Source organism: Acomys russatus, chromosome 12, assembly GCF_903995435.1.
Source record: "Acomys russatus chromosome 12, mAcoRus1.1, whole genome shotgun sequence".
NCBI classification, from domain to species: Eukaryota; Metazoa; Chordata; class Mammalia; order Rodentia; family Muridae; genus Acomys; species Acomys russatus.
This window is the reverse complement of record NC_067148.1, coordinates 18602890-18891247: the sequence shown is the minus strand read 5'-3', so window position 1 is coordinate 18891247 and position 288358 is coordinate 18602890. Positions and strand designations below refer to the sequence as shown.

Below are 288358 nucleotides of genomic sequence, written 5' to 3'. Positions count from 1 at the left end.
GCCCTCTGGATGAGTTAGCAACTGGGCAAGTTTAGAGAGGCTTCCCCAGAGCCTCCAATCAGAAATGCATTCCACACTCCCCTGTGTCCTCCCCACATTGCTGTTCTATCCCCCAACCACCCCAAGTCCTATTCCCACTTTACCATGCTGATAAATCGCTCTTCATCATAAAGATATTATTATACATTTTAGCTTGTCCAGCCTCTAGTGGGTTCAACTCCCAGTGACTTCAGTAATGGCCTTAGTTACTGAACCAAATTGACTAAATACCTATCTTGTCTGCCTGGAGAACATTGATGAATCAAACATGTTCTGTATGTTTTTCAAGGCTGATGTACAGGGTACAGAAAATAGAAGGAGATGACAAAACAGAATCCTTTGTGGTGTTGGTTGTAATATTATCCCAGTGTTGGATATATTTCCTCACACATGGATTTCTCAAACTTCAGAACTCTTCAAAGCAAAGCATGGCTTTATATATTGTGGGGAGCCAGACTGACTTTGTCAGAGGCCCTGACGAGAAGACAAAGGGAACTTTGGTTCTGTATCATCATCCAGGAGTGAACTTGGCAAGACCCACCTATGGCTGGAGCAGGTCCTTCTAAGAAGAGGCAAGGTTGTGGCTTTGGGGGACACTATGATCATCAGTCCTTAGGCATCTGTGTCTGAGGTGTCCTGTGTTCTTTTTGCCAAGATTATCTGATGTAGCACTTGCTGGCCTTGGGCACTTCACATTTGCAAATAGTCTATATGATGCTGTGCTTCTTTACAAACAAAAACAAAACCCTTGCATGGCATAAATCATCAGCTTTTGCAAGACTTCCTGGTCCCGGCTATTGTTTTTGTCTTCTTTACTTTTCAACTTCTGTATTTCTCATCTCTAGGGTCCCACTGAACACATCACAGTTAAAGACCCTTATTCCTACTGGTTTGGAACAAAATATCATTTGATGAAGAGAACTACCCTCAATATAGATAGCCCCAGGACTGCCTCATGAATTATGGGTAGCCTTGGGAGAGCAAGAAGAGCTAAAGACTAGGGGGTGGGATGGTTACTGAGTGGATAAATGCTTGCCCTGATGTATGAGGACCTGAGTTTGGAACCACAGAAGCTCGGCCACAGTTGCAGCCCCCTGTAGTCTCAGCACCTAGGAAGCAGAAATAGGGGATTCCTTCGGCAATCTGACTGCTTAGACTGTGCAAAACCGCTGCTGTCTGTGTGAGACCATACCTCAATAAATAAAAACAGAGAAGAATTGGTGAAGAAAGATTTTATCAACATGTGGTCTTCATTTACACATGCACGCACACACACACACACACACACACACACACACACACACACACACACACACACACAAATAAGAACCCAGCAAAAATGACTCCATTTTTACTTAGAAACAATGTATTAGAATGAAGAAAAATGGGGCCTGTTAACCAAGTCTCTGTTTTTTTTCCCTATTTTTAAATTTTGTTTTATTTTATTACACATGCATAAGACAAACTACATATAGCAGGGAGAACCATGTGACAATCATGAGTCCTATAAATGTGCTATTTGTGTTTGTCAAACCTGAAGTAAACATCTTTCCTGTCTTGTTGGGTCTAAATTTCTGAATAAAATTCAATATCTATCCCACCTCATCTCTATTAACTCCTTTATTCTTGATCTAAAAATATCTTATCCCCCAACTAATTAAACGTGATTGTAGAACTAAACTATCTGTTCTTCAACACCCCCCAGAGACTTGAGAAGGAATAAAACTTAAATTCCTGAGTGAACCAGCAGTGGAGGTTAGCAGCTTCCAAAATGAACAAAATGACTGAGACAGTTTACTGTCTGAACAGTCACCCAACTCTCTCTAAACACTGGAGCCTCATCTTCGGCTTTCTGGCCCAATGTCTCTGCCAGACTTATTCACAAGACAGGAACTATTGAGGACTTGCTTACCCTGTCTTGGCAGAGTTTGGCCGTCAACTCTGCCTGCATCTAAGCTGCCCATTTTTAGGCAGAATTCTGTTTGTGGCAGGAACAAAGACATTTTGCCCAGTGGCTGGTTTGCCACATTTGAAGGCATCTCCATAAGGAGGTTCTTTGATGTTCATCATCTTCTTTGAGATCAGGGTGTTGTCGGGAGTTAACTTGTCTTGTTTTCAAAGAAACTTTAGGATAACAAAAACATCTTTAAATGTCATACTCTGTGTGTCTCTGAAGCTTTAGAAGACCTTATTTAACTATTTTACCTCAAATATCTATAGAGTCCTATCTATCTGTTAGACTTAGGATAGATATTCTTGTGCTAGAATCTGACAGGTATTTGACATGCCCATGTTTTGTATCAATAAACTAAATTCTATACCAGTGACTTAAACATAACCTTCATTCTGAATAACAATTAAGGCCTTAGTTAAGGAGTATGTTCAATCATTTGCTTTTGTTCTATCCTCCCTCAATATTTCTATATCTCCCTTTCTTTCTTTTCAGCTCCTATCTCCTTACCTATGGATGAAAGATAAAGGAAAAGAGAGACGTCCCTGAGTTCTGCCTAGTTTTTTCTATGTACGAGACCAATAATAACTTATAACCAACTCTCGATGAAAATAAGCATTTGTAGACCAAGAGAGCAAACAAAAACCTGCTCGACCCCCCTTAGAAGGAAGGTTTCTTCAGGCTGAATTGGGGCAAATGATACCTTAGGCCACAAGTCAAAGGGATGCTAACTGTGGGGATCAGCCTGCTGATGGCACTTAAGATCAGCCAACAATGGGAAAACAGGAAGGACCAGAGGAAAATAAAAAGTTGACAAGTGATAAGTAGTATACATCTTCTTGTTCAGTACTAGGAGACAACTGAGTTTTGAATATCCAGGACTGGCCCAAAATATATTAAATATGCTGGCAGACAGTAACTACCTGGAAGATATCTGCCATGGTCCTCTGCTGACTTGATGATCTTTTACTAGTAAATCTGTTTCTAAATGCTTTGTCTTAGAGAACAGTAACTATTAAATCATCATTTTGCAGAAGTTTTCTATTGCTTTTCCTCTGGCATTTTCATCTTCTATGTGGGTTAAATATGAGAAATTATTTTTCTCTTTGTTCATACTTTCATATTTTCTTTAGATGTCTTTAACGTGTTCAAAAGTAAAAAAGATTTTTTAATTCCTTAATATTTATCTCAAAATATTTTTAAAAGTTAAATCTCAGTTCTTTTTCGGTTTAGTCTCTGGTTAGCTTGACTATTTAATTTAAAAAACTGTTAGTACTTTCAGAATTTTATACAATGTATTTTTATCACATTCACTTTTTCCTTCCCCACTATTTTCCAGATCAATATCCCCTTCCTTATCCATGCAAGTGTGTGTGTGTGTGTGTGTGTGTGTGTGTGTGTGTGTGTTGCTCATAGAACTGAATTTGTGCATCTTGCATGTATAGCCTTCCCCTGGAACTGTCATCTTACCAAGGCTAGACTCTTTTTTTTTTTTTTTTTTTTTTTTTTTTTGGTTTTTCAAGGCAGGGTTTCTCTGTGTAGCCTTGACTGTTCTGGACTCACTTTGTAGACCAGGCTGGCCTCGAACTCACAGTGATCCACCTGCCTCTGTCTCCAGGTGCTGGGATTAAAAGCATGTGCCACCACACCTAGCCAAGGCTAAACTCCTAAAGTAAACTGACTCCCCTTCTCCCAGCAACATCAAAGCTAGAAGCTCCTAGGCTAGGGGGTGGGACCTTCCACCTTCTTGTTGAGAATTGTCTCACTTGTGGATGGTGTCACAACTGCTGCCAGTTCATATATGCACTGTTCCCTTGCACTCATCCACCACCTACTGCTCTTACACTCTTCCCGTCCCTTCTGGAGTAATCCTTGAGGCTTGGAAGAAGGGAAGATGATACAGATGTCCCATTTAGGAACATGCACCCCACAGTCTCTTATCATTAGCTTTCCACAGCATTAGTAGTGCAGCTTTTTAGTTACATATTACATTCCATGTTTTGATTGATTGAGGTTTTAATACTTGCATCTAACGTGTTTTTACTTAATCCAACCCCATGGGTGTGCACGTGTCTGTGTGTCTCTCTCTCTCTCTCTCTCTCTCTCTCTCTCTCTCTCTCTCTCTCTGCCACTGAATTCACTTAGTTCTGTCTATATGCTTAGGTATGTAAGAACAGTTACTGAAGCATGGATGGGTGGCCTCAGGGAAAATCCCTGCAGAACAATTATGCTCCCTCCCCTAGTCGCCATTCATTGGTAGCAACTACTCTGCTAGAGGTGGACTTTCCTAACCACCCCCATCCATACTGAAATTTTGCTTGCCTTCTTCAGGTCATGTGCATGCATTCACAGCTATTATGAATGTATATGAACAACTGCCCTGTAGCCTCATGAAAACATTGTTTTCACTATAGTCAATCACTGCCCCCAGCTTTTACAGTCTTTCCACTTCCTCATCACAGATGACCCCCAAGCCATGGGAGGAAGGTACATGGCATAGATGTCCCAATTGAGTCTGGGAAATCTGAAAGCATCTATTCTCTCTATGATGACCAATTACATGCCTCTGTGTTAATTACTGTATTCTGCAAATAAAAACTTTTCTGATGATGATTGAGAAATGCACTTACTAATAAGTACGGAAATGTCTTTAGGAGACATTTTAATACTATGTCCATTAGCAGAATAACAGTAGTATGTTCTCCCCTAGGACTAATGACTTGTCTAGCCATAGGGTCTTAGTCTCATTAAAGCTGCAAGACATTAATTCTGTCATGTTGAGCAGGCTTTAAAGCAGATAAAACATGGTTGGTCACACCCGTAACATTCATTCCATTATCGCACCGGGAGGCATTTCTTTCCAGACCAGTCATTATTATAACTCACAGTATTCACAGGTGGATAAGACTGATAATTACTTTTCTCCTCTGGTAAGCATTCTTAGCATTTCCAGAACTATAAAAGCAAGCCAATGGGGCTAACGCATCCACCTCAGAAGCAAGTTGCTTGCTCCACAGTTTATGACTGAAGTATGAGATGTCTTATGCATTAGGGCCTTGCCATAAGTTCTGGAGAGCAGGCTTAAACAAGAACAAATGGTAATAACCTGTAATGTTTGAAGACACCACCAATCAACAACCTGAAAGAAGTAACCGATTCCTGGCTCTGGGATGCTTATTTGATATCCTATGGTGTCTAAGAGAAATATAACAATTTTTTTTTTCGAATGAAAGAAAGAAATGTCTATATCCTTGCATATTGGACAATGTGCTTCTCATGGTTAAATCACTAAAATAAGGCTAGAGGAACAGATCAGAAAGTAAGGGCACTTGCTGAGCAAGCCTGACAACCTGTGCAAAATTCACATGAAGAGAGCCAACCCCAGAAAAAAAATTGGTCTCTAGACTCCATGCATGTAGTATGGCTGGTGCATACCTAAGAGCACACATATGCACAGCTACATAAATGAATAAATAAAATAAGCAAAATTTTAGAGACAAAATCAAACTCCTTAAAACAGATGCATACATTACCTACAAACTTTGTTCTAGAAACGATTAAAGTTAAAGTACAAGAAATTGTTCAATTGTTTTTTAGCTTCCAGCACAGTAAGCACAAAGAGCAATGCCAGTGTTTCTCATTTATTTGTAAATGACACATCCCTTTACCAAGTTCTAGGAACTTCCAGCATCATAAACTTTACTCGTTGGTTTAACAAACATTTGAAATGGTCTTTCTGGGTATGAGAACATCTTAAGCGTGAAGTGGAAGTTTCTGGTTTCTTTGAAGACTCGGTTGTGTCACATGGTGTTTTGCTGAAAGCAGTCTTATGAGAAGTTATGTCATGGTTTTTTGGACGATGTCTTGTGAGAGGATGTGATGTTTTGCTGGGAGTAGACACGTGAGAGAGCGCGTGGTGAAGGAAGGAGTATGAAAAGAGCTACGGACAGTGGGACGAGGCTTTTGGCATTTCTACACTTTTAGCAACACTTCACTGGACTCTGCTTCACAGAGAGAAACATTGCAGAGAACTTCTCATGGCACTCCGGATGACTCTGGGCATTTCCGTGGGCTCATGCTGATTTGGCAGAGCCTTGTGTTTTCTGCTGGATCATGCCACCTCTGCGGATTCATGTGCTGTTTGGTGTTGGCTAATGGACTGGACTGCTGGTGTCCTGACAACGCAGAGTGCAAGGGCCCAAGGAACCACATCTAACCAGGTCCACAACCCTTCTTTCCCATTAACAATCTTTCTCTCCTTCCTCTGATTGGTGTGTTAGAAGTGAGGCTGAAGTGTTTTGAGAACCCTAAATAAAGTAGGTTTTTAAAAATCTAAGCCTGCACAAGGATCACGATTCACAAATACAGAGAAAAAAACAAGCAAAAATCAGAACACTTATTTTCTTGAACTGATAAGCTACTAAATATTGAATCAAACCCAAAACACTAGCCCTCCCCCCTCTGATGGAAAGGCGTTGGAGATGAAGGGCTGAGTGTTAAGTACCACATACCAGCTTGGTTGATGCCAGGGCTGACCTTAACCCAGCAGTGTTAGTGTTATACTGAAAAGGGTTTCTGGCTTTTAGCAAAATGTGTGAAAGACTCTGATTGAGATGGGTTAAAATAAAATATTTATTCCAGAACAGAAATATGATATAAGGCCCAAGTGACCTAGTAAAACAACAACAAAGCTCAAACAAAAAGTAATTTTATGTGTTTACTTTTCATCCTTTGGATGCTATCCTTATATTATTTTTATATGAAGTGTCCTTTAAGCATTAAAGTTCATTCTTTTTATAATAAAAAATTAAATTCATGTTTTACTTTAATGTACCAAAATATTATTATTTAATATGTATGCATGAAAGCCATATTTTAAATTATATGTATTATGTATTTTCCTGCTAAGTACTGAAATTCAGTAAGATTTTATTAATAAATTCATCTCAGGTCTCAGTGGCCACATTTCATATGTTTTATAATCATGCATGTTTGTCAGTATAGAAGTGAATACATAACTATGGTTTGAAGAAAAAATAATAATTTATAATCTTTCCACATCATTAGTAGATGGTATATAAGTTTTGATCCCTTTGAAGTTTCATTTTGTGGTGATATTCTTAACAAAAACAGGTAAATGCAGGAGAAGTGAGGGTGAGGCAGCACATTGCAGCTGTAGTTCTCAATACACAAGGACATGGCTAGTTTTCAGAATTAGTGGTTTTTTTTCCCTACAGACTTACCTACTTAGAGACTACACCAGTGACTTATATTAAAACCTATATGCTTGAGAACATTAAAACTAGTAGAAAACCAAAGGGCTGGAGAGGTGGCTCAGAGGTTAAGAACACTGTCAGCTCTTCTAGAGGTCACAAGTTCAAGTCCCAGCAACCACATGGTGGCTCACAACCATCTATAATGTGATCTGATGCCCTCCTCTGGCAGGTAGATGTACATGCAGGCAGAGCACTGTATGCATAATAATAAATAAATCTTTTTTTTTTTAACTAGTAGAAAATCAACAGAATATATTTGTTGAATTGATTTACCTACATTTTTCCTTAATGATTTCTCAATCAGGAAGGCCAAATGCATTTTGTGGGTGTGTGGCATATCACTGCCTTGGGTCTGTGCAGAGCAGGGAAGAACTGGCTGCCCTGTGCTCTTCCATCACGTTCACTTACTATTTTTCTACAATGTTGAGACATCAAATCAATCCAGTATATTGAAACTTATAAGGCACTGATATGCATTGAACGTCCAAAGAGCAATGGTGCACAAACAGTGGTCCCGTACCTAAGCCTTCAGCATCTCCAGAAAGCTTTCCTGCAATACACCTTTGGGTACCACTCTGAACCTTCTGACCCATGAACTCAGAGGACAGTAGTCTGAGTGAACATCCCCCTCCAGTGCACGCATGTTTGATAGGCAGTGCGGCAGAGGCCAGGGTTACTACTTTGTTTCCTAGCTTATATTTGAAAACAGCAATTGTTCGTTTGGGTTGTCCTCCTGCAGGTAGCAATGCTCCTTCCATTGGACCTCTCAATTAGCCCAAGTTTTGTTGGCTTTCAGGAATCCCTGCTGTGTTTCTTTCTCATTCTGAGACTCTCAGAAGGCCTGGCATCCCTATTTTGGTGGTAAGTGGTCTCAAAATTTAAGGTGAAGTTTATTAAGCAAACAGCCCCTCATGGATGAGAAGAATAAATGTATTAATTGCAACCCCTGGTAAATATTCCCTTGGCATAGGTCATGAAAATTGAAGAAAACATGCATAGAAAAAAAACACCCATTCTGCTTAACTTCATCAGAGGTAAGATTTCTCACAAAGGCTTAAATACTAGCGCCGTAAAGAATGCAGAAAAGTAACCTTTCTAATTAACTTGACTTACATATGAGGTGCCAAGAGATAGGCAGAGTTTCTTTCCCATTGCACTGACCTCCTCTTTGCACAAAACAACAGTTTTATATAAAATACATTTATCTGAAACACATGAAAAAAGTGAAACTTGTGTCTATTATTCTTAGAAGTAGTTACAGAGGAGCCTGGCGGAGCAGAAAAATATATTAAGTTGAATTTCCATGAGCTTCATGTGCTTTTATGCAAGGCTGCAAAAAAGCCCAAGAGATGCTAAAATACAGGCATAGGGAAGCTAAAGGATTGTTCCCTTAAATTATGTATTTGCCCAGAGTTTCTAAGGCTAAAGTTTAATTAATACTTTGCACACAGTAAAATTTAAACAAATGTAATTTCAAAGGGCTCGAGCAACTCAATGGCTCTGTTCTTAGTGTGAAAATCATTTGAAAATGGTGCCCTAGCCAGACTTAAGTGGAACCTACACCAACAACTGAGGACATGACCGGAGACAGAATGTGCTCCAGCACACAAGCCACACAGATGACACGGGCCACTCTACATGCCTGCTGATCGTGTCCTGCATGTTATGGACTTTTCTAGTGACTGCAACTGAAGCCTGACAAGAAGCAGGAATGGAGAAAAGGTTTCTTTTGTTCAAGGAACAGTCAGTTCATTGTGGCGAGGTGGCAGGGACCTGAGGCAGCCTAGTCACATCACATTCACAGGCAGGAAGAAGGGAAGGGAGCAATGACTACTCACACTCAGCTAGCTCTCTCCTTTTCGTGCAGTCAAGGATGCAGCATAGGGAATGCCCAACAGTGGCATCTGTATCCTGTAGAGCTGACAATCAACATTAACTCTCACAGCTTCTTTTTTCCACAGCAGTGTGGCCATATGGACCACCATCATCTGTGCAGCTTTCACTAGGCACAATGCCTGCTTTCCTTTGATGCTGACCACACACCTTCAAGGAATTTTGCAGACCTTGACTGTTTCTGAGTGTCAAGCAATCATCTGTTCCATACCCAGTTGGTCAGTTTCTCAAATCCAGACAACTTGTCATCCTTAGGGACGGGGTTGCCCATACTTTCGTGGAAAAGGCTCAATTATTTAAACCATTTGTCCTATTCAAGAAGGTGCCCTGGCCCTTCATGCAGTGTCACAGAAGTGAGTGTTACACAGGGAAAAATCAATGTTATATAACTAATGTCACCTATAGGACAACAGGCAGATTTGATCAAAATCCCACAAAAAACAGACTGCAGAATCTCTGCCGTTTTGTTTGGAGAACTGGGGGTGCAAAGACTGTCCATTTGATGACAGTTGTTCCACTGGCACTGAAAGAAGATGGTGTGTTTTTTGTAAAACACATCCTCTTCTACAATGAAAGTTGTCATCAGCTATGAAGTTACGGAAGCCCTTGGAGCCACTGTGTGTATACGTCTGTGTGTGTGTGTGTGTCTCTGTTTATGCCTTTGTTTCTTACTGCATGGGGGTAGGTCTAGATGTGTGTGTCTGTGCACGCAGAAGTGTCTCTTTGTGTGCAGGTGTGTCTTTGTTGGGGGGGAAGAGGTTGTCTCTGTTGATGGGTGTGTGTGTGTGTGAGAGAGAGAGGGGGGAAGGAGGGAGAGAGAGAGAGAGAGAGAGAGAGAGAGAGAGAGAGAGAGAGAGATTGTCTCTGTTGATGGGGAGGTGTCTGTGTGTGTGTGAGGGTATCTATGTGACTTCTATACGGAAGCACATTTCAGAATCTGAACTAGTTTTCTTGGGGAAGTCTTTGCACCTACATTTTCTTGGGCTCTTGCGTTTTCAGATTTTCTTCTGTTTCCACTTGTCTCTTCATTGCCTCAGATCCCTGTGTTGTCACAAAGCTACCAAGGGAACAGCATTGCTGCTATGTTAGCCACAGACTCTGTCTTTACCATCTTCACAACTTCCTGCTTTCTGTCTATTGCAGTTAACCTGTTCCTTCCCAGCTCAAGCTCAGTGCAGTTACTCTCCATTAGTGCAGACACCGATGAGCCTAATACCTGCTCAAAGTGAGCTGCTAGTGTCCATTCAATTCAAAATAACCTCTGTCTACCACATATGCCCTGTTTCTATAAACAGTGGGAATGTCTGGTTTGCTCTTGATAGACATCCTCCTATGAAAAACTCTCTCCAATTTCTTTCTTTTTGTTTCTGATTTTTGGTGTAAGCATATGCTGGACTATCCATGTGTCACCTGTCAGTTTAACAAGCAAAATAATTTACAACACAATTAGCATTATTTAAAATTGACTATTTTTAATCTCAATCCATTAAAATAAAATACAAGACTCTTTATTTGTATTCTCTAATAACTTGAAGAGTTTGGTAAAAAATAATAATAATAATAATAATAATAAACCATATGCCATAGATAGTCCTCCAAATAACAGTATTTTGCAAGACAGTATTAAATCTCAAGACTTCTAGGTGTAGAGATACTTTTTCATAGAGAAAACATAAGTTTATTAATTGTTATTTGTATGCCTTTGTGGTCCTTCTCCATACAAAACAAAACAACAACAACAAAAAAAAAAAAGACAAACTATTCCCACAGAAGGTGGAATACTGTTCTTTTTCCCAGGTCTAAAATGCCTGCTGGGGTGGGAACCTGAACCTTACCAATGCAGACATGCTCAATCCAACATGCTGGTTTTTCTCTAGTCAAGTGAGCCCGGGATTTGCTGATCACATCTGGTCTCTGCCAGCTGTTGGCAGTGCCTGAGTGAAAGATGTTTTATACCTATCTGTTTCTTCTTTCTATCTGCTACATGTTATTTGTAACTTTATTTTTGCTTTCCATATTACTAATAAGCTTTTTTTTGGGGGGGGGGGAATCTAAATCACAGCCATTATAGAACATTCTCCAGGCTGTACAGAATGTGGCCATTGTTGACTTAACCTGTTATTAGCTGCCATTACCCAAAAGGGAACAGTGTCTGAGTAGGCTCACTAGCCTTGTGACATGGTGAAGGGAGGGGCTAATGAGTTTGTCCCTATCGCCGGGTATGTACATAGGTGGTTAGCAGCTGCTAGGGCAGGGAGAAACATTTTTTCAGTGGTACTGCCATTGTAAATTGATCATGCTCTTGTCAGTAATTCCAATTAAACTCACTGATCACCAAGATAGACTTGAGTAGAACTGTGTCTGTTGCAAGTGTTGCCCTATCTGAAATGAGAAGACATTTGCCCATGACTCCTTAGAAGTTGCCACAGTACACAAAAACATCAGAATTTAAATTTAATTTAAATCTGCTTTGTTTTTATTGCGGTTTGACTGTGAAGTATACCCCAAAATTTCCTGTGTTTGAACACATGGTCCTCAGCTAATATGCTGTTGGGAAGGTTGTGGAACCACTGAAGGAAGCTGGCAATTGAGAGTAAACCTTGGGGTTTTATAGGCCTACCCAACTCCTGTTTGCTCTCACTTGTCCCAAGAAAATTTTACCAAGGAAGGGATTGACTATAAACCAGTGAACTTTAGAAGCTTAAACCTGCCGCAAAGCTCTTCACCGGAAACAATAGTCTACACTCCTGGGTCATTAGCACAATTGCCAAAGCACAGGTTTTTTTTTTAATCTAACACCATGCCAATGGTCTCACACTGATATTTCCATCCATTCCAAACTAATAGGTTTCCATTTTTATCCAACACAAAGTTCCCTCTTGAAAAACAGATCCTACTCCACTGGAGCCTAAATCACTAAGCCTGTAAATGCCCATCTGTCTCCCCTGTCTGTTATGCTGCAGAAGCAACAATCCATTCTAATGCAAAACCAGCTTTATTAATAGGCTGTCTTCTGACATTTCAAAGATTATCCATTGACATAATTCACTGAATTTATATATTAAGGATGTATTGTTTTGTTAGCTAGGAATTTTAGTTGTTTAGTCTTATGCCAGAGGAACCCTCAGCTGACATGGAAAACTAATGACTCAGGCTATGTTAATCTTATAATACCCAATGATTTGAGGATGCTGAAAGCATTCAAAACATCACTCTCAGAACTTTATACATATTAATTCGCCTAATCCTCTCAACTGACCTATGGGATTAGTACTGTCATTATCCCATTGTGCCTAGGGATACAGGAGAACTGCTCAGCTGCACTGGGAACAGAGCCCATGCTGCCAGGCACCACAGACAGCCATGATTCCAGAAGGCTATGCTAATTCTTACATAGAACATTAATCTATTTTTCTGGAACCATCCACTGCAAAGAATATGAATAATGCCAAATGCAAGTATTCTATGTGGGTTCACAATGTCCTTATGTAGTCTCACAGAGAAGGCATCTCTCAGATTTCCCTACTTCTTCCCACTGTTGCTCTGCATCTTTTTAATATTCAGGTTGACTTGTTTTCCATGCTGCCTCTGAAGTTCATTTTGACCATTTCCATTCCTTGTTGGAAGGGTCCACATGACGTCTAGTTGGCTTTCTTTGTAAGGCACTAAGAACTGTATCTCTACTATGTAGGCTAATTTCCTGGGGCAGTGGTACAGTACTTTAGTAAAAAGGTCATGGGCATGTTGTACATTACAAATCTTACTGTCCTACTCAGAGACAAGGTCAAGAGTACACACCCATACAGGTCTATGCTCGCACTGTGTCGAGTTTGAGTGCATAGACAGCTGAGGTTATAAGGTAAAACTTCGTATTCAGTCGTGTACACAAATCCTGGGTTTCATACCATGCTGACCTAAAACTAGTCAATGAAGAAAGTAAATGTCAAATTTCGACTGAGGTCACATTTATCAACATTTCCAGCTGAAATGCAATTTACAAACATTGGATCTAAGAATGTGGTAATCAAATTAGATGAGCTGCAAAGAGAGTTTGGCTGGCGGAGTGATTTTTAGAACCAGTGCCCTATCCCATGTCTGGTATTTCCCCCTGACTATACATTATAGGAAATGGCTTTGGTGAGCCTGAGTTGGAATAGAACAAAACTAAAGGTGATAGGGATATATACAAAGTCTTTGCAAACGAAATAATGGAGAACATGGCCCACAGTTTGAAGGCTGAACATCCAAACATCACAGAATGAGCTTTGGAGAGAGCCTCATGGTAAATGATGGAACTAAATCCAGAAGGACCTATCACACCTTGACTTCAAAAGCAAGGAAGTGACTGAGGCCCCACAATCCCTTTTAAGGACAACCTCCAGTGATCTAAGGAGTCAAGTACTCACCATTGCACTGAAGACAGGGCTGTACCACATGAGCTATAATCAACATCCTAAGCACGCCAGTGTGTGTGTGTGTGTGTGTGTGTGTGTGTGTGAGAGAGAGAGAGAGAGAGAGAGAGAGAGAGAGAGAGAGAGAGAGAGAGAGTTAGCCACTTTGAAAGAAAATATTGAGAGCCATTTTGTTCTCTGTAAAGTCGGTCTATATTTCACAGTCCCACTTTGAACTAGCCGCTCTTGGTGCACATGGCATCATTTAAAATCGGAAGTCTGGTGACCAGAGACTGTGTATCTAGGATTTCATCCTGGAAAGATTAGCTCATTCCCAATCTCTATAATGGGAAGATGGCGCATGAAGACGTAAATTGGATATCTATCTACATAGCAACTTACATACTGGCTCAGTTATTACCTTTTCTGATTAATTTCCCACTGCCTTCATAGAAATTACCCATTGATATGGTCAGAGCAGAGAGGCAGACAAGTGCATGTGTGTTTGCATTTGAACTTGACCTTCTGGCATCCCATTTGAAGTTTCCGTGTGATACAAATGTTCACATTTTGAAGTTTATAAATGCTATTGATATAGTACTTATTTTTTAAGTGACTCCTAGATGAATAGAAGAAAGAGCTGTAAAGGATCTATTTTTGGGCTCAGACTAACTGGCTGCGTTCTGTTGACCTTGAAGTTCATGTGTTACACATGAGCCTCTTTCAGATCCAGCTATTGGTACAAAACAATGGCACACCAAGGGGATGAAGAGACAATAACATCAACTTGGCATTAAAAACAGCAGAAGACAGAATGCGTCTGTGGATGGCATAGGAGCTGAAAGTGAAGCACACTTTATTAAATGGCACACTGATTGAATGGAGGGGTATAGTCCTATTAGCTCTTTCACAACTATGCTACTTTCTAATTATGATGGGGTTTTTAGAGAGTTCATAGAATATATAGTCAAAATGAGCAGAATATTCTTGAACTTCTGAACTTAACTAGGAGCACCAAGTGCTCCCTGATTTTGTTGACATAACATGTGCTATCACCATATCTAGCAGAACAGATACCATAGACATAAGACAAACTTACGTGGTAATTTTTATAACACTGAGAACTACTATTTAAAACATCAAAATCTACATATAACTTATTATGAGTCAAACACACACTTCTTCCTAAATTCAGAGTCATCATAGATTTTCAAAACCGGAAGTAATCTATGAGAGTCTGTCAACCAACTCAAAAGTAGAAGGTGAACTTAAAGTATAAATTCCAAGATGAAAATGCTTAGCATGCCTGTTGAAATCAACCATATTCATTATATGCAAACTTTAATTCTTTTTTTTTCTCATATCATCAAGTTCAATCCTTTGTTTTTACTGGGAACACGGACATTTGAGTGCACTTGCTCAAACAAGGACAACATTTATCCATATTTTGAGACTAGAGTGTGACTTTTAAACTTTTTTGTTGTCTGACTTAAAGGCTTACTTTCTCTTCAAGTAAACTATATTTTTATTTAATAAAGGTACAAATTTTATTAAACATTTATTCTATAATGCATACTGTGCCATTTTAAGCGCCTAGGAAAAATTATTTTTCATTATTAAAAATTTTCATTTCTCCTATGATTTCTAAGAGTTACCAACAAGTTTTTAAAACAGATATCATTGGGGAAATTTTAGAAAATACAAAAGAAAAGGAAATGTGTGAAGGCAAACAGCCCAGTTCACTTCACTTTTTAAAAAATACTTTGTGCAAAATGGCTATGGAAATAGAAGTGAATCAGCTGTGAGCTCAGGCCTGCAGATGCCCATGTTAGAACCCACAGGCTTAGGAACATTCAGACCTTGGCATGACTCTATCAGGGGCTTGGTGGGACCCAGGCTACCAGCAGTTCCCTTGCCACCCAGATACACTGTGCTAAGTTTAATAACTTGTGTTCGAAATAGTCGGTAAAATTTTCCTCTGCTCAGTTTCCCGATGTCAATCACCACAGAGCCGAGTAAGAGAGCTAAAGTCCTTACAATAAGAGATAGTCTTTCTCCACCTTAATGACAGTTTTGGAGATGTCTTGCTTTTCTCTGTGTCTCTGAACACACTGCCTCCTGTCACTAAGAAGCCACTGTAATCTTCTATGTAAAATCTCTCATGTGGGCGATGTTGTCTAGTTATGGCTTTGGAAAAATTGGCCAGCTTTTGATATGCTACAACATTGGCCGTGATTCCCCTAAGAGTGATGGCTGAGTTCGAGTCTGTCTAAAGACTAATAAATTGCTCTGCCAGATTTATCCCTAACATTACCAAAAAAACTTGCAAGAAATTGAAAAGAAAAACTTAATACCGAATTTAAAATTTTAATGTAAGTGTCAAGCTTTTAGAAAGATCAAGGCATTTGTAGTGGATGTTTCACTTCATTTCCTGCTTTGCAAAAACACTTGATATCAAGAATAGGGAAATTTGTCTTGGACTCTGTATTAGTTTCCTTCCTCATTGTCAGGTCTAAGCACCTAACAAGCAAGACTTAAGGATGGAAGAACATATTTTGGCTCTGTTTGAGGGTACAGTCCACCATGATCGAGAAGTGGTGCAGGAATGTGAGGCAGCTGAGCACATTGCATCCCCTCTCAGAAGTAGAGACACACAACTGCCGGTGCTTAGTTGCCATCATCCATTTATTTTTCTTATTTAGTCTGGTACCCTAGTCCATGGGATGTGCACCCACCCTGCATTCAGGGCGAGTCATCTCTCTTCAGTTAAACCTTTCTGGAGATTTAAACCTCACGCAGTTACACTTGAGTTGACAGGAAAGACTAACCATTGCCGTATTTCTTTCTCATTATTTTCTTTCAAAATCTGAGAAATAGTAGAACTCCTTTTCTTATGTTAAAAGAACACTCCAAATATTTGTATTTAACCTGTGTCCTCACAGCATTGTAAACAGCGTTTAAGTCCCAGCATTCCCACAATTGGGCTCTCCCCTCTTTCTATAGGTAAACATAACATGGGAAGTTCCTAGCTCACAACCTCCTTAAAAGGACTTAGTGACAACACAAACTGTATCCTACAGCATTCTATAGTGTGCACACCCATATACTGTTACTGTTTAACACAGTGTACATGATGCCATCCCAAAAAATAAGCTATAAGCTATATGTTTCATAAACTATTTTTAGATGAAGACTGAAATACACTAATATGTTCTTTTTTAAACTTTTCTGGAAATACCTAAGTAAACAAAGAAAAGACATTTTATATTTTAAAAATATGTAGTAAATATCACCCACAAAACAATTCAAAAACAGTACACTTGATGGCTAAGCATGTAGTCGCTCCAACATGGCGTGCGATAGTATCAGCCTGCTATTGGCAAAATCCTGCCCTATATCTTAATGACACAGACACTATTATTGAACATAAAATGTTATCTAATGTTTACATCTCTTTGTTCTGACATAAATCAGCTGGTAAACTCATAATGGAAATAATTATGTTTTCTTTCCAAACAATTGCAAAGTTTGATGCCACTGACCCACAGCACAGGAGTCATCAGTAACAGCAGCCTGGGTTGCACTTCCTTCCACTGAAGGACTGGGGGATTGAGCCTCTGTTTCTTCAAACTTCAATCTCAAAACCCCTCTTAGTGCCAAAGATTTCATTTCTAAATTAAAGATGTCATTCAAAAGAAGACATTACATCCAGCTTAGTAATTCTCAGTATAGAGTAAATGTAGGGCTTTGTTAGGCTATGTGTGTTTTCTCTTCAATTAGGAGTGAGCAAAAGGTTTGTGTTTTTGAGTACTTAAGCAACTTGCTTGGAATGAGACTCGGTTGGCACCCAGAAATATTCTGAACTTAGTTTTTCTAACATGTCACAAAGACACAGAATAGTTTGTAAATGACTATGTAGGATGCAGACCAGGTGTACTTACCTGTGTCAGTAGGATTATGACCATGGATAGACAGCTGGCCATAGCAGCTTTTCCTGCTAAAATTCAAATGCATTTGCTTCCTTTTATCGTCAATTTTAATATTAAATGTATTTATGGATACTTAAATGCAGTATGAAATTGATTTATATGCCTATTATAAATACCTGTGTCTGAATACTTATGACTAGGAAAAAACAAAGGCATTTCCTGCCTTGTTCTATCCAAGGACACAGGTTATCACTAAACATTGCCCTCTCAATTTAGTTGATGTATATCTAGTTAGTATAACATGTTTTATAGGTAAATAATTATAATATGAACTATATCATGTATATATCATAAATTATACTATATATTGTTATATTGCATATGCATATAATGTATTACATGTATTACAAAGTATACACATTATGTAATATATGATTACATTATATATAACTGAATTGAATAAAATTAAATTTGTATAAAGAGTAAGATGTATAATTGTATTATTCAATATGGAGATGCTTGATAAACAATCACACATCTTGTGTTTGTGTTGAGAACCTTTAGTGTCTATGCTTGTAGCAATTGGAAATTATGACACTCACTGAACTCACACTGCTGTAAATTACCTCCAGAATTTTCCCTGCTCAAATAAAACTGTCCCCCTGGCCAAGACCCAAGAATATACACCTTTTTCTTTCCAGCTGTAGCATTCATTAGAATTTGAGTATCTCTTTTTGGATTGTCTTTTATTTTATCACGAAAGACAAATACTATCAATTTGGTGTCTCACCTTCAGTTTTTTATCAGTGTTGTGATATAATAATTTTCTTAGTTCAAGTACCCCTGGTTTTATTATGAGGATACTATCATAACTGATGTAAATGGTTATTTATGGTATTTCTTTGAGCATTTCTCTTTTCTTGTCTCTGTTTCTAAACTCTATTCAGTTTCTGATAAATTGGATCTTTGAATTGGGTCTTTATTGTTAGACTAGCTCTCTTTCGGGTATATAATTGGTAAATATTTTTGTCCATTCCGTAGGCTGTCTAATTGCTAGCAAGATGCTGTCCTTTGCTGTGACAATGGTTTCTTCTGCTATACAGAAGTTTTTATCCTTATAAAACTATTGGGATCATGTTCAGAAACCCCTTAGTTGAGCTGTGACTTTAGTCCTGGGTTATCCCATCACTATCTCCTTGAATAGCCTCCCTAACTCTGTAACTTTCTTTATCTAGTACAATTTTTGCTCTGACAGCATAATGGCATTCAGCCTTTTATGTGGCATAATTGTGAAACGACCAAGTTTAGTAGCAACCTCTGTAAGGGTTGAAGAATGCTGCATGTGGAAGTATGTAATTCTTGTGTCGAGTGTTTTAGACAGCCAGCTACCTAAGAGTTCATGATGGGGCATGTAATTACAGGATCCATTATTTCATTTGTGATAAATATAAGACAGACGAAGAATTAGAGTGTTTGGAGCCTTAAATATTCCCCTCAAATGCTCAAGGAACCACCCACAGACTTTGAGCCTTTATATTTCTCTATTTACAAGAACAGCTTTGACAAATCTACTTCTAACTCTAATATTTGTGATTATTTGGTTAAATTTTATCTTAAGGATTTTTTAGTTCTAATTAGGAAACCGCTCATTCCCTCATCCCAATATAATATCAATATAATCATTAGCCCATATGATATGTTGACCTGGTCCTGCAGACTCATCAAGATGAGAGAAGAAAAATGTGTGCATTGCAGAACGCATTCATCATTAGTCCTAATTAGCAGTCTTTTAAATGGCATGCCTGAATAAATAACAAAGTTGGTGCCAAGGAACATGGGTACCCACTCCTTCCCCAGTTGTCGATGTTAGGCTTAGCTCCACTGCTGCCTGATATTCCGAAGGCTTCCTTTACATAACTTGCAACTAATTAGCAATTATCAAAAGACAAATAAACTGTAGTTCAATTTTAGAAAACCAAATAACCTGATCTCCCAAATTTCCTAGTCCATGTTAAATCTTGATTTGTTTAATTAATTTTTTAGAAAAAAGATCCTTCTAAAATGTTTCTCAGTCTTCCACCCTCACTTAGTCATGGAAGTATCACTGATGGGCTAATATTACGAGGGGAGAAATGTTCTCCTAAATTCCCGCACTGTGGCTAAATCACTCCTCCCGGAAGCGTGTTTATCAGCTCTGTGGGGCCGTGATGTGGTTTCTTACGATTGCGACTTGGCATTTTCATTTTGTGGGGGCATGTTGACTCAAGGAGATTACGCAGAGTGACACCACTCCCACCTCACACTGGTACAGAAATCACGTTAATGATGACATTTACACACCTCAGATGCTTGGAACTCGGTACTGAAGACAGCTTCACAAGTCATCCCTTCCAATGACACTTTACCCAAGTGTATATTGAGCTTTTTGATTATTTGTGCAAGTCAATGTGTATCTCTACATCTTCAACCCTTCTTTCGAGGTCCTTGATGGCTGCCTTTGTTGTTATTGTTTTCCAAAATGCATTATTGGTGCTCCCATTATATGTTATTGATCCAACATCATGGAAACCTCAAGAGGAAAAATTTGTTTACAAATTCAGTCAAGTTCACCACCTGCCTGTCATCCCAGGGCTTCTCTGTCCTGCTGTAAACTCTTTCTTTTGGTGCATAAATTCAATGTATTGTACATTATCCCAATTGGATATTAATCACGATCTTTCCATTCTCACCCAATATCATCGTTATCCACTAGAAAAAGGCCAGTCGAAATAGTTTGGTTTGCTTGTTCTAGTAACACAGCAAGCATCCATAAACACACCAAAAAAAAAAAAAAGACAATCATCATGCTTTGTGGTCTTCTGCCTTACCTTGACCCTACTTACTCCCATCCCAGCTAAGTGTACTAAATGCTGTACGATGCCTTTGCTGTCTTCTTCCCTCCGTCTCTTCCTCTGTAATCCATTCTTTTTCCCTCCCTCCCTTCATTCCCTCCCTCTCTCCCCTCCCTTCCCTTTCCCCTTTTTCCACCTCCCTGAGATATAGCTTTCTGTATATAGAGTTTCCCACAGTCTGCATGCAACAGCTAGCTTTGCTTTGCTTTCTCGCAGCTTGATTGACAGAGTGTAAAGGTCACGTGATCCGTCTGCTTAAAGTACACTAGTACGACAGTGTGAACTGAATTCAAATAGTGTGTATCATAGCTGAAATTCGTTCTAGAGTATTTATTTCTCCCAAATAACTGTCTACCCTTTAGCTGTCATCTCTTGTTTTCTCTCACGCCTTCTCCTCCTACTCCTTTCACCTCAGCAAAGCATTAATTTACTTTTTAATCACTAAATGTCTCTCTTGGATATTTCATATAAATAGGAACATGTATTATATATTCATTGTATCCCATAATATACATTTAGTATAAGTGGTTGATTGATGGCATGACATTATTCCATTTTTTTATCCAGAGACCAGCTCCAGCCATAAGGACTGGGAAAGGGTATTAGCATAAAGTGAAGACAGTGACCGCCTTGAAATTTCAAGCAGTGGCGCCCAATGGCTCTTTATTTATACAATTGCAATCCTGCTAGCCTGAGCAGTGACATCAGCGGTTATTTTATTTGAAGAAATCATAACATCAGGACTACATAAGCCTCCCTCAGTATAAAAATCCCTCAGTAGTAGTTTCTCTTCCTCCTTCCCCCTCCCACTGGGTCAATCACCCCCAGCCATATTTTGCACTACAAGGCACAATTTCAGCAAGCCAAAAATAAATGTCTAGGAAGACAGGTCCTGTAGACATGAGCACATGCCCGGCTGGCAGCCAATGCAGTTACACGGTTATGCAAGGTGAACGATGGGTTAACCATTTGTGGGTATAAGTCCATTCATCAAATAGAATCCTTCTGTCACAGTACTTTTTAATTTGTAGACAGAGACGCGCCTGTTGTGCCCAACAACCTTTCCTGATATGCACCTATCAATTTCTGATACCATCTTTCTAAGAACCATTTTTTAACTCTCTATCAATCAGGCACAGCTTCCCCATTTTTATTTTTTAACTTTTTTATCATAATTTATACACATCATATCCCACTTATAATCCCCTGGATCTTATCTTCCTGTTACCACTTTCCCTCCCTTTTTTGCCCTATTCCCATCCCCTAGACCTCTGACAGGCAGGGTCCTCCTCCCCCACCTTCTGACCGTGTCCTATAGGTCACATCTGGATGGTCTGCATCCTCTTCTTCTGTGTTCCCACAGGGCCTCTCCATCAAGGGGCAGTGATCAAATCTCAGGCACCAGAGTTCCTGTCAAAGGCAGTCTATCCCTTCCACCCTCCCCTTTTCCATGTGTAAAACAAGCTGTTCATTAGCTACATCTGAACATGGGGTCTAGGTGCTCTGCTTGCAATTTCCTTGGTTGTTGCGTCAGTTTGTTCAGTCTTCTCCCCTGCCCCCCTCCCAACCCCAGGTCCAGATCTGCCAGCCTTGATAGTCTGTCTCTTCATGGTACTCACAACGCTTAACCAAGACTCTGTCTTTCCGTCTCAGTATCTGTCCTGATCCCCTGCTGAGTGGAGTCTCTCAGATGACATCTATGTTGGGCTAATATAATATCCACTTATTTTATATATTTTATTAATTTATTCATATTACATCTCAATTGTTATCTCAGATCTAGCCAATGGGCAGGACATTCTCCACAGTGGAGTGGAGAGTGGGGACTGACTTTCACATGAACTCTGATGCCCCTATTTGGCCACATCCCCTGGATGGAGAGGCCTGGGGCACTCAGAGGAAGGATAGCAGGCTACCAAGAAGAGACTTGAAACCCTATGAGCATATACAGGGGGAGGAGGTCCCCCTCAGTCACAGTCATAGGGAAGGGAAGTAAGGGGAAAATGGGAGGGAGGGAGGAATGGGAGGATACAAGGGATGGGAGAACAATTGAGCTTCCCCATCTAAAGTTTCTGTTGATCAGCTTCCTCAGAACACTTACATAAGCAGGGCCCATTGCTCTCCACAGGCTTACTCAGTGTGACTGCAACTGTTTCTTTAGGGACATGATTACATGTCCCACGATACCCAGGATTAATGGTCACGTTTGGAGGATCAATACACACAGAGAGAGGAGGCTTTTAGCCCTTGAAAGTGTATTGAGAATCAGCCCCCGGGCGTGGAGATTGCATGACCCCGGCCTTGCCCATGACTGACAAAGTGAAACTATCATGCTGAGAGGATGAACAGCACAGCAAGAGCAAGGAGAGCTTGTAGCACACACAATCTAGGCAGTAGGCATAGAGGCCACCAAAATTCACCACAGGTCCTTACCAAGTAGGAAGGGGTCTCCAAGGGCCTTGCAACAATACTGTCGCATCAGTGAAGCATTCATATGCTATTCCCTGTAGATGCTACATGGCCACCGCCACATTTTGAGATGGAATAAAATATTCCACTATATGGTTTTTTCGTACATAATTTATCCATCCATTACTTGATGGGTTTTGGCTGTTCTAAGCAACAGAACTATGAATTTTTGTGGGGAAAAAAAAGTTTGTGTGTTTCTCTTTTATCTATTTCCAGTAGCAGAAGTGTTGGATGCTAGGTTAGCTCTCAGGCTAGAGTGTAAGAGTCTGTACGGCTATTTTCAAAAGCAACTGTACCACTCTCTACACCCACCGGAAGTACAACATGGACTAGATCTAAAGCCTGAGTGATGTCATGGCAGGCTTTTGGGGTTTGTTGTTACTGTTATTGACTTGATTGTTTCAGACAAGGTCTTGTGTAGCCAAGCTCGCCTGGTCCTCCTAACTCCCTAACTAACCGAGGTGACCTTAACATCCTGACTCTCGGCCTCTGTGGCCCAAGTGCTAAGATTACAGGCTCTTGCCCCCATATCCAGTGCATTATGGTTTTGATTTTCAGTTGCTCAATGAATAATAATGTTGTTCTTAGCCTTTGCTTGCTAGCAGCATTCCTTTGTTTAAGGTACTAATAATATCTAAATCTTCTCTTGCCAGAATCAGTGGCCATCCTTCGGTCTGAGCTTATGAGATGCCCACCTAGAAGTGGAACGGTCTGTCTTAAGAGCCTTTGTGCTCTGAACTCTTGGTGTCCTTAGCAGATGTCCTTCTGGGTGCTCCTTCTGCTTCGTTGTCCATTTATACTCAGCCTCTCTGTTGACTCTGATTTCTACTGACATTTAGAACTTAGTTCTTAGAAGTCCCTGTGAAATGTCATCCATGGAAGATGCTAGCCATCCAAGTGCACTGAAGTACAGTCTCTGTACGGATTCTGAAAGCTACGTACCATTTCAGTACATTGTGTTTATTATATTTGCTTCTAACTTACTATAACCCATTTATGCTCATACCTAGCCTCTCTAGATGATAGCATAGTCCATCCATGTGTTTAATTTTAAGAATGTTTTTGACTTCTCATTCCTAGCAGGCAATCAATTATCAACTATTGAATGTGCACCTTCCCAAAACACTTAAGCCAACTCATTGTTCTCTCTGTGTGTATCTCTATCTCTCTCTATCTCTCATTCTCTGTGTCTCTCTGTGTGTCTCTCTGCTCTCTCTCTCTCTCTCTCTCTCTCTCTCTCTCTCTCTCTCTCTCTCTCCCCCCTAGTCAAAACAATTGCTTCTTTTTTTCTCCCTATTCTACCAAAGCACAATGTTAGTCATCTTCCACATTTATACTTTCTTTGCCCAAACCCACAAAATTCATTTTTCAGTGATAGGAAAAAGGTAAACTTCTAAAAATGACTCAAATCAATTTCTTGTCCATATTATTCAGTGAATTTGAAAGCAACCAAGAAAATGGTCACAAGTTTTTGTAGGAATCACTTCTGGTGTAACATTATTAAACATTCTTATAGCAACAGCATGTGGTGTGTTTCTTGGTTCTCAGGTCTTCCTGGACCAGTTTATAGCATTTACTCTCTGCATCTTGGGTACTTGAGCTACCTTGCTGGTTCTCTTAGGAGTCCAGATACAATCTTCAGAAATCTCCTCTCCCACCCTGCTTTATGGTACGTCCTCTTCCTACATCTAGTGGTTTCCTTTCTCTGAAAAACCCCAAATAATAATACAATAGCACGAAAGAGAAAAGAAATGTATTGGTATTTTTTATTTTATACACGTGTGTGTGTGTGTGTGTGTGTGTGTGTACAGGTGCTGATGTGTGAGTGTATATGCATGCATGCATGTAGAGGACAGAGGACAATCTCTAGTGTTGTCTTCAAGAATGCTGTCCACCTCATTTGAGATATGGTCTCTCGTTAGCTTACAGCTCATCAATTAGGCTAGACTGAGTCCAAGGGATTGTCCTGTTTCTACTGCCTCATTGCTGGGAGCTTAGGTTCACAATACCATAACTGGCATTTTAATGTTGGTTCTGAGGATCCGAGTCAGGTCCTGATGCCTGTGAGCAAACATTTAACAGTGAAGCTATCTCTCCAGATGCAGTATTTTATCTCAATAAAATAAGGCTTTTAATTAAATATGGTATTTAGCCCAACTGACCCACTAGAGAACTAAAGGCTGGAAAGAAACTGAAGTAAACAAATGGGTAGATTATTATAGCTGAAGATCCTCAATTAACAGGTCTGCACTCATATTCAAGGAAGCCTCTAAGGAGCTCACAGCATTCTGCCCTGTGTTCTTTTCTTTTAGCAGTTTGTTATGCACTGAGAAATAAATGACACAGTGATCAAAAGAGTGAGTAATGCTTGCAATAATGACAATTCATTAGGTAACAGGTTAAATATCCAGAATGTTCTCAACAGGGAGGAAGTTGGCATACATCATTTGAAACTGAGCAGGACCCTGTATAAGATCACTTATATCAGTTGTCACTTTGAATTATATTAATACAGACAATAAAAGGAGATGGCTCTGGGGCTGGAGAGATGGCTCAGAGGTTAAGAGCACTGGCTGCTCTTCCAGAGGTCCTGAGTTCAATTCCCAGCAACCACATGGTAGTGGCTCACAACCATCTATAATGAGATCTGGTGCCCTCTTCTGTTGTGCAAGCATATATACAGGCAGAACACTGTATACATAATAAAAAAAAACAATCAATCTTTTAGAGAGAGAGACAGAGAGAGAGAGAGAGAGAGAGAGAGAGAGACAGAGAGAGAGAGAGAGAGAGAGATGGCTCTGTGGACAAAGCACTTGCTACACCATTAGAGGACTTGGTTTTGAATCCCCAACACCTGTGTTAAACCGAGGCATAGAACTGTACACCTATAACCCAAGCAGGGGGATGACAATTGGGTTGCTGTGGCTTGCTACTCAGGCAGTCCTAGCCAAACCTGTGAGCTCCAGATTTAATAAAATTTCCTCTCTAGAAAAGCTAAGGTAAAAGGCATGGAAGGATGGCTCAGTGGTTAAGCGCATGTTGTGCTCTTGCAGAGGACCTAGGTTTGGTCCCCAGCATCTACAGCTGCTACATGAACACATATATATGAAAATAAAATGTTTTTAGGTGAAAAGAATTGAAGAAGATGCCCAATGTTGATTTTTGGCCTTCACACACACACACACACACACACACACACACACACACACACACACACGAAAAAAATACAATAAAATAAAAGAGGCACATTATCTGTCTTTCTCATGATACACAGCTAGAAGCTCCAAGTCACGATGAGGTATGGTACAGCTGACACCTGCTAGAAGCAGATTCCTGGATTCTGCCATTCTTTATCAGCTCTATTTCAGGATTGGATGAGGTGTCCTGGCATCTGCCTGGGACACCCTCTCTAAGTAGCATGAATGCACTACCCATCTCACAGGATCAATACAGAGATTAACAGTCCACCATATAAAAGCATGTGGCCTCTCCAGAGTACTCGAGCATTCTCTACAGTCACTTCAATGGTTATCTTGACTGACACTTTTATAAAGTTCCCTATCTAGAGAAAACTCCCCACTAACTTTCCCTTCCTGCCTGTCACTCTTGCAGCCTTCCTAAGCAAGTCTTTTCTTCCTTCCGGTGTATATTAATTTGGGTCTACTCTGAATACAATAGTCACGTGGAGACTTTTTAAAAATAATGTCTTCAGGCTGGAGAGATGACTCAGTGGTTAAGAGCACTGGCTGTTCTTCCAAAGGACCCGGGTTCAATTCCCAGCACCCACATGGCAGCTCACAACTGTCCGTAACTCCAAGATCTGAGACCCTCACACAGACATACATGCAGGCAAAACACCAATGCATATACAATAAAAATAAATAATTTTTAAAATTTTTTGAAAATAAAATAATGTCTTCAAGCACTGTATCTACCTGCTAGGGGATGATCAGCCTTCTTCTAAGTGACTGTAGAACAACTGAAGTGTCCTGAGGAGTGGAGGGAATGTCCAGCCTTGCCTGCACTAGAACAGAGCTCCAGAGACATATATGAGTAGAAGGGTGACCATATGTCCCCTATAGGAGGACATCATCAGCTGAGGAAACTTGAGGCCCCAGTTTTTCTCATCATCTCTGGCCCTTGGGATTTCGTACCTGTCCCCACATAGTTTAAAAATGCTCTTCACACTATGAGTCATTATCTCATGCCATGTCAGCGCCAACGTCTCACAGAGTGCTTTCTCAAGACTCACTGTGCATGTGACTCCCCTGGGGATTTATTAAAGAGAGATTCCACTTCAGTATACGGGGGTGGAGTCTGAGAATCTATATGTTTAACAAGCTCTTGGGTGACTCATTGAAGGCTACCACCAAAACTCTAAATATTAGTAAATGTTAATGTTAATAAAAAATAGTCAAGAATTAAAAATTCTACCTTGGAAATAATGCAAAATAAATTCCATCGAGATAATACGAGGAGATAGAGGTTTGGCTCAAATGTGTAAGAATGGTGAAGAAATTTGAAAATGATAGAAATTTTCACACTATGAAGCACTACCTGAGAAATATCTCTAAGGGCTTTTCCTCAATAGAATATATCGGCGTAGCAATTGATTCCAATTCTGCAGCTGTGAAAACACCTCTTCATGCTCCAATAATTCCCAAGTCTCCCATTATGCATATTTATTAGGTGACAGTTCTCAGTGACAATGATGGAAAATAAAAAGCTTCTGGGGGGAACAGGCATCCAGGTGTCTGGTTTTGGCGCATTTGGTGTCAGTTACTGGAGAGTGTTTATTATTTTGCAGACAGCAGATAGCTGTGAGTTCTAACTCAGTATCTTACTTTAAGGGGCGAGAAGAAAAGAAATGATTCCAAAAAGACAGCAGCAAGCACTTGAGTAATCTATTACTTAACTGTTAATATATTATTAATATATGTTCTCAATTTAAAATACTTTATGAAATGTAGAGACATATCATGCAAATGAGAAGCAATTTTAGCAGAGAAGTGTTCTGCCTCATCAAAACTAATTGTTATTTGCATGTTTATTAGTAAGATGAGCTCAAACCCAGACAACAATGGAAGGAAAACATGTATTCTATGCTCACAAAGTATTTTAAGAATTACTGACATTCCCACACTTTTACAATGATTAACAAAAATTGCATGCTTTGAAATATTAGTTTTTCAAAGAGTATATATATATGCGTGTGTGTGTGTGTGTGTGTGTGTGTGTGTGTGTGTATATATACTGTTTTAAATAAATAATAAATTATAATAATGAAAGTAAGTTACAGGTAAGATTTGGAAAGATCAAACCATCAAACAGTGCCCTTAGTAAGCATTGTACCTCTACCACTAAACTACCTCTCAACCCTAATAGGATAAGTTATAAATTAGTCATAACAAATTAAAAATCAGAAATTTTATGCTTAAAGCATTTTTTAAAAATAAGATTACGTAGTTTCAATTATACTATGCCTCCTAAGATATGCCAAATCCTACTGAGTCATTTCATTTTAAAATTAAGGGCTGTGGGGGTGGCTCAGTGGATCAGAGCATTTGGTACTTATCCTCAGCACCTGTGTACCATGTGAGTGTCCACATGACTGTAACCCCAGTGTGGGGCAGAGGAGAAACAGGAGGACTCTGAGTCTTGGTGGCTACCAGTCTAGCTCAACTTCAGTGAGAGACCTGGTCTAAAAGGAATAAGGAGAGAGTTGTAGAGCAGGACACTCATGTCTCCCTCTAGTCTCTGTATGTACTTGCAGGGATGCATGCACACACACACACACACATGCACAAACCTGTATTCTCAACTGCATTTCTAATGCTGGCAGTCCTGTGGACTAAGCTGGTAAGCTGCAAAATCCTACGTTAACACTCTCCAGATAGTGTCAAATTTTTAATTGAATTATAGAACACACAGTTGCTGTTGAGTTGATTGTTGTGAAGAAAGAAGTATCCACACACTTGATGTTGCAGTCGTCTGTGACTGAAAACCAATCAAGAGAAAACACTCCAGGAAATACAAGTGTAGGGCATTTTTAATTATCCACTTGGTATTTGTAGACCTGAATTTAAACTGACACCCATCAGTCTAGCAATGACTATCTCCATGCAGTTGCCAGGCAAAAGAGAGAGAAATTGATTAAGAATAATACATGGCCAGTGGACAGTGTGAATTGAGCAAAGCATTCTAAACTGTGTGAGCTAGGCTGTTTTCTGTGTTCTTCAGGACAAAGAGTTCAGAAAGCTTATCCATTAAGGAAAATATAAGGATCAGTGTGACAGCTAAGCTTGTTTCGTTCATTGATCTGTCATCATGGCTGGGTCAAGGTAATCAAACATTTGGTCCACATAATTCTGGACGTGTTCTCTGAAACTGTTTGTGGATGATATTTACATTTAAAATTTTAGCTCTCCATAATGTGGGTGAACCTTAATTAACTACAGACCTGAATGGAGCTAGTGAGACCTCCTCAAATGAGAGAAATTCTGTTTTAGGAACCTGCTATTTGAGTCCACACATCAGCTCTTTCCTGATTGTATAGTAGACAGCATTTGGCTTCACAGAAGATGGTCGTTGGGGAGAACTTCAGGTTTTCCCTGGCTATGGTTAGCTGCTCCCCCGCTACAGTCTAGATTCACCAACCAAGACTTCATGACCATGTGATCCAATCCCTGTCTCTGTTTCTATCTCTCTGTGTGTTTCGGTCTCTCTGTCTCTGCCTCTCTGTTTGTCTCTGTCTCTGTCTCTGTCTGTCTCTCTCTCTCTCTCTCTCTCTCTCTCTCTCTCTCCCTCTCCTTTACTTCTATTTGCTCTTATAGTCTAAATATGAAATATTCCCTCCCACACAGGCTCATGTGTTGAATGTTGGTCTCCAGCTAGTGGCCCTAGGAGACAGTGGAAACTTTTGGAGATACAGTATTGGTAGAAGGGACAGACAGGTCATTGGCCCATGCCATTAAAGGACCTGTTGCCTCTTTCTGCATTTCTCTCGGTTGTCTGATTCTCTGAGATGAGTGCCTTTACTCTTCCACACCCCTGCTGCCTTGTTCTGCCTTTCCACACCATCGCCCGAAGCAATGGGGCAAGTTCCACAGGAATGGCAACCACCAGCCCAAAATGGACTCCTTCCTTTTCAATAATGCCTCTTGGATATTTGGCACAACACCAGAAGCTTTGCTTGCATAATTAGATGGGTGAAATTGGTACTTGCATGGATTCGAAGTACAGACAAAGTAGATAAGAATGTTACTTTCTGAAACAAGTGAATTAATTATCAACTAACTACAAAATGCTTTATAATTTTCAGAATATGCTATGTTATCAAAGGCCAGACTCCTTCAACTCCCTTTAGATTTGTTTAATCTTCCAAGGTACTCAGGGAATGAGGTATTGAGACGTACCCGCTGTTCGCTGTTAGTAGAAAGTACTGGAAGACGTCAGTGTTATCTTGAAAACTGTCATTACATTCGTGTTTAATCACATTTGGAAAAATTAGAAATTAATTTTGAAAGCTAATCCACATCAGGTGGCTCACTGAGCTAGATAGATCTTGACATTATCCCTTCAAGATTCCTCCTTCCCACGTGTACGTTTTACTTTAAGCTATGCAAATGTGTGCTGTAGCTGATGCTGAGAACTTGTTGATTCCCAGCCACAGCCTAAGCATATCACATAGTGGTACTTTTATTTTTATGAAACAAATACATGTGCATGCAAGCTGTGAGTGTGAGTGAGCGTGTGCTCCAAAGGGACGTGCATTTTAGGCAACAAGCCATGACCTACTTTGTGGAACATAATGCTTCAGTTTGGGGTTTATGAAGGCACAGATTTCAAAAATCAAGTGATGGAGAGCTGTTTCCACCAGTGCACAAAAACACCATCATCCCTCACCCAAATGAAGTAAAGGAGACACCAAGGAGACTGTGAAGATTCCGTTATCAAAAATGTCCAGGCCCAGGGCTAAGGAGATGTCCCAGTAGTTAAGAGCATGTGCTGCTTTTGTAGAGGACCCAAGCTCAGTTCCCAGATCCTACACTGGGGGACACCTGCTACCTGTTACTCTAGTTCTGGGAAATCTGAAACCCTATTTCGAACTCTGTTCACCTACATCCATATGCACAAGCACGCACATGGAGTTGGGAGGAAGGAAAAGGATTTTGGTCAGAGAATATAAACCCATATGTTGAAGTTTGTCAGTAGCTCAACTCTGGTCCCGTGAATCTGCAGACGCAGTAACATTACAGTGAACTAATTACATACACAAGTGAAATGAGATTTCAATAATGTCCTACAAGCCATATGAATTTCACTTGGCTGGTTTGATATATTACCATAACTTTGAAAAAATATTACTACAGCAGGGTGAACTGTATAAGGGACCTCTATGATATGCCTTACAGCCTCATTTTAATTTACAGTTAGATCAAAATGAAGAAGTTAAAATGAATAGCAAAGATTGATTTTTTCACTCTGTATGTATGTGTGCACATCTCTGTGCAGGTGCACATGCCTATGAGTGTAGAAATCATATGTCAAACCAAGTGCTTTTATCAATCTCCACCTGATTTTTAAAGACAGGGTCTCTCACTGAACCTGGAGTTCGCTGACTTAACTAAACTGGCTGGCTAGAGAGTTTCCAAGAATAGATGCTTGGAAGCTGCATGCAAGACCTCATGCTTGCCCACTGTACTATCTAAGCCACCTTTCCAGCCATTCAGGTCACTCCTGAATTTAGTATTTTACTAGACAGGAAGTCATATCTCATTTGGTCCTAAATTGTCCAATTTGTACTTTTTGGCCTTCCTATCTTGTATCTACTTTTATTGATTTGTTTTGTTGTTGAGTGTTTTAGTTAGGGTTTCTATTGCTATGAAGAGACACCATTGACCATGGTAATTCTTATAAAGGAAACCATTCCACGGAGGCTGGCTTACAATTTCAGAGGTTTAGTCCATTATCATCATGGTGGGAAGCATGGCGGCATGCAGGCAGATGTGATGCTTTAGAAAGACCTGAGAGCTCTCCTGCTAGGTCTACAGACAGCAGGAAGAGAGAGAGAGAGAGAGAGAGAAACTGGGCCTCTGAAACCTTAAAGTGGCACTTTTTGAAGCCCATTGACACACTTCTTCCAACAAGGCCACACCTCTATGTGGGTCTTCCTTCCCTGGGAGGCTTTTGGCCGTCAACCCACAAGAGCAACAGGAGCTTGGAAGGTCTTGAGCATAAAAGAATAGCCTCTAGGAACCATTTCAGTGAGATAGTTCAACTTTATTTGGGGTGAACAAAGTCTCTGTAGTCCTTGGGGACTAAGGGAGGGCTCCCAGCTTAGGTGTACATAATTGGTTATGATTGGATAGTCCAATGATGCTTTGCATCTGGCAGCACGCTCCTATCATATGAATGGGAACACAATACCTAAGTATCCTATAGGCACGGGGAGGGGAGAGCTAGCAGGGAGCTGTGCCAAAGGCCGTATAGCAGATGTGGTTGCACCTTTGCCTAAAGACACTCTCCAGATGAGGTCAGGCAGAGAGTAAGGGGCCCAGCTATGGACGAGGGAATCCTCCAGATAGCTCAGAATGGCTATCCAGGCTGGGAGGACAGCGACTTCAAACATCAGGGTCCTCCAACACACCTACCCCAACATTGCCACGTCTCCTAATCTGTATTAAGTAGTGCCACTCCCTAACGGCAAAACATTCAAATATATGAGACAATGGGGACTATTCCTATACAAACCGCCACACTGGGTTTTGAAAGGTTTTTCAGACATGCTTGGTCTATACGGTTATTCTCAGCCCCTGACATTCTTTCCTCGAGCTAGTGCGAGAGTTTTTGAGCTTGTTGTTCTTTTGCTTTTGTTTTTGCTCTGAAGAGATGCTGTAATTCATGACCAACATTTTGTCAGGGCCTTATTTTATGGATTGCACTTCCACTATTACCTCTAAGAAACTGTTGCTTAACTCAAGGTCACAGAGACTTTTATCCACATGAATAGAAGAAAGGCAATACTTAGACTCTACTAGTGGGGAGATACATTTTATAACCTCTTAGGAAACAGTTCAAAGTCTCTTTTAAAAAAGGATATTTCTGCGATGTGGCTCATTCCTCCCACCCTCAGACCTTTGTTTAAAAGAAAGTAAAACATTAGGCTATATAAAGTTGTACATATAGATGATTATTACAGCTTCAATTTTTAAAAGTCAAGAGAATAAACCAAGTTTCCAGTAATAGATGAATGGGTCACAAACCATGGTCTATCTTGTATTAGTCAGGGCTCTCCAGAGGAGCAGAAATCCATTATCAAACCTTGTCGGCCCCACCCATCTAGCCATCCAGCCTCACAAGCTGACATGACACACCAATTACAGTCCGAGTCCGGATTGATGGGAGGGGTTGTCCTTTCCTGCTAGTCTTGTGTAATGAGAGGGATGTGTAATCAGAAAGCAGTTCAGCTCATCTTTACCACTTGCATTTGCGATACCTCAGGCAAATGAAGAAGAATGATAACAATAAAAACAATACCTGGCTTTTATGAAAATGTTTTCCAGGCTCCACAACAAACATATTACATAAGTTCTTTCTCCATTCACCATGTTAGAATAAAGGCTTCCTTCTTTTATATATATATATATATGAAGGCTTAGAGGGTCTAAGGAACAAGCCTGTGATTACACAGCTCATAGGTCACATGTGGGATTCTATCTGAGCGTGTTATAGGTACTAGAATTCTGGGTTATGAGCTCAATAGTCTTATCAATGAGAAGCTACCTATTGAAGGGTCATAAAAGTAACTGGGGTCAAGAGAAGCCAAAGTGGAGTCAGCCTAACCCAGAAGCAAATTATTTTATGGCTTTTCAGCAAGGCAAGATGTTAATTTTGAGGTCACGTAAAATCAGATCCCAATGCAGAGTGACGTAATCCTGACAACTTTTGCCTCCCAGGGAAGGTACAAATGGTTGGATGTACATGAACTCTGATCTCACCATTTCAAAGCCTGCCCTTACTGAGCCAGAAACCTCCCCTCTCTGTTTGAATTCTGTTGTCCATGTTTGATCATTCTAGACTGTAAATCAAGTTCTTAAAAACAAGAAAAGATTCGCTGTGTGGTAGAGGTAGAAATGGTCCTCCCATTTGGTCTGGATCTGCATCCTTCCACCTCCCAGGGCACACAGTCAGTGATGTACTTCCTCTAACTAGACCCCCAACCCAACAGTTTCTGCAACTTCTCAGTGATCCATTAAATTATGAACCCACTAGTGGATTGATACGTCAATGAGATGAAAGGGCACATGATTCAGTTGTTTGCCTAAGGTCCCTCAGCTGGCCACCAAGCCTTTAGAGCATGGCCCTAGGACATTTTAGATCAAACCATAGCAGCTGCATCCTCCATTTGTTTCTCTCCTGGTCTCTGGGCCGGAGTGACTGTTGTCCTTCCCATCTCATCTCAGCTCCCTTATTTCTACCTATGTGGTCCCTTCTCCATCTTTCCATCTTTGAGAAGAGAACACAGCTTGAGTGTTACCTTCTGACATTGAAACGACATGTGGAGTTACCATCTGGAGAAAAAAAACAAATGCTACCCCCATAAAAGACATGTCTACTTCCTAATCCAAAGAATCCGTGAATACCACCTGACATGGTGGCTTAACTAAGGTCTCAGTGACTGTGAAGAGACACCATGACCATGGCAGCTCTTATAAAGGAAAACATTTCATTGGGACTGGCTTACAGTTAGAGATTTAGTCCATTATCGCCATGGTGGGAAGCATGGTGGTATGCAGGCAGGCATGACGCTGGAGAGGAAAGTGAATGCCACATAGGCCTACCTTGAACATATGAGATCTCAAATCCCACCCCACAGTGATACACTTCTTCCAACAAGACCCTTCGTCAACAAGGCCATACCTCCTGATAGTGCTACTCCTTTCTGATAGTGTCATTTGCTTAGCCACTGGATGGCTAAGCATTCAGACACATGAATCTATGGAGAGCACTCTTATTCAAACCGCCACACATGGCCAACGATGCAGCATGCAATAACGCACCTGAGGAGAGGGGTTTACCTTGGAATATCCTGGATCTCAGATCTAGTGAGATCTCTGCTGCAAAGCACCAGGGATAGAGAGATTCCACAGACACATAAGCCCTTGTAGAGAAGGAGATAAGTTAGAGAGAAGCATCCACAAGACAGGAGTCCCTGCAGCCACCAGAGCTAGAAAAGGCAAGAGACAGAATCTCACCTTGGGCCTTTGGGAGCATGCACTCCCACACACACACACTCATGACCAGACAACTTCATTTCATCAGGACAAAAACCATTCCACACCTTGAACTTCCAGAACTATGAGATGCCGAATATGTAATGAACCACACAGCAACAATATAATTCAAAATATACCAACTGATAAAAATGTGCTTAGGACTTGGAAAAACTATCTCAATAGGCCTAGCAGATGCAAGCTTCTCCCTGCCATGAACTAAACATGGGTCTTTCTTCCTGAGGTTGTCATAAAGATCAGCAAGAGGAAAAAAACCTGGAAAGCCCCAATCAGTGGACTCATAATAAACAACGGCTTCTGCATGCATCCTGTTTGCTAAGCTGTGATACACAGACTCTGCAGCCTCACACGCTTCTGACGCTCAAAGGCAAGTAAGAATCAAGGAAAACTTGCAAGAAACAACCATACAAAAAGAAAGTGTTAGACTTCATAGTAGAGAAAAAAAAAGGAGGCTGAGCAAGCCATGAGGAACAAGCCAGTAAACCACACTTCTCCATGGCCTCTGCACAGGCTCTAGGTTCCTGCTCTGCTTTAGTTCCTACCCCAACCTCCTTTGGTGACGAGCTGTGCCATGGAAGCAGAAGCAAAGTAAACCTTTTCCTCCCTAACTTGCTTTTGGTCATGGTGTCTTGTCACAGCAATAGACAGAAATTGGTACCATGATACCAGGGTCTTGCTGAGACAGGCCTAATCGTGTTGTTTGAGGAAGGATTGTGAAAGGACTTTGGGCTGGAAAAGCCATTGAGTGTACAGACTTTGGTGAGTTCTGTGGGAGCTTGAAAGATAAGAACATTGACAGCAATGCAGCTGATGGAGGGCTGGCTTGTGACATTCCGTAGGAAAATTCAAGACCCACTTATAATAAAAAGCCGTTGCTTGGTTATTTTTGGTGATGGTCATCAGGGCTGAAGAACTGGCTATGGCTAACAAGCTACCAGAATCACTAAAGTGAAACCTTTGCTTTGCTTGGAATAACTAGCACTGATCAGCTGGGACTGGGAAATTAGCAGTGATTAAGAAGAGAGTGGCATTGCGGAGGTTAAAGCTTCTGGGAAGTGTTTCCCCAAGGTCAACACACAGAAGGGTGTGTTTGAGAGGTAGCTGGGATTTTATTTGTGCTGACAGCGTGGAAGATGGTCATTTGTATGAGTCACCCAGATGGTACTCGTTTTGAAGACCTGAAAGGGTACTGGAGAGGAGCTGAAGCTAGGCTCTGTGAGAGGCTAGGAGAGACCATTGGTAAAGCTGCTGTTTCATTAGCAGTTGCAGGCCCGGGATTAACGAGTCATTCAGAAAGGTTGAAGCCAGGCACTGTGATGGGAATATACCAAGGAGAGGCTATCGGAAAAAGTGCAGCTTAGTTGCAACAGAACACCACAGCATTTCAGAGATACCAGTACCATGAGACAACTGCCAAGAACAGCAGCCGCCATTGAGTGGAGCTGGCCTGAGACTAAGAGACTATATGTGTGTGCTGCAGAGGGTGGACCCTCCAGAAGGGACTCCAGCACTTTGGAGGAGGCCAGAAGATTGTGAGTGAATCCAAGACATTTAACACCAAGTTCTTCACACTGTTGGAGTTTTGCTTTGCTTTGTTCAGATTGTGACTGTGCCCTGTTTCATCCAACTTGGAATTTTTAAAAATGTTTCACTTATTATGATTTTTTTACAGACACCCTCAGTTGAGAAACACTGAACTTTTCAAGAGATTTTGGGGTTTTACAGAAACTGAAGTTTAAATTGTTTGAATTTGTAAAGACTGTGGGACGTGTTAAATTTGTAAAATGCTTCATGTTGTGATGATGCTGTGTGATCTTGAGGATGACAAAAAAGGGAAGGTTGTTTCTTAATAAGTGACACATAGGTGTGTCAAGTTGACAAAGGGTAAGCTGTGCTGGCTGGTTTTTATGTCAACTTGACACAGGCCGGAGGCATCTGGAAAAAAGTGACCTCAGTTGAGAAACTTCTTCCATGAGATCTGCTGTAGACAATCCTGTAGGGTACTTTTTCACTTAATGTCTATGTGAGAGGGCCCAGCCATTGTGGGTGATGCCGTGCCTGGGTTTCTGATCCTGGGTTCTTTAAGAATGTAGGTTATATGAAGAGACAGTGTGAGCCTGGCACCGAAGGAGTCCAGGAAAAAGTGACAGATCTCCTGGAACTGGAGTTAAGGATAGTTATGAAATACCATGTGGGTGCTGGGAACCAAAGTTGAGTCTTGTGTAAAAGCAACAAGTGTTTTAACCACCGAAGGTTCTTTCCAGCACCCTATATTATATTTGAAAAGGGAGGGGTGGTTGCTGTTCCTCATCAGAACAAGGAAACTCCCACTCCCTTTTCAAAAATAATATAGGGTGCTGGGAAGAACTTTCAAATGTGCAAACTAGCGACTGGGAAAAATGTCCTCATTTCTACCACAGACAGAATTCTGCCTTAAAAAGGGCAAGCTTGGAAGCAGGCAGAGTCAATGGCCAAACTCTGCCAAAACAGGTTAAGCAAGTCCTCAATAGTTCCTGCCTCACAAATATGTCTGTCAGATATACTGGGCCAGAAGGCTAAAGAAGATGCTCCAACCTTATAAAGAATTTTGGGAGACTCCTCAGGTAGCAAACTGTCTCTGTCATCATCTCATCTGGGAAGCTGCTAACCTACACGCTTCATATACTCAGGTAATTAATTTTATTCCTTCTCAAGTCTCTGATGGGGTTGAAAACAAGATAGTTTAGTTTTACAATTAAGCTTAGTTGTTTAGGGGTTAAGTTGTTTTTAGGTCTAGATAGATGTTTTAAGTTGATAATGACAAAATATGATAGATATTAATTTACATTCAGAATTTTAGACACACCAAGATAGGAAAGATGTTTTCTTCAAGACTGCCAAATACTAATAGCCAAAACACTATGAATGTAGCATGCGTACTTCCTGGTTGTGTCATGGTTCTTCTTGCTATGGGTAGTTTATTGTATATGTGTGTATTAACATAAATGTATATGTAAAAAATAAAAAATTTTTAATAATAAATAATAAATAAAACACTTGAAAAAAGAATAGGGAGGGGTTGTAAAGGATGAACGGGGAAAGGAAGGGAGAGAGGAAGAAAAGAAGGAGAGATATGAAGGAAGGGAGGGAAGGAAGGAAAAGATTTCTGCTTTCTGAAACAGGTTTGTAACTCCCAAGTGCTAGGGAGTCTAAAAGATAGCTCTTCACATGAATTGTATTAACTTGCTCTCTCCCCCTTTTCTATTGTCCTGCATCCTAGGGATTAGGACTGAACGGACAAACATGGCTGTAGGCCTGTCCACTCCTTGCAGCCAGCACTGAGATCAAACAGCACAGCCATAGCATCTCCAGACGGGCTTCTCAGCCACTTCTGTGGTGGCTTCGTTATCTGTCCTGGTCAGCATTTCTGTTTCGTTTTGTGTTTTATCTCTAATCCCATCTCTACACTCATTCTCTGTTTTCTGATTGTTACAATTCCAACTTCAAAGGCCGTGTTCTATAGTTTCTTCCTGGTTTGGCCCTGTGTTTAGTAATTGGGCTTCTCTGGGACCTAGACCCTAGGGTGGATGGAATTCTAGAAATGACTCAGCTGGACTCTCGGCTGCTGTCTATTCCATCAGTACTGAAATAACCCTGAATTAGCTTGTTTTGTTGGATTGGCAGTCTTTCCAAACTATTTTACTGAGTCTTGAGTTACTATTAGGGCTCTTAGAAATAATCAAGAATTTGATAGAATAAGAGAAGATTTCTCCTCTTTTCCCCCTTTTCTCCCTTTTATTGAGAAGAGATTATTTTCTCATACAATGTATCCTGCTTGTAGTTCCCCCTTCCTCTATTCCTCCCACTTTTCCCATCTTCCCTCCCCCTCTAGATTCCCTTTCTGCCTCTCATTACAAAAGAACAGGCGGGGGCTGGAGAGATGGCTCAGTAGTTAAGAGGACTGACTGTTCTTCCAGGGGTCCTGAGTTCAATTCCCAACAACCACATGGTGGCTCACAACCATCTATAATGTGATTTGATGCCCTCTTCTGGCCTGCAGGGGTATAAACAGGCAGAACACTGTATACATAGTAAATAAAAAAATCTTTTAAAAAAGAAAAGAAAAGAACAGACTTCTAAGAGATAACAACCAAACATGGCAAAATAAAATGTAATTAGGTTTTAAAACCCCGTCATATTGAAGTTGGAAATGGCAACCCAACAGAAGGAGAAGAGTCCCCAGATCAGGCACAAGAATCAGAGACCAACTTGTTCTCACACTCAGGAGCCATCATAGCTCTGCCAATAAACCTTTGGGTTTCTATCCCAAATTCCTACAGGCTTTTGACCTTTGAGAATGTTGAGGTATGTAAATTTGAAAATCACACCTTTAATAGCCTCATAATTTTATGCCTAGGATGATAACAAAAGCTGATGAAGGTGATGGGTGGATAAGATTCTACAGATTCAGAATTGGGGAGTATAGATACAATTTTGGTAAGGTTATTAGAAAATAAAAATTGGCCAGGCGCTGGTGGCACACACCTTTAATCCCAGCACTCAGGAGACAGAGACAGGCAGATCACTGTGAGTTCGAGGCCCACCTGGTCTACAAAGTGAGTATAGGACAGCCAAGGCTACACAGAGAAATCCTGTCTCAAAAAAATAAAAATAAAAATAAAATAAAATAAATACATAAAATTTGTTAGGACAAGATCCCTTGTCTGAGGAATTAATTTTCTGATGATTAAAGAAAACATGCAAGCAAATTATACTATCATAATAGACAATTTTTACCTTTGAATGAGAATTAAGTCTTACAGGAAATAACATTTTTAAACATCTCTCTTATCTAATGCCTTTAGACTCAATGACACAAGCTTTCCCTTGGAAGCTATATTTGGCATCTAATATATTTCAGTTCCTTGGAATGCACTATTAAATTAAAAGTCATGTCATCTTGCAGTTGGCCTAGGTCTTTGTGACATGAAAATATGGACATGGAAATATCATCATCTTATTATTTGGGCTTCAAAATGTTAGAAGCCTATTTAAAAATCTTGTACTATTTTGAGTTTCCGTGAAATGGTATAACACAAACAAAGCTAAACTTTGTGTTCAAGGCAGAGATCAATAGCAGTGAAATAAGAAAATATGATTTGTCATTCTGGAGGCAATCCAGTCACATCCTGTTTCTGAAAAGGGAAACAAAAAAAAAATGTTTTTCAGGAGATAAATATTTCTCTGCTGGACCCACCATGGCAAAACTGATGGCATCCTTTACATAATTGCTATGACTTAATTGAAAATCAGCATTTAATTATTTGGGGCCTCTCTTTCATCATTAGTTGCCAGAGTCTATTCTTGTAGACTATTATACCCAAGGCACTTCTGCAAATAAAATGTAATCCTCTCACGAGGCAGCATTATCCTGTTTTCTTTGGCATGTCTACCAAGAATTTAAAAGAGGCTTCAGAGCTTTGTCTTCTGTTCATCTCCACACTACCCTACAACATAGACTGGTCACTTCTATCCCTGCTGTTACTCCTAACACTGGTGTTTCTGTTACATTTCTACTTTCACTTCTGTTGTAGGTGCTGACCAGACTTGTGGGCAGTCCGTTCAGCACCATCAGCATGCCTCTTATTCAGTGAAGCATTTTATACAGACGTATGTGCGTATGCACACAGGTATTTCTCTGTTGACATAGTAGATGGGCATAAAAAATAATACACATCAATTATTACATCTTGGGGACCAGTCTCATGGATAAAATGAGCATTTAAATTTGTCTTTGTAAGATATATGCTACCGTGTGTGTGTGTGCGCGCCATATATCCCCCAAACAGACCCTGTGAAGGTCAAGGTCCTCAGCTTCTCTTCCATGATTCCATGATGAAAATAAATGCCCAATGCTGACACTATTTCTCAGAGTCTTCATAATTCTCACTTGACAGCCTTCACCTTTTTAAGAGGTTCAAAGCAATAAGTGAGCGCTGACACCAAAGATGGTTCTTAGCCTCTGCAGCCAGCCATACCACACCAATAGCTCCAGAACTATGTAAGAAGTGACAATGAGTTTAGTACAAAAGAAGGTCTGAAATAATGTCCAGGTAAAATTACAGGGTTTTTTTTTTTTTTTTTACAGTCAAGGCTAAAAATCAAAAGCCTACCTAGAAATAAACTACTCATTTCATATCTTTAAATAATTGTCCCTTGATGTAGTGACTGTTTCTAGGCCTGTAGAGACATCCTGAGGGACAGCATCAGGGATTTTTTTTAAAAACATATTATTTCAATTGTGCAGCAATAGGGATAGGCTTAGATAGAAGAAAAAAGAAAAAAATCCCATCAGTTCTTCTCATTGGAGATTCTGGGATCTTGTCTCTCTTTGAATGAACTTGAAGGCAAGATGTGAGGCAAGAAAATCACCCCACATGTCCTCTTCAGGTCAGAAAAATTAGAAAACTGTGAGTAATTGCGAGGGAGGTAGAGTGGAGGACATATGGTTCCCAGCTTCCTGTCTCTGCATTTATTCCCTGCATTTCACTCCAGCAGCTGTTGCCAGCTGCCTGAAACTGTCAACTAACTGAAGGCTAATGACTCCCTCACTTGGGATCTCAGCCTGCACCTCAGAAGCTAGGAGCCTGATCAGTGTGATGATTTTAGTGTCATAAAACATAAGTAATGGAAAAGGAATTCAAACCAAACTTTCTTATTATTAGTTACAAAACTATATTATATTGGATTTCCAATAGGATAAATGGATCCTTAGTGATAGACAGCAAACTAATGTATAGGTCTTTCACATATTCCTCAAGGAGCAAGGTCACTGGGAAAGGTGAGAGGAAGTCAGAAAACTATTCAGTGAACTTCATGACAAACAGATTCCTCAGACTACATCAAGGCAGAAACAGAGGACAGAGTAGCATGCTTTTCTACTTTTCATTGCCAGGTGAGCGCATGACAGGAATTGGAAGACCCTGATCAAAAGCTCTCTGCACCATACAAGTGAGGCGTAGCCTGCCCTGTGGCTGATCTCCTGTCTCCATCTCAAACTTGCTGTACTGTAGGCTGGGGAAAGTCTCGTGTAAATGCAAAAGAAGTTCTACGGGGAGGAACTAGACAAGAATAGTGATGGCCAAAGAGGAAAAGCTGGTCTTGTCATCCACACCAGAGCACGCTTCCAAGGTCCAGAGCCATAAAGGATAGGGATAATGGTAAATAATACTTGATGGTCTTTATTATTAAAACTGGAACAAGTGTTGTCATTATTCAACTCATCCAAGTCCTAGGACAGGAAGATGTCAGAGAACTTCAGGTTCCTCTAAGAACAAGCAGCCTACAGAGATGACAAGGAAATAATGAAATGCCTCATGTTTTGCATTTGTTTATACCTTTTCAAGTTTTGCTTGAACTTGAAAACTTCGCTAGTTTTCCATCAACAGATGAGAAGATTATGAAAATTTGATACCTATGTAAAATGGAATACAATTCAGCTCTAAAGAAAAATGAAATGAAACTTTTGTAGAAAAGAGACTTGTAATGTTTAAGTGGAATAATACAAAACTGCATGCTCTCCCTCATATGTGGATTCTACCCTATATGTAAATTATATATATATATATATTTATATCATATAAATGTAAACAAATGTAATAAAACTTGAGTAAATTGGTTGCCAGGTAAAGGTTAAATAGATGAATAAAATGCAATTCTGGCTAAGAACTTAATGTAGGGAGAGTGGAGAGGATTAATGATTCTTTTTATCATATATTTTAATGCATTGAGCCTGAGGAAATAAAGAGGTAATGGGGTAGAGATGAACTCTAACAAAATAGAAAACTACACTGCAGACCTGGACAACAAGATTAATTCTAGATGTCTGTGCTATTGTAGCAGTGGGATTCAAAAAACACTGACAGTTTTGTCTAAGGTAGTTCAACTGAATACATAGAGATAATGAACCTAGAGGGTCAAGGTACTTCACATTGCAGCTGGGTCCTGCTAGGATGCTCAGCCTCCATAGGCTGTGCTTCTGAAATGAGTAACTGTAATGCTTGTAGTGGGACTACAGAGCACACTATGGTTATGACCTTTGGGCAAGCCTCTACAATATTTGTCTTATAGGGTTGAGGAAATGCTGTATATCTAAAAGGAATTTTCAACACAGGAAGTCTCTCTTCCTAAATAGGCAATCTTATCAAAGGATCTGGCTTAGTAAGAAGGGAGAGAGAGCATCTAATTAATGGGGGTAGACATTGCTGGATGGAAGGACCCTGGAAGACACCACACAAGTTCTGAAAGCAAGGCAGGTTTATGGGACGTCTGCGCCTTAGGAGACTTGATTTTCCCCCAGCAACCATAGGGAGGAAGCCGAGGCAGCATGCTTCTGTCCAAACAGAAAGTCCAGAGAAGCTGCTAAGTATCCAAATATCCAACCCCCCTTTCCTTCTTCTCTAATATTCATTACTTTAAAAGAGACCATCATCCACTCTGCCAGCCAACATTTCATTAGGTACAAAAGCTGCACTTTCAAATAACTAATTTCAGCCCTACATTATCTGCAGACTTGCAGAGAGTTGCTGAGCTTCACTTAGTCGTTGCTAGCCAGCCATGGAGGGATGCTCCCGCTTTTGCTCTGGTGTAAGAGCAGAGAATAATAAAATTTGCAATTAAGAGGTTAACTGCTATTTTGTTACCTGTTGTTGTTGTTTTGTTTTGGTTTTTTGTTTTTTAACATCTCCCTGAGTTGTTATTCTTCTCTGTCTGGCTGCCTACTAATTAGGAGATGACCTTTGGTTCAACTTAAGTTGTTTCTGTATAAAAAGTGGAGAAAACACAGGGATAAAGCTCTAATTAAATGGTTCTACATTCTAATATCTGTGATTTTTCTCTAAGGTGCAGTATATATCACAGTCTCTCTAATATCTGTTGGCTATTTATAGCTGTTTTTAAAAAGGTAAAATTGACCAATGGCCTTATTTAGTATTTTTGTAAAGCAGCCACGGATCCAACATAGGTAATTCCAAACAAAAATAAAAATAGGATCTTTGCTTAGAAGAAAGGTTTAGGGAAGACAAAATGGTTCAGTGGCTATAGGTGATTATCACCAAGCATAGTGACCTAAGTTCAGTCCTTAGCTCCCACATGCTGGAAGGAGAAAGCCAACGCCGTGAAAGTTGTCCTCTGACCTACATGGACCTCACACACACACACACACACACACACACACACACACACACACATGCCCTCACGCACACAACACACACAGAGACAGAGAAAGAGACAGAGATACATACAGAATGTATGTATAAATAAACAAGTGTAGTTTAGTTTACTTTTTCTTTAAAGGACTTGGTTGGTTGATTGGTTGTTTCTGTGGACAAGAATAGTGAAGGACTATAGTAGTTGTGAACAATCCTTCTGGTTCACAACATTGTCACTTACCCATTTAACCTCTAACCTGTAGGCCAATGCCAGTCTCCACACATCCATTTCAGAGCATATCACAAAGGCAGTGAGCACTGCAATCAACAATCACCACTGAACACTTCCAAGCACAGCAGTCAGAGTGAGTGTGCTAAATAGACTTACGTCAAGTTGACACAAGCTAGAGTTGTCTGACGGAAGGAAACTCAACTGAGAAAATGCCTCCATGAGATCCGGCTGTAATATATATTCTTTTTTTTTTATTAATTAAACATTTTTTATTTTTTACATATACATTTATATTATCACATGTATATACAATAAATTACCTATAGCAAGAAGAACCATGACACAATCAAGAATTATATAGATGTTACGTTCTTAGTGTTTTTGGCTATTTGTATTTGACAGACTTGAAGAAAACATCTTTCCTATCTTGGTGTGTCTAAAATTCTGAATGTAAATCAATCTCCATCACATCTTGTCATTATCAACTTAAAACATCTATCTAGACCTAAAAACATCTTAACCCCTAAACAAATAAGCTTCATTGTAAAACAAAACTACCTGCTCTTCAACTCCATCAGAGACTTGAGAAGGAATAAACTTGATTACCTGAGTATGTCGGGAGTGCAGGTTAGTAGTTTCCCAAATGAGAAAATGGCAGAGATAGTTTTTTACCAAAATTCTCTATTATGTTGAAGCATCTTCTTCAGCCTTCTGGTCCAATTTTTATGGCAGACATATTTGTGAGGCAGGAACTATTGAGGACTTGCTTACCCTGTCTTGGCAGAGTTTGGTCGTTGACTCTGCCTGCATCCAATCTTGCCCTTTTTAGGCAGAATTCTGTCTGTGGTAGAAATGAGAACATTTTGCTCAGTGGCTTGTTTGCCACATTTGAAGCCATCTCCACAAGAAGGCTCTTTGATGTTCATCATCCTCTTTGAGGTAGGCTGGGTGTTGCCAGGAGTTAGCCTGTCTCATTGCTGATGAATCTTTAAAATAATAAAAACATTTTTAAATGTCATATTCTGCATGTCTCTGGGGTTTATGAAACCTTATCTAACTATCCTACCTTATCTTTCTATAGAATTATGGGGTGTATTATTAATTAGTAATCCATTGCGGGAGGATACAGCCCATTGTTGGTGGTGCCATTCCTAGGCTGGTAGCCCTGGGTTCCACAAGAAAGCACGCTGAAGCCAGAATTCAGGGAGGCAGAGACAGGTAGATCTCTGTGAGTTCTAAACCAGTCTGGTGTACAAAGTGAGTCCAAGACAGCCAAGGCTACACAGAGAAACTCTGTCTTGAAAACCAAAAAAAAAAAAAAAAAAAAAAAAAAAAAGAACAAAGGTGGGAAAGAAGGACGGGAGAGAGGGAGGGAGGGAGGGAAGAAGGAAGGAAGGAAGGAAGGAAGGAAAGAAGGAAGGAAAGAAGGAAGGAAGGAAGGAAGGAAAGAGGCTTAAGCAAGCCATGAGGAGCAAGTCAGTAAGCACCAACCTTTAATGGCATCTGCATCAGCTCTTGCTTCCAGGTTCCTGCCCTGTTGGAGTTCCTGTCCTGACTTCCTTTGAGAGTGAAAAATGATAAGGAAGTATAACTGCCATAACTTGATTTTTGTTCATGTTATTCATCAGAGTAATAGAAACCCTAACACGAAGACAGTGAGTTTATGTGTATTGGCTCAAATATTGATTTTTAAAATGATTTCCCCTACCTGATTTATATCTATCTAGTCATGAGATGGAAGAGTGAGGTATGGATGAATGTAAAAGGGAGTTTACGTCCTGTTGGGTATCTGTCATTTGTTTCCATATTGTGGGAGTTTGGAGGGGTTGTTTTTGTTTTTGTCTTTTGTCTTCTCTTCTCTTCTCTTCTCTCTCTATCTATCTCTATCTTTCTCCCTCTCTCTTTGTCATTCCCTTTATCATGATAGGAAAGAGGGGTAGCGGCCTCTCCCAGAGAGTGCATTCTGTGACTAAAACAATCTCAATTCATTTTCACTAACACAAAGACAAAAGATCTAGTACTCAAGTAGGTGAGATGATTCAGTGGGTAAAGACACTTGCATTTAACCCTGAAACCTCATGATGTGGGACCCATGTCATGAAACAAGAAAACTGACTCCCACATGCTGTCCTCTGACCTCCCTACCCTTATCATCACACTCACATGCATGCGCATACACACACACACACACACACACACACACACACACACACACACACGTGCATGTACAGAGAGAGAGAAGTAATTAATTGATTACAAAGATCTGCCGCCCTAATTTAGTTGCCACTTTAAGTCCTTGCTGCCTATTTCAGCTGAAATGCTCAAGCTTCCAATTCATGGCTTGCAGCCAATAAAGCTTTTTCATCTGTGATTCTATCTCTTCGGCTACAAGCTTCATCAGGCATCAACAGAACCATATGTTTCTTCAAGGCCATCAGCTAGTTCTGACAAACAGGAATCCAGAGCGTATTACAAACTATTATTGTTGTGTACCTTGTACAAAATTGTATTTGATTAGCTTTTAAAGGCAGGCTTTGAGTGGTGCCACTTACTTCTTAGTAAGATAAAGTTTATCCTGTATTTATCTAAATCTCCTGCTCTTACCAGAAACACCCCTTTGTGCAAGTACATATACACGTGAGGTTTTCTTTCCAGAGTTCAGGGAAGCAGGATTCTATCTGCACTGGTATTTGAATGCCAGATGTTTCCCACCAGCTCCTGTGTCTGAGCATTTGTTTCTGCAGAAAGTGACACTGTTCTGGAAGGGCGTGGAAGAGTGAGGACTGAAGGCATGGCACCCTGTAGGGGGCAGGGAGCGGTCGCTGGGGCAGACATCAAATACGCAGCAAGCTCTGTGACGTGTCCACAAGTAAACCACACTGGAAAGTTCCATTGTTTTGGGCCACGCCAATCAAAAAAAAAAAAGGATCACTCACCATCAAACATTCTAGCAAAATAAATCTCTTCCTCTCTAAGTTGCTTGGACTAGGTGTTGTTGTCAAACCCAGCATGTGATTATACTGTCAACCTCAGCCAGTTTGTCTCCAAAGGACTGTGCAGACCATGATGGTCAGTCTTGCCTTCACTGAACTTAAATGCTCTGAGGATGGAGTTGTTGCATATTCGAGTGAAATGATTAAAACTTTGCTTCTGAGAGGAGGCAAGAAGGGTAAAAATCCTGGTACAAAGCCAGCAGCTGCCTGAGCCTTTGCCTGAGGTCAGTCAAAGACTGAACCATTTTGTAAGTACAAACCTTGTTAAAAAAAAAAAAAGAAACCCAAGCTGGGTGGTGGTGGCACACGCCTTTAATCGCAGCACTTGGGAGGCAGAGGCAGGTGGATCTCTGTGAGTTCGAGGCTATCTTGGTGTACAGAGTGAGTTCCAGGACAGTCAGAGCTGTCTCCAAAAACCAAAAAGATGAAGAAGAAGAAGAAGAAGAAGAAGAAGAAGAAGAAGAAGAAGAAGAGGAGGAAGAGGAGGAGAAAAGAAAGAAAAGAAACCCCAAATGCACAATCAAGTTGCAACAGGTTGTTCCATGAGTATCGTGGAAAGCCAGTTCAGTGAGAGACTTAAAAGTAAATGTTTAAGCCAGGTATGATGGGGTACACCTTTAATTCTAGCACTCGGGAGGCAGAGGCAAGCGGATCGCTATGAGTTCGAGGCCAGCCTGGTCTACAAAGTGAGTCCAGGACAGCCAAGGATAGCAAAGAAACCCTGTCTCAAACAAACAAACAAAACAAAACAAAAACAAAACAAAACTTGTTTAACCCTTCAAGGGAAGAACAACTTTAAAGGTGAGCATTCTCAAGCAGGTGGCAGCAGAACTTGATAGGTTAGCCTATGAAGCATGAACAATTACCACACAGAGTGCTAAGAGAAAACTGAATGGTACTTTTTATATATAACTAATCTCATCTATTGTACATCTCTTAGACCTAGGGGAGGGGAATAGGGTGAAAGCGGGAGGGAGGGAGGAAAAGGGATGATACAAGTGATGGGATAACAATTGAGATGTAATCTGAATAAGTTAATTAAAATTTAAAAAAAGAAAAACATGACAATAATAAAAAATAAAAGGAAACATGGCATTTTTGTTTCTTTGTTGAATGATTTTACATCATCTTGACACAAGCTAGAGCCATCTGAGAAGAGGAAACCTCAATTGAGAGTATGCCTCCATCACATTGTCCAGTAGGAAAGCCTGGGTTGAATTTTCTTGATTGATTATTGATGGGGGAGAACCCAACCCATTGTGAGCATGAGTGGTGCCACCCCTGGACCGGTGGTCCTGGGTGCTATAAGAAATCAGGCTAAGACTTTGGAAAGCTATCTGGCGCTATCTCAGGAAACTGGGAATAGGGCTTCCTCAAGACCCAGCTATTTCACTCCTTGGAATATACCCAGAAAATGCTCCACCACACAACAAGGACATATGCTCAACCATGTTCATAGCACCTTTATTCATAATAGCCAGAACATGGAAACAGCCTAAATGTCCCTCACTAGAAGAGTGGATAAAGAAACTGTGGTACATTTACACTATGGAATACTACTCAGCTATTAAAAACTAGGAATTCCTGAAATTTGTGGACAAATGGATTGAACTAGAAATGATCATAATGAGTGAGCTAACCCAGAAGCAGAGAGACTCAAATAGTATATACTCACTTATATCTGGACACTAGGCCAAGGGGTATGTCTCATGAAAGTCTTCACTTACCAGGAACATGGGATAGTGGTGAGGACACCCCAAGGTGGGAGAAATATAGGAGATAGGGAAATAAATGGATCCAGAGGGTCCTAGAAACCTACAAGAAGAACACTATGATGGGCAGATCTGGGCCCAGGGGTTCTGCTCGATCTATGGCACCAACCAAGGACAATACATGCAGTCATCATCAAACCCCTACCCAGATCTAGCCAAGGGACAGAATATTCTCCACAGTTAAGTGGAGACTGGGGACTGACTTTCACACAAACTCTGGTGCCCCTTATTTGGCCACGTCCTCTTGATGGGGAGGCCTGATGGCACTCAGAGGAAGGATAGCAGACTACCAAGAAGAAACTTGATGCCCTAGCATCATATTCAAGGGGAGGAGGTCCCCCTCAGTCATAGGGAAGGGGAATGGGGTGAAAGTGGGAGGGAGGGAGAAATGGGAGGATGCACGGGATGGGATAGCAATTGAAATGTAATATGAATGACTTTATTTTACAATAAAAAAATTTAAAGAAAGAAATCAGGCTAAGAAAGCCATGTGGAGCCAGCCAGTAAGCAGCTCTGTTCAGTGCCTGCTTCTACATCAGTTCCTGCCTTAAATTCCAGTCCCGGCACCCTTGGACTATAAACAGTAAGATCGTATAAACCTGTTCCTCCCCGAGCTGCTATTGCATGTGAGAACTGACTACATAAACAGTGGCCATGTTTCTTCAAGTCTTTCTGAAATCCTCTGTCTTCACATCTCCCTGGTGGTCACACACTGAAAATGGGAAAGAAAACTCGCCCTATGGAAGATGCTAAAAGATTAAATAGTCATGCAGGATGGAGCTCTCAGCACCATGTCTGTCATGAGTGCTGCCATTCTCCCGCCATGATAATAATGGACTACTCTAAAACTGAAAGCAAGCCCCAATTAAGTGCTTTCTTTTATAGGAGTTGCTGAGGTCACAGTGACCATGACCAGCCACAACAATACAACTGTGACCAAGACAGTTTATATGTGTGTACACATGGGACCACACTTATTTGTGTATTCATCTGAAGGCCAGGGATATTAGGTACGCATACACACACACACACACACACACACACACACACACACACACACACACCATTTTCTACCATAGTTTTAGCACAAGACCTCTTATTTAACCTGGATCCCACCAATTCACTTAGACTGGCTGGCCAGTGCACTCCGGAGATCCCCGTCTCTGGCCACCCTGCACTGGATTACAGCTGTGCACCATGCCCTTTCACATCAGCACTGGGCAACCACACTCAGGTCTTAATGCTTGCGCAACAAACACCGTATGTACCCTCTGAGCCACTGTCCCAGCCTCATTGTCTTATGAACTCTAAACCAGAAAGGACCATTCCATCATGCTTAGACAGACCCTCAGTTTGTCAGGATGTGTGTGTGTGTGTGTGTGTTTTATCACTGAAATCTCATCAAAAGTGAATCCATCATCTACAGAATACCCACTTCCTGTCTAGTGATGCTGACGAGGGACAGAATAAATGACTTGTAGGATTTAAAAAGTGATAGAAACAATAGATGATGTTAAAGGTGGGTTGTATTTGCTGCTAGACTGCTTTCCTACATTTAGTGTGTGTGTATCTTTTTGTGTATGTATTTGTGTGTATTGTCTGTGTGTTTGTTTGTACAGCATGTATGTTTGTGTATGTATGTGTATATATGCATGTGTGTGTGTTTATGCGGGGGGAGAGACATTGACACGTTGTGGATGTGTAGGTCATAGGAAAACTAGCAAGAGTCAGTTTTGTTTTTGTCTTTGTTTCATTTAATTGAACTCAGGTCCTCTGGCTTATCAGCAAGTGACTTTGCCTATAGAGCTGTTTCCCTGTCCCAGCAGAGAGAAGTTTATTGTAAATCCTTCCCTGAGAGCAGAAGGTTGGTCGCAGGAAGAAGAAAAACGAGCCCAGGAAGAACTGAATAGGAAGAGTCATGGGAGTTGGAGAGAGACCTAAACAGTCTAGACATTAGACAGCTTTGTGTCCCACACGTTCCCTTAGAACAGCCATGGTCTGGCCATTGCCGAATCATGGTTCAAGACTGATTTATTTCAGGGTAGCTTGAAGCCCACTTCTAAGATTCCGTAACAGTGCCCTTACTTGAACTCATTAAAGATTCTTTGAGTTCTTACTATATTTGATATTCATGAGTTTTATTGATGTCTCAAAATCAGAAAAGGTAATTTTCAACTTCCGTGTAAACTTTCAAAAATCTATAATGGTAGGGGAATGGAAAAACACTTTTAATATAAAACTCAAATAGAATTTAGAACAAAATGTCTCAAGTCTATTTTAGAGGTGACTAAAACCTGTGTCCACCTACATTCATCAAATTTGGACCCTGTGTACATTTTTTAGCTCATAGCAATTTGGAGAGATATTGTAAAAAGTAACTGAGACACTGAATTATGAAGTCATTAGTGCAATGAGCCCCTGTATAATAACAGAACAATCTATTGTTATCAATCACAAAACTTTAGCTGAGTTTTATGTATGAGTGAAAAACTTTAAAAGATGAGCCCTGCCTGGCCCCATGTGGCTCAGCTGGCAGAGCAAGCCCAAAATGACTCCCAGTACTACACAGGCCAGGGTTGGGCATAGCACTCCTGAATTGACCCTAGACATCCAGAGGCCCTGGGTACCACTAAAATGAGCAAGTAATGGTGGAGAGATGGAAGGAAAAAGAAGCATATGGATGTGAGCACAATGAAGAGATGCAGAATGAGAGACTCAAGGGTAGTGAGGAACAGCCTGATGTGAGTAGCCAGTGTTGCCACCTAATGTCATGTCTGGGTCCATGGCTCTGCAGTAGTGAGGGTCTGACACCACTAAAGGCCAGGTGGACATCCCTGGTCTGAGCTGCTACCTGTGTCCATGTTGATGTCTTTGGGCTGTGCAGAGCTGGCCCCACATTTTGCCTGTGCATTGAGGGAGAGCTGGCCCTAAAAGCATGAGAGCAGGAGAGCTGGCCCTACCCCCTTTCATAGTTGCAGTACTTGGGAGAATGGGTCCCACACCTCACCCAGGAAGTACAGTAGATTGGGCCCTGGTTGCAGGAGGAGGGAGGGAGTGGGCCAGCCCTGAAGGTATGAGCTTGGGAGAGTTGGCTCTGCCTCTAATCTGCCCTGTGGTGGCCTGGGCCCTACCCCTTGCCACCTGCAGCCAATAAGGAGACAACCCCTGCACCTAGCCTTGGCAGCCACAGCACAGTACAGCTGGCTGTGGCTGGGGTGCTGGGGAAGGGGAGGGAGGATACCAGGTGAGTTAACTCTAAAGGCATGAGTGCAGCCAAGCCCCTTGTTGGGTGAGCTAGCAAGGCAGTGCTGGACAGCTGGCCCTGGTGGTGTGGGTGCAGAAGAGCTGGCTGACTGACCAGCTTAGCTACCACCCAGGCCTAGATCCAGGCCTTTAAGTTGGTCCACCCCAGTATCTGCCCCATTGATGAACTGCTGGAGAGAACAAAGGTGCCAGTCATACAGACCCAAAGATGCAGGATCTCCCTAACACAGGGCAACAACAGGATCTCTGAGAGGAGCCCCAGAGGGGATCCAGCATCAATAGTGTAACAGAAGCCAGAGGCCTGGAAGCAGACCAGTGACTCACTACAATGAACATTTGCAAAAAAGTATGGGCAAAAGGGACACTGTCACACACTCCAGCTTCCACAATGAGATTTTCTTTTTTGTAAGGGGGTGGGGTGGGATGTAAGGACAGAGTGTGGGTACAGGTGTAAGGACAGGGCGATGAGTGGGACTGGAGTGTGTGCTGTGAAATTCACAAAGAAGCAATACAAAAAAATTTTTTTTAACTTTAAAAAACCATTTGCAAGTTTAAGGCAGAATTCTGTCCATGGTTGAAACGAGGACGTTTCGCCCAGTGGCTGGTTTGCCACCTTTGAAGCCATCTCTATGAGGAGGTTCACCGATGCTCATCATCATCTTTGAGGTAGGCTGGGTGTTGCCAGGAGTTAACCTGTCTTGTTGTCAAAGAATCATTAAAACAATATAAACATCTTTAAATGCCATATTCTGTAGGACTCTGAGGGTTTTGAAGACCTTATCTAACTATTTTACCTTATCTGTCTATAGAATCATACCTGTTACATGTAGGATGTATATTCTTGTAATATAAATAGACTAGTAATTGAAATGACCACGATTTGATCAATTAGCAATTAACTTGTCTAACTTATCCTAAACAGCCTGCAGTAGCATTTTCAAAGTATTGGAGGTAAACCTTGTATTCTACTTGAGTTATATGGGTACAATACCTCATGTTAGAGTAGAAATATATATAATGTGTGTGAAAAATAATCTTAAACTTTGAATTTCAAACCAATGTATTGAAATTAAACTTATTTTGCATCAATATATAAATTTCTATACCAATGAATTAAAAATAACCTTGTGAGCACAGTTAAGGCCTTAAGTTGAGGAGTTGACTCAACAATCCACTTTTTGTCATATCTTCCCTATACACCTCCACAGGCCGAGTCAATGGCCAAACTCTGCCAAGACAGGGTAAGCAAGTCCTCAACAGTTCCTGCCTCACAAATATGTCTGTCAGATATACTGGGCCAGAAGGCTAAAGAAGATGCTCCAGCATTTTAGAGAACTACGGGTGACTATTCAGGCAGCAAACTGTCTCTGTCATTTTTATTTTTTATTTTTTCATTAAATTTGGAAGCTGCTAACATGCACTTCCTGTTTACTCAGGTATTTAATTTTACTCCTTCTCAAGTCTCTGATGGGGTTGAACACCAAATAGTTGAGTTTCACAATTAACAACTAGTTAAGCCTAGTTGTTTAGGGGTTAAGGTGTTTTTTAGGGCTAGATAGATGTTTAAAGTTGATAGAGATGAGATATGATAGAGACTGATTTACATTCAGAATTTTAGACTCACCAAGATAGGAAAATGTTTTCTTCAATGTTGCCAAATACAAACAGCCAAAACACTATGAATGCGACATGAATGTAACTCCTGAATGTTCTGTGTTTCTTCTTGCTATATGTAGTTTATTTTATATAGGTGTAATAATATAATGTATATGTGAAAAAAACATTTTACAGAAGCAAGCTACAAAGTCATGAGTGTGTACATATGCATATAAGTGTGACATATACATGTGTGCATTTATGAATGGGAGCACATATGTGCACATTTTTAGAGGCTGGAAATAGATATAAGGTATCTTCATCTATCATTCTCCATACGTATTCTTATAATTGTGGTTGTTAATGTTGTTATTATTAGACAGGCTCTCTCATCGAACATGGAGCTAATCAATTCACTAGACTAGATAGTCGATGAGATTCAGGGATCAGCCTATCTCTGCCCCCATACCCCCAGCACTGAGATTACACACACATGGCTATGTACAGATTTTATATGGGTCTAAGGGGCCTGAACACAGATATCATGGTTGTGTGGCAGGTACTTTACACACAACATTGTTTTTTAAATAGATTGTTTGTCCAGGTGGACTAACAGATATTCCTCTGTTAGACATCACTTCCAGTTAGGAAATGGACAATTATTGAATTGACACCTGTCCGGGGTGGTATTACAGATGTGTCTTTGTCTCATATGGTCCTGATAGATTCCCCTCAAGTATTATTTATGATGCTTGGGGTGAGGTAAGTCAGGGAGAGTGCATTAATGACACGTGTGAAAAGGGGGGGGGGGAGAAAGCTCAAGGATGTCCTTATTTTGAAGCTGGGATCAAACATACCCAACAATTTAGGCCTCTAAATGAAATGGACATGTAAAATCTATTTATCAATGCATGTACTCAATACAGCTGTTTGAAATCTGTCACGTGGTCAAGTCACACATGTGCCCATGTCCTATCGATCTCTAACAAAATCTTCAAATTTCATATTTCCTTCTAATCCCTGCATCTAGAATTTCCATCTGGCTAGTGTTTGGTATCATCCTTATTCAAAAGAGAACCATGTCCTCTGCCTCTCTACATTTTTCTTTCTCGTTATCTCTCTTTCTTTTCCTCCCTTCCTCCTTCACGTCTTCCTTCCTTATTTTTCTCTGTATCCAGATTTTGCTGTCTGAAGTTTTTATCCACAATTAACTAAAATCTGAAAAATATAAAACGGAAAATTACAGAACTATTTTGACTCCAGTTTATTGTTATGATCATTCAATTTTATTGTTATTTATTGGTAAGTTTAAATTAAACTATAGCATAGATATGTCTGTGTAGGGAAATAATCATAATATATAAGGGGTCCAATCTGTTCATTCAACAAGTAATAGGGGATTATATAATATCTTGTTTTAAACTTACATGCCTATGATAAAGTTTAATATGCCTTTTATAGAGATTAATAACTGTAAAGAACAATAAACCAATTTTAACAATATCTTTTAATAAATGTCATATAAACATGACCTTTCAAATATTCTTGTTCTGTTATTTCCTATTTTTAAGATTTATTTCTTTTATTTAAAATGCATGACCTTTTTAACTGCATATATGTCTGGGTAACACATGCATGCAGTGCACAGCAGGGACCACAAGACAGAATCCCTAGAACTGGAGTTCCAGATGCTCACAAGGTATCATGTGGGCACTGGGAACTGAACCTGTGCCCTTGAAACAGTGCAAGTGCTCTTAACTTGCTGATCCAGTTACATCCTCCTGTTCTTTCCATTGGGAACAAGCAAAAGAAACGTATTCTAAGTACTACCATTTTGTTTCCAGTCTCCATTTAATCAGGGGGAGAAACTAAGTTCAAGGTCCCAGACTCTAGGGGACCTGAGAATTTACCAATAGCTGAACAGCTTCTCTTGTAAGGAAACAGTTGTCTGAGTTCAGCCATCTCAGGGACAACTTGAAAGGAGACAGTTGTCTGAGTCCAGACACCTCAAGGACAACTTCTCCATCTTGCTGGCTGGGTCAAATAAGTTCATGTTCCCTGGCCCAGGGACCTCCTCCTATCCTGATTGATGGAAACTCCCTTGTTCAATCCCTTATGTCAAAATATGATATGCTACAGCTCACCCCGCTCCCCCTCACTTTATGGCTTCATCCTTTAAATAAGCTGTACAACGTCCCTTCAGGGTCACATTTCTGCTCCTGAGTCTGTTCTGTAGCCCTGAACAATCAGTAGCAGTTTAATTACAGTTAAGTTTTTGTCAACTGCATTGACCTGGTGTTTGAGTTGTGTTGGATTTAAGCAGACCCCACAACACTTTCTTGTCATAACATTAGATAGTACAATGCTTGTATGAAAAACTGAGGCTATCGACACAGCCATTGAGTGTTGTTAGCCTGCCCTATAAGAGTTACTTGGATCCAAGCATTGAAATGGTCACTCTTATAAGAAAAATGGTTACTAAAAGATAAATATGAAGATATCTTATACAGAGCAGAGATGCTAAGCAATGACATGATTTGTATCCAGGCAAGTATAGAGAGGGACAGCAAATAGTGTATCATGCTTCCCAGAACAGTGGGGAATTTAAATTTATGGTCTAAAAGAAAATAACAAAATGTCAAAATGATGCTGTACCTGTGGAATTTTCTAGTTAACAGGTCCATAACACAGTTGGCCACAGTGGATAAAGTGCGAAACCACAGAAAACAAAGCCACAGAGAGAGAAGAAAGCTACTGTGGACTTCTCAGTCAGATGACTCTGTAGAGCCTTCTGCACTGTAGTTGTATTTTTGTTGAAAAAAAATTCCCATATTCTCCACTCAAGGTCTTGGAGGACTTATCTGATAGGCTTGACTAAATGAAGGACACAGGAGGACCCGTATCTACAGTCACATTCTCTCCCGTGGAGTTGCTGTTAAAAATATGCAGTGTGAATATTGCCCAATGGCCTAACCAAAGTAACTGATGATTCTAAGATAATTCTTTTCAGTGTTTCCTGCAGGAAAAACATCTCTGGTGGGGGCGACAAGCTGGCTATTTATCCTATCAAGATATTTAAGAAGTTGAATGAATTAACATTTGAAACACATTCTCCCTCTCGGCAACAACTTTAATAAACACTGTTTTAATGAGTACACAATTTAGTTAACCTTTTATTGCAAAGATCTCCTGGACTCAATTTTTTTTAACTAAAAGTATGTTATTTTATTTTATTTATTTATTTATTTGTCTTAGATTCAAGGACAAGAGACAAAAGAAAGGGAGACTTGGGCAAAAAAAAAAAAAAAAAAAGAAAGAAAGAAAACTTTATTGATTTTCCTGCTGTGCACCTGAGGCCACTAGCTCAGCACCGGGCAGTCTCTTTGCTGACAAAGATAGCCCTTGATCCTAGCTTTCTGGTTGACCCACTTCCATCTGCAACTGATTTTTAATTGGATGGAATTTTGTTGTTGTTTTTATAAGAACTAACAGAATCAGAATGCTCTGTACACAGAGTCTTGTTGGAAGCAATGGCGTGCACCACCTTCAGGGCTGTGCATTTAAATGAACTCTTTCCTCCATTCCTCCTTCCAATTTACACTTTTAGACTTACCATTTTGTGGTTTGTGGGGAAGTGAGTACTCATGCCACAGTGCATGTGTAAGTCCGGTTCTTTCCTTCTACCTTGTGGACCCCAGAGCTCGAACTCAGGCCACCAGGCTTGGCTGCAAGTGCCACCTGCTGAGCCACCTCACTGCTGGCGCTCCTCTCTCCCCCTGCCTGTGGCGGCCCACTAAGTCCTAAATTCTGGGTGCATCTCCTAATTTTACCATTTGCTTCATTGCAACTCATTATATCAGCTTATAGCTCACAGAAGCCTTCAGGCATTTCAGACCTAGGGTTCGGAAATTAAAGCTGACGTTGTCTGTCACCTAGAAACTGAAAATCCAGTGTCTTAAGATGGGCCAGTCAGCAGAAGTCTGTGCTGCTTACGAAGTGGCAGGGCATCCACAAGGGACTGAGATGCAAACACTCACTATCTCCCACCCAATGTGACCAATCAGAAAAATCATTTGTCCTCTCACAGTCACAGACTGGAAGGGATTAAAATGAAGATATCGGACATGTTCCTGCCACCACCACCCTCTCTGGGGACAGAGGTTCTTGCTTAAAGGAAACAGGAGGATCAGAAATTAGCATTTCCTTTTGACGGAATTACTGCTCAGATGATTTAGTTTTAAATTTACTTTTATGTGCACTGAAATGTAAGCCGGTTCCACAAGTGAGGATAAAACCATAAGTAAGATTTTTAAAAATTATCTGGGCAATGTAAAAGATAAAGATCACCATCCAAACCACAGGGCTTTAAAACAAAAACAAATGTTGAAGGGAGACCGGGTCCTAGCACTGAGAGTGGGAAGTGGACACGGGATCCCACCCACAACCAAGAAGTTTTCAGCAATTGATAACATGCTGGCAGAGGGAAAATCCATTTTCTGCAGTGGCAGCTCCCTGAGGGTATCTGTGTTACAGCTCTGAGGGAAAAGGCTGCCCCAAAAGAAATGTTACATCTCTGAGGGGGAAAGTTTTCACAGGGCAAGTGCTGCAGTTCTGACAGGTAAGGTATCCTGGAGGTTGAGAGCCAGGGAATACCATTAGGTCACACTACACAACAAAACTCACACAGGAGAGTTATTGGGAGGGAAAACAAAAACAAAAGCAAAACACCCAGGTTTGATGTTGGCTAGCACACCCTCAGTTAACATACGCTGATGAACTCTGAATGATTTAGAATCTTGTGTGTGTTTTGAAGACTGGACTGTACCTCGGGACATAGCTCCGTTAGTAGACTGTTCTGCTTTGTGAAGCCCTGCCTTCATCCCATCTCTGCATAAAGAAGCTGTGGTGCCACAAACTGTGTGTCCTCCATACTGGGGAGACAGAGGCAAGAAGATCAGAAGTCCAAGGTCATCCTCAGCTACAGAGGGAGTTCAAGGTCAACCCAAGCTGGAGACAATGTCTCAAGAAATCAGAACAAGCAAGCAAAAGACCTGAACTACTAAGTAGAATGTAAGGGAGAGAGGGAGGGAGGGAGGGAGGAGAGAGAGAGAGAGAGAGAGAGAGAGAGAGAGAGAGAGAGAGAGAGAGAAGAAAGGAAGAAAAGAAAGAAGGAAGGAAGGAAAGAAAGAAAAGGAAAAGAAAGGAAAGGAAAGAAAAGAAAAGAAAAGAAAAGAAAAGAAAAGAAAAGAAAGGAAAAGGAAAGGAAAGGAAAGAAAATTGCGGCATTCTTTTCCTAGTTGGTGGGGACGGCGGAGATCTTTAGCATCTACGTGTTTATAGCGCCATCTGGAGGTTCAGCGAGAATATTTTTAGTAGCAAAAATCAGAAATGAGTGAATGAAAACTGACTCCCAACCTTTGCACCTCAGGCCTTTCTTGGGCTCGTGCCCACCCCACGCTCCCTCACCCCCCTCACCCCCCTCACGCCCTCCCTCATCCCAAGACAGTTCCCAAATAAAGGCCTCACTGATGCCAAGAGCCCAGAACTGCACATTTCCACTTCAAAAGCAGGTTCGAACTTGAACCAAGGACAGTGAACAAGACCCATTGTGTAACTTTTTTTTTTTTTTTTTTTTTAGCAAAAATCAAGGTGCGATTTTCATTGTTATCTTGTCAGAGAGAAAAGAATTTCACGGAGTTTGCTCCCCATGGAGGGCTCAGGAGCAACCTTCGCATGTGGCTGTTGATCAGGGCTGCTAACATTCTACAACCCCCTTTTCAGGAAGAGGATAGTTATGAAAAGCCAATACTTCTCAGATTTTAATATGTGTGCCAGAACTAAAATGCTTATTAAAATTTATGTGCTGACTCAGTTGTTCCAGGGTCAAATAAGAGTCAGCAGTTTTGAATAGTTTCCAGTTGCTTCTGACCCGAGGGAAGCTTGAACCAAAGTTTTAGTACTTTAAGCCATAATACGTGGATGTGGACTGGAAGGCTTCACCCTGAATCATCCTGTTTGAAATAGAATCAAATCAACTACTGCTATAACAGTAAAGAATGGGATGCTCATCCAGGTCCCTGACCTACAGGAAAGAGGCTTCAAGGATAACTAAAGCATTATTCTCAGTTTTTGAAAAAAGACAATTTCCGCTGGGCATGGTGGTATCTCATGCCTTTACCCCCAACACTTGGGAGGCAGACACAGGAAGGTCACTCACTGTGAGTCCAGGACAGCCAATGCTACACAGAGAAACCCTGTCTCGAAGAAGAAAACAAAAGAAGTTTCCGTGCAGTTGTAATGCTTCGTTGTAAATGGACACAGGGACACAGTTCACAATTCTGCGCATGTGATGGTGGTTTCGTTTTTTGAATGCTCTTAAGAGTCATGAGTCCCTTCTCATGAAATATACTGTTCTTTCAATGACTCTGAATGTGTTTCTGGTGGGTTTTTAATGGGCCTCTTTGCTCAGTTTCAATACTTGGGTGCCTTCTGGAAACGTGCCCATTTTATTTAAGCCATCTGTAATTAGCATACGTTGGCTTATACTTTACCTAAGTCACACATCACGTAAGGAATGTGTTACTAGGTGACTTCATTGTGTGGGCAAGTGTCACAACCCAAGTCTACATTAGTACAATCAGTGATGGCCACACCTGGGCTATACGTTTACTTGCAATTTATCCAGATTTGCTTTGCCAGGTTGTCCCTACGACATTTGTTCTGGCAGATAATTTTTTTCCACTATTAACCTATGTAGAGTTCGCCAAATTCCTCATCTGCTTTTCATCAGGGGTCGCAGATGGACCACCGGCTTTCACAAATCATAACGAATACCATTCTTCACTTGTGTGAATACCCAGAGCCAGTAATGCATTCGGCACTGTGATGATGCCCAGCATTTTCTTTTGGCCTCGGAGCTCATTTCCAGAAGCAATATGGTGTTCGTGTTCATTAGCAGCCAGACGGCACAGTTTTCTCTGATATTCCAAGGAGGGGCAAAATGGAGGAAAACATTAGAAACTGGTCCTTACCATCATGTGCTAGTGTAAAATGTTATGGAATTTGGTAGTATATTATATCTAGTTAGAATATTGTCCCCCAACCCCACCCCATTATGTGGTAACTCCGATTAAACTCCTTTAATATATCTACATATTTTAGGAAGCTTCTACAGTAGTAAGTTTCTACCCTCTCCTCCCATCCCCCACTGTATTTAACCCTCCTGTTCTATAGGAATTTTTGGTGTGGGGAAAAAAGAGTGGTAGGATGATTTTTAAAAACTGCTTGGCACCGGGCGTGGTGGCGCACACCTTTAATCCCAGCACTCAGGAAGGCAGAGGCAGACGGATCGATGTGAGTTGGAGGCCAGCCTGGTCTACAAAGCGAGTCCAGGACAGCCAAGGCTACACAGAGAAACCCTGTGTCATAAAAACAAAACTGGTTGGCTTCAGTGAAGCGTAGTTTTCTGGACACAGCAGAGCTGATGAACACATGAACTCACGGAGACTGTGACAGCATTTCCAAACCCTGGCCACAAGCTCAAGCAGGACAAAAATCCCAGAATGGGGGTCCGCGGGGGGCGGGGGGTGGAGCCCTGCAGTTCTGTGTCTACTGAAGAAGCTATTGGCCATTGATAGTGGCTATAGAGAGAAAGTCAGCTCTCCACTATGGAGTGACACTCAGCAAACTAACCACAGCCCTGGGCCTGCGTCACGCTTAGAAGTAGTCAGCCAACACAAATTAGACTCCATGGTGCGGGTTTTTTACTTTTTTAGTTAGTCAGTGTGTTTGTTTGTTTTAAGGGGGGGGGGATGAAGTTGGGTAGAGAGAGAGTGGAGAAGGGTCTGGGAGGAGTTGAAGGAGGAGAATGATAGTGACCAGATTGCATTGCATGAAATTGTCAAACAAGTTAAAAAAAAAAAAAAAAAAAAAAAAACCCTGTGTAAAAGAAAAGAGTCATGAAAGGCTTTGGGGAAGCACGTCATCTGGAGGCCAACAGCTCATTCATCAAGCATTCTCGGAATGTCTGGTATTTTACAACATGTCTTTGCAGTCTGGAGGTCTTTGAAAAAAAAAATCAAATTCTGTCACAGAAGGTACTCTAAAAGGTTTGACCTGGAAAGACCATGGAGGCAGGATTGCTAATTAGGACAGGTGCTTCAGTTAGAAAAGCAATTTCAGGACATTCTGCTTGGGAAGCATAGCTTTGCCACTCTGACCTCACTGGACAAGACACTACAGTGAAGGCAGGAGGAGGGACAACTGCAGCTTGCATTGCCTGCCTTGGCAAAGCCGAATCCTAAGGATGGCTGCGGGAAAAATGACAGGGAGAGACGGAGAAATCCAGGCCAGAAGGCTTGCGTCTGTCTTACGTCTAGACTCCCTTTGACACTGCCACAGAAGCCATTGTTGAAGCATAAATGCTGTCTGCAGTGGTTGTGTTGTGTCGACAATGGCAAAGACTGTGTGGGAAACAGACCAGGAGAGGGTGCCACAGAACAGCTGATGAGAATTTTCCTTCATGGGGATTGGCGTATGACCTTGGTATAAGAACAGGAATCTTTCTTGGGATTTTCACTTTGAATCCTCAGGATAGAGTAACTAAAATCTATGCTGCATGAGAATACCAGGATTTCAAAAACTGCCTACATCCCTAAGCCTAGATAGATGTGACATTTGCAAAAAAGTTTAGGGAACAATTGTCTAGTGTCTTTCTTTGTTTTCTACTCTTTATCTTTTCTTTTTTTCCTTCCTTACTTCCTTCTTTTTTTTTTTTTTTTTTTTTTTTTTTTTTCCTTTCTTAAGACAGGATTTCTCTGTGTAATAGCCCTGGTTGTCCTGCACGCCGGGCTGGCCTCAAAACCACAGAGATCCACCTGCCTCTGCCTCCCAAATGAAATGCAGGAAAGGTATAATTACGGAGACCAACAACAGTTTTTTAGACACCTCCAGAATCCATAGTCTTAAAATCATGCTTTTGAGGGAAGGGTTGGTTTTTTTCTTTTCTTTTTTTTTCTTTTTTTTTTTTTTCTTTTTTTTTTTTTTTAAATTTTATTAATTTATTCAGATTACAACTCAATTGTTCTTCCATCACTTGTATCCTCCCATTCCTCCCTCCCTCCCACTTTCACCCTATTCCCCTCCCCTAGGTCTAAGGCCAAGGGGGACCTCCTCTCCCACTACATGATCATAGGCTATCAAGTCTCATCTTGGTAACCTGCTTATTCTTTCTTTGAGTGCCATCAGGCCTCCCTACCAAGGAGAAGTGGCCAAATATGGAGGACCAGAGTTCATGTCAAAGTCAGTCCCTGCTCTCCACATAACTGTTGAGAATGTCCTGTCCATTGGCTAGATCAGAGTAGGGGTTCAATGTTTACTGCATGTATTGTCCTTGGTTAGTGCAATAGTTTGAGCAGACCTCCCTGGGCCCTGATCCACCCATCACGAAGTTCTTCTTGTAGGTTTCTAGGACCCCCTGGATGCTTCTATTTCCCCACCTCCTATATTTCTCTTACATCTCCTAATCTTCTGGTAAGTGAAGACTTTCATGGGACATACCTTTTGGGCTAGTGCCCAATTATAAGTGGGTGTATACCATGTGAGTCTTTCTGTTTCTGGGTTAGCTCACTCAGTATGATCATTTCTAGTCCCATCCATTTGTCCACAAATTTTGGGATTTCCTTGTTTTTAACAGCTGAGCAGTATTCCATAGTGTAAATGTACCACAGTTTCTTTATCTATTCTTCAACTGAGGGACATGTAGGCTGTTTCCAGGTTCTGGCTATTATATATAAGGGTGCTATGAACATGGTTGAGCATATGTCCTTGTTGTGTGGTGGAGCATTTTTCTGAGTATATTCCAAGAGTGGAATAGGGGGGTTAGATTTTTTCAAGACAAGGTTTCTCTGGGTATACTTTGGTATCCTAGACTTGCTCTGTAGACCAGGCTGGCTGGAACTCAGAAATGCACCTGCCTCTGCCTCTCTGAGTGCTGGGATTACAGACATACACCACAGCAACTGGCTAAATCATGCATTTTTACTTAGACTACATATTTTCACAAGGAATTTTTAAATAATTTATTCAGACTACATCCTGATTGTTATCCCCTCACTTGTATCTTCCTGTTCCTCCATCCCTCCAGGAATTTTTTATTATCTTACGGATAAACCCAAGTTTTGAAATAAGTACTCTGAATGCTAGAGTAATGACTCAGAGGTTAAGAGCACTGTCTGCTCTTCCAGAGGTCCTGAGTTCAATTCGCTGCAATGGTGGCTTACAACCATCTATAATGTGATCTGATGCCCTCTTCTGGCCTGCAGCTGTACATGCAGACAGACTACTGTATACAGGATAACAAATAAATAAATCTTTGGAAAGAAAGAAGTACTATGAAATTTCTGAACTTCTTTTTATAGACTCCAATGTATCAACAATAGCAGTCATATTAGTAACAAGAGCATTATAAGATGAATGAGTGGAGTTTTGGACCAGGCCATCTATTACTTATAGGCAAGCTTTAGGCTTTAGTGAAAAAAATCCTCGTTGCCTTTGCCTTTTTAAATAAGGTAAGCACTAATAATCTTGCGGACAGCCTCCTCCAAAATATCTGAAACTTTAGACAGACCCCTAATGCCTGATGAGCCTGTCTATAAGATACAGCCACCAGCTAGATGTGCATCTTCCTCTCATCAGCAGCTGGGCCAAGGAAAGATGATGCATGTATTCAGCTAACAAAAGATAAAGTTTTGATTCCTTTATAATTTATAAGGCTATTTAAGAATCAGAATTTATTCTAAAATATTTGAAAAGATAATCTCTAAGTAGGAGTGTTATTGTTAGAACTCACTCAAAATGCTTTTCAAGAAGGATGTTTTCTACCCACCCCAACCATCTTACTCACTAGCTAGATTATTTTACTACCTCACTTCCTGAAACATAATATTTTCTAAAGGCAAACAATCTTTTCACACTTATGTAGAAGATATTGATCAGAGAAAAGGGTTACAAAAATATATTACTTTCTGCCCATTATAAAATGAACATGAATTATAGGCAGAAGTATAATTTTTTCTGATTTCTGGATGTATGCAGAAATGACAGTCATGGTATTCACTTAAAAACTGGCACATATCACCATAAAAACAAGGGATACATATCAGAATCAAAGGTGGACTGAAATGGATACCAGAAATCCTAAAATGTAAAAGGATGACTCTCTATAAAACATGTTAGCCTATCATCTCTCTATAGTCAAGCTTTTATTTACCTTTTTACGTTAAAGTAACATGAACATGACATTAAACATAAGTAGGAAGTAAGAACAGAAAATAGATAAGTTATAAAGCAGAAAAGAATAGAGTTAAATAATTTTTAAAAATAACTTGAGATGACCAGAAGAAACATTTTCCTCCTCTAAACAACACCCACCAATGGGGCTAGCTAAATATGATCTGAGCGAGGGCACCCATGAGTGTGCTGACTGGAAGAGGCCTCAAGACTAGATAAAGAACCACAGGCAACTAAGGAATGCTGAGCACAGTGAAGTAGTCTTCCCCAGAGAAGAGCAAACTAACTGGTTAGTCAATGCCGAATAGTCAGCCCTGAAAACATGCAAACAAATAGCATTCAATGGACAGAGTACATACAGAAAAGTACAAACATACAACCACAGGCACAAGTGTACAGACATGAACAAGTAAACACCACAGTATAGTATAACACACACACACACACACACACACACACACACACAAAGACACAGAGAGAGAGAGAGAGAGAGAGAGAGAGAGAGAGAGAGAATCTAAACTGTTTTGCTTTGTTTAAGTCTAATTGTAACCCAGAAAGCTATATTTTATAAAGTAGGGTGTCTTTCATAAAATTTATTGTATTTATTATCAGACTGTGTGCTTCTGTGTGTGAATGACAAATGTGTGAGAGTTGGGGCACACATGTGGCATAGGTTGCACGTAGAGATCAGAGGTTAATTTGAAAAAGTCAGTTCTCTCTTTCCTGTTGGCTCTAGGATTCAAACTCAGGTAATCAGGCTTACATGACAAGCATTTTTACCCACTTAGTGCTCTGGCCAGTGCTGGAATCCTTGTTTCTAAATGATTTCTTAAGACAAATTCTCCGCATCCACACAGTGCAGTCCTGACCACTTTAAATGGTCTTTGGAACCATTGCCCTCTCAAAATGGTTTTGGATTAAGTAAACATTGACCAGGGCCTTCTGGCTTCCATTTCCATTCTTATGAGGCCACCATAGACTCTACTTCTAGGTAAATTAAATGTTTCTTGGAACCCAGTTATTCCATTCCTTGTACTAAACCCAGAAAATGCTTCACCACACAACAGGGACATATGCTCAACCATGTTCATAGCCCCTTTTTTTCATAATAGTCAGAACCTGGAAACAGCCTACATGTCCCTCAGTTGAAGAATGGATAAGGAAACTGTGGCACATTTACACTATGAAATACTATTCAGCTATTAAAAACAAGGAAATCCCAAAATTTGTGAACAAATGTATGGAACTAGAAATGATCATACCGAGTGAGTTAACCCAGAAACAGAAAGACTCGCATGGTATATACTCACTTATAATTGGACACTAGCCCAAAAGGTATGTCCCATGAAAGTCTTCACTTACCAGGAGATTGGGACATATGTGAGGACATCCCTCTGGGACTCTAGATGAAAGAAGTATGGGAGAATGGGAAAATAGAAGGACCCAGAGGGTCCTAGAAACCTACAAGAAGAACATCATGATGGGTGGGTCTGGGCCCAGGGGTTCTGCTCAAAATACTGCACCCACCTAACACCATACATACAGTAAATATTGAACCCCTACTCAGATCTAGCCAATGGACAGGACATTCTCCACAGTTATGTGGAGAGCAGGGACTGACTCTGATATGAACTCTGGTGCCCCATATTTGACCACTTCCCCTTGGTGGGAAGGCCTGGTGGCACTCAGAGAAAGGATAAGGAGGCTACCATGAAGAGATTTGATAGATAGCCTATGACCATATAGTGGGGAAAGAGGCCCCCTCAGACACAGACCTAGGAGAGGATAATAAGGTGAAAGCAGGAAGGAGGGAGGAACAGGTAGATGCAAGTGAGGAGGAAAATTTTAGATGTAATTTGAATAAATTAATTTTTAAAATGTTTCTTGGAAAGCCACATGTTTCCAACTCTTGTGATGAGGTCCATTGTCCCATGTGTCCTGGAAAAAGCCTTTTTCTACTGCCACTGCTATACTGAAAAGTATCCACTGAATTCCAGTATTGTGTGTCTAGCCACATGGCTGCCATTCTATATTCATAGCTGGTCTTTTTGCCTGCATGGTTCTTGGCCTTTGGATTTTTCTCCAGACCCAGGTCCATGGTGGTAAGGATGCCAGGATGCCTATACCACCAGGCATAGATGTTCTGCGGTGACACCACTCACCCTCACCAGGGTCTGGCAGCATCAATTACTTACCCCATCCACACAGTTTTCCAGCAGAAGTCATCTGGCTTTCAGCTTTTATATATTTTAATACAGAAGGAAATTTGGCATTTAGGTGCTCTGATAAGCCAGCTGGCCTGCACTCCCTCTTCTGTAGCTGTGTGGAGGCCCCATGTGCATTGTGACCTCCATATCATGGAAAACCAGTTTGGTCTGTGTTTGGCCAGTGTTTTGTTTTTTTTTTTTTTTTTTTTTTTTTTTTTTTTTTAAGCAATGAATCACATCATCTCATTTTACACATTTGATCTAGGAAATTAAGTTAAATTGGATAATGAAAAAAGCCAAATAATCTCTAAGGCTACAATGGAAAACACTCCTGGCCCTGTTCAGTGAGAACTAGAATCTTGGACTGACATATGGCAGATTAGTTGTGCCCTCAATGCATCATGGGAGCTTCCTTTCAGCTACTGCAGACAAGTATAAAACATCCAACACTGAAGATACCATGTTAGATTCTAGACTGAATATCAACTAACTAAAAGAGTTAAGGATTCTGACAAAAAAAAAAAAAAAAAGAAAGAAAGAAAAGAAAAGAGAAAAAGAAGAAAAGATCTTTTTCACACACCTTTAATCTCAGCACTCGGGAGGCAGAGGCAGGCAGATCCCTGTGAACTCAAGGCCAGCCTGGTCTGCAAAGTGAGTCTAGGACAGCCAAGGCTACACAGAGAAACCCTGTCTTGAAAAATCAAAAACAAAAGAAAGAAAGAAAGAAAGAAAGAAAGAAAGAAAGAAAAACAAGAAAGAAAATAAAAAAGAAAAAGAAAAAAAGATGTTTTTAAATAGTATTGCATAAAACTCTGAAGCAAATAGCACCTCCACCCCTCTACTTGGCTGTTACTAAGAGCAGGAAAACTTCATTATATACGTCACCACCCTCACTTGCCTCATGAGCAGGAGGCTCTGGGTAAAACCCTACTTTCATCTCATCACCAAAAGGGGAGGGATTGACTCTCAGACCATGAGCCTGCTCTCCACCCATACAGCTATTGATTTCTGTCTGACACGTGGATTTAATGGCTTAATGTAGAATATAGGAGAATAAAATCAAAGCAGAGACTAAAGAATGTTGTGGAAGTTTTGGGTTATATGTAAACGTGTTCTTGTTTTAATCCCAGGTGTGGGATATGGGGCCTGCTCCAGTTTGTCCACAGCTGATAACTGCCTCCTGAGAGAGCACCTGATGTTTGTCAGCTGTGAACTACCTCCTGCGGGAGCAAGGTCTTTGCCAGTGAGGATAAAAGCCCGACTCAAAGAGAGACTGGGGGCTCCAAGAAAGAAGAAGGATGCTGGTGCTTCCCCCTGCTGCTCCTGGTTGCTGTTGATGTAGTTTGGCAAGAAGTTGAAGATGAGGACTGGACTTTCCCCAGGGAACCTGACAACCCAGAACAGCAGGAAGTAGCTAAGGAAAGCTCCACCCTCTCTCCTTGCTGACCTTCCTTCCTTCCTACCCAGTGTTGGGGTGTTGGAAGGAATTGGGGTGGTATAGAGAGAAAGAGACTTAAGGAACCCAAAATAAAAATAGTTGTTTAAAAGTACGCCAAAGAGGCTGAGCATGGTGGAACTCTCCTTTAATCCCAGCACTCGGGAGGCAGAGGCAGGCAGATCTCTATGAGTGTGACGCCAGCCTGATCTACAAAGAGAGTTCCAGGACAGCCAGGGCTGTTACACAGAGAAACTTTGTCAAAAAAAAAAAAAAAAAAAAGTATGTCAATGAAAGGCCATAGCCAAGGCTTGATGATTTCCTATAGAAGGAGCTGAAAGAAAAATTAAGCATGGTGATAGAAGTGGACGCTAGATAGTACCATCCATATATTCAGGGATGCATTTCTGCATTGCTCTGGGACGCAGGGTTCAACGAACAAGACCCTCACAGTGGCAAGACAAAAGCTATTGGCAAATTTCCTTAAATATCAAATCTACTCCACTCATGAACTTTACAGAGAAGGATATGATTTTTGTATGGAATTAACTGTTTTCCACCCTTTACACAGTAAGAAGAAAGTTTAGGTGTAAGGTGTATATCTGATAGTCTATCCCGATCTATCAACCTCTTTAGGTTCTGATTTTATAAAGAGAGCCGGGAGAGTCAGTGATCTGCTGCCATAAGATTCCTGAGCTTACAAGCGTAAGAGAAGAACATGAGCTGTGCATTAAAAGGATAAACAAATCCTTCCTCAGATGGCTGAACAGAGGATGCCTCTCTAAGAGAGCGGTTTCAGAGAAGTTGAGGGCACAGAGCTAGCTGAATAAAAAGTAAGTAGAGATATGGCTTTGAGCTGACATCTTCGAAGTTCTCAATTATTGAGAAGATGGGCAAAAAGACCACAAGTAGAAGTGAGCTGCAAGGAACGCCCTGCGTCTTTGGGGTAGATGGTGAGGAGGTCTGTGTTGAGGGAGAAGTAGGAGGAGATATCTCAGACCTTAGAGTGCTCAGTGACTCAGGGATTCATTTTAAGGGTGATATCAAGTCATATAAAGGTTATCTTTTTACAATACTCTTCAGAGAAGAAACCAAACCGACTATCTAAGTTTCTCAGAAGGCTCAAGAATCAGGTCAGGAAAAGGTCTGCTATAGCAATGAACTTGCTGGCTTCCTACACATCAAAACTTGATTTAATGTCTGTAACTAACCCAGGCATTCAGACTGAGATCCTAGGAAATGCATCATCTTACATCCAGGGGAACTGTGGGGCTGATGCCGGAGAATCCACTGTGGGGCTGATGCAGGGAAACCCACACTACATTCTACCCGTATGTATCTTCCATTCACATAGGAATAAATCAATAGGAAAACAACAATCAGCACATCAAGAAAAAAAAACACAACACAAATATAATGAGGAAATAAAGACAGAGAAGTGCTCACAGGTGAGTAGAAGCAAGGGAGCAGCCCCAGGAATAAAGAACACAAAGGACTGCGAGGAGACCTGTGTCATGCCCTGCGGAGCTCCGACTTCCAGGACTGAACAGAACCCAGGAGCCTCTGCAAAAAGGTGGAAAGCATCCCAGTACACGCCAGGCCATACTCAACTCCCTGATTCAGAAGAGAGGAACATCACAAGGAAATGCAAAAAGTAGCACAAAGCAATTATGAGCAGAACCCTCTAAATTGAGCCAGAAAATCCGGACAATGGGTTACAGAGAAAAGGTGAGAGGCCCTTTCAAACCTAAGCAAAGAAAGAAATGGAAGATAACAAAATGGGGAAAAAATCATGAGTCAAGTATACATTTAACTATTATTTCTGATGGAAGAAAAAATAAACAATAAATCTGAACATACTGATTTTTATTATTCCATTCACTGTGCCATATTATTTCTGCTATTGAATATATTAATGAATGAGTGAAGGTGTCCAGCCCTTGTGAGGTAGCTGCAGTTGTAGGTCATATTTTTCTTCGTATTTTAAGGCCTCATCTTTTTAGATGTCATTGCTAGGATGTGACATTTAGAATCTTCCACCTAAAGAATAAATATAAATGAAAAAATATCCGGGTAGCAGAAGTTTTTAAGGAGAGTAAATTGTTACTGCAGATGAGAAACAATAAAGAATATCCAGGGATTTAAAATGGTTAACCTTGATGTCAATCAAACAACAGCCCATGAAAAATGTTACAACAACGAATGCAAATTAAGCTGAAGAGGTTTTTAAATTATTAAAAGACACTGATCCAAAGATATAGTGTGGACAAAAAAAACAGCAAGAACTAATTTGGAAGGAAAAAAATCTTAGCCCACCTCAGTTAAGACTAACTGAAGTGAAGAAGACACCATTGACGAAGTCTGCACAAGACAGAGAATGCAGCAAATGTCCACTGCATCTTTGCAGAATCCCAATTCTCTCTTAAATCCTAAGACATCTGCATCCCAAAACAGCCATTTGAAATTTGTGACATTATTAAACTAAATGAGACAAAAATATAGGTTTTTTTTTTTAATAAGTTCTACATGTGACACTTATTTTTATTTATTTTGGTTTTTCGAGACAGGGTTTCTCTGTGTAGCCTTGGCTCTCCTGGACTCACTTTGTAGACCAGGCTGGCCTCGAACTCATAGCGATCCTCCTGCCTCTGCATCCCGAGTGCTGGGATTAAAGACGTGCGCCACCACCGCCCGGCCAAAAACATAGTTTTATAAAACGCATAGCACTCACCCCTTTGAAATTTGTCTTTGAAAGACACGGTATGTAATTCCCAAGTTGAACACTAGAGGGGAGGAAAACAAAGAAAATCGCTGGGCCCATCAACTAGCCCCCACGTGCACAGAACTCAGTGCAGTCTCTGGCTCAGCCTTGGAAGGCTTCTGACAGTAGTGGAGATGAGAGTTGTGTCTTATCAGGACAGTGACTCTCCATGGCATCAGGGTCTGGGCATAGGCGGATGAGACGGTTTCACTGTAGACATCAACACGTGCACTGTTGGTTTTGCTGGTTTTGTATGATTTTCAGGGGATCAAAACAGTCTTTCCTAAAGGGTTACTCCTTCCTGTCCGCAGGACAAAAGCCACGCTTCGCCCTCTGCTCTGCCCTCCTTCACACCTGTTGCGGGAGTGACTTCCTAAACACAGTAATTCCGTTCTTTCTAACCAGTTTAGCCTTTAGGATGCTCTTGGGTCACAAAGCTGTGAGTGGAAATAGAAGGAAATGTCCAGGGTCAGGTAGCTGTGTTGGAGGCGGGGCAGGGGGAAGTGGGGTAGGGAGGGGAGGCCGATTGAAGAGCAAAGTGCTCCTCGTAGGTAGCCTGAGGGGCGTTTGGATGCTTCCACAGAAGAAAAATAGTCCCTGGAGTCTGGGAGTCTCCATCCTGTCCAGAGCTTGCACAAGATCAAGCCAGTCGGGAAGCCAGAATAGATGTGGAAGAGGCAAAATGAAACCTCAGCCCTGGAGGAGGAGGAATGGTACGTGAAGGCTGCTGGGAAAACGAGGTACGGTGGCATGGGGGGTGTGTCCGTTTTCCTCAGAGACTTGGCTCCTGTTAGGACGAGCTTCAACCGACGGCTGCACACCTGTGCAGGTAATGACAGCACTGGGTGAGCCCAGTGGATTATGAAAGAAGCAAGCAGAGTGTGTCCGGGAGGAACTGAACCGGACTGAGGGACTGATTAAAATCAAATACAAGCCTAGCATGGTGGCATGCGCCTTTAATCCCAGGATTCAGGAGGCAGAGGCAGGCAGATCGCTGTGAGTTCAAGGCTGGCCTGGTCTACAAAGCGAGTCCAGGACAGCGAAGGTTAACACAGAGAGACCCTGTCTCGGGAGAGAAAGAAAAATCAAATACAAGGAATAAGCAAGCAAGCAAGCACACACACACACACACACACACACACACACACACACACACACACACACACACACAAGATGCTCCCGTGGAGAAAGGACCAGGGAACAGCAAGTAGGAAAAACTAATGACAGGTGGCTAGGACAGTGGAACCATGGCCTTTGGGCCATGTGCTTCTAGTGGAGGAGACCAAGTTGAGGGTAGTGTGACAGAGTGAGTGCTAGACATTTTCCTGGGCCTTCCACTCCCACACGATGTTGTCTACAGAAAATAAGGGGAACTCTAACTCTTGCTTAGAGTCTGGACCGCACAACCAGGTTTGCTCCACTCGAATCCCAGTAGAAGATCAAAGGTAATAAGAGAGGAAACGGTGCAAAGAAAATTCAGCTTTATCTTTAATGTAGTGAATTAAACCATGGGTTTTTAATGGAACTTAAATTTAATATCTTCTTTAAAAAGAAAAATGATTGCAAAATGAAGTTTTCCAAAGCAGCTCATACCTAATAAATCAATATCTGTCTCTCATATGATCCTTGAGGCGTGCGGGAGTGGTTCTCATTTTCATTTTCACTTACTGTAAAACTGAGGCTTAAGCCGGGCTGTGGTGGCCCACGCCTTTAAGCCCAGCACTCAGGAGGCAGAGGCAAGTGGATCTCTGTGAGTTCAAAGCCAGCCTGGTCTACAAAAGTGAGTCCAGGACAGCCAAGGCTACACAGAGAAACCCTGTCTCAAAAAACCTTAAAAAACAAAACAAATTAAGGAAATATTTAAATTTGGTTCTTAGTGCCTGTCATTTATACTAAAAATGATAAATCTTTTGTTTCCTATATCATGTAATTAGAGAAAGGGGACTCCAAAGATGCTACGGGGCACAGGGAGGGGAGTCACACAGCAATATTTAAATCTCCTTATTATTGAGGCAAGCTTCCAAACACATGGAAAATTTACTTTTACCATAGTTTAGGTCACAGAGCTTTTGATAAGGATGAGTGTATACAAATTGAATGGCAGTCTGAAAAGAAGGGAGTTTGGGTAGTGGAAAGAGATGCCAGCTCCAAGTCTCCACAGTAACTTCCATGAAGATGCTCACTCGGAAGTCCTCAAAGCCACCTGCAATGTCCCCACCGCCATTTCTGAGATGTGCAGGGTAGTTAGTGAAAACACTTGCTCTGCTGTTTGACACACCAGATTCTCCCACCCCATTCTGGGTGAGCTCAGTGTGCGGGTCGTGGACTAAGCCTGGGAGTCTGTATTCTAAAGGCAGGTGACTCCGGCAGCTGTCTGCCCCTGCCCATGCTGAGCATGCTTCACAGTAAAAAGGGACAGGCGAGGCTTAATGTTTGTTTCTTGCCGGAGTCATGCAGTGTATGTACCAGAAGACACTTTCTTTATCCAGTGATTCAAATGTTCCATTTTACAGCTGGGGAAACTGAGGTGCAGCAAAAAGCAAGTGGTTTAATCCTATTTTAGTGGTTTAAGTATTTCAGATTTATGAGCTATGTACGTATTTGTGCCTCTAAATAATGACAACAAATTGACAAAGAGTCTAAACTCAAAACTAAAGCAAAGGCTGGAGAGATGGCTCAGAGGTTAAGAGCACTGGCTGCTCTTCCAAAGGTCCTGATTTCAATTCCCAGCAACCACATGGTGGCTCCACAGCCATCTATAATGAGATCTGGTGCCCTCTACTGGCATGCAGGTAGAGCATGATATATATAATAACCAAATTAGTTTAAAAAAAAAAAAACTAAAGCAAATATACAAATATGCATGCACATGCATGAGAGAGAGGGAGGAGGGGGAGGAGAGAATCAGAGAGAGACAGAGACAAAAACAGAGAGAGAGAGAGAAGGCTTGATATATACATAACACAAATTAAAAACCATATATACATATATATATACATATATATATATATACACATATACATAGACATATATATAAAATCATCCTGAAAGGAAAACAGATAAGACTTATTATTCCCATTTTTCAGACTAGGAGGATCCAGCAGCACTCAGGAACAACAACCCTTACTTTTCCATTAATAGAATGGAAAGTTGGCAGGAGTGCCACATGAGAGTCACCACCCAGGATGAACCACTTGGTGGAGAAAAATCATTATGTAGATTTACTGAACTTGTAAAGAAAATATTCCACTGTAAGACACTGGACATACCTCCAGAGGTAAACACATGAACCCGACCTGGCCCATTCGATGACCATGCTGGCACGGGTGCCATTCGACTTTGTTGTAACTTGTCTGGGTGCAGCGATGTTTTCTGCACTAGTTTATACCAGAGATTGGCTGGTTAGTCGGTTTGCAGGCACTTGGTTCCTCCGATGCACCCAGACGTGCCCTGGGAGGTAAACAAGGAGGAAAAAAGGGAAAGTTAAGAAATCAACTTACTAAAAAAAAAAAAAAAAAAAAAAAGGAAAAAAAAAGAAATCAACTTACTTGGTCTCCAGAAAAGCAAACTATGTTTTCCTCAGACATTTGCAGGCCTTCACCAGCTGAGATTGGGAAGAAGTTGAGAGTTGAAACTATTGTGCTCTTGATGCTATAGGTGAAGACCAGGAAGGAAAAAAAATTAGACTCTGCCTCAAGCTGGACTGCCAAGAAGTGGCCACGGGTTCTGCTGTCTTAAGAGGCATCTCTAAAAGTCTGTAAGGCCCGGACTGGCAGGCTCACTTGGCACTCTCGGCAGAGCTGCCATGGCTACAGTGTCTCTCTTATTTGGGGTTAACTTCAATTCTCACATTATTGAGACTACATGTATGTCAGGCACTGCTCAGGGAGCTTTGTAATTATAGGTCCCGCGTTGAGAAGTTTGAAGGCACCATCCCATCTTGACAAGGATAAAGCTGAAAAGGAATGGTGAGGGTCACCTAGGCTCACCTAACGCCTAGACTTGGACACAGCACTCTAAATGGCATCCCCACCTCCCACTCTTTCCCTGAAATCTTTAGAGGGACATTTGCTACAATTCTTTTTACCTAATGCATCACATTCAGCTCCCAAGGGGAAAAATTATAAAGAATGCTAAAAAGAGAAAAACCACCCAAATTATAAATACTCCAAAATAAAAATCCATATCTTTAAGAAACAGAAAAGTCATCAGAAACAGACCCAGAGAACCCAGTTGTAGTTATGCTAAGGGCTTGGGTGGACAGGGACAAGATGCAGAGGCATACAGGCGGTGTAAACAGAGATGGGTTCTGAAAAAAAGAACCAAATGGATTTTAGAAATGAAAAAGAATGCTTTTGTGATAGACTAACACTGGGGAGAAAAAAAAGCACAATTCCAAAGTGAGAACGAAATCTCTGAGAGTGTGTGAGGGTCTCAGTAGAAACCTCAAAACTGAAAAGCAAACAGAAAAAGACTAGGAAGAAAGCAGTAGAAAAGCCAAGGACGGTGGGACGCTCACAAAGAGCGCGACACGTGTACAATGTGGATACATGAGAAGAAGGATGAAACAGAATAGAGGAAATACTTCAGTAGGAGTTTTCCAAAACTAATCCCTGTCACCAGACCACGTTCCCAGAAAGCTCAGTGAACACACACAGAATAACCTGACCAATCCTAAAGGAGGCATATTGTTTCAAAACACAGATAAAGAACAATTCCTGCAAGCAAGCAGAGAAAAAAAAAAAGCTACACTCATCTCTCAAGGGCCCAAGGTAAGAACTACATTTAATTCTTCAAGGGGGTTAGGTAAGAAAGCAAAGGTTCAAAGTGCAGAGGAAGGAAGGAAAGTAAACACAAAGCAGAATTCTGTCATTTTAAAGTCACCCTTCAGAACCAAGGAGAAACAAAGATGCTCTCAGGGAAGACCTTAAAGGAATCCATTAGCTGCAGACCCACATTGCAGGAAACGTTAGGGGATGATCTGTAGGGAGAAAGTTAGAAACCAAGGGCAGAAACTCAACACTGTGCTCAAAAACAAAAGGGCCAAAGAAGGAACAAGTGAAAGCAAATGGAAAGTTTCACGTATCTAACTCATAAATGATCTCACAGTTTGTTCAAAATGGAAAAACAATGTATTGCACGCGTGCACATTATAATGCACAAGCGTATAGGCTTCTGTGCAACTGGAGTGAGTGATGTCAGTGATGGGTGAGACTTGGAGAAGGAAGTCTATTTTATCATAAAGCAAAGACATGACTAAGAACCCACGAATTGGCCTCACACTATTTGAAATACTTGGATTACTTGTAAATGTATATGTGAATTCTAGGGCAACCAGTAAAACTATATTTTCCCAAAAGCATAGCCTATATCTCAAGATAGGAAGAAAATAAGACATATAAAGTGATCAGTTAAGCCACAGACGACCAAAAAGTGTAAAAGACAAAAGCTGGTGCAAAGGGTATGGGCATCAAGCACAAAACAGTGATGGACGGGGAACATATTAATGTGCATGTATCAGACGTTGCCAGAACATTCATGATAGAGAGGCACAAGTTAAAATGGATTATCAGAGAGGACCATAGCTCTACAACTGACTATGTGTTCTCTGCAGAGGTGAGCCTCTTTCTTTGAAACCCTGACATCTGAAAGTACCTCTGTCTTCCCAAGAGTGTGACTAGTGGCTGACTGCCTCTTGTCCTGGAAGTCACCCCATGCTGAGCCTCTTCAGATGCCACACACACTTTAGCAGTGATTCAGTTCCCAGAGTCACAAGATCTAGAAAAACAAATGACCTCATTAACAGCAAGCAGGGAAGGAAATAGATGTCCCCTCCCTTGCAAATGGCCTCCTGGTTTTTATGACCCAGCAGTGGCCATGTGAGTTGTTCTGTCTGGCTAATTTGTCTCACCTCCTCTCTCCTATCTGATTCCTACAGAAACAATGATGCACAGACATCTTGGAGACCCCCAAGCAGGCTTTTCTGAATGTGCTGGAAGATGCTAACGCCAAAGTCACTCTCTTCAGTAAACAAGCAAGCACACTTCCAATTCAGGGCTTTGTTCAAACTTTATTATCTCCTTGGAAGGATCCCTCCAAAGTGAAAGCATCTGTAGAGCTCTGAAAAAGAGAAAGTGGAGAAGGAAGAAAGAGAGGGAGGGAGAATGGTAGGAATGGAGGGATGGAGGAAGGACAGAGGCCACTTTTCCAAAAAGGAAGCAATCTCAGGTATCTTGGCCTACTTTCTGTTGCTGCGATAAAACACCACGCCTGAAAGCATCTTGGGGGAGGAAAGGGTTTATTTGGCTTTCACTTCCACTTTACAGTCTATCATGAAGGCAAGCCAAGCAAGAACTCAAGGCAGGAACCCAGAGGCAAGAGCTGATCCAGAGGCCATGGAGGGGTGCTGCTTACTGGCTGGCTGTCCATGGCTCCCTCAGCCTTTCTTAGACCACTTGCCTAAGGGCTGTTAGCATTCTGCTTCAATCCGCCTACTGTGATGTCATCGCTTACCTGCCACAGGGGGCGCGACCCTGCTCAGGGCCATATAAAATGACAGACCCTCCATATGGCTTCTCTCTTCTCTCTCTCTCTCTCTCTCTCTCTCTCTCTCTCTCTCTCTCTCTCTCTCTCTCTCTCTCTCTCTCTCTTCTCTTCTCTTCTCTTCTTCTCTCTCTCTCTCCTCTCTCTCTCTCTCCTCTCTCCTCCCTCCCTCCCTCTCTCCTCTCTCTCTCCCTCCTCTTTGTCTCTCTGTCTCTGTCTGTCTGTCTGTCTGTCTCTCTCTCTCTCTCTCTCCTCTCTTCTTCCTCTCTCCCTCTTTCTCTCCTTTCTCCTCTCTCTCCCTTCTCTCTCTCTTCTCCTCTCTCTCCCCTCTCTCCCCCTCTACCTGTTCTACCCTCTTTCTCTCTCTCTCTCCCTCTTCTTCTCTCTCTCTCTCTCTGGGGAACCCCTGCCCCCTCTTCCTTCTCCCCACCCCCATGCTCACTTAATAAACTTCATATAATATTATATCTGTTGCCAGGCATCTTATTATCTTATCATCTTATTTTTTTTTAATTAATCATAACAGGGGTGGCACAGGATACATTGAGCTGGGTCCTCCCACATCAATCATTAATAAAAAAAAAAAAGCTTCACAGACTTGCTTGCAAATCTAATGGTGGTATTTTCTCAATTGAAGTTTTCTCTTCCCAGATGACCTTAGGGTGTATCTATACTGACAAAAACAAAACCCCAGCCAGCATATCAGGACATTTTAGAAAAAGCCAGTTGTAACATCCATCCAGGTTGCCCCGTACTTTCTTCTTTCTTTCTTTCTTTTTTTTTTCTTTCTTTCTTTCTCTTTTTAAAATGTATTTATTTTTATGTGCACTGGTGTTCTGCCTGCATGTCTGTGCAAGGGCATCAGATCCCCTGGAACTAAGATCTGGTGCCTTCTTCTGGTGTACATTCAGGCAAACCACTGTATATATGATAAATAAATCAGTATTTTTTTTAAAAAGATGAAACCACCCATTCATTCTACAAGTGTGTGTCAAGTCATTTCTATATGTGAAGAACTCCTTCGTTGGTGAGTAGCAGGAAAGATCACATTGTTTCTTGGGGAGTTTGTCTTCCAGAGGCAGAGACAAAAGACAGACTCATTAAGTGCTACAACATAATTTTAGCTCATGATAAGGACCACAAAAGAATAGGAAAGAGAAGACGCTCAAGATGCCATTTTGGATAGGAAGGTGGGAGAACGCCCTCCTGCAATAGTGCCTTTGGGCACACTTGCATGCTGTGGGTAATTAGAATACTTAGTTGCGGGTCCAAAAATAAAACAGCAAAAACCAAGGAGAGTCATTATGCAAGGCCCTTGTACGCACTGGGAATATCTGGAAAGCAAGGAGTATTATGGAGAGCTATGAGCAGGAGAGGAAAAGGACGAAAAGACAGGTCAGCATGCCTGTATCAAGTAGGCTTTTTTTTTTTTTTTTTTTTTCTTTTGGAGACAGAGTTTCTCTGTGTGACCTTGGCTGTCCTGGACTCACTTTGTAGACCAGGCTGGCCTTGAACTCACAACGATCCACCTGTCTCTGCCTCCCAAGTGCTGGGATTAAAGGCGTGTGCCACCACTGCCCAGCAAGTAGGCATTCTTGTTGAGAGGAGCTTGGACTTTGTTTTGTAGAAATGATGCTTTTTAGCAGGAAGGTGGTGTGCATGATCTGATGGATGCTTTACATCTGGCTGCCATGGAGAAAACGGGCCATGGTGAGGGTCAAAGGTGAAGGTGCATTAGGATTGTGCTGCTCATACAAGAGAGAGTGGGACCGCGACCCACGGGTCTGCTGTGGCAATGAGACATGGAGGAGTGGGGATGCTTTCAAAGGACAGGTGTGAAGACTTGCTGCCTGGCTGAATTCTGGAGTCACAGGAAGAGATAGGCGAACCTACAGACATGGGTTTGAACTACAACAGAAGGAAGAAGATTAGAGGAAAAATCAAAGGTGTTATTCAAGCATTTCCCACTGAGTTTTTTTATTTGTTTGGTTTGTTTTGGTTTTTCAAGAGAGGTTTCTCTGTGTAGCCTTTGCTGTCCTGGACTCACTTTGTAGACCAGGCTGGCCTCGAACTCACAGAGAACCACCAGCCTCTGCCTCCCAAGTGCAGGGATTACAGGTGTGCGCCCCAATGCCTGGCTTCTTACTGAGTTTTAATGTCCCAGCAATAAGCTATATTCTGTTTCTATTGTCCTCTCATTTCAGCTAGACTTGTTTCCAGGAAAATCTTTAAGATGTATGAAAAGTTATAGTAAGTGGTCATTTGATCCTTTTTCGAAGTTTCAGACACTAGCGTTCTATAAGAATGATTAAAACAATATTAGTGTTGAAATTAAAAAGTTGTTGTTAGCCGGGCATGGTGGCACATGCCTTTAATTCGAGCACTCAGGAGGCAGAGGCAGGTGGATCACTGTGAGTTCAAGAAGAACCTGGTCTACAAAGCAAATCCAGGACAGCCAAGGCTACACTGAGAAACCCTGTCTCAAACAACAGCAACAACAAAAAATACGTACGTATGTATGTATGTATGTGTATATATATATATTTAAATACAAAAAAGCATATTTTTCTCTTTGAGGTAGAGTCTGATGTATCCCAGGCTGGTCTCTTTCTGTCTATGTAGCCGAGGATAACCCTTCAGTTTCTTCCTCCTTCCTCCTCCTCTAGACTGATGGGATTATAGGCTTGCACCACCACACCCCGTTTTCTGCAATGCTGGGAGTCCAACCCGAGATAGACAAGTGCCCTACCAAGTAAACTACTTTCCAAGCCAAAAAACTATGTTAAAAAACCAAAAAACAAAAACAAAAACAAAAACAAGCCAACAACAACAAAAAGAAAAAAAAAAAAAAACCAACAAAAATAAGTTAACTATGACCAGTCAGAGGTTTTTATTTTCTTTTATTTACATACTAAAAAATATTTATTTGTGCATGTGTGTGTGCTTGCATAAAAATCATCTTTAAGAATAGTGAGTCCTATTTGTTTATTCTTTAAAAATAACATTATTTTTAAGTGAAAGATCAATAAGAAAAAACTGTTAGGATTCTGCTTCAGTCTGCCCACCTGTGATGTCATTGCTTACCTGCCACAGGGGCGTGGCCCTGCCCAGGGCTGTGTAAAAGGACAGTCCTACCTCACCTCTCTCTTACTCTTCTTCTCTCACCTTTCTCTTTCTCTGTCTCTGTTTCTATCCCTCTCTCTGGGGTACCCCTCCCCTCTTTCCTTCTCTCCCCATGCCTATTTAATAAACTCCTCCATAACATAATGTTCGCTATCTGGTATTTTATTATCTTATTGTCTTATTGTCACTTTCTTATTTATTAAACATTAAAAAAGAAAACTTAAGTTAAAAACCAGATATGGTAGAGGAGCTCTGTGAACCCAGGCCAGTCAGGACTACATAGTAACCCTATCTTTTGTTTTTGCATGTTTGTTTGTTTGTTTTGGTTTTGTTTGTTTTGGGGGTTTTTGTTTTGTTGGGTTTTTTTTTGTTTTGTTTTGTTTTGTTTTGGTTTGGTTTTGGTTTTGGTTTTTGGAGACAGAGTTTCTCTGTGTAGCCTTGGCTGTCTTAGACTCACAGGCTGGCCTGGAACTCACAGCAATCTGCCTGCCTCTGCCTCCTGAATGCTGGGATTAAAAGCGTGCATCACCATACCTGCCCAGCATGTGCGACCCTATATCTACAACAAAACCCTTTGAATTGTGGTAAAAAGTTGTTCAGCATGGGCATAACAATTGCTTTTATTTTTTAGTATATCTTCTATTTACTATCTCTTTTGTAGTATATCTGTATTTATTATAAATGTGAGTGACAGCTACTGTTACTAACATCATGACTGGTATTGTTACAATAATAGGAACAGACGCTGGGAGCCATAAATTCCAGCCCCAAGTTATGACTGAATACAAGACAATCAATTTCTTTCAGCCTCAGTTTCCTCAAGTGTCTATACCTTGGACCAAATGAAGCTTGAGCTTTTTCCAATTTTAGAATCCTGTCCAAGTCTTACTTTGGAATATGGGTACTTACTGAGATGTGTTCGTTAAGACGCAAATTTTTACTTTCAAATATTTTACCTGCAATATTCCGATTTTCAAGCTCAGGAGGGGAAAATGGATCACATTCTGAAGAAAATTCAAAGGCTTTGAAGCCTAGGGCCTATTTACAGAGACCAATTTGTTTCTCTGCATTATTTTAGCGTGCAACTCTCCTCACTCCTGAAGCCTCGAGGCTCTGAGAAGTGGGGGTGGAGGAAGCCTATTACCATGGAGATGGATGAGAGCAAATGGTCACATCATCAAAAGCAAACTAGAAATGTACAAAGCTTTTGTGATGCTGATCCTTTTCTCTTTTTTCAAGTAAGAAGAAGAAGAAGGGAAAAGGCACAAATAAAAGGACAGGTCTCTCTCATTAAATCCAACACTAATTTAGTAATCAGTGTGATAAAGGTACCCTTAAAAGCCTGCTGTGAGGAAAACAAAGTATGACAAAGACGCACAAAAGGTTGCTGGCTGCTAGGTATAATTTCCAGGTACTCCAAGGACATTTGCACTCCGTTCTCTAAGCTTTTCTCTACCAACTGGCTGTGTTCACGGTGGATTCGAACTATTCATTTAGTCACCCTTGTGTATAATCCAAATATTTTGAAGGAGAGAAATTGCAGGAAAATAACTTTATTTTATGATTTTGATAAGGCAACTTCAAAATTAAGAAGTATGAGAGGTCAAGAGCAAGTGCCACTGTTTTTTTCTCTTTATTACCTATCACTTTGGATAATCTAGAAACAGTTTTGATTATGGGATAAGAATTGAACTGGGTAAAAGTCTCAATATACAGTTAGTTACTTCCAAGTAAAACCATCAATTGAACTGCTTGCACACAGGATCTCTGCATCATCTATCTATCTATCTATCTATCTATCTATCTATCTATCTATCATCTGTCTATCATCTATCAATTTATGTTTTTCCTACCTATCCACCTGTTATACCAGTCCATTAGTCTTACTCTGGTGGAAGCTGCCAAAATATTATAGATGGGAAAGTGTTGCTCTATGGTGTAACTCAGAGTATATGCTTAGCACGTGTGAGGATCCATGTTCCCACATACTAGCTCATGTTTAAGGGCACACAAACACACACACATATGCACACACACATACACACAAAGATGCACTCACACTCATGCACATATACACACAAGCGCACATACACACCCTCCTACAAACACATATACATGCACACACACAAACATACATATGTGCACAGGTACACACATGCTCTTGCATACACACACTCACACATACATACACATACATATGAATGCACACACTTCTGCACATACATATGCATGCACACATTCATATACATGCACACACCTACAAACATACACACTCACATGCCTACACACAGACACACATGCATACATATGCACACACATACAAATATATACATACATGCAGACACTCGTATATGCATGCAAATACACACATGCACTCATATAACAAACAAATATGTGTATACTGTATTAGTTACTTTATTCTTGATATGACAAAGAATCTGACAAAAATAAAATAATGGTTTGTTTTGGCTTATAGTTTGGTGAGGAGGACAAGATAGCAGGAGCGTGAGACAGCTGGGTCATGTTTGATGCACAGCCAGGAAACAGAAAGTGACAGCATACATCGATGGTCTGATGTCTACATTACTGATTTGAAGCAAATTACTGAAACCATAACCCATCAAAAAATAAACAAGAGCCGGGCGTGGTGGCGCACGCCTTTAATCCCAGCACTCGGGAGGCAGAGGCAGGCGGATCACTGTGAGTTCGAGGCCAGCCTGGTCTACAAAGTGAGTCCAGGATGGCCAAGGCTACACAGAGAAACCCTGTCTCGAAAAACCAAAATAAATAAATAAATAAATAAATAAACAAGACTTTTCTGCCATTCTTGGGTATGAAAAATTAAAGTTCAAAGAGCATGTCTAATGTTGAATGACCTTAGTTGGTCTCTTCTTGAATAAATTAGTTTACAGATATATTTTGTTCTTCTTCAGCTGTCAGAGACCTGTGTGTGTGTGTGTGTGTGTGTGTGTGTGTGTGTGTGTGTATACACACATATATATATTCACCTGGATCACTCATACACAGAGGGCACTGTCCTCCCAGAAGCCCAAGGGTACCAAGCAGTCCAGTGTCCTATGTGGAATACCCTCATTTCAGCTGTTTGGAAATAGAGTCTTGGAGATGCCATAAACAGTGCGGGCTGTTGCCATAGCTCTTGGTTGCTCACCGTAACTTGATGGTAAGACCCCATTGCTGAAGACCCGCAGAGTTGAGTCACAAGACGTGGAGAAACAAAGCCGACCTGGAAGCATCCTCCCGGCTGGCTAGCTAGCTTCCATTGTGCCAGAGGTGCTTGGCAGATGCTGGGGGAGGAAAGTCGTCAACAGTTCTACCCAGCTGTGAACTCTGCGAGTTACAGTAGTGACTGCCTGGGCATGAGATGCTCGTGGTGCCGTAGTGGCATGAATGTTACGGAGGCAAATGACAGCTTTCTCCTTGGATTTCAAGAGATCAAGGACTGGGTGTCTATAAAAGATGCCCCCTGCAAGAAAGCATAGGGAAAGCTGGCTCAGCCCTGGGGGTTTGATGTGAAGGCTCCTCAAGTGACCTTTTCTCCACATTTCATCTAGTGACAGCATTCGGGGATCATTCCACTTGCTTAATGGGCTAGAGAACATGCTTGGGGGTGGGGACCTTCAGCATAGATGTCACTTACTGTATTTCTGGAAGAGGAAGAAGAGCAAAACACCGTGATGTAGAGGCAAATGCACAGAAGGATGAAGGAAATGGCTTATGATGTGGAAGAGAGAAAGAAACTTTGGGAAACCTGTAGCCATCATAAGCACAAGCTTTATGTGCTATTAAATGAGGAGAATGAAACAAAATGGCTTCAGGAGAAGCTGAAAATGCAATGCATTTGGTGCGCTGAAGAGATGGCTCAGCAGTTAAGAGCACTGGCTGCTCTTCCAGAGACCTGGGTTCAATTCTCAGCACCCACAAGGCAGCTCACAACTGTCTGTGACTTTTGTTCCAGGGGATCCAACATCCTCACACCGACATACGTGTGGGCAAAACACAGAAAAAAAAATTAAATACAATGCACTGGTCTGTTCAGATGCTGTCAAGAATACTATTGCTTAGACACTTATCCACACAGAATAGGGGTGCCATGAGGTGTGTGCTTGTTTCTGATAGTTCAGGAGACTAGAAAACCCAAGACTGGGCCTCTACTGTGATGGTATGAGAAGGACCCATTAAGAAAGATGCTTAGGGAGCTAGGAAGATGGCTTGATGAAGAAGTGCCTGGCATCCAAGCATGAGGACATGGTTTCAGATCCCCAGAACCAATGCAAATTTCTCCAACACTGGAGGGCACAGAGATAGGTGGTGGTCCAGCCTAGCCCACCGAGATGAGCGTTAGGTTTGATGAGAGACCTGTAACAAAAATACAGATAGAGCCAGGTGTGGTGGCTCACACCTTTAATCCCAGGATTCAGGAGGCAGAGGCAGGCATGAGTTTGAGGCAGCTTGGTCTACAAAGTGAGTCCAGGATAGTCCAGGACAAGAGAAATCCTGTCTCAAAAAACAAAACAAACAAAAAACAAGATGGAGACCAATGAGGAAAGGCACCCAACATCTGCCCCTGTCCTCCAAATATGTGGGTGCACGTGCACACACACACACACACACACACACACACACACACACACACACACACCTTCATTAGTAAGTACATACATCACATACATACTACACCACACCATACATGCACATACACACACAGAAAAGGCTAACATGAGAAAAGAAGGAAAGAAGAGGAAGGGAAGGGGATGCTTGGGGAGATGGCCAGTGGGTAAAATGCTTACCTCATAAGCCCAAAGGCCTGAATTCAGGTCCCCAGATCTAAGCACAATTATGGCAACAAGCATATATGGAGTCTCATTGTTGGAGACAAGAGATGGCAAAATCCCAGAGACTTTCTGGTCAGCTGGGTTTGCTGTAAAGGTAAGCTCCAAGTTCAGTGGAAACCCTATCTCTTGATGATGATGATGATGATGATGATGATGATGATGATGATGGTGGCAGTGAAGGTGGTGATGATGGTGATATTGGTGGTGATGATAGTGGTGGTGATGGTATGATAATGGTATTATGGTGATGGTGGTGATGATGGTGGTGGTGATGATGGTGGTGGTGATGATGGTGGTGGTGATGATGGTGATATTGGTGGTGATGGATAGTGGTGGTGATGGTATGATAGGTATTGGATGATGGTGGTTGTGTGGATGTGCTGCTGGTGCTGATTGTGTTGAGTGATGAGTGGTGGTGATGATGAGTGGTGATGGTGCTGCTGGTGGTGGTGGTGGTGGTGGTGGCTGTGATGCTGGTGATGGTGGTTGGATGATCTGGTGGTGGTGCTGATTGTTGTGTTGGGTGGTTGTGGTGTGATGGTGATGACTGTCGGTGGTGTGATGATGTGGTGGGTGATGCATGGTGGTGGTTGCATGGTGCTGACTGGTGGTGGGTATGGTGTGACTAGTGGGGTGACTGACGGGTGGGTGGTGGTGGTTGATATGGTGGTGAGTGGTGGTGTCAGGTGGGTGGTGAATGGTGCTGATAGTGGTAGTGATGTTATGTTTGTGGTGGTAGCATGCTAACGTGTGGACTGTGGTTGGTGGTGACTGTGTTGGTGGCTATGTAGATGGTGGTGCGCTGGAATTGCGTGGTGAGGTGGTGCTGGTGTATGGTGGTGGACTGATGGTGGTGGTGATGGTTGTGGCTGGATGGTGTGTGCTGTGATGCTGGTGGTGGGAGATGAGATGGTGGTGATGATGGGGTGGTGTGGGATGTGATGCTGGTGTGGTAGATGGTGAATGTTGGTTGGTTGGTGATGATGGTTGGTGGTTGATAATGTGATATAGAGAGTAAAGGGTTGGGAAAATGGTTCAGTGAGTAAAAATACTTAATACTAAACATGAAGAGCTGAGTTCAAATCCTGACACCCACATAAAAAGTTGATCATGACAGCAAGCATGCCTGTTATCACAGTGCATGAGTACACACACACACACACACACACACACACACACACACACACACACACACACAGAGGGGGAATGCGGGGGAGAAAGAGAAGCTTGGCTGAGGGTCTATCAAAGTGTTATAATTCTTGCTTTAGCAACTAATTTTCTGTAGGCCAAGATGATTTCATGTTTCTATTCTTTTGTATTTTACTATTTTGTATATTAAAATTTCTGTTTGTATGATGAAGTGCATTAAAATCATATATTACCACATTCAAAGCATGAATCCCTCTGGAACTTAGAAAGGTCATCTTCTGCCTCTATGTGGGTGAACAACTGATAAATACCCTCGCGTCATGAATGAGGGCAATTCCTTCCAGGGGCCTAAGGTTTTCTGAGAACACATTTTTACAAAAATCATAAAAGCTGCTTTTTTTTTTTTTGGGCTTCCAGATGAAATCAGTTTCCACTAAATTGGCAGACTTCTGAGTTCGGCTGAGGCATCTGGGTAATAATAGAATATTCTAAATCTAGGCAGCCAGGATGAGTGTGAAGCCTCAAGTCTGCGACTGACTTCTAAGTGGAGTGTTTGGATGCAGCACTCAGACAGTCCCTGGAATGTGGGGGCACTGAGTGCTCAGTGGTTGCAAGTTGCCTGACTTGATGGTGATCACTCCAGGGCATCTCACAGCAACAGAACCCACACCCAGTCCTGCTGCCTTTCTGCACTTACTGAGGTTCATCTGTCTCTCTCCCACCAGTAGAAAAGTCTCAAGTTTCCTTGTGAGGATCACAGACTGTGGGGGTGATCCCTTCCATTATCTCTGTAAGCATGCCTGGGGTGCCTAAGCTCTCTAATCTACAGCTACCTTCCTCAACAAGACCTTCCATTCTCTTTGCTAGTAGGTCTTGAGATTGTGTGTGCATGTGTGTGTGTGTGTGTGTGTGTGTGTGTGTGTGTAGTGTGTGATATGTTTCTGTGCATGAGTATGTGCAGGCATGTGTGCATTTGTGTTTGTATGCCATCCAGAAATCCACGTAAGGTGTCTTCCTTGATCATTCTAAACCTTTTTAAAAAATGCTTTTAGGGCCAGATGTGGTGGCACAAGCCTTTAATCCCAGCACCCGGGGGGCAGAGGCAGGTGAAACGATGTGAGTTCAAGGCCAACCTAGTCTACAAAGTGAGTCTAGGGCAACCAAGGCTACACAGAGAAACCTTGTCTCGAAAAACCAAAAATAAATAAATAAATAAATAAAATAATCCGTTTAGAGACAAGGTCTATTCGCCCTTGCTAGCCTAGAACCTGCTGTTTAAACCACGTTGGTCTCAGCCTCGTAGAGACCCTTCATGCCTCTGCTTTCCGAGTGATGGAACTGAAGACACATGCTACCGTGCCCTGTCTCCTTTTTGAGACAGGATCTGACTGGGTAACCCTAACTAGTACAAAACTCAATCAACCTGTCTCTGCCTCAGGCTAAAAGTGTATGCCACCCCACTTTGTGTATTGATGTAGAGTTTTTCGCTGAATTTACAGTTCATTGATTCAAGCTAGAATGGCTGGCCAATGAGCTCCAGGGACCCACCATCTCTGCCTTGAGCCCCTAGCACTGGGGTTGCAGATACTTGGCCCTAGGGAATCTGAACTCAGGTCTTTGTCCTTACACAGTAGAGATGACCAAATGAGTCATTTCCCCATCTCATGACGTGTGTGTGTGTGTGTGTGTGTGTGTGTGTGTGTGTTTGTGTTTGTGTGTGTGTGTGTGTGTGTGTGTGTGTTTGTGTTTATTGCTTTGTGGTTTTTCTTTCTTTTTTTGTTTCATTTTATTTTGTTTTTGTTTTTCAAAACAGGGTTTCTGTGTGTAACAGTCCTGGGTGTCCGGGACTCACTTTGTAGACCAGGCTGGTCTCAAACTCATAAAAGTTCACCCATCAGGAAGAGTAAGAATGTGTTTCTGATTCTAGCCCCCAAATAAGGAAATGTCTTAATCTAGTAGGGAGCATGTTTCAGTCCCCGCATCAAGTAGGAAAACAGGGATGCAAGTGTCACCAAATACAGCAGTCATCAGAGCCTCTCAGGCAGCAAGCTTTATCAATACATTTAAAATGGGCACAAGGAATGGGACAGAGTCTATTACATCTCAAACATTTGTTTATTTACTTGTTTATTCTTTAAGTCCAAGTCCTGTTATGCCAGCATCTTGGCAGGCTGGTCTTAAACATACATACTATGTAGCCCCGCTTGTCGCTGAACTTGTAAGCATCCTGTCTCAGCTACCAAAGTGCTAAGATTATAGGGGACCAGCTCATAAGTATTTATTAAACACTTGGGTCACAAATACTGTCTTAGGCATATAGGATGTAATAGAATATAAAAACCAGATCTAATTGCAACTGAGTATGGTGGCACAGCCCTTCAGTCTCAGTACTTGGGAGACAGGGGCAGGAAGATCAGGAGTTCAAGGCCAGCCTGTGTGCATAGTGAGTCCAAGGCTACCATGGTTCAAAAAAAAGAAAAAAAGCAAGAAAGAAAAAAAAATCTGACAAACGAAACCAAATGTAATTATTATTTGTGAAACTCAGGATTATTATCGTGATATTTGAAGCCTCATAGGAAGGAACCTATTAACATAAAAGCATTCTGGTAATTGTAAAGATCCAATTACTCTAAGTGCCATGCATTAACTCATCAGCCTTGAGAGGGTAGGAAAGAAACACGTTTCTGAAGGTCATGACTGAGCCGGAAGAGCTGAAGGAGTGAAGGCTGCCAAGGTAGGAAGATGTGCAAAGGCCCTGCGCTCCAAGTGAGTTAGTGTGCCAATGGCTTTGTAAAAGGTTTCAGTGAGGGGAGCCGCCAGCTGACTGGAGCAAGCTCTAAGTCATTGCTAGAGAGGACGAAAGAGCAGATTCTGTGTGGATCTTGTAGCTGGTGTTAAGAAATCGTAGGGGCAGCCAGGCACGCCTTTAACCCCAGCACTTGGGAGGCAGAGGCAGGAGGATCGCTGTGAGTTCGAGGCCAGCCTGGTCTACAAAGTGAGTCCAGGACAGCCAAGGCTACACAGAGAAACCTGGCTCAAAAAACCAAAAAGAAAAGAAAAGAAATCACAGGGGCAGCAGGAAGCCTCGAAATACTTCATTGGGTTTTTGTTTGGAATCAGCTGCTGTGGTATCATAGGGGAATGGATGGGGTGAGGGGTGGGGCATGGGGATGGGGGTTGGGGACGAGGTGAGTGCTGATGGTACTTTGCCCACCATTACAAGGCTGTTCAGAGGGGGAGCAGATGGAAGAGCTCAGGTCAGGGTTGAACAAGGGGAGGAAAAGAAGTGACAGTTTAGCTAGGCTGTCCATAGAAGCCTTTAATCCCAACACTTGGGAGACAGAGGCAAGTGGATCTCTGAGTTCGAGGCCAGCCTGGTCTACAGAGTAAGTTCCAGGACAGCCGGGGCAAACAGAGAAGGCCTGTATTGAAAAACCAACACCAGGGGCTGGAGAGAGGGTGCAGAGGTTAAGAGCACTGTTCTTCCAGTGCCCTCCCAGCAACCACATGGTGGCTCACAACCAACTATAGCATGATCTCATGCCCTCTTCTGGTATGCCGGCAGAGCAATGTATACATAATAATAAATAAATCTTTTTAAAAAAAGAAAAGAAAAGAAAAACTAACACCAAAACAAAAATGACAACAACAACTGTGGCCAAACTAGTAAAACATGAGCTCCTGTGGTACAGGCTCAAGCATCCAGGAGAGCTGAGCACTGGCGGCTTTTGGTTGGCAGCTAGCTGGTACCGTACGGCAGTTTGATGGAGGCTACCACACTAAATAAACACCTGACTGACTTCCGACTTCGTGGGTTTTTTTGTTTTGGTTTAGTTTGGTTTTTCAAGGCAGGGTTTCCCTGTGTAGCCTTGGCTGTCCTGGACTCTCTTTATGAACCAGGCTGGCCTCGAACTCACAGTGATCTGCCTGCTACCACGCCAGCTTCAGCTTCGTGTTTTTAAAGGAATGATGGGACAGGCCATTTTTCTAGGCTAGAATTCAGGAAAATGAGCAGACACAGCAACTGAGACACGTTCCTCGGGATTGTGGTTCTGTTTCATGGCCGCCGAGCACTACTGTTTCCTGGGACAAATTCCCAAGGACCCAATGGTGAAGGACCAAAGAGGGGGGCCCTGGGGAGAATGGCGTTGGAATCAGAGAGAGCAAGGAAAACAAGCATGTTTCCTAATTCTGACAGTCAGGAGTCCTGAGTAAGCAGGGGTCCACACTAAGTTTTTGTGAAAGTCGTTTTGCAGAAAGGTAACTTCTGGCTTTGGCCACAGCATCTCTAAAGACAGTCTTTGGGACAAAGGGGCCAACAAGGGGCTGTTTTAGAGCCATTAGTGCTCTCCCTCCCCCACAGCCCCATTAGCGGGCCTTATTAAACCAACTCAGACAAAGAGCAAAGACGCCCTAGTTAATGGAGGGTCTCCCATAATTACACTGCTCAGCCGCTTCTTTTTGGGTCTGAATGGTCTTTAAATAATGTTTCTCTTGCTGTGGTCGTAGACAATGACCTAGCAGTCTGCTTTAAGCGGTGCCAATCCCATTAGCTAAAGGATAGAAGAGCTCTGTGTGTGTCTGCTGGCCAAGGAGGGAGGGAGGGGGGAGGAGAGAGGGAGAGAGGGAGAGAGAGGGAGGGAGGGGGGAGAGGGAGAGAGAGAGAGAGGGAGGAGGGAGGGGGGAGGAGAGAGAGGGGGGGAGAGAGAGAGAGGAGGGAGGGAGGGGGAGAGGAGAGAGAGGGAGAGAGAGGGGGGGAGAGAGAGAGGGAGAGAGAGGGGAGGAGAGAGGGGGGGAGAGAGAGAGAAAGGGAGAGAGAGGGAGGGAGAGAGGGAGAGAGAGAGAGGGGAGGGAGGGGGGAGGAGAGAGGGAGAGAGAGAGGGGGAGGGAGGGAGAGAGAGAGAGAGAGAGGAAGAATAAGAGCTTATTGTGGAGATCAGATATAAATGTTGTTTTCTCTCTTCTTTACTTCCTTCTACTACGCAGAAGGGAGTTAAACACACTCGGTTTCTGTCTCCCTTCTGGAAATAGCAAAGTCCTTCCTGTAAGGTGCTGAAGATGATGCCTCCTTTTCTATCCGCTTCTAATAGAGTGTAATCTTAGGGGGGTTTTTTATTATAATTTTTTTAGTGTACAAAATAATGTGTTTCATCATGACACCTTACTCCATCGTCTTTGCTTACATTTGCCCACTCCCTCCATCTGTCTCCTTCCTTTCCACAAATAGCTCCTCCCCTTTTGTTTTCTCAGGTGAGTGTACATGTGTTCGTGTGTGTGTGTTCGAGTGCGTGCATGCACGCGCGTGTAGCTAAGACTGGATCCCACTGATAAGAGAAGATACGACATTGTTTGTCCTTCTGGGTTTGGCTCATTTTCCTTGGCAGGATAACTTCCAGTTCTATCCATTTTCTGTAGGATGTCATTTTAAACATGCCCCTGTCCCATGGGAGTATTAAGCCTCCAAAGCAGTATGAATAGAAAGTCACTCCAATAAATGTCTGCCATCTAGAAGAATTGGACAATGCTAACATGCAAATGTTACAGGAAAGAGTCCCAAAATCTTCAAACTTTCCCCTCGGTAGCCCTCTTTCCTACTTGTCACTCCCCATTGGCATCCCTGCTCAGACGGAAAGGTATTCTGGGAGCCCAGGAACCAAAGAGCTCTGAGAGGAAGCCTCCTCAGCAGAGGCATTGCAGCCGGGAAGGAGGATGTCCCTGGCTGAGCTGGAGTGCTACAGTGTAACAGCTCCTCTTCTTCAGCACTGCAGCTCCCAGGTGATGGTATCTCCAGCTGAGCTGAGTAGCTCAGGAGCCTCAGCCCCGTTCTACTTCTTCCTTTCTACGATTCCTGATGTCTTCCTTCAGATGAAAGAGTCACACCAGGCAGCAAATCTCATAAAGAGAAGTTTATTGGGAGAGACAGGTCCAACAGCAGCCGCCTCTGCCCCCAGGAGAAGACAGCAGGGAACCGAAGAGGCAGGGCTTATATAGTATTTATTAGGGGGCGGAGCTTTCCTGGCCTATATTTCTAGCATGAGAATTGGTGGGATTTCAAGTCCTGAGCTTGGAGGAGCTCAGGGATTGGTGGGATTTTTCTTGTAGGGCGGGGTCTGGGCAATTTCCTTCCTCATGGCTGGGAATGTAAGCCCTTAAAAAATGACTAATATGATCATAAATACTGTTAGGGAAAAGGGGTGGGGTGGAGAGGAGACACTGGCTGCTGAAGTTCCTCAGGCAGGGGCCTGGCTACTTTCTTGCTTTGAGGGTTTACAAAATACACTAAGGGAATCCAGGCAGGGAAATCATTCTCCGCCTCTTGAGTCCTCTTGAGTAGCCAATAATGACTAGAGTGCTAGATTGCATTTAAAACCAACTTTTACCCTTGGCACAGAATCTGGGAAAAGGACAACCACAGTCCATCCAGAAGGATGGAATTCTCCAGTGTGAAAGTAAGTTCAGCCATCAGCTACTTTGTAATGAAATGTGTAGAAGGATGGTAAGAAATGCTGCTGAAAAACACAGCTGGTTGGAAGCCGATTGTGCCTGCTTTTGTCGGTGGGACCTTTTTTTCAAAGGTTTCAGGATGATCTACCTGGTGATTTAGAACGAACAGCCTAAGCCTAAAGAAATTAATGTTCCCTCCAGTTACACAAAAGGATTAGCAGATCCGGGTCACCAAGCCATTTCCCCTCAACATATACATTACATGGCCACTCCAGAGAAGAATAATCCAGTGTAGCCAAGAGAGTACAAGGGACAATTTTGGGTCCTGTATTCTAGAAAGACAATCTGACAACAAAATGTCCTACCAGGAAAACTTAAGAACTCCACTCCGGGTCTCAAGGCTTTCACTTCAACCTGCCTTCCACTGTCCTGACCCCATAAGGATGTGCTGTGTCTGTGTGACTTAATTTAAGTTTAAGTGTTACCTTTTCAAAAGCATGGATTCGCAAAATTATTTGAGAGATGCTGGGTTTTTTGTCCATAGACCATTGATACCCAAAAATGTGTGTGATAACACATTGGCTTGCCGGAAGGAATCTCTGAGTTTGGAGAGCTCCGATCTTTTGTGTCTGTGAGTTGAAGTCTGATGAAAAAAAAAACTGAAGAAGGTAAAATTTCATTTGGGCTTTAGGGTAAGGGCATGGGGGAGGGGTTAGGTCACATGAAAAAGAAAAAAGGGGATTTCTCATTTAGAGATAGGACTGGGCAGTCCGTCAGACTTGAAAATGACGAAAACAAACTAACCACCTTTAAATATTTTAGAACTCAAATGGAATTTTGGAATCATAATTTTTGACATTCAAAATTGAAATTCTTCACTAGATCTTGCTATGTTTGGTCAGTGGGCTTGATGTAATAAAGAAAAAAAAAGCATGATAAGTATGCTTTCTGATTCTGGACTTGTTGGTTCCAATCATAATTCAGAAGTCCCAAGTCCTAGTCTAGTGCGTTTTTCTAAAGCAGAGGGGCCTCCTTTGCAACAGCACTTACTTACTTCAGTCCCATTGTATTAAAGATGGCATGTTTCCTTTAACACTTAATCTTATGCCAGTAAGATGCCCTCACCTGGTAAGAGTGTTTGCAGAACCAGTGTGACAACCTGAGTTCATTCTCCAGAGCCCAAGTAAAGATAGAAGGAAACATCTCCACAGAGCCGTCCTCAGACCTGCATATGCATGATGTGATGCACACACACAAACACACACACACACACACACACACAGAGAGAGAGAGAGAGAGAGAGAGAGAGAGAGAGAGAGAGAGAGAGAGAGAGAGAATAAACTTTAAAGTGTTGATCATCAGTAGAACCTCCCAAATATCCATGGATCTGAGCATCTGACCTGTTGAACAAGGTCTATGCTTAGGGGACCCATTCTGGATTCCTCTGGCTACATCCTTCCCAGGCCAACAGGTAACCATCTGCCAACACCCCCACCCCACCCCACAATTCTTCCTCACTAACTATCTATAGCTTTGGAATTCCCTTCCTAGGAGCTTTGTAGACATGCTCTAAGGGTCTTTTCTTTCAGGGCTTGTCTTCCTGAGGGCTAACCAGATGTCAGTATGTCCCTGGCATGGTTTGAATGTGTCCCTAGTAGCTCACAGGTTGGAAACTGAATTTGCAAATGTATATGTTGATAATATTGGAAGGAGAGCCTCTAGGAAGGCAAAGAGGGATAGACAGGGTCATGCTGCTGATGGTTTTATAAGAACAAGGAAGAGAGGCTCAAACTAGGAAGATTTTGGGAAAGTGAGACAAAAAGAAACCATTCATGTCAGTGTCAGGAGTTGGTCTGGTGCTACCGATGCATTTAGTTGTAAATTACTGGCAATCCAAGATGAGCCATTCTCATGTACACCATGTCAATCATCTCTGATTGGTTAATGAAGTTGCTGACTGCCTGGGCTGGGCAGAAGAGATGTAGGCGGGGCTTAGGTTCCCGGGTTTGGGGTCTTAGAGGGACCACGAGGCTTGAGGAGATGAGAGGAAGCTGAAGATGTATCTGGAAGAGAGAAAGCCAGAGAGAAGGAAGTCATCATGGGCAGTATGTACCATGAGCATGAGGCAATGAGAACAGGCTGGTGGAACATAATCCAGACAGGAATGATTGAGGCAAATAACATGGGATGTGTAGCCAGGACATAGTGAAATAGCTTAGAGGGTTGATATCTGCCCATCTCTAGTGCTTTAAAGCTTATAAAATAAATTATAGTCTGTGTCAATTGTTTGGGAACTAGCCAGGGTAGAAGAAGCCTTTAAGAGTCTAATATCATATTTATGCTCTATATAAGACCCCAAACTAATGCTGGAGGCATGGTGTTAACCACAATGCAATACTGCTTCCCTTAATCCCCTCTGCTTTTCTACTTCAATTCTACTTAACCTTCAGGGTAGGCTTAAAGCCTTGCTTTGAGACAGACAGAGTCTCGCTGTAGCCTAAATTGATCTAGAATTCTCTGTGTAGCTGAGGCTCACATCTGCTCCTCCTCCAGGTGCTAAGATCACAACATAGTCTACCATGCATGACAGCCTTGCCCAGTTAGAGGTTCTGTGATTTTTCAGAACTTTTAAAAAAAGATGTATTTATTTATTATTATTATATACAGTGTTCTACATGCATATAACTCCTGCAGGCCAGAAGAGGGCACCAGATCTCATTATGGATGGTTGTGAGCCATCATATCCTGGCTGGGAATTGAACTCGGGAACTTTGGAAGTACAGCCAGTGCTCTTAATCTTTGAGCCATCTCTCCAGCCCAGAACTTATTTAGTTCCTGGATATTTCCTGTTTAGGCTGCTAGAGATCCCCTCATATGTTTGTACTTTAGCTCTACTGAATGTACTGTAAGGGACTGTTTCCCTAGCAAGCACAGTACACTACAGTGTGCTGTTTAGATGCTCCAGCAGAGAGGACTCCTTGCTGCTTCTGCTAGGAACACTGCCAACAGATAGATTGCCGTCAGCCTCTTCAGGATGTCAACCCCAGAGAACTGCCTTGTCCAAGGCTGTGTACTGCCTGTCATAGAAGTGGAAATTTGGCTATTTGTATCTAGAGTTCAGATTGTTTATGACATTTCACTAATCACATGTATTTTTCCTTTCTTTTTTATTTTTTTATGTATATAGTGCTCTGTCTGCATGTAGGCCTGCATGCCAGAAGACAGCACTAGATCACAGTATAGATGGTTGTGAGCCACCGTGTGGTTGCTGGGAATTGAACTCAGGGCCTCTGGAAGAGCAGACAGTGGTCTTAACCGCTGAGCCATCTCTCCAGCCCCACATTTTTTTTTTCTTATTCATAGAGCCAGTTTGCCAGCATACTATTATTCTCTGGTTAACTAGTATCTTTGCTAAATGTTTGACGGGGCCCTGTCTTGAGATGGGCCTCATGGCTATATCTTTTCTCTTGCTCAGTTCAACTTTCTTTCTTCTTTTTCCTCTTCTTCCTTTTCCTCCTCCTCCTCCTCTTCTTCTTCTCTTTTTTTTTTCTTTTTTTGTTTTTGTTTTTGTTTTTTCAAGACAGGGTTTCTCAGTGTAATCCTGGCTGTCCCGGAACTTGCTTTGTACACCAGGCTGGCCTCGAACTCATAGAGATCCACCTGATTAAAGGCATGCCCTCTCACTGCCTGGTGTCCTTCCCTTTCTGGCATTTATGCTGATTTCCTGTACTCTAAGCTTTCTTTTCTACTTTGTTCTCTGGGAAATTCAACCTTCAAGAAAAACTCTGAGGGTCTCAAAGTTTCTTTACATTGTTCATTTTGTGTAGACACTTTGTTGGACTCCTGGATTTTTCACAGAAGGAAACTGATAATGAGTCATTCAAAATAGTTCTGATCCACATCAGGCTTGAGGCATTTTCTCTTTTGTAGGGTTTTTAATACGTCTTCCTTCATAGTGACTCATTGTGAACCCATGTCCTCTACCTAGAGGATGGGGAATTTTTCTAGAATGTACTAATTGATTAGTCATGCTCAAATTACTTGGTTAAAGACTTTTTAAAAAATAGTTTCTATCACTCTTTTTTTATATGGAGAAGTTTATTAAATGAGCATGGGGAGAGAAGGAAAGGGGAAGGGGTATCCGAGAGAGAGAGAGAGAGAGAGAGAGAGAGAGAGAGAGAGAGAGAGAGAGAGAGAAGGAGGGAAAGGTGAGAGAGCCTTTCACTTATTCTTGAGCACACTGATTGAAAGAGCTTTGGTAAGTAGTGGTGGTGGAGAATCATTGAATATTGTTCTTTGCTGAAAGTTTTTTTTCCATTATAATTACTCGATATTCTATATTTGTAGGAATGATAGCCAAAAGACTTTGAGACATGAATGACCTAGCTATCAACTAATTAGAAAAGGCTCTGGCTATAATGAGAGGGCAGGGGCTTAGAAATACCATTCCAGCAAACAGTGTCAGGAATGATTCCCCCTAGGTGCTGAACCTGAGGACGTTCCTTAGAAAGCTTTGGGGTGCATAGAAAGTTTCCTGAAAGAAGGCAGTTACCAACCTTTCGGGGACTCTCTTCAACATTTTAATAATGGCTATGGTCTTGGGGTTGCTTACCTCTGAACAGCCCACTCACTTATACTTCAGACAAGTACTCTATTTGTGATCTGGGTACTTGTCTTGGTTAGAGTTACTATTGCTGTGATGAAGCACCATAACCAAAACAAGTTGGGAGGAAAGGGTTTATTTGGTTTATACTTCCACAGAACTGTTCATCACTGAAGGAGGTCAGGACAGGAATCTAAAAGGACAGGGACCTGGAGGCAGGAACTGATACAGAGGCCATAGTGGAGTGCTGGTTACAAGCTTTCTCCTCGTGGCTTGCTCCACATTCTCTCTTATAGAACAGTAGCCCAGGGTGGCACTATCCGTTATGAGCTGGCCTCTCCCATATCAATCGCTGATTAAGGAAATGCCCTAAAGCCTTGTAGATAGCCTAATCTTATGGAGACCTTTTCTCACTTGAGGCTCCTTCCTTTCCACCAACTATAGCTTGTGTCAAGCTGGCATAAAACTAGCCAGCACAACACATCTCAAATGGCCTTAGTTTGCCTAAGTAAATAAGTGGATTGTGTTATATTGATTTTCCTGAACATTGTATTCATTTTTGCTTGGGTATATTTTAAGGGATAGAATACACATATTTAGTTTGCAAAGTTTACATTATAAATAACCATTTTCTGATCTAGTTTAAATACTGTTTTAGAAAAATTTACTCTTCTTCTTTTCCTCCTCATTGTTGTTGTTGTTGTTGTGATGATGATGATGATGATGATGATGATGATGATGATGGTGTGTGTTCTGTGCATGACCTGTGTGTTAAGGCACATGCATGCCATAATGTGCACATGGAGATTACAACTTTTGGAATTGATTTTCTCCTCCTCCTCCTCCTCCTCCTCCTCCTCCTCCTCCTCCTCCTCCTCCATCTTTCTGCCATGCTAAGTACTCTAGGCTAGATGGCCTAAGGGCTTCTTGGAGATTCTCTTTCCTTCTCTAGCTGGCCTGAGGGCTTCTGGGATAATCTCTTTCCTTCTCACAGCAGGAATATCAGGGATTTCAGATGGAATCCCATTTAATCTAGCTTTTTAAAGTGAATTTCAAGGATAAAACAGGTGGTCAGGCTTATGTGGCAAGAGCTTTTATCCACTAAACCATCTTGCTGGTCCTAATTTTTATTTATTTATTTTTTTTTTTGATGAGAGTTTTTTGAAAGGCAGCATTACTTTATTCTACAGTGGCTTGTGTAATACTTTATTTTTATTTTTATTTTTTGGTTTTTCGAGACAGGGTTTCTCTGTGTAGCCTTGGCTATTCTAGACTCGCTTTGTAGACGAGGTTGGCCTTGAACTCACAGCGATCTGTCTGCCTCTGCCTCCCAAGTGCTGGAATCACAGGCATGTGCCACCACACGCAGCTGTGCAATACTTTATTAAATAGGAAGTAAAGTAAAAAAAATCTAACAAAAGCATGTAATAATGATATCTCCTCATATATCATCTGGTATTTCCTTTTATTTTAGTTTGCTTTGGGGGGGTGGTTCTGGTGCTCAAACCCAGGCAGGTGGATTGCTGTGAGTTTGAGGCCAACCTGGTCTAGAAAGTGACTCTAGGATAGCCAAGGCTATATAAAGAAACCCTGTCTCTAACCCCCCCCACCCCCCCACCCTCTAATCCCCCCCCCCCGCCAAAAGAAAGAAACATTTTGTCTAATTAGTCAGAATGATGTTACACCTGGATACCTGGTTGTAATTTTGTTAGCTGGTTATTACCTGGCTAATTTTGTTGGTTGTTGGTTGTTACCTGGTTTTATGGTTTTGTTACCTGGTTGTTACTTGGTTACAGTTTTTCTTATAAAGAGCCTGTCTTAGAAGCAGAACAAAGTCAAGGTCTGATTCTTGAATTCAGACTGTGGCCCAGACTGGTCAGTTCTTGTTACCAACGTCGCAGTCTGATTTACAGACTGTGGCCCTGACCAGTCAGTTCTTTTTCAGCTTTCAAATAAACTTCCATCAACCTGAGTCTGGTGTTCCAGTAGTCAGTGTGTGGCTATTCTTGAACCCATAACACATACTTAACAGTGTGATTTAGAGGTAGGTACAGATTCCCTAGAGAGTATGAGTGCCAAGCAGAGGAAAAACAGAAGAGCTATCCCCAACAAGTAAATGCCAATGAGGTCGGGAGCTATGCAGCCTGAACTGTTTCTGTTAGTATAAGGCCACTACTTACACTATAATTTTGAGGTAAGAACGTAGCTGTGCACAATGGTTGGACAAGTTGAACTTCGATGTTTCTATTTTGTATCCAGGCCTTCCTGGATGACAGTGTACAATGTAAAGATAACGGCCAATGCAAACTACAGACTAGTGATTGGCCTGTGGTGGTTCATAGACGATAAACACATGCCCTATTGTTCTACAGGAAACTCATAGGCGGGAGGCTGTCCACTCAGTGGCAAGAAGTATGTGAGAACTTTTCCACTTTTTTTTTTGGACAAGGGTTTTCTGCGTAGCCCTGGCTGTCCCAGAACTCACTCTATAGACCAAGCTGGCCATAAACTCCAGAGATGTAGACAAGTGCTCTATTTGCCATGTATGACACCGAGCTTGCTTTTGCTTTTGAGACAAAACTGTCTCACGGATGTAGCTCTGGTTGGCCTGGAACTCCCTGTGTAGACCAAGCTGGCCTCCAACTCATAAAAGTCCACCTGGATCTGCCTCCTTGAGTGCCAATGCTGGGGTTAAAGGTGTGTGCTGCTGCCACCCTCCGCCCTCCTTTTGTTAATCTTAATTAAGAAAACGGCTGAGAAGTATGCTGTGGTGGAGAATTAAGGCTGGAAGCTGAAAGGAAGATTTGCCCAACTGGAACAAGCACATCCTTGCAAAGTGGCTGGGTACTGGAAGACCTCAGGAGATGCGACCTTCTCCCCTCCCTCGCTCCACGTCCTATCTGGGAAATCCACAGGCAGGTTAGAGACCTTCCCCCTCAACCATGCCCCTGCACCTAGCAGAGATGAAAAATAGTTTGTTCCTACTTTGGGAAAGCATTATTTTTGAGAAATTCTCTTAGCCTTGGCAACTGCTGACCCTGAATTGGTAGGTTCAGGGCAGTTGGGAGGAGCAGGGAGGCGACCAAGACTGAGATAAAGGCTGTTGAGGAAACAATGAGATAAGCAGGTCAGGCTCCGCCCGGCCTCCTGCTCCGCCTGCAGGTGGGGACGGATCCTTGTGGGGCTGGAACCCTGTGTGTCCGGGTCTGGCTGCCGGGCTGCGGCGGGGAAGCATTTGAGAGTGGGACTGGGAGAAGCCGCTTGTAAACAGAGCCGGGCCGGGATGGTAGGCGGCCGGAGCGGAGCGGAGCGGCTGGCGGTGAGGACGGCGGGCTGCCTGGGTCCTGGCTCTCTCGGGGGTGGGCTGCAGGCCGCGCGGGCGGCGTGACCAAAGTCTCGGTGAGCATCTGTCTGGCTGCGGCCTCGGGCGGGGCGGGGAGGGAGAGGGGATGACACCTCTCAGGAGCTCCCCAGGGTAGCGGGTCTTCCAACCTAGCACTACTTTGCGCTGTATTTCGCGCTGGGGATAGCACTTCATTTGTGGGCGATGAGTGAGGGGGGGAAGACGTGACCAGCTGTTTATTTTTGTGTGCGTGTGTGAATCAAGTAAACGCAAATTAGAAAGTAGTTGAATAAGGTGATCCCGTTCTCTGCGTTGTTTTTAGTAACCCCTCCCCAGCGATCATAGAAACCAAACCCCAGCAGAGCTTTCAGCCCCAGAGAAGCAGGATGATTGTTCTTTCTGTTGACTCTGCCCACTTTGAAGGTATAGTAAATGACGTCACAGGACTAATGACAAATTGGTCTTGTGCGAAAAGCTTACTAAGCTAAAACAAAACCAAAAATATGATAAGGAGTCCTCAGGCCCACCCCTTAAGCTGAAAAAAAAAAAAAAAATCTGAGTTCGAATGGCAGAGACTGGTTAATACGTGTAGTGCGCAAAGCAAGGTACCTTTTAATTTAACAGGTTAAATAGATTGAGCTGTGTTGTAAACGTATTTAGTTTTTCTTGCTTCTTTTTTTCTTTGATCCATGGAACTAGAGAGAAACATCTGGATTTTTCTCTTAAAATATTTTCAATAATCATAATAAACTATGATTTGTACTTATACAGCGTTATAGAATAGCACACGTTATAAGTGATTTGCTTAAAATAAAACACTAAGTAGTTTTTTTTTTTTTTCATTTGCTTCAGGAAAATATCTTAGCAAAACTGAGGTCTTTAAAGAGTCAATAGACATGTGTTACTTAGGTAACATAATCTAACTTTTAGCTAGGAGTCAAATATTAGGTTAAATTGACAAGGAGAAGTGTGTAAATGTCGTGCACCAAGAAATAATATCAATGTGTGATGTGTTTGTCTTTATAATAAACACTTTCACAACACCGCGGTTCTAACAAGAGTTTTAAAGCCACAGTACCTCAGCTTAAATTCTTATTTGGTCACTTGGTCCTGGGAGGTTTACCCAATTTTGTTGTTTCCAAATCTATAGAATAGGAATAATAGGCACTCCATCAAAGATTTCATGAGGATTAAATATGTACGCCTTTAAAGATAAGAGTTCTCTGTGTACCTCTGACTAGCCTGGAAATTGCTATGTAGATCAGGCTGGCCTCAAACTCACAGAGATCCACCTGCCTCTGCTGGGATTAAAGGCGTGCGCCACTGTGCCTGGCAACTTGTGTTTTGTTTTTTAAGATTTATTTATTATTTATACAGCGCCTTGCCTGCATGTGTGCAGAAGAGAGCACCAGATCTTTATACCACCCAGCAGCCTCATCTGCAGTTGGCCTTACTGCTGTGAGAGTGCAGTTTGTGGCACTTTATTTGGTAGATTTCTGCACAGAAGATTTACCAGAAAGCCTACAAACAAATGATAAAAATTGGCACCTAAGACTCTGGGACAGCCATAGTTCCAAAAGTGTCCTTCTGCCACCATTTTTTTTCTCTAATCCCCATAACCTGCATAGATAAGTCATCATTACCTTACTAGGTTATATTTCATGACACACTTGAAATTAGTATGGAGAGATCATCAAGCTGGGTCTATAAAAGTGTAGCGCACAAGAAAACTCATCATACTGTGGCTGATTCAGAGGTAAATGATACCAACCAGGCGGTGGTGGAGTACACCTTTAGTTCCAGCACTTGGGAGGCCGAGGCAGGCAGATCTCTGAGTTCCAGGCCAGCCTGGCCTCCAAAGAGAGTTCCAGGGCAACCAGGGTTTCAAAGAGAAACTCTGTCTCACAAATCAAAACAAAACAAAACATGAATAAAACCATAGAGCAGGTCTTTCGGCAGCTTTGAGGAATTTGGAAGGCCAAAAACTACCAAGAGTGGTTGATGAAAATCCAGGCAACCTTGAATCTGGATTATTTACCAGAATTTTTAGATAGAAGCTGAGCCCAACTGAATCAACACCTTAGTGACTATGAGATAAGAAATAATTTTTTTTTTACTGGTTTTTTGAGACAGTGTTTCTCTTTGTTGCTTTGGGTGTTTGTAGAAGAGGCTGAAACTTTGTAGGTTATGCTGGCCACAAACTCACAGAGATCTGCCTGCTTCTGCCTCCCCAAGTGCTGGGATTACAGGCGTGCACCACGATGCTCTGCAAGAAATATTCAATGCTCTGCAAGAAATATTTTTTAAGCCGCCTAGCGTGTGAATATTTGTTGTGTCATTATAGAAAATATAGATTCTAGCAGAAAAAGATTCTAGCAAAAAAAAAAAAAAATCTAAAGAGACGATTACTGTGCGTATCTAGGATGTCCCCAAAGGCCTATGTGTTAAATCCTTGGTCCCTGTAGAGGCTTTGAAAGGGGTGGGACATGAGAGGGAGAAGCCTTTAGGGAATACCAGCTAAGGGGGTTGTGGGGCTCTGGGTCCTCCTGTTGCGTGTTTTTTCTCTGCCATGCTCCCTGCCCCTGACGTGCTGCCCTGCCATAGCCCCAGGTATAACGGGACCAACTGATCATAGGCTGAGAGAGAGCTCCCAAACTGCGGGTCAAAGTAAACCCTTTCCACGTTCATTACTGTGGGAAGGTCTTTATAGCCATAGAAAGTTAACGTTCTGTCATAGGAATTAGAATTATATAGCTAATATATTAAGTTGAATCCTTCCCATTAATCAAAGAAGTGAAAATGGAAACAACAAGATGACACTTTTCCAGATCTCAAATCACTATAGATTTCAAAGAGTTTTCATTCTCATGGCAAGCAGTATATCATGGAGCAGACATCCTGAACTGCCACGAGAGGCAGGCACTTAGTACAACTTTTCTGAAAAGCACACTGATTGAAAGTGTGAGAAGTCTTGGTGTAAAAGGAACTTTTATTCACCTGAGGTTATTGTCATCTCCGAGGCTTACAGCCTGTGTCAGCTAATCTAGGCCTAGTCCTGAAAGCTTCTAGTCTCCAAACAATCTAATCTAGACCTAGAATGTTCTCGGCCTCTAAGACTTCCTGTTGAATAAACTCACTCTTTCTAGCTCTTTCTGAACTCCTGCTAGCTGGTTCAACTCAGCTGTTCTTGCTTAACCTCCTCTCCAGGCTTTGTGACTTAAACAGTCTTCTCTCAGCTGCTGACTGAATTGCTCAGCTCGGCCTCACACTAACTTTGACAATCTGTTATAATCTTCTGGCTCCTTCTGATTCTCTGGCTTGTTCTCTTTTCAACCCCTTTCTGTAAAACGGTCTCCTCTCCTTCATTCTCTGTGCTTCTCCCTTAAGTAGCTTCCCTTTCCTCTCTCTTGAGAGTTGCATATCCTATTCTGTCAAGTCTTTCTCTGATTGGGCACTTTGCCACTCAATTAGACATTACTTTCAAACATGGGTGCTTCCTTCTACAAACTAACTTTACAAGAAGCCAGGCATGGTAGTGCATACCTTTAATCTCAGCACTTGGGAGGCAGAGGCAGGCATATTTCTGTAAGTTCAAGGCCAGCCTGGTCTACAGAGCAATACAGAGAAACCTTGCCTCAAAATAGAAAAACAAAGCCAGGCATAGTGAGGCACACCTTTAATCCCAACGCTCGGGAGCCAGAGGCAGGTGGATCTCTGAGTTCGAGGCCAGCCTGGTCTACAAAGTGAGTCCAGGACAACCAAGGATACATAGAGAAACCTTGTCTCGAGAAAAAAATCTAAAAAGGGAAAAAAAAAAAAAAAAAAAAAAAGAAAGAAAGAAAGGAAGGAAGGAAGAAAGAAAGAAAAGCAAACAAACAAAACCCCTAACTTTACCTTCGTTGTTTGGGATTAAAGGTATGTATCACCACACCTGGAACTAAGCATATCTTTACTTGAACCTTGCTCCATACCAGGCTGGTCTTAAACTCAGAGATCTGCTTGCCTCTGTCTCCTGGGACTAAAGGCGTGTGTCACCACCGCCTGTTGTGTCTGCATTCTATCCAGATCACACAGACCTAGAAGGGTGCAATCTCTTGCCAGAGCAGCCATGTTCTGAATTTAAATTCCTCCACATCTCAGCAATGCTTCTAACCATAGCATTTCTTCTTTTGAAGTCCAAAGGAACTTAGGGGCATAGTTAAATTTGACCTAATGCTGAATATGCCTTTACATGGAACAGACCTGGCAATATCCTCAATGCCCAATAACAGGAGAACAGTCACATATGGTTCCATCAAAAGACATGACACAGTGCAAATATTAAAAAGATATTTGTGAAGAATTTTAACAGTGGAAGAGGGGTCAGTCATTGCTAAGTGAGAGAAGATTCTTCTCTTTCTCTTCCTCTCCCTTTCTTTCTTTTTTTTTTTTTCCTTCTGTTAGAGGGTAAACAAGAGTTGTTTATTTTCTTTATTCTTTTCAAAACACTGAACAATGCACTTGTAGTACGTTTTTATAACCACAAAGTTCAGTTACTGTTTTAAAGTTGTCTACATTATAGCAGTACATTTTGAATCTAAAACACTGCCCTAACAATGGGAACAATAAAGTTGGTAAATAATTTATGCCTAGAGTAGAAAGTTTTCCAGAAAACAATGATGTAGAAAAGAATAATACTGGAAAGATTGCATGATGTTTCTCAGTAGGGTAATCAGTGCAAATTTCTGTTGAAAGAACGCTGGACGTGACCTTGAAGCTATAGCAAAGAAGGTTATGGACGGAATTTTACTAAGCACCCCTGTTCCTTAGTCTCTTTTCCTTTCCTTTTACAATTAATTGTTTCCCCTCTAAGACTGGGTCTTATAATATAGCCTAGGTAGATCTGGAATTTGTGGTGTAGCTCAAGCTAGCTTTGAACTAATAATCTTGTCTACAGCCAGACTGTCCTGAATGCTTCTCATCTTATCTGGGCTAGTGATCTTTCTGCCTCTGCCTCTGCCTCTGGAGTGCTGGGATTATAGGCGTGTGTTGCCACATCTAGCTAAAAGGCCTTGTTTTCTTTAAGATGAGTGGATTTAGGTGTTAGGTTACACTCCATGACGTACAAAGCAAGGAAATAAGGGACTGAGGAATATGTAATCATTTCACAGAAAGGAAACAGAAGAGCTTGTCAGTAGGACTAGGAAAACCAAACTAGCTGGAGGCCAGTGTCACTGTCACAGAAAGCACCCAAAGCTTGTGGGTATTGAATATCCGATAGTAGGCATACTGTGATCTCTGTGTGCAGCCCTGTCAGAAGATTTGCAATCAGGTCATGCATTTACGTGCTTACAAAGCAGGCTCAGAGACTGACACTACTCTACTGGTTTTATAAGGTCTGATTTTAACCTAGAAAAGATTAGTGAGGTAGGCCTCGTGTTTTGTTTGTTTGTTTTTTTTTTTTTTTAAGGATTCTCTTTTTCTAGACAGTTCCCAGGAGCACCAGGCTATGGCTACTCGTTCTCTTTTCTCAACAGCTGGCCCTGTCTCCTGTTTCACATCACCCTCTCCCGTACCCTCAGAGCAGTACCAGAAGTGTCTGCCACCACACTGGCTCCTGGTCTCTTGCCATGCTTCATGAGAATGTTTACTTCCTGAAAGAAATAGTATAGGGCAACACGTGGCAAGGAATAGCTTTCTTCATTTTCATTTTTGTTTTTCAGAACTGACTTGGTATATGGGTCATAAGGAGCCACATGTTCAGGTGCAAAGCAGATAATTTAGAAAGCCTAGTAACAACTGTGACGAAAGTGGTTGCCAGTAACAAAGGCCATACACAATTTACCCGTCTCATTGGTGACTGTAGGTATAAACAGATACTAAAAAGCCCTCATAACTTACTTTCCTGCATACTATGCAGTACAAACATGATTTGTCAATGAGTGCCATTAATCTCAATGGCTGAGTTATGGGCAAAAATCAAAGTGAAAATAGAGAGGCAGTTTTATTTATTTATTTTTGTTTTATTGAGATAGGGTCTCTCCATGTAGTCCTAGGACTCTCTATGTAGAACAGGCTCGTCTTGAACTCACAGAGATCCTGTTTCTGCCTCTCATGTTCTGCGATTAAAGATGTACAGCAGCATGCTGGGCTGAGAGGCCATTTCATTGAGATGTCAAGCCTACTGTTTTAATTAACATTTTGTTTTGAGCCAGCTTTCAAATTGGATTCCCTGGTTATGTACCACATCCATGAGTGAGGTAGAGGTTTATGTGTATCCAACTATCTTGAGTAAACATTTTATAATTCAGTACAAACTACAGCCGCCTTGTTCTGTAGTACCTAGTTTACTGCAGAGAATTAGCTAATTGGGAAACGGGTCGACACAGACTTCACTGTGTGGTCTGGAGGTGTGAGAATAACCTTGAATCAGACACAGTCTTGTCTTCATGAAACTTACTCTTAGTTAGGGGAGACTGTTGTTTTTTAACAAAATCCCAAACGTTCAATTTAGGAGCCAGATGCTGGGGTGAAAGCCTACAGCTCAGAGAGTCAGAGAAAGCACCCAGTGGACCTTCCTACTCAGCCGAAGTCGCAGAAGAAAAAAGCCCCTCTCTTTAAAACCCCTCTTTCTTTAAAAACCCCTCAAACTGAATGTCCTTCCTTTCTGCTTTCTGTGTGTCTCTCTATCCACCCTCTGGATTTCCTCTCATTCTCTATGTTTTTTTTCCTATGTTCACTCCTGGTCAGCTGGTTGCTTGCTTAACCTCTTGACCCATGGTTGACTTTATTTAATCCTCTTTACAGAATGCGTTTAGATTAAAGTCATGTGCCAGGGCTGAGCCATACCACAACCACCTGTTTACAATAAACAGAAAGTTCCTGGATTAGAGACATGTGCCAGGGCTGAGCCATACCACAACTGGAAACAGGTTTTTCCAGTGCACAATCTCCAGGTTCACCGTGTGATCAAATATCCTGTAACGGGACAGAAGAGAAAACAGGCCTCTGTAAAGTAGTATCTGACCTAATGATGGAGGCGATCAGGATGCTGTAGGGGACTATAAGGGCACGTCCAAATGGGCCTGGAAAGTCAGGAGAAAACTGATACCTCAGCACAGACCTGAAGGCTGGATTAGATGCTGCCACTCTGAGGTGGGGCACCTTGGCAGGAACAATGCTGATAAAGAGGTTAAGGACGGTGGCAGTGGAAAAGGGACTTCCAGGCAAAGAAAACAGGGAGATTCTAATTTCTATACCTTCTTTATGATTAGAGACAGAGTGGGATTGTGGTAGGAGGGTAATGTAAGAAGTCAGGGCTGGAAGGAAAGTGATGTGAGCTCTTCTGGGTAGTGTTTATACAGAAGGCAGCAGGGGTTTGACCTCAGAAAGCCCACTTGGGTGGCAGTGTGGAGAGTGGATTAGAGGAGAAGACTGCCTGCAAGATGGCTTCGTGGTGGCAGCTGGATTACGGTGGTAGAGATACAGAGCAATGGGTAGAATTTGCAGATACCACAGAGGCAGAAGCCATAGGGCTTGGTAATTTGTATTGGTCACTGGTGAGTCAGCTAGAAATTCCAGAGTGGATATTCATCTTTATTAAGGGATGATGTCCTTTTGTCTGTAGCGAATGTTCGGAGGAGGCAGGCTCAAGGGTAAGCTGAGGAGTTGGTTGTGCATTGTCGGAATTAGGACATATATAAAAAGCCATTACAAATGCCATCTCTCTCAGGAGAACGATCTGTTCTCCATCTGCCATGTGGACTGTAGCTGAAGCTACAGACACGGAGATCATTAGGGAGAGTGGGAGAGATGCTATGTAAGAGGACCACAGCGCATGTATTGTCTGAGCACAGGAGCAGGAGAGCAGACCATCCACGGGTGAAGGAGAAAGGAGGTGGCTGCGTCAGTGCATTCACAAGGGTGGTGCAGAGTGGGCATGCGTGGGCCCCACTGCTGAGTGCTTGGACTCATTGTAAGACAGCTCCTAGATTTGGGCATCTAGAAACTGCCAGTGACATTTGTATGTCAAGATTCACCTGGGGCAGAGCCAGAGCTGCTTCTTGTGAGAGAGTGAATGTGGTAGTAAAGAGCAGAGCCTGGAAGTATAAAGATCAGACATTTCTTCAGAAGCTTAGATGACAAGAGAAAGGAGGGAAATGAGCTGGGTGCTGGTGGTGCACGTTTTTAATCCCAGCACTCAGGAGGCAGAGATAGGCAAATCTGTGAGTTCAAGGCCAGCCTGACCTACAGAACTCCAGTTCCAGGACAGCCAGGGCTGCATAGAGAAACCCTGTCTCAAATAAACAGGCTTGGGGGTGTGGGAGATGTAGCCTAGATGTCAACATCTTGGGAAGCAAAAAAGGGCTTTGTTTATAGTTCTTGTTGAGGGGAGCTCTTCCCTTTTTTTAAATGAAAAAAAAAAAAACCCTTCTTATATACAGTATATTTTTGGTCATATTCTTTTCCCCTCCCTAACTCCTACCAAATCTTTCTCATCTTCCTACCCACCAACTTTATGTTTTCTCTCTGAAACCCATAAGGCAGAAAACAAAACAGCCTAATGAGATTAAAAAAAAAAATGCCAAAACAAAAAGTACACAAATAGCACCCACAGAGTCTTGCTAGCCAGCTACTCCTGGCACAGACCTGCCCCACAGTGTCGACATGCCCGCTGGCTCTCCACTGGAGAAAACTGATTTTCCCTTCCCCAGCAGCTGCCAACTACACAGAGCTTTCTGGTTAGAGGTGAGACTTTGCATCCACTTCCCCTTCTGTGTGTGGGATTTTTGTCTGGTTTGCACCTGTGCAGGTCTTGCGTACCTGTCACTGTGAGTCCACATGTATATCGGGCCTGCTGTGTCTAGAAATAGTTTCCTTGGAGTCACCCGCCACCTCTGGCTCTTACAGTTGTTCTGCTTCCTCTTTCACAGATTGGAGCTGGAGGGAGGGATTTGATGAAGACATCCCATCTAGGAATGAGGGCTCCAAAATCTCTAGTTCTTTACCCAGTGTCCAGTTCTGGGTCTCTGTGTTAATCAGAGACAGAGGCTCTCTGCTGCGGGTTGAGTGATGTGCTCACCTGAGTCTGTCCAGAGCTGTTCTGTTAAGTCCTGTTAAATCCTAAGCCCCTCCACTTCAAGGCCCCTGAGAAACAGGTGCAGAGCAGCCCTTGCTGCCTTTAACTCTGCGGAAGGAATGCTCGAGTACATCAAGACGTGTCACTTCTTAAGCAGATGCCCATCACCACTCGCCCTAGTTTGTTAGTGTAAAAAAGGAGATCGAAGAGGATCTAGTAATCTTTCCCTTGGTAGCAGATACCTGGGGCCTCCTGTACCCTGCTTTGGGGTTCATAAAGCATAGCATTCTGGTGTCTGATTTGCACCCCAAAGCCACCCTTGAGTGTATGACCGGTCAGCAGGCATGGTGGCACACGCCTTTAATCCCAGCACTCAGGCGGATCACTGTGAGTTCAAGGCCAGCCCGGTCTACAAAGTGAGTCCAGGACAGCCAAGGCTTCACAGAGAAACCCTGTCTGGGGCAGGGGTGTTGGGGGCAAGGAAAGAAAGTATGACAGGCATCTTTATTTGCCCTCTATGTTAACAAAGTAGCTCAAGTTCAGGTTCAAGAAGTTTGCCCCAAATCACACTCTGGGAACAATGCATAGAAAGCTGAGACCCAAGCCTTCTCTAGGCCTTGTAGCCAAGTAGGTGCCTTCCCTGGAGGATTATGTGTGGTGTCTGTCTTATTGTTGTTGAGCGGCAGTATTAAACCTGGCATATTCTTAGTAGATTTCAAATAAGACTGAAAATTATCAGTCAATTTTGTTAATTTGTTTGGACTTCATATATGTATAATACTGATTTTGAGTTAGCTTTAAAAGGAGGTTATATATTTAAACATGCTTTAGTAGTCAAAGTATGCTTGAATTATCTATAGTAGCATCCACTTGAAAATATTTCTTTTAATCCTCTTGGCAAAAATATTTGCAAGTTCTTTTAAGCAAACATTTTTACAAGTCTTTCTATTTATTGGTGCAATGAAAAATTATTTCTTAGGGAAACAGTAAAAGGTTTGGGCAGTTGGGACTAAACATTTCTTTTTTCTTTCTTTTCTTTTCTTGGTTTTTCAAGACAGCATTTCTCTGTGTAGCCTTGGCTGTCCTGGACTTGCTTTGTAGACCAGGCTGGCCTCAAACTCACAGTGATCTGCTTGGCTCTGCCTCCCTAGTGCTGGGACTCAACATTTCTAAAAGCACTTGTTTAAGTGAAGTCACAGTTACTGAACCCTTGCAGATGTTCCAAATAACATGTCCAAGGTCACAAAAAGAATTGAGGCTAGCTCCTAGTAGAGAACAACTTTTTACTCTATTCAGGAGTTTCTCATATGCCATTCCTTTAGAGAATTTACGATGACACAGAAAGATTATAGAAGTGATTCTTATTTTTTATTTTTTATTTTTTGCAAATTAGGTTATCACCTATTTCCCTGGGTATAAATATGACAGTTATCAGGTAACTCCTTGGGTCATGGGATTAACATATAAAACAAACAAAAAAATATTAGTTATAGCTGCTGGTGTTTCATCCTGAAGTTTGCAGCACCATGTATATGAAATGTTAGTGTATTATTTTAGGGTTATTAGTTACCTTTGAATTGCATATGGGACTGTGCATTTAGTGTTGGTTTTACTCAGGCCATATTACCCAATACAAGTGACTTCATCTCTTTAAGTTCCTATTTCCTTGTAAAGTGGAATTAATAATGATAGCAGCTCCTAAATAAATGACTTGTTGGGAGGATCTGACAACTCAGTACTCACAAGGGACCTTTTAGAAAGCAAGTACTATGTAAATATTAGCATTTAAGACCATCATTCCACCTTTAACATAAGTCCATCCATACTGAAAGGGGCCTCTGCAGGACTTTTTTTTTTTTTTTTGAGACAAGGTTTCTTTGTGTAGGCTTGACTGTCCTGGAACTATCTCTGTAGACCAGGATGTCCTCAAACTCACAGAGGTCTGCCTGCTTCTGCTTCCTGAGATTAAAGCCATGTACCAGAACCACCCAGCTCTCTGCAGGACATTTGTAAAGCGTTTACTACAGCAGTGGGCAGCTGTGTCAGTGCTAACGCATTCGTCATCTCAGTACCAGATCAGATCAGTCAAATATTAGTCAGCTTCCTAGAATTTTTGTTGTTTTGTTTTCGAGGCAGGGTTTTTCTGTGTAGCCTTGGCTGTCCCTGACTGCTTTGTAGACCAGGCTGGCCTTGCACTCACAGAGATCCGCCTGCCTCTGCCTCTCGGGTGCTAGGATTAAAGGCGTGCACCACCATGCAGGCTCAGACCCCTAGAATTTATTATATATACATTGGGGGTTTCTGTTACTTAGTTTGTTTGGGGTCAGGTTTTGTGTAGCCTAGGCTGGCCTCCAGCTTACTACGTGTGTTGTGGAGGCTAACCTTAAGCTCCCGACTCTCCAGTAACACCATGTCCACCCTGCAGAATTGTTTTGGGAAAACCTGCTTCACATTAGTGGTAACGGTCCATAATAAAGTTAATTTAAGGTGCTAGGGAGATGGCTCACTGGTTAGGAGCAGATATTGCTCTTGCGAGTTTAAGTCCTAGGACCCATATTAGGTAGCTTACAACAGCCTGCAAGTCTAGCGGGGGTAGAGGGTTGGAGGGGAGTTGGGGGGGGAGGGTTTGGTGCCTCTGGCCTCTGTAGGCACCTGCACTCACATACATATACCCCACTCAGAAAACACACACATACACATACACACACACACACACCACTCACAACACACAATTACAAATAAAAAGAAATCTTAAAAATTCAGACCAATTAGAGGAATGAAAAGCTCTCCTACTGCACTTAGTGTCTTTAAGCTTTTTCTGGCCTGTATGACAGGCAGAGGATTTTCTGGCCTTCGTGTTGTGCAGTTAGATTCTTTCTGTTGTTGTCCTTATCTTATCTTTGAAGTCAGAGAGAGTTTTGTCTGCTTTTGTCAGCCCTGCTTGCTTCCTGACTAAATTGGTTGGAGGCAGATTGATAGCCAAGGTCATTGTCAGATTAAGTCCTAAAAGGAGAAAGGGGGTTCATGGATGTAACCCGTCACCGCTGAGTGTGCATCATTTCAGATAGCAGTGAGGCACCTTTTGCTTAGACCTCATCACTGCTCTGGAACTCTTGAGAAAACATTTAACACTCACTTTTCTCTTTTTGCTTTTTTGAGACAAGGTTTCTCTGTGTCACCTTGGCTGCCTTGGACTCACTTTGTAGACCAGGCTGGCCTCAAACTCAGAGATCCACCTGCCTCTGCCTCCTGAGTGCTGGGACCTAAGATGTGTGCCACCACACCTGATGCCACCCTTGTTTTTTGTTTTTAGTAGATTCAAATATAACAGAAAGAAAAAAAAAAAAAAAAAAAAGCTAAGCACTTCTCATAATATTCTTTATAAGTACCCCAAAGGTAATAGCTTGATAATTTTTTTCAAATTCTGTTTTTGTTTGTGTGTGTGTGTGTGTGTGTGTGTGTGTGTGTTTATGTGTTTGTTTCCTTTGTCTTTGGTTTCCTCCTGGAAGCATCACTGAGTACCTATCATTGTCATTTGACTGTGATCTATTTCTGGTTATTAATGATATTTTCTGTGTTCTCAAAAATCTTACTTTTTGTTTGTGCCTGTTTCCCTGAGTTGTTAAGCCCTTCAAGGGCAGATCTGTATTCTGCACCTCCACTATCTAAAGCAGCGCCTGACTACTTGATCCATACTTTTAGATTTCTCTGAGCAATTATATAAACAGTATCTACATCTGTGCTTCTCAACTATGAGGTAGTTTGGGGCAGACATAGCAGGATTGCTCTTTCCCAGAGATGGCCCAGAGGCCTGCTATCAGCCCGACTTGCTGGATGTCATTCAATGGGGAAGGCAGCGCTAAAGCAAGATGCTGTGCTCACTGCCATATTGTCCCAGGTCACGAGCTGGGTGGCTCAGAGCTTGCCTTCGGTCTAGTGATTGATGGTTCTACCACTGTGGCACCTAGGAGCTTTGAGGCGATTTACAAGGTTGAACTTGGGTGGCCCACCGGACTCAGTGATTAGACAAGGATTCAGAACTCCTTTGTCTTCCCCGTGGGACCTTCAGCTGACAATAGATGAGTCATTTTGGTCTCTTTCATCATGGTTGAAACAGTCCCATTACTCCTTTCACCTCTCTCTGTTGAGATTGCTCTAAGTGTTTATTAAAAGGCTCACCAAGCACTTTATAAACCATAGCCTAAACTGTGCCTGTGGAAAATGAGTATTTTCAGTAAAACCATGTAATTTCCCCTGCAAGTTAACTGCATTTTGAGGCATTATGCAAAAAATAAAAAATAAAAGAAACTCCAGCTTCTATTTGGAAATACCCCCAATCCTATTTGTGTTCAGAAGATTACAAATAGTTGTGTGAGCCGATGGTAATCTTTAGGTCTGAAGGCACGTCCCTAGCCCTTCTGTGGTGAGATGGGCGTTTCAGGCTCAGCATACTCCCTCTTTATTATTCTCATTGTTGCCATATGTCACACTTTCAGCCCTTGGTGCCTGAGGTCCCTAGGTCACCTTGCAGTTACTCCCTAATGTAGTTTGGGACCGACTCCAGCAACATGGACCTTGGCTGTTTGTGGGGCTAGGAACTGAACCTAGGGCTTGGTGCATGCCAGCCAAGTGCTCTACCACACAACTATATCCCTGGCCCTCCTCTTACTTTTAATTTTGAGGCAGGGTAAGTTGTGTAGGCAGGACTTGAACTCACTGGCTTCCTGCCTTGGCCTCTGTATAGTAGGGCTACAGTCCTGTACCACCAGGCTGGACTGGTTTCTGTGCTGAGGTTGCCAGCTTCTACCCCGTCTCAGCATGAAGGGGATTGGAGTGACTCATTGCTTGATCTTCATCACTGTTCCCTGCAGAGGAGGCAAGGGGAGATCAAGTCTGCAGTTTTAGACATTTACAGAACTGAGATCTGTCTGCCTGTTTTGTTTCTAAGGGTATATTAGGCCACTCATAAATTTATTTATTTAATTTATTTATTTATTTATTCTTTACACAGCATTCTGCCTGTATGCCAGAAGAGGGTGCCAGATGTCATTATAGATGGTTGTGAGTCACCATGTGGTTTCTGGGAATTGAACTCAGGACCTTTGAAAGAACAGATTGTGTTCTTAACCTCTGAGCCATCTCTCCAGCACGGACACTGGTGGTTTTATGAATAAATTTTCTAGTCCAGGTTGCTGCTTTGGTAGCAGAGCAATCTGAGATTTAAAGTGTTGCATGCTTATATTTAGCTGGATTGCCGGAAAAGCATCTTGGAGCATCAAATGTCCTAAGATTTTGTAGGTGGAAAATGATAAACAAGTGCAGAGATTAACTGAAAAATATTTTTGATTGATTGTTGGAGGTATTTCTGTAGTGCTGGCATTAGAAAGGGCTTGAATTCAGCTCACTGGAAAATATGACCAGCCAAGTTGCTGAGTGTGTGTGTGTGTGTGTGTGTGTGTGTGTGTGTGTGTGTGTGTGTGTTGGGGTTATCACAAAATATTCCTGTGTTCTGCAATGGTGCTCTTAGTTCTACGCAAGGTCTTAGTGAGTACCTGATGTTTGTCATGTTTAATGCTGAGGAAGTTTTCTCTGCTCAAGTATAATTAAAAAACTTAGGTAAACATGGGGTTTTAGAAAGTAAGTCATATTTTGCTAAAGTAAGCTTACATTTGCGTGCGTGCGCGCGCGCACACACACACACACACACACACACTTAGACACTGCTAACATAAAATTTAAAAGCTTGAAAAATATGATGTCTTTAGAAAGTAAGTCAGATGGACATTACTCAGTGATCATCACACTGTGGCCATCACAGTGACCATCACACAGTGGCCATCACACGGTGGCCATCACAGTGACCATCACACAGTGGCCATCACACGGTGGCCATCACAGTGACCATCACACAGTGGCCATCACACGGTGGCCATCACAGTGGCCATCACACAGTGGCCATCACATGGTGGCCATCACAGTGACCATCACATGGTGGCCATCACATGGTGGCCATCACAGTGACCATCACATGGTGGCCATCACATGGTAGCCATCACAGTGACCATCACACAGTGGCCATCACATGGTGGCCATCACAGTGACCATCACATGGTGGCCATCACATGGTGGCCATCACAGTGACCATCACACGGTGGCCATCACATGGTGGCCATCACAGTGACCATCACACAGTGGCCATCACATGGTGGCCTCAACCTAGGTACTTGGTATTGTTGAGTCCTCATTTGAGATTGAATAGCATAGTAGCTCCCACAGTATACATTGTGAGGCTTAGAGACATAAAGTACCATGTGGCATAGCTAGCATAAAATAAAATGACAAGTTATCCTCCTCATCATCTGAAAAGATGATGTAGGAGAGGTACCAGAGATACACTGGCAGTTTAAAGAGCCACTTAGGGATCAGGGAAGGCGTTCAGAAGAGGTGGCAGGTGAGTGGCACTTGAAAAGTCAGTAGAAATTTAATAGGTAGCAGTGGGCAGAGGGTAACTTAGTAATGATTACCAGCAAAGTCTGGGAATTTGAAAAGCATAAAATTTAATCTGTAGTGTATTTGTTCTGAGCACAAGAGGTGTGTACAGAATGGAAGTGCAAAACTGGAAAAGCAAACCAAGCCAAGGATACATGTTGGATCTTGTCTACGGGAGCTTCACTGAGGGAGCCACTGCTGTTTCTCCATTGCCTACAAGCGTGCCCTGTTCATAATAGACACTCAGCTAATATTACAGATTGAACAATGGAGCGTGGTTTTAGATACATTGAGTACAGTTTTGCCATGAAGTGGGCCAGCTCAAAAAGTTCTTCACTTAGCTGGGAACATAGTACCAGAGGTCAGGTCTGCATTTGAGAATGAAGGCAGATGTTTGAAATTGCAGCATGCTGATTGATTGTGTAGCTGCAGTTGGTGGAGATGACTCAGCGCCTGGTTTTTTGTTTGTTTGTTTGTTTTTGTAAGACAGGGTTTCTCTGTGTTACCTTGGCTGTCCTGGACTCACTTTGTAGACTAGGCTGGCCTTGAACTCACAGAGATATGCCTGCCTCTGTCTTCTGAGTGCTGGGATTAAAGATGTGCACCGCCACACCCTGTTTGGTGCCTGTATTTGATGAAGAAATCCATAGGGGAGGAGGAGTTTGTAGACTGAGACTAAGAGAGTAGAAATAAGAGGGAAATTGAAGAGTATAGTACCCAAGTGTATTAGTCATTTTCTCATTGCTGTGGCCAAATACTATAAAGTAACATGAGGAAGGAAGGAAGGAAGGAAGGAAGGAAGGAAGGAAGGAAGGAAGGAAGGAGCCGGTGGAGGGAGGGAGGGAAGGAGGGAGGGAGGGAAGGAGAGGTTATTTTAGTTGATCGTTTGAGAGTCCATCACGGTGGGGATGTCATATACGCAGGAGTGTAAAAGTCTGGTCACATTGCATTTTTGGTCAGGAAGTGGAGGTGAATTCTGACATTCCTCTCACCTCTGTTTTGTTCTCTGTGGGACGCCAGCACATAGGATGGTGCTGCCCTCATTTTGGGTATCTTCCCACCTCTGTAAATGCCATCAGACAGAGGAAGAGGTCTGTCTCCTAAATTCAATTAAGTTGACAGTCAAGATTAACCAAACCAGGGGCTGGAGAAATGCCTCAGTGCGGAAAGGTACTCGCTGCTAAGCATGCTGAGCTGAAGTTTCAGTCCCAGAACCCACGTGGGAGGAGAGGGCTGACTCCCGTGAGTTGTCCCCTGACCTCTACACATACCGCAGAGGCGTGTGGCATGAATATAGGCCTTTATGTTTTGTTTTCATTTTTCAAGACAGGGTTTCTCTGTGTAGCCTTGGCTGTCCTGGACTCACTTTGTAGACCAGGCTGGCCTCAAACTCACAGTGATTCACCTGCCTCTGCCTCCCGAGTGCTGGGATTAAAGGCGTGCGCCACCACGCCCACCACATATAGATCTTAAAAGTTAATCCCACCAGGAAATTTTGGGCAAAGCTTCTTTGGAGGACTGACTAGCACCAGCTAGGGGGATGTGGGCTTTGGAAATAGTAGCTAGCAGCTAAGTAATGAGGAGGCCACCAGATGACCGTAGAAGTTCCACAGCATGTGGCCTGTGCCAGGTGTAAGGAACAAGCAGCAGACCACTTCTCCTTTCCTTCCTTTCTTTCTCTTTATGTTCTATTGCACTAATAGTTATTGGGATATGCTTTTAGAGAATATATTCAAAGAGATAGTGGTACCCAAACTGTATATAGTCTTTGTTCCAATTGAGTATGGGACAAAACCACCACGTACTAGTCATTTCTTTCTCTGATTTAGTGACTAATTTTTATTTTATTTCATATCTGGCAGCATATTCCAGAATTTCTATGTGCATTTATTACCATACAGACACTGTATATAAATGCAGTGCTCATCTCACAACATAGCAGTAGGCTTTTATTGAAGTATGGACACAATGAGGCCACTTTGTGCTCACTCCAAGCCTACGAAAATGGGGCTCCACCCAAGGTCCAAGCTGTGAGTCTCATCTGAAAGCCTCCAAGTGCCCTGATCTCCTGCTGCTGGCTGGCTGTGCTCCATCAGCATATTTACATTGTCTTTGTGATAGATAGAGCACTATAAAAAGCGGCATACTTCATGGTTCAGAAAGGTCATTTTGCTGGTCACTCCATTTTCTGGTGGCTCCATTACATTGTGTAACTGAAAAATTCCCAGTCAGCTCCAACCTTAACCCAGGTGAAGAGCGTGTGAGAGCCCCGGGTCCTGGGCACCCTTGTGGTCAACTTGGCTCTCAGACGGCAGAAGCAGGTTATCTGAAGCGTTTCTGGTAGCACATTGTTCTGTCCAGCCTGGCAGTTTCGGAAACTGCATGGCTCCAGATACCTTCAGCGCTCATTACACTCTGAGAAGTCACTTGGAGTGAGTTAGCACCCTTGTCAGCCAGCTCAGAAGGCCAGGCATCTTTGCTTGGGTAAGTTAGGCCAGTGTTATTACTCACTCATTCCTGCTTGCACCCTGTACGGGAGGACTGCTGGATCAAACCTGTTCATCAGGCTCCTAATGAGCATATGAACAGCAGATTACTATGTTAGAAAATAGCAGCACCCTGATTCTCCATCCTGTTGCATCTTGATACATGCATGGGATTCTTTGGTTGGAGCTCTTGATTACCACATTGACAAACGGACCTCAATTTTTCTCCCTATATGAAATGGTAAAAATACTTCCTTTTGTAGAAAGGGTATTCTGTAATTGGGGCTAGAGAGATGACTCAGCTGTGAAGAGCATGTACTGATCTTCCCGAGGACTGGGCTTTGGTTCCCAGCTCCCACGTGGCAGCTCACAGCCATCTGTAACTCCAGTTCCAGGGGATCCGGTGCTGCTTTCTGGTCTTTTTGAGTACCAGGCATCATCATAATACACATAGATGCATATGGCGAAACACCCATGTATATGCAGTAAGAATTAAAAATCTTTTTAAAAATCTTATAGTTCACTGAGTGTGAAAGACAAATAGTATTAAGTAGTTGATTTTGGTCTCTGACTTGGCTTTGGTTGAGGTGATGAGTCTTTTCAGGGACAGAGCAGGAGCCTGTGGCTGATGAAGGGTGAGGCCAGTGGAAGCTTCATAATTGTGTGGTGGCTCGTGTTGTTAAAGGCATGCTGGAACAGCTGGCTACTGAATGAGCTACATGCAAAGCAATTTGATAGCAGCAACTTTAATGGCTCCAGGTAGCTGAGTGAGGCACCAGAGGTTAAATGGTTTGCCGCAGGCCACCCAGCAAGTGTGTGGTTGAGCCAGATTTAGAACAGAGTTCTAATTAGCTCTTGACTTCCAGCTTTGTGCGAAGACTCACCACTCTGTACCCACACACTGGAGCTCACTTCACTTGTCAGAGGAAGGGACACTTCAGTTTGTGACTTGTCTACACATGTTTAGTTAATTCAAAGCCAAATGATGGAAGCCAGTGAGAGGTATTCAATAATAGATTCTGAAGTCTACTCAAAGTCAGTAGAGTACAAGAAAAAGATAAAATTCCTCCCAGAAAAGTAGCTCTAGAAAAGGGATCCCCAAAAGATGACCATGTGGTAATTGTATGGTAGGGTAAAGGTACTGTGGCTGGCCACCGATTCCTCAGAGCCTGCAATGGGATTTGAGAGATTGGCTGGCCGCTTTAACACAATGCTGTAAACCAAGGGCGCAGCGAGAGTCCAGGTAAATAGGAAAGGTTCTCTAGCTTGGACAGAAGCAGGGAGGAGTAAAACAGCAGGCAGGATAAGTGATGTAGAAAGCTCATGAAGGGCCAAGTGCCATGAGTGTTCAATGTGTGTGTGTGTGTGTGTGTGTGTGTCAGAGAGGGAGATGAGTCAGAGAGGGAAAGGGGGGAGAAGAGAGAGAGAGAGACAGACAGACTGACTGACTGACTGACTGACTGAGACTATTATTTGCTTGAGCAAAAATGAGCATACATTCCTGGGGTTCTAGAGCATGTTTTAGTGGAGAGAACAAACACTAGCATTAAATCACTAAGGAAATTAAATAATAATATTAAAATATGACAAATGCTTAAGGAAAAAGGTGATTAATGTTTATTGAAACATATAGGCCCTGGTGATGGTACGTACTCTGGACATGACATGATGACAGTGGCACTTCCATTTTGTGTAGCTCTGTTCCAATCATGAAGAAAGCATCAAAACAAACAAGCAAGCAAACAAACAAACAACCCACATAAAGGAGCTGGCAGATGGCTCAGTTTGGTAAAGTACATGCTGGGCAAGCATGAGGACCCAAGTTTGGATCCCTGACTTATCTACTGGCATGATTTAAAGATTGCTTCTTCAGCATTTGTAAAGCCCTGAATTTGATCCTTAGTACGTATATACACACACACACACCACATACACACGCACCACACATACACACACACTCACGCACACACTCACACACATACTCACACACACACACACACACACACACACACACACACACACACACACACACACACACACCCTGCTTGGTTTGAAATGGTAGGCACCAAAAGAAATACTGGTAATCTTAGGAGATTAATTTAATAATTTATACATTGTTATCTTTTGTATAAAATCGGAATCTTGTACTTTATGTTCATTTTAATATGTTAATTTTTCTTAATCTTTGGTATACAAGATGAAACTGGGGAGGAAATCCTATTTCAAGCCTCAGACTGAGGCTTGAGACTCAGAAAGAGCAAATCTAAACCCTGTTTGCAGCTAGAAACATTGTATGAAGTTCTAACACAATAAATATTAAACACACAAAAGTATCAAGTTCATAGTCACCACCTCTTTATAAGAGAAGCTGACCACAGTTTCTGTGATCTGCGCATACCATTGCTAAAGCTAAAGGGAAGATTTTGGTCTGGGAATAGGGTCCAGTTGGTAGAGTTCTTGCTTGGCATGCTCAAAGCCCTGGGTTTGATCTCCAGAACCACCTAAAATCAAGTGGGGTGTCAAACACCTAAAAACCCCATGCTTGGGAGGTAGAGGTCTGGGGATCAGCACTCAGGAGCATTTTTAGCTTTGTGTAGTGGGTTTGAAATCAGCTTGGTAAATAGATAATAAAAGGTTGTCTATGTTAGTTTATATTACACATTTTACGCAACTTAGTTTGATGTTACTGATTTAAATATACTGGTTTAATGACCTAGCAGCTAAAAAGTAATTGATTAGTCATAAAGTGTTTGAAAAATAACCATGTCTGCCTTTTTAGCAATGTATGATGGTATTATTAAGTGATAGTTTTACCTACTTATAAGCAGTAAAGAGGGAAAAAGAAGATGTTGCCTAATTTCATCTGTTCTTTTGCAAAGGACATACAGGTGTATATATATATATATATATATATATATGTGACTTCCAGGCACTTGAAATACAGCCAGTATGACTGAGGAACTTAGATTTACTGAATTAAAATAGCCATGTATGGCTGCCAATTACTGTATTGAATTCTATCATAATCCATGTCTGTTCCAGTTGTACCCAACCCTGAAGGTCTAGCATCTTCCAATGGGTTAGGGCTTATGTAGTGTTCTTTCTGCTCACATCGAGCTGTGAGGTTTGGTACCTCAGGTCCAGAGAGAAGAAATGATGAACTAAAGCCTGTCGCTTGGGCCATAATTTTGCTATAGGCTTTTTGCCTGGCTCTGCACTCTATCATGGCCTCCTAAACCCCTGACCTTCAATCCTAGGCTAGACCTTGTACTCTGCGGCCAAGCCAGAAGCCAGGGAGTTTGGCATGTGAGACCTTTTTCCAGGAAGACTGGAGAATTCTGAGGGCCAGAGTCATCATTAGGCTGTATTTGTTATAACTCAAGGAAGCTGAAGCAGTGATGTTAACATTCAGCTTGAGTCAAAGGGCAGCCTCCTTCTCCTTCACAGGCAGCAGCCGATGAGCGATCTTAAGTGTTGTGAAAGCATTCATGACTTTTAGTCCCATTGCACTATACGTCCAGCCACAGAATCCCTAGTGTCTCTTGCTTACTGTTTTAAGTCAGCAGATCAGAGGATTGTGCCAGGGCAGTCTTTTTACAGCTACTCTCTAAGGCTTCTCTGTGTGAGTAAAAGCTGTTGGCCTTATTCCCTATTATCAGGTGTTCCACCCTGTTCTGCTTAAGTTCTCTTACAAAATAAAGAGCCATGTGTATTCCTGACAATAGAAAGTTTGTATAGGTGTTGTCATATCTCTGTGTGCATGGCTGCCACAGAAGAGGCATAAAAACGGAAAAGTGATTAGACAGACTTGTACACCACGGAACACAGTAAACAGTGTGCTGATGTTGTCTTGTTTGTTTTCTCCCAGGAAATCGAGGATTGGTGCTGCATTGCATTGACTAAACACTGCCCTGCTGTCTGCACTGGACTCTCTTAAGAACAAGCTCGCTGCATGTCTCCTCACTCGCCGGCCTTCTCTAGGCAGCCAGAGGAGGGGTACTTCCTCTTGTTCCCACAGCTGCGTTGCTGAGCCCCTCTCTGTTGGCTGAGCATTGATGACACCCTTTCCTGAAGCAGTGTGAGACTTAGACCCTGGACCCTGTGTCATGGAAGCTTTGGAAGTAGATGACATCAGCCCCGCCTTAGAGGTTACTGAGGATTTCTTTAGTACTTTGGACAGTAAGTTGGAAAAGGCTGTGCAACAGGCAGAGGTTTATGGGATTCAGGAAGTTCCTGAACTAGTGGGGCACGAGGTACTTGGTAACATAACAGACAATGGTGCTTTGAGAAACGTCGCTTCCCTGGGCAAGGGGACCATGATTTGGGACCACTGTAAGAGCAGGCTCCTAGAAACCAAAGCTCAAAATGTCTTCCCTGCCAAAGAACAGCTTATGGTCCAGAGAGGGACAGCCCCAGATAATCTTTCCTGGATGGAACAAAAGGAAGCGTCAACCTTCAATTTTTTCAACATCTGTCAGCGTCGGAGGGACAGACCTCGTTCTGTGAATGACTTATTGGATGAGACCACGACTTTCAAGCCAGGACATGCTCGGTCGAGGTCTGACGTGACCCACGTAGACTGGCGGGTTGTCCTCGGCACCATGCCTTTGCAGCAGCAGCAGCAGCAGCAGCAGCAGCAGCAGCAGCAGCAGCTGTCCCTTCACGGCCCTCACTTTGCCAGGCCGTCTTTTCTGTTGTCTTCACCCAGTAAGGTAGAAGATGCTCAAGGAAATACAGGTATGTTTTATGTCAGCCTTCTGGTGAACAGCTGTTGACTTCTCCTTTGTCTCCCTTACAGCTGCTGACTCTCCAATAGCCACAGCTGGCTTTTCTCTCTCCCATACTTTGGTATGTTCTTTGCTTCAAGTCAGCTTTTTATCTTCTGAAGAGGTATTTTGTGTAATTATGACTTGGTTAAGCCTCACTTTCTAATCTTCTATTAGAATATTCTCACAATGTAATATTTTCCTCCAAACACTGAGTGACACTGTTTATTCATATAAGATGTTTATCAGACCACACATTGGATTTTATTAACCTTCTTCCCTGGAGGGTTTAAGATGTGTGAAGACACGCTCTGTCCTGCAGAACTTTTCATCCAGCTGAAGGGGTCACGCATCAATGAAGTTTTGGCAGATTCTTCAGAATGAGAGACAGCAGATGGCCAACTGAAATGTTTGTCTTCCATGTACAAGTGAGTGGCAGTGACAGAGGGCAGGAAAGAGAAGGCGCAGTAGGCTGGACGACTCAGAAAAAAAGCTTGCAGGGGACATGAAATGAGCTGACCGTTAAAGGACATGGAAGTTCAGAAAAAAACATCTTCTCAAAATCACAGTGTGAGCAAAGATGAAATGGATGGGGTGTGGGCCAATTAGAACGCTTGCTTAGTGTGAACAAGGCCCTGGGTGCAGGCCGCAGCCCCATAGGTTGGGTAAAAGAGAGTTGGAATGCAGTGGAGAGTAAGTGTAGTCTGAGAAGAGACATCGTTTAGAATATAGGTTAAGCAAGGTTTCTGTCCAGGACATGGAGACACTTCTTCCCTGTCAGAGTCACAACTTTCCATTCCTCATCTTTTCATCTTGAGACTGGTGATTCTCAACCTTCCTAACGCTGCAGTCCTTTAATACAGTTCCTCATGTTGTGGTGACTCCTAACTATTTAGTTGCTTCTTCATTAATTTCATAAAACTGTCATAAATCTCATAAAAGATTATTCATACAACAGTAATTTTGCTACTGTTACAAATCACAATGTTAATATCTGATATGCAGGATGTCTGATACACACCTCCCAAAGGGGTTACGCCCCACAGGGTGAGAACCACTGCTCTAGACTTTCTAGAGGCGATAAAGCAGAGTGTGGTGCCCGATTAGATCCCAGGCAGACAACCCATTGCTAGGATCCTGTGCCTGGAGGAACTACCTTTGCATCCTTTGTCACAGACATGCAGGTAAACTCTTCAGCTAGCAAATAACCTCAGTAGATTGTTGGCACTCACGTGGAAATTTGTCATCAAGTCTCCTTAACCACTTGTAGACCCTAGTCAGGACCCAGATGAAGAGATTATCACGTTTCCCACTTTATTCTCCCAGTTTGTTCTGATTATACATCTAAGAATTGGGCATTCTTGGGTTCTCTAATGTGCTGGTCTTTTCCCTTGAGTACCTGACAGACTATAGTTGTTACTTTTTAAATTTAAATTATTTTTATCTAATAGAGAGTTTGTGTACCATTGCCGATCCTGGAACTTTTTCTATATATCAAGCCAGCCTTGAACTCAGAGAGATCTGCCTTGAGTGCTGGACTTAAAGGCATGTGCCACCACTCCTGGCTTGTGATTGTTACTCTTTAGTTCCTAGGTTTTAAAATTCTGAATAGAACTGGATAGTGGTGGTGCATGCCTTTAATCCTAGCACTTGGGAGGCAGAGGCAGGCAGATCTCTGAGGAGGCCAGCCTGTTCTACACAGCAAGCTCCAGGACAGCCAGGGCAGTTACACAGAGAAACCCTGTCTTGAAAAACAAACAAACAAACAAAAATCTCAATAATACTTTATAGTAAAAGACAAGCAGTGATTCTGAAAAAGATATTGTTATACATGACCTTTGTAGGATTAGAATAACTTATTTTAGCCATTGCTTGGTCATTGCATCAGGAACAGGGGGACTTGGGCAGACGTGGCACTCATCTTACACCTTTTCTCTCTGACAAGCTCGGGGGAGTAAGCAGGGTGTGCTGTGCTTTTGTTGCTCACCAAGTGAAAAGCGGGGCCAGCAGGGCCGGCAGTACATAGGAGAAAAGCATTCTGGTTTTGTGGGTGAGGAGTACACAGTTCTCATCTAGGTGTATAGAGAGCTGATAGGAATTTGCCCTATGGATTTATAGGCACGGAATTCCTTCAATCTGCTCCTGGGGTCAGGGCTGTCTCTCAGGGTGACTTTCCAGTGGCAGAGCCACCAGGGCACAGCAGACACTGGGAAGGCAGTGAGCCAACCTTTGGGGCCTTGTCACTTTTTTTGTTGTTGTTGTTATTTTTTGACCATCTTATTTTAGATGTTCATGAATGCATTCTGGAGACTGCATTGCTTCAGACATTGGCAGACCAGGTCTGACTTTCAAAAGGAATGTTGGCTGACTTAGTGGAGAAAGGATGCTTCAGGGGTCCAGCCATGGGGTGTGGCTGCAATCCAATCTCATTATTACAGTGTGCATTATCTGAAAGCATTTGACTAGTAATGTCAGGGGGGGTTAGGTCATAAAGTGATGAAAAGGAACAGACCTAAGGCAAAGTGGTAACAATTATTCCAAAGAGTTTCAAAGTATATGGTGAAGCCAAAGCTTCCTTAGAGCCAGCATCTTACTGAATCCCGGGGTCCACGGTATCCCGGCAGCCGCACCACTCTGAGGGCTTTGACGCCACTGTAAGAGTGTCTGAATCCGAGCCCTAGTACTAATCTCAGTTGTATGAAGACGTGCATGTAGATGAGTGTCGGTACTCAATGTCCAGACATGACTTGCCTTCTGCGCCACTGTCGTGTCACTCCCTAAGAAACAGTCACTCCTAGGCATGAAGGAATTCCTCAGAGGATAAAGAAGATAGAGTCACAGCCATCACAGGTGATGTCAGACACGCCCACTGTAAGGTAAAAACCTGTGGGTATCGGGTATGTTTTTATACATGAGTAATAGACACGTGCACTGTAAGTGAAGACACGGGGGAGATGAAGCTGAGGCTGTTTAGAAATAATATTCAGCTAAGACTCAGGACCCCAACTCCACTCCTGGCTCACCATATAGGTTTGGAAGAACCTCTTATTATCTCTTTACAAACTTACCAAGACAGATTCCTTCCACAGTCCTTCCCAGCCCTAAAACTCTATCACTCTAAGATGTGTTTGAATGAATCCTAACTCATGGTTGTGTGGGGACTAATTGCCATATCCAGATCAGTAATTGAAGATCATGACTGAAACAAAGGTCTGATTAGAATTTTCTAACCAGTGAGAGATTTCTGTGTGACTTATAAGTCTACTGCTGCGTGAACTGCAGTGGTAACTTTTTAAATGGAAAAAAAAAAAATTAAAGGAATCTTTTGTATTCGCTATAGAGCTCTGAAACTCAACAAACTGCCAGGATGGAACTCACTTTTCCTCCCTTACTGTGTTCACATTTTCATCTGCTTGGCAAGGGCAGTGGTCAGCTGGGCTTTTGTTTCTGTAGGTGCCGCTCTCTGGTGACCCGGGATGCTCCTAGGCTTCTGTTTTCTTGTTCTGAGTGCTTTAGGAGAAGGTCTCAAGCAGAGATTTTCTTCCCAGCTAGACAAAACCGCTACAGTGTAGTCCTTTATCCTGCGCTTTATGCTGCTGCTTCAGTTCTCCTTTTCCCGTCTTTCACTTAAAAAAAAAAAAAAAAAAAAAAAGACAAATTTGGGACTTACACTGAAATGACTGCTTTTTCAATTATGCTGTTTCTCAAAAGCCCCGGAGCCAGGAGAGATGGAAATATTCATGCGGATCTAGAATAAGTGAGGTCACCAGGACACGGGCTCTTGCTGAATTTGTGCTTCACCCTCTAACAGACTAGTCAGTACAAAGAAGTTGCTAAAATAGGTCACAGGAAGTTGATGGTGTGTGGTTATACAGTTCCCACTGGTTAATGATCCCATGTTGGCCACTGCAGCCATAGGACACCCAGTGCTCTTCCCTGACAGCCTGTATTCCAGTTCCTAACACTGCTGTAAGGGACCCATGAGCATTTGACGGTCTCTGCGGGTGTTCTCTTAATGCATTTTATTTTCTTTTGACTAGAAAAACTGTGGTTATTAATCTTCCAGCTGCTAGAGTTATCTTTCTAAAACACAGATCTTTTGTACTACTGTGTTCATAGAAATGAGCCATACAGGGCTGGAGAGACGGTTCAGAGCTTAAGAGTACTAGATGCCTTTGCAGAGGACCTAGGTTCAATTCCCAGCACCCGTACAGTGGTTCACAGCCACCGTAACAACTCCTGTTCCAGGGGACCTGATGCCCTCTCTGACCTCTACAGGGGTCAGGCACACATATGGTGACCAGATATACATGTAGGCAAAGATTTATACAATAAAAATAAAAATGTAAAATAGAAAGAAACAGACTGTGGCTCACCATTACTTGTGAAGTTGCACGAACTTTACAAGCGTTTAGTCTCTTTCCAACTTATCGTCAGCACTGCTCTCTGCTGAGGCTTTTTGCCATTTTAAAATGGACCTTGTGCTTTCCGCTTCCTGGCTTTTGACCAAGCTGTGTCCTCATAACGGGAGATTCTCCTTGGCCTTTTGCTTTCCATAAATCCTTCATTATTTTTCAAGGGCTAATTCAAATGCCGCATTGTCCTTCAGACTTTTCCAGTTTGTTTTTCTTCTGTACCCTGTTGTTTTTCTTCCAAGCACATTTTATTCTGTTGTATATTATAGTTAATTGCTTTCTATAAGAACCTTTTAAAATGTGAACCATATTGTAGAAAAGTTTGTACTAGACCAAGAATGAGCATGTGGAAAATTGAGTTCTGTGCATGCACGTGCACGCACATGTGGCGGCCAGAGAGTCCCATCACACGTCCTGTCTGTCACTCTGCAGCTTACTTCCTGAGGTAGGGCTTCTTTCTTATCCTGGTGCTTGCTGATTCGGCTAGAATGGCTAGCCAGCAAGCCCCAGAGAGCGACCCTTGAATCTCAGCTTCCCTAGAGCTGTGGTTACAGGTTCTTGCTGGACTTGCCCCTGGCTCTTTGCGTTGGTATTGGGGATTGGAGTTTGCGCTTCATGCTTCATGACTACATGCGCTGTACCAGCTGAGCAGCCTCCATAGCCCTTGTTCGGCTGAAGTCTATGTATTAGCGCTTAGGAAAACCAGGACAGATAGTGAACTGCTGTGCTCCTCCTTCAGAAAGACTGTTTCTCCTGCTTCGGCATCCTTCGTTGCCTGTAGTTCTGTGTGTAGGCTTAGGCTTGGGCTTTCTTTCTTTCTTTTTTTTAAGATTTATTTATTATATATACAGTGCTCTGCCTGCATGCATGCACACCAGAAGAGGGCACTAGATCTCATTATAGATGGTTGTGAGCCACCACGTGGTTACTGGAAATTGAACTCAGGACTTTTGGAAGAGCAGGCAGTGTACTTAACTGCTGAGCCATCTCTCCAGCCCAGCTTGGGCTTTCTTTGCCCACTTAAGTGTGTCTGTTGTTCTTGTTCAGCTTATGTTTAAGCAGACTTTACTAACCTGGAAACATACACACAGGTATCTTATACAGACTAAGCAGGTTGTATTTGTGTATTTAGGAATATAAATATAAATGTTTATACACACGCATATACCAACAAACATATATGAATGTAACAATAGTTAATGAAAAAAGAGGTCATGAATTTGAAAGAGAGCAAGGAATGGTATATGGGAAGGTTTGGAATGAGGAAATGAAAAGAGGAAATAAATAAAAGGAAATAATTTAAATAAAATCAGAACTGAATAGCTGTATTTTTCCCTCCTAAAATAGAAATGGCTTCTGTTCCCCTCCTTACCATTTGCTGTGTCAAGTTGAGTAAAATTTGTTATTAATATTTGTATTAAGAGCTATCATTTAATGAGAGTAAATTTTATACCCAGGTCCCTGCTAAGAAGTGCTCATTTGTCATCTTACCTAATATTTATAGTAGTTTGATACAATGGATAGTATTGACAGGTGAACTGACCCACAGCCATCAGGGTGAGACTGGGACCCAACTAGGCCTAACCTCAGAGAGGACACGGGCTGGGCTGCTCAATTACACTACCTCCTAACGCTGAGCTTGGGTTGGACTCCTTTGCTCTGCCACAGATTAAACAGCCCGATCTGAGCCAGGTGTGGTGGCACACGCCTTTAATCCCAGCACTTGGGAGGCAGAGGCCAGTGGATCACTGTGAGTTCAAGGCCAGCCTGGTCTACAAAGCGAGTCCAGGACAGCCAGGGCTACACAGAGAAACCCTGTCTCAAAAAAACAAAAACAAAAAACCCCAGCTTGATCTGGATTGAAATTCTGGAGATTAAGCCAGGTGCGGTGGTGCACACCTTTAATCCCAGCACTTGGGAGGCAGAGGCAGGTGGATCTCTGTGAGTTTGAGGCCAGCGTGGCCTACAAAGCTAGTCTAGGACAGCCAGGACCACAGAGAAATCCTGTCTGGGGGGTGGGGGGGATAAATCTGGAGATTAAAGTTCTTGCCGAGTCACTTCCTTTCCTCTTTGCGGTGTTAAATCAGAACGTTTTCAAAAGCCAACAGTGGCAGTGGCATGTCGCATAGCTTGCAATTGTAAGGCCGTTAACATTTTTTTCCTTCTTATCAGTTATTGGAAATTCAATGACTTCCAGGCACTATGTGCAACAACACTTAGCAAAAATCCCAGAGTGGGGTGGTCGGAGGGCCTCTTATCTTTTTGTTCTGTTAGCCTCAGCATATTAATGATGTCTCCTTTTTCTGCTCTTTGGTACTACATAGAAAGCTACAGCAGCCCCCAAGGCTGATTTTATATACCAACAACCAAGCTCAGCATGGTGAGACAGCAGTTCTTTGAGCTCTCTTTCCCACAGGCTCCTAATAGCACCCAGTCTCAACCCGAGTGGCATGCCCAATCTCCAGGCAATCTCTAGTGAAGGACAATAGGGTACTGTAAGTGGTTTAAACACATTTTGAGTCTTTCGTCAAGCCAGGGAAGAGACCCTGTCCCCTGAGTATATGGTGCTGTACCCCAACAAAATTTGGGTTCTCTGGTGAAGCATCTGACAGGTTTTGCCTTAGCTGGAGTTGAGAGAGTGGACTTTTTAGGCTCCCTTCTGGCTCTTACATTTCTATGCTTCTCTAACTTATACAGAGATGTGGTGATGGGATGCCAGTTGTCCTAAAGTCTAAGGGAGATTCTTTCATGTTTATTTTCCTTAGCTTATAGATGCAGAGCAGAAAGCTAGTTGTGGCATATAATGGCATAAACGTTTCTGCTTGGGATTGTTTACTAGGTTAAAAAGTTGGGCTTGTGAGCTCCTAGTCAGATTTATGTCAGAGAAGAGAAATTGACCCAGACGGAATTGGCTGTGGCTACTATTGCCTACCACCTAGAACTAGCATATGCAGCTCATTTGTCTCTTAAAACCCCAGCATGTGATCTGCCTTTTCTTCTAGGTTTATGAGGAGAGAACAAATAAGATGCCTGCCTTTTACCCAAAGGAAGGTTCTCCAGTGTAACTGTAAAAAGATTTTTTTTTTTTTCTGACAGAATAAGTTTATTAAGAAGAGTCGATGGGGACAACCACAACCAGGTATCTAAGAGGAGTCCAGGTGGGGACCCACTATTGACGGTGTAGCAGAAGCCAGAGACCTTGAACCAGACCAGTGACTCATTGCAATGAACATTTGCAAGTAAAGATGTGTGGAAAAAAAGAGTGTGCTGTGGGACACTATCACACACTACAGCTGCCACAACACAATTTTTGATGTTGTTCTTATTTATTCTCTCTCCCTCCCCCCCCCTCTCTCTCTGTCTCTCTCTTTCTCTCTGTGTGTGTGTGTGTGTGTGTGTGTGTGTGTGTGTGTGCGCGTGTGTGCACCCGTGTCTGTGTGTGTGTTAAGGTGTTGCAGGGGTAGAGGCCGGATATGAAGGGACAGGGGAAATTAGTGGGATTGGAGTACATAATGTGAAATTCTGAAAGAATCAATAAAAAATTAAAAGAGAAGAAACAATGAAAAAAGAAGTATCTGTGGGACAGTGTCTCGGTGCTGTGCTGGCAGAGGTGTCCTGGCACCACAGAGCATGCTTAGAATGCTTCCCACAGTACCCCTGGTTCCTGTGCTTCATGGGCAGTGTGTGATTGTGTGAGCTTGTGAGTTTCACTTCTTTCCTGTGCCTGAAATGAAGAGAGCAAACATTAAAATGTCCTTTTCCTAGCTTCTGCCCTGAACACAATTGAAAGCTATAACATGAAACAAATCGAGAGTTTGCAGCTGTGTTTAATGGGCTAAAAATTGGGAAGAAAAGAGTAATATTGGTGACCTGAGATGCCAGAGAAGTCTTGAGGGAGGAGGGAGTGTTTCAACTGAGATTGCAGGGTTGTCTACTAACCTAAGGTGGTGAGCAGGTCTCACATAGAGCGCGGTGGCCAGGGAGCAGACCCGCACCAGGAGAGCAAGGAGCGTGGACTGAACGTGGTATGTTTCAAATGACTTCCATTATGAGATTAAGATACTTTACAGGAAGTCAGGAAGTTGTCCTGAGTGAAGGGTGGGGCCAGGACAGCCACCTTCCTTGTAGCCACTCCTGCTCACACAAGAGGCCACCAACTAGTGTAGTAATCTTGGCTTTCATTTGCATGCTCCACCCTGGGAAGGAGGGGTGACCTCTTGTCAATTAGGAGCGGAACTAGGTAACAGCCTCTGTCACGAGAAGTACCAGTTCTGCTTCCGGCCTGCTCCAGATCTGCTCCTGCATGCCATCCACCTTTCATGTGAGTCCCTCAGAAGGGGAGGGCTGTGGCTGTTGAGGGCTGCTTGTGGCACAGCCCCATACTCTTGGGCTTGTGTTTGCTACAAATCTAAGTTGCATCCTCTAACCAGCTGATCATTTTATCTGCATATGACTGGCTACCTTGTCAGGCTCAGTTGGTTTAAATCTTTGGTGAGGAAAAAGGATGTAAATTACTGGTCTCCTCAGGCATCAATAGCCTGTATCATGGATTGATGGGTAAAAAAAACTAGAGAAGTGAATTATGCCCAGTACTTCAGGAGGCTATGACAGGAAAAGCAGAATTTGAGGCTAGCTTGGCCTTCACACCTAGGCCTTGTCTTAAGAAAGACAGGAAGGGAAGGGAGGAAGGTGGGTAGGTAAAACTGATTGGGAGGCTCTGCTAGTCTTTATCACATGAGGTGCTGACTTCAATGAGAGTAACTGTGGCAAGGAAAAGGAAGTGGGACATGTGAAAAGTAAAACGGGATCAACTTGGGGTTAGAAGGAGTATAAACAGATAAGGAAAGGAGCCCCCCCCCCCCATTTGGAGTCTGCGTCCCCTTCCTGTCTTCTAATAACCAGCTCCATCCTCTCCATTACTAAAACTACTTCCTCTTCAAGACTTTCTAGATCTCAGATGGAAATCTCTTTCTTCCCTGACCCCATTAGCTGTACTTGTTGAAAGGCTTTGAGTACTTTGGACTTCAGAGTGTGGACACTTTCAGAGCTATTTCCTCTCCCCTACTGTGGGCTATAAACATAGGAGATTCTAGCAAAAGCTCCCATAGATTCTAGCAAAGCTGTCTGTTGATACATCGTCCAGTTATTGGTAGAGACAGCCCCTGGTATATAGGAGAAAGAGATCAGCTTTGCTGCCCTTGCCAGAGAGGGGTGTTTGCAGAAAATACATCTAGGTGGTGTGATAGAGGACGCCTGAGAGTGTTTCTCTAATCTGAGTGTAAGATGTAGACTCACTAAGTAGGTGAAATAGCGGGGAGGGGTGGATACTACTAAAGCACTGGGATAGGGGGAGACATCCCAGAAAGTATTGCAACTTTAGAGGCCTTGAGGCTAGAATGTGCATGACTTATATAAGACCCATGCGAGGACTGTAGATGGAGTGTGAGAAAGGGTGAGAGACCCTTTGGAAGCGTCAGAGGCCAGCACCACACAGAACATGGATTATCAACATAGGATTGTGAAAATAATGTCACAAATTTGAAAATTGTGTGCACACCTTTAATCTCAGCACTTGGGAGGCAGAGGCAGGCAGATCTCTGAGTTCGAGGCCAGTCTGGTCTACAGAGTGAATTCCAGGACAGTCAGGGCAAACAGAAACCCTGCCTTGAAAAAACAAAAACAAAAATCAAAACAACAACAACAACAAAAAAAGCAGTTCTGATTTATTAATAGATTAGAGATACAGTCTGAAGTATTTATAATTGAAGTGATACAATGCCTTTAATTTGCTTTCAACCCTAGGCAAAACATGAAATAAAAATCAGGAGTTAGAGGTAGAAGTGACAAAAGAAAATAAAACAAACTTGGTGGTGTGTCTTTGTATGAATGTATGTATGCAAGTGTGTGTTTGTGTGTGTGTGTGTGTGGTGAATCCGTATGTATGTATGCATGTTTGTGGATGCACTTTCCTATGTGTGTGTAGAGAACAGAGACCAACAATATCATGTGCCTTCCTGTCCCTCTCCACCATGTTTGTCAAGACGGGCTTTTCACTGAGTCTGGAGCTCACAGTCTGGCCTAGGTTGGCCAGCCTGAAAGTCCCCAGGGCCTTCCTCTCAGCAGCCCATAAGAGCAGGGCTACAGATCTGTACCCCTGCCTGGCTTTTTACGTGAGTGCTTGGAATCCAAACTCAGGTCCTCGTCTGTCCTTTACCTGCTGTCTCTCCACCCCAGTGGTCTTTGAAGCTGAATGAATGATGCTCACTTGAGGGTGTTTGAGATTTTCCATTGGAGTATTGAAGGGGCTGCTTGGGAGCTTAAGCTAAGGAAGTGTGGCTTTTTATAATGTTTGAAGGGTTTTGGCCTGGCGGCAAGAAATACAGAAAGCACTATGAGAATCACAGAAAGCTGTGAGAAAGTCCCAGAATACTGTGAGATAGCCAGGGAGGAAGCAGATTGGATCTGGATGGAGGAGGAGGAGGAGGCTGTGAGAACAGATGAGGAAATAAAGGCAAAAGAGGAACTGGTGGGTGGGGCGTGCAGAAATGAGTCAGGTGCCCAGCTGGGAGTATATTCACTTCCTCTTTAGTCAGTAGTGATCCTAGAGACTACTGCGCCTAGCCTGACTGTGTCCAGGGATGCTGGGCAGCGGGGAGTGGAGGTGGCACGGGCTTGCTTGCCTCTTAGTTTTTTTTATGAAGAATTTCTCTGCTGGTTTCATTATGAAAGTTAAGGACTATGGTGATTCATTTAGATCATGTTTCTGCATTTTTCCCCTTGGGAAAAAAATGACCCTATCTTAAACATTTATATTCATTAAGATTGAAATTCTCTTATGAAATTGAGCACTTTAAAATGTATGTGTAAATTAAATGAGTTAAAATGATAAGATCTAGGGAAAACGCCAGTTATGACAAAATAATGAGTTTACACACACGTACACATATCTTTTGATTTGTCACTAACAGAAGAAATTAAAAGTAAACTTCAGGGGAGCTGGAGAGATGACTCAGAGGTTAAGAGCACTGTCTGTTCTTCCAAAGATCCTGAGTTCAATTCCCAGCAACCACATGGTGACTCACTACCAACTGTAATATGATCTGACGATGCCCACTTCTGGTGTATAGGCACACATAAAGGAAGAATACCATACAAATAATAAATAAATAAATAAATCTTTAGAAAAGATAAACTTCAGATCTGATAGAAAGTAATGGTTGCTGGAAATTAGATATGATAGTTCTCCAACTCCCATAATTAAAGATAATTAATCCTCAGAGGCAGGTGATCACTGTGAGTTCAAGTCCAGCCTGGTCTACAAGTCCAGGACAGTCAGGGTTGCACAGAGAAACCCTGTCTTGAAAAACAACAACAACAAAAAGATGGTTAAATCCTTCAAGCACAAAATTTAAGAAAATATGATATAAACACTGAGAAAGGAATAGGTGCCCATGAGAAGCTTCCTTCCTTTCCCGCCTTCGTGACTTTCTTCTTTTTGTTTGGGAACAGAATTTTTCATGGTAGCCCAAGCTATCCTCAGACTCTCAACAGCCTTCCTGTTTCTACTTTGTGAGTGCTGAAGCCCAAGAACAAGGATGGAAGTTCTTAGTGGGTGGGAAAACAGGGATGGAGCACACGTTAGCTCCAGAACCCTGGAGCCTTCCTAGCGAAACTTCTTCCCTTCCACCTGACCTGTCAGTAATCTGCATCTGAGTTATACCTCAGGAAGGAGTGAGCATGGTTTGGAGTGCTGCTGGGCCAAGGCACAATTAGAGTCCAGCTTGGAATGCCCGGTGGCTGCAGTGAAAAGCTCTCAGGAAAGTAAGACAAGCAGGTGGCAGTTTCTGTCTAAAAGCAAGAGAGGTGGCTTCTTTTTTCCTCACCGGCTCATAGCTGAGCCGCCAGGTCATGGTAGGGGTGACTAGGACACACACGCCTGCGCCTACCTCTGACTGTGGAGAAGGCAGCTGATGGAAATGAGAGGGGAGAGGTGGCAGCAGCGCTGCTCACAACCCTGCCTCCCTCCTGCATTGTCAGGAGGAAAGATGCCCAGAGAGTAGGCATCCATTATCTCTAGCTACAAAGGGATTAGTGTGGGTTGCGAGAAATTAACAGCTCTTTAGTTACTGCAGAAATAGTAATGAATTAACATTAGGACCAGAGATGTAAAGCAGCTAAAATGGGCCTTTCTTCACCTCCTTTCTCGCTTTTCCTCTGTTGGTTTGCTATGTGAGAGCTAGCTAACCCACTTTTCCTTCTCCCTCCCTCCCTTCTTCCTTCCTTCCTTCTCTCCATCCCTCCCCCACTTTTACCCAAAGCAGAAATCACCCCCTTTGCTAGTGTGATCTATCTTCAGGGAATGACTCAGTTTGTGGCTGCCAGTAGAATGTGTCAGCAGAGAGATTAAGAAACAACTTAGACATTAAAATTTCTACCAGGTCACTTCTTTTTGACCATGTCCTTTTTTTGCCTTGTTTGGTTGGTTTTTTTCGAGACAGGGTTTCTCTGTGTATCCTTGGCTCTCCTCGACTTGCTTTGTAGACCAGGCTGGCCTTGAGTTCACAGAGCTCCACCTGCCTCTGCCTCACCAGCGCTGGGACTAAAGGTGCCAAGCCACTAAAGGCATGCACTACCACACCCTGGCTGGATGTCCTTTCATGGAGACCAAGGTCTCAGGATAGCTCTTACTGTAGTCTCCATACCCAGGAAGCCTTGGCTACAAGATGAACGCCTGTCTCAAGGAACAGATTCTCTGGCGGTCTCTCTAGCAACCTTTACTAAAGTACTACATGGCATTCAGTATGGGCTATCACACATGAAGGGTGCTGTGACTACATAAATATGTAAGCGAGGGAAGGGAAGAGAAAAGAGGACGTAAAGGGAATTATGTCCACCATGAGCTCCATATTGCATTTGAAGCTTTATTTCTAATTTAACAAGTGCTTTTCTTTTTCTTTTTTTTCACTTTTTATTTGTTTGATACAAATATTAACTTTGTAATACAGGTCAGTATGGCACTCAGTGTGTGGCAGGCTAGCCTTAGACTCATGATCTTCATGATCCTCCTGTCTCAGTGCTGAGATTATAAATATATATTCCTGTACCCACCTAACAATATTAGACTTACTAAGGAGCCATTAATGTATTGGTATGGCATTTTCTTGTGTTCTGTGCTGTCGAAAGGAAAAGAGACCATACTCCATTAGCAAAGACAAACTTTAAAAAGCAAACTTTAAAATATTGTTTGTTTGGACAGTAAACAACTTATGCTAATATAGTCTGATAAAAGCCTTTGATAGAGTAATAATATAGTAGGGCTACCTGATCGTGACCCAGGACCAGGTATCTACAGACGAGATGTAGGAAGGCAGGAGAAGTCAGAAGGTAAGCTAAACATGTGGTTGCTGACTGAAGCAGTGGGACGGAACCTTGTAAGCCCAGGGCACAGAGCAAGCACAGTCAGACTCAGCGAGAAAACTGCCGCCTGAAGTGAGACCTTAGAGGTGATGTAGTGGACCCAAGGGTACAGATGGTGCCAGATAGAGGGGCCAGGTGCTGTCTTGAGGGCTGGTAGGCTTGCCTGAGGAACGGGAGTTTTGTTTATAAGCAGCCCAGTCTACACTCTCTTTATTTGTTCTCCCCTTCTGTCTTCACCAGCCTAGGAGAAGATAAGAGTCAGAGCAGGGAATTAGCACACGATTCCTGCTTGTGTGGCAGGAACACTCTTGTATCTTGGAGCCTGTAGAGCTTACCTAGAAAGGAAGGAGCCTGGCAGGCGTTGGCATGCCTGTCTGCCTCCAGTTTTCCCAGCCTTTCTGTTTGGCACACAGGCCTCTTCATCACGTTGACACTGTGTGCTTTGTGTGTACACTTGCACTTGTTCGTCACCTCAGTGAGAAATGTCCCCAGATACATCTTACCAGTTAGGTGCCGTTCCTGGAATTTTACTACTTTGTTTTATCTGAAGCACAAAGGTGTCAGCCCCATTGTGATTAGTTTCACACACCTGCCTTCCCATAGTTAGTTATGATTTCACCTCTTCTTTTTTCCTTACAGAACATAAGCAGACATTCCCAAACATACTGAAGAAGGGTTATCTGGAGATCAGGAAGAACCACGACAGTTACTGGCAAAGCTGTTATGCAGAACTCTCACCATACAACCTACACTTGTACAGCCTGGACAGCAGCGGGAATCAGGACCTGTGGGCCACATATCAGCTCTCACACTTCCAGAGCATATCTGTTTTAGGCAATCTTGAAGCCAGGACGGTAGATACTGTGCTCTACGACAATTCTCAGCTGCAGCTAAAGGCAGAGTCCCCGTGGGAGGCACTGGACTGGGGGCAGAAGCTCTGGGAAGTTGTGCATGCTGCTGTGCCCAGTTACATGGGACGGCAGGATGAGATGGCAAACTCAGCAGGACTTGGTCAGCGTGTTGACTACTGTACACAGAACCACTGTTTACAGAAGAAATCCAGTGGGATGCTGGCCTCCCCTGTCTTGGAGAGCCCCAAACACTACCAAAATATCCTCAAATCAGGGACACTCTACAGACTGACTGTTCAAAACAACTGGAAGGCATTTACATTTGTGCTGAGCAAGGCCTGTCTTATGGCTTTCCACCCTGGCAAGTTAGATGAAGATCCCCTGTTGAGCTACAACGTGGACGTGTGTCTGGCTGTGCAGATAGACAACCTGGATGCTTGTGACGCTTGCTTTCAAGTCATCTTCCCCCAAGATGTCCTCCGCCTCCGGGCTGAGACCCGGCAGAGGGCTCAGGAATGGATGGAGGCTCTGAAGACAGCAGCTAACGCTGCGAGGAGTTCCGAGCAAAACCTGCAAGTCACACTGAGGAACAAACCCAAGGATCAGATAGGTGGCGCCGAGCGGCGGAAGGACAAACGGCAGTCCGTGACCACCAGTTTCCTGAGCATCCTGACCACTCTGTCTTTGGAGCGAGGACTCACTGCTCAGAGTTTCAAGTGTGCAGGTATGGAGTGTGTGTGCAGCCTGAAGCTTCCCTGAGGCCTACTGTGGGAATTCACTCTAAACCTTCTTATACTACAGTCACAGGTGTTTGTTAAAACCACCTGTTTATAAATAAAAAGTATCACTTCTTTAAGAAGTATACTTCATTAAGAAAATATGCTGGGTTCCAGGCCCGCTGAGGGTATAAGGTGAAACACTGTCTCAAAGGGGGAAAAACAAACAAAACAAAACCTTAAGCGGCACACAGGAGGCGGAGTTGGATTGCCATGAGTTGAAAGCTAGTGTGGTCTATGCATCAAGCGTTAGGTCTGTCAGGGCTATCGTGTCACAGTTTGAGCTCTTGTCACAAAAATAACCCAACCCAATGCAAACAAAATCTACCCATCCTATACTCTTTGGTAAAGTAAATGGAAACAGACATAATGTCCCTCAGTGAATCAAAATGACTTGGCCAAAGCCTGACCAGACTTCAATGTAGGCTTCCTGAGTCAGCCATAATCCATTTTCTCTGCCTTTTTGAATAAAGATCACTGTGACTGTGTATGTCACAGATTGCTTCATGACGGAACTTTACACCCCAGCTAACTACTGACACTCCTCAGGCAAGGCAGACGTCCCCAGCTGGCAGCGGAGGCTGATCATGACCTTGTCAAGTCCTGTTACATTAGAATCTATAGAAAGTCAACACCGAAACCAGTGTGGGGATGGCTGGAAGGAGAGGAAACAGCTGCTCCACACATCACCCCTGAGACATGAGGGGAAGCAAGCCAGTGTTCCCAGAGCCACGTTGTAGGGTAGACACGGAGTGGACCCCAGCCAAGCCCCATGCTCTGTTAGGTCCTCTTAGTCCTCTTCGTCCCCGTTCCCCCCGCCTCTCCAAACACTGAAAAACGAAGAAAAAGGGGTGAAAAGACCTGCTCCCAGATCTGTCCATCTGCTTTAAGCTAAATTAAAATTGCTGCCCTTTCACAAAACTCCCAATTTCTGATGATAAATTAGCACAAAGACAGACTTAGTTGGAACCCCAATTGAGAAGTTTTAAATTCTAGCCTTTTATATATAAATATGCTGTTTAAAAATGAACAAGAAGCCAGTTGTGGTGGTGCACGCCTTTAATCCCAGCACTCGGGAGGCAGAGGCAGGTGGATCTCTGTGAGTTTGAGCCCAGCCTGGTCTACAAAGCAAGTCTAGGACAGCCAAGGCTATGCAGAGAAACCCTGTCTCGAAAAAACAAACAAACAAAAATTAACAAGAAGCTCACCACCAGCCAAGAGCAGGTTTTATACTCTGTTCTTCCTGCACTGAAAGAGCAAATGCTGGAGGCATGCCGTAGTGAAAACCCACACTTTCAATTCAGTGTGGCATGACAGTCATCAGTCTATTGGGAAATAATCAACTTTAAGGAGGGTGGCCGTGCAGTCGTAGGAACCTAGAGGCAGGGCTGGCAAAAGGAGACATTCTGAGTAAGAGCACAAGGACGGCCAGATGTGGCAGTGAACACCTGCACTTCCAGCACTTGGGAGGCTGAGGCAGGAGGATTGCCAGTTTGAGGCCAGCCTGGGATATATTATGAAAAACTGTCTCAGAACAAACAAAACAATTGGGAGAGAAACTGAGCTAGAAGCCATGGAAGGTAATGTGTGCGGTGTGTACATGTGACAGACTAGACCTTATGCTGACTCAGCTACTTTTGGAAGTGCTTTTGCTAAGAAGACACTAGTATTAGTGGTTTGGTTTGCTTAATTTCTCATGTTTTTATTTGTTTTGGAAATTGTTAGCATTTCAGTGTCTCACTGGTGCATATCTTACAGTAATATTTCAGAATTCAGGTATTCAACAATACTAATTGCTTATAAGATAGGCATCCTGAATTCATAATACACTTGTGTGGCATTACACTGCTGATAGGATCAGTAAGTTTCTTGTTATTGGATGATGGAGAATAGTCTAGGCTTGTTCTCAGGGCTGTTGGGGGAGTATCTGCCTTAGAAACTGTATGCTGAGAGAATGAAGGGTGCCCCAGGTAGCCCCTGAGGGCTGCCATCTAGTTAGCACTTCTCACCGCTCTCTGAGTTTGCTTCCTAATGGAGTATGCATTGCCCATGTTTTGCATTGCATTGAGAAAAGGGAGTGTTTTAGAGCAAACCCAGTGCATCTAAAAATTGGAGAAATAAAAACAAGAAAAGGCAAAGAGAGGACAAGAGGCAGAGAGAAGGAAGCTAAGTAGAAGAGGGAAAGTATTACATAATGGGCAAGAATAGAACTTTCTGGCAGTGATAGAATACCTCCCTTGGCTGTCTAAATTTGGTACTCGCTAAATCTGGATTGTTGGAGGGTACTTGGGTAGGGGGAGTACGGGAAGCCAGGGTGCAGGGTAGCAAGGCTAACATTCATTGCTCAGCTCAGCTGTTACTTCATGCTTTGGTTTGGCACTCCAGTGGGTGTAGGTGGGTTTCTAATTTAGGGTGGAAGAATGCTAATTTACATATATGATGTATAGTGTAGCGCATCCCAAAGTAAAACCAGTTCTGTTTCATTGCCCTGTTTCCACCAGAGAGTATGGTATTAAGTTGCTCTGTGATATGTGTGATTTATAGGCCTTTTCGTTCCTTACACTAAGTGGGGAAGGGATACTGGTTTCCTGCCTGAGGTTGGAAATTATTCTGTGTGTCCTGTAGGGGGCAGAGTCTTAAAAGAAAAAGAAAAGAAAAGGGGAGGGGGACTCAAAAAAAACCAAAAAGTTGTTAAGCAAACCTGAATTTTTTTTAAATTACTCGGGGGCCGTTTGTTATATCAGAGATTGTCATAGCAGATGGACCTTTAAGGACCGTGTTCCTCACAAGCATTGCTGTCCCTTGCTCTTCAGGACAACAGGCGCGGTGGATAAGCAGCTGCCTGCTATGTTTGCCTTCCAGACTGTCAGTCAGTCCTGCACATTGGGCTTATGTGGTTTTTGAGAAGCAGATTCACAGACTCTGATGGCTTTCGTGTTTCTCTTTACACTTCTAAGTTTGTAATGTCTGCTTCAGTCCTCCCCCCCTTTAAGTATTTTGGACAAATAAGTGTTAAGTAGAAGGGTGCACTGAGTAGGCTCTTTATTCTAATGTCCTTCGGTTACTAGTTAAAGGAACCACAGATACTGGCTTCTATACATATAAAATAGGATGGTTGGCCCTATTTCACTAAATTCTTTCTCTAAGTGAGGAATTCTAGCTCTCTTAAAATTTAAAGAGTCCCTACAGAGAAGATAGAGCATGGCCATCCCAGGATGCCCGAGGTTATGGTTTTGAAGCTATACGCTGAGCCATAACTGCATACTTCCTGGCTTATGTTTAGACTTAGGCTAGTTATATTTGGTTGTGTGTGGTAGCTGCATAGCTTCCTCTCCAGCCCCACCGCTGCTTAGGAAAGTTTCTTGCTACAGAAACTTAGCCATGGCCATGCGTGGGTCGCGGGGACCCCTGGGCTCGCCAGGCCCACCCCCTGACGTCTGAAAAGCCATTTGTACTCATTTGATCATCTACTGCTTGCCCAGTACTTGGGTGTGCCTGGGTTCAGAGCTTCAGGAATGTGGGTGCAGCCCCTCTTCTCATTAGACTGTAGGCAGCTAGGAAAGTCAGTTGCATTTATCAAGTTATCACATTGGTGACTGCCAAACAGCAGCCATGGCAAGAGCCACAGACATGACGGCCACATACCAGAGTCCAGAGCCTTCAGAGGTGGTGCCTGATAAGACTGGAGAAAATCTTTTCTGGCCTATAAAAAAAAGACACTCGATAAGGCTGAACTTCATGCTTGACCGTGACATCACATGCTGGACAAGGTGCTGTAGAGCTGTTACTGGGGGGGTGCTTCAGTGTGGCCTTTGTGGAGAGCTTTGCAGTAGGAAATGAGGGGCGCTTCTTAGTGACACTATGGGCTGGAATTCAAAACTGTATTTGACAATGAGAAATCTGTGGTGCTAAAATATTAATGCTTAAGAGATGACGGTGCAGTTTGTTTATGAAGGGTGTAGCCATAAGTCATTCTAAACCTGGTTATTCATCATCGCTGTAGCAATTAGACTATAAGACAGCATGCTTGCTTTCTCTCGGAATTTGAGATGTGCACTTACTCGGCAGGGGCATGGTTTTCTTGGTATTAGCACACACAGTAACTTCCCAGCAATCAAGAAGCCTAGCCACTGAGCACAGTAATTTGCAGAGCCTGGACTTTATAGGTATGACAGAGATACAAAGCTCACCTTCAGAAAGTGTGACTGTAATCTGCATGTGGTTTGGATGGCCTGCTCAGGGCAGTGCTCACTGGTGGGACTGAGGGTGAATGTGGTAGGGAAGAAGAGTAGGGCTTCCTCCACCGCTTTCCCTCCCCGGTGCTGTTTAACCTCTGGGACTGTTCTCGGTAGCTGTGCATCTCTGGCCTGAAGAGCTGTTACTTCTCTTTTTCTTCCCCTCCAGCCCTTGGGAGGGGGAAACCCAAAAGGGGGGGGGGGGGAGTTTTGCTGTGAATTCTTCAGCCATTTAGTGCAAATTCCTGTAATTACCGGCATTGTGTCTCCTCTGAATGGCACATAATACAGCAGAAGCCATTCCTAATTGAGACCTTACAGGAGGTACAAATCCCCTCTTTGTTCGGCCTGACAAATTAGTGCCAGAAAGTGGCAGGGTCCGAGTGGGAATCAAAGGCAAGAAACACAAAGATGGAACTTAAGGCTACAGTAATAACCCTCTCTTGTCCTGAAGGGAAAAAAGTAATGACCAATGAAAAATGAAGGGTTTTTCCCCCTGTGTGTGTGTTGTTGTTGTTGTTATAAATTCCCTTGACATGACAGCACCTCAGGGCTGCTCTATTTATTTAGTAAAAGTGATTAAATAGTAATACAACAGGGCAGCCCATTGTTTCCCTGGGCGCCCCCATCTCACAGACCCCTGTTGCCTTGGCTAATTGATTGACAATGAACCTCTGAAAAAGAAGTCTGTTGTTAGGACCTGGGATACGGAGCATCCCTGCACCCTGGTGTGTGTCCGCAAGCGTCTTTCACTTCTGTGCCAATTGCACTCCAGTTTTCCTTTGCCTCACCTTACCCCTTCTTTCTCCCATGCTCTACTTTTCTGCTCCTATTTTCTCCCTGACACAAACAGTTAGAGGAGAGTTAGAATTGTAGTACCCACTTTGGCAAGATTTAGTTTTGGGGTCAGCTCTCTGTCCCTGCTGGGGGTAAGACAGAAAACAGTAGCAGTCTGAGATGACCACGAGGAAGGAGAGGGCTTGCTACTGCTTTATGGCAGAGAAGGGGGTTTGAATGTGTGGGAATGGCTGTTTGGAAGTAGTCTTTGCTCTTAAGATTTAACCCCCCCCCCGAAATTCCTTACTCAGTTCCTTGAAGGAAAAAAAAAAAAAAATTCCTCACACCAATAGCATTTACATGTTGGAGGAGGGGAAGTTTGGAGCCAGAAACAAAACCTTTTTTCAGTGGCCTCAGTTCCTGAGAAACCAGACTTGATTACTTAAAGATCAAAATCTGGCTGATGGTGGTGTAACTCAGTACGTCGAGGATGCTGTAAGCTGTGGGAAGACCAAAGGCCTCTAGGCAGATAATTAATAGCCCCTGGTTATATATGCTCAACTAGCTAAGCTGAAGGTAAATCCCTAATTTAACTGTTACAGCTGCAAAAACAAATCTTGTCAAGCCCCCAGAAAGGCAAAATATATTAAACAAACAGTATCAACCCCGCTAATACCACATGGCATTTCATGTGATAAATGAGGGCATATTTCTGGCAAGTGCCTGTTTTATGACATCGTTTAGACAGAAAGGGTACCTTCACCCTAGCAATCCAAACATCACTGATAGAAAGTATAGAGAGGTTAATTATTCATTCGGTAGCTACCAGTTTGGAAGTAAGCAACATTTCTAGGTTGGGCCTCGTTAGTTACTTATTGGCCTTGACATAAATCCTGCGAAGTGGTAATTGTTAAGAAAGAGATGTTGAATCTGGCAACTGATTGTGTGTGTGAATCTACTTAAAGGGAGATCTCTTGGTTCCCAGGTGCAAAGAGGAATGGTTGTGTATTTTGTTCTTAGGAAAAAAGTATAAAAATGTTAGGGAGGATTTGTTTTCACCCCTTGTGAAAAATTAGGGGGTAATTTGGTGTACCAGAGTGGCAGGTCTTCTAAGGAGGTGAGCTTGGAAACCAATAGGAAGAGATTTTTCTTTGTGTGTGCTATTGTGTTTACTGCTGCTTCAGAGACTGTCCTCCCTTTTGGTAGCAATAGTAATAAAGCCAAGATGTATTTGATTAGTGTGTATGAAGATAGAGAATTAAGGGAAGAAAAACAAGGGAGAAAAATGCAAGTATAGCCTCCAAGGCATAGAGTCAGCTTGCATAAATAAGAAACACGTATTGCTGTTGCCTGAATCATTTCGTTACTGTCTTAGGTTGTAGCTTCTTAAACAAAGGAATGATCACAAGAGTTGAATACGACCACAAAGGTTGCTGGTAGTAAAAAAAAATCTTCAAGTAGAATTTTAATGTTTTGAATGTTCATGTCAACAAATATTTAGAAGGGGAGAACTTTATTTATTCAGTTTATTAAAGATTTATGAAATGCCTTATATGTATCACACACTATCCCAGGAGCCTTGGGATATATAAGCAGAAGTGAGGTGCAGGCTGTGCCCTCCAAAGCTGTGTAGAAAGCCCCTCCCCTCAAAAGACCTGCAAAGGTATTGGAGGGAAGGCTCGAGAGCATGTGTAGGGCAGCCACTGACGTGAGACCATTGCTCTCCTTCCCCTGCTTATGGAAGAGAATCCCCGTTGTGACTTGAGCTGAAGAATTAAAGTGGCCTTCCACTTCTCCCTCATTTTAGACTTTGTTTTTAACCTCTAGGAAAGTCTTCTTGGCTTTTAATACATCTTGCAGAGACAGTAGTGTATGCCCAGTATGTAGTAGATGCCGTGTAAGGCACAAGAGAAGTATAGGAATGCCCCGGGATGCCCACGACTTTGTAGTTGGTTGAGGATGCACGAAGGAAAATGAGGTTACTAGATAGTAGGTCAGGCCTGCGCTGTGCAGTGCCCGGCATTCAGAAAAACATCTAGCCCAAGTCCGTGGCACTGGGTTATCAGGGGTGACAGTTACGTTGTTCTGTGAGTGACTGGCAGTTTTACGCAAGCATTGCTGACTGATAGGCCCTGACTGATAGGTTGTCAGGGAAGACTTGGAGTTTAGCAAGGACAAACACTGGAGTCCTGCCTGGGTTTCCGGTTCTACTTTCAAGTTCTGCCACCCTGGATAAGTGACTTCATTTCTGTGTACCTCATTTTTCTCACCTTAAATATGGGAACATAATCATAGCCACCTTATTACTTCAAGTGTAGGTAACTTGAATTTAAGGGTGTAGGACAGCACCTGGAACATAGTAAGGCTGGCTATTATTAATATTTGCCTACCTATGATGGCAGTCATCCAGATACAGATTACCTAAGTGTATTCACCAAAGTTACAGTTATTACAAAACCAATTTGGATCACTAGACTGTAGAATGACTGAACTGAGCAAGTCAAGCTAGAGAATTGACTGAAAACAAACGAGATGAGATTTAGAGTGACAGGTACCCAGTCCTGTATTCACAGTCAGGAATTTGACTGTAGAGATGGAGGGCAGAGGAAACTTGGCCAGCAGCAGTTCATGTGGACATATGGGTGAGGCAACTGGAAGCCAGCGCTGGGTCTGCTTTGGCTCCATCAAAAGCCTTTACAAAACAGGCCCCAAAGAAGAGCTATCTGGCTGGTGGGAAAGCTCTGTTGGTAAAGGCACTTCTGCCAAGCCTGCCCACCTGAGTTAGATCTTGTGACCCACACGGTAAAAGGAGAGAGCAGACTTCTGACCTGCACATGTGCTCACAGCCCTCCCCAACACCAACCCTCACGTGAGTGGACACATACAACATAATTAAAACAACAACAACAAAAAGAGATATCCTTAATGTCCTCTGCCCTGGCCAGACCACATCTGAAAATTTCAGTTATCGATGTTGCTTTTTAAGAGTAAACACCCACATCTGTTGATTTAGAAGATAGTGAAGACACTAAAATCAGTGTACACGTGTGAGTAGAAGAGGGAGGATAAAATGTTAGTGCCACATCTTTGAAAGCTGTCACTTACAAAAGAGCTGCACTCAGTGCAGTTCCATTTGACTAATGTAACAGAACTACCTCAAGTGGGTTGGGTTTCCTATGGCCAAGGGAAAAAATGAGCAGAGGCCCATCCAGTGGAACTAGAAAATCTTGAATTTCAGATGTCAAGATACTTAGATTGAAGGCTGGAGAGATAGCTCAGAGGTTAAGAGCATTGGCTATTTTTCTAGAGGTCCTGGGTTCAATTCCCAGCACCCACATGGCAGCTCACAACGGTCTATTACTCTAGTTCCAGGGGGTCCAGTACTCTCATGAATTCTGTAGACACCAGGCATGCAAGGGACACATAGATATACATATACCAAAACATTGCACATAAAACAAAATTAAAATAAAAATGTTCTTTAAAAGATACTTAGATTGTCTGAGAGTTTTCTCATCTGCAAGACAGACGGATGCATTCACTCAGGACTTCTGTGAGTGTTTACTAAACCCTACTAAGTTCTGAACACCGTGTGGGTACACAGGGAACAACCAGCCCTATTTTGTGTAAGTAATTATAACACAATTAAACTGAGGTCTTTAGTTCTCATTCTAACCCCACCCCTGAATGTTCTTGTTCTATACAGTCTCTTTTATCTCTCATCCTATGAATTTTTTTTGATATCTCTAGTTTAGACATAAATGAGATTAATGTCTCCTGTTTAAATCTCATCCAATAATACCTTTTTTCCTTCAGTAGAGAGAGCTTCTGCCAGTAGGAATATCAATCGACTGAAAAGACGGATGATGGTTATCCTTTTCCTGGCTCTGATGTCCATCATTGTATAAATTACTCTACTTTCTACCCTTTTAGAGTCTAAGTTTCTAGGGCTAGGGAAAAAAATCTTATGGGTAACAAGAATATGAACATACTGAAATAGTTATGTGAGTCTGTGAAGAACAATGTTGCATAATTTGTATTTTAAACTATTTCACTTCCTGAAATTCAAGGAGACTCGATCACTTTATGTAAGTAGGCCGTTTGATTTTATAGGATATAAATTTGCCTTTTTGATTTATTCCTAGTATTTTCATCATAGAAGTCACATGTATCTCTTTGATATGTTTCAGAAGAAAAAGATCATTTTGAATTTCAGAAGACAGGGATCTTTTGATAGACCTTCCTGAACTTCATAGGCATCACTGTGCTTTTTTTTTTTTTTTTTTTTTTTTAAGCCGTTCGTTTCTCCGAGTCTTTGTTGCTCTACTTTGGTCTGGAAAGTTCTTGTCCCTTTTTGTAGCTTCCTTTTTGGCTAACATTATTCTCATCACATGCTCATTTCTGGTTAAACTTCTGAAGAAAGTGTTACTGGACAATTGGACTCCACATTGAGTTAAAAGTTTCTATTTACTGATCTTTCCCCTGGGAGAGAAATTGGTCAAGGTGTGGTTTTAGATAGACTGAGTAGGTCAGGATTCTTCTTAATTCCTGCCTAGGATCTTTAAATGTCTAAGCTTCTCATGGACCCTAAGAGTAAGAATTCCCACTTGAGAGGCTTTCTAAAATCTGTTTAAGGCAGAAGCATAATTATGTTTTTAAAAATTGCCTTCTTATTATTCTTTTGGACTTAGGATCTTTTTCTGTAGCCCAGGCTAACCTTGAACTTGTGATCCTCCTTCCTTGGGCCTCCCAGGTACCTAAGGATTACCAATTTATTTCTTGTATCAGTTTTTAAACTAATTATTTACTTATTTGAGAAACATCGACTATATACACTCCCAGAGACTGAGCTGTGAGGGTAACCTAGAAGTTGATTTTATAGTAGGAAATATGACTTTATGCCTACACGTCTTTCTACATTGATAAATGTTAACACTGAATATGTTTTAATTAAATCAAATCAATAAAACCCCAGAGAACACCAGGCTTCTTCTTTTGTTTTGGATGAAACTAAGGTATGCTAACAAAGCAGTGAGCCCCAAGGATCAAGGGTGGTGGCAGCCGTGGGAGTCTGTTGGTTATGGCTGTGTATATAATTCTCTATTGCATATGCTTTGGTGAAACCCTCTGTATATCTTAAATGTTCTTTTTCCAAAATCTTTCTTGACCATCTCTACCTCTGCTCCTTTCTCTTTCTAATGTCCCAGGTAGAATTGAACATTATTTTTACAAGCCTCCCTTGTGGACTCTGCCACATGTCTACTCATGCGGACCTCTGCCATGGCCTGTGACTTCGTGTCTCACTTTTTGGAGGGGAAGACCTTAGTACCCAAGATGTATATCAGAGACCTCCCTACCCAAGGTCTATCAAAGGATGCCTTACCACCCACATAAGAGTCATGTTTGCCATGTGAAATGGAACATCAGGACCCATGCTATGACCGATTGCAGTCAGAACCCCTGAGGCTTTATTATAAAATTTCCAAATTAACTGACTGCACATAGAGTTGGAGAAAGTACTAGCCTAGCTACAAAATGTTCTGTTGTTGTTATTATCCCAAGACAGGGTTTCTCTGTGTAACAAACAGCCCCAGCTGTGCCTGGACTCACCTGTAGACCAGGCTGGCCTCTGCCTCCTGAGTGCTGGGATTACAGGTGTGAGTCACTACCACCCTGCAATAGAATGTTCTCAATAGGTAAATCAAACCATTCTTTAGTTTTTTCCTAGGTTATATGAACATATTCCTTTAAAGTGTTTCTTCTATGTATGTTAAGCATTTCAACCATGGAGGTATTAGTTTTCAGAACAATCTCCAGGTTTCCATGTTATCCTTATGCTATGGAAGCATTCGTGATATTCTAGCAGGGTTCTAGGTAGCAGTGACTTTAAAGAAGGTGAGGGATAGTGTTAACTCTTTACCTACACCCTGGATTCAGGTTGTCTGCAGGCATGGTTAGCGTTTGGATCTTGAGACAGCCTTTTCTCTCTTATTTGCTACCAATTACAGGATCTTTTACCTAGATGGCCCCATGAGCTCCTAACTTTCCAGTATGATGTGTCAGTTGCTTTGTTAAAGTTCAGATTGGCCCCGCTGGTCCTATTTACAACTTTCAACTGCTTCCCACTTGTTTTGGTGTGAATTTCAGCATCCCTACTGGACCTTGGCCTACCCACTAGCTGTCAGTCTTTTGCCTAGCGCCTAAGTTCTAGCCCTGGAGTCATTCTTTTTCTCTAAAATTGTGCCCTCTCCCAAACTTTCAAATGGTCTTCTCTGAAGGAATGCTACTCCCAGCACTATCCAAACTCATGTTTCAGGCCAATACTTTGATGACACTTCTTCAAGAACACTTTTTGCAATCCCTCAAACTGCTTAGGAATTATTAAATCCCCTCACTATAATGCAAGCTTACTGCCCCTTGTTCCATTCCTATTTACAATTGAGATTGTAAGATTTCTTGTGTACTTGCTTACTTAATGTATGTCCCATGTCCCCCCCCCTGGCCTCCCCCCCCCGTGGCTGCAGATGCTGCTGGCAGTTGCAGCATTCATCCTGCTCATTGTCATCTACCTAGCTCTGCATCTGGTACACATGGTACATACTGAGTAGTGGTGGCAGTCTGTCCAGAGCCTTCCTTCTGCACTCCCAGCATTGGCTTGCCTGCTTTCGCATCTTTTCTAGGGGGTCTCATATAGGAGTCATATGTCTCACAAATTAATATGTTTACTACTAAGCCATCTAAGTTGTTTAAAAATATTAATAGACAATGAGTCTAAAACCCACTCAAACTGGTGGTAATGTTGCAATACGTGACCTCTCAGTGTGTTTCGCTATGCTACTATGAGGGATAAGCATGCAGTATTTCTAAATGTACTTACCCTGTCTTAGTAGACTAGCAATCTCAAACTTGGGTTGTGCCCACTTCTGGGAACTGCATTATCAGAGCTTATTTGACACATTTGCTTATATTCTGTTTCAACCCGGTTGTTCACTGCATTCAAGTATGCACTTAGTCCTTCGTACGGCTGCTCTGTCTCACATGCCAGCTACAGTTGTCTGGGACTGCTGGGCCACATTCACTTTGGCTGGCTATAAATGCTTAGAGGTTCCCATGACCCACTGAGGTCTGGTAATTTGCTAACACAACCCACAGAATTAAGAAAAGAGCTACACTTACACTTAACCCTTTTATTATAAAGGCTATGGATCAGGGACAACCAAATGGACAGACTGTTTCTTCTTGAAGAATCAGGGTACATCACCATCTCATCACATGAAGAAGCTCCCCCCAAACTTCCATGATCAGAGTTTGTACAGCAATTCCATCACATAGACAAAATTGATTGAATCATCAACCACTTGATTGAACTGAGTTTTCAGCTCCCCTTCCTCCCTGGAGGTCAGGCTGACTAGAAGACTCTATTCTTTTCATGTAATGGTTCTTTGTGATGCCAGCTCTTTGCTGAAGCTGTTGAGTGGCCACTATGAGTTCTTCATTACTGTGTGATTTAATGGGCTCAGGAATAGCAAATGCATTTGTATCATTTAGAGGAAATTCCAAGAATTTTAGAAGCACCCTACCCAAACCCAGGGGTAAAGACCACACACATTATTATATAGCAGCCAAGATGGCACCTGGCTGGCAGGGGGATGCATGGCGTATGTAGTTCTCCTCAGCATTCACCTGTCCCATTGTTTCAAGTCAGCCAGCTTTCAACACTGAATGTGGCTATTTAGGGAAGGAGGTTTTTGGTGGTATTTTCCTGGGTGCTTCTGAGGCAGGCTAAAACCTACCAGCTCCAGACTGTCAGCCCCCTGAAGCTGCTCAGAGCACCAGCAGCTCTCGTACAGATGCCACTCTCAAGTTTTACCTTAAAATATAGAATATTTACTTTGTAACATATACAAAACAACATACATTTTCTCTATTTCTTAATGAAAAAAAAAAATCTAGTTTACTGTGTATATACCACTTCTAGACAGGAACTAGGATTCCAAGACTGTAGATGAGGGCTCGAAGCAATTTCCAACAAGATTAGCAGTCACCTACACCAAAGCTTATGCCTTCCTCATTTAAATCATATGGGGCTGAACCAAAAGCCTTGTTGAAAATTATTGTCCTTTCAAATCACCAGGCCTCTGCCTCAGAGGAGCAGGCTTAGCTTGAAAGCTGCTCTCCTTCTCATATTTCATCAATAAAGATGTTCTTCTCGAGCCCCAGACCACTCAGAACAATAGGCACACCTGATGAGGCGGCTGGGGGCATCCAGACTCAGTGGGTAGGGAATAAGTTAGGAGCACAAAAGCATGGTCTCCTGCTGGTCACCCTGTGGCTGACTCACAACCTCATGCCAGCCTTTTTAGTCTTATGAGTCAGCATCTTCAACACTGTGTTCTGGAGGAAGGTTTAACTGTTCTGTCTGTATACACCTAGTACATTAGAAAATTCTAGCCAAACCAAAGCCACATATCTTAATTCAGCAATAACACTGTACAATATTTTTGTTCAGGAAATATGGGGAGATCCCCCAGTGATGTCTTAGATAAACTGAGGAGTCTATTTGTGGCTGAACAATGAATGGGCCACCTTTGGGGAAAAAAGATGTTTCTCATCCACTATTAGGGTGAGGGATTTTTAGCTTGAGTAAAAGGTGCTCAATAACGCCAAAGGTTTCCTGGCGTCTCCCGAGGCTTAACTCTACCAATAATGTCACCAATATGCATGTGTCAATTGCGTTTCCCTTTCCTTCCCTACCTTGAGTGAGTGCTCTCTGTCTGAGCCATGAACCTTAAAGAGTTTTACAAAGCTAATAAGCAACGTATCTCGTCCTTTTCCCTTCAGATAGCATAAAGATGGGACGAAATTATATTGTCTAGAGCTCTAACTCCTAAGTTAGGTCCACTTATGCATCTGGCCACAGCTGGGAAATCTGAGCCAATACCCTCTTACTGCAATAGAATACCTGCTCTCTGAGGTCAAGCTGAGAGTGCCAGGATCCTCCTTTTAAACTCACTTGTTATGGAGACTCACTTGCCTCAGAGGAATGGCATTTGCCACACAAGTCTGGTGACCTGAGTTTGATCCCCAGAACCCATGTAAAGGTGGAAGGAGAGAACTGGTTCCCCAAAGTTGTCCTTTGACCTCTACAACCGCACAGCTGTACATGCAGCACACCCCCATCACACAATAATGTATAAAAATCTAAAAACTAAACTCACCAATTGGCTACCTCATTTCTCCGTCTGTGAAGAGGTCTGATTAAGGGTGAGAGAGAATCAGGGCTCATTGTGCTAAAAAAAAAAAAAAAAAAGTCCTTTCAAATGGTAAGGTGAGCACCAGAAAATAGGAATTTCTACCTATAGGCAGTTTTTAATTTGCCCTACCCTGTCTGAATAAAAGGATGCAAATAGGCTGCCTTTAATACAAAACATTTAGTTAAAAGATTAGCTTTGACATGGTCACAGATGTATTCTAGGAGAAACAGAAAAACCTGGACATTGTAAAACAAAGGAATAAAGGAAAGAAGCATGCAAGGCGGTCTCTAAAACTCATAAGGCATATGGGATTTGGTGTGGGATGAAAATGAAATCCAAGCATGGATTCATAGGAACCTGATGAAAGCCGTCTTTTCCCATTTTGAGTCTGTCCCTGGTACTCTCTGGGTCCACTCTCATGACTTTAATTTTATCAAATTGTTGTCATTACTGAAATAGCTCAAGTAGGCATTACTCTGAGAGGGGCTGTCAGGGAAGAAGAAGGAAGGCTGTGTTTTAGAGATACTGTGAAGTTCAAAGAGATGAGACCTCGTGCAACATAAGGGAAGAGAAGCATGTGCTAAGAACAGGGACCGGCATAAGGGGAAGCCAGAGGGGACCATGGGGCAACACTGTCTGTGATTAAGCTACAGACCGAGTGGGGCTAATGCAAGTAGAGACTTCTGAATCCAAGCCGGAAGAAAAGATAAGGTCCAGGAACTGAGTAGGGACAGCTTGTTTCTTGGATAAACCAAAAGGATAATATCAGCTTCTGAGCTGCTAAAAGGCTGTTGACCTTTGAGACGAATCATAATAGAGCTGTAACTAGGAAGTCCCATGGAGAGTGCTTGTGGTGATTTACCAGGACGCTAAATGCCAGGGGAAGGTGCTGTAGAAAGAACATAATTGGAACAGACATTGAATTCTTGGCAAGACAAAGTGTTTGGAGCAGGGCTGGGACTAAGGTAAGGTGAGCCAGGTACTTGCTTTAGCATGGGATCTTTTAGAAGACCTGAGTGATTAAAAAAATATATTTTAATATAATATCCTTAACATGAAAAACCATGCCAAATGGTCCTGGGTTTAGAGACAGTGTCAGCAATCACTGTCTCAGGCTCATCTCCAGTTTAGAGGTACACTCCAGGAAGGCTGCTTATTTAATACGCATTTTTCTCCAGTTCTCAATGTGTAAATGCTAATAGCCCATCCTACCTAGGCTTTTACGTACTGAGACTCACCTCCTGTTCTGGATCACAGGACTTCAGGCAGTGTTAAGGCAGAAGTAATGGAAGGAGTTACGCTATGCTAAAGGAGCATTAACCTCTGTGACCAGTAGTCTTCAAGTAAGAGTCCTTAGTGGACAAGTGATTCACCAAAAGAATTAATCTGTGAAGAAAAATAAATAAATAAATAAACCCAAATTGCAAGCAGGTTGTCTAGAAGAGAGGGCGCAGCGTGGGCAAGACCTCTTCTTTCCATGGTACTTCTTTTACCAAACAGCTTGAGTAATTTTCTTGAGTAGGAAAGGAAAGGTTATAGCCAGGTGTGGTGGTGCACACCTTTAATCCCAGCACTTGGGAGGTAGAGGTAGGGGGAATCTCCGTGAGTTTGGGGCCAGCCTGGTCTACAGAGTGAGTTCCAGGACAGCGGAAGCTATACAGAAAACCCCTGTCTCAAGCGAGGGAGAGGGGAGGGAGGGAAGCAGTTTTAAATGGGCCTTTTCCATTCCCTGAGAGAAGTTATGGCCGTTGCTGGCACAGGAGTGACTAAGTTGGACACCCCTGCTTTTACTCTCCTGCCTGCACTGGCAGGTTTGAGCAGTGGTGTGTGGCAATTTAGCTCAGGTAATGCTTTGTTGTGAAGGCCTGCCCTGTGCAACATCACTTCCTCTCCAGATTACCTGTTCCTCTGACTCTAGAGGCTCCTGCAGCAGCCATGGGCTCAGAACGCCATGGTCATCTTGACAGACCCTTGCCTGTTCTTTCAAATCAGGTGGTAATCCCTCCTACTTCTGTCCCCAAACCAAGACCAGTCAAATTTAGAGTGGTGTAAGGACTCAGTGGGTTTTCTCCCCTTCCTCTTTGCTCTTAGCAGCGACTCCTCTCAAAGCTCAGACTGCCAGCTACCTGACCCAGCCCTAGCAGATCCTCTGCCCTGTTAGATCAGCTTGCCCCCCACCCTCTGCCCCCCCCACAGCCCCTTAGGGTTCAGCTTTACCAGTCCAAGCACTGCTACTTACAGTGCTGCTCAGGTAACTGGAGCAAGTGGTTTCCAAAGATGCTCTGGTTTCTGACTTAAGTCTTTACTGACATGACTTTTTCTAAGATCTGTTTCCCCTCAGATTCCACCAAACAGAAGTAAATGAGAAAGTCAAGTCATTGACTTTAAGAGGAAAACAGGAATGGAAAAATTACTACATTTGGACTGGTTTGAATACACTAGAAGATAAATTATAACATTTCATTATGAAACCTACCTTACACTAATATAAACGTTGCCTTCAAAGTTTCTTGCAAGAAAAATTAAAAGGAACTTTACCACTCAGATCATGTCTTTTGGAAATGAAAATTTCTTGTAGATCATTGTGTTCACAGCTGAAGGCAGGTACTTAGCAGATGAAAAGCAGTCAGACTCTCTAGAATGGCGCACATTCCTTGCTTACCCACCTTAGCAAAAATCAAGATTTACTGCCTTTCAAGATAAATTTTGACTAAATATTGATTTTAGGTTCTCAATCATTGTTTACCTGAAAGACCGATAAATCCTGACACTTCTCAACGTGAGTGGGAATTATCTCACACAATTTATAAGTTTCCTATGGTGTTTATCTGCATGTATGTTTGTGCATCACTTGTTCTTGGTCCTTGTTGTGGCTAGAAGAGAGGACATCAGATGTCCCGGAACTGGAGTTCTGAGTGGTTGTGAGTCACGTGGGTGCTGGGAATCGAACCTGAGTCCCCTGTGAGAGCAACAAATGCTCTTAACTGCTGAGCCATCTCTCCAGCTCATGATTTATAACCTTAGCAACAACATTCCACGAGATTGGATAAATGCTGTAAAATTTAATAAGTTTATGTTTTCGGTCAGCAGCAATCACCTGACTGTGACATTCCCTTCATTCCTTAGGTACATACATGCTGCACAGCAGAACTGACTTAGCTTTTAAACATTCCGTGTAAATAACACTCCGCAACTAGAAAACCAAAACCAAACAAAAGCCTTGCTAACAGTGTGGTTGAAATATTTAATCCTATCCAGACTAGAAAGAAACTGAATGGCTGCCTTTTCTTGCTTGCCTTAGCTCTGCAAGCAATACACAGACAGTTGCTGTCTGCTGGTGCCAGTCTCCTCATCTGGCACTCTTATGTCTCTAGATATAATGGGCACTGAACTCTTCACTGTGTCAAGGCAAAGGGCTAGTACTCTACACACATAACATTTGCCACATTGCTGTGTTGAAAGGAAAATTCCTTGGTTCAGTACACCCATTTTCCCCCAGAGAAGTTATTCACTTCTGTTATATTCTTAAGGACATAGCTGTGCTAGCAGCAGCTGCAGTCCATTCTGCAGGTGCCAACTCATGTTAACCCAAGTGTGTCAACCATGGTAGGGACAGTTTCTTTCTAAGCCTAATTTATGCTTTTGAACATGTGTCAGCCCTCAGACTGCACAGCAGAATTTTATGAGCCACGTTCTGGCTGACAAGTAGTGACATTTTTCCATATATAATCTCTCAGCACTATACAATTTATAGATGATGAACATAAAATGAAACCCACCAGACAAAAATTATTCTGTAATAAGCAGAAGTGACTTCAGGGTAGATTTGGAAACAGCTAGTGAGTATGTTTTAGGGTTGTATTTAAGCGTGTAGAGCCCCCTCCTAGCTATAAAGATCATTTTTTTCTTTTAAAAATATTTCTTCAACTTTTCATTGGCAGCTTCATACATACATATATAAGGTATCTTGATCATGCCCCCCCCCCTTTTACTCCTGCCCTGGCCCTCCTCCTAACACATCGCCCTCCTACCTTGATCTTTTCTCTTTTCTCTTCCCTTCCTTTCTTCCTTTCGTAGCTCACCGAGTCCGGCTCATTTATGCTGCCTATGCATGGCTACGGCCCATCTTCTAGAGCCAGACCGATGAAGACAATGAGCCTCTTTTTCCCAAGGAGCCATCAACTGCCAAAAACTTGTCAGTGGTTGCTGGTACTTTGTGAGCTTCTCCTCCACCCATCCTGGGATGTTGACTGGCTTGATCCCGTACAGGTCTTGTCTGTGTAAACACAGCTGTTGTGAGTTCATGAGTGCAGTGGCCATGTCTTGTCCAGGAGGCAACATTTCGTAGCACTCCTCCCATCCTCTGGCTCTTGTATTCTCCCTACCCCCTTTTCCATGGCCCTTGTTTCCTGATGAGTCATATAGATGTTTCATGTAGGCGTGAACATTCAGTGGCACTTATGCTTAGCTTTTTGACCAGTTTACGAGTCTTTGTACTAACTGTTGTCTGCTACAAAAAGAAACTTCCCTGACCAAGGTTGAGAGCAGCCCTAGTCTGTGGGTATAAACATAAATATTTAGAAGTCAGGTTGACAACATGAGCAATTAGCAAAACAGCAATAGTAGGTTTCCCCATAGGGGCCATGGCTTCCCCAGCTGTAGATTTTGACCAGGTATTCAATGCCAGGTATGAAGTTCTTCCTGTGGTAGAGGTCTGAAATCTAATCAGAAAGTAGGTGGTTACCTACCCCTGCCATAACATTCATGCCACTATTACACCAGTGGGTGCATCTTGCTCTGCAGGTAGGATTATAGCATGCAGGATCCAGCACTGATGCACACACACACACACACACACACACACACACACACACACACACACAGATACATTCCCCCGCCCCACCCCCAACAGCCTGCACAGTACCTTGTGGAACTATGAAAGCTAGCCAGAAGGAGAAAATTTCCTAGTCAGCTATGCATTGATGCTTCTATGTGTGGCAACCAAAGCATGTGCTATCTTTAACTATAGGATCTTACCATCTAATTAATTATGGTGAGCAACCAAGGACATTGGCAATAGCCTATGTTGTTTTGGAGGCATCTGGGGCTTTTAATTAATAACCAAAGTGAGATCCTGGCACTGAGATTTTCATTTAGTGGCCTATTTTTGTTTTTGTTTTCTAGGAGCAACCAGGTATGGACTTTTCATCTCCTGGGAAGATAATTCGATATCAAAGTACATAAGACCTTAGGAAGCATATAATTTTGAACTTCTAGCCTAAAATGGGTTTATAATTTCAACCAAATCTCTGCAAACCCTACCATCTCTTCATATTAGTAATTATGGTTCTCAATTAGTAATTGAGTTCTCCTTTTGTTCCTCAGTTTTGAGATGCTTATGAATATCATTTGTCTTAAAACAAAATGCACATAACTCAGTGTTATACGCCAGTCTTCATCTAAGTGTTCAGCGTATTAATTGCTTTTTTATTTAGTAGACACCTTCTGTTTTATAGGTTGCTATCTTGTTCCAGAGACCCAGAGGTAATTTGGATTCTTGAGACAGGAAAGAGGTTGAGTCAGTGATTTCAGATTCCCTTATGTTCTGCACCCTTTCTAGGCTACAAGTAGAATTCCAGAGCCTCATTTCTGCCATGCGAGCTGAGGTCTGGTGGGCAGTCACTCTTACATCTAAGTGCTGGCCCTTTCTGCTGTGCAGGGTAGAAGACTAGGGTCCATGTTTGTTTTGCCTCAATTGTATTTAATACCAACTCTACATTTTAAAAGATTGCTTGTGCTTATATATTAGGCCACCCTTCACTTAAACACTGCCTATAGGGGGGCTAGTCCCAGGCTGAATAAGCAGAACATTCAATTTATGCCAAATATAGAAGTTTTTTAAAAGTGTATATTCAACACAAGCTTGTTGTTTGTTTTGGAGACAGGGTCTTATTATGTAGCCCTGACTGTCCTGGAATTCAGTATGTAGACCAGGCTGGCCTCTAACTTACAGAGATCCTCCTGCCTCTGCCTCCTAAGTGCTGGGATTAAAGGCGTGCGCCACCACTGCCCAGTTACAGACAACAGGCTGTGTAAGCCTGCTTGGTATGGCCTCATTCCCAATCTTTGACATTTTTCTATTTTTTAGCACTTGGCGTGGAGTGGGGGGTGTCGAACCCAGGGCCTTCCCACATTCTAACCAAATGCTCAACTGTGGAACCACACCACCTGTCTTCAGCATCAAATGCTTGTAAAACACCAGGCCATTGGACCTCAACTTCATTTGGTAAAAAAAGACAGTCTCAAAAGGCCAAACCGATTCAAAGTGCAAGCCTTGGAGCAGCATAGAGCAAGCAGCATTTCACAGAGTGCTCATTTATGGCACCTCACTGCCCCCTGGCAAGACACTGGATGGAGAGAGGGACGGAGGGATGAAGGAAGGAAGGGCTGGGAAGTTCCATTCCTCAACTTAGCTGTGGACACTCTACCCTGTCCGTGCCTTTAGCAAAAGAGGCTGGGACACTCGTCAGGTTTCCCTCCCCACCCCACTTAAGGCCTGGGTCTTCCTGCGTATGCCCACGCATGACCCTCCTGCTTCAGCCACTCGAGTGCTGGGATTACAGACACCATGATGTCTTAGCTAGGCTTTATTTTTTTCCTGATTTTACAGAAAAAAAATGAAAATTTGTTCCCTAAAACTCTTTGTCTCCCCCCCTCTCCTCCTGATTTTAGAAGATAGGGTCTCTAAAAGATAGCCTAGATTTAGCCTTGACCTGCTGCTCCCCCTGGTTCCACCTCCCCAGTGCTGGGACTCCAGTGTACACCACCACTGCCAGGCTTTTTCTCGTCCCTTTTTACAAAGGCACTGTCTTCTTCCATCTCTTTGTTCTATTTTTTTATTCTTCAGAGGCTCTCAACCTGCCATACACTAAGCAAAATACCGGCTTGACCTTGTGGAAGTGTGTGAAAGCTCACGTTAATGAGTGACAAGCAGCTTGGAGCAGCTAGCTAGTGCATGGGCTCCCCTAGGGATGGGCTCAGCCTCAGCTCTTGGCCTTCCCTGTTGGGCCTCTGGCTTCCCTGGTTTGGGGTAGGCAGCAGAAGTTGACAGCTATTAAGCAAGGAGAAGGCTGTTGGCCCGTGCTCAAGACCTTGGCCTCAGTGACACCACACTGCAGCCGGCCAAGCTAAGTAGGTGTATTTGTGAGAAGGGAAATTGTGCTTCATGGAGAATTATGCCAGAATTTCGGTTCCAAGCCTTAGACTCTTTTGGATGTCTTAGAGAAGGCAGTTTGGGAAACGGACTGTATATGCAGCAAACAGGGTTTTGGGTAAATGGTAACATTTGTTTCCAAAAGTGTATCAGAGGGGAAGCTAAGCTCTTCAGAGCATGTGTTCATTAAAGATGTGAAGTGGAGTGGGAAGGGGAAAAAAAAAGGCCAATGAGTTCTCTTGTGAGATAGTTTTTTGTTCTTATGAATTGAACACTCTGAAAAGTTTCAAAAAGAACCTGGGAGAATGCATTTGCTTTGATCTAACATGTAGAGGGTCCCCTACCTCAAATGCCCTTCCATTTAGAAATGTTATTGAAAAATCTGTTTGAAAGTACATAAAAATATATGTAAATAAGCCCTAATTAGTTATTTCAATTAATTATTGTCTGTCTACTTCGCAGCTCTATTTTCCCTCCATAATGTTGCTTTTCAGAGTCCACTTTTGGCACTCTTGAAAAAAAATGTTTCTTAACAGTCATTTTTAAGAAAGCACACTCTATCCTGTTGAAAACTGCACAATGATAAATTAAAATCCCAGATTGTGCCTGTTTGTAGAGAATTGCTTCAGATGCTTTCAGTTCATGACTTGCAGTATGAAGTAAAGGAAATCTCGCTGTCAATCAACAGAGCAGGGTTTCCTTCTTGAAACAGATGAGATGTGCTGTTTAGAAGAGAGTGAGTCTCTATGGGGTCAGTAGCCTCTCATCTTCCTCCTGACCACCCTGTGCTCTTTTAAAGGCAAGTGCATTGGCTTCCAGGCTAAAAGCCTGTAGTTCTTTCTCAGTTGAATAGGAGGCTTCCTAGCAGTAATGAGGATGCTCTGTGGTAGAGCTCTTGCAGAGCATGTGCAGATCCTTAGTTCCATCCGTAGTGTGGGGAATAAGCATGTCTAGACGGAGCTCAGGGTTCTTTTCCATAGCTGCTATGTAGAGAGTGACTGAGAACCAAAACTGTTAGCTTGGGAAAGCTTGTGACAAATTATGATTTTCACAGAGTAGTCTGCATATCCATTAGTACCTGTTAGTACCAGGAGATGTTTACTGGTTTATTATACACCAAACAATCAAAAAAACTAAACATACCTAATTAAGTTTTTTAGTAGTCTGTGGTGAGAATTTGTCTATAGTGATGATCCTGACTGCATGTCCGCAAGACCAGTCACCTTCTGATCCATTAGGAAGGATCAAATTCTGTTTGGGGGGTTTTTTGTTTTGTTTTGTTTTGTTTTACTGCTCTAAAGGCAGTGGGACCTGGGAGAATGGTTCCTGATAAATGAGGAAGACTAAAGTCTGACACAATAGCCAACTTTATTCAGAGTATCAGACAACTTATACTCTGAAGGTTAAGAAGAGTCACATGAGTAAAGTGTACAGTCAGAAGGGCAAACCGCACATGGCTGACAAACAGCACATGGAAAAGCATGGTTTTCCATAGAGGCACATAAACAAATAACAATGGCCAGTTGTGGTGAATAATCTGAAGGAAACTCACTCCTATCTGCTACAGCTGGGAGGAGCGTGCAAACACAGTCCAAGAACAACTCTGTGTTTTTGAAGAAACCAAGGTCTTGGTTTCTTGTAGTTTTTCTCACAGGCACTCAGAATTCTTAATTTTTAGATTGTGCTCTGACACTATTCTGTCATTTCACTGTTAACTCAGTTTGACCATCCACTAGTTATAGAAATAGCAATATCCTCAGGACTTGGATGTGTCAGGTCCCTCTGAAGGCTGCCTGTTGCTCACAGGTAAACACGTTCAATGTGCAAGCTTTAGAGTGGGCAACATATTGAAGTAGGGATAGTAATGAAAACAGACTGTTTCAAAGGATTAATTTTGAGATAACTATAGGAAATTACAGTCGTGTGTGTGTGTGTGTGTGTGTGTGTGTGTGTGTGTGTGTGTGTTGCATGTACCAGAGGGTTCCTAGTTTATCATGCCTCAACACAGATATTTATTGATTGTCTGCTATGTGTTAAACTCTGTGTTAGTTGCTGAGGATAAAAAAGTATCTGATAAGTTTGCGGTCTGCCTGGCTGGAGAAGCCTATAACAAGGCACCACAGTTCAAGGAGGCACGTGTAAATACCAAATGAGTCACACAGTCTGTGAGCGCAGCAAGCAGCATTCCAGCACTCACCACCCGGGATGGTGACAGCATCTCCTCCCTTGAACAGAAGTTCCTGTGGTCCTTATCATCTGCACATTGTTTCTCTTTCCTCAGCTAGCTTCAGAAGCAGGCTCAGAATGACTTTGTTGCTATTAACTAGTTAAGAAAGAATAATAATTTTAAGAACCATGGGAAGATTGGACTATACCACTAACACATGTATTTGACACCTTTCAGTCCTCTGTGCTTTTAAAAACAAGAAGATGTAATTCTTTATACAGTGGATGTACTATGAAATGGAGTGGTTATTAATGCCATTTTATTTGTGATAGAAACTCTGTTAGGTTTTGTGGTATTTTCATGGAGTTTATATGTATCTTTGTAGATAGACAGTTTGTATAAAATAACTGTTTTTTGAGCCCCTAGTAATGGAAATGGACTATTACACTACTTGCCACATTATTTGTCACTGTCGTCGTCATAGTTGTCATCATCATCATCATCACCGGAAGAGTAATTCAGTTTTTACTTGCATCACGAACCTGTGTCAGATCTCTTTAATCTATGCATTTCTGGCACTCGACCATGAGGAATGTCACAGGAAAGGAATTCTGTAGTGAACGCTGTAAATCAGACATGTCAGAATAGTGATGCTATTTGCATAATGTTCATCAACCTTGCCTGGGCTTCCAGGGATAGGATGTTTGTGACAGGATTCCCATCAGTATCAGTAGAAGGTAGTTCCTCCTAAGGAAACACAGTCTCTTTTGGGTAGGATCATGGTTACTGCCAGGTCCCCTGCCATCCCTGGACGGTGCGCACAGAATCATAAAACTCCTGGGATAGAAAAAGGGCATGAAGAGTCGCCTACCAGCTGCCAGTGGTCTTGATAATGAGCAAGGTTTGTTGAGACAGCAAGCAGTGCAGGCTCTGGGGAGAAACTGAGGAGTTTGCTGTGTTGAGGGGGCAGTGAGCTCACTGCTTAGCTGGGGGTGGTGTGGAGAGTCTTGGGGTTAACAGGTAAAGCAGATGCGTAGGAAGGAGAACTGTAAAGGTGAGGTAGGCCAGCTACATGCCAGACTCTTTACACTGATTTTTTTTTCCAAGCAAAGAAATGCTTGAGTGATTTCATTACCAGACAAGCTTACAGCCAAATCTAAACTCTACCTTTTATTTGCTGAGTGATCTCACACAACATATTTAACACTGAAAAACCCTTTCTCTCTGCATCCCTACCTCCTTCCTTTTCTTCCTTTTATTGATTTTTTGGTTTTGCTTTCTTTGTGGACCAGGTGTCATGTCACCCAGGCTAGCCTCAGGCTTGGTATATAGCCAAAATGACCTTTAACTTCTGATCTTCTTCCTGTTGTCTTTGAAATGACTCCAAATGCAACTACTACCATATTACAGTTTTAGGCAGTGCAGAGGGTGACCTCAGGCCTTCTCATGCCAGGCAAGTACTCTGCCAACTGAGTGATACTCCTGGCTATTGGTTTTGTTTCTTTGAGACAGGGGCTTGCTAAGTTGCCCAGGCTGCTTGGAATTCTGGAACTTGCCACATAGCCTCGACTGGCCTTGGACTCAAGATCCTTGCCTCAAGTTGTGGGACTACGAGGGTGGACCACCGTACCTGACTATTTTTTCATCAATTAAAAAAAAAAAAAAAAAAAAAAGGTCTCTTTTTCCCAGAGTGTTGTAAAAGCTAAACAAACCTGTATTAGAAGCTCCCGGCCGAGTATGTGTATAAAGTAGGAGGAAGTGAGGAGTAAGGGTAGAATTGTGGAAAAGTTGGTCTCTGATAGCCATGTATAGAACAAATAGAATTAGAGGTGACAAGAGACAAGGGTCTAGTTAGGTGACACAGTGCATGTCCCTCAGGAGGTGAGAGAGGCCAAGCCTCTTAGGCTAGGACAGAGGGGATACGTAGATTCGTGTGTTCTCTGTAGCTTCTTTTCTGCTACAGACTTCACTGAACTTGAGGGCTGTGTAGCCTTGTTCTGTGGTGTTCAAAGTCCAGCATCAATCATAGTCTCTCTTTTGCCTTGAACAGGATGCCAACGCTCTATTGGTCTTTCTAATGGCAAGGCCAAGGTGTGCAATTACAGTGGGTGGTACTACTGCAGCAGCTGCCACGTGGATGACAGCTTTCTCATCCCAGCGCGAATAGTTCACAACTGGGACACTTCAAAATACAAGGTAGGTGCCAAGCATGGATACACTTGATGATAACAATTCAGATGTTCATATATTGTCAGGTGGATTATAAAGCTAAATATAAACTGACTGAGACATTGTTTGTCATAAAGACAAACAAACAACAACAACAACAAAACCCAGGGTCTTACTTTGTATTTGAGACTGGCCCCAAATTCAATCCCTCTGTCCCTAGCTCCCAATAGTTGGGCTGACAGACATATCTCATCATGTGCAACTGTGCCACCAGACTTTATCTAATGCTTCTTAACCTCTCACTGATTAGAAGCTTTTTGATTATGCTACTTACTAATTTCCTGGTTTTATATATGTATATCTTTTGATCTGTCTGTCTAGGCCTTGATAATTAACTATAGGCGATAAGAGATTTTATACAGCTGGAGGCTGGGGATATCAACTGTTCATGAGCATGCCTATGGTCTCTGGAGAAGGCACATGTGACCCATAGTATTTCTTGTGATCAAAAAGCACTCCGACTCAGGTGGTCGCTGGTCTAGAATCTTACAAGGAGCTATGAGGACTTCTGGGTAGCAGCCCACAAAAGGAGCAGTGCAGTTAGTCATCCTCGGGCATTTATGAGAACTTCTGATTATTGAAGAAGGGGCACTAATGAGACATGTTGGGATATGCTAAGAGCTTCACACAGTACTGAGTAGCAGACAAGGAAGACACCCAAGGAGTGTGATAGCACATATGTTAGCTGTGAAAATGCAAGTCAACAGAGGAGGAGGCACACTCAAGACACATTGGGTCATCCCAATGTAAAAGTGTGGAGAGAAGAGGGCCAGCAAAGGGTGACTGGAGTCCAGGAATGAGCGAGCAGTGAGGTAGAAGGAGCCCAGGCTGCCTGACAAGCCGTGTGAAGAAAGTGTTTCCCGATGAACTGTGACAGCTGCTGATAGGTCAAAGAAGATGAACCCTGAGAACTGGCCATTGGCTTTAGTCATGTGGAGGTAATTAGTGACCCTAATGAGAGCAGCCTGAATGGAAAGGCAGGGGCAGAGGCTTGACTGGAGTGCGCTCCACACAGAATAGGAAGGAAGAAAGAAATGACAAGAATAGGAGACCGTGTACTAAAAGGAAAGAAGACAGGTAGGGGAGTAGCTCAAAGGGAAGCCGGGTCAAGTTAGGCTTGACTTTTGTTTTAATAGAAAAAATAACAGCATAGTTTTTTTGTTTTTTTGTTTTTTATGCCTATGTGAGCTCCCTAGGAGAGAGGAGGGCGGCTGCAATAATGAAGCTGAGAGAGGGATAATGGCATCCTGTAGACCGCAGGGGAGTTGGCCAGTGCTGGAGCCTTGGAATAAGGGGAGAGGAGCCTGAGAGTGCTGGATGTATTGGAAGCTCATGGAAGCGCTTCCAGTTGCACCAGTGGTTTTTATCAGACTCTTTGGTTTCGATATCTGTGATTTTTACAGGGATTAAGTTCCATCTGGGTTACCCTGGAGGTTCTCTTCTACTAAGAGGGAAAGTCCCATGATAGGAAACATCCCTCACCTTACCTGAGGCGTCTCTGTAGTCACATGGCCCTCACTGTCCTTCCACAGGGAGCCACACTCCTCTTACAAATGGTCTGTTCCTCTGCTCCTGTTGTCACCCATAGCTCCTCTTTCCCCCATCGCGGTTTTGCCAGCTCTAGTGATTGATGCTAATCAGACATCTGTCCAAAGCATACCTCAACCCCTTCTAGAGTGCCTGCTTAATGAAAGACAAATTCCTCAAACTGTCCCAAGCCTCAGTTTTCTAATACATAAAGTGAGCCAAGCCTCCCTAGGTTCACGTCTTGGCTTTGTTGCTTACTGATGTGTGACCTGGTTATTTAGTGACTGGGTTATTTAGACTCTCAGTGTTTTAGTTTTCCTGTTTATAAAATGAGGTTAATGTTATCTTAAAGGAGTTAATGTTGATTGAGTAGCTAAAATACATACAGAAACAAGAATGGTGCCCAGTGCACGCCAAATAAACATTGTGCGTTTGGTAACTCACACGTTTATAGTTGAGAGTTGTATGGAGTAGGTTGTTAATGGTGGTTTGAGCTCTCTCGGGGATGCCATCCTCTCATTTGAGGGCTAGATAGATGGCTCGGTGAACCACTGAGCATTTACTCTTCTAGCTGAGGACCTGAATTCCATTCCCAACACCCAAATCAGACAGCCTACAACTGCCTGCAACTCCAGCTTCAGCGGACACGACACCCTTTTCTAGATAGACGCCTCAACGCCCATGTGTACACTCTTCCATCCTTACACAAACAATGAAAACATTTTAAGTTAAAAAGAAAAGCAGTAGAAATGGTGTGATGAGGGCTGGAGAGATGGCTTAGCCTTTAAAGGCTAGACTCACAACCAAAAATTATCAGAAATGGTGTGATAAGTACTTATTGAATGGAAGTTATTATTCCCATCAGCAGGACACTTATATAACTAGTTGTTGGTTGTGTGTTTTCTCTGTAAAGGAGAGCTGAGGCAGGACATGTGGCTTAGAACCGTTGGTGGCAGCAGTGGCTGCTGAGTTACTGAGAATAAAGCCCATCCCATGGGCACTTCAGACTCAGCACACTCTGCAAGGTCTTCATCACACTCACCAGATGCACACTACATGCAATTACGGTTGTAAATATCACAGTCACATGTAAACACTCATATGAATGGTCCCACAGTCTCCATTGCTGGATTACTCCCTCTACCACAGGTGTCCCAGCCACCCAAGAACCAAGACTTAATTTTAATTTGAGGTCGTGCTCTTGGCCCCACTACACACATGGCCTCAGCAGAGCAGAAAGCTGCCGACCTTCTAGTGGTGCTCCTTGCCTTCCTGCTCACTTCTCCTGGCCCTAACGTTGCCTCAGCTGAGTTTCTTACTCAGTCCTTGTCTTATTTTTTTCATCTTACAATAAAGCTGATAATAGCACCTATGCCATAAGGCTGCTATTTTCTTGAATGAGTCACAGAAGGACCTAGCACAGTGTCCAGTGCATTGTAAGTGCTCAGTTAGGGCCAGACTTCACCATGATTGTCTACAGAATAGTATTGTTCCCTTTGTGATCTCTTGTCCCTGTCCACTTCTCTGGCTTCTTCATCTCCATCTACCCTGACTAGTTTCTTCATTAAAATCACACCTATCCTTTCTAATCCCTATCCTGCCAGCCTGTTTCACACCTCCTGGCTTTCTCTTGCCCTCACCTAGCCCAGCAAATCCTACACCCTGCCTTTGAACCTTATTTCCTCCCCTAATTCCTCCCTTCCTCTCTAGACAGTTATCATGGCAGCCTTCTGCATCTTGTACTTGACACTCCCAATATAGACTATAAATATATTATTCGTGTGTGTATGAGATAAAAACATATTTAGAGAGACAGGCTGGCTGAATTCACTTTATAGTAATGTGCTTGGAGCAGAGCTTTGACAGCTAACACCGAGCAAGTGAGTGAGGTAGTCCTGGCCATGTGGTCTGCTGAGAGCTGGGGCTACCAACACCTGCCAGCAGAATGCATACCAGCCGATGGAGCAAAAGCAAAGAGGAGACACTGACAGCAAATGGCCAAGACAGGCACAGTCCCTGAAGGCATGACTCTGTTCACAGGGAGCTTTGCAGACTACTGCTAGCTGGTACTGAAGCCTGGGGCCTTTCTGTAAGACAGGCCATGTTCTGGTAGTCCTTAAATAACTAGACTTGGTTTGGGGGAATAGGTAGCTAATTGAGGATGTTAATTAGGTACACTCATTTCATTCACGATGCACATGGGGAGTCAGATCTCTGCCTCCCACATTCTCAGTGAACCAGGGACAATTTTACTGCAGGAATACAGCCAGCCGATTGTATCAGGATCATCTGTCACTGGCACCGAGAAACTATATTCCATTTAGTCCAGCGTCTGTCTGTTTTTGCTCAGATACCAGGAATTAGCTTAATGCTCCTAATTGTGAGGATCAATTTAGACCTATCAGTTTCTAAATCCAGACATCGTTCTGTTAGATCTGCCTAGTATCCTTAATAGCAAGTACGTGACTGCCTGGCTACCCGTTGAAAAAATGGTTTCGCAGAACAGAGTAAAACTGTCATCTTAAGCATTTCCTGGTTGCCCTCTGGAGTATTAACAATCATAATTACTTTCAAAGGCAGGACTGCATCCATTTCTGGTACCTGTGCTATAGGCTAAACTGGGCTCCATGGGTGAGAAGGAGTTAACCCTACCCTTAAATTCTGTAGCCATTTTCTAATGAAATTCTCTCTGAAGCTAACTTCTCTGCTCCCTAGTCAAACCAGTCCAGCATGATTCAGAACACTCACTTTGCTACTGTTTCCCCATAGTTGTACTTTAAAAAATGTTGTGTGTGTCCTAGCTTGACTATTCACATTCCATGTAGCCAGGGTTTTCCATGTCACACAAGCCTACCTCTCCATCTTGAGAGGCATTCGAGACAAGCTCTGTTGCCTCTAGCTGCCTTTCCTCTTTCTTTATTATTGACTCTAAATGTGTTATGAACTTAGAAATAAGACCAAACTGTTAAATTGTGTCTTAAGTGTGGCTCAGAGGGAATGCATGTGGTTCCTGCCCTCGTGAGTGCTTTATGTATGTCAGTGGAGGGGCAAGACACCAAACTAAGAGATTCAAACATGACTTGGGATATGAGAGACTTACACACACTCATCATTGTTTTAGAATTAAACTCAAATGTAAACCTACATGCCAGTGCTGCCTAATTGCATTATAGTCTCTGTTTGCAGCCTACCTGCCTTCTGACAGGATAGAAAGATGGAGGAGGGACAGGGAGCATTTCTTTTATAGAGCAGTGAGCAGATAAGTTATGGCAGAGTAATTAAAAACTGAAGGAACTGTGATTGCAGAGCACAGAGCAGGGTATCCAGAGTTCTGACTCCTGGCTCCACTCCGCCATATCAGGACCATAAATAAGTCATTTGTGATCTTTGGACTTGATTAAATACAGAAAATGGATTAATTCACTGTTTTTCAAAGTGGATTTTGTGGACTTCTCACAAATTTGGCGTTGTTAGTAGGGCTCTATAGGAAGGCCATCACCAGGCCATCTTGGTGAGGATTAGAAAGAGACAGTGAGTTCACAGCTTGGTAGGAGGGGACAGTGACGTCAGAGAAGCATGCTCTGTGTCCAGTGGATGAGTGGGGCGCAGCACAGCCTTTGCCCCGCTCTTCTGTGCACAGCAGGCCTGGGCCCCACAAAGCTGTCCTGCAGACTTGAGAAGCAGATGGGGGGGGAGCAGGTGCTCCTTTTCCTCTCTCTCCTCTTCTTCCCTGTCTTCCCCTTTCTTCCTGTCCTCCTCGTCGTTACTACTGAGCAACAGTCTTTTTTAAAAATGTATATTGTATTTATTATAATTTATTCACATTTCATCCTGATTGTTATCCCCTTGCTCTTATCTTCCCATTCCTACCCTTCCTCCCTCTTCTGCCTGTTCCCCTCCCCTTGACCTCTGGGGCGGGTGTGGGGGATGCTACCTCAACTGTCTGGCGACAGCCTATTAGGTCTCATCAGGTTGGCCATCTTGCCAAGGAGCAGTGACCAAATCATGGGCACCAGAGTACATGTCAGAGGTTCGGCAGCAGCCCCTACCCCCACCCCCACGTGGAGGGTCGGCAGTCCATCAGCCCCATCTGAACAGAGGGTCTTGGTTCTCTGCATGCTTTGTCCTTGATTGGTGCTGACCGACATTCTTAACCCAACCCAACCAGGTTTCTCTACCACGTGTCTCAGAGTTTGAAGATGAGAACATGTTTCATTTTGAGTCACCAAGAAACTGCTCTGCAGCTTATTTTCCTAATACTGAGGGAATCCTTTCTATGGGACTAGTAATCCTGGGACCATAGATTTAGGAAAATTGACTAGATTATCTTTGCCCTTCCTGGTTATGCATATTCATGTCCTCCTGTGTTTTCTTCAGCCTTCCTTACTTTAGGGAAACAGGGTCCCTACCACCCCTACCTCATTTTCAGATTGCGTCTGTGGTTGACTGTTTACTTCCTGTGCCCATTACTTCTTTACCCAGGGCTGTTTGGTGGGTGAACATGCCAGAACAGTATTCCAGAAACCTTAGCATTATGCAAACCTGAGCAACATCCAATAATTCTGATCTTTTTGGGGTGGGCGGGGGTGGGGGTGCACCAGGGTTTCTCTGTGTAGCCTTGGCTGTCCTGGAATCACTTTGTAGACCAGGCTGGCCTCAAACTCACAGCAATCCACCTGCTTCTGCCTCCCGAGTGCTGGGATTAAAGGCGTGCACCACCACTGCCCGGCAATAATTCTGATTTTAGGTAGTTGTTGCCGTTGTGACAAAGCCCGTGCTGTGTTCACATCTGCAGTGATTATACTTAGTGTTCAGATAGCGTGTGCTTATTGGTAAGTGCGCGTGTGCAGTCACAGATTTGTCAGTGTTAGTTTGTAGCTGACTTCAATGTGACTGTGCTGTCTTCTCCAAGTCTCCTTATTGTGACAAGGAGGGGTCGTGCTTCTACTTGGGCATCTTCCCTCATAAGTCATGCACACTACAGGGTTGTGAAGACAGAGTCAGCTCACACTCCGAAGCACACACAGTTACGACATTGTGTTCCTGTGGCATAACCCATTCTGTTCGATCACCGCAAGAACAATGAAACAGGTATAGTGGTGCATAGCTCTAATCCCAGTGCTCTGGGCTAGTCTAGGCTAGTACATACTACACAGTAAAATCCCCCGGACCAACAGTGAGAGATTCCAGTGCCTGAAAGCTGTCCTCTAACCTTCACAGGCAGAACATGGCATGAAAATTTTGCCTGACCCCGCCAATCAGCCAGTTCTACACATCCAAACAACAATAGTAAATACAAATAAAAAACACTCCAGCATTTTTGTTTTTCATAATTTGGTTTACAAGGACTGTAGCTCAGCTATTTATTGGGACACACCTGGTGTTAACATGTGACTCCTATGTTTAGATTAGCAGGAAAGAAACTTTCACCCAAGAATACCATTGACTTCTTCCCTTGGATTAAGCAAGAGTGTAGCTTCTTCCTTAGGCTACTATTCATTTAAAAGTTTTTCTTTTTGGAAAGTGCTTTGGTTTTTCTAGTGATAGTATGGTGTTAAATTGTCTTACCAACAGAGGGAGGGAACTTTGGGGGAACCAGAAAAGGGTGAATTAATTATAAAGCCCCGTTTTGCAAAACTAGCATTTCATGCAAAATTGCAAGTTTTTCTTTTTTTTTTTTTTTTTTTTTTTTTTGGAACTGAAAAATAACTTTATTTATCTATTTATTTTTATTAATTTATTCTTGTTACATCTCAATGTTTATCCCATCCCTTGTATCCTACCATTCCTCCCCCCCCCCCCCCCATTTTCCCATTATTCCCCTCCCCTATGACTGTTCCTGAGGGGGATTACCTCCCCCTATATATTCTCATAGGGTATCAAGTCTCTTCTTGGCTACTTGCTGTCCTTCCTCTGAGTGCCACCAGGTCTCCCCCTCCAGGGGACATGGTCAAATGTGAGGCACCAGAGTACGTGAGAAAGTCGTATCACACTCTCCACTCAACTGTGGAGAATATTCTGACCATTGGCTAGATCTGGGAAGGGGTTTAAAGTTTACCTCCTGTATTGTCCTTGGCTGGTGCCTTAGTTTGAGCGGGACCCCTGGGCCCAGATCTGCCTATCATATTGTTCTACTTGTAGATTTCTAGGACCCTCTGTATCCTTTTATTTTGCTGTTCTCCCATGCGTCTCTCATTTAGAGTCCCAATAGGATGCCTTCCCCTCTGTCCCAGTTTCCTGGTAAGTGAAGGCTTTTGTGGGACATGCCCCTTGGGCTAGTATGCAGATATAAGTGAGTATATACCATTTGATTCTTTCTGCTTCTGGGTTAACTCACTCATTATGATCATTTCTAGCTCAATCCATTTATCCACAAATTTCGGGAATTCCTTGTTTTTAATAGCTGAGTAGTATTCCATAGTGTATATGTACCACAGTTTCTAAAAACTACTGCACTGGTCTTTGTGAGTGGAGTGGAATCAAAGGAATCCCGACTGTGAAGACATATCATGAACTCAGCCTTGTTGCCAGAAATGGCTGCAGCAGCCAGGGATGTGTTCACACCCCAGGCACCACAGCAGTGATGCCCTCTGTGGGAGAAAGGCTGGTTAATAAAGTGGGAAGACAATGCCTTGCACGTTACTGAGGCCAACTCTGTTTTTCTTTTTTTCTCACTTAGTTTGTGAATGCCTCTATCAGTAGCTGCTGTCCTATTAGTCCCCTGCTTTTACTGTCCCTGTAAAAGATTTTTTTCCCCCTTTTGCTTTTGGGTTTAAGTAGCACCTGAAGAGAGAAGCCTTTTAAGGCCTGGGAGACTGGCCAGTGCCCTTTGTCCTCCTGTTCACCTACTAAAAGGTAGCATTGTTAGCCTAATTCCGCAGGCCCCTGACTCAGTATAAACACTGCTCTGTGCACCCAGGAAGACTAATTGAATTGTACAATACATCATTTTTTAGCAACAGTTTCAAGTGGATTGTACTTCACTTTCCTGGACACCATCAGGCTTTTCTCCTCATTAAAAATATTTAAGTGCAGCAGATAGTTGAACACAGTAAATAGAACATGCAACTCAGTTGTGTTTTTCTACATGGAGCTGGGACTGGGAGGTGCCTGAGGGCAGGGCCATGGCTGCTCTGCTCTTCACAGAAAGCCTGGCCTGCTGTGCTGTCTGGCATGGCCTCATGTCTTTGTTTCACAGATGGGAGTAGAGGCTACTGTACTCTGGTACCTTGTTTCTGATCTAGCAAAGCAGCTGACGGTCTTGGCTAATTCTGGGGGCTGCTTTGTAACCTGGATTTTTAATCTCTTCAATTCCTTTAACTTTGTCACTCCCTGCATGATATCATAGGGTCAGACCACACAACAGATATCTCAGAAATAATTGCTTATCAACACACACATACACTCACACCACACATATACACACACTCACACTGCACATACACACTCACACCAAATACACCACACACATGCACACACACACACTCCACATACACACAGTCACACTGCACATACACACTCACACCAAATACACCACACACATGCACACACACACACACTCCACATACACACACTCACACTGCACATACACACTCACACCAAATACACCACACACATGCACACACACACACTCCACATACACACAGTCACACTGCACATACACACTCACACCAAATACACCACACACATGCACACACACACACTCCACATACACACACTCACACTGCACATACACATGCACACACACACACTCCACATACACACAGTCACACTCCACATACACACTCACACCAAGTATACACACCACATACCTGCACACACACACTCACACTACACATACATATTCACACCAGACACACACACACCACACATACTTTAAGAAGTGATGTACTTTTATAGCCCTATAAGAAATGTAAACTTAAATGTGAGCATTCCACTTTAAGAAGACAGTGATGCTGAAGTTTGTACATATTGTACATATGAAGTTTACTTTTAATTAGTAAATAATTGCCCCACATCTAATAATTGCACTCTCGTATGCTGAGGGACTTTGTGATTTTTGTCATCCTGTCGTTTCCTTCTCATACTTCCCTTGCTTCACCAGGTCGACCTGGCTGCTTGTCCCTTCCCCAGGAAAGGTGGTTCCCCGCCCTTTAAGTTGCCTGTGAGCCAGCCCCCTCCCTATACCCTGGATCTAGTGATGGCATGTGGTTTTTGTTTTGAGTCTTTATCTTTTTTACTAAATTGCCTCTTGAGGGTAGGGCTTGCTTGCTCTTTTTTCATTAGTAAACTTCTGCTGTGGAATGTAAAGCATAGTGGATTTCCAGTTTTCTTTTTAATGAACAAAGTTGTTTGTTTTAGTACTGGATCCCAGCCTTGCTTCTGGAGAGGGTTAGTGGGAACTTGAGGAGACGTTTACCTTCCACAAGTAGAGGCTGAAGCAACTCTGTATGTCCGTGGGCAGCTTACACCGAGTTTTAGCCGACTGGCATGGAGAGAGTCCAGTTGCCCACATGAGATCATGTGCTGTGTTATTAACGTTTCTCTCCCTTTCTCTGCTACACTGTATTTTCAATGCTCTACTTACCTTTACTTTGAACAATGCAATTTAAAAAGCATCTCATAAAGATCAGAGAGTTGGATGGATATATTGACAACAGGCAGCCCACATTCCCAGCATTGTACCAAGGGCATCTCCTTTTTGAGTTGTTTCTATTTAGTTAATTTATTTTCCATGTAATATTCTCCCTCCCTCCCTCCCTCTCACCTTTTCTTCCTTTTCTTGAGGATACCCATTTATTCATTGTAATGTTTCTATTAATATTTCACAATATGTGTAGTTCCTTTCCTGTTTTAAAAAATACTTTTTAAAAAGTATTGTGGAATATATCCACATGTGTGCGTACGTGCATGTGTGCGCAGTTTTTAAAGACTGTGTCCCACCACCACCACCACCACCACACACACAATTGCTTAAAATAATCCCAGAGCTGCACAAAATGGAATATATAGCTAGGAGGCATTTGAATACCCTTCATCAGGTTTCCGCCTTGGTCACATGTTAGTTCACTAAAGTAGGATATACGAAGCCAAGCAAAGCAGAAACATGACACTGGTGTGATGGGTCTGTGGGGTTTCTGCCATCACAGGTATAGGCTTATGTAATTACTAACACAGTTGACCTGTGCAGTTAATGATTTCCTTCCACATTTGCCAGTTGAGCTTCTGGAAGGTGACAAAAGACACTGCACTGTGTTTAGTTCCTCTGTGGGCCTTTCACTTAGCAGTGTACAGAAATACTAGTACTTTGTCTAAGGTGAGTTCTTGGGCAGAGCAGGGAGGTATGGAAAGCTGGGTGGCTAGCCAGCGCTGACGGCCAAAGCTTGTTTTGCAGGTGTCCAAGCAGGCTAAGGAGTTTCTGGAGTATGTGTACGAAGAGCCTCTGATCGACATCCAGCAGGAGAACCCGATGCTGTACCTCCATGCCGAGCCGCTGGCCACCGCTGTGCGCCTGCGGCAGCGCTTGAAGTCACTCCGAGCCTATTTGTTCAGCTGCCGGGCAGCAGTGGCAGAGGATCTGCGCCGCAGGTAAGTCATTGAATGCCAACCCCGTGAGCTTCTTTCCAAGGCAGCCCTTTTCCAAGTCTGTGTCTCCCTCTGCCACCCGATCACCTCTGCCCCTGGCTCCGTTCACTTTCTCCTTTGACCTCAGTCAACTGAACCAAGCAAAAATGAACAGCACTGCTCAGCCTAACTCAAGGCTTTGAGGCTGTGAATGAGTGCTCAGGGCAGTAAGGCCTTCCCTTCCACCGTGTCAGGCTAAGGCTATAACCCAGCGGGGCTTTCACAGGCCATATAGGCAGGTTTCAGAGCTTTTCCAGGTTTATCATATGTAAGCATGAGCAGGCCTGAAGTGTTTCACAGCTAAAAAGCACTTTAATGAAAAACAAAAAAACAAAAACCCACACAGACTTCATAAGTTTTGTAGGCAGAAAAATGTGGCATTAAAATGTGCATTCTAGGCTTCTGCCCTTCACTTTGCACTTGGTACAAGATGCTCTCTTTCCTGTAACTGAGTCAGCCCATAGTTCATAGGACACACGAGGCCAAACTAAACTGACATGCTTAAAATGAAGTTAAAATGTGCTTGCTCTCATAAAATTCTTTCTTTTACAGTTGTATTTTATGAGCACTTAAATTCTCACCCTTGGCATATATGAACCAGTTTATACTTGAAATAATTGTTGATGGCATGCATAAGTCCCTAAAATACCTTTTGATTTTTTTATTTTAATAAAAACGACCAGCAGTGTACATTAATTATAGTAAATACTCTTGGAAGTAAGCCCACCTGCATAAGAGCCTTTGGAAAGAATCAAAATGATAGAGTTTGTAGTTTAAAATTCAGTAAGATCCAAAGAAACAGACATGAGCCCAGGTGTCTGTAGAAAGCATTTTAGAGAGAACTAAATGTGGGTAGTGAAGGGTGCGTGCTGTGCGGGCGAGCTTTTATGAAACAGGTCTCATCGGTTACACAGCTGTTCCCATATAGTGGAGGCAGATCGTTACTTTAACAGCTCAGAGCTTTCCTGGGGGGCTGGAAAGATGCCTGAGCAGGCAAAGCACTTTCTTGTATTCCAGAGGGTGTGGCTACCGGCACCCAATATGACAGTTGACAACTGTCTATAATCCCAGTTCCAGGGGATCCTACACCCTCTTCAGGTGGGCAGTATATACACGTAATGTACATACATGCATGCAGGCAAAACACCAGTACATACACATCAATTAAAAACAAATGCATTGAAAAAAAATGCTCAGGACTGTCTTTGGAAGACAGTAGAATTCTGTGTCTCCAATTCATTTAGCAACTGAATTAGATAGAAACTATATTTTTAAGCCCTCAAAATATTTTTATTTGCTACTTCAGTACTTTTTGGATATGCTCACAGCTGGTGTTTCTTGTGTCTGTATTTGTGGATGAAATGAAAAATCCACCCTTGGGAATCCTATTAGATACCTTTCCATGATAATGTTTAGCTTTGGTCAAAGTATTCCAAATAGGGCGTGCATTTGGAAGTTAAGTGGATGGCCCCTCCTCTCACGGATGAGTAACAGTCTCCGCTCCAGCGGCCTGATGGCTTGCCACTATGTGCTGTGCCTTATAGCCAGACCACCAAGAGAGAAGTGGAATCTCAGGACAGACGCCTTGAGAGGCTATTTCCAAAACCATGAGAATGAAGGCAGCAAGCCTTTACCTTTCCGTTCATTTCTTTCTTCTGGGCTTGCTAAGGCCGTTACATAGAGCAATGCATACAGTTTTGAGTGCTTGATGGACAGAGCCAGGAGAGAAAAGAAACACGGATGGGTCTTAAGTATCAGTTGAGACCCCTGAGCAGTGAATAAGAGCAGTCAGCGGCGGGTGAGGAAGACATCTTCAGTTACTTTTTCCTTGCTTCCCTGTTTGTCTCCTACCACGATGGCTAACCCATCTATCCAGACCTTCCCAGGGTTGGAATGAATAAACTAGCAAAATAACTGATCAAACCAGTCAAAATACTCAGGCAGGCATCTCTCTGGGGAAGGCCAGGCTACCCTAGTGCATGCAGTACTGTTCTTTACTTAAGCCTGTTTTCTTTCCTACTTAAATTTGTTTTGAAAACTTTTCTTTCTGAACTCCAATTTTGCTACATTTAAAAATGTCTACTACAGTTTCTGAGGTAACTGTTAACTCTTTCCTCTCCTAGAATGGTTACAGTACCTTTGTATTAGTCTAGCTAATATCACTTTCCCTCTCCAGTCAAACTTTTACATTAGATGCATTATTAAAGTGCACACATGAGGGTCAAAGTCTGCCGAAATGTAGCCAAGTATGTTGTCCCACCTTCTCTCCTACCCCCTACTTCCCTCAGAGACTGTTGTCCCAGGCAGTACAGTCCCAGCAGTGGGAGTGAAGTGTGATTGCATAACTGAAGCATTCACAACAGTGCTGGTCCACAGCAGGCGCTCAGTCCATAGTTCTATTGTTATTAATAATGCTCTCCTATCAGATTGTACTTACATCTGACTGCAAAAACCGTTGATAAAGTGGCTGACGTAAAAGCCACCTCTGATGTCTTCCCTGCCAGAACTAATGCAGTCTGTTGCAGTATGAGGAGAGAAGCGCCCAGGGAAGGGTTGTAGGAAGCTACCGGGTGTCCGCGTGTGCCAGTCTCATCCTGAGTGCAAGCAATGAGATACCGTTTCCTAGCAAACCTTACAAGAAGCCCATTCTTTCTGCTTAGTTTTCGTTTCTTCGATTCCTTGCACTTAGGCGTGTTAAGATGGCGTTGGGGATATATATAGAACATGCCCGAACCTCAGGACTTAGGTGAGAGTCAGGAATTGAAGGTTATCATCGGCTAGTCTGGACTACCGGAGATCCTGTTACAATAAAATAAAGTACAATAAAAATAAATAAAGTATAATTAGTGACTGGGTGACGTGGCACAAACCTGTAATCCCTACAGTTCTGAGGCTAAGGTAAGAAGAGTGCAAATTCAGAGCCATTCTGTGCTGCGTAGAGTGCAAGGTTAGCCAGGGCTTCTGTTGCAAGTCCCTGTCGAAACAGAAAGAGAGAAAGAAAGAAAGAAAGGAGAGAAAGAGAGAAGGAAAGAAAGGAAGGAAGAAAGAAAGAGAGAGAGAAAGAGAGAAAGAGTGGCCAGATGGGTAAAGACACTTGCTTCCAAGTCCGATAACCTGAGTTTGATCCCCAGAACCCACATGGTAGAGAGCCAGCGCCTACAAACTTGTCCTTAGACTTCCACATGGATCCCGTGGCACAAATGCGTGTACACAAACACATGCGCACAGAGTGAGCTAGAAGGAAAGAAAGACAAGTACACTAGTGATGAGTAGCAGTACTCTTACAGACTTCTTTCCATAAGTCAAACTATGTGGATGGGTGAGTCCTTTTATATTATTTCTAATCGTTTTGACCTCTGTTGAAATATGACTGTTTAATGCAATAAACCTTCCTAGGCAACGATACTTCCTGCAGCAACCTGTATACATTCCAACTCTGAACACAGTTTCAATATGAAAGTGGAGTATTACCTACTCAAAATTAAGCTAAAATTCTCATTTCCAGAGTCACTTCACACGTGTTTCATTTTTATAGAAATATGATTTTTTTTTCTCCTTAAGAACAAAGTGAGCCAGCAGTCCCTTTCAAGATTCCAAGCTCGTTCACAGTGTGCATTTTAGGTTTCCTCTTTGAACAGAGGGCAGAGCATCTCAGAGCAGAGAAAGGGAACTGAACCAGTTAGGGGAGAGTGAATACCATCACACAGTGGGAGGTGCCGATGGGCAGTGGGGAAACCACAACAAAAATAGCAGAGAATGGGGTTCCGAACTACTCATAAAGGCATTTTCTTCCTGCCTGGTTTTACCTCAGAATGAGAGTGGTCATTAATCACCAGCAAGTAGGCCCAACATGCCGAAGACCTGTCAGCACCGTATAAACAGAGTAAAGCAAACTGTTAATATTGCTGTCGCAAGAAAACTGGAAACAGACTGATTAATCGTATTGGCGCTTGACCGCCAGGGAGCCAACTTCGGTCTCTGCCTTATTAGGGAAGTCACAGTTTGCTTTTAGGCCCCTTGTTATTATGACTGTACGGTTTTCACCCTCACTGTTTTTGTTATTGTTGTTAAATGGATGTCTCGTTCTTGAATCTCTGCTGCAAATCTTGACTGGCAGCACCGATTAGTTTAGAAAGAGTCAGTGTCTTCCATGAAGCCTAAAATGTTTACAGTGCTGACAGTTCTCTGTTTCTGATGACTCCCAGATGGTGACCCTGCCGAATTAGCTCAAGGCCTTGTTAACTTTTTGTTAGAAGAGTTATTTATCGTGTCCACACATGAAGGTGTGTGAAGAACTCTGGGAAATCTCTGCAGTGTCAGGAAGCATAGGATCAGTAGCCGTTAAGAGACATGTTTTGGAGGGACATGAGGAAAAACTTCCTACATGCTCAACCTAACTGAGGGCTGGAGAATGGGGGCAAATCAGAGGTACCAAACAAGAGGTGCCTCGAGGCTAAACATGGCCAAAAGATTTGTTTTGTTTGGCTTTACAGGGATGGCTACTACTAAGCTCTAAATTACATTTTGAAAGTAGGCGTTGCCCACATAATACACACACATGCACACATGTACTTGTATACATGCGCGCACGGACAGATACACACAAGTTGGGCATGATATTGTGCTTTTATAATCCAGAAACTCCTAGGGAAGGTGAAAAGCAGAGCTGAAAAATCCTTGAAAGCTCACAGGCCAGGAGCCTGGCATATGATGGGGGAAAATAATAAAAAGGAGCCCTTGTCATCATCCCCCAAAAAAGGGGGAAAGGTGAAAACTGACACCCAAGTTTGTCCTATGACCTTTATGCCATGGTACACCCATAATCACATACATACATGCACACATACCATACACAGTCACACCGCATAAGCAAGCAAATAATAAATAAATAAAATAAAAATAAGAATTTTTGTACATATACAGATTCAGCTTCTCTTTGAAATTCTGAAGCTCTCATTGCACAGGGCTTCCCTCATTTTTATGTAGCAACAACCTGCTTTGCTGTAGTTTCTGCTCCTCCTATTGGCTGTTCAAGCCCAGCATCTCCTGGAAGATATGATAATTCCTGTCCTATTTCTTAATCCCAGCCCGTCTTATTCATTCATAGTAGTTCCTGGATTTGTAGGCATTTGAGATTGCTAGCCCTGGATTCAGAAGCTTAAATGGTAAGAACAATGTGTCTCAGATACTAGAGCCTTAGCTCCCATTTCAGGTTGGGATACCGGAGGTTGTTTTGTGAAAGGGAAACCATGAAGCTGCTTATAGAACTAGTAGAAACAGCACTAGGTCAACTTGGACGTGTCTCGCCTTGGGGATTCTCAGTGCTTGCGCTAGAACAACACGCTTCCCAGGCATTTGCTGTCTATTTCCCCGGAGCAGCAATTCCAGGTCACCACAAAGCTAAAGATTGCATCTGGGCCACCAAGACTAAAGAGGGGAACAAAATCAGAAAGCAAGAGCACCTGTGCAGGTGGCTGTGTAGGCCCTGAAGTTAGGCATTCTGCCCTAGGGCTAACCTTTGTAACAGCTGTCAGAGCTGGTTGTCTCCCCTGTAAATGAGACAGTCTAATGATAAGGGGGAGTGCTGGAACACAGTATGTGCTCAGGATGCTGCTCCCATTTTTAAGTAAGCACTGACAGTCTGGAGGAGACAATACATAAGCAAGGAGGAAGAGACAGAAGGACCTGAAGACTGAAGGCATCACAGAATGTGGGCTTTCCTTTGCAAAGGGTGCATCATCAGGAGCCCGCAGGTGTGCAGTGTGGCCCTGCAGTGGCGACACAGAAGAATCCCTCAGAGAACATGCCCTAATTCTTCTAGCACATTTAACAAATACCTTACCCTTTAATTTTCTCCACCCGCATAATCAAAAAACAAAAGCAGATCAGCCTCTTTTCCCACCACTGCCCAAGCTGTGTCTTCAGGCGTTCCTTTGGCTACTGAAACTTGTAGAAAATCTCCCATTTTCTCTTTGCACAGTAACTTACTTGACCCCTGGCTGGGAACTGCATTCTTTGAAGACATTGTGACTTCTGTAGGCTCCTGTTTAAGTGACCTTCTGGCCACATGGCTGCACTTCCTCCTGTGTTTCTCATCTTCATGACCACCTTGATCCCCCAGCTGTTTGGGTTTTCCCTTTTCTGCACCCTTGCAGTCTCCATGCCTTCCTCTAGCTCCCTAACAGAGGAGCGAGAGGCAATGTCTCTGCTGCCTTTCTTCATGTCCGAGTACCTGAATGGAGTCTGCCTGGCAACTCCGTGCATGTTGGAAGGTACCCTTTTCTCAGGATCCTTGATGGTAGCTGCAGGGAGGGAGTCATGGTCCATCTACAAGTCCACAGTGACTGGAAGAGAGTACCAGCTTGTCCTGCTGTTTATTTCCACTGACATGTCCATAGACTGTAACCCAGTCCATTTCGCTTAATTTCACATCTTTTCTTACTTTTCTGTACTCTGAACTTTGTCTACAAGCTTTGCTTTAAGATTCAAAGTCACATGCTTCCGTTACTTTTTGTTCCTATCACCCCCTGGGTCTGGCCTCTCATCACCTGTTTGTCTAGTTTGCTTATTGGGAATCCTGCCTTCCTTGGATCCCTTGACTAGTCCAGGTAACAGCCTTCCAGCTACAGAACAGACTGACTAGCCTCTCTACATACAGTTCAGCTACCTGCAGAATGTGACAGCACACCTGGTTGGCCATCTGATTCTGGGACCTGGCCATGACGTACACGTATGGCTTCATCTTTCCCATGGCCCTTGGTGGATCATAGACATCCCACCCAGCCACCACTTGCCTCTCACTTTAGGCCAGCTCAAATGCTGCCTCTTCCTTTCTCTTCAGTGATACCTTCCAACATGATCATCTGAACCACTCAATTGATGCTTGGGTGCCTGGGTGCTTTACATCTCTTCAGGTGCATCTTCTATCGTGTTGAGCCCTGGAAGGCTCTGAGAGGACAAGATTGACCTTTTCTTTCTTAGAGCCTAAGCTAGAAGCCTACATCAGTTCGCTGTTGTAATAAGAGCTTATAAATCGATAAAATTATGCCATCTAATGTTTTTCAGATTTACTTAACAATTTTACGATTTTTATCAATAAGAGGGACTTTCCCAGAAAGCTGTAGTTTTCTTTCTTTTATTATTTTATTTTATCTTTTTGTTTCTTGAGACAGGGTTTCTCCATATTAGCCTTGGCTGTCCTGGACTTGCTTTGTAGACCAAGCTTGCCTCAAACTCACAGCGAGCCACCTGCCTCTGCCTCCCAAGTGCTAGGATTAAAGGCATACCACCATGCCTGCTGTAGTTTTCTTTATAGCAGTCCTTTTGGGCACATAGCACAAAGGGCACTTGGAAAAGAAAAGAGGGCAGTGACTGAGAGGCTCTCTGGCTTGTCCCCAGTGAAAGACTGGGGAACAGGAGAGTCCAACTGGAGCCATGTTTTCTCATGCTCTGGAGGTCTCCGTACTCTTAAAAAGTGTTTTAGACAAGGTCTTTCTATGTGATTGGCTCTCACTATATAGAATAGACTGACTTTGAACTGGTAGTGATCCACCTGCCACTGCCTCCCAGACGGTTATCGCCACTTCTGGCTCATGCTCCTGAGAGAACTCACTTTCTTTCATTCCTCCTGAAGACTTGATTGAGATCCTTTAGAAGAATGTGAAGAAAGGTGGGGAGGGACCCCGCAGAGATGGGGAGTGGGGAAGTAAGATGGCTGACTGGTCTGGGCCTGGGCTCACCAGCAGGCTCTGTCATCCATGGAGAGCCAGGCAGGACAGCTGGCTCAGTGCCAGCAAGTGCATTTTCTTATAGGTCACAGTTTGCCAGACCTTTCTATTTCTCAGACCCGGAAACTTAAAACAAAAGTAAAGCAATATCTGCAGGGTTGCTTTATGTATGTCTCTAACCAAAACAGATATTAAAAAAAAAAGTTATTTCTTACTACCATTTCATATAAGAATATGCTAATGCTTAAAAAAACAAAACAAAACAAAAAACAAAGGCAAACAGCCTTAGAAATCAAACAATTTTTAAAAAGAAAATTGATTTTAAAATCTTTCTAGTGTTCCCCCTAACACCCCATTTTACCTTAGGCCACTGAAAACATCACCCAAACTGGCACCAGCTGCTGAACAAGCTTTCCTTAAATCCCATTTTCTCTTCTGAGCACTCAAATCATTCGGTTCTGGGAAATTTGCCTGGCTGCTTTAGTATTTTCCATTCTCTGTCATTAGAAATGTAGTTGGTTCTTCATATGGCTGGTAAATCAGAAGTGCCCATTGTGAAATGACTAATCTATTTTCTTTCCCGTGCTGGTTGAGGTCGTCGGTACTGTCAAGCCTGTATTGCTGGTGACTCTGAGCAGCGCTGGGTCGCTTGTCAGGGAAGGGAGCCGGGCCTCTTGTTTGTCAAGCACCATCTTTGGCTGACTGTTCTGCAGCAGCGCATGAACCTGGCTTTCTTCTTCCTTGTAATTCTCCTTCTCCTGCTTCCCATGTCATTTGACTGGTGAGTCTATCTAGTGTGAGTTCCCACTAACACGTTAGTTTTGTTAAGCAGTGGGCGCTTCTGTCATTCTCATTAACATTGCCCTGTCAGGCTCGTGTTGTATCCACCCCCTTCTGTTTTACCCAGAATTACAGTCCTCTAGTGACATCACTGGATGGGTGAGACTAGGTCCAGAGGACACAACAGCCTTTCACATTGTTAATATTACCTCAAATTTACTATGTGCAAACCAAGCTTATGAAATTCCCATCCCACCTATTGCAAACCACCCTCTTCTTCTGTCACTTAAGGACACCTCTGTCCATCCATTTTTCTAGGCCAAACACCTTCCTCTTAGCAAACTCTGACAGTTTCAGCTTCACACAGTGTCTCCTCTTCACTTTCAGTGCTGACCTGGGTCCAAGGCACCATTGTGTTCTGGGTTATTGCAGTCACTGGTCCCCCTGCTTCAGTCTGCTCTTAGGATTCTGGCTGTAGCTAATGTGCAGATTGGATGATGTCACTTCTGGCCCAGCTGATGTAATAGCTTTACCTTTCACTCCAAGTCGGAGCCAAAGCTGTGCACAGTCTTGTCTCACCTCCCTTAGTCTGTGTCTCACCTCCCACCAGTTCCTGTTTCTGTTCCAGTCAGACTGGCCTTTCTGTTGATCCTTAAGCACACTCCGAAGGCTCTTGCCTGAGTTTCTGCTCCAGCTGCTCGCTCACCTCTTTGAGGTCTTTTTGCAGTCATCACTTTAAAGAAGCATGCTTGTGTGTATTTTAAATTCCCACTAGTGTACCCCCATCACCATCCCGTCTGTCTTCTCGAATGGCCTAGTCACAGATGGCATGATACAGTACTTTGTCTATCTTGCTGTCGTAAAGTGTAAAGGTTGTCCGAACATTGTTCTTTGTTCCACATAAGCTTCTACTCTTTCCCCAAGAGGTGAGCTACACTGGGTCATGGCTTTTTATCTGTATTGTTCACTGCTGCATCCCCCGGGCCTGGAACAGCACCTGATACAGAGTGGAGACTAATAAATACTTGTTGCATAAGTTCATTAAGCACATAAAATACTGTTACGAAGAGTCGGGCAACTTGATTTGGTCAAACTGGGTTTTGCTTATTACAATAGATATGATTCATCATAGAAAACAAAAATAAGAAAGGAGCTTCTATTCTACTTCTGAGCATTGTTTTCTAGAATTTTTTCTCAGTAAATGCTTCTTTCTCATTGAAATAGTTTTATGGTATACTATTTATTCATGTAATCATGCCACTTAGAGCTTCCAGTCTATACTCAAGTTGGCTCTAAAGTCATGACAGTCCTCCTGTTTCAACCTCTCAAGTTCTGGGATTATGAGTCTGAGGTACTACGCCTGGGTGAACATCTTTAATGTCAGTAAATGTTTTTTAAAAACCCACACATTTCTGAGCAAAACTGATCTTTTGTTGTGTTTTTAGATGTAAAAGAGTATTATTATTAAACAGCACACTCAACAAGAATCTGACCAAATAATGAGATGGTGAAACGCCTTCCTACTCAGGCTGGGAAGATGCCCTAGTGGGCAGAGTGCTTGCCATACACATGGGAACCTGAGTGAGACCCCCAGCACCCACGTAAAATCAGGGCATGATAACACATGTCTGTTATGCCAGTGTTGGTGGGGGCGAAGACGGGAAGATCCCTAAGACGCACTGGCCAGCCAGCTTAGCAGAAGTGGTGAGTTCCAGGTTCAGTGAGAGACCAAACTAAAGTAGAGAGAAATAGAGAACAATAGCCGGGGTCAACATCTGGTACCCAATTGCGCATGTGTGTGTGTGTGTGTGTGTGTGTGTGTGTGTGTGTGTGCGCGCGCGCGCGTGCACACACACACACACGGGGGGGGGGCGAGGGGAGAGGGAAAGACAGAGAAAGACAGAGACACAGACACAGTAGGTAGAAGGATGTTCTGACATATGATACTGCATGCTGTTATGATTCAAATATACTTAACTTAGGGTTGGGGAGATGGCTCAGTGTTTAAAGCACTTGTGACACAAGCATGGGGACCAGATTTTGGGTACCCAGAAAGCTGTGTAATGACAATGCACATGGTGGCAGGCTGTAGTTCTAGCCTCAGAAGGCATAGAGCAAGCTTGGTAGCAAGATTAACCAAGTCAGGAGGCGCTGGGTTTCATTGAGAGACCTTGCCTCCATGAAAAAGATGCCGAGAGCTATTGAGGATGATTCCCACAGCAACTTGTGCCTACACACACTCACAGTCAGAGAAAATGTATCCTGAATTTAGGAGACTAATTTATTATGAACACAAAGTTCTTACAGTCCACAGAGGTTACTTGCTGAGCCTCTGATTTTGTTTAAAAAATGTGAGATCTAAGTGTGCAAAATATGGTTAATATTGAATTTTAGAAGAATAAGCCTGTTTAGCGACAGTATTATCATGAAGTGTCTGAGTGTGTGTGTGTGTGTGTGTGTGTGTGTTTGTGTGTGTGTGTGTTTGTGTTTGCTTCCATCATACATGATTTTGCTTTTGGACCAACTCTACAAATGTTTGCAAATTGTCTTCCCACTCTCCTGTAGCACCTCCCTTCCTTGACTTTCTCCAGAAGTTTTATTCAGCCAAAAGTATATATTAGATAGATATCTCATATATCAATATACATCAGTATTATAAATCTAAAATGGAGCTAGAGACTGTCTGCAAGACAGTGCATGCCACATTGAAAAGATGAATAAGCTTAGGGGAAGGTGTGCACTAATTATACTAAGCTGTATTTGTACAGAGCTCTTCACTGAAAACTTCAAAAAGTTAGGGAGTGTCCTATCCAAAATTAAATGAAATATATGTAATCACCTAAAATCACTTTCTGGAGCATTGTAGGAAAAGCACGACATTCTTGCTCCTGTTTAAACTACTCTAGGAATTTGAGCTGGGGATTATAAAAGAGATGTGATCTGTCACTGTCATAGCCAGGCCCCCAGAATAATCACAGCCCAAATTACTTACCAGGCATCACTACTCCAGTCTGTAGATTGTTGCTAAGTAGCTTACACACACTTTCTGAATGACCAGGAAAAGGAAACCCTTATTTCTTGTAACTGTCTACTCGGATATAATACTGTGTGCAAGCTTGCCACTTTTCAACCAATGAGATTAGCAAAATTAGGTTTCTAGAGAAATGATTGCAGCTTATTTCTTCAGTGTGGGTTCTCATCGAAATATCTGCCTTTGATTTCAAATTGTTTTTCCATTAGCTCGGAGTGTGGCTGGATGCAGGAATCCTCTCCACATCCAGCCTAATGTAACTATTTCAAGAGAGTTTGCAGCTCATATAGCGAACACCAAATTGCTCTTCCTGGGATGCCTCAGTGCTTTTTACAGACTTCGATGTGGGTGCAAAGTCACAATGGCTCTTGCAACTCAATACAAATTACCTACCCTGGATCACACATTCCTGAAAAACACAGTAGTAATATATGAATAAATGGTTTTCTTTGTAAATTATCCTCTACTAACCTCTGTCTATTTTTCTTTGAGGCCTTTATTATTCAGAATCAAATTCTGGAGGTCTGCATTTGGCATTATCTTTTTGATTATGTAGATGAATATGTATGTTGTAAATTTCTTCTTTAAAGCCTGTTTAAATTGAGATGATTCCATTACAATACTTCCATTCACTTTAATCTTGTGCATCTGTCTGTGTGTCTGCATGTGTATGCACAGGCATGTCAAGCCAGCCTTCGGTGTTGCTCTTCAGGAGCCATGTACCTTATTTCAGTCTCTCCCTGGCCTGGGCTCACTGACTTGGCTAGCCTGGCTGGCCAGTGAGCTTCAAGGACCTCTCTGTGTCTACCCACACCAACACTGGATGTACTTGCAATTGCATCTCACATATATTTCTATTGACAGTTCCGTACAAGCACATACTGAACTTAAGCCATTTTTACTCTATTACCTTCTCTCTTTGAAAGCTTCCTTCTTCCCACAAGGCCCCTTCCACTTTCGTGTTTGTGTGTGTGTGTGTCCGTCCCACTGACTTTAGTTAGTGTTGCTTGAAGGAGAACAGGAGGGAGCTTATTTGCTAGAACATGGGAACTTACGGGTTCTAAAGAAAATGGCAGCTCTTCCGCAGCCACTGTCACCTGTCTAGGAGCCCGTCGGGGGCTGGAGAGATGGCTTAGGGGTCAGAGCAGGCACTGCTCCTCCATAGGATGGGAGATTTCTTTACAGCCACATCAGGTGCTTCACAACTGCCTGTGACTGTAACCCCAGCTCCAGGGAGATCCAAGTCCTCTGGCTGCTGTGGCACCCACATTCATGTACACCTATGTACACCTAAACACAATCAACAGTAACAACAACAAAAAGTTTAAAAGTAAAATAAACAAACCCTCAAAATCTACAAAAAAAAAGGATCCCTCAGGGGTGCACCATTTTCCCTACTATGACGAAATGTTGACAGGCCCAATGTTATAGACAGAATGCAGTGCGTTTGCAAGTGCCGCCACATCCTGTCCAGAAGACATGTTTTTGCATCACACTCCTCTGTGCTCCGATTCTTCCATCCTTTTTGTTCCCTTTCCACGATGTTTCCTAAGCTTTGAAGAGGGTGATACAGATACCTCCCTGGGGGCTGGGACTTCACTGTCCCCTGTTTTAGCACTGAGACCAGTTCCAGCTTCTGTGGCAACCACTTCCACTGCAGTAAGAAACTTCCCTGAGGAAGGCTAAGAGCTGCACTAATCTGGGAGCATTTAGAAGGCAGTTTGTAGTAGCGAGTTTCCCCTAGAGCCCATGATCTTCCTGTGACCAGTTCTTGACCAGGTTTACCAAGTGTATATTGTGTCCCATCCTGTGGATCAGGCCTTGAGTCCAACCGGAAAGCAGTTGGTTACTCTTCAACATTTAGTGCCCGGCATTTTTATGTGTGTCCTGGGGCTTGAACTCGAGTCCTCATGCTTGCACAACAGGAACCTTACCAACTGAGCCCTCTTTCCAGCCCTTGTCTTTGGGTTTTTAAGTCCTAACTGCATATCTCTGAGAGCTGCGCTTCCTGGAAATGTTACATGTTAATAATTCTATCAGAATCTTGTGAAGAGCCTACTTCCCTGAGAGCCTAACTCAGCCTTTTCCTGTCATGAGTTGGGTAGAAGCTGAAGTCCTCAGAAATTAGTCAGATTAAACAAGTCTTGATTTATTTAACTTAATGCCATAAAACAAAATGAAATGAGGTCCCCCTAGCTTTTTTTTTTTTTTTTTTTTTTTTTGTTAAGACTGCTGTCTTTGATTTCATAGGCAATTATCTCTGAATGTTTAACCCCAAGTGTCAGCTAATATAAGGACTCTGGGTCTTATATGACCTTTTTCCTTTTTAGTTTTCATTTTTTCTCACTTTTTTTTTTTTCATTAGAAAGCCAATAAATGAAGCCTAAGTTACCTTCCCAGTGTGTCAGACAATTCCAAGATGATAAAATAGAACTATTGGACTAGATCTGAGTATGCTAGTTGGCTGTGGTTCTTTATCAGGCTTCTTTGGTATTTTTTGGAACCAGCGAATTTGATATTGCTACCTGTCAGGGATGTGATTTCCTTTGATGGATGACACAAATGTGGAGTTGACTCTCCTTATCTCCTTTGTCCTTTGGCTTGGGTGTCAGGACCAGCTAGATGAATTTGCATCGCCATGAGCAGGGCCATGCATGTGGTTGGCCTGCTGTAGAAATGCTGCTGGGCCCAGTGATTAATGGCATTATAGTGCAAGGAGGTCACTTCATGCACAGAAAGTCCCAAGCGTAGCAGCCTCATCTGAAACAAAAGACATCTTTTGCAGCAGGGATCCTGTTTACCAAAGGACTGCTAAGTCAGACAACCATGACTTAGTTTGCAGCTCTGAGTTCCCAAATTAGAAGTTAAACGGGAGAAATTAATAAACAATACCTTTTACATAACATTGTAGTAAAAGCTGGAAGCATTTCAATTAAGAAAAACCGTGTGTGTGTGTGTGTGTGTGTGTGTGTGTGTGTGTGTGTGTACACGCATGCATGCACTAGTGCTCACATGCAAGCCCCTGTGTTGGAAAGAGCTTCCAGTTGGCTCCACATTCTCTTTCCTGCCTATCTTTCCTGGGCCAGGCTCTGATACAGACCCCTATTTTTGTTTTCCTGCATCTGAATTAGCTTCTTTATTTTAGCATATAAACACGCCCAAGTCTCTCCCGTTCTACCAAGAAGGAAACTTTTCTCCATCCTGTATCCTTCCTTAGCAATGGCCCACTTTCTCTCCTTTCTTTTAAAGCTAAGCTCTGAAAAGAGTCATCTGCCGTCATATCCCCTCTGCAGTCTGGCTGTCTTCTTCCTTCCTCCCAACCATAATCTGAGGTCACTGATGAGTTCCTGTTTGCTAGGGGGCACGGGAGAGTCTTCCTTGTATTGTTTAGCCTTCCCAGCACCTCTTGTGCTGTGGATTCTTTCCTGTCCTTTGCGAAGCTCTCTTCCTCTGCTTCGCCGATGCAGTTCTTCAGCTGCCAAAGTTCTCCTTTCCAGACTTCTCCCTCTAAAAGTCTCTTCTGGCACAGTTACTCGAGGGTCCAGTCATTACTGTTTCCCAGGTGTGCTGTCCTGGGCTCCCTTACCGTCGTAGCTCCACCTGCATCTCATGGCCTAGAGACAGGGATCCCCTGCAACGGCCTAGACACAGCCCAGCAAGAGGGCTCCGCTTCCCTCCTCTCTGAGCAAACACACCTTCCGGTGCTTACATGCTTGACTCAGTGGGGAAACTGAGTAAAGCAGGCTTCTTTGTGGCTCTCCATGACCTGAAGATTGAGGTGAAGATCTTTCTGGCAGAAGGTCCCACTTTCTAACCCTTTAATTCTCCTTAGACCTCTTTATTTCTTAGCTAGTCTTCCTGACAAAAACATTCCTCCCTTCCATCCCCTTCTTGCCTTTCTGCTCTCAGAAATGTTGCAAAGTCAGCCCTCACCATGGCACTGTGGTACCCCATTTCAAGTAGATTCAGCATTGTCAAGACGTGCGCGCGCACACACACACACATCCCATAGCTGTCTATATTACTAACTCTCTCTGCTCCCACTCCGTGGTGTACCCTCCCAGACACCGAAACAGAACATCTTGCCAGGAGAGGCTGACTAAAGCACTGGGCATGTGTCAACCTTTGAGCGCCTACTGCTGCTCCTCCCACATGGAACATCCATCCATCCTTTCACCTCCACATCCTGCCATTAACCCCTGACTTCCCACTCTTTGAGGCCTTTCCTGACCAGTCCTCCTGCCAGTTTTCCTCACTCTGCATGTAATCTGTATGTTTAAAAACTGTGTTTTTCCAAGTCTTCATGGGCAGGCATACTGTCAGCCCAACATCTGCTTAATTCAGTCAAGTATGTGCTGAGTTTGGGTTTTGATTTTAGGTTCTTAAGCACAGTGACAGGTTGCAGAGGTATCTGTTAAATTCATAGTAGACAAAGTAATCATTATTTTCTGAGCGATGAATACAGGTAATTACCCAGGCTTTGTTGGATATATTAATAGTAAGATTAATGCTGCCATAAGTATCTTCTCAGACGTGAGTGGCTCCACCAGCATATTCCCTGAGTGGCTCCACCAGCATATTCCCTCAAGTGACTGCATCCCCTGAGGTGCCTTCCCCTAGGCAGATCTGCCTCGGGCATCCCTGGCCGGACAGGTCCTCCCTAACCCATCTCCTATTCAGACTTGAAGGAGAAATGACCCCAGGCATTTCTGCTAGGTGAGTCCATTTTCTAAGGGCCTGTATCTGATGGGCCAGCTTATAGGAGCTAAGCCCCAGTAGAGCAGCTCTTGGTGTCATATAGATGGAGAATCGCCGTGGCCCGCCTATCCTGATCTTGCTGTTTGTGTCCTTACCCTGTCTTTCCTCTTGGTTAGTCTTCCTGAAGGAAACATCTAGAGAATGTGTTTCCAGTTTTGTCCGCTTCCAAGGGAGAGGGAGCAAGGGGCAGCAAGCCTTATCTGCCCTGTTACCCTGCCATCAAATCCACATGCCTCCTCCAGGCACAAGAGCAGAGCCCTGGCTCTAAATGTTTGTAGGAGAATCTTCTCCTCTTCCATTTACATTAAATAGTATCTCTACAGGAGATGCATTTTAATAGGTCCCACTTGCCCCTCCTGGGAAATTTATTCTCCCATTTGGCGTCAGTGTTTTTATGTCATAACTTCCTTCCCCTTGGGGAGAAGGGCTGACTGACGTTATCTCTCTTAAAAGTCTCTATTTTAATGGGCACCACTAAATCTTCTGGACACACGTCCTCTCCAGACACAGTAGGCTCAATTCCTTTATCTTTTCCAATTGTTAACGTCTGTCATGACTGACCTCATGTAAATTATGGTGTTCAACACCGGAGCTTGATGCAGGGAGACAGTAGGTGACAAGCTTCTGGAGCAACATAGAGAATCTTTTAAAGGCAGAGGGAAAAATCAGTTCATGCAAACTACTTTTCTACAGTAAGCAACATTAAATAAAGGCGGAATTACCTTCAGCTGTACAGATAATGCTGAAGGAGCAGTGGAGATGGCAGAGCCCAGCATTGCTTCCATACTGTGAACAGCGCTCGGGAGTAAAAAGAAGCCAGGAAGGAGAAACTGCAAATTCTTCATTGCTCATCACTTGTGTTCACTCAAACCAGCAAACTCAGCACCTACTGTAAGACCTGCCTCGTTGCAAGTAAAGCACAAGCGGTTGCTTGCTTGGATAACTAGGGACTGTCGCTATCTAGTGGAGTTGAAGGGCATGCCAGGACGATTCCGTTTATACGCAATTCTTGCATCCTATCTACTTCTAATCATACAAATGTTAGAATTTTAGACCAGAGAGACTTTCAAGTATCGAAACATAACAGATCTGCTACCTAATGTTTGTCCTTGCTATAGATCATATCAGTCACCTTCCTTCAGCCCTTCTACACTGATGGATGCTTCTCTCTACCAATGGAAGTGGTCAGATGGGATGACTGTCTGGCTCAGACACTTGTGTCACTGTGTCTGTTTCTCATTGCTCTTATTTAAGAGACTTCATTATAAGCATTTACCTTTCAAGAAGGTGATTCTTTCCTCTCATCCACTCCCAGTACCCTCTGTCTTCCCTATCAAATATGATACTGCCTTTGCTACCCTTGGAATCCCACTAAAAGACCATGTCCTAGATGTTCTGCATGTGTTTGGGTCTCAAGACACCTGCAAACACTTAAGTACATCCAACAGCAAGATCACAATCCATAAATACAATGCTGTAGTCTGGAAAGGATCCTGGAGCAACATTAGTGGAATAACTGGTGGAATTTGACTAAAGTCTATAACTTCCATAGTCATTAATTGCTTAGTTTTGACTGCTGTCCTGTGGCTATGTAAGTTGTAAGCATCCAGGGAAGCTGCCTCAATACTACAAGGATATGAGCATTTTGCAAATAAAGAAGAAACATAGACAAGAAGTTATATGTGAATGTCCTTTTCAATACGTCATTTTTCCAGGATGAGAAAAATTGCAGACCCTGTAGGCACTGTAACATAAACACTAACCCATGCCCCTGCTCGTCCCCTTCCACTTCAGTTTCTGTTCTGTCTGCCCCATTGAGCCCCACAGCTCCTGCTACTCACTCTGTGCTGTTGTGAGCATCCCACGCATCCTGACTCTCTCTGGTTATTTAGCACATACAGACATAATTCGGCTGTCCTCCCTCCTTGATAGCTTGATCCCGTGTTGGCCCCAGGCATCATTGTCCACTCACCCACACTGGTACTTCAGAGTCATCTTGGAGTCCTTCCTTGTCTTCCACTCACTCTAAACATTGTCCATACTTGGAAAATGTACATCTGCCCCTCTTAATATCCCTTTGTCATTACTCCAGAAAGAGCTTCTAATATCTTGTCAGGAATGCCTTCCAAATTCTCTCCATCCTCTCTACGGCCCTTAGAAAGAAGGCCCAGGAGCCAGCATAGTGAGGTTCTCCTTTATAGGCTGAACTTTGGAGGCTGAGCCAGGATGACGACCACAAGGGGAGACCAGCTTAACATAGAGAAACCTGTCTCTCAAGAGAGAAACAAAACGGTAAAATGCTTTGGTAAAATGCTGCTGTGTATGCTTGAGGACTTGAGATTGGATGCTCAGCAGCTATGCATGCCTGTTTTCCCAGTACTGGATCCCAGAGACTAGAAAATCTCTGAGGCTTACTGGCTAGCCAACTCAGCCATATTGGTAAACCCAAAGCCAATAAAGAGACCCTGTTGGGGGGGGGGCGGTGTATAGAGCAATAAATCTCTGGCCTCCACGCACACATTCTCACACTCGTGTGTGCAAAGGTCAGTGATTATTTTACTACTGTCCTAAAAATAATACACAATTATGCCAAAAAGCAAAATTACCATAACTAAATTAAACCATTAATTCAAGTCTACCTCTCTTATTTTTGTCCCCAACTCCAAGAAACTGGAAAGAGCACAGTTCTTTGTCCCTAGAAAGTCTTGACTTGGAATCCCAGCTTAGTTTTTACCTCTGAGTACCATTACCCATCCCCACTGCTTTTTTTTTTTTTTTAATGGAATCCATACTTAATACTCAGAACAGCTGGGATGGTGAAGGTGGAGCGACACTGTGTATGCTGAGTTAAAGGTGGGCTCCGCTTACTGTTTATTATTGGTGCTTAGCACTGGGTGCTTAAAATGAGGAATGGTCTCTTGATCAGCTCTGTCCTGTGTGCTGTGAAGTGGAGATGGGTTGTTTCCCCTGGTCCCTCAAACTATGGCCCACTCTCCACAGCAGTGGCCGCCTGCTAGGAAAGCTACTACAGCACAGCAGGACGGAGAGCACTTTCCCTAACCCTGCCAGCTGCACAGGCAGTTGTGCTCTGCTGGCTGCCACATGTCAGCCCCAGACCATTACAGGTGACAGAGCTGGGCCTCAGGACCCCTCCATTCCTACTCTACACCCTGCAGTTCCAACCTAGAATGTAGCTGTTTGGTCCTCCATGAGCCAAGTCTTTGTCAGCTGATCCATTACCCTTCCCTTCAGTAGTGCGGCACAGTGCCTGCTATATAGTTGCACTTAGTCAGCCTTAGGTGGATAGAGAACTGAACATGTTCATTTCTAGAACTTGGGAACTAATCCATCCTTAATTGAAAAACCGAAAAGCGAATTTCCCAGCAGGTTACATATTAGGCCAGGGCTGGGATAATATTGGAAAACTTTTGCTCATGCTGTTTGCGTTCTCTGCCCACATATGTGGTCTTTCACTTCCTAAAGCTGCCCCAGTGATTCTAATGGGCAGCCAGAGTTGGGGTCTGCCGTTCTAAAAGGATATGGTCCCCTCTTAACATTTTCTGTTTCTAGCATGTAGTCCAATTATCAGTTTGTTTACATCCTTTAGCCTGACTTGGCTCCATGCTTCTTGAACTCACATACTGAGACTTACTGGTGCTTGGCATCTAAGGGTAGATATAAATTTTGGTTGAATAAGTAGGTGGTTTTATTTAAAAATACAAGATAGAGCTGGAAAGATAACACAGCTATTAAAATATAAGGCTCACAAGCAACCACAAGATTATTGTATAGTACCATGTTAGAAAATACTAGCAACCTTGAATTTGGATTTGGTATGTGTGTATGTGTGTGTGTGTGTGTGTGTGTGTGTGTGTGTGTGTGTGTGTGTGTATTTCTTTCTTGTTGTTCATTGGTTTGAGCCAGAGTCTTACTATAGAGCCCAGGTTGACATCCAATTCAAGATTTTCCTTCCTTAACCTCCCAAGTACTAGGGATTACAGGTGTATATTGCCCCTACCATGTGTGCGCGTGTGTGTGCGTGCGTGCATGCGTGGTTTCTAACTGTCTCTGCTTTGTTCCCTTGGGAGCTGCTTACCCACAATTGTTTGTTGTTTCCTATTCACTCACAGTCATCTGTCTAGATCCTAGAAATTGACAACAGCTAATGAATTTTGCTGGAGAATCTTAATTTATGGGTTTATATTATTGTTACCATCTGTACCCAAAATCTAAAAGTTAATTTTAATATACCCTTAAGAGAATATGTCATTAATGTAGCATTCAGTTGGACTGTCCCCCTGCCCATAGGTGATTCTAGAGAAACACAGAGGTTGCCACTGTAATATTTCTTAACTCTAAAATTAATTAGTTTAGATATGCAGTTATATCATTTACTTTTCTTTCTTTTTTAAAAGATTTTTATTTATTGTATATGAGTACTCTATTTGCATATTTACCTGTATGCCAGAAGAGGGCTTTGTAGATGATTGTGAGCCACCATGTGGTTGCCGGGAATTGAACTCAGGATCTCTAGACGAGCAGACCATGCTCTTAACCGCTGAGCCATCTCTCCAACCCTGTACCAGTTTCTTTTCTATTGTTGTAACAATAAGGCAGTAAGGAAGCATTTACTTGGGGCTATGGTTTCTGGTGGTTAGAGTCCATGATGGCAGAGCAGAGGCATGGCAGCAGGAGTAGCTGGGAGCTCATATCTTGATCCACAAACAGCAGGTAGAAATAGAGGCACACTGAGAATGACATTTTTTTAGAACCTCAGTCCATCTCTCATGACAACACCTCCTTCAACATGGCCACGCCCCCTAATTCTTCCCAAACAATTCTACCAAACAGGGACCAATATTCAAACATATGAGCCTATTGGGGACATTTTTATTCAAACTAACACATTATTGTTATAGCTACAAAGATGTTAGGGACATCGAGTTCAGTTGTCCTTGTTATGCATACTGCAGCTGGACAGTGCAGAAGCTGTGTCTGAGATGTGTGTAAGATCACATGATTTGTTAGAGACATAGCTAGTATGAGAAGCCAGAAGCAGCACCAGGCATAGTGGTGCACTCCTGTAATCCCAGCATCTATCGCGGCTGAAGCACAATGTGCTATAATCAAAAAATTACCTCCCAAAACCAAGAGAACAAAACAAAACAAAATCGGATGTGGCCTAGAACGCTACAAAGTACTATAGCATTTCAGATATCATTAGAAATGAAAATCATATTTACTTTGGGAAACACATCAAAGGAAACAGTAGAGTTAGGGTTTCTCAGAGGTTGAGATCGTAAGCAGAGGAGAAAGGGGCGAGGAAAGGAGTTCTGAAAGAGACTTGACAGGAGCAGCATCTCTTATGGCACCATTGGTCACTTGCCTCTCTGCCTTTGTTTTCAGAATTTTCCCCAGAGAATACCTCCTTCAGCAGATCCACCTGTACTCCCTTGCTGACCTGCAGCAGGTAAGTGCTCAGAGGGTTTTATCATTTTTATTTTCTGTCAGAAGTCACTGTGGATTTTAATTGTTGGCACTGAATTCATATGTTATTGCAGTAGTTTCTTCACAGTCAACTAATTTTTATTCAGAATGAGAGGGAGATTTAGTACAAAAGACACTATGAGACAGTGACAGTACTGGTGAGAGTGTAGAGTCCCTGGCGTGCTCCTGCCTTGCTTCTGGGGAAGCTGAGTGGAACAGCTACCTTGGAAAGCAGTTTAGGGGCTCTCAAAAGTAAGCGTTACCATATAACCCAGAGCTTCCACTCCCAAGCATATGCCCACGAGAATGTCCTTATGAAAACTTGTGTGTGAGTGCTGGGTAGGGTGATGTGCCTCTGTAGTTCCAACTACTTAGGAGACCCAGGCAGCCAGGGCTCCAAGTGGAACAAAACCTTTGTGAGAATGCACACTGCAGCCTCATTCATGAGCAAAAAAGTGGGGAACAACTCAGATGTTTATCAGCTGTTTATCATTACTATAAAACGTTATCTAGCCATAAAAAAAGAGTGAAACAGTGATATGCTACAACACAGATGAGCCTTGGAAACACCATGTTGAGAATCCAGATAGGAAATGCTATCTACCTTACAGCTATTTAAGTCCACAACAAGCAAATTCATAGTGGCAGAAAATGGGTCCGTGCTCCGGAAAGAATGGAGGTGAGGGGAGATTGCTAATGGGGTTGGGATCTCTTCCCAGGCTGAACTAGGGATGGTGCCTTGTGAATATACTATAGATAAGTTGATTATTTTCTTTAAAGGTATGAATTTTATGTGATGAGATTATTTCAGCTAAAAATTATGTGAAGGAAAAAAAGACGTGGGAAAGGCAGTGAGTGGAGCACACAGCCTTCAGACGTGCTGGAGTATAAAAGTTGAGTGGCCTTTAAAGTTTACTAAAACACAGCAGCGCACAGAACACAAAACAACACGGCAGAGAGTTACAACCAGCCTTTATGATTTTGTTAGTGCATGTGCTTTTAATGATTGACCAGGTTAGCAGCCAGGAAGAAACCAAGGTTCTTTCTGTGTGCTCAGCCCCAAGTTCTGAGTATGCTTAGCTTTGGTTAATCATTTAAATCAACCACTCGCTCTCCAAGGAGCTGCCAGACACTAAATGCAAGCGTTACTTTACTTTCTAAATACTGGTTCTTTTAAGAAGCAATCAAAAAAATAATTGTTGCAACTTTCAGAAATCTCACACTGCTGGGAGTCTATCTTTGTTTTCTTCACCGGTTATTTTGGCCAAAAGAAATGAGATCAGCTTAAAACCTCACCCATGTCCTTTTGTCATTTTTCAGAGTTGAAATTGCTTTTCACGGTTTCTGGTATATGTCCTTTTTTAATTTAAGATTTTAGGACTTTCATGTTCATTGTCATTTGGAGGTCAGACAGTTGGTGTTTAGTTGGAAGCCTAAGAGAAGGTTAGGGCTTTCTTCTATACCCTGGTCAAGTTCAGACCTACTTGCTCCTTGAGCCCTGCCTGCATTTCCTGCATAGGCTAGCACCAATGCAATCTGTGGCCGGCCTGCAGAGGGATGGAGCTCCAATTACAGTCACCTGGTGGTATGCTAAGGGGAATTGACCGTATTTTCTGGTATACAAATTATTTATCTTCTTAGCAGTCTTCCTAGCCATAATGGCTGAGGGCCCAGACACTCTCACTGAGACATGTTTAAAGGCAGCAAACATTCTTACAAAGGTGCTTTGAAACAGAGTCATTCCTCTTTAAGGAGGGCCTTCAAGAGTTTGGGTTTCAGATGAAGTGAGAATTAGAGTAATTCTATATTCATTTTAGGGTGTCAAAGTAGCATATCCATTTAGACTAATAGAGCCTGCTTTTTAAAGCTTCCATTCCCTGCTGTCTCCCCCACATACTCTTTTCTTTTTCCTCCTTGTAATAATCAAGCCGCACATGCCAAGCTGCTTGCTTAAGTCAGTGACAGTGGTGTTCTCGGTGGGCCAGGCCATTAGCCCCCAAAGCCCCATAAGTAGCTTAATCAGTTTTCAGCTGGGCAGTACAGTGATAGAAGCACTCACCAGCTTATCAGCCTCCCTGTGGGCGGGGGCTGGAGCTCAACGTGTCCATTTATGTAGCAGCCCACTCTAACCTGGTTCTTTGTGCCTGGCTTTAAGAGTCCCAAACTTATCATATTTAGAGGAAGTTTAATTCAATTACTGCTTCTGCCTGAGGTAGACTAAATTGGATTTAGCTTTTGATCTGTCTGTATCTTGGCTATCAGTCCTGAAGGGCACCCCTGCCAATCTCCCGTTGGTTTCTGGGCAATAACAAGTTTGTTTTCTAGGTCTGAACTGTTCTCAGATATAGGGATGAAAAGAGACCTGGAGCAGGAGAAACAATACTGTGGCTTTTGTAGAAGAGTGTATCAGGATAGCAGGAGCCCTTCCTGCCTGACCAGCCATAAGCCTCGATGGAGTAGAGCCATTTTGGTTTCTTCTTTTTGTCACCCTTAGGAGTGTTAGAGTCAGCAATTTTTTCCCACTTGATTACATTCCTTACTCTTAAGGGTATCTATAAAAGCAAACTTTTCTATCCTGTACAGTAACTATGGAAAAAAGTTTTTTAGGTATATGTTTTATAGCAAAAGAAAGAGAAATTAATAAATTATTGAGAAGTTTTTTTTTTTTTTACAAATTTCACTCATGAATTTGTTTTTTTTAAAGAAAAAAAATTTAAAGTTAGGATTTAATAGGCATAGTAGCTGGTAAGGTGGCTCAGGAGATAAGGTGCTTGCTACCCAGCCTGGTGAACTGAGCTGATTCCTGGGACCTCCCTCAGAGTGGAAGGAGAAAACTAAATGTTGAAAGTTGTCAGTTGTTGTCTGACTTTGCACATGTATATGCATGCATCTGTGCATGTGCACATATACACTAATAGACATAGTAAAGAGGAAATTGAGGGTTCTGCATACTTTTTAAATAGTACAGTACACAAAGCATTAATATTGTTTAACAATGCTGAAAACATTCTGGTACAAAAAAAAAAAGGCCCCATCATAAGTTTTATTTTTATAACAGTCCTAAGGATTTTAGCAAAAGTCAACAATGGCTGAAGAGTTTTAGCTTCCTAATACATCTTTTGTTGCAGTCAAGAAATTACTATTTTAATTCTCTGCCACCTTTGGGTGTATTCATTCTTACTTATTACGGTACACTTGGATATGTGGGAATAAATTGCAAGTGCTAACAGTTGCTTAGCGAAGAAGACCCTTTCCTGCTGCTGAGAGCGATCGCTGCTAGCTAATGGCAGAGAGAGTGCCAGTGCCAAGTCCTCACAGCCTGCGTGTTTCACCAGTGCTTAGACTGCTCTCTGGGCATTACATGCATGGAAAGGTTGGACAGCACATTATGTGACTAGTCAGTTTGCAGCATGTTCTGGAGCATACAAGCAGAGGCAAGGATCATTTGGGCCGGATGGCAGGGCCAAGGAAGTCAAAGGTTCTCTACTTCCTAGGAGACCCCTTAGGGCACACCAGCTTGACTCACTCATTTCTTAAGATAGGACTCCAAATGAACTTCTGTTCAGCAAAAAAGGGTATTAGAAAATGGTACTCAGGTTGAGGTGGTGGCACATGCCTTTAATACTAGCATTCAGGAGGCAGAGACAGGCAGATGTGTGTTCAAGTTCAGCCTGGTCTACAGAGCGAGTTCCAGGACAGGCAGGGCTACACAGAGAAAACCTAGCTCAAAGAAAGAAAAGCAATTTGTTTTTTGGCTTTTGGGGGGGGGGGGGATTTTTTTATTCCTGAGTGTGTGTGTGTGTGTGTGTGTGTGTGTGTGTGTGTGTGCCAGGAAAGAAGGTTCAATCCCTGAGGCTGTAATCACAGGCAGTGTGAGCATCTGACATCAGTGCTGGGGACCAGACTCAGGTCTTCTCCCTAGGTTCTCAGCTGGAGTTCCCAGCTGCTGAGCATCTCTCCAGCCTCTGCTCCTGAGGCTTTTTGTGGGAGACATTGTTTGGGGGAACTTTTTGTTGTTTGTTTCTTATATATATATATATATATATATATACACACACACACACACACACACACATGCACACACACAGAGGCTTTCTCTTAGGAAGTGGAAATACAGTGCTTTTCAAACTCTCAAAGCAGTTTCTAAAAGGCTAAGCAGGCAACTGCTGAGCTTTTGTGAACACGTGGACATGTAAAGTGGAATTTTTAATAGGGAAAATTCTTTTAAGCGTTTTTCCTTTTTTTGATACCCTGAGAAGAGGGAAGAGAATAGAATTTGTTTTGTTGCTTTATTTTATGTATATGAGTGTTTCCCCTACATGTACAGTCTGCACCAGGTTACAGTGAGGAAAAATTAATGACTATGCTACCACACATTCATTCATGGTGCTAATACATGGAAAACAGCATGCTGTTCTGGGAGTAAACATTTCAGACATGTTGGATTTTTTGTTTGGTTGGTTGTTTTGTTTTGTTTTGTTTTTTCTGCTTAGATAGGTTTCTCTTTGTAGCCCTGCTGTCCTGGAACTTACTGTGGTCAGTTGGCCTCTAACTCAGTGATTCCCCTGCCTCTGCCTCCCCAGTGCTGAGATTACAGCTGTGTGCCGCCACCACCTAGCTCAATCAATGACTTTTAATGAAGAAAAGAGATAGAGAAGTCAAGAATTTTATGTAGAGTTGTGAATGGGAGGGGTGCTACAGGAGAGGGCCTGAAGACCTGGAGAGCCATGAAAGGATTGAGCTGCAGCCAAGGGCACACTATCTTTCCAGAGCGCCCTAGGCTGCTTGTTTCATGCTGAAGCAAAGAGCATTTCGGCTGAGCAACTGACATCTCACAGAACATGTGCATCTATGGTAAATCTAGTAGGATAGACACATGGAGGGAGGGAGGGTGCATATATAGCTATGTACATGTGTCCTAACCTGAACTCCCTAACTTGCCCCCTAAAATAAAAGCAAATGAATTAGAAGTATTATCCTTGAAACAAAAGAAAGGAAGAAAGGCTCATCTGTGAAACAACAAATATTTTTTTATTTTGTTTGCAGTGGGGAGGGGGGCGGAGTTGGTGCACACTTGAATTCGAATGTGTACATAAGCCATTTCCACCTGATTCTCTCACTAAATCTGAACCTTGCTATTCAGGCTAGGCTGGCTAGCCAGCAAGCTTCTAAGAGCCAGGGCATGCTTTTACATAGTTTCTTGGGATTTTAACTCAGGTCCTCTTGCTTTCCCAGCAAGTGCTCTTACTCACTGAGCCATTTCTCCACCCCCCATCTCTGCTTTTGACTGTCAGAATAACTGTGAGTTGTTTAAGGTTGCCTACATCTTGTTTGTTTTTGAGACAGGGTCTTGCTGTGCCCCCCAGGCTGATTTGCATTTCGGTCTTTCAGAGGTCTGGATCGCGGGCATGCCCTACCAAGCCTAGCTAACCTTGCAGTCTTTCTGAATAGTCACTAAATGTCCCGGATGGCTAACTTCTCAGCTAAGGCTTTGGCTTAGTCCTCTATTTATCCCAGTGACACAAATGGCTGTCAGCAGTGTTTCACACAGCAACAGTGCATCTGGTGGCCCACTTCAGAGGCTTCCTAGCGCTGTCGCTGGCGAGTACGTTCACAAAAAGGCCATGTCCAAGGCAGTTCAAGGCCAGTCTTTGAAGGCATGTTTTGTTGAATTCTTCAAGGGTGTTTGGTGAATCACTTTGTATTGCCCTGCCCCCACCAAGCAAACAGCATCACAGAGTGGTGATCTCTGTGGACACTCTTCACAGAGGCAGTGGACAAAGGAAAGGCCTAAGTGGGCACTCAGGGCAGCTGCCCTTCTGCCGAAGCACTAACAGGCGATGACCTTTATTCACATGTGGGTTGATGTCATTGAGTCCACAGCCAGCAGGAACGCAGTGCCTCAGTACCCACACCCAAGTCACCAATCCTCAAGCCTCAGGAGGCTGAGGAGCTTGTATTGACAGCATCGGCAGCCCTGAACCCTGCACCATTGTCCTCCGGTATCATGGGGCAGAATAAGTAATTAGGAGCATTCAGATTTAACAAGCAGAAACACAAAGCGGGACAGCTTGCCTGTGTCACTCTCTAGCCAGTGTTTGTGTCTGCTGTGGCCACTGCTCCTTCAGAAACCTGCGGGTGGACAGACACTCTGGGCGACATCATTAGGACCTCACTAAATCTGCTAGCTGCTCCAGTCAGGACTGCTCTACAGTTAGTGCACATGGGAGCGTGCGTTTTAGGCAAATGAATATTTAAAAATTGAACATGCCTACTCTCCTCAAAGGTTTTTTTCTGAGGTGCTGCAGGCAGGGATTGAATGAATGTTACTCTTTGAAGGCCCCGCTGGCTGGCAGGCTCAGGAGCAGGCGTTTCTGGAGTAAGTGCCAGTGAGTTCATGCCTCCTGCTCAGACACACAGGTTGCTAGTCCTGTGTGGAGGGGTGAGGGGCAGAGTGGCAAGGACCAGGTACAAGTACTCAATCTGGAGCAGTGGTCTTCAGCTTTGGGCAGCTCCGCCTCCCACTGACCATGATGGCTGGGGTTTTGGATGTAGGTTTGCTTTGCTTTGGTTAGTTTAGCTCCTCAGTTTACTTTAGTTGTTGGTTTTTATTATGATTCGTGGATAGGAATAGTTAGCTGAAGGGGGATAAAGCAGGTAAATAACAAGGTGATGGTGAGGATTGTGCTTTAAGCTGGCTGTTATTCTGAGCCCAATACCCAACTATAGTGTGGTCCACAGATGCATTCAAGGAGATGGGGAGACATGGCCAGAGACTAGAGCAGAAAAAATGTTGACATCCAAGTTCAGAGTTAACGGAACTTTAAAAAAAAAAAAAAAAAGGATCAGAATGATGACCCTGTATGAATTTGGATAGTAAGCCCCCTTGTCCAGGAGAAAAAGAGCTCAGCTAAGGTTCCACAAGCTGTCCATAACTCCTTTGGGTGCAGGCACCATATAATGGCTGAATATGCAGCCACAGAATTGGAAGATGGCCAGTCAGAGTTGAAGTCACTTTCCTGGGATCCAAGTCACTTGGCTTCTGCTCATTTTCAGTCTTCTGTGTGTTGGTGGCGATTTTTGTGATGTTTCTCATTTCTAGAAAATCAATTATAATCTAGCCCCACCAAGGACCTGTTTGCAGAGAATGTGTGTTGCCAGTAGTGTTCCTGATGGACTGCTTAGCTTGACACCTTATACAGGAGGTGTTACCAGGAATGGGAGCAGAGAGCCCACAAAGCCCGCCATGCTATATTTGGTTACTAGGGCATATTTCTGTGTATTCGTTATCTATTGCTATACAACAGATTACCCCCAAACATATAATTTAACACAAGAGTGAACAGTAATTGTCTCTCATGCTTGTTATGGGCCAGAAATTCCTGAGCAGTCAGTTGAGCTGAGGTTGCAAGGAGTATGCTGGGTGGGGCCTGTGGTTAGCAGCTGGAGCCCTGTCAGCTACTCCCACAGCTGGCAGATGGGGGCTGACTGCTACTGGGGTGATGTGACAGCTGGCTTGAGAATGGTGTGAGTGTATGTGGATGATGTTATTCTTTCTGTGTGACCTGGCCCTGGAAGTCCAGGCGCTGTCATTTCTGCCATATTCTGATCGTTAAAAATTAGTTGCCACGTCATGTTCCAGTGGTGCGGTCTGTTAGCAAGTAGTGCCAAGAGAAGAATCAGACTCTACTTTTCATCTGCGTGTGTGTTCACATGTGTTCATGTGTGTGCACATGTAAACCAGAGAACAACCTCCAATGCTGTTTCTCATGTACTGTCCACCTTTCGTGTTTTGTTTCTCTTTTGTGTGTTTTTGACAAGGTCTCTCATAGGTACCCTAGGGTTTACCATGTAGACAGGCTGGCTGGTCAGCAAGCTCAGGGGTCTGCTTGTCTCTGCTTCCACGGAGCTGTGTTATAAGTACATGCCACCATATCCAGCCTTTTGATGTGGGTTCTGGGGATGGAACCCAGGTCCTTTTATGGTGGAAGGGTGGGGGAAGGGGGAGAGGCAAGGCAAGTACTTTACTTACCTTGATCTCCCCGGCCCTCACTTTTGACATTGTAAAGACCATGTAAATATAGTATAAACCAACCTGCCCTGTAATAATACCACACCTGCACACCCCTTATATCTTATCCCCTAAGCAACTTTGTGAGATAGATATGGCCATCTTAAAACTTTAAATACCATATGCTCTGGTGTGTGGAGGTCAGGGGGCAGCTTGTGAAGTCAGCCCTCTCCTTTTCCCATGTGGGCTGCAGGACCAGATCATCAGGCTTCAGGAAAGCTCCCTTACCCACTGAGCTGTCCTCTTAGCTCTGGCCCTTTTTAAAGACTTATTTTCACTTTTTAAATCTATGTGTATATTGGAGTGTATGCCATATATGTAGGTGCCCACAGAGGCCAGAAGAGTCAGGTAAGTTTTTCTCCATTTTCGTCAGTGTTTTTGAGAACAGAATGACTGGAAAACATATCCAGCCTGGTGTGGCAGGTTGTATTTTGTAAAGGCAGGTGAACACCATCTCTCATCCCATGCAGTTTTCTTACCTGTGATTTAACCTACTCTGGCTGAGGGGGTGGCTTTATCTCCTCTCCCGGAATCTGGTTGGCTGGGACATTGAATTTTTTTCTGTGTGATTTTTCAAAGCCAACATATAAAAGGTGATACAGCTTTAAGACTTGGCATGATGCCACAATGTTAGAAGGAACCCTGTGGAGGAGCCACATGTAGTTGCTGTGGCTGACAGCCCAGCTGAGCCTGAATTGGCAGCCACCATCTCCATTGGGTACTTGAGGGAAAACTCTAGCCTTGGCCTTCGTGTCATGTTAGCTGAGGACACAAATGAGTGTGCAGGTAGCTTGGAGCATGGTAAGCCACCTCCACAGTGCCCTGCCTGATCTGCAGACTCTGCGGGCATAATAACATGATTGTTTTATGCCACTAGAGTCAGGGTAATTTGCTTTGCAGCAATAGTAATTGGAACCTCCCCGTAATTTGGCTGTCAAGGAAGGCTTCTTAGGGGCTGATTATAAGTTAAGATTCAGGGCCTGTAGATGAGAGCCAGGCGCACAGTAGTGGGAAGAGGACTCTTGGGTTTGGATGCCTCAGAGCCCTCTGTGACGTGAGCTATAATATTTCCGTCACTAAGGACGGAAAGAAAAAATATTTCTTTGCTAACCCTGTATTCCTAAAGAATATTCCATCTAAGTGCATTTGGATTCCTTGGACATTTGTCTTAGTAAAACACTCATGGGATGAGTGCAAGGATGGTGTTCCTCTCAGAAGCGAAAGATTGCAGTGTGCCCAGAGCTGCAAAGAGTGGAGCTTGGAATCTTCACTTTCTACTTGTGCATCAGAAGCAGGAGCGCAGTTCTCTGTGCCAAACCCCTTCCCTCCACGGCCACTCATTCCTCCTGCAAATATGTATTAAGTGCGAATAGACCAGAGACTGTCCAGGTCTTGGGACCCAGATGCTCATTTCTCACGAATGGACGAGTGGCGCCTCCTGGTACGAACACACTCCTGCTCTCTTGGAGTAGAGGTACCAGTAATTCTGCTCCACCTGGTGACATCCATAGGATTTTACCCCTTGGTACCACATGCCAGCCACCTAGCACATTATCAGCTGGTACTCTCTAGCTGGGCACTGAAGGCCTCTGAAGTCTGGCACTTCCCAAAGTTGATTCACTTGCAGTGTCCTGAGGCAGAACCAAGAAGTACAGCAGCCCTATAAGACAGCTCAGCGCACTGTCCTAGCTGACACCATTGTCTGCCTGGCCTATAATCGCATCTGTACTCGTAGCTTGCTACTTTCAGCAGTAGCACATTTGTCTTCTGAGGGAAAATGAGAAAGCTGACAAGGGCAGCTTTTCCCATTGCTGTTCAGTTTTTTTCTCATTAAATCTCAGTACAGCATGAATACATTTGCCTCTGAGATCTTAGGTAAGATTAGGAATCAGTTGTGACAGCGGGGCGGTCTTTGTAGCACCCGAGAAGGTGTGGGTGCAGCAGTGATACTTGAAGCTGCCAAAACATCCATAAGCCCGGACTTCAGCTGGTGAATGGGTTTCTTGTCACTTAGACATTCATGTCTTCACCCACAGAAGGAGAAAGTGACAAGGGACCTACATGCACCAGGCTCTCACGACAAATGCCAAAAATGGAGTAGAAATCCCCCATCACCATTCCCACCACCCCAGAATGCCCAGTGCTGTGCTGATGTGATACCAATTCAGAATGGCAGCCTCACCAGTCTGCTCAACATTGGAAAAGAGAGAAATACAGATTTAGAACAGAGCTCCGTTGGCTAGGATTCCTGCGGAGACCCGGCGAGTGGAATCAGTGGCTGAGGTGGCCGGAAGTGAGACTTCAGGCTGGGACAGTGAACCTGAGAGCATCTCTGAGGGAACAGCCGTTATTCAGTAACCCCCGAGTCACCAGCTCTGTCCCCTCTCTGAGAGAAGCCGGAAATCCGTATTTTATGTGAAATTTCTCAATATTTAAACACTCTGCAGGCCAAACAAAACACAGCCACCGGTTTTGACCTCTGCTTTATAATAGAGAATGCCTGCTTTTGTTCCTGCAAACTAATGAATGCTCAATTAACAGAAGGAATTTGGAGGTTAGTGTTAGATTGTACTATTCAATGGGCTGCAGACCCCATCCCAAACCCTTGAGATACTAATTGACAGGCTTGCCCAGACTGACAGCCGGGCTCTGAAAGTGGACACACACAAGGAAATAGGAAAGCTATTCCAGGTCACTTTGCAAGGTCAGGGCGGCAGTGCAAACATTAGGAAAGCCGAAAACACAGGTCAGGTGGCAACGAGAAGGCCCCACAAGTCCTGATAGCTGAAGTTAATAAATCATATTGGAAAGGTATCAGCAGCCTCTGTCTCTCCCTGGTATAGCTCTGTGAGGTGGAAAATTAAATAGAAATTAAACTGCAGATGGCTGTCAGGAAGTTTTAGGAGACCAGCAGGCCAGTGTGAGGCCAACATGGGATGAAGTTTCTGCCTGGAGCAAAGGTCTCCAAATGGGCAATGATACACACTGTTGGGCATCAGAGAGGGGCTAGGTACCACAGTGCCTCCACCCTCATGTTTTGGAGTTCACCTGTCCATGTTCAAATGCCAGCTCGCCTATGTGCACCTTGGCCAAATGTCCTTGGTCATGGGACTTCCTTTGTGCCAAAGGAACTTTGTCTCTGAAGTGGGAATGATATTACTTGCCCTAAAAGGGGCTGGGAAGCCCAGTGTCAGTACAATAAAACACTTAGAAGTCTGCCTAACACACAATGCCCTAGGAGTTATGCTCTTTGCTTGTGGTGTACTTAACAGCACTAGTGTGCTGGGAGAGCCCAGCCTCTTTTCAGTGGCTCTTGAAACATCCGTCAGTGTCACCAAGGTACCCATCTGTAGATGCTATATTGCAACCATCACTGCAGAAGCAGTGCTGCTGCCCATCAGAATCTGCAGGGGGATGTTAGCCACAGGAGCCTGGTGTAGTCTCAGCTGCCCCACCATAACCACATGGAGTGGTACATTGGTGGAAAAACTCTGCCACGCCCCTTCTTTGAGTATGGTCCTAAACTTCCTTTGCGCTTCACCAGAGTGATTACGGTACTGTGATCCTGCTGTCAGCTCTCCTCCTCTCTACTCTTACAGAAAGGTCTTCAGAGCTTGTGCCAAAGGTGAGTTTGTGTTTGCTAAGAAAGGTGAGCGTCCTTCACACATATTCCTCCGAAGAATAAACGCCCCTTTCGTAGGTTATGCACAGGTATCTTTTCAACTTTCACCAAGAGCAGCCTTTTATAGAATTATAGAGGATGCATATTTGTACTCAAGGAAAACCACCAACAGACCATGCTGTTTCTGCCACAGTAAGAGAAGCTCAGCAGCCTGAGATGTTGGCAGAAACAAAAGGCAATCCTGTTTCTTCCCACCTGCAATTATAGTTTTACTGGCTTGTAAAGCACACACAGAATTTGTGGTACATTCTTCCCGTGCAGTGGGGGAGCCCTGCTGTGAGTGTAATTGGCTTTCTAGCTTCCTTTAACACTGAGGTGGGAGGGAGCTGGCCTGAAGGGCCTTTCTGCTTAGAATTCCTCCATGCTGAATGGTGTTTAAGTTCCATACATCTCCCTGAGTGCATGGTTCCATTAAGTCTTAGTCAGAAAAGGAAACAAGGCTTGCCTCTGGATGTAGGCAGTCCCTGCCACTTTTTGTCACTTTGTAAAAAATGAATCTCTGCCTCCCTTTCCTATCTCCCCCACCTCTCTCTGCCCGCCCCGCCCCCCATGGGTTTTTAACTTAACTTACTGGTAGGGATTATTCTGTTAACCCTGCCAAAGATATATGATGTCTGTATGTGTCACCTTCATTCAGTACATTCATTTGGATAACCCCTCCTTTTTCCATCTTCTGTTTTTGCACAAAATCTCTTCCCAAGCCAAGGATCACAAGACGCATCTTTGGACAGACACGGCCTCTTATTTTACCTCTCTGTTCCTGTGTCCTTGTTTACAAAGCGAAAGGTTGAGTTTGGCCATCTTTAGAGCCTCCTCCAGCTCTCGGGGCCTGCTTTTAAGCTCCTTGAGAAGTTACTGAAATGAGAAAGCTACTGCACATACATCTGTCTTCCGGGTCTTCACAAAATAGCCAGCTACAGCAAGGAGCTGGAGGAGTCAGCTCTAAGGAATAAAGGGCAAGATTTCCATGGGCCAGAAGGCCGTTGTTTTAGCTTTTTGTCAGCAATTTTAAGTATTTTCACAAATACAGTCTGAAGGACAGCTTATAAAAACACACTCAGTAGAGAATCTTGCATCCTGTAGCTATCAAACAGGCTCAGAGAAATGCACTGTAAAGCAGCCTGTTGTTGTAAACATCATAGAAGGCACGTAGACAAGCCTGCTTGGTACAGGTCAGCCAGCATGTGGCTCTGCAGCAACATCCGAAGATGCTGAGGCTGACATGACACAGCATGCTCTGACAGGAAACCCTTTTTCCCTCCCAAAAGTAAAAATACTATAGTCTACTGATTAAAAATAATAGGAATAAAAAATATAAAACAACAATTGTTTATTATCAGTATCGACATTGTGGAGTGTGTTTTAAGTGTGTGCTACACTGTCCTATGTTGTATCATTGGACATACCTGTGTAGCTGTGCAGATACCTTCTGAGAAAGCTACCATTTTTTTTTTTTTTTTCGTGCACATGCAGAGTCCTTGTACAAATTAAGATGGCAAGCCCACTGCTGGGAACTAGACTCTTATTGTACATTGTACATTTTGTGCACTGATGATTGAAATGTTTAAATCACACAAGACTATGACAACTGCACATAATCCTTGAAAAATAAGTCCTCTTCTTTATACCTCATAATCCAATGGCAGTTAAGCTAATGTCCAACACACAAACATAGGCCATTAAAATAATATGCCATCTGGTGGGCTTTCTCTTGAGCTAGGCAGTACAGTACAGCTAACTATTAAACTAGGAGTGGGTGTTTGCCTTGGGGTGAAAACAGGGTGCCAGAGTTCCTTTGCAGCTCTGGTGTGTAAAGAGATGGTTTACTTAGGAACTTGCGATGCAAGGGACACTAAAGCAATGGGGTAGGATTTTAAAGCTGAAGAATACAGAAGAGCAAGAAAGCTGTGACAAGACTCCTGGGTGGAATAGAGATCAAGGAGACAGGGAGAAAGTAGGCAAGGCAGTCAGGAGGTAATAAAACTACTGATCTTAGTTTCACCTTCCTTGCCTGCTGCCTTCAGGGACAGGTCAACGCTCATGTGGCCAAGAAGCAGGAGCCAGAGAAGCTAGGAGTCTCAGCCTTCTTGTTCTGTCCCTGAGTTGCTAAGATACAGTGCCACCAAAGGCAAAGGGCCTGTTCATTTAATTTTCCTTTCATAGTTGGTCACAAGAGAACAGAAAAGGACAGCTCCCAAAACCCCATGACCCAAGAAGACAGTAACAGTTTATCCTTTACCAAGTCATGTAATATCTCTGGTGCTTAAAATCTTTGTGTGTAAAACGAGAAAGCTGTACTAAATAATTAGATTAATAACAGCCCCTCTTTATTATGTGCTCACAAATGCCATTTGCTTTTATGTTAGAGGACTGACTTTAGGCCAGCCCCTGTTCTAAATCTGCCTGGATTATCTCATTCAATCCTCAGAACAGCCCTTTGAGGTAAGTACTATTATTACCCATGGTTTACCAATGGGATGGACTTACTCAAAGCCATCCTGCTAGCATGGAGGAGCTGGAATTCAAACCCAGGCTCTCCTGCTATAGCCAACACGTTATGTTATTTTCAGTTTTATGTAAATGTTTCAAAAGTTTCAAAACATAAAGAATGACTACTGCCAGTTTTATAATTCCCATAACAGTTGAAGGAGTCCCTGAGTGGAGAAATGAGAGCCACCATTTTGAACTATTTCCTTCTAGCACCAAACCTTTCCCTTTGTAGCAGCACCAAAATCCTCTTGCCAATGAAGCAAAGGCCTTTCCCTGGGTTGGGATGGGAACAGTTGGTCAAAGGGAAAGAGATCTTGCTCACACACTTTACACTAGCTACAGAGTGCAGGTCCCTACCCAGTGCTCAAGGAGATTCGGGGCACACTGAGATCTTATTGATCAGGACTACTTTCCCAACCCAGCTCCTCTAAATAGGCCTAAAGTCCTAATATTATTTATATGTCAGTTTTAAATAATGCCATTGTGATCAGATATTTTATTTTATTTTTTTCCTTTGAGTCAGGGCTTCTCTGTGTAGCCTTTGCTATCCTGGAACTCACTCTGTAGACCAGGCTTGGCTCAAACTCAGAGATCCACCTGCCTCTTCCTCCAGATTAAAGGTGTGGTCAGATATCTTCATTATGTCTATACCAATGACCTGTAACCATCAACACCAGCAAGATTCTAGAATAGAGTACCTGAGTCACCTACCAAATATATTGTGGTTTACAAGGAAAGCAGACAAATGCTTTGTTTTTAAGAAGCTTAAAAAAAAAAAAAAGCTTCAAGTTTTTATTTTTTAAAAGTTTGGTATTGGCACGTTCTGTATTTAGAACTTAAGTCAGGGTTTCAACCCATATTCCCTGTATATACATTTATAACTGTGACTGCTTTTTAATTCCTTCCCCTTCAGTTGGTTGGAGTCATTGGCATATGTTTGGAGTTCTGCTAGTGCCCCTCCCATAGAATGTGGTCAGAAAACCCGACTCTTCTAGAATTGCCATCAGCCTAAAGGTTCGTTGCAAGGACCAAAAGCAAAATCTCTGAGGCAGCTGACATTTTAGGTGTGTATATAATTTACCAAATTGTTGGCCACTTGGCTCTGAGTTGGTGGTCACAAAAGGAATTAGCAACCCTCCCTGCTAGCCCCAAAATATGAAAAGGGAAGGGTGTTACTTGGCATTGACCCAGAGTCCTGCTGGCACACAGAGTCAAACAGCAGCACAATGGTACATTTGGCCACAAAAGGCTTTGGGATAGCAATAGGGGCCAAAATAGTTGTGGCATAAGTTGGCTAGCATATTAAGCAAATCTGAGTTTAATTTAACATAGAGATAACAAACCCCCACCATCACCACCACCACCCAAACTGGCTGTTACTTTCTCTGTCTCCATGGGATGAGATACAGCCAGGAGTTAGTTCACAGGGGCATTCATGTGCTTTCAAAGTAAGACACACTGTGGTCCTTACATAGGCTTTCACATTTGCCTGGGCAAGATCAAGTAAGCATAGAAAGACAGAGGAGTAGCTGGAAAAAGCTGAAAATGGATCTTGAGGTTTGAATTCCTTCTGTGAGTTTGCTAAGCCACACTGCCTGAGCTTAGTCTAGAGAGGCAGGCAGTCTGTCTCCCTGGGATAAGGAAGGATTTGGAACTCAGTGAGTGTGAGGTCTTGGCCTCCGCTGTGTTTTCTGGTTTGTTTTGTTAGCAGAAGCAAGTTATTCTAGTTCCTTGCTCCTGGCTTTTCCCTCAGCACACTTTGAGCAGCGAGTCTCCATCCCGCCGATGGCAGTGGGGTGGATGGAATGGGGTAATGAAAGGGTGGACGGAGATGTTGATTCAGCTTCCTAGGATGAGGGAGGCAAGGAGATTTCAGACCTCAGAGCTAGCTTCTCAGTCCATCCAGGGTGGTGAGGGCAGTGGGGCCACAGGGCTAAAGTCACCTCAGACTAGAATCAGCTAAAGTCTCCAGGAAACAACCATGGCCAGCAGTGTTAGCTGGGACAACCAGCTCTTATGACTGGGAAACGGTTAGCAGTAGAGACGCTATATAGAAAGAGAATCAGCACACAGCCACCGACCAGACTAATTAGGACAAGTAACGTGGTTATATTGGTACATTTTATTTTATGCATATTTACCATTCAGTGAGGAAAAAAAATGCCTTCCTTCTAAAAACTGCAACTGCAAGCCCCTCAGGAAAGTGCCAGCACTCCTTGAGTGTGCACTCTATTTTACAACCTTAAGTATTCACTAAGTGCCCGTAAGTATGACGAAGGGGGTTCACCATATGTCAAATAAGATACACGTTCTAGGTGAGCAAGTGCCGAGAGTCTACTGAGACATGAGAAGCGGTGCTTATAGGAAGGCACGCCAGCCCCTCCCAGCAAGCAGGCTCGGTGGTCACAGGGCAGAGGCATAGCCGAGTACAACTTGGTGGGGTTTGTGGGGGTGGGGGGGCAGAGGCAAGGGCTCACTGTGTCCACCTGGCCCTGCCTCTCAAGTCATGCCTAAAGGCATATACTACCACACCAGCCTTAACTTGGTGGCTCTTGTCGAAGTTTCTGTTAGGTCTTTCCAGAAGAAAATGTCACCTACATTGCCTACCTAGTTCTTTTAAAGCAATCTCTTAGAGAAAGGGTCAACCTAGAGTTCAAGTCTCTTTTCTTGCCAGTCCTGGTTATGCTACTGTGAATAGTGCTTGGGCAAGAGGAAATGCCCGAAAATATAAGTAGAATGAGTCATCCCCAGGAAGAAGGCAGAGATGGGAATGGACGCGGAAGAGGCCGTCTGTTCCTTCAGCTATGCTATTGTGTATTTGTGAGCGGAACACTGTCATTAATCTCGGTTTTCTCTTTAGTACTACTTGGTCCCGAGTTCAAGTAAATAGCCGGCTTTCAAGAGGATCTTTAAACAACTCTGGTGTGTGGGTTTGCTTCACCATGACCTCCGATGAGACCCTTTAGCAAGGTTGCTGAAGCTACAGCATCTGAAGCCAGGCAGTCTGAGTTCAATGTCAGCTTCCTTGTAAGCCTAAGAAGTTAGTTAAACTTGTGGCAGCTCAGTGTCCTTCCCTTCGCCCTACCTCACTACCTCGTGGGTTTAAGTGAGGTGCACTTGTATGCAGTGCTGAGTGGAGCATCTAGCAGTACAGAGAATGCCCTTAGTACTATTCGTGAAAGTGCCCTCTGAGGGGAAAACAGACCAGTGGCCTGTAGCCCTGTAATGAGCCTTTATCATGGCCCATCTGACCACAGTTTCTTTTTCTGCTTGTGTTTCTTGTTCTGGCCACTAGTTAAACTATCTGTGAACAATAATAGAACATTAATGGACACTAGAAACTATCTGAAAAATACACTGGAGATTTGTAGGTGCATGGTTTTATATATACTATAGACTCCTTTTCTAGCATGACTCTACTCTTTTGTAGGTTACACTTTCATATTTCTATCTCTGACATAGATATTAATTTACTCCACACAACTCATAAGGAAACTAAAAGAATAAGTATTAAATTTGTATTGATATATGTTAGTAAATAATTAAATATCATAAAAATGCTTTTCAGGTAGCGCAACAGAAGCCACTGATAATAATAGCATTCAGGAAATTTAGTGAAAGCGGCAGTTGATATTCCCTTAGAAGCACTAATGTGAAGCAGAGTGCTGATGGCCCAATAAAAAAATGCAAAAATGCAAACCAGAATTAAAACTCCAACTGTGTGAGCTGGACATGATAACACATACCTGCACCCAAGAAGGTAAGGCAAGATCAGGGGTTTGGAGATAGCCTAGGAGACCAAAAAAAAAAAAAAAAAAAAAAAAAGTTCTAAAGCAGTTTGGATTATAAATCAAGACCTTGGGGCCAGTGGACATATGTGATCAAGTGCCTCTCTATGCCCGCCTAGCATACTTGCTCCTGGGTTGATCCATAGCACCAGAAAAAGAAAAGAGTTGTTTAGTGAGGTGACATTGCTCAGGTCATTGTGCCCTTAAATGAGGGCTTTTTCTGTTGTCAGAACTCAGTGTGTTCTTAGTAGTAAGTTATTCTATGTTGATGTATACAAATATATATATGCAAATGCATAGTTTACATTATCATGTATTTAAATAAATGATATCCTTTCCAAAATTAACTCCATTACATTTACGTCATATACATTCTGACTTGATTGTATCTACATATTTCTAGGATGTCCTATAATGTATTCTTTTGAAATCACAGTAAGAATTGTGAGCACTCTACCACCCTGCAGTTCCTGTTTGTTTGAGACAAGGTTGCTGCTGGCTAAGTCACTGGTGTGAGTCGCCCTACAAAGAAGAAAAAATAATGGCCTGGGTAAGAGTGGGGGTGGTGGGAAGACGAGAAGGCAGCTTGGCCCCAAATGCCTTTGGAACCTGAGGGAAGGGAGAACTGACTGCCCCAGACGTGTTATTTTTCCTGTGGCTTCCACCCCCACCTCTTCCAGTCTGAGCTTTGAGTACAGTTGAAGTTTTCACCACAGAACTTGGCTATACTTCCAAATGGACTTTCCCCCATCTTTCCATAAATTATAGGTTTGTACATGAGAGCAGAACAGATGATTCCCATTATCCTTTGGGTTGGGTTCGTGTGTGTGTGTGTGTGTGTGTGTGTGTGTGTGTGAAACCTCCTGCTGTCCACTCTTAAATATATATCCAAACTCAAAGTTGAATAGTTTTTGGTAACAGGAGAGCCTGTTGACCAATGAATTGGGCCTTTCCTTCTCAATAGGAAGATTTTCTCTTGGCTTATGTCAACTGCAGTAAATAGGAAGCCCTGGCTCCTTTTGCTCACATCCTTAGCTCCCGGTACAGTACCTTACACACTGTATTGAGGCCTCTTGTTCATTGATGTGTTGATTTTTCATTCAATATTTTTGCAATACAATTTACTTTCATAAGTAACCAATTCAGATCACTGTAAAATAATTGGACATATCTGAAGAGGATAGATCCACTGAATAGCAGTTGCTCTTTTTGCTGCTGTGATAAAGCACCATGACCAAAAGTGGCTTACAGAAGAGAGGAGTGTGTTTTGGCTTACGGTTCCGTAGAGGGTTCATAATGGTGAAGCATGGCAAGTAGGCACAGAGAACTGAGAGATCACATCTTTATTCACACATGGGAAGCAGAGACTGTGAACTGAAGTGAAGCCAGGCTGTAAACTCTCAGCCCTCCCCCAGCTACTTACTTCCTCCAACAAGACTCCACCTCCTTAAGGTTCCAAACAGCACCACCAATGGGAGACTAGGTGTCCAAGTACTAAAGCCTATAGAGGTGTTTCTCATTCAGACAGCCACACTGCTAATGGTTAAGCATCAAGAACTCCTATCCAGGCCTGGAGAGAAGACACAGAGGTTAAGAGCAGTGACTGCTCTTCCAGAGGACCTGAGTTCAATTCCCAGTAACCACATGGTGGCTCACAACCATCTATAATGTGATATGATGCCCTCTTCTGGCCTGGAGGTGTTCCTGCAGACAGAGCACTGTATACATAATTAATTAATTAATTAATTAATTAATTAAAAAAAAAAAGAACTCCTATCCAGGGCACTCCTTTTGCTTAGGTGCCCAATGTAGGTGCAACCCAGTGACAGGCCAGGGGTAAAGTGAACTGTGTTACATTGGAACTTCTTCCCTTTTGGAATCCTTAAATGTTCAGGCTAAGCCCCTCAAAGAAATAGGCCCTCAGGGAAAAAAGGCACAAAGGAAATGAGAAAATGTGGCCTACACAGGGGATCTTGAACATTTTGCTGTTCACAGTTATAATGGGATTAGAGCAAAGTACCCATTTAAAAAGTACCCATGACAGGCTGAGAGGAAGAAGAAAAGCAGGAAAGGACGGGCGATGTGTGTAATGACGAGGAGTTGATGTTGGGTATACATTTCAATAGAGAAGGCGAGGAGGGGCCTGCAGAAAGAGCAAGCAAGGATAGTCACATCACCTTCGCCCAGAAGAAACATAGCAATCTGGACTGCAGAAGCAGACTTCAGAGCGGTGGGTCATGAATGGAGAACTGAAGGGAACTGCTCAAGGGGAGAAGCTGGAAGAAGAGTTAGCAGAGAAAGGCGAGGGTACCTCCAAGACGCGTATGCTAGAGAGATGGAGAAACTGGCTGAGGAAGACGGGCTCATGACCCAGGACCTTCTCAATGTGACTGCCATCAAGGTAGCCCTTCCAAAATGGCCTGGAAAGTGCTCAAAATTTCCACTACAACCTTGTCTTGAAGTTTAATGAGCCAAATATGTCTTTGCCTGCTGTCTCCTGCCCTAACCTTGACCAGGTCCTACTGAATTAATACCCTCTCTTTCTACTGGTCTGCCTTGGCAACTCTTTTGTTCTCGCTGTACTAAAAATAGTTCCAGGGACAAAAGGGATGAGATACATGAAAGGCAACAGCTTAGGATATGTTAATATATGTCTTTCTTGTTCAGGACCAACTAATCCATCTTAGGAGCCCCCTAGAACTAGTGCCTTTTGATGTTGGCATTTTATTCAATGATTTATTGATGGCTGACCCTTCCTGTACTTCATAATATGAATTCAAATTTAACACATGTAGTCACTCTGAGGATTAAATCCTATGCTGATTCTGCTGTTTACACTAAATAGACAAGATATTGATTACACAATTAAAAAGTTAATATACTCAGACAGCCTTGCTTACCTACTTAGCAACTTAAAATTAAGATCCTGATCTGTGGTATGATATTTGTGTGTGTGTGTGTGTGTGTGTGTGTGTGTGTGTGTGTGAAATGCACCATGTGTTATACCTTATTTAAAGACAAAAACTATATATTTAAGACTTGTTAGATAATCGAGACATGGCAGGAACTTAAAAGCAAAATGGGCAGTAAGTTACTTTAAACATGTGTGTAAGGTGTTGTTAGGTTTTAATTTAAACAAAATGGTTGTTGTCATTCTAGAGCTATATGCTCTTTCTAGAAATGTTCTCCACAACTGTATGCCTGACAGAGACAAACAGACCGTGACCAGACCTTGACACAGTGTTTCCAAAATGTGGGATACTAAGAATAATAGCTGACGTTTTTTAGACCTTAGTTTATGCCAGCGACTTTTGTAAGAGTGTCACATGTGTCCATTGGACTTGCGCTGGCTCCTGTTGTTCTTGCTCCACCTCAGCAAGGAAGCTTGCTCTAGATCACCAGTTAGTAGACACAGAGGTCGGACGTTAGGTTAGCAAGACTGCCTCAACAGCTCTCTTAGTTACTAAGCAAGCCAGAGCCTCTGGTTCTGTGGAGTGTTGACCAAGAAAATGTGAGTTGTTACAGACGATGACTTTAGATATGGATTGAAACAGTTTATGGAAAGAAAGTGTTCACTCATTTATCTCCATTCTTCAGGTTAAATCAGTGTTTAACTCTAGCTCTGGTAGGATTTGACCCTTTGATATTTTTTGGTCTCCTTTTCATCAGAGTTGATGTCAGCAGTGCTGCCAATAAATAAAAAAGGGCTCAAGCTTGATTTCATGGCTTTTGACTTATTATATTCATGGAAGACTTTTATTTTAAATCAATGTATTTAAGTACCCAAATGGCTTAATTTAAAAAGGCATTGGATAAATAGCATATGTGGAATGCAGCTGTGACACTGTGACTGTGTTCATGAGTGAAGTTTGAGAAACACTGCCATTATCTGGCATTGTGAAACCCACTCTAATCTAATGCCTTTAGCTTCCAGTGGCTTTTAACCTGTAAGTTACTCTCCTCCTTTCTCCTTGTAGAAATCCCCATGTGCTTCTGTCAAAGATGGTCCCCCAGGCTGGACAGATAGCTCAGCTGATAAAGCATGAGGGCCTAGGTTCAGTCCCCGAACCCATGTGAAGAACTGAGGCGTGGTGGCAGGTGCAGAAGCGGAAGGCCCCTGGGGTGTCCTGGGCAGCCATTTAGCTAAGTCAGTCAGCCCTAGGGTGAAATCTTGTCTCAAAAAGAAAGGTGGGTGGCTCCTGAGGAATGACACCCAAGATTGTCCTCTGATTACACACAAGTGCAAACATATTTATGTATACCTGTACACACATGTGCATACAAAGACTCCCAGTGTCCCTCTGTGGGTTTGGGGTTTTCACCAGATCTTAATAATGTCAACCCATAAAGAGATTAATTTTAAATACTTATTTTTTCTTGAAATCATTCCATTCCTGCATTCTTTTTCTTTAGGGGGATGGGGGGGGTGTAAAATCTCCTTTTGTAAAATGATGATGGTAGATTTTATTTTGTTTTTAGCGTCTTTTATGTGGCAAAATAAAAGCTTGGAAATTATTTTTAAGTAAGCTGATCTAGAAAACACAAAATGCAAGAGCCTTTCCTCTGCCGCTCTGCCCTTATGGAATAGCCCTTACCAGTTGCCTAGCAGTCTTCAGTATTTCAGGAAGATGATTTGGGTTTATGCCAAGTTTTATTTCTAAAGCGCATTCAAGCACTTTCTTCGGGGAAGTTATTAAAAAGCCTCTGTCTGTGACACTCTTTTGTATCTGTTCCCTACGTTTATAGTATTGCTATCAAAAATAGCTATTCTGTGCCTCAGGAGCCATGAGTGAGTGCCTCCAGGACACCTACTACTTCAGGTGGGGATCAGTGGCCTCATCCTAGGGCTGTTTCCTTGGCTTATAGTTTGTTCAACATATATCTTACACATGCCTACCACCTAACCTCGCAGTACTTACTATGTAAAGACATGTCTAGAACGTTTTACTACTACATACTAATTCTCAGACAGGACTGATTCTTACCCACCTCTAATGCAGGAGGTGGGTGTGGAAGCCTGAGCTCACCAGCCCGTTATCACCAGATTCTCTCTCTGGTGATAGTTTTGCAGTTCAGTGTTGATCTAGGTAGACCGCCCCCAATCCGGCTCTCGTGGCTGCATCCTGAGATGAAAAAAAAAACACCTTTAGCTTCTGATGCTGCGATGATCAGTCATAGTCAGAACAGCTCAAGGTCATAGGCGAAAGCTCTCTGGAGTTCTTTCCATTGTGACTTGTGCCAGCCATGGCTTTGGAAAACATGATTACAAAACAAGACTTGGGCTCCACATTTCCCTCCCAGTCACTTTTTTAGGGCAAAAGAAGACGTAACCTCCTGCCTGGCACAAAGCGGGCACCAAAGCCTCTGATGGTAAAGTCACAGACATGGACCCTCTCAAGATTAGAATGTGCGCATCCTTATGACTAAGTTTGCCAAGCTGGTGTAACAGGTACCAAGACATGGACTTACATCTGCTTTTTAGTTTTTTTGTTTTTAAATCTGTATCACAGGAAAATAATGTTTGTTATTTGATTAGAGCTATATAATTAACCAACTCCTACTATGATAGCCCAGGCCTTCTATAATGTTTCAGAGAAATAAAAAAGAAAGAAAAGAAAACAAGAGTGCATTTCTGACCATGTTTGAGAGCCAGGCTTCTGTCACTGAGCAATAAACGGGAAGCTCAAGTAGCCTTGCATAAGTGGGAATTTGCGGTTTCTAAAGCTGCCCATTCGCCCCCGCCCCCCCAAATGACTAAAGTATGTTATTGGCATTTGGCTGTTTCCTATGTTTTGCTCTCCTTAAGTTTCTTTTTAAAGGGGTTTGAGTTTAAAGACACAACCACTGAAAAATGCAATTTAATCATAGAACTGTGAAAGGCTAAGCCCAGAGTTAACCCCAGGATGCTCTGGGCTATTTGTTAGATCAGAGTTTGGAATGAGCCTTAATCCCAGGGCCTGCTAGCAAGCCAGAAGGAAGCAGGGAGTGAGGCAAGGGACAAACATGGATGAGCCAGTCAGCTGGGAATACCACCCACTAAACCCTCTCTCTTGGGAGGCCAAGCAGCCCCAAGATTTACACTGGGAGGAACAAGAGAAAGGAAAGGGGAGTCAGTGACCGGAACCAAGAGCCACAGAAAATAAGAGGAGTCCTTGGTGGGAGCACTGTCACCCACACTGCAGTGAACCACAGAACAGAACCCCAAAGGGCCTCATTTGTCCCAATTCACTTTATGAAAAGCTGTGGATTTTGCCCGACTGAAAAGGCACGTGATGGCAGAGAATTTGAAATTGTGATCAGTTGCCAGAGAGAAAGTAATCTTTTAGACAGCAGAGCAGGGAACCCCACAGCCCAGCCATTTCTAGACCTGAGTTTGAGTTCTCATTCCTCTGCTCTGAGTTCTCATCTATAAAATGGACCGTTTACATGATAACGATGTTGTGGGGACACAGGGGATCGCCTGCCTGGCAGCAGTCGGCTGCCCCTGAACTTACTGTCTTATTGTCTGACTGGCCCAGAATCACAGTTGCAGGTAGATGCACACAACTGCTTCTTTTCTGTGTGTGTGTGGAGACTGTGGCTCATTCTTGAAAGTGTACCAGTGTTTACTCTGATTTTTAAACTTAATTAAATAATCTCCAGAAACACTGATGATTTGGAATGCTTATATAAGATTCCATTGCTACAGTTGGTTTCATTTTCTCTCTCTATTTTGCTGCTGTTAAAGATTGCAAATTCTTTCCAATTATAGAGAATATACTACGACATATGTACTTGTGCAAGAACATTTACTTTCTAATAATATAAAATTAGATTACTATAGAAATGTGACCTTTTAAAAATGCCTGGATATAATATGATATAATATATATTATATTGTATTATATTATATATGTACTATGTCTTCATCTCACTAGAGTATTTAACTATTACCATTTTTAAAAAAACATAAATCTGGTCACTTTGTGGGGGAATAGCTTCTCATTGTTTGACTTTGCATGTCTACTTTCTGTTACATACCAAGCCAAATTTTATATGTTTATCACCACATCTACTTTTAATGTATTTTTTATATGGTAGCTTCTGCCTGTTTCGGGCCAGGCTATATCTCTTCAGTTACCTTATACATTAATGTGACTACATATGTGATATTTTGATATTTTTCCTGTTTTTGTTGTTTAACCTTAGGCCTTAGGTTTTTGGTTTTGTTTGATTTGATTTTTTTTTTTTTTTTTTTTTTTTTTTGAGACAAGATTTCTCTGTATAGCCCTGGTTGTCCTGGAACTCGCTCTATATACCAGGCTAGCCTTGAACTCAGAGATCTGCCTGCCTCTGCCTCTCAAGTACTGGCATTAAAGGTGTATGCCACCCACTTGCCCATAGATTTTTTTTTAATGTGGTACTTCTAGATAAAGAAGCACTTCACCTTTTACATGCTCAGATCTGTCTGCTTTTCTCCTTTTATAATTTCTTCTATAGCCTTAACCCCACAGAATCCTTCCCTTTCTCCAAGAAGTATCGATTTTCTTTCTTTTAGGTAATTAATGGGGCTAGGCATGAGCACAGGGCTCTAGTGTGTGTCCAGCATGCGCGGGCCTCAGCGCCATCTCTAGAACCTGTTTCTAAGGATTTGTTTTGTACATTTAGTAATTTAGTACATATTTGGAAATAATTATATTTTTTGGTATTAAGTGAGGGTACATCTTCCTTTTTTTTCCCAAATGAGTAAATTACTTCAGCCTTGTTTTTAACAATCCATCTTTGCTGATTTTTTTTTTATATGCTTGTTCCCCATAATCTCTTTTGAGTATTTGAGCAATCACTTGTGTTCCTTAGTAGAAATTTCGATCATTATGTTTTGATTTAGCATTTCTGCACATATATATCTTCACATTTTTGTCTTCAAAATGATTGTACTCGTGCCTGACCTTTCATTCTTTAAGAAAACCTTGGAGATCATTGCATGAACCTAATTTACTCTTTACATTATTTTTAGTGATTGTACTTTCTTTAGGTTGATTTTTTTGTTTGTGTGGTTTTTGTTTTTTGTTTGTTTGTTTGTTTTTTGAGACAGGGCTTCTCTGTGTAGCCTTGACTGTCCTAGACTCACTTTGTAGACCAGGCTGGCCTTGAACTCACAGAGATCCTCCTGCCTCTGCCTCCCAAGTGCTGGGATTAAAGGCGTGCGCCACCACGCTCGACTTTTTCAACATCTTAAGCAATTAAAATTGTTTATGTGGGACTTGAAAGCAGACATAGAGTTTAAATTTTATATAACCATTAAGTTAAATAATTAACTTATTTTATAGTCTTAAGTGAGATTGAGAGATAACAACCAAATGCCCCCAAATACCCCAGGCAGCACTTACAGAGTCAGGCACACAGTCTGTGGAGCTGAGAGACTTAGTGGCTGCACATTAATATTTCCAACTTTGGCTGTACAGAAGGAGCTGAACACACACCACATGTTAAAGTGTTTGTGTGTGTTTTTAAACACCACATACTCAACAAGAATGCCAACTCTTTCAGTGCTAAAATGTTTTTCTAGATCAATTCAGAAGTTGCCCATGCTGGCCTTTCTGGCTACCCACAGGATTTACCCTGTGTTGTACCGCTGTCCAGAGAGTGGACTAGCACATCTCCCATGAAGTCCATCCGCTGGAAGTCCTCCCAGGCAGCTTGTGGTGCTTCCTGGCAGCAACTTCTCCCTCTGCCCTCTGTATTCATAGCCTTAAGCCAGAACCCCCTCTGGTCAGAGACTTGCCATCAGTTTGGATGGGGCTGTAATTTAAATGTTTGGATCTGAGGCCTGCCCTAGGAATGTTTCTGAAACATTCAGTTTTAGCTTTTTTGATGCAAAGGTTGAATGTGCTTAGAAAGGCCTGAAATGGAAGTGAGACAGAAGCCATTTCTTCTCCACACAAAACAAAAAACCCAGAATAGCTAAAACAACTGTGGATGGCACCAGAGCAAGAGGAGACAGACTGGGGGCCAAAGTCAAATACACTGTAGAAACAAGGTGACACTTGAGACGGGTGTGAGGGGCTGTGTCTTAAGGGAATTGTGGTAGAAATGAAAAAAAGCAAACATTAATGTCAGGTAAGCCTGAACAAAAAAACTTCAGCTTGACGTGTGCTGAAAATCTATAGTCTCTCGATTCACTTGTCTTTAAAACTAACACAATAATACAGATTTGGCAAAGTTGCAGTAGGAATTGGAAATAAATATAGAAAGCATCCAGAAATTACATGTAATAGCAATGAGTGGTAGTCATGAAGATCAGAACTTCTTCGGCTAGGTGAGAACAGAAAACCGGCTCTAACCAAGTGTCGGGAAATAGCTGTGCTTAGCGTAAAGGGCATACTACAGAGTTTAAACCTCATCCTCCAGGGCCTGGAGAGACTTCATTCAGGGAGTTGGGCTCCCAGATTCAAGCTTCCTACGCTTCCTAGCTGCCCATCATCGGTACTCTAGTTGTCTCACAGCCGTCAGCTGAAGCGGAAATGAGTTAAAAGCTTAAGGCAGTGACTAGCAGACAGTAAATAGTTTCCTACTGCTGTGAGGGCGGTAGTGAGCGTTGCTAATTCCATCAGTATTTGTACTGTCTGGTGGAGGCTGCATTTATACCATCAAGGAGGTTAGAGTGACTAGAATGGATCCAAGAGAGCCAGTAGGAAAGTTTCACCTGCATAGTTTTAAATTCCCTTAAGATGTGTACATTTGGACTCGGAGGGTGTTTGCCTAGTGTTCATGAGACCCCAGGCTCAGTCCCAGCACTGAAACATATATATTTGTTTACTCTATGATTTTAAAAAGAGAAGAATTTGAACTTCTTCCCCTAGTTTATCTTAACTAGTGTACAACTGCTTGACATTTCACTATGGAAAATAGACTGTGGAAAACTAAGTGGCATTCTGCTTTACTTACCCACACTTAAGAGGCGTCAGGAGCTGAAATCTCCAGTCACCCCAAATTCTCCTGGTCGATATTTCCCCTTTGTTAGAACTGTTCTCAGTAGCCTACAAGCTAATGGGCATCCTCACCATGTTCTTCTGCTCCATCAGTAACAAGGTGCTTAAGGGGCAAAAGGTTGGTACCCAGGATAATCTAGAGGACATTAGGGTTTAGACCAGATCGCACAGTCTACCCTCAACCTGCTAGGAAATTGCCTGGGTCCTGGCTTCCTTTTCTAGGACTCTTTTCCCTGTAGATTTTACTGAACCTCTGAACATGTCTCAACATGGGCATGGTATTCAAAATGCCTTTTTCTTTGAGCCTAATCTTATCTTTCATTGTCCTCCTGTTGTAAAACCATAGTTTCCATTTCTTTCTCGAGGCCAAGGCTAGGGCGGGTCGCTTGATATCCTGAGTTTTTCTCGGACTGACATTAAACTAGGGGTGTAAAATAGTTGAGCTGGAAAAATACCTCTTCTGTGTAGTGTCCTGAGTGGTGTGAAATTGTGACCTCAGAATAGGAAGGGAATTAATTTTAAAATCTCCTAACAATACTGTTTCTCTGCTTTGTAATGCTGTTCATTATTATAAACAAACAAACGGCAAACCCAATAAAACCACCATGCAAAACTACTGCAGTTTACCTAGCCAACCATACTATCAAAGCTGAAAAGGTTACAAGCAGAGGATGGAGCCAGGGAGAGCCCATCAGCGGAGGTCCACACTGACCAGGCTGTGGGGGAAAACCTCAGCCACCACGAGCTACATCATAGCTGGAAGAGAGTACCAAAAACATGCCAGGGAATTCTTAGAAAACACAGTGTGCATCCTAGCTGTTTGCTCACTAACTCCCAGTCTAGTATTGAGTGAGCTAAGATTAAATGTGCAGAATTAAGTGATAATTATGTAAACAAAAGCCAACCTTAAATTACCTGGCGTTAGATATGGCTGTTGACTCTGTGCCTATCTTATAAATCATTCTAACTGAGCGGGCAGTGTTACCTTCCAAACCTGAAAAACCTCTCATTGGGGAACATTCTGAGGAGGCAGCCTGGTCTCCTGGGATACAAGCATCAAGGTTCACTGATAGGAAATTGTGTGAAAGTAAATGCTATTAGGAGCAAATATAGGCTACACCGAACCAAAACTGAGACAAGCTTTCTATATTTTAATAAGAATTACAAATATATATATGTATATATATGCATGCAAATCATATATATTACTGAACTCTCAACCTCAGAATTATATTTTAAAATCCAGCTTTTCTTATATCCCATCCTCCGGGAGCTTTTGTTAACTGTTGGCAATCTGTGTCTTTCTAGACTTTCTATACTTTCTACAAATGCCAGTTTGTAAAAGTGTAATCACACTATGCTGTCTTTCTGTAGCTTCCCTTTTACACTCAGCAGTCTAGCTGTAGTCAGCACTTGAGCATCTGTGGACACCATCAGTACAAATAAAAGTTTGTCTCATTCTCCTAACTGGCTGCATGCTGTCAAAGCAGTTAGGTGACTTAACTTTTGCCCATTTGCTGTCATTGTTGGAAGGACACTCAGTGGTGTGAACACTCCACATTTTCTAGAACACTGTGATGACTTCACACTTTTTCCATTGTAAAATGGAGCATCTTTTTATATTGTTTACAGTTACCTTTTAAACTTTAATTAAATTCGTGGTCTTTTTCTTATTATTTTAAAAGGGAACGTTGTATATTGTGGAAATTGGCACTTTTTCACGTAAATAAATGTTTTCCTGGGTTTTGACATTTTATTATATAAACGATATATTATTTTTTTATTTTAGTATTAAGATTCTTAAAGTAAAAAGTACTTATTCTATATAAATATTCTCTTGAATAGATTTTTATAGTTTTACACTGCCTTTATGGCTTTTTAATACTTAAATTTTCAGTTTATGAGGAATTACAGTTTTCGTGAATTTAGTAATTCAGCCTTATTTTTGCTGTTGATGGCTAACCAGCTGCTGCAACCTCATTTATTGATTAATTTATCTATCCCTGCTTGGTTGTGCACTGAATTCCCACATATCTGAATCCCTGTCCTGGGTTTACAGAGGCCTAGGTACAGACATCATCAGCAAGCCAGATACTACTGGAAAAACCGGGTGTGTGGGAATCCTCAGATTGGTGAGTGGTGTTTACTGCCTGTTGACACCTGGAGGCAAAAACCTAAAAATCACCAACAACCTCAGACAATGGCCTGAGCCTAGTAAGAGGACTAGTTTAGTTTCTGTGTGTGACTTGTTTTTCTTTCTCAGTGACCTAGAGACTTATTAGATCCCAGCCTTCTAGCCAAGAACTCACTTTAATTTCTCATTTAATCTCGGGCCTTGCTGGTCCCAGAAAAGCAGCTAAGTAATAATAATGTTAAGTGCTCACATTGTACTTTTCATCCCCAAAGTGCTATCTAAACATTGGCTAATTAAATGCACTGATGAAAGGATGTGCAGAGGAAGCCTGGTGTCTGGTTGCACACCTGTGAGGGGACCGGTCCTGAAAGGCCCTGCGTCTCTCTTTGAATGGCACTCAGCAAGCAGGAGAATAAAAAAGCTGGGACATGATTTCACTTCTGTTGAAATTTCCTAGGGTATCTTCTAATTAGCCTGGCTAAACTCACCTTTTCTCTGTCTCTGCAGATAGTCCCTTCACCGTGCCTGGGGCTATTCAGCAAGCCTCTTTTGATGTTTCCCCCACGGTTAATCACAAAATCATAGACTCTTCAAACCAAGAGGGATCCTTGTTGATCATTTAGTTCTGAGTGATTTAACACAGTCACTCTGCTTTGTACAAGAGGAAACTGAGGCATGGAAAAGTCTTAAAGCTTACTAGGGGCATCCCTGGGAACAGAAACCAAGATTGCTAACTCCCATTTTGAATCAGCTGGATCGATCTATCTATCTATCTATCTATCTATCTATCTATCTATCTATCTTATATTTTTTGTGTTTTCTTAACACTTTCCCTCAGTTTTGCTCTCTTCCTGCCTATTCCTGTCTTTTCTTTGCATTTCTATGTCCCTCCTGACTCTTATAGTGTGTCTTTATATGATCAGATAAAGTTGCTTTTGTTTTTCTTTCTCCCTTGCAGTGGGGTCTGTTAGAAGGCCTCCTATTGTCCTCTCTACTCAAGTCCCCTCTGGAATGGAAACTCCTATCTCTCCAGTTATATTTGCCTCTCCTGGGCATTCAGTCAATAAGACTATAATGTGTTAGACCAACTTTGTACTGTACATCTTCCAAAAGATGTGACCACTTAAGAGAATTGTTGTGTTGTTCCCTTAGGCAAAGGCGGATCCAGTACAGATCAAAACTTTCAGTGCGGCCCAGCAGGCATTGTGGCACACACCTTTAATCGTAGTCGAGGCAGGCAAATTCCCTAGTGTTCAAGGCTAGCCTAGTTTATATAGTGAGTTCCAGGCCAGTGGGCTGGATATAATGGTAATGATGGTGCTGATGATTTTAATAATTAAAATGTAATAAGTCTTAATGAAAATTAAGTAAATGCAGGCCTGGGCCCCCTGGACTACATGTCCTGCTTTTACATGGAAGGTTTGTTAGGCACACATGACCTCCTGGCCTGGCCTCAGACCCCACAAACCTTCAGGAAGACAGCCCACTTCCTAGTTGTAGAGCGTGCTTACAAGAGGAGGCCATACTGCTGCTAGGCAGCTGGGAGGTCACCTCCCTTCTTAGGGTCATAGTGTTTCATGTATTAAATTTTAAAAGTGAGTATAAATGACTGCTTGGGTCTTTTTCTCAATATATTTAATAGGACAGTAATGCCAAGTCAAAAAGAATAGTAGCAAATTAAATTAGACTTATCTCAGACATATAAGTAACTCAACAGAGCAAATTCTTCTGGTCATCTTTGAGAATTTTCTGGAATTGTCTCAGTTTTAAGTCTTTAAGCTAGTTCCCACATATATAATACTGCCACTGCTCAGCCTGCTGTGGGCTCAGACGGAAGCCGCGTAGTTCTCCTTGTTCCGCAGGTGCTGCTCCATCCACACCTGTGGGTGCATGGACACAGGGCAGACAACTATGAGAAATAGGCCTATCCCGTTGTTGCTATTTTTTTAGTAAGAAATTTTCATGCCATCCTCAACAATGGAAGAAAATGGAATTAAAATTCTTTCAGACTCCAGCAGAAAGCAAAATGTAACATGACGGACGTGATTGTGAACACTCAGAAATCTCCCACTGAGCCACACCATATTATCACATAATTTTCCAAAGTCTTCATAGCAACTGTCACAGTCAGGAGAGGATCAGATAAGAACTCTTTGATGACATCATAAGCATCCCTCATCACAGTGATTGATAAGGCAATGTGCTGTCGAGCAGTCCTACCAAGGAGGAAGGAGGCAGGGCTGATTAGAGAAAAGGAGTTTGGTCATGGGCACACATCCCCAGCTTGGAGGCACAAGGAGGAGCTCAAAGCTGAGTTACAGAAGACAGAGGTTTTTCCAACCTTTTGAAGTAGGAACCCCTATATATTTGAGGGGTGGGCTTTTCTGCTTTTGAGGGCTTGTGAGGGCTCGGACTCTCATTGTGGGTTCCGGCTGTCGAGCCTGAGCAGTATACACACTGTTTTGTGTGTGTTTTGAGACAGGGTCTCACTCTAGCTCAGGCTGGCCTCCTGCCTCAGCGTCTAGTGCTGGAACTACAGACACTCACACTACTTAGCTGATCTAAGCCACTAAGCCTACGTCATCTAGCCAAGAGCATGCAAGCTGAGTTGTATTAGCAGCTGCATTGTAGGACATGAAGTTCTCTTCCATTTCATTGAGCCTGCCTGTCTCTGGTGACTCTGCTCAACATGAATTGGATCTTCTGGCTGGGCGTCTACAGTAGCGATCATTTTTGTCAAGTGCAGCAGGCCTCTTTATCACACAATTTCCAACAGTTGTCCAGAATCTAGATGTTGAATAAAGGCTGAGGAGTGCTTGTTTTGAAATGGAGATGACCTGACAAATCAGACGGAAATCCTTGTCATTCTTTCTCTGGCCCAAGTTACCAGTGTCCCATCCCCCATCCCTGTAGACCATGAACTCTGTGGTGGTTCCGTGAAGGTGAAGGTAAGCAACATAAAAGAGTGCTGTGTGCCTTCCTCCTAATCCCGCAGATCGCTATTGGCTGCAGACCTTGAACATGACACTGCAATTTCCTGGTGCCACACATGAGTAATAAGCAGCTGTTTCTTAAACTGTGGTCTGGAGAAGGCAGCACTAGGTTATTTTTTAACTTAATTGTAATTTTTGATTGGTCTGCAAGAAAGTAAATCAAATAAAGGCTGTTGTTTTAGTCTGCAGAAAGCCATAGGCCTCAGATCCCAATGCTGACCATCTTGACCGGAATAGTAGAGGAGAAATGTGTGTTTCCCCAAGCTGGACGTTCAGTCAGGAAGCTTTTACGAGCAGCTCTTGCACCCAGAGAGTCCGCATACTTGGTACATTTCTCAGATAACTGGATCATGTAAAGTGAGGCTTGACAGTCTATCGAGTTCTGAGAAGACTTGAAATGATTTAAGGGAATTTTAAAAAAGAAAACTAGTTGTCAGCTTGATATTACATTTTGTTCTTGTCCAACAGTGCAATAAAACACTACAATTTTGAATCAGGGATGGAGTTAGCCACTCCTTAAACACCCAGTCAGTGTGACAACTCTGAAACAGTTGTCTGTGTGCACTCCCCAAGTAAAGGAGTCAGTCTGGAACCTTCCTCAGTGCAAGAAATTAAGGCTAATGGAAAACAGAAATAAACTTGCACTGCTATGTGGACATCTGCCTTTTCTCAAGGAGAAGTTGGGTACATGGAGAAAGTGGATGGATTGAGTACAGAGGGCGAGGAGACGGGTGGAAGAGCTACATATGTTTTTTGCTAATTGCTTTGTCATGATATTACTCACGTAGACATGCAGTTTGCTGGAAATAAATGGACAGATAGCTAACCCGCATCCCACAGATCTACTTTCCTTGTAACAGAGCCAGTTGGTCCCTGGTTACAAAAGCACTTGATGCTGGAGATGATGCCTTTCTGACTTTTGATGGGTTGTTACTCAATTATACTAACCTATGACTGACTAACTTGCAGAATCGGAAGGGAGCAAGAGCCTATCAGCAGGTGTGGCTGAGATGTGCCGAGGGTCTCTAGCCTCAAGCCAGAGTAAGATGTTCACTCTTGCGTTCTCTTGTGGACCTGAACAGTAAAAAGCAGAGATGGAGGATGTGTCCACTTTACTGCCTTTCCTCCTGATCACATCCAAACAGCACGTGGGCTTAATACACTTCTTTCTTACCCTGTTACAGACCTAAAGTATTTGTAAGAAAAAATAGTCTAAATTACTAAAGATTTTTATTTAGATTGAGACAGTAGCCGCCGGCTGTCATTTATTGACCAACTGCCATTCAGACACTGTTCTTCCCACTCCCAGTATTCTAACCCTGATCCAATCGTCAGCCCTGTATGCAAATATTAGCTGCTTTTCCTTGAAGAACTTGCCAGTCTCCCAGCTGGAAGGTAGGCAGCCACTGTTTGTGCTCAGGTCAGCCTCACAGTACGCCACTGCCTCCCAAACCAGAGACAATGAAGTGTAATAGGTGATAAAAAGCCATGTGGTTGCAGCTTCTTTGAAGACTCTTTAATGAATCAAACTACTCTGCAGGGTGAGAATACATGTAAGCCGTCGGGAAGCATGTGTCATAGCTCTCTTACCTGTTTTCTCTTTTTACCTATCTTTGACCAATTTTATTAAGAAAATATTTTTCTGCTCACACCTGTAACTGTGGTATTAGGGAGGCTGACGCAGGATAATTGTGAGTTTAAGACCAGGCAAAACCCTGTCTCACAGCAAAAACAATACATGGGTGCTTCTCTTTGTACCCGTCAGCTGTGGCTTGCTCCCAGTTATTCTAGAATCTTCTGGATCAACTGTAGCCTGGGTCAAAGATTTGTAATACTTTATGCTGAACTTTATAGAGGACTGTTGTCACACAACAGGGGGTGTACCGCAGAATTCAGTTCTCCCATCCGACTTTGCTGGGGCCTGTGTACTGTTGGACTGTGTCTTGCTCATTCTTTCTCTGCGTGGGGTGGATGGGGTCCTGATAGCTTTGTTGTGGTCTTCAATCTCAACTGGAAACTGGGAGAGCAGACTACATTTTGGTCTCACTTAAAGGCCACCATCCTCCTCGTGCTTTCGGGATAGGGTCCTAACTTCAAGCCGCGCCAAGATGGCTAAGATGTAGGACTCAAAGATGTGAGGCCCTTAGATGGTGGAGGGAGGGCTATGGGAGGCAGGGCACTCATGTCTTTCTGAGCAGTTATCCACACAGAAGTATGTCTTATTCAAAAAGAACCTTTAAAAATAGCACGAATGGAGCCCACTTTTCATAGTGCTACAACCTCTAGACTAGAGGCATGATTGCTGATCCTCTTCCCACTGGTGCTAGTCATTGCATTCGAGGACAAATAGGTCCTTGTCTCTGGAAATGTATATGTCTAAGGTAAAGTTTTTACTTTCCATCATACTAATATAATGTTTATAAGTTCTAAAATTAACTTGAGAATATTACCTCACTTTTCTGGGAAAAAAAAAAAATCTTTAAGCAGCTTCAACTGTTTGGAACATGGCCACAAACCTGAGATGACAAATGAGAGGGACAGCCAATCAGGTACAAAGAAGTAGAGCAGATTCCCCAGTGACTGAACTGCCTGCCAGTGCTGTCCTGTGCTCCTGCTTCACCCACACAGCACAGTGACTGAGAATGGTTGTGACATCTAGACAACCCCCACACCCGACTGCAGGTAGCCAGGGAGGCACCGGGGAAAGCATCCTCGCTCAGTCCACAGGAACGTGGGTGCCGGGCAGGGAGGGAATATTTCAGATGAGGCAGGAGGCTCACTGTTTGTTGCAGAGCAGCCTGCTCTCTTAGCCGTCCCATGTGGAGGCGCAGCTTGTAGTAAGCGTGGTCAGGTGTCTCACATCCACGTGTTTCCGTATGTAAATGTTCAATACAGGACAAGCAAGATAGATGAACAGTAGTAAAGGAATGAGCAGCCTGGAGTTTTGTTTTGTATTGCATTACACAGTGTGAAAGTAAAGAGTTTATGACTGTTGTAACCAAAATGGGCTTTTGGTTCAGATCAGGAACGATTAGAGCCATGAAGTCTGTGGTAAGAAACGAGGCAACACCCTCATAAAGGAAATGGCCTGGAAGGACACAACTGAGCATGAGTGTTGGGTTAATATGTGGATTCCTGGTTTAGAGACCTTGCCAAGCAAGCGAGACATAAAGTCTAGTTATACACAGTTCTCTTGCATCCAGGGACATAGTAATTTAGTAAGATTCTATTAAATCAGGGAAGGGTTTTGTGAAGGATAAAATAAGAATTCACTGAAGGCTTGAGAGAAAAGGTGTTATGTGATCAAAGTGGTTTCGAAACTGACTAATGCATGTGCACAGCGGATTAAAGGAGAAAGACTGGCTTCCGGGATTAAAACTCAGGTTATCCTGTTAATCTAGAGAGAGTGATAAGAGCTTGGAGACGCTGAAACTTGGTAAAAGGAACTCAGCATGAAGCTCAGAACACTATGCTGAATGAGAGAAGGCACAAACACACATTCATGCACATAGACACACACACACACACACACACACACACACACACACACACTGTATATGGTTCTGTTTCCATGAAATAGCCTTAGATGGACGGAAAGTAGACTACTGGTTCCTAGAAGTTGGGAGAATAGGGCAAAAAGGCAGTGGAGACTTACCTACTACATATGGGAGCTGGAGGGAGGGCTGGAGAGGTTCTAGAATCATTTGTAGTGAGGTACACGTTCTATAAGTAAATCAAGTTTTAACTTTAAATAGCTGAATTACATGGTATATGGATTATATCTCAATAAAGCTGTTATTTTAAAAAATAGAAGAGGGAATCAATAAAACATGATGAATGACAGGGTATCTATGTTTGATAGTAATAAATCACTCACAGTCAACTGTGTGATTTCCAACTTAGCTGTCAATGAAATAACAAGAGTTGCCACTAACACTGTTATTACCTGAAATGTATGCTTTCAGAATACTCCAAAGATGAGACCTGTGCCTCCCTCTGGGTCTTCTTATCACCTGCACTTACCTGGTTTCCAGACCGTCCTAAATCCACAGGCTTCTGTTTAAATGAGTCAATCATGATTGTTTGAGGAGGAGAAGGATTGCTCTCGTAGTGTAGAAGCAGCACTCTGAAATGTGGGGAAGAGTTTGTACTTGGAGCAGCACTCTGAAATGTGGGGAAGAGTTTGTACTTGGATATTCCCTAGCAAGTGTGTATCAGATGTTGGTGTTAGGGACGTACCTGACTCAGGTTATTAGAGTAATGGTCCCTGAAAGAACGGAACTGAAAGAGGTCTAGTGTACCTACGCCTTTCTCTAGACTATGGAGCTCAGAAAGCAACTGTTGTCGTCTCTGCCCTCCCTCTCAGGAAAAAAGCCATCTCCAAAAGCAGTGCAAAATAATATACATTCACTACTGTAACAAAGCAAAGACACATAGTATACCAAATGGCAGCCTGCATCCCTCCCCTGACCTGCCCTCTGCTGTGATTATGACATGGTGCTGTTCCCAGTGCCCAAAATCCTCCTCCATTTCCATCTCTAGTAGGGCCTCATTTTCTATAAAAGACAGATTACACTCCTTGAAGTATTACTGTGTCTCCCTTAGGTATTAGTTGGAGGTAAAATTGTCATTTTAGCTAGGTACTTATTTGGAGAGTGCAGGGAAGGTAACCAGGTAGCTAGTGTTGGATGTCCCTGTCAGTCTTTAAGTTAATTCATCTTATCTTCCTAATATCAAAACCCAGGCGTATAAACAAGTATTCATCGTACAGAAATGAAAGGCAAACTTTAGTCTTACTGCTGTAGGAGGTGCTGACCTCAGTCTTTAATGCCCATGAATACAGTGCAGAGTGGTTTAACTGCCATGGCTTCCAAATTCAGAGCAGCAAATACAGTGACAGTGGGGAGGAAGCTCAAGGCATATACATGGCACATGGTGGGATCAGCTGTCTGTGGCGGCCCATGCCTTGTCAAGAGTGTGCAGCCAGGGTCAGTAGCATGCTGGAATTCAGGCTAGTTTTGCAAGGTCATTTGTTTTTTCAAAAGTAGACAAAAATTTTGTCTTGTGGTGTTCTTAATGTGAAAGCCCCGTTTTAAAAATTTGCTCATTAAAAAAAAGAAAAGAAATTTAAAATCATAAACTGAAAATGACCCTGAAACTGCCAGGTTACACCCTGTTGAACTTATACATTGAAATTATCACAGCAGCGTGAGAACCCATTTTTCAGTATGTGCTGTGTGTGCCTGGGGGAGAGATTGGAGAGGAATCTTACTAGTTCATCAGAGGAAAGCTGTGCTCATGACTTGGTCACATAGGCCGCTGTGCCTGCATTTCCCTGCATGCCTTACACACCTGCCTCTCTGCTCTTCTCCACCCACTAACTCTGAACTCGTCCCCTCAAGTTTGGCTCACCATGCCCCACACCACAGTGCAAGAACAGAGAAACACAAAAGAAGCCTCGCGTCTCCGTTTCCAAGCTCCAGTGGACAAACCAGTTCTTTTGGAGCAAAGTCCTGTGCCTTTTCTCCCTTGAGCTGCTGGGAAATTATAATTAGAGGTTTTCCTGTTGGGTAAAGGAAAGGAGCCCTTTCCCTTCCCACATCTGCAAGCCCTGTCTTCTCAATGCTGCGCCTCCCTGTCCTGTCTCTCTTTCCACAGGTGATAGAGGGAAAGCTGGCTCCGTTCTTGGGCAAGGTCATTAAATTCGCCACCGCGCATGTCTACAGCTGCAGTCTTTGTAGCCAGAAAGGGTTCATCTGCGAAATCTGTAACAACGGCGAGATCCTCTACCCCTTTGAGGACATTTCAACAAGCAGGTACAGAACACCGCGTCCATTCAGAGCAGCATCTGAGTGTCACGTACACTTTCGTCTGGCCGGATCAGGACAGTTTTGAGCTAAGCGTTGTGTCTCTTTCACACCCGCTAGAAGTCAGATTCCCCTTGTTTCTGTACAAGTTTTCCCCCTTTGCTTCCCGTTTATTTCCAGTCCTCACTCACATCTTCATGCAGAGGAGCCTGCAAAGCCGCAAAGGAATGCTGCCTCCTCTCGCTTACGAGGGAGTGAGATGTGTGTCCAGACTCAGGCCTAGAATGGAGAGATGGGAGGAAGGTGCCCACCCAGCTCTTCAGAGCCAAATGATTAGAAATGGGGAATGATAGGCTTTGCCTTAAACAAACAAGCAAAAAGAAATGGGAAACGACCCCCTCCAAGGAGGGCTAAGCCTAGATTGAGTTCTAGAACTACAACTCAAGGCCCTGGTGGGAAAAAACGTTCTCCACAGACAACAGCAGAGATGAAAGTTTTAGGGTCCTAAGACAGAGATGTAGGGGTTCCTGTGGGATTAATTTCCTAACCAAAGTAATGTTTGCACATCAATAGATCCCCTGGTTGGCGGATAATTTTCCCACTAACTTGGGTCAGAGTTTTTTACTCTGGCTGCTCTAGAATCACAAAATAATACGTATCACGTTTCCTTTCATCCCAGAGACATAATAGAGATTCTGTGTGTATGTGTGCACTGGCTTCTTGGTTGGCCACGAATGTCACGGCTCAGTCCCACTCTGCAAAGCTCACTCACACTGTGGTTCAGAACAGAAGGTGAGGCATATAGCCAGGGGACTAAGCATGTAGAACAGAGCCAGCCAGCATGGCAAGCGCTGACTCAGCCCTCTTGGCCACTGATTAAACCCAAAAACTATTTGTAAACATTCAAGACCTTGGGTTAGCTCATACATACAAGGACATACAAGTACACATGAGGCCAAACTCCAACTTTCTGAGGATAGACCCTTTGTTTATAGTATATACATTAGATGGCTTTTTTAGATATGCATTCTAACCTAAGAACTTCTGCATAAAGTTCACAGCATCAGTATTTATAATATTATTTAAAAAGGGAACAACCTAAATGCCTATCAACAGAAGGGGAAAAAAATTGATGCACAGCCCCAAGGTACTGTTCTTTAGCCTTAAAAGGGGGTGTAGAATTGTTACATACCACAGCATAGACTTAACAGAAACTGGATGCAAAAAAAAAAAGCCATATTATATGATTGCCTTTATTTGGAATGTCCCCAAATAAGCAGATCCGGGGTACACTTGTGGTTGCCCAGGGCTTGAGGAAAGGGGTAATAGCAGAGACATCTAATGTGACACAGAGGTTTTTGATGATGCAAATTAGGAGTGGATCACAGCAATGGTCACATAACGCTAAAACTCATGAAGTAGAGGCCTTGAGGGCCGAGCTTTATAACACGAGTGATATTGTGATAAAAATTAATAATAAAAATTAAGATGCAAGCTGGGCACGGTGACGCACACCTGTAGTCCCAGCACTCAGGAGGCAGAGGCAGGTAGATCTCTGTGAGTTTGAGGTCAGCCTAGTCACAAACTAAGTCAGGATAGCCAAGGCTACACAGAGAAACCCTGTCTCGAAAAACAAAAAAGAAAAAAGAAAGAAAAAAAATTAAGATGCTTCTTAATAATAAGCTACAAAACAAATCTCAATAAGCTTAAGCGACTGAAACTACACCATGTATGTTTTCTAGAACATAGAATTAAATATCCACACTAAGGAAAAGGCCTGGAAACCTATAAAATGTTTGAAAACTGAGCAATACCCTTCTAAATTACTCCTGGGTTAAAATTTTGAATTATTTTAAGTGAATGAAAGTGAAATAATGGAAATATGGGATAAAGCTAAAGTCACTGTAGGCCAGTGGGTTTATCCAGTCTGTGGTCTGTGGGCCACGTGAGGCTGCATGAAGCTAAGGACAGCTCTGAATGCAGCCCACTGCAAACCTGTGAGCTTACTTAAAGCATTATGAGACTTCTTTTTTAACTTGACTGTGTGGTTCTCGAGCATGAACTTTGTAGGTGACAATGTCAGAGCTTAGTGTCAGATACACCTGGTTTGTGGAACTTAGAGCTATAAATACATGTATTTTTCTAAAAGGGGAAAGGCTCTCAATCAGTAGTGTAAGCATATAGTTCAAGGAATTAAATAAGAACAAACAACTCCAAACAAGCAGAAAGAATATAGATTGAAGTTCATAGAAATACTTCTTATAACAAGAAAGAATATTACTAGTTTTAAGCTTCCCAAACCAAGGCCACATGGCTTCACCTGTGAATCTTCTTGAATATTTAGAAAAAAGTATATTTCACATAAAAACAAAGGAGCCAATTTAAGAAGAAGAAAAGGAGGAGAAGAAGAAGAAAGAAAAGAAAGGAAATTGAAAAAAAAAAAAAAAAAGGAAATTGATTTGACATACTGACATACACACATATCCTTAACGTGTGCTGATAGAACTTCAGGGAAAAATAGATGAGTCCTCTGTGACAGAGATGCCAGCGCTCTGTAAAGGAAGGCTCCAGCAGGCAGCCACTCTGAGCAAGCATGATCTGAAAGCAAGCAACACTGTCTGTCTCGCGGGCTAGCTGACATCTACAGAATACCTGCTCAGACAACACAAGAATGCATGTTCTGTTCAGGCACATGTGGAGCATTCACAAGAGACATAAAACACACCTGAACAAATTCTACCTACTAGAAACTGTTCAAAATATGTTCTCAGATCACGTATTAAACTAGAAATTGGTAACATAAGGGGAATGCCTTAGTGGGTAAGAGTGCTTGCCGTGCAAGCCGCAGGACCTGGCTTTGAATGCCCAGTACCCACACAAAGCATGACCACACTTACTTTTAACCCTGATGCCTGAACTTAGAGGAGAGGCAAGGTAGGTGAGTCCTGAGAATTCATTGGCTAGCCAGCCTAACTGAAACGGTGAGCTTCACGGTCAATGAGAGATCTGTCTCAAAACAGTAAAGACACCCATTGTCCTCCACTGGCTTCTGCATGCATAAATACAGGTCCATGCACCCACATACAGTGTGCACATATACTCCTCCCCTACACACACACACACACACACACACACACACACTTGAAGTAACAGAAAGATGTGAGAGAAATCCAAGAGCATTTGGCAATTAAACAAAAAAACTTTAAAATAATATACGTTGAATTTGCATGTTCATATGAAAGCATGCATATGGATGTTTATAGAAACTTTATTCCCAATTATCCAAAACTGTAGACAACCATGAGCCATGAGCCCAGCAGTAGGTGAGTAAATAAACAAAATGTAATAAATCCATACATTAGGATACTAGTTTCCAATAAAGGAAATAAGCAAACAGGCCACAAAATTCTGTGGGATTGTAGAAAATGGGAACTTATGGAGAGTAAAGATCCCTGGTGGTCAGGATTCCAGACTGGGGAACAATAATTAGGTAAAAAAGACAGAGTGCTCAGGCAGTGAAGCTATCGTGTGTGGTGCTTTAGGTGAACATGACATCATCATACTCATCGTCAGACAATACAGAATGAACTTAAGCTGTGGGCCTCAGATAAAACAACGTGTCTGTGTCGGAGTAGTCGTTTGCAGCAGTGACACGCTGCACAGTAATGTCATGTAATACGGAAGACGGATGCCTGCCGGTGCCAATGATTCAGACTGAGGAGATCCTAGAGCTTCCAAAGGACTGTGGAGTGTTAGAAGCTTGTCCGTGGGAATGGCTGCCTCCAAGATCAGAGGGCAGTAGTTTTAAGCAGACTTGATTAGAACAGAAAACTTGCAGAGATAGTGCAGCGTTTCCACCCACTGCACACCCCACACCTAGTTCCAGCTTCCTCAATCAACACGAGGGCGCTGCATCTGTTAGTAAGCCAGCATTAGCCAAGGTCCATAGGTTTGAGGTTTTTGTTGTTGTTGTTTCCTTAGTTTTTGCCTAATCCATTTTCTATTCTAGAATAGTGCTTTACATTTAATTTTCATACCTTTCATAACTTTCATGTCATAGACAGCTATGACAGTTTCAAAGATTTTACTTATTTTGATAATCTTGACAGTTTAGTTTTGAAGAATACTGTTGGGTATGTCTGATTTCTAGGGGTTTTTTTTGTTTTTTGTTTTTTGTTTTTTAAGATTAAACTTAGGGCAGGTGTGATTGAGCCAAGGCAGGAGGATTGTCACAAGTTCAAGGCATCCCTGAGCTACATAACAAGTTCCAACCAGTCTGGGCAACAAACTGCAAGAACCAATCTCTAAAAATGAGACTAGGCTTTATGCTTTTGGGGTTGGAGCTGGGGAAGAACATGGAGGAAAATACCATTTTTATCACATGTGACAAGCACACCACCTTGATGTCTTACCACTGCAGGGTGTGTGCCAGGTTCCTCTGCTGTGAAGTCCCTCTTCTTCTCCCTCTCATGATCATCACATGGAGCTCTCAGAAAGTTCCACTGTCCCCGGAGCAGAGCATACCCACAATTACTTAAATCCTGCTGAGGAGATTTGTGCTTTTTTTCCCATTCACTGTTTAAAAAACAACTCCATTTGCTCTTCCTGTCAGTGTGGATTCATGTGTACCTTGGGTTGTACAGTGTTGATTTATTGTTTGAGCTTTCTCAGCTTTGCATTCAAGCTCTGGATTTGTTCCCGTGTAACATTGCGCTATCTCAGCCATTGTGGGTTTTGTCTGCTAGCTTGCTGTTCAGCATTTTCTTCCTTCCTGGCTACACCAGATGATTTAGGCTTATGCTTTCTAGCTCTTACCTCATCCAAGATGTGGCCACATGTCCAAGAAACTTTCTCCTTTCGTAGAGAACAATCTTTGAGGCCAAGAGCTGAGCGTGAAGCATTTTCAAATGCCACAAGTTCCTAGGTTTGTCGTCTTGACAAAGATTACACACAGAATCTTCTGGAAGAGTTAATGTAAGTCGAAAATCGGTATCTTCAGGGATAGTATATGAAAGAACATAATCAAAGATAGTATAACAGTCAAGCCTCTGAATTTTCACCAAAATGGCCTCATTATCCCACGTGAGAGGGTTCTACCTAGTGGAACCAAATCTGTAGCTTTTTAGAATCCTCTTTCTGTGCTAGTCACAGGCAGCTCTCCCAGCTTGCAAAGCCTGTGATTCAGAAGGAACCTTGAGCTGGCAATGATGGTGGCCCACGTCTTTAATCCCAGTACTCTGGAGGCAGAGGCAGGTGAATCTCTTGAACTTGAGGCCAGCCTGGTCTACAGAGCGAGTTCCAGGTCAGCCAGGGCTACACAGAGCAACCTTGTGAAAAAAACAAAACAGCAACAAAGACAGAAGGAACCTTGACCATCCTTCCTTAAATCATTATCTAAGAGGATGCTTCCTGGCTATAATTTGAAACTATGACCCTAGTTTCAAGGTTCCTTTCTTGACACAAGTAGATAACATGCTAGAATTATGGGGACTGGCATTAACCAGCACTAGGTCTAACAGTTTATACACAACAGTTCTTTCTTCTGCCTGTCCTCCAAGTGCTGCCTCTGCCTTAAACGTCATGTATTTTGTGTATGTGCTTGTATGTCTTCAGGCACTCTGGCCTTAGAATGCACGTGGAGGTCAGATGTCAGACAGCTTGTGGGAGTTCTCTCTTTCCATTACATGGGTTCCGGGGATCAAGTCGCCAGGCTTGGTGCATAGTGTCTCTATGCGCTAAGCCATCCCTTGGCCCACCTCTGCTTTAATGATAAGGAACCCTAAGCTCAGGGAATACAGCTTACCTGCCCCAACAGATAACAGTATCTGACTTAACTTCCATGCTGTCCATCACACATCACTGCTTCTTCTGTAGCTGTGGTCCTCAAAGGAGTCTGCACGGTACACCCTGAAAGTAACTGGAAAGAGATCTAGATCTGCCTTTAAAGGTGCCTCCCTAAAGATGTGCTTCTCAATTGTCCCCTTATTTGCTCCCCTGGGAGTTTAGACACCTGGAGCAGCAAGGCACAGTCAGATGTGACAGGGCGGATACACATTTCTGTTGTTAAGGGGAGGGATGGCTATTGTGACAGGGATAAGACAGGTTGATACCCTGAATCCCTGGGCAGGGAGGTTGTCTGTGGACGCTGACACAAATGAAACACCTCCATCGTCTTAACTGAGGACCCCTGACTGTCCAGGCAGCCAGATTTAAATACAATAGAAAGACTGTTCCTTAACCAGGCCTAATCCAGCAGTTACCTGGGAGAGGATACAAGAGAAGCACAGCTTTACGAGGAGCAAACATTCCAGCCAGACAATGGCAAAATCCCATATCCTGGAGAAACAGAAACAACACCTTCCTGAGAAAATAAGAAATAAGAGCTCTAACCTCAAATAATTACAAGTCGAAAGATTAGCAGATACTGTGTAAAGACTTGAGGAGAAGCAGTGAGTACAGAAGGCATCTAAGTCCACAGTGACCCAGGATTTAGATTTTTCTTTTAAAACTTTTAAATTGTCTCCTATACAGCCTTCTTTCAGTCATCTCCACACTTCCCTAATCATCTCCTGTAATTAAGGACCCCTTCCTGATGCTGCTGAGGAGACACCTATCCTCAGTGTTTCTGTGACAATGCCATTCCTAAACCTTTAATTGTAAAAATACTCTGTGTGCATCTCCAAAGAGACTGTAAGCTCAGTCAGTCATCCCAAGTCAGTGTTGTCCTTCTGTCCTGCTCCATCTGGCTTGGCTAGTTTTTGGTTTTGGTTTTGGTTTTGGTTTTGGTTTTTAAATGACAGGAAAGTTGTTCCACTGGTATTCCAATGTAGAAAACATGGCATTCCAGCACTTTTGACCACTCTACCCTTTTGAGCTATATCCAGATGTGGATAAGAAGGTTCTACATAACACTGAGCTTAGCATCTTCATAGTGTATGCGTTCCAAAGACATTTATTGTTTTGTCATCTCATGAATGCTGACAACACTTCTTAAATGAACCGACTAATTAAAGGAATTTCAAAGCTTCCAAGCCTGCAGCGGCATTCTGTAGATCCAGCCTGTATACAGGGTTGGAGCCACTGGCCTGCAGTTTGAGAGATGGCTTTGAGGAGGATGGCTCTGTCCAGCTTGCCCTTGGGAAGACAGCAGAATGACCTTCTTCCTGTGGGTCTCCAGACCATCTGTGGGTCAAGCATTACTTTTTTTTTTTTTAAAGGATTTGTTGTTTTGTGTTAAGTTTTGAATGTAGGAGTTCAAAAGTACAGACTGAGCTAGATCTAGTGTGTACAAGTAATCCCAGCACTGGAAAGTCAGAGGCACGTGATCTCTAAGTTCGAAGCCAGCCTTGTCTACATATTGAATTCCAGGCCAGTCCGAGCTTCCTAGTGAGACTCTTTCTCATAAAAACAGAAACAAATAGCGCCAATAACAACAGAAAAAAGAAACAGTACAAACTGAACATTTCTTTGCCAGTTTCACTTTGTATACATGTAGTTGGTTTCTCCTCCAAGCCGTAAGGATGGCTCATGGGGCCTTGAACTCACTTGCACTGGATTCTTACTTGTACTGTCCAGCCACGTCCCGTCTTCACACTGTAGAACTTCCCCCACATTCTCTTGAGGATAAACATTGCCCTTACATAAGTGCCCATAGCCAGTGAGGCTCCAACAGAACTCCTTATTTCCCTGCCAAGGTCTGTTTCGTCACATTAGTTCACATAAGAAAGGGAAATGAAAAGGGAAAATTGTTTTGTGGGGGGAAAAAAATCTCTCCCAAGGAACTTAAAAATGAAAGCTGTTACTTTCACCTATCTGGCTGAACTCCAAAGTCATCCAGTTTGTGCAAAAAGAGATGAAGAGCCTGCCTAGTATTCTAGACCCATTGAAAATGCTTTTGTCATTTTGCGTTCTGTTAACACCCTACCCCCCTGCCCACCCCTGAGGACCTGAGCTTGTTAGGGCATAGGTACTGCTCTTTCCATTGGCGCTTTCTGCTCCTCTTCACACCTCACCTACACATGGAGCTCCAGGTGCCTCACGGCAGTCAAAACAGAAAAGGATCTAATGCGCTGACTGCTCTCCTCCCATTGAACAAGCTAGATACAGTTTTTCTTAGCACAGCTTGAGTAGTGGCATTAAGTGTTTTCAGAGCAGGTGTGGTAGCACATGCCTTTAGCCCTAGCAAAGGCAAATAGATCCATGCCATTTTGAGGCCAGCCTGGTCTACATACTGAGTTCCAGAGCGGCCAAGGCTACATTATGAGATTGTCTCAAAGAAAAGCTGTTTCTTTTCTGCTATTCTGTTTGCATTTTACTTGCCCACCAGCAGGGCAAGTGGAGAGTAGATGTCAGGTAGAGTTTCACTTATGTGCCAAAATAATAAAGTGCACATTTGCCAGCAACCTTACAAAAGTCTTCCATTTTTCTAGTTCATTATTTTTTTTTTTTAAGAGAATTGAGTGTTAGATGTTGGATCTGAACTTTGTGTGTATGAGAAAGAGAGGGAAACAGGGAGAGGGGGTGCAGGTAGACTACAGCTTAAGAGAAGAAAGACGTGCCATCCAGAATCCTCAGGTGTCCCGCCGTAGCTTCCTATCTCTTCAGCCTTCGTTCCTGAGAGCCCTTGCTCAAGCAGACTGAATTCCTGGATATGGCCTCACGTGACTTAAGTACACACACATTACACACCCGCGTCTCACTAACCAGCCTGACACATTCCTTTGTTGATAAATGGTTCCAAAGCAAACACTGTCAGTGCACCTAATTACCAGGTTTGTGGGCTGTGCTTGGCAGTCCTGTTACATCCTGTCCAACAACAGAGGGCAACAGCCTTGGGGAGGGCAGAGCTTAACCCCCGTGTCTATAGTCTTTTGAATGATATTTCCCTTCTGTGGCTTTTCTTGGGAAGCAGCCCGCTCAGGGAGTATTGTAACAAGGTGTCTGATCTTAGAAAGAGCCCCAGGAAACCTGGGCTCCTCTCCTAGGTGCCGTGTCTGGGAAACCACCTGCTCCGTCAGCTGGCTGCTTTCGGACTCTGGGCACTTTGATGGCTCTCTAACAGACTCCTGCCAGGACTTAGAGCCGACAGTGACTACAGGTGGAAGGGTCTTGAGAGACCACGTAGATATCTGGGGCTGGGGAAACAAAGTCCAGAAAGCTTGTGAATGACAGGAACCGGTTCATAAGACCCAAGATGCAGTTCTGTCCTTTGGTCTCATGACTGCCCATCTGTCCAGGTATTGATGTACTTGCTGGATCTGTAAAGGTTTGCCTTGGTTGGAAGGAAAGAAAATAAACTTTTCAGCACAGTGCTGAGTGGCTCGGCAGTGGGGTCAGGGAGTCTTTTATTTTCTCTTCCTTAAAAAAAACTTTACTCAAAGAATAGCTAAGTACATAACATTGCACCTTGGCTGGCTCCATGTTCACATGTCTAAACACTTCAGAATGTCTGCTAACACAGACAAAACTTGCATGAAACATTTGGGTCTGACCCCACCCAGTATGCCACAGTCCGCATGGTGAGGCTACCATTGCGTTCAGCCATTTCAATAGATTGCTGTCAAGACATGTTCCTTCCTAAGTTTCTAGTTGAGTCTCTAGCTTACATTGCATTGTCTGTACACATGCCAGATGACCTAATTGTCTGTTGTTTAGAGAAGAAAGTGGCCGTCATTTTTTAAAATCATATTTTTATTTCTAACTAATAATGAATTGATGCTCAGTCTAGAAGATTTTAAAAGTCACAAAAATACAAAGAAATTCTCCATAACTTATTATTTTATTTCATTTTATTTTAAGGGGGCGGAGTTTCAAGATAGGGTTTCTCTGTGTAGCCTTGGCTGTCCTGGACTCGCTTTGTAGATCAGGCTGGCCTCGAACTCACAGTGATCCACCTGCCTCTGCCTCCCAAGTGCTGGGATTAAAGGCGTGTGCCATCACACCCAGCACTTATCATTTTCTATACCTATATTATTTATATATCTACATATGAATATTTTAAATGCAGTCTTATAGCTTCCACTTAGTATATCATTTCTGGTTCCAAATAGAATCAAATTTAATCTACACATACATACTAATGAGTACTTTTAAAAGATAAATTTTAATTGCTTTAAAAAATTATTAAATCAGAATATGGGCTGGAGAAATGGCTCAGGAGTTAAGAGCACCCAAATGGTAGCTCACAAATGTCTGTAACTCCAGTTCCAGGGGATCCAACACCCTCACACAAGCAGGAAAAGCACGAGCACACATAAAATAGCCAGGTGTAGTGGTGCATGCCTTTAATCCCAGCACTTACCAGTGTAGGACAGCCAGGGCTGTTACAGAGAGAACCCTTGTCTCAAAAAACCAAAATTAAATTAAATTTAAATTAAAAAATAATTTAATCAGAATATATTGTGTAAAAAAACTATTTTAATAAAATAAATAAATAAACATTAGGATCCATCTAATTAGAAGAGACAGGCAGGTTCATGGGAACATCAGCAGGAACGGATGAACAGTGTTAGCTCATTACCTTTGCCACTTACTTGCTACATGACCCCTGACGTGCCACCACACTCTCCACCTACCAGGCACATGGCAGCAATGCATATTCACAAAAGGTACAAGCATGGTTTTCTTTCCCTAGCCCTGAGGTTCTGCATTTCTATATAATGCTTATATATCATTTTATATAACGTTCAAGCAAGTTGACTGATTTTGATGCTCTCTACTGAAGGAGCTTAAGACACAAACTCACACTGACCCTACCTACCCTCTTGTAAGATCCTGTTTGCTCATTGCTCCATGGAGAGCGGTGCATGGTAACTGCTCAGCAAGTAAGTCACAAGTCATAATGACTGAATCAGGGGGTTACCTTGTTTTAACTTACTCACGTTCTGCTTAAATCATGTTAAAATCTAAATGACAGGCCTTTAAATTAGGTTTTAAACTATTTTAGGAAGTTTTTATTTAAGTAGCCACGACCAGAATGTGTGACTTCTTGGCTAGCCTCCTGTCCTTCGTTAAGGACAGATGTGTTTTACGAGGGTGGCAGAGCATCTAATGTCAGAGAGGGGAGATATTAAACGTTTGAGCTTGGTGAAACTGCTCAGCAGACTTCAGTTCAGCTGACTTAAGGTTACTTCTTAGTGTATACTTTTTCTTCCCCCTGGGACTGTAAATAAGTAACCTGAATACACAATGGGAAGACAGGAAGTGTTTACCTTTCCACACAAAAACTGTTGACTCCGTAGACTGGGCAGTTTGTTCTGAAATTAACTGTTTGTACTTTTAAATTACAAAAGGTGCAAAGTATCTTTGTCTTGTCATGTGTGATTATGTGTTGTGATTATTTGCCATACAGTGAATTTTGAGAATGGGCACAATAGTGTCACCAAAGTTGTTATTTTAAGAAGTTATTTTTATTTTAGTGGCTTCTCTAACACACTGTCATGTTACCATATCTTTAGTAAAATACCTTCGGGTCTCTGAACAGTGAACCACTCAACAGTGGTGCAGCAGTGAACACCTGTATTCTATAACCAACACTAGTGATTATCTGCCCCGTCCCTGATGCTCTCAGAGTGCTTAAGGTATACAGACAGACTTAGTGGATACTATAACACTCAGGCTGTATGAATGTTGCTGGATGGACCAAAGCATGCCAGTGCACAGGGCTCCACAGAGCCAGGGAGACCCTACCTACGAGGGACTCCCACCCCCACCGAGGCCACCAGACCACACTCATGGAGCTGTAGGCTACTGAGTCTCAGTGGCCATTGCTGTCTGACCCATTGCCAGAGCACGAGCCCTGAGATTTGGGAAAGCCATAAAGCCACCCTGAACTAGTCCCACTTTTGGTGTGGCTTGTTTCCACAACCAATGGCAAGAATCAGATAGCCTTTTGATGAGAAAACAAGAAAGACAGCAATTTAAAAAAACAAAATTTCATGTAAGAGCCATGCGTGAATCATCTTATAAAAGAATCAATAAAATAATAGACAACCTTAAGAAATGAACCTGAAGCTGGTTCAAATCCAGCCTTAGAAACACTGAGCTTGAATGTGTTTAATGTAAGCTGGAAGTTCCAGTGTTGGAAGATGAGGAAGTGTCCTAAAGCCATTTTTTAAGAAGGGAGTTCACAGGCCAGGCTTGGGGAGGCAGAAGCAGGTGGGTCACTGTGAATTCAAGGCCAGCCTGGTCTACAGTGATCCAGGACATCCAAGGCTACACAGAGAAACCCTTTCTCAAAAAGGAGGAGAAGGAGGAGGGAGTTCACATCTTTCCTAGAAAAGAGATCATTGCTGGTAGGAAAAAAGGAAATTTACATGAAAAGACGTAGCTGGATAGCAGCTTACATCAGCCATCAGTGACCAAACAGGCAGAAAATCTTCAAAATATAGAGTGCAAAGAGATGAGCAAATCTCCCTGGCAGAGAAGGCCCCAGGGTCAGCGAGGATTCTTGAGGTAACAGCCAGAGTGGGCTTTAGATAGTGTCTTAAGGAAATGCCAGCTCAGGCCTGCAGAGTCAGAGCTTCCAATGAGGGAGGTGACAGTCTCCTCCACAGTCCAAGCATACTGTAGACTCGTTACCGGGTCCTCCCAGGCTGAGCTCCACAGAAAAGAAAGTTTCTCATCTCAGTTTCTCCCAGGCCTGCAGCTCTTGCTCAGGCCACTGCCTGAGACCTGCAAGAGGAAGGCAAGCCATTGATTGGCACAGCTGTTGCTGCCGCCTAACCTGAAGCCTTCCCCGGGGATTTCATTGTCTAGCATCACTAGCCTAGGAAAAAGCCATGAGAAGATTATGTAATGCCATCTTATTAAAAGAATGAGCTAAGCAGCAGGAGATAGATAAGGAAATATATAAAGTAATAACTGCCTTGTTCCTTCTAAATTCACATCAGTAACCAAGACTGTATCCCTGAACAGCTTATGCTGCTCGTAAAACTAGGCTTAATTTCTGGACTTTTCTAACATGCTCATGCTTGGAACTTCCTCTTGTTTTGGCTCTACTAAGTGATGAACTCAGCTGTGCTAAGTGAGCCCCAGTCAGAGTCCTAGATGAATGACTTCCTTTTAAAGGCATCTTTCATAAATACTTGGTAGTTAAAACTTTTATTTTAAATTAAAATAAAACCAGTGAGTCAACAGACATGCAGGGGGGAAGCCAAGATGGCTTGTAATCTGCATCACCGTAACTACAGACTGCTGCTCAACTGGCTCCGCCTCAGCCAGGCCTTTTCAGGCATCCTTAGCCTCCAGGCATTTGAGCCACTGTACAGAGAACCATGGCTCTTGTTTCTAGTTCCCAAGAGCTGCATCTATAGTATGTTCCAGTTCTGGCAGCAGTGGTAGAAAGCCTTAAGTCCTCCTGCAGTGCCTTTACTTTCCATAGCAGCAAAGCAACCCCAAGAAAAAGTGGGCAGTTTTTTTCTTGCCAGGTAAACCTTAAGATGCAGATTTAATACCAGATATATTAGTTTTCTCCAGATTCTCCTGCATTCACATCAAATTTGTTGTGCTTTTAAACACACCCTAGATGGCTGATTTCTCTCCCAGGCCACAGATTAGCAGGAAGGACTTATTAAGCATTTGCACAAAGGATGATGGTGAGTTAATGTCCCCAGTAGGGTAGCAAAATTAACAAATGAATTAATTAACCCTTGTTTGCATTCTATTTTGAATCCAGATTGTAAGTAAGGCTTTTGTAATAGGCATTAGCCAGGCTTAGCTGACAAACTCAAAAGTCCAGGAGCAAAGAAAGCCCAGTGCTTTGTGGGTTGCAATCAAGGAAAGCTCTTCCTTAATTAACTCAGGCTTAAAGGACAGATAAAAGCATCATTACAGGACATGCCAATTGTCTTTCCAAGAGTTGAGGTGTGTGCTGAGTAACCTGAAGAACTATGTCACTGCCCACTGTAGGGGCCAGAATCAAGTCCAAAGCTTGGGGCCACAAAAGCCACCAGGGAGTGTTTTACATTATATTCACTAACTTATAGACAGACTTAATAAACATTGAAAAATAAATAATGCCTAACTCAAAGCACAGTGATTTACGGATTTTAATAAGCTAATTTATGTGTGTGCGCGTGCGCATGCACACACACACACATACACACTTTCACCGTCACACCACATTGTAAACAAAGAGCCAAGTAGATGTCTATTTTAAATTTCAAAAGGAAGGGTTGGGGGATGGGTAGAAATCACAATGGGCAACCCCAAATGTGTTGTAATCAAATAGAATACTCTCTCCATTGTACTTGTATACATTTTGTACTCTCTGCAAGACCTTTGCTCTACTAACCAAGATGTCCATATTTCTTGTTCTCATCCCAGTCCTGCTGACAAATAGAGGAGTGTTCTGACTGTCAGATTTCTGGTCAGCCTAGAATAATGTCATCTGTTGGCTGACAGTGCCTAGGCCACTGCTGGCCTCACCCCATTCATCAGAACCCACCCATAATCAGTTTGTTGCTAGAATTGTTTATCAACTTCTCATTGTTTTAAACTTTCTACTGCCCCCCAAAGAGTGGCCCTAAGTCTTCTTATTTCTTACATTGTATTTTATTCATTTTACCTTAGGACCTTTAATAACAGAGTCTGTGTATTTTACTGAGCAGCATGCACGTGCATGATGCATAACGTGTGTACATGCACAGAGACACGGGCCTACTCATGCATGAGACTGGCCACTTTCCTATTGAAGGAAATTATAGGGTTTTGTTTTTTCCATTTATATACCCAATGACAGGAGAAAACAGCAAGCCAAAACATTAAAGTAACCAGGCTTTGATAGCTACTTCAGGAAAAGACTTAAATAACCTTCTTGCTCTATTGGAAAAGCCAGTGATAGCTCGTGACTGTACAGGGTGCGTTACATAGAAGCCATACTCAAGATGGCCCTGGCGTGTTGATAGTGTGCACTCATTTCTGCTGCTCACCCTGTTCATCACAGGCTCTGAAGAGTGGAAATGCACCGAGGCTCTGTACTGCTCGAAAGGCCTGTCCTTTGCTTGTCAGAAAGCCAACAAACTGAAGCCTGCGTTTTTATCCAAATGAAATATCTGAGGCCATTGCCTGGGCCAAAAATAAAAACACAGCAGGAGGAGACCCTAACAGGAATGAGGAGAAGCACTGTAGTGACCTCCATGGGGGCAGTGTCCTTTAGCAGCTTCCTGTGACCTCCCTGTATGCAGTTGGTGTCTGGAAGCAGGCAAACGAAGCCATGAGGCCTGTCTCTAATTGGTCTCACGTCATCAGCATTCCAGAACAGGAAACAGTCTGCAGCCAGGAATTCTTGCTTCTTTGCCATAAGATTTGAGAAGCAAGCCTTTCCCCTTGAATGGCTACAGCTCAACTAGTTTGTAGCAGGTTTTGGCTCTTGGATTCACTAGCAACAATAAAACGTGTCTGTTCAGTCTGAGGTGATTAGATTTCTAGACTATGAATGTCTCACTTATTTGCCATGGGCTAATAAGATAATTTTTAGGTCAAAATTGTTCATAAAATGGGTAGTCTTATACCAAGAAATACTTCCTAAGAAGCAAAATATGATTTATATTGCCCAAAAAATAGTGGGCAATTCCTATAGCTCTCCCAAAGAAAGGTGCACATATAATTAGTAATATTCCCTAGAGCTTGCTTCCACAGCAGCAGAGCTCCAGGTTCCTTTCTACTCCCAGTGTGCTGTGTGTCTAGCACTGGCCCCAGCCTGCTCTTCACGGGCGACCACAGTGCAGCTCTGAAACTGTCTATACTCTCATGTAACCTATCTTATAGTTTACTTAATACAAACAAATGAGACTAAAAGGAATGTAACACACCCCTTATTACTGGCCATCTCATTTAGCTTTTCAGTTTAAGACTTTGTGTAAAGGAAGTAGCCAGTGCTTATTGGCACTCATTCCCCCACAGAGTGCAGGGAGAGGAGAGTCCAGGTACCAAATAGCTCCTACTACCCACCCTCGAGTCTGCATATTGGAAAACACTTTAGATGCTGTCTAACCAAAGTAGCATGGAGAATAAGCTCCAAAGACAAAGTAGCTTCCCCAGTGCCCTGTGACATACTCAAGCCAAGCTGAGCCAAGACATCAGGCTCTAGTGTTCTCACCATGCAGAGGCAGCCTCATGGATGCTCTACTGCATTGCTTTCACAGCTGATGCTGCTGAAGCAACTTCACAGTTCACAAAAGCTATCTTTTTATAAAGCATATGCAAAAAATTTTTTTTCTTTTTCCTGGCCTCATGGTCTAGGTAGAGCACAAAGGTATAGAAGATATTGCCCAGGGAATCTGATTGAAAAAGCTAGTAAGTGCAGCTGAGAGCCAGCCGACAGGACACAGTTGAAAAGCCACTGTGAGGTGGTAAAAAGTGGAACTACCGAGTGATGCACAGTGTTCTATCGTGGGCATTTATATCAAGCTTGATTTGATTTTACCTTTTTAAATAGAATCTCAATCTTCCACCCTTCTTGCCTCTGCCTCCCTGTACCATATCTGGCCTTTGACCTTTCTCTTTCCAGTGCTGAGAATCAAACCTAGGGTCTTGTTGGCTATACTGTCTACCACTGACCTACATCTAAACCCTTTGACTTTTAAATGATGTTCTAAATAACTTCAGAAACAACAGCATAATCAATATTTGTTTGGGTATTTATCACATGTGTTGTTGAAAATAGATTGTTTTGAGAATGACACGGATAAGAGTACTGAATTAGACCTTGTTGGTTGGCAAGAATATAAGCCAGCAGATGGAAAGGGTGCCCTTTAACACCCTGGGCACTCCTCTGTGGTTTAATTTCAAGATAGTTAGGGCAGTGGTTCTCAGCAGGTACTATTCTTACCCCCACAGATATTGTCAGTATCTGGAGATATTGCTCATTGTCACAGCTCGGGGGTTAGGGAAGGGTGGTGCTCTGGCTGCTGGGTGGAGGCCAGCATCCTCCAGTGACAGGACAGCTCCTTGCACTGAAGAAAATCCCACCCAAAGTATCAGTGGTGCTGGGCTTGAGACTCCTAGATGAATGAAGCAATGGGTGCACAAACAGGAAGGAAACGGGAAAATCCACTGCATATCTTTGATCGGTAGCAACCGCGTCTGCCTGCAGTTGCATCCTGTAAGACATGTTGTTGGTGGTGGCTTACTGCAACAGCAAGAAAGTGCTCTTGCTGCTTGGCCAGGGGACTCAGACATATCGACACTGGCCGCCATTTGATGTGGGACCTTTCCATTTCATTACCTGTTGCGGTTTTCAGATGTTTACAGTGGTAGGTCTGCCTCACATTAAAGACACACTCCTGAAAAGTTGGGTGGGGTGAATCCTGCTTTCTTTTTAATATGGAGAGGAGAGTGTCTGTCAAGGTGCACATGTGTACTTGGTGCATGTGAAGGTCAGAAGATCATTCCTTGGAGTCACTCACTTTGGTTTGGTTTTGTTTTTGTTTTTTCGAGATAGGGTTTCTCTGTGTAGCCCTGGCTGTCCTGGAACTCTCTTTGTAAACAGGATGGCCTCGAACTCACAGTGATCTGCCTGCCTCTGCTCCCGAATGCTGGAATTTTTTTTTTTTAAGATTTATTTATTTATTATGTACACAGTGCTCTGCCTGCATTTATGCCTGCACCCCAAAAGAGAGCATTAGATCATGTTACAGAGGGCTGTGAGCAACCATGTGGATACTGGGAATTGAACTCAGGACATCTGGAAGAGTAGTCAGTACTCTTAGCCTGTGAGCCATCTCTCCAGTGTCCCACCCCTATACGCACACACATTGCTTTTTGAGACATGGTCTTTCACTGTGGTCTAGTAGTCACCAATTTGTCTAGACTGATGAGCCAGTGACTTGCTGAGATCTTCTAGTCGGCCTTCCTGGGGCTGGAGCTATAGGCTTGTGCTGCCATATGGGGGCTAGGAGTCAGTCCCGGTCCTCAGCACAGAGGGTGAAGCTGCAAACACCTTACCTACTGAGCCATCTTCCTAGATCCTGACATTATTCTCTAGACTGAAAACAGGGAGCATGGTAGGAGGAAGCTAACAAGTGATCGTCTGAATTTGGGAGTGCCATTGATCCCTATACCCATACCACAGTCGAAAAAATGCCTCCAGGGTTACAAATTGTTAGAAAATAAGACTTGGTTCTGTTTTGAACTCATTAATTTCTTTATCTCACACTTTTTTCAGTTACTGACCTTTGGCTAGACCAAGCAGGTGCACTGGTCCCCCATCACTCTGTAGGTGCTTTTTGCACCAGAAATATCTGATAAGACTCCATCTCTTCCCTCACTGCAGGCCTGGTATCAGCAGAGATAAGGGAGTTGGCACTGGAGAACTGGGTGCTTCTCTTATCAGTCACTGCCTTTGGACCAAGTCCCTGGCTGTAGAAATCCATGAGCAGCCGTGAGGAAATTTATTTGATAAAGCTACCATTAGTGTCATTTAATGATAGGAACGTACAGAGGTGCGACCCAGTGGGGACAGAGACACTAGGAGACCTGGCTCTGACCTTCATCCTGACTGGCAGGAGCCCAGAAGGTAGGGAAAGGTGACCCAGCTGTGTACAGCACAGCCAGTGTCTAGGAGGAGGAGCAGAGTCACCTGTAAGGAGCTATATCGCTTCTGACTGTAGGGTTCTTCCACCTGCATTTGCTCATTGTGTTCTCACAGCAACCTGAGGGTTAGGAAGGGAAGCAACTGGCTCATCAAGAAAGTAACAATCCGGCCATGATAGCTCAGCTACAGGGACATTAGTGACCTGACACTGGCATTCTGCCTCAAGGATCTGTGCACCCCCACCCACCTGCCACCCACCCCACCCCCATCCCTGCTTGTTCATATACTTGCTCAGATAGCCAGTAGTGTGTCCACAAGTGGGAGCCTTGGCTGGTGCCAAAAGCTCTGGGTCCCAGTGACAACTCTAACTGTAGCTCTCTGTGTGCCCAGGAGATCACTAGCCCTGTGGGAAGCATAGCTTTCTGCTCTGTGAAATGAGGGACTTGATGGGGCTGTCCAGGCCACACAGTGACATATAGGTGAAGTCAGGCTGCAGGGAGGCCTCACAGAACTGCCCGAGGGGCACAGCTTATCCTCTGCCAGGAACTGCTGCACACTTTACCCATGATCTCATTCAAGGCCTGCAGCGCCCCAGCGTGCCAGCTGCTGTGTTATCTCCACTAAGCTGATGAAGACACTGATGCTCACCAGTGAGGTCAGTTGCTCTAGGGCATCTTCTAGTCTGGATACTACACCAGATACCATGGGCTGGGTGGCTCAGAGGTGTGGATCTCACAGCTCTGGGGCCTGGAAGGTTCTAGCATGGTGCTAGCAGGTTAGGCTTTGATGTGTTTTTTTTGTTTTATTTTGTTTTGGTTTGCTTTTTGGTTTTTGTTGTTTGTTTTTTGTTTTGTTTTGTTTTTTTTTTTAGGTGGGTTTTCTTACTGGCTTACTGATGGCCTCACATAGTGCACAGGGATGAGAGATGCCAAGACATTGAGAAGCTCTGCTTCTTATGTTAAGGACACTAGGCCAGTTGGACCAGAGACACACCCTTACCTTAATTAGTAACTTAGTACTACCCAAATACTCTGTCACCAGGAGGAGTCACCTTGGGAGAGTTGAACTTTTTTGTTTATTTGGGGGGTAGAGGTTCAAGACAGGGTTTCTCTCTGTAGCCTTGGTTGTCGTGGACTCCCTTTGTAGATTAGGCTGGCCTCAAACTCACAGAGATCTACCTGCCTCTGCCTCCCTGAGTGCTGGGATTACAAGTGTGCACCACTGCACCTGGCTGGGGTTGGACTTCTTTATGGGAACCCCAGGAGGACACAAGTCAGGATACAGGAACAATTTGCAGTTCCTCATCTGATGGGAGAGCTGAGCTGGGAGCAGGAAGCCTTCTTCGGCCAGCTCTTCACTAGACCTTCCCAACAACCCTAACCAAGTCACTGCCTCCTCTACAGGGCACAGGTGGGTCATTGGGAAGATCCTCCTTGGGCCAAGCCACTGAGTCCTGCGGGTAGAGTGCTATGGGTAGAACATTGACATATTAGGGAATAGTATCCTGAGATGCCCCAGACCCTAAAGACATGTAACACCAGCCCACGGCGAGACAGGATGGAGTAGGCAGCCCCTGGGCTCCCCGGATGAGGTGAAAGTGCCCTTTCCCTGCTCCTGGGTGGGTAGCATGGGAGCAGCCAGGGCCACCAGTCAGTACTGAGGACCTCACAGTGAAAGCAAGCTACAGAGACAGACTCCACTGCAGACTTCACTAGGCCAGACAAGCATCCAGTCATCCACCTGGAATGTCTCCTCCATAAATTACCAAATCTGCCCTGTCGGTGAGAAAATGTTTTCTTTCCCACTCTTCCTTGTTCACACTTAGGTCATACAGGTAGGTTTTTAAAGGTGGGAGGATTTTTCTAATTTTAAAAAGCACACAGAGAATGAAAATCTACCATTGTACCTTCCCAAACACACACACACAAAGTCACTAAGTCAAGAGGGCTAAGGCAGAAAGCTCCGCATACCAGGTGCTGCTGCCAAGGCTTACTACTGCCCAGACAATAGGTTACATTCCCTGCTGTTCACCCTGGAGTTGGTACCCTTCTTTCTCTGTGGTGGAGGGGACGCTGGCGCACAAAGCCTCCTGCTGCCCATTGTCACCAGGTCAGTGTTGACTCCCCTCCACCCCAGCCAGTGTCTCATAAGGCTGGGTGCAATCACAGAAAGCTTGTGTCACTAGTGAATCTAACATTGAGCCTTTTGAAAACAGACAGCCCACACCTCTCAATTATGCCTCTTCCCCAGGGCAGGGCTGTCCAGAGGAGCAGAGAGTGCCCCAGGCGTCACCGAGGTCCCACAGGCCTTGCGCTCTGCAGTGTTGCTCATGGTTTCCATGGTTGGCTCTTGCAGGTGTGAGAGCTGTGGAGCTGTCTTCCATTCTGAGTGCAAAGAGAAGTCTGTCCCCTGCCCGCGGTGCGTCCGCCGGGAGCTGCAGAAGAAGCAGAAGTCCTTCTGGCGGCAGCTGAACGTGGACGAAAGCCTGGAGGAGGCATGCACCATGTTCGAGCTGTCCTACCAAAACACCTGACTGCAGGCCAGGCTGCGCTCATCCTCAGCCACCCACGGGCCACTCATGCCCGTGCAGGCGAGCTCTTCTCCTTCAGCTAGCTGTGGATACATAAGTTATTTCTTTATATTGCACACACCTATACGTCTTGTACGTATGCTTTATATAACTCACTGTCCAAGAGGTCCGCAGAGATCTGTGGCTGAACTCTTAGAGATAGCTGACTTACAGTTGTCCACGAACTTCAACTGCTTGCTCCCAGCAGGTGTGGTTTCCACACACTGCTCTGTAGCTCAGACCCCATATGCACACTGGCTCTAAGGGCCAGCCAACTGCACAGGGACTAGAGGAAGCATCTCCTGCAGCAAAGCTTTGGGTTGTTACTGAGCTTTAGCCTTTGCTTGGGGAAACTGAGGTAGGGCCATTGTCACCTGCTTCACAAGGAAATCTCTAAAACACAAGAGTGCTTCCAGGTCCCGGCAGCAGTGAAACAGCCACACCGCAGAAAGCCAGAGGGCCCCTTCCTCCAACAGACAGCCTCAGGAGCACAGCTACCCTGGGTCTGAAGTTAATCCCCTAGTGTAAGGCCAGTCACTGCACACCCTCCCTCTGTTTGCTCAGCACCTGCCTCATGATGAGACCCCAGCTGCCCGCCAGAGAGTGCACGGCTGCCCTACGAGCAGTGCTCCAAGCATGGCATGGAGGACATTTGTCAGTGTTTTCAGGGTGCTGGCTGGGAGTCAACGTCCCAGCATTGTCCTCAAGCATATCAGTGTGTAGCCTGCTAGGGAGAGTGCACTGCTTGCTGTCTTGCACCTTGGGAGAGTCGATGTTTCCTTTCCTAGAGTCAGTCCTCCACAGGCCATGCCTGTCATTTGGAATGTTTTTTTCTCGTTTTCCTTCACGGCACTTTAACCTTTAATCAATCCGTATAACCGCACTTGCTTCTGTATTCTGGGTGTTTGGTTTGTTTGGGACGGCACCATACTTTAAGGCAGGGTCTTGCTGTATATCCCTGGCTGGCCTCAAACTCGTGACTCTGCTGCCTCATGCTCCAGATGCTGGGATTACAGGGGTGTACCACCATACCTGGCTTTACTTATTTTTAATTATTTTATAAGTATTGAAAGTTAAAAATTATACAATTAAAAGTAACATTTTGAAAACTAGAAACATGAACTATTCGAAAAATACCAAACATACATAGAATTAATGAATTTAATATTATTGAAGTAAGTAGAAGTATACATATACAATTGTCACCTTACAGTAACACAAAAGTAACTAATATGATAGGACTGAGAAATGAATCGCTTTGCTCTTTGGAGGGCAGTGTCCTCCCACTGCGATCCCTTTGTGAGAGCCCATGTGGTTGTCACTGTGACCAAGATGGCTGGTAGAATGGCCCTGGGAACCTGGTGGCCAGCATTCCTTCTGCCTGAAGTCTTTCCAAGGCAGGAAAATATGCTCACAAGGAAGCATGTTTGTATGTCTTTGACACTGAGCTGGCGTTGCCCACGCTTCCATCCTTTCAGCTTTTCACTGCTATTCAGATTTAGGGGAAATGCTGGCTCATGAAGAACATGTCCACTTCAGCTCCATGCCGCCCCCACACGCACCAGCTCTTGAAGCTTCTGTCCACTAGGAAACATTCAGCTGACTTGAGCGTTTCACCTCTCAGCCCATTTCCTTTGGCCCCAGACCACACTGTTCAGCACTGCACATGCACTTATTTCCTGGCTACCCGGAAGCTATAACCAAGGCGTGGAACTTGGTAAAAGGCCAGGGGTCCTATTTCCCAGACACCTCACGGTGCCTTTTATAAACTCTTGGAAAGGCAGGCTGACACCCCCTCACTGGAGTGGTAGAGAGTGTTGCACACAAAAGACAAGGGTGGCAAGTCTCAAACACTTAGCAAAATAGGCAAACTGATTTGAGTATCTCCTTTCCTCCTCCCCTTTGTGAAATACAGTATTTATATTTTCCAGCCTCAGAGAAGAGAGCAGAACATGATCTTTCACTAGAGAATTATAGACCTGCTTATTATGAAACAGATGTGCTCCTGTGGCCCGGTGCCTTCTCTCTCCACCCCCAAAGCCCTGTCACTGCAGCTTACTCTGCCTTTGCTGTAATTAATGCAGCCGTGATTCGGACTGCCAGAGAGACCCTTCCCAACACATTGAGCATGGAGACCTGAAGGACAGAGCTCCCCCATCCCCACCTGAGGCTTTCCCTGTGTCCTGCCCCAACTCACAGGTACCCAAGGTCAGACCTAATGAAAGTCGTGAGGGTGAAATCTGGATCCCCACACAAGACACCTGAGTTGTCCCCACTGCCCTCTTAGAGGGCCCTGCTGTATGTGAGCAGAGCTTGGAAGCTCCTGTGAACTTTCCCAGGACATTGCTTTCTGTTTGTTTTTCAAAGGAGAAAAAGATAAGTGCGCTGTCATCCGCAATCTGGAACTGGAGTCGTGTCCCGGCTACTTCTGATTCGATCTTTTGTATCCCTATAGCTTGGTCCATGCCAGCCGTGGGTCACAACAACCATCTCTGCCACCACCACCAGGACACAGTGGAGCCAGCTTAGGAGTTGGGTCGGCCATGAAAATTCAAAATTGCTATTTTCAGCCCAGAATGCCTTAGAGTGCATGAAGGCCCTTACTGTTTTCAGATCTAACAAATTACTTGGTGCAGTGTTAGGTAATTGTTCTACTGCTTAGAAACCATCGAAACAAAAGCAGGCCTGTGGATTTCCACCTCCTTTTCCTGTCTCAGTAAATATCGTACATGTAAAGCATAATGGAAAATGGTCCATTAATCTCCTGGTGCTGCCAGCGGAGTCCAGGGAACCACTTTTCACTAAACAGTCCATTCCTTGGTGTAGCACAAGAATTCCCCCCTGCAAGTGCCAGAAACTCGTGTGTGACACCGTCCAGCCTGGGGGAAGTGTTGGCACCCAACCCCACCGTTAGGAAGCCAGTTCCTAAAATAGACCTGCATTTGCACTGCAGCAGGAAGGCCGCAGAGTGCTCGAAAAGCAGTGACTGTGATGGGAGCGAGTTCTTTCCAGGGCTGCCTGTTCCCAAAGTTGAAAACAGCTTAATATGAAAACCATGTGCTCTCTGCCTTCCCCTTGACTTCATGTGCTGAACAAGGGCCATCTTTTGGGAGCTTTCACGTGTACTGAGCTAAGAGGATAGCCACTTCTTGATTCTTCTATAATAGGCAGGGACAGACAGACAGACAGACAGAATGCCTACAGTGCCTTGGGATTCGCAGGTTCCAATAAAGTCCTGTAATATCCCAGTGTTGTGTCTCCCCTCAGCTGCCCCAAAACAAGGTGTCTCTATCCCTGTGGCTGAGTTGCAGTGAGGTCTGGCCTCTGTGAGCTCTGCTTGTCATGTGTGCACACCGAAGGTGAGCAGCGATGGGTTTCTTTCTGCACCTCCTCAAGGAGGCTTGGCTTCCAGCCCGGCAAGCTCATTCTCTATCCGTGGGCCAAAAGAAATCACCAGACACAAACTACCTATGAGAGCAGGACCATGGTGATGTCACACACACTGAGCACTGACTGCAAAGATGGCTGCCACCAAGGAGGTGGACACCCATTCTGCCGCCACACCAGCCCTGCAGACTAGCCCTCTCTACTCTCCTGTGCTTTATTGAAGTGGCCACATTGGGAACCAAACTCTGACCCTTTGTTAGAATACTGCCTGGTTCCAGCACGGGCTTTGTTTTGTTGTGTTTCTTATGGCGAATAGAGATGTGTGCACTTTGGGGAGTTTTCTGTACTACTTCTCTTCTTCTGAAATAACGTGGAGAATTAGAGATTTGAGACGAAAGGGGAAGAAGCTAGCCCTTCCCTCCTTGGCATGGCTGGAGCCACTGACCTTTCTCTTTAGTCGTCCCTTGGCGCCGACTCCTGGGTGGTGGGCATCTGAAGCTTGGGTCAGTGCCTGCCCCTTTCCACTCGGCCGGCCCCAGGTTCCTACAACCTACATGAATAAGCCCCTCAGCTAACCGAACCAGCACTGACCTCTGTCACAGGACACAGTGTCTTGAAAGTTAAGTCTCAGCACCCAGCAGTCTTTCTCTGTAGGCAATTCTGTCCTTTCTTTGGATTCAAAACTCTCTGATTCAAATTTTTTTTTTTTCTGGTATGCTTTAGTAGGTATAGGACTGAGATTTAAAAAGAAAAAAGAAAAGAAAATCTGCATCACTTTAAAACTCTGGGTAAAAGTGAGAGGGAAATTGTGGGCTAGCCTCTCTGTCATTTGTCAGAGGTTTTATTTAAGTGGGTCTCTCAAGGTCATGGCATAGCCTTCATAAAGTAGACTTTGGTGTGATGGGAGGGAGCCACAGGCTTCTCCGCTGGGATTCCTCTCTGAAGGAAGAGAGGCCACTGGCTGCTCATCATTTCAGAAAGCTGGTTGTTTCCCAGCCCGGATGACTAAGACACCTACAGCAGCTTTTCCGCAGTCGGGTCCCTCTGGCTGGCCATGGAAGCTGCAGTCGAGCCCTGTCTCCTCCCCTGATCCCTCTGCCCTTCATCCTCGGCCCTGGCCTGCATCTGGGACTCAGGCTGCTGAACCACCTAGTGGACAACTGGCCTATGGCTCGTCCTTCCTGCTGTTTCTTCTCCCTGTAGGAGTGCCTTATAGTCTAGTCTAGTCTCTGACCCACTTAAGCCCACAGGACTCTTCAGCTAACTGGACCCCTTTGCTCCTCCCTGCTGGCTGCTCTTCAGTGCACAGCACGCCTGGAGCCTGTATATTCCGTGATGCATGTCAGACCTTCCACCTTTGCTTAACCTGGTGCCTTAACTTCACAAGTAAAGAGAGTCACATTGCAAACACGTTATTTGACTGAAACATCAGTTTCTTCAATACCATTGGCACTTTTACCAGGAAATAAGAAGACATAATCATACAACGTTTTGACCTTATTTTATGATGTTTCTTAGCCACTCTGTTTGCTTGCTTTCATTAACCAAACTCAGGGGAATGTCATGTCACCAAGGTCAATAGGAAAAGAAAAGACAACTAGCCACCCAGAATTGAACGTCAAAGTCTACGAACTTAGATCAAACGTGACACCCACACAAGGATTTCTTTTTTTTTTTTTTTTTTTTTTTTTTTTTTTTTTTTTTTCCTTCTTTACTATATAAAGATTTTTATCTGCCACCTGTGTTCCACGTGGGAAGAGGGAAGCCTGTGGATGCGGGCTGGTGGCAGTGCCTCTGTGTGCAGCCTGTGGGATGCGGGCTGGTGGCAGTGCCTCTGTGTGCAGCCTGGGCAGCACTGAGCCCCCAGAGCAGGCTTTCACTGCTGGGGTTCTGCTCTGACTGTAAACAGTTATTAGCTGTCTCCAGGGAATGGGAAGAGGAGGAGAATGCCACGACTGCAGGTGGAACACAAGAGAGTGGCCATGCGGAAAGTTTCTGTACAGCGTGTTCTCGGGTTCCTGGGTCAGAGCCGAGTCATCCCCCCTCACTTCTGCTCATGCGGTACAAAATCAATTAGGACTTTGCATTTGAGCTGCTCCTTCACTCGGTGTTAGTTTTTAGTAATAGCTAATGTGCTAATTCATGTGTTCTTTGTTGTCTGGGTCTTATTACCTTTTGTTTTGATTAATTTATCCATATTTTTGTTTACATTATTTTTTTTAAGATAGTAACTGTAATAATATAAAATTGAAGTTGTACTGTTGACGGGACGTCTCATTTTTTACAATTATCTGTCACATAATTTAAGTGTACCTGTTCCAATTGTATAAAGTCTCTCCCTCTCAATAAACAATGAAAGTACTTTCTCTCTTGCTAGCTTTATTAAATACTAGTGTGTGTTCTTTGGATTCCCCACCCCCACCCCGGAAAGGGGAGGTGAGCCCTTGGCATTGATGCAAAATCAAGATTTGAGGTTTGTTGAGGATAGGTTATTTACATTTTTGGAGAGGTAAAGCCTTTTTATTCTATTTTATGTATATGAATGGTTTGCTTGTGTATTTGTGTACTACATTCATACTTGTTGCCCATAGAATTCAGAAGAGAGCACTGGATCCCCTAGAACTGGGTGTGCAGGTGGTTGTGAGCCACCAAGTGGGTGCTGAGATCCCAGCCCTTGGTGCTCTTAGCAGCTGAGCCATCTCTCCAAGCCTACTGTTGTTTAAGTTTCTCTAACATGTAAACTTATACCTCTATAGTGTTCTCAGCCTTTTCTATGTTTACAGAAAATATTGTTTGAGTTTGCTTTCTGTTGATTTGATAAACACCATGACAGGAGCATGTTGGGGAGGAAGGAGTTTGCAGGCCAGTCTAATCTAGGCGTAATCTAGGCAGCCCCTCCCTCAATCGAGACTCTCACCCCAGGTGACTCTTGGCTGTGTTAAGGTGACAATAAAAACTAAGAACAGTGGTATAATGTGAAAGAGGCAATGTCCTCTTCTGGGCTCCCTCCACTGAATCAACAGCTCTAGGCAAATGTCCTGAGGTGGTGTGCTGAATGGCCTTGCTTCCCCAGGTGCGCCTGGCAGTTCTTGTAGCCCTTCCCTGTCATTCCATATAGGAAGGGCAAGTGTCAGCCAGGCATTATGAGGAAAAGGCTGTGACAGAGGACTATATGCCGGGAGTAAAGAAAATAAAGATCTGGGCCTGATGGCGCACGCCTTTAATCCCAGCACTCAGGAATTAGTTAGAGGCAGGTGAATCTCTGTGAATTGGAGGCCAGCCTGGTCTACAGAACAAGTTCTGGGGCAGCCAGGACTACATATATAGACCCTGTCTCAAAATAAGAAAAAGAAAATGAGGAGCAGGTGTTTCTGCTCTACAGTAGCCTCAGAGAATTGAGAACTTATTATTAAAAGTGGGCAACTGCCTTCTGCCTGGGCTGGTCCTTGCCCCTCTGCTGAGAAGGCCTGAGAGTACAACTGTCCCCTTGGAGCCTTTCCAAAGCACCACTGCAGCTCCCTTTCCCAAAGAAGGGCACTGAAAGGAGACCAGCAAAGGCATTTCTGGCTAAACATTTGCCAAGGGTGAACCCTGAGCCTTACTCCCTAGACACACCCAAACGAGGCCCTGCCCTGCCAGTCCACACAGGAAACCAGCCCAACCCACACTCTGCCCTGGGTTAGCTGGACTTCATCCTCGCACCAGACCTATCCCAATCCATAACAGAAGGGAGCGAGTTAATGTTTCACCTTGGAAAACTAGACACATAATGAAGCCAGAGCCCATATTCAACAGAGCACATTTGGGATACAGGATGTCTGGGGAAACGCTCGGGCACTTTCGGAGGGAAGGGCGCAGGTGCCATCAGAGGCTAGGAGGCCACCAACGATTTGTCCGTCTCCTCGTGCTCAGAAGGCCAGCTTTGGTCCTCGCTTGTGTTCTTATTCTGTCCTTTGATGTTGGCTCAGACGATGGCTTCAGTCAGCAGTTCACACACTGAAACACAAATAAGAACAGAGGGAGAAGTCATGTCCCGGTTGAGTCAAAATCTCCCTGGATGGGGCCTGAGTAATAGTATTATAGAGCCCTGGATTTGATCCCCAGTACCACCAAAAAAAAAAAAAAAAAAAGTAAAGAAAGGGCCCCTTGGGTGGATCTGATGTATTCTGAAAGTTATGAGCCACTAGCCTAGTGACAGAGGTCTGTATTCCCAGCTACTTAGGAGGCTGAAGCAGGAAGAGTCCAAATTCAAGGACAGTTTGGGCTGCAGTGTGAGCTCAAGGCCAAGCAGGGCGACTTTGGTTTTGGTTTTGGTTTTCGGTTTTGTTTTTTGTTTTTTTCAAGACAGGGTTTCTCTGTGTAACCTTGGGTGTGCTAGACTCTCTTTGTAGACCAGGCTGGCCTCAAACTCACAGCAATCTGCCTGCCTCTGCCTCCCAAGTGCTGGGATTAAAGGTGTGCGCCACCACTGCCCGGCTCCAGGCAGGTTAACTTAATGAGATTCTGTCTCAAAAGAAAAATTTAAATAAGGGCCTGGGGACCTAGCTCAGTGGCAAAACATTGCCAACCCACTATGTGCATGGCCCCTGCGTTCAATCCTCAATATGGGGAGGAAGGGGAGACTAGTCTAAATGAAGAAGCTACCTTAAAGTAAGCCGTAGCTTAGTAGAGTGGTAGTCCATGGTGGGACTGTCCTGTGCGTGTGGAGGGACGATAGGGCTTTGTAAGACAACTTTGGAACTCACTAATGCTTACTCGTACACCCCCATTGCTTCCTCCCAGGCTGCGGTTAGCTAGCATCTATATAGCCAGTATATGCTCTCTCCAGAGGTCTAAGCTAGCCACCTTCACTGAGAGGCACACATGAGAGCATCTGCTCCCAGGTCAGTCCGCAGCATGCGCCACAGCCGTGGATGGAGGTATTTAAAATGGAAAACCTTCAGGTGTTTGGGGTTTTGTGTGGCTTTGGTTTGGGTTTTGCTTTTCCCAGAATGGTATGGTTCAAGAAAGCAGGAGAACTTTACCTTGGTCTGGATTCCACTTGATTCTGCGGGAGAATCAGGCTTTCAAAAGAGCAAGTCATCCCAATCCAGACGCCCCCCTCCAACCCCCACCTCCCCGTTGGATTTTCAACTGCCAGCTACAGATGCAAAGCAAATAGAAAGAAGTTAGAACCAGCTCTCCCCTTTGTGAGGCCAGACAACACTGATGGGACATCCAGAGCTCTCTACTAACAGAAGAGTTCAGAGTCTCCTACCAAAGATGTGATCTTGACACTTGGCCCTAGCTTGCTTCCAACTCACTGGGAAGCAGTGCCAAGGGCAAGAATGCAACTGGAAATGAACTTGAGCCCACCAAGTCCTTTCCTATGGCCTCCCAAAGCAGCATCATTAGAAACCATATTCCTGATTATACAAAAAAAAAAAAATGTTTGTCATTTTTTTTCACCATTGCATGAAATTCTGAGAAGGATAGCGGACTCCTTCCATGACAACACAGATATCTGGTACATGACACCCAAGACGCATGAAACAAAACACAACCTTTGCATCTGTTCCCTCATAGCCTGCCGGAAAGGTCCAGCTAGGAAAACAAATGGTTCTCATAGTTGAGCATACGGAAGTTGTAATTTATGTGCACTGACATCCGACTTACCTGGGCAATGGGGAAATTCATTACTCCCCCACCTTTATCCTGTATCTCTCCATTAAGAGCCATTGCTTTTAAACAAATCAGCCAGAGTTCATGAGTTCATACACTATTTCAGATCCTGCCATGCAACCCCAGGCAGCTGTTGTGTTGGTCCAGGGAAAATTCCTCCAGCCTTTGTCCAGACTCTCCCGATAGATACGGTCTGTTGTTCTGAGGCTCAGGCGCTATTAGCACAGTAATTTTTCCAAATGAACATTGAGCTAAATTATCTCAAAGGTATAAAGGAACATCTCTCGGTGTGTTATGGAAAATTGCCTCCCAAATTACAAGACTATACAAAGCACATATTAATTCTGGGCCCAAGGACATCCAAATTGCCTGAGATTTGTGCTGCATTGTGGCAACATACTCTTAATAATGCCGGGCTCTGCGGATATCACAGGGTACACGCTGTTATGAAAATAAACCAGAATTTCTCTCCATTAGGATCACTCTACGCACACCCAGGCCTGGCTAGAGGCTTTGTGCTCTGAAACCCAAGTCTTTTGAAGAGGAAATAAATTTAATTGCAGAGGCAGAGAGTAAATTTGAATTCTAAACTGGGTCGACCTCCCCAAATGGCTTTCTCGCTGCTGCCCATCAGTGAAGCACCCAGGAAGAAGTCGATGGTAGTCATGGTGCCCAGAGGTGATGCCTGGCTTTAGACATCTTAGAAGCAACTCCTGCACCAGCACATTGGAGACTACCAAAAAAGAAGGAAAGATAGACAAGGTTCTGGAAAGACAGTGCCCAGTACCAGTGAGCTTGCCTTAGTGTGCCGCTGGAAATGGAGAGCACCCTGGAAAAGATCCCTTCCAAAGTCACCCCCAAACTTCTTCCTCGGGGGCACTCAGGTCTTATACTGATTAGCAAAGGTGTGCTCAATGGTGCTCTTTGATTTTTTTTTTTTTTAAATCTCCCAGTGCTGGGGATCAATCCCAGGGTACCAGGCAAGAGCTCTACAGCTGAACTAACTTCCAGCCCTCCCCTCCACTTAAAAATAAATAAATAAATAAAAATTAAATCCTCCAGAAAAAATACCAGGCATGACGTTTTATCCCCACATACCTTAGTGCACATCAAAGAAAGATGCCATCATCACATAGGCAGCGTCAGTGTTATCCCACAGTTGGCCAAATTGGCACTAAGTCCTGGCTATCATGTCAGGCTCTCGAATCAAATTTAACTGATGTCTCAAAACCATGTTTTCTGATTTTGCTTAAATAGCTAGTCTTTTATTTATTGTTATTTACATACTTTACATTGCAGCTTTCCCTTCCCCCCCTCCTCAGTCCCTCCCTGTCACCTCACCTCCCCCACATCCATCCCACCTCCCCCTCTCCTCAGAAAAGGCCTCCCATGAGTATCAACCAGCTTAGCACTTCAAGTTGCAGTAAGACTAGGAACATCTCCTATTGGGAGTAGACAAGGTGGTTCAGTTAGGCGAAAGGGGTGCAAAAGGGTGCAAAGGCAGGCAGTGGAGTCAGGGCCCCTGCTCCTGCATTAGGAGTCCCACAGGAAGACCCAGCTATACGTGTTGGGGGCGGGCGCGGGGCGGGGGGGGGCTAGGTCCATCCCATGTATGCCCTCTGGTTGGTGGTTCAGTCTCTGTGAGCCCCTATGGGCCCTGGTTATTTGATTCTGCAGGTTTTCTCGCGGTGTCCTTGCTTCCTCTGGCTCCTTCAATCCTCCCTCCCCTTCTTCTGGAGGATTCCCCCAAGCTCTGCCTGATAATTTGGCTGTGGGTCTCTGCCTCCGTTTCCATCTGTTGCCGGGTGAAGCCTCTCTGATGACAGTCATGCTAGGCTTCTGTCAGCAAGTATAGTAGAATATCACTAATAATGCCCAGGGTGGGCCCCCTCTCGTGGTGTGGCTCTCAAGCTGGGCCAGGCATTGGTTGGCCCTCCCTTCATTCGGCTCCATCTTTTATCCCTGCACATCTTGTAGGCAGGACAGACTGCGGCTCTTAGGATGTGTGAGCAGGTTGGTGTCCAAATCCCTCCACTGGAAATCTTCCCTGGCTATAAGACATGGCTATATCCCCCACTGGAATAGTTAAGCTAGTCTTTTAAACAAGAATTACGAGGCTAGAGAGATGGTTTAATAGGTAAGAATACAAGGTCCTGAGTTCAGATCCCCAAAACCCATGGTAAAAATCCAGGCATGGACATAGGTAGGCTCCTGTAACCCCAGGGCTAGTGTGAGTTCCCTGAGGCTTGCCAGCCACTACCTTAGCAGAAAAACCAACCTAACAAACAAACAAACAAACAAACAACAACAACAAAACCTAGCCAGCTCTTGGTTCAGTGAGAGACCCTGTCTTAGGGAGTAAGTAGAAAGAGATAGAGGAAGACGCCCTACATCCTCCTCTGGCCTCCATGTACCTACACGGGTAACCACACCTGTGCACACGCATGTGTACATACATACATGCACATACCACACATGAACAAAAAAGAAAAGAAAAGAGGAGAAAGAAAAAGACCGTTGCTGACCCATGTAGAATGGAAGGCTCCACCCCCACCCCTACCCATTCCAGGTAGTCCGGAAAGTCTGTTAGTCAGGGTTCCCTCCCTTCAGGAATGGGGCCTTGGCCCCAGCTTGGCCTGCAGGAATTTGGTCTTGTGGGAACTAAGGCAGACACATCGGGTGAACCTCTGAAGAGGTGACCGAGCGTCACTTCAGCTGGAACCACATTGATTTGTATTTCTTCGATTCTATCAGCCATGCTGCGGTGGCTTCTCCCTTTGCGGTATGGAGCGCTCATTTCTTGCCCACTGCCTTCCGCCATGCTCCTCCCCCTTGTCTCCCTCCTTTTTACAGCTGCATCTGTCCTCTCACTGGGCCCACACATCCAATAGCCACTGTAGTGTGAACCTTGCCAGGTCACCACTCCTGCTATTTTCTCAGAAAGCTACACCGGGGGGTTGGGGAGGGGGCGAGGGGGACACTTTCTTTGCCCAAGAACTCGTCTCTTAGCAGCCTGTGGAACTGACCCTGTGGTAAAAATAACTGGAGTCATTGATAGTGTGCCCAGGAATTAGGATGGGATCCTACAGAGCCGAGCGGGAGAGCTCAGGGCTCAAAGGTTCCTGTCTGATACGTTGACACTCTAGTCCTCATGGGCTGCTTCCAACCAGGACATAGGAGACAAATGTTCTCTCTTCAGTTCTCCTACTGGACAGGGATTTTAGTTTAAAATACTGAGACAGATTCTCAGATGACCCTCACTGGCCTCAAAATTCCTATGTATCCAAGAATGATCTCCTCACACTTCTGATGCCCTCTCATCACTGTCCAAGTCTGGGATTGCAAGTGTCAGCCATCATGTCTGGCTTATTCAGTGCTGGGAAATGGACCTGGGGCTTCGTGCATGCTGCTATGGTAGCACTAGAGCAACTGCGCTAGAACGCCCACAGCTGAGCATCTCAGCCCCTAAAGAGTTAGAAATTAGTAAAGTAAGTTTATAAAAACACAAAAAAATCTGTGCAGGAAGGTACTCTTCAGTAGTAGAGGCTGAGATTTTTTTTCAAGAACATTATTTGCCATGTGGTTAGACACACCACTGATTTTTTTTTCCATCAACTATAAATGGTGGTTTGATTAAGGTTATTCTTTAAAATCGACACGAGCCTATGATTATCTATCATTATGGTCAAAATGTTTTAACTTTAATTTGCTTTTAATAAAACTCCTATCTCAGGTCACAAAAAGACAGGGGTAATAGAAGGGTTGGGAATTCTTGCTGGGGTGTGAAGGCTGTGCAGTGCGCATTCTCAGAGGTCCCTGGACAGCAGTGTGAGTCAGCTGGGAATATGTCGGGAACAATATTCTCAAGCCTCGTGTGGCCTTACTCCCTCGGCTGTGCACGTGTAAGCCCAGCAATCTGGGATACAGGGCGAGTCTGAGCCTCACTATGATCATAAATTTTGGTTGTCACTTTGATTGGATTGGGAAATACCTACAAGATTGGTGAAAGATACTTCTGGATGGGTCTGTGATGGGGTTTCCAAAGACTAGTGAACCAAGGGAAGTGCACTGCGGCACCATCCCATAGGCCGACTGAAGGCTTAGATGAAACAAAAGTAGGGTCAGGAGGAAACTTACTAGCATGGGCATTCCTTCCTACTCCCCTGACTCAAGCGTCTTTGCCCCCCCCCCCCCACCCTTTCCCCCAACTCCCATGGAACTTCCTGTATGCTGAGGATGTGACAAAAACGAACATATAGCCAGCCCGTCCGTTAGAGTACAGAATAGACCACAAGCAGGCCAATGCTCCCTGTGCCCTGGCCGTGTGGACAGCATCCTCTGGGAATTGAAAGGACAAGCTCAGAGGCCAGCTGTTATCCTGGTTTCTGCACTTGCATGCTGGGTGGCTTTGGTAAGTTCCTTAACCTCAAGGTGGTCAGGGTGCTTCATCTTCATCTTCCCATGGGTACCTTTCCTGTGGGGATAGTGGGCGTTATGGGTCCACCTGGAATTTATGTGAGCTGATGTACCTAAGGCATGTAGCCCTGACACATAGGAAAAGGAGCAGCAGCTGACCAGGGGCTGCAGAGAGAAAGGCTGAACAAGTGTGTTTCCAGCCAGGAAACACTTCCCAGGAGGGCACATGGGAAGCCGGCATGGGAAGGCAACTCGCCGCGTGTCAAGTAAGGTGGGCAGGGAGACTGAAACTAGGTGATTCCTGTAGACTTCAGGTGTCCTTCTTGAGTTCCCTCCAATTTACTGGCCTGTCACGTCCTCATCTACCATTCTACCAGTTCCTCATTTTGTTGCTGTCATTTTGTCTTTTTGAGACAGAGTTTCTCTGTGTAGCCCTGCCTGTCCTGGAACTCACTGTGTAGACCAGGCTGGCCTTGAACTAAGAGATCTACCTGTCTCTGCCTCCTGAGTGATGAGATTAAAGGTGTGCCTCACCACACCCAGCCTACCTGATTTCTCTTTAAGAACATTCTAGAGGCCAGCAGCATCTTCCATACCACTGGGCCTCCGGTAGTGGAATATGCTCTAAGGCAGCGGTTCTCAATCTGAGGGTCCAACCCCTTTGGGGGTCTAACTACCCCTTCACAGAGGTCGCCTAAGGCCGTCAGAAAACACAGATATTTACGTTTCTCAACAGTACGATTCTCAACAGTAGCAAAATTACAGTTATGAAGTAGTAACAAAAAAACTTTATGGTTGGGGGTCAGCACAGCATGAGGAACTGTTTTAAAGGCTCTCAGCATTGGGAAGGCTGGGAATCACTGCACTGAGGAACTGGCTAAATTCCTCTCCTTTCTGGCTGCCTGCCCCTTCCAGATGTGCTTGAAATGCGGACCTCACTGCTTATGAGCTGGCAAGAAATGTGAGAGCGTGGACCAGTTAAAACCATTAAGGTTCCATTCTTCCAGAGCTGAAGAAGGTGGTGCTCACCTGTGTCTCCCTTTTCCCTCCTCCTACATCTCCGCCCACAGCGGAAGCTGACTGCAACGAAGCTCCACCCTCTTAATAATTCTTTTCTCCTTGCTTGGATTATTAATTTAGAAAGTCCAGGGCAAACCAGAGGACTATGCCCGTCTGCTCCACCATTGCCATCTCCACTGGGAACCCTGGCCACCCCTCCTCCTCCTCCTCCTCCTCTCCTTTTCATCGCTAAGGCTCCCTGATTGGAAAAGAGCGGCCCCCTTCTTCCTTCCCAACTCCACAATTGTCACCACCAATTAGTGCATTGTTAGGACACACAATGGCGTTACTGTAGCCAGTGGAATGGGAGGCCTTTGTGCTTCTCCAGCGGGCCGTGGGGGCAGTCAAGTTCCATTTAGAGACTTAAAACACAACTCCAGAAGAAAAATAAATGCTATCAGAAAAGAAAAAAAAAAAAAAGTGAGGTTGGGGCATGAAAATGAAGCAAAGGGAAAGGGAAAAAAGGAGAAGAAGAGAAAGGCAAAGATGTTGAGGGAAAAGTGATGGTGAGCAGACACTGAAAGGCGAAAGGGGGAAAAAAAACAACCCACCATTCAGACATTAGGCGGAGCTCCTGAAAAGCCCTAAGAGGTTGCTACATGCAGAAGCTCCCCTCAGAACACAAAAAGGGCTCGGGCTTAGCAGTAATTAGTGGTGTGATTGTGCTTGAACACTGGGTGTCTTTAGAGGGTTTTTCCAGCTCTCCCCCACCCCACCCCCCGTCCCCACTCCCCCACCCCACCCCTGCACTCTGTCCTTACCAATAAAAGGATGGGAGGAGAAAAGTCGAGCTGGGGTAGGGAAATGGCCTGCGAGCCACACTGCCCCAGTGGTGGGGTGGGGGGAAGTTGGTCTTTCTCTTTGGCAGGTAAATTGGATTTTATTCTCTAAAGGTTGAAAATAATTATAGGGGTGGTTTTGGGTTTTGTTGTTGTTGTTGATCTAAGAATGTGCCATATGGACGCATTTTCCAGTTAGTTCTACTTCAAGTACCTTTTGAGCAGTCTGGCCCTTTTTGCTGTCCAGAGGATGCTCCTGGAGGCCCAGGCGTTCTACCCAGAGCCCAAAGGCCATGGGCTTTCTCTGTCAGCCAAGCCTCTGAGTCCAGGTGAGCTTTTCTTGCCAGAAAACTGATAGCCCAGGAGAAAGGACCACGGGGCTCAGCTGGAGAAAGCTGTACCTTGGAGGGGGAAAGTCTAAATGCCTCTTGTGTGGATGACATCCCCATAGTATCCTGCCCCTTCATCCCTAAAACAATCAGATGTGCTCCCTGCTTATTAGAACTTATGGTACAAGGGTCAGGCAGAGTCCCGAAGTGAAGCTGCTCATACCCAATTCAGTCTACTCACTCTCCTACCTGCCTATCAAATCCACTAATTTCTAGAAAGTCTTCACCCCATCCGAATTACCTGATTAATGTGCTAAGAGAGGGTGTGTGTGTGTGTGTGTGTGTGTGTGTGTGTGTGTGTGACTGTGATTGTTTTGTTTTTGCTTTAGTGTTGAAATTTATAATTTTTAGTGTTGAAATTTATAAATTTATAATTTTTAATTTGTGACTACTTCACTCTTTTGTGTCCTTTCAAAGGCTCTTTTGTTGTTGTGATTGTGGTTGTTGTTGTTGCTGTTAACAAAGTCTGTGTAGCCCAGGTTGGCCTCAAACTCACAATGTAGTCCAGCATGACCTTGAACTTCTGATTCTCCAGGCTCCATCTTCTGAGTACTAGGATTACAGGCTGCGTCGCCACACTGTTTTCCTTCAAGGACATTAACTACGCTTCTTTCCCCTTTTCCTCTTTTGGGATCAAGCCACTCTTGTTTGGAAAATAGACAAAGCTAGAGGACTCAACTGCTCCACACCATCCTTGAAAAAGAAAAATCTGCATCTTAGAAACAAGGCTGTTGAAATTTACTCACTGATGCTGTTATGTCCCTTTTTAACTTCTCCATCCATCCATGTAGCAGAACTGCTCCTCATCTCTTCCCAAGCATTTGCTGGAGCTGGGTGAAATGCAGGGACCACCCTAGAGTGTAGAGAGCAGAATGCTAATCTACCTGCAAGAATCATCAAGAGTGGGTGGGTAGCTAGAGAGATGGCGTGTCTGTGCTCGCGAGTGAGAGCCTCATGTCTGTGCTCAGCCTGGACATTGCCAAGAACTGTTGCGGACAGTGTGGGGAGGACTTCTTGGTCCTGGTGTCACAGATGCTGCTGAAGTTGCCCTCCATGGTGGTGGCTGGTTTCTACCCTCTTTCCTGTGTCCAGAAGCATCCTGAGCCTTTCCCACCTGCCTTGTTACTTATTGGCTCCACGGCCACCATCAGTCTCCAAAAGGACACATCCTTACTCAGCCAGGAATTGACCGTGGAACCTTCTGAAAATGGCCTATGAAATGTCACCGACGCATAGGAAATGCAAATCTGAAAGGGACTGTGAGCCGAGAATGCTCTAGCCTCTTTCACATGTGGTATTCCTAGATTTGACCCAAAAGGATTTGCCAAGCTATTGTTCTAGATTGGGTTAGAGAAAATGCCTTCCTCCGTGGGAGATGGAGCACCGAGACTGCTGAGAAGGTTCTGGCAGAAAAGGTTCCAGCAGAAAAGGTTCCGGCAGAAGCAGGTGTGACATCCCCCAACTCCGCTTTTGCCCGGCCTCAGGCTTCTGTTTTGGGGGAGGTAACAAAAAATCCAAATACTCTACAAGAGTTTGCAGTGAAAGACATCCTTGCTGAGGATATACCTTCTGGTGGTGTCCACTGTCGAGTTCACACTTGTGTGTACTTGTGTGTGTACACATTTGAGGGCACAGGTGTGCATGTGCATGTAGAGGTCTGAGGTTGATGTCAGTTGTATTCTTCAATTGCTCTCTACCTTATTTTTAAATTTTTTATTAAAATATAATTTATTTCATTTCCCCTCTTCCCTTTTCTCCCTCCAGCCCTTCCTATGCACCCCATTCTCTTTTACAGATTCATGGCCTCTATTTCTTTGTTACATCTGTGTGTGTGTGTGTGTGTGTGTGTGTGTGTGTGTGTGTGTGTGTGTGTGTGTGTGTGTTCCTAAGTACATAAGCACAGCCTGCTCCATTGATGGGCTTTCCTTTTACTGTGGATGCCGAGGGCTGGATTCGTGTTCTGATGTTTGCACAGCAAGCGCTCTACAGACTGACCCGCCCTTCATCTGCCTTTCTCTAGCACTGCCCTCAACATGGTCTTCATTGATGCAAGTCCCATCTTGCATCTCCAGTTTGGAAGTCTCATGGCTCCAGTTGCCTTCAGGACACAATCCAGATCTAAAGCACGCACTGAAAAGTCCCGGATGATAGACTGCCTTCTGTTCTCCTCCTTTATTTTATTTATTTATTTATTTATTTGTTTGTTTGTTTGTTTGTTTTGTTTTTCAAGACAGGCTTTCTCTGTATAACCTTGGCTGTCCTGGACTCACATTGTAGACCAGGCTGGCCTCGAACTCACATCGATCCACCTGCCTCTGCCTCCCGAGTGCTGGGATTAAAGGCATGTGCCACCACTCCCCTGCTCTGTTCTCCTCCTTAATGGCATCTCCTGCAAGGATGGCTTGCTCCCTGGGCAGTGTCGCGTCCTGTCCCTCTCCCCTCTCTGTTTCATATCATGACACCTGCAGCTCTCCAAAGCCTTTTGTAATCCCCTCTATTTAGAATACACTTTTACCACCTTGTCTCTTTGCTAACTGCCAGTGTCCTTTCAAAACAATAAATACATATATATGTATATATATGCTGTCTTATATATATATATATGAATCTTCTTTTAGTTCATCTCTCCAAATAATTTCTTGCCCCCTTGGCAAAAGTCCATTTTTTAGCTTATTTCTGTTCATTATTTACTTCCTGACTCAATTTCAGAGGTCATTACCTTCAAGGGGGCAAAAATTGTGTCTTGCATTGTACTGAAGTTTCTTGGGCTTGTTGGAGTCCCATTAGACCGAGTGGTGTGTTTAAGAAATGTTTGCTGAGGCCTGGAGAGATGGCTCAGCCATTAAAGGCTAGGCTCACAACCAAAAAAAAAAAAAAAAAAAAAAAAAAAAAGAGAGAGAGAGAGAGAGAGAGAAAGAAAAGAAAAGAAATGTTTACTGACAGTGTATTCATCTCTCCCTCCAATGGCCTCATCTATGCTATATGTACATATTTACTGTAATAATATTCCTACTCTACTCAGCGGCGTTGGAGCCATGTTGCTGCTCACCACAGACTAAGACAGCTTGAACAACCACTGCTAGGACATTTGTTTTATGACACTCCCTAATTGGACATTTTGGAATAAGGGAAATGCCTCACATGTCCAAGCATGGTCACTAGTTACACGCGTTGTTGAACTCTTCAAATGCAGCTAACGCAACTGAGGAACTGAATGTTTATTTTGACCTCATTCTAATTACAAGTCATGCACTACTTAATGACGGAGACATGTCTGAGACAGGCTAGTTAGGCAGTTTCATCCCCCGTGTGAAATCACACCATGAACTTTCACAAGCGGAGACAACCATGACGTCATTTGGTGATATAATCTCATACATGCCATCATCACCGAGTCAAACATCATGACGTGGCACATAATTTTAAATGGAAATATCTTTGTGTGATCTGCAGCTCCCACACTGGACAAAGCAGTCTTCCTTGAAGCTGCTGATCTTCGCCACAGGCCAAGGAGCAAGTCAGCTGATCAACCTTGCTGCTTGCAAAAGCCTTCTTTCCTGAGGAGGGCAAGAGACAGGAAAGAGGAGGCAATGTAATTCTGTTTTAATTTAAAATGTTTTTAAGGACACACACAGAGGCACACACACACAGAGGCATGCACACACACACACACATATATGCACACACAAATACCCTAAATTAATGTAAATAGAAAAGAAAGAGAGAGAGAGTTTATAAACCAGAAGCCTTCAAGAAGCTTCCAAGGAGATGTCAGTAAAAAAGGAAATCATCATTTCCATCTTCCATAATTAATACCAGCTGTGGATACAGCTGACCTGCCCTGTGAAATGAGAAAGCCTGAAGCCTTCTACACCCTAGGAAGGATATTCCTGTCGGAGTCAACTGGTTTTTGTTATGGTTACTGTTTGGTTTGGATGTGAAATGTCCCCACAGGCTTATATGTTGGGAGACTTGGTCCCCAGGTGATGGAGCTATTTGGGGGAATGTTAGAGCCTTGCTGGAGGAAATGAGTTCCTGGGGGCATGATTTATGGGTTCTAGCTCAGCCCTGGGTCTAGCCTGAGACTCCTCTGTTTTCCTGGGCCTCTAAGATGTGAGAAACTCATTGTGACAGACAGGGCACCTCTGTGAATGCCTCCAAGGCTTCTGTACAATGGAACTGTAAGCTGGAAATAAATCCTTCCCCTAAGTTGCTCTTGCCAGGCACTTTGTCATAGCAAGGGATGGTTATAAGAACAATAAGACCAATAATCTATCTCCCCTTCCTTCAGCATTTTCAAGGGCTTCCTGCTAAGGTTGATAACAGTTTCATCACAGGTCCTGTGCACCAGGACCACTGTTTTGGACACAGCACTGTGAGGGCCATCAGACGCTGGGTAATTAAAAACAATGAAACAGAGCTGGGTGTGGTGGTGTACACCTTTAGTCCTTGCACTTAGGAGTCAGAGGCAGGTGGATCTCTGTGAGTTTCAGGACAGCTAGGGCTACACAGAGAAAGCCTGTCTCAAAAACAAAACAAAAATGAAACAGGGAAAGAGAGAAGATTCCATTTTAAAGGTGTACCACATCTATAGCTGATATCCATAAAAAGCAGGAGATCATTTGAGTGCAGTTTCAGAGTTGAGGGCGGGTGGATCAGTTGATATCACAATAAACTTAAGAGAACAGCACATGCAAAGCACAGAGTGGGAGCTGCCCTCGGCCTCCGTGCATTTAAAATGAGCCATAGAGCCGGGCGCAGTGCCACACACCTGCAATCCCAGCACTCGGGGTGGCAGACGCAGGTAGATCTCTGTGAGTTCAAGGCCAGCTTGGTCTACAAAATGAGTCCTGGACAGCCAGGGCCACAAGGGAAACCCTGTCTCAAAAAACCAAAACATGAGCCATAGAGCAGCAGAAAGGAAAATCTCTATAGCATTGGAATTACAGGTCCATATGCTATTTTATTATTTTTTCATACGCTACTTTAAATTGTTATCAAAAGTCTGGATTGGTTTCAGGGGCTCCAAGAAGATGTGGCTCCTTCTGGTCTGCAGCTGCCACCCTGGGAGCTCAAGTCAGCTCTGGCTGCTGCATAGACTCTCTGTGGCCTCATCTGAAAAGCTAGAAGCACAGCAGTGGTACCGTGGGGGTGCTGAGGACTCAAGCAGGCTGCACATTTGAGCACCCAGTAAAGACTCAGTGAATGTAGCCCACCAGGTGAACATCCAACAGAAAGCTTTTCCCATCCTCTGGCCAGGCCAAGAAAGCAGAGTCTGTATGGCCTGCACCGAATCACTACCTATAGACAGCCATTTTCAGAATTCTTGGAGAGAAACAGCCAGAAGGATGGGTACTCTCCCTGTGGACCTGGCTTGGTCACCAAATGAATTCCAGCCCCAGAGAAAATACAAGTCTGGCAGCCTGCTCCACCCCAGCTCTTTACACAAAAGCCACTCAAGCTGTTTGCTCAAATCAAGACCCTTCCTTTGAGGTGGATGGGGCGATTATTGTTTCTAATGGTCTGCAAACAGGTTCTCTACTGTTAACCCTTCCAGCTTCTGGGGACGGAGGACAAGTGAGCCAGTTGACTAGAAGCAATCTCAAGCACCAGGAACTTAGAGGTTGAGAGCCTTCTGGAAGTATGGGGAAGGTTTAATGGCATCCAGGCTGAGTTGATGCTTAACTCACAGCTAAACGCTCAGCATCTACTTTCCCCATGGCTCCCTCCTGGTGGCCTCAGATTGCTGGCAGGCCCTCAAGATGAAGCCAGCTGCCAGAGACCTCATAAGTACATCAGGCATTGTCTACAAAGCAAAGGGCAGGTAAGACTGAGCCGTAGGAAGTCCTTCCTGTCTGCCAGTCTGCATTCGAAAGCCTCCACTGTCACTTGGTGCGAGCTTGGGCAAGTGACTCTTCTGTGCCTCCATTTCCTCGTCTATACAGTGTAGATAACAAGTCTCCACCTTGTAGAGTTCTGACACCAGTTGGAGCTTGGTGTCTGCAGAGCATGCCGGTATGCAGTAAGCGTTGCTGTCATTATTTTAATCACACGTTAATGCGGGTATTGTAGTTCATAAAGCTCAAGTCTCTTTGCTGGGATTATGTTGCAGAGCACCTTGTCCTTTCTGTGTAGTGAGACATAGGAAGTGACAGTTCGTGTCCACTTTCAGAAGGGACACCCAGCCCTGAGGTTCTAGTGAGCTCATCCCCAATGGATTGGTACCGCTTCCACATGCTTCAGATGAGCTCAGCCCAGGGGTATAAGAGTCACAGACCAAAAAAGGAAGCTGGAGACTAATCAACGTCCTGAGATACCAAGCGAAGAGAGAGTTGGGGATGCAGGAAGAGTGGAAGACTGGTTAAAAATGAGCCACTTAGAAAGCAATGATGTCACTTGAACATTCTCTCACTCACTAGTGATATATAACCACAGAATCTTTGTTTGTTAATTAATTAATTTATTTATTATAATTTATTCATATTACATCCCAATTGTTATCCCTTCCCTCTTATCTTCCCATTTCCACCCTCCCTCCCTCCCTTTTCTGCCCTGTTCCCCTCCCCTAGTCCTCTGACAGGTGGGGTCCTCCTCCCCTACTGTCTGACCACAGCCTACCAGGTCTAATCCAGATAGCCTGCTTCCCCTTCCTCTGTGTGTCTGCAAGGCCTTCCTTCCCACCAAGGGGAGGTGATCAAACTTCAGGCACCAGAGTACATGTCAGAGGCCATCCCTAGTCTCCCCACAACTATGGAGAATGAGCTGTCCATCAGCTACCTCTGAACAGGGGCCTAGGTTTACTGCGTGCATTGTCCTTGGTTGGTGTATCAGTTTGTGCAGGCCCCCTGGGTCCAGATCCGCAGGCCTTGATGGTCTCCTTGTGGAGCGCCTGACCCCTCTGGGTCCTTCCATTCCCCCCTGCCCCCCACTCTTCCATACAACTCTCAGCACTCCACCCGGAGTCTGGCTGGGAGTCCCAGCATCTATCCAGAACCCCCCACAGAATCTTTCTGAATGTTTTAACATAGACAAACAATTCCTACTTAACAAAATATTGGGAAATTGTAGAGGCTTGCAAGTAGCAGTTTTGAATCTGATTGATTGCTGTAGTGCTGTGCGATGTTACAAAGTGGGCAACAGGATAGGACATTCTGGAATGTTCTGACGTGGAAAGGCGCATATGATTTGTCTACAGACGATGTCTAGGGGGCTGTTACATGAAACTCAGTTAATTCAAACATGAAATTTAGACACGGAAATTATTGTATTTTTGCTTTTTTGGGGGGTGGGGTGGGTTCAAGACACGGTTTCTCTGTGTAGTCTTAGCTGTCCTGAACTCACTTTGTAGACCAGGTTGGCCTCACAGAGATCTGCCTGCCTCTGCCTCCTGAGTGCTGGGATTACAGGTGTGTGCCACTACACCTGGCTGCATCAGATTATTTTTGGGCTTTGGTTATTATGAAAATAGATGCAAAAAAGTCTAAGTCTTTTTGAGGTCTCACACTCACTCGGTCTTCAGTTATGTCACTCAAGATTTTACAAGCCACTGAAAGAGTGAAGTGAAGGCAAAAAGAGCTGGAGAAAGGAAATGATGCAGTGAGAAAATACCAGGGACCGTGATTGGGAAGAGCTCCCCCCTCTCCCTGCCCCCCAGCCCAGGGACCGTGATTGGGAAGAGCTCCCCTCTCCCCCCCCCCCCCAGCCCAGGGACAGTGATTGGGAAGAGCTCCCCTCTCCCCCACCCCCCCCAGCCCAGGGACAGTGATTGGGTGATTGGGAAGAGCTCCCCTGAGCCAGGCACTCCTCAAAAACTTTGTGAACATCAATCACTTGGGGGTCCCAGTTTCTTCATCAATGAAAGAAAAGTAGTAATGTTAAAGAGATGGAGAAAATAGCTGACCTTTTCAAATAGATGCACCAAGAATGAGGACTGCCAAGGAGATAATACAATCACTAAAGTGCTCACTGCACAAACGCAAGGACCAGACAAACCCATAGTGACAGCACTATGGATGCAGAGACAGCAGGCTCTCTGGTGCAGCTGTCAAGCTCCAGGTTCAGAAAGAGACTCTGACTCTCTCTTTTGGTTTTTTGTTTGTTTGTTTGTTTTTGTTTTGTTTGTTCATTTTGGTTTTTTAAGACAAGGTTTCTCTGTGTAGCCTTGGCTGTCCTGGACTTGCTTTATAGACCAAGCTGGCCTCGAACTCATATTGATCCTCCTGCCTCTGCCTCCTGAATGCCGGGATTAAAGGCATGCACCACCACTCCCTGCTTGAGACTCTGTCTCAAAAGAGTAAGGTAGAGAGTAATTGGGGAAGACACCTGGCCTCCAAGTGCACGCGCACACACACACACACACACACACACACACACACACACACACACACAGGCGGGGGCATGAGAATGAGGTGGGCTATTGACACATATCTGTCTAGCCCTAACTTTGACTTGGGAAAACATCTGCATTGCTGGGTATAAGTAAGGAAAAGACAAGATTCAACATGGCTTTATGGACATGGTTAGGGAAGGAAGAGCCGATGCGTCATCTGGACCCAGAATGGTCTGTTTAGTTTTGAGCTCACACTTTTATGGAGCTAAACTTCCTGTTTTTTTCTAATATCTAATCCAGAGACCAGGATGTTTCAGGCCACATTTCACAGTCTGGAAGCATCTTATTATTCACATAAAATAAACTAGGGTGCGCATGGAGGCAGGACAGCATGAAGATCTAAGGTGAGGTAGGGGTGGCTTTCTGTAATTTTATAGGGGAGGTTTGTGGGTGGGACTTTACCACTGAGCCCTGGTCATCATGCATATAGGGCCATACGTCCTCCTGTAGGTAGGAGGGCGTGGCTGTTGTTTTGTGTCTCTTCAAGTGCCCTATAAGTATTCAGGGTCCAGCCAACACCGAGTAAAAGAAGAGGCCATCCTTCTGTGGGGGTGAGAGGCTGGAGAGAGAAGAGGCCTTGGCCTCGCTTTTTTTTTTTTTTTTTTTTTTTTTCCAGACAGTGTAGAAAGGATGCATTACCCAAATGACCTAATGATGTAGTCATTATTTCCGGAGACTTACATTTTCCTGCTGCCAATAAAAGCCTCTAAGTTCTGGTCCCTGTCCCTGGAACCTTTCCTTTGTTTATAGGCAGGAACACTGTCCCTCTCTGTTCCTGCCTCTGGAGAGGATTTGAGACACTGCTGAGGCAGCAGATAAATAGCTTGCAGTAGAATTTCAGGGAGAAGGAAACAGGAGAGGGAAAATGTGAGCCTTATTCCTTTACAGATGTCACCCCTCGGAGCCAGAGGAGTGTCTGCTGTTCTGATGACAATAATTTTGCCAGGATCTATTAGCTTTTATTTTCTCAAAATAACAGTATTTGTGTTGCTGTTGTTCCTGCCTCACAAAGTCATAATCTTAGTAGAGCTGAGTGGCAGCCAAGGAAAGTCCAGGAGCAGGAGGGAGGTGAGACTTGATAGGAAAATGAAGGTTTGCGCTTGCGCAGAGTTGGTACTGTGGATGGGTGTGTGTGTGTGTGTGTGTGTGTGTGTGTGTGTGTTAGAACCAGAAACTCAGTGTTATAACTAAGCTGACTGTCCAGTGGGCTATGGGAATCAGCCTGTCTGTCCCTCAGTGCTGGGGTTACAGAAATATGTGGTTATGCGTGGCTTAACATGGGTACGAGGGATTTGAACTCAGGTCGTCTTGCTTTCACAGCAGGCACTTTCACCTACTAGCCATCTCCCTCACCCCACTGCCTAGTTCTTTGTGAATGCTAAAGAATGACTTTAGACAATTGGACCAAAAGAACAAAAGCCACTTACTTTTTCTTTTTTCTTGTTTCTTTGTTGTTGTTGTTTGTTTGTTTTGTTTTGTTTTGTTTTTCCAGACAGGGTTTCTCTGTGTAACCTTGGCTGTCTTGGACTCACTTTGTAGACCAGGCTGGCCTCAAACTCACAAAGATTTGCCTGCCTCTGCCTCCCAAATGCTGGAATTGAAGGTGTGCACCACCACGCCTGGCTCATTACCTTGTTTCTTAAAAATAAAAATAACCATCCACCTGAAGAAGAAATGTGGATTCTTGTCCCTGCCGGCCACTAATCAGATTACACTGAGCAGGCCAACTCACATCCAGGCAACTTGGGGCCTTTCCATTCACCAACAGCGTGTTTTCCTATTGCATTGTCTTTATTGACAACTGGCAATGAGGTACTTTGAGGAGGGCTAGAAGTGGAGAGAGTAGCTTAGGGGCTTTTGCAATCAGCTTCTCATCTTCCCTTCAAGATCCTTGCTTCTAGCTACCTAGTCGGGTGGAGCAGCAAGCGTGCTCACGTGCTCACGTACAAGCCCATTAGCTTCTTCCTGGCCCCAGGTATTTCCTTGGGAACTGATAGGTTCCCATCCCCCGAAGCGTCAAAGGCCTCCTACTGAGCACAGGCCTCAGGATAGATAGGGTGTGGACACTAAGAGATCCAGGCCTGGGGCAAATGCAGAGCTCACACTCCTGTGGGCATGACAGGAATTGGAAGTGTTACCTAATCACATCTTCCCATGTAAAATGAGACCATGACTTCCTTGGAGGGTTCTTGTGAGGACTCAATTACACGGCACATATTTACCACCACGCAATAGGCGTGCAGATGACTGTCTGAACTGGAAAAGGCGTAGAATGAGCAGCAACTGTTTAAAGGAGCTACGAAGATAATTTGTTTAGAGAAATATTTAACACATGCAGAAAAAGAGACATGAACTTGAGGACCTTGCCCATTTTCCCTGACACAGTGTTTGGCATACAGTCGGTCCTTGATAAATTATCATCCAATTTATCATTCCATATGGAACTGGAATTATACCATATAGAAGGCACTGGGTGGCCAATTTAAAGCTCTTGTCCTTTCATTCAATTAACAACAGGTGCTAGACATCTTCCGGGAAAGATGAAGGAAGGGCACTGTCTTCCCTAGAGTCCACACCCAGGTTTGGGGACTGTGTTTGACAGATTATGGCGTGGAGAAGGAAGAAAGCTACTGGAGTGTGGGTGGCCAGCCAGGGACCAGGGCATGACATGGCCATGGATTCTAGAAGTCACTCTCAAAAGGCGGAGGGAGGGAGACGATCTCGAGATAAATCCAGGGTTTTGTAGCTGGGTTTCTCACCCGTGTGCTTGGCCATTGGAGAGTGGAGCCTCTGTTGCTTAAGTGAGAGTAGGAGGCAATGCCTAGGACTCAGAGGGGATGCGGTCAGTTGACAGACAGTAGCAGAGACAGTCCCAATGCCCCAGGAAGGGGGAAAAGCTTTAACCACTCCTTCTCCTGTGTAACCGGAAACTGTCCCATTCAACAGGAAGACTAAGATTAATTTACCCTTCACATATAGAAAGCAACTCCTCAGCAAAACACGAGCCACCACAGCCTGAGACTTCAGGCCCGGAGGCTTCCTTAAAGAGTTGGTAGGGGTTGGGATGAACTCGGTGTATATTCACCATTCACTACATACTAAGTTTTCACCCATGTTCCATATTTTATTGTTCCATATTATATTCTTATTTCTCACTTTCCCGCTGGGAAAGTATCTATCTGTTCACCTAACAGTTACCCACTGGGTGCCAGCATTTTGTAGGTACAATAAAAGTCAGGACAAATTCCAGCTCTTCACCGCAACAACAGTAATTAAAAAGCTAAACAGCATTACTTAAAGCCTTTGACCCAGCAGTTTAACTTACAACAATTCATTCTAGAGGCCGGTGACGTAGCTGAGTTGGGAGACTTGCCTAGCACATACAAATAAGCATGGCGGTACACGCTTATGATCCAGGACGGAGAGGGAAAGGAAAGGCCATCTGAAGTTTGAGGTCTTTCTTAGCCACTTAAAGGGTAAAGACCAATCTGGGTTAGAGACCCTGCCGCCTCCACCAAAAGGGGCTGAGGTGGGGAGATAGATCAGTCAATAAAGTGTTTGTCACACAAGCGTGAAACCTTAAATTCAGATCCCCAACACACATATAAAAGCTAGGCAAGGTTGCGGGTGTCTGCAACCCCGGTGCTGGGGGGGCAGGCACAGGTGGACACTTGGAGCTTGTCGGGCAGCCGGTGCAGCCAGTCAGCGAGCTCAGTGAGAGACCCTGTCTTGAAACATAAGCAGGGGGACATTCGGCATTGACCTCTGGCGCGGGTTTGTGAATGCACGCACGCACACAGTTTATTTCAGCTGGAGATATGGTTCAGTGGTAGAGTATATTTGCCCAGCATGCTCAAGTCCCCAGTTAAAAAAATAAACACGCCGGGCATGGTGGCGCACTCCTTTAATCCCAGCACTTGGGAGGCAGAGACAGGTGGATCTTTGTGAGTTCGAGGTCAGCCTGATCTACAAAGCGAGTCCAGGACAGCCAGGGCTACACAGAGAGACTCTGTCTCAAAAAACCAAAAACAAAAAACAAAGCTGGGTGTTGTGGCACATGCCTGAAATCTCAGCACTCAGGAGGCAGAGGCAGGCTGATCTCCATGCGCTCAAAGCCAGCCTGGTCTACAAAGAGAGTTCCAGGACAGTCAGGGATACACAGAGAAGCCTTGTCTCAGAAAAAAAGAAAGGAAGGAAGGAAGAAAGAAAGAAAGAAGCATAAAGATATACTCCCAGGAAAATTACTACACTATTCTAAGTAATGATCTAAAATTAAGAACAATAAAGATATTCACTGATTGACAGCTAAAGATTAAGAACCAACAATTATGATAAATCTAAGTCATAAAATGCTAGGGCTAGAGAGATGATTCAGTAGTTTTAGGGGTTTTGTTTGTTTGATTTGGTTTTTGGGGGACAGGGTTTCTCTGTATAATAGCCCTGGCTGTCCTGGATCCACTTTTTGTTGGCCAGGCTGGCCTCAAACTCATGAAGATCTGCCTGCCTCTGCCTCCCAAATGCTGGCATTAAAGGCATGCGCCACCACACCTGGCGATGACTCAGTAGTTAAGAACTTATATTGCTCTTTCAGAGGACCCAAGTTCAGTTCCTGTCACCCCCATCCGAGAGCTCATAGCTGACAAGAGCTCTTGCTTCAGCAATCTAACACCTCCGACCTGTGCGGGCTCCTGCATGCACGCACACATAGCCACACTCTCCATACACACAATTAAAAATTATCAAAATAAATCTCTAAATGATAAAATATTACTACACCTCCAGAATACCCCTTCCAGAAGGGTTATGCTGTATTGGAAGGCAGGAAAAGATTTCCAATAAAGACTGTTCAACAGAAAAAAAAAATATACATGTTAGATAATTACTTTAAAATGCATATCTATGATAATCTATATACAAAGTCAATCTAGATTCCACAGCTGAACTATACAACAAGCAGCTACCAAGTGCCTGTGGCCAGTCTAACTTAAAAATCTGCTCTATGTATAAAATAAACAATGGATTGATGAGCCATATAAATAAAGAAATGTACAACGCTTCAATTTTTGATCATGTGTTGAAATAATACTTTTGGATGATGGAGTTAAGTGAGATATCTTGAAATTGAGCTTACCTTTAAAATACTTTTTAAAATTATGACACCAGGAGAACGTGAGATGATGTATGAGGCTTACAAATGTTCCTGAGGGACAGTGCCACTGGAAGGGAGAGCTGGCAGACCCA

At 43.4% G+C, this 288358-nt stretch overlaps 1 protein-coding gene across 1 annotated transcript; it reads left to right on the top strand.

Moving 5' to 3' along the window:
• Nucleotides 1–123980: 123980 nt before the first annotated feature.
• Nucleotides 123981–259079, top strand: Plekhm3 (pleckstrin homology domain containing M3). Its single transcript, XM_051153950.1, has 7 exons — nucleotides 123981–124700; nucleotides 139201–140136; nucleotides 165885–166030; nucleotides 176985–177178; nucleotides 198917–198980; nucleotides 237785–237942; nucleotides 258824–259079. The coding sequence occupies exons 1-7, from the start codon at nucleotides 124070–124072 to the stop codon at nucleotides 258999–259001; spliced, it is 2307 nt and encodes a 768-aa protein (XP_051009907.1). The 5' UTR covers nucleotides 123981–124069; the 3' UTR covers nucleotides 259002–259079.
• The last annotated feature ends 29279 nt before the right edge of the window (nucleotides 259080–288358 follow it).

Bases quoted from the DNA above. Each gene is read 5' to 3' on its own strand.
- Plekhm3 (XM_051153950.1), top strand. From the start codon at position 124,070: ATGGAAGCTTTGGAAGTAGATGACATCAGCCCCGCCTTAGAGGTTACT. The intron at 124,701-139,200 runs GTATGTTTTATG...TTTTCCTTACAG, and splicing joins AGATGCTCAAGGAAATACAG to AACATAAGCAGACATTCCCA. The intron at 237,943-258,823 runs GTACAGAACACC...TGGCTCTTGCAG, and splicing joins GAGGACATTTCAACAAGCAG to GTGTGAGAGCTGTGGAGCTG.